Genomic DNA, 243793 nt, shown 5'->3' with positions numbered 1-243793 from the left:
ATGATTTAGGGTTCCCTGCCTGGTGATAAAAAAGCCTGGGGAACCTCCCTCTAGCAGCTTGCCCTCCTCCCCGCTTCCCACAGCAGCATCCCAGCAAGTCTGTGGACCAGGTTAGGACAAGTGGTCATGCCACTCGCCCCCTCCAAGATCTCCTCCTGCCAAGCTGTTGAGCAGGCTCTTGGGTTGCATCCAACCCAAGGGGAGAGGTGGCTGCCATGCATTTAGGAGTCCCAGAGAGCAAACGCCCCCTGCTGGGCCCCGTGCCCTGCTTGTGGCAATAGCACCTAAGGTGGTTGTAATTTCTTCTTCCCTTTCTGGATCTTCTGCAGTGTAAGTGATGCTAACAGTCCATGGCACAAGTTCCTCCTTCAGAAAGGAACACTACCATATTTGGGTTACACACAGAGATTTTCAGCTATATTTTGTTTTGACAGAAACCTCTCCCAATTTCTCTCAGGTTTTCTGTAAAGGGGAAACAAACCCCAGCCTCTCCCCTTGCCTCCCCACACATACACTGGCACTTTAGAAGCCCAAACCAAAGTCTTAGCAGAATTGCCTTAAGTCAAGCACTAGGGGAATGGGTATAGATACGGCTTATTTGATCTTCCAAAACAACTTATTTCATCTTTGCAATGAAATAACCTCGTCTGTTCCTGCAGCAGATCAAAGATAACTGCATCCCTGGATCAAAGACGACTACTGAATTAGCAATGGGACCATGTGAGTGGAGGTCTCTTCATCAGCCCAGAGATGCACTGGGCAGTATCAGCCACATCCAACCCACCCTCCCGAATCTCACCTACAACTCGCGTGTTAACCGAGCACTGCAACATCAATTTCAGAGACAAGAGGAGTCGATTTACAATACATAATGATATGTCTTTATTTCATCAACAGAAATGGTGTCTAGACAAAATTCAGTTAACACTAGCAATTCAAATGAATGAAAAGGGTTGGGTGTTTTTTTTTCATTTTTGCTTTTTGCACAATACTGTATTTACAATGAGTAAATGACGTTTTAAATTCATTAGTTCATAGCAATGCTTTCTTCCAAAAAGGTAAAAATTCTTAGTAACAGAGAGTAAGCATCAACAGCCACCTCATTTATTTATACAATAAAAATCACAAGAAACCACAGTCACCTAGAAAAAAAATAAAGACAAGCTTAAGAACTAGTACAATAAAATGATGCATTGAATTAAGTTACATTAATCGCATAGAATTTGTGTAAAAAGTATGTAGAAAAAACACCTGATGTAACCTGTTACAGTCATTGACCAGTTATGAGAGGTACAGAGGGTTATACAGGTAGATATGTGTGAAAACTGTCCATACTGTTTGACCTGGGGAGGAAAAGAAGAGGGGTTGCACCCCCTTGCATACACTGATAAAAACCCTGTTTTGAATATGGCCTCTGAAGTTTGTAAGGCATATAGAAGAGGTGCACTTGTAACCAACTGGTTCTGGAACAAACTTTTAGGGCATCCCCACTCTTGAAATCAAAGGTGATGCTATGAGTAAACAACCACGCATCAAATACCACCAAAGTGTTTAGTATTGTTCCTGCCGGTCTGAGGGATCCAGACAGCTTCAGACAGAGCAAAGGTAGGAGTGAGAACAGGACTGAAACCATGCACGTTTCTCTCGGGTACATCACAAATGCAGCGTAACGCCGGCCTGGGCGGGGGATCCCAGCCACCACCAGCGTGGGGTAGCTGCTCCCTCCTCTGCCCACATCCCAGAGGGTGAGCTCCTCTGGTTGCAGGTATGAGCCCAGCCGGCGATTGCAGCCCCTGCTCTGCTCCCTCCAAAACGGAGGGCTCATTTGGGTTCGTAGCCTGGGACCGTCTCTGCTTCTAAGCAATCAATGAAATCGAACACTGCCAGTTGCCATTTCTATTTTAGGATGCTGGTTTCTTTCTGCATGCCCTTAATTAGCCAAAAGGGACAACAGTGGCACTGCATGAACCACGCGGTGACTTTCGCCTACGGAAAGGGCTCTGCCCACAGTCACTAAAATTTGTACAAGAACTGGAGACATCTAACTAACTGGCTTTTTAGCAGTTGTTTGGTTGGGGCAATGACCTTATAAAAAGGTATTTTTAGCATTCCTTTCTGCCAAAAAGCAATTCTATTTGCAAAAAAGGCAACGCTATCTGTGTAATACCTTAAAATGCATATCAATATTTGACTTTGATATAAATAACACCTATCTTGGTGGAGTGTAGGAAAATACTGTACACTTAGTCTTTGCACTTAATGCCATTAAAATTTTGAGAGTAAAGGGAATAATTATTCTACAGACCACCAACAATAGATCTTTTAAATATACACACAGAATTTGAACATATGCATATACACATATATTGTATTCTACAGCATCAGATCTGATGCCTGAGTCATGAAATACTCCGAGGAGTATTATAAATATACATATATGTATTATAAACAGGAAATACACACACACAACACTTGACTAGAATTATAGATGTATGTATACATACATACACATATCATATATATGGATGTAAAATTAACTTGGACTGTGTTGGCAGAGACAAAACTGAAATGAAGTCAAAATCCATTGTCAAAATTTCTAGCAGGAAAGAGAGCATAAGTTCTTTATGTTAATAGTTTTAGTTTCACCTCACTTCTGACAAAAATAAACCGCTCCGTACTTAGCAGATCCCCTCCTTATGTAAGACCACCAGCTCTGCTGCTCATACTGAGCTAAACGTTCTCTAGGCAGCCCTAAAATAGAGACTCTTAAAATGCTGCAGCCATGGGCTACAACACTCACCCGGAGGCACCTCTAAACGCATCCCAGATCAGAAAAAAAAGGCGAAAGCAGCGCTCCTCATTGCAATGGTACAGGACATGAAGTGGAGCAAACTGCGAGCCTGTGTAAACCCGGCAAACGTTCACTTCGTCTCACTGCAAAATTCACAACCGGTCTCCTATTCTGCAAACCCACCCCTCTCCCTCTTTTAACCACCACAGCAGTGGATTACAAGACACAAGTGAGGATGTGGTGTTGATTCTGAAATTGCAATGCTTCACCGTGCTTTCTCCTAGTGGATCAGATTTTCTTTTATTACAGGACTATAGTGATTCCAGCATGCAGATTTGTTTTATTTAGTAGGCAATCATAGAGTTACATATTAAAAAAATCTAACTATATATCTAGGCATTTTAACTTCTATTTAAGTGCTCTTTAGAATACAGACTTGATGAAGTGTTGGACTCCAGATTAACGACCACACTATCAGCATTAATCATTTCTCTGGCAGCAGTTAATCCATTTAGCAAAGTTACGTATCTAGTTCCCACTCTCCTTTTTAAAGAGAAGTAGCAGTTAGCATACTAATCACTGTGGCTTGCCTTTGCAGCACATTTTACTTCCTTGGGAAAAAAAATAATACAAGGATTAGATCCAAAAATATAGTGCATCTTAAAAGCAGCATATACCCTTAGAAAGACATTTAATAAATTACAATATATAAAATAATAGTTTTATACTGCAGCATCAAACTTTGACGCCTGAGTCATCACGTTAGGAAGTCTGTGATATAAATACTGGGATCTCCTGATAACACAGCCAACATTTTTGCTTTTGTTTTGCTTGTTTTCTGTTTTGTTTTCTCTCTTTTTTTTAAAAATTTTTTCTTTTTTTTTTCCACTACCTTTTTGTTCCAGAATCAGCTTGCAATGAGCTTTAATTGTGTTCAAGGCACCCCCAGAGAACGCAGAGAAACAAACACATTATATAGTGTAGTACTCACCTGACAAAGCATAACAAGCCTAAATGAAATGAGGTTTCCTGGCGATACAAGTATAGCAATGACAAAGGAAAAGGAGGACTAGATACAGACTGGACAAAGCTTCAAGGACTCGCACGCCCACGAGAGCGGTGCAGCGCCCAGCGGGGAGATGGGGTCTCACCACACCATTCCCAAACAACGTTTGACAGAACTGGTGCTGCACGTATCCTCTTTGACAAAAGCAAAGAGATTCTTACAGCAGATCATGGTGACCACTGGCCAAACTCTTAAACTGCATAAATACTGCAGTCAGTTGTGGTTTTGTTTTTTTTTCTTTCCAATGGTATTCTTGTGGTCAGTTGTTTTGACCTCATGACACAAGAATGGCTGGGTATGTCAACTGGCGTCCAGGTCTGAAACTAATTCTCCCAATGTCTTCCTTTAGCGTTAGCCCAGTAACTGCTTTGAAAGCCGCGTGGTTCAGAATAGCAAAAAACCTCAAAACAAAATAGAAACAAAACCCCACTACCACCACCAAAAAACCCCCACTGAAAAACCATGATACATGTTAATATAGGAAGCAATGACACAAAATCAGCCACTTCTAATGGGAAAGAATGAAATCAAACATCCAGAAAAGCTCACAGGGGAGGGAAAGAGAGAGAGACGAGAGAAAGGTTGAGGAAGAGACACTTATTTGAGCAGTGGTTTTAAATATCAGTTCCCAAGGTAGAGGAAATCAAGAGACCCAGCACCAGTACGAAGCCAGGTCAAACCTAAGAGCTGCAGCACAATGGGTTGTGTGGGTGGGTTTTTTAAACCGTTGGAATGAGGTCAAGAGTACCAGTTGCACATGAGTTGTTAGTAGAGTAAATCTTCATGTCAGGAAGCAAGTTAAAACTTGGTTTTATACTCATAAAACATTCTATCTATTCATATATATAGGAGGTCACTTAAAAATAAAAAAGGCAACAGAAAAACATTTTTAAAATACTGTGTCAGTTGACCCTTCCCTCCCGCCCACCCCCAGCCCCCCCAAGTAGCTATGACTCTATAATGTGATTCACATTTAGTTTTAAATTCTAGCTTTCACCATGGTCTCATAGAAACAAAACTTCTCTGCGAAGCACAGAACTGCTTTGCAACGTCAACAAATTCAAAGGAAAATCAAATCCCGCCCTCTTTGCCAAAGAGCTTCTCAGTCAGTTACCTGCAAAAGATGGCTGGGAGGGGGTTCAGATATTTTTAGGTTAAGCTCTTTTAAAAAGAAAGGATGATTCCTCCCCGTTTTTCAACCGTGTGAACTAGGAGTTTATGGCATTCGTATATTTTTGAACATTTAAAGGTAAGGATTTTGTACAGTAATGATTAATACTTAAACATAAATATTCTCCTACATTATATACTAGTTTTTCTTTGTACATGCGGGGAAAAAAAGTATTTTCAACAAACATGGCACATGCTATATGCATTTCCTCCTTGGTAGCTTGGCTACAATAGTTTGGGTGAAGAGGGTAAAAGCAAGACTTTGTGGCGAGTGGGTGACAGTCCTTGAGCACAGTCTGAAGATGGAAGAAGTGGAGAGAGGGAGCTGATTCCTCCTCCAGGGTCAAGATGCTGATCTACTGAGTGCCTCAAAAAAGCACCAGCGCACACCTCTAGTGTAAACGTTAGCGCAGAAGACCACATAATCACTTAGTGCTTCTGAGAAGCTGCTTCCCCCCCAACTTTTTTTTTTTTTAAATAGGTGTGAACAGCTGGTCATTTTTTTTCAGCGAGAACAAACAATATCAGCCAGTAAAGCACATGACAGTTGTCGTCGATAAAGCCACGCAACCTGGCACACGTAGGGCAAAGAACCACAAACTAAAAACTCAGTACACTTAGAATAATAATAATAATAATTAAAAAAGCATTAGGAGGACGTTTTTCTGTCTACACTGTACATACAGATGTTATGCTTGAAAAGCTGCTGTCTCACACAGTCATAACATGAGTCAACATTGCTTAAGATACAAATCCAATACAGTTACAACTGAGCCAATTCACTGAGTAGTCTCCTTCGAGACAGCGCTCTTTTAGCTGCGGTTTGTGCCGAGGGCAATGCTGCAGGACAAGAGGATCCTGGAACACAAGAATTTGATGGCTAAGCGACCGAATCGAGTGTTGGCAGATGTATGTTTTGCTCTTAGAGAATACAGTGCTAACTTGACTTCTGCAAGGAAACCAAAGTCAACAACTAGGGGTCTGATCCTGCAACTCTGCCTACCCAGGCAGGATCACTGACTTCACCAGACCCACCTCTGCAACCTGGGTCTGGTGAGGAAAACAGGTAACATCTGAGGACAGCTGAGGTGAGGCTCTGGGGACTAGCCAGAGCAGCAGTTGCTTCCATGAGTAAAGGATGCAGAGTGGGGCTGGAGAAAAAGCCCGACCCCAAGTGCATTGATGTGATCTCCGTTGGCTTTACTTCGTGGAACGTATGATGAACTGATCCAGTTGTCAAATACTTTTTTCTCTAAAGAGTGAAATATACTTTCCCCTATGAGAATCCAAAAGCATCATTAACAGCACTTAAACTTGGTTCGTGAAACAGAAAGAAGTCTGAATATAAAAATAATTCAAGCAGATTCTCTTTACAAATTGTATAGTGAATTCAGTATTTGGCAAGACCGTTTTTACTACATAATGAGCTCCTGAGTGTTTGTCTATTAGCTAAAACTTTTCTATTTTCTTTAAGCCGTAAAGCAAAGAAAACCATATACTCAAGTTATACTGAAGTCATGACTTCATTTATGAAAAGAGGTTTGACCAGAAACTCAGTGCAAGTGGCAAAGTTGACCATTACTGTACAGTATCTGCAAGAAAATAAAATAACTCCACATTGCTCAAGCGGCACAAAATGGCTGTGCCAAAAAAACTGTCTATAATAAAATCTGAAATAAGTTTCCAACATTAAAATTTCATAAATAAGTACAAATCGAATGATATTGCTGAAGTGCGAACCGAGGAAAAAAATTATCGTGTAACAAGTTACCAAACTAGTTCTAGCATCGAAGACAAAAAGGAATGTTGGAACTTGTTTATACAATAGAAATGAAAGCTTCCAGTTTGTAGGATGAGAAAAATTGAGGCATGCAGGGACTTTTGCATATGGATATATATATTTTATATATATTATATATAATATGTACAGTTTAGCTATAAAACTTTGATGTGTAAAGAAGCTGTCTTCAATGAAAAATTGAACATTCAGAGGAAATTCCTGAGTTAGGGTTTTGTGACATGGGCCACTGAGAAAAAAGCTGCGGTTGGGTCCTCAGAGGTGTTATGTCCATCCCTGTTAAGATTGAAATCAACATACAAAACCAGACAGTGTTGCCACTGCTTCGTTCCCTGCCTGAGCAAGGGATAGCACCATTGTGAAGAGAACTCCTGCTTGTAGAGAGGAGGGAATACTTAAAAACAGTATTGCTGCTAAGACCACTGTAGTGTGCACCAAATACGTTCTTCTAGACAACAAATGAACACTGCCACTGGCTGACTGAAGAACACCTGACCAGGTGTAATGTTAAGGTTACAAGTCACTAGGTGTAATCTTTCCTAGGTTGTTCATCTGTTGTACATTTATCAGTCATTTCCTGACAGAAGTCTACCGTGACCGTTTGGCTGCTCTGCTCTGGTGGAAGCTCTCTCTCGGGGTAAGTACCTGTGTCGGCTCCATCCAACCCTCCGCCGGCCAAACAATTTTCTGAGATGTTGTTGGGCAGCCATGGTGCTCCCAGTTGCACTGAGCCTTGCTCCGAGCAGCACTGCATGCTTTCCCCGACACACTGGGAAGTCACCAGGCTCTGCTCCACTCCAGCTGGGGAGGGGCTGATGGTGGTGGCTGGCTGTAGATCCATGGGTCTGAGAACGGGGCAGTATCGGTGGAGAGCTTGGATCTGTTCCGGGCTCTGCATGTCCCTACACACTTCTTGGGAAAGACATGAAAAGTTGTCTAACAATTCTCCCATGCTTGCCTTCAGCTGGTTCCTTTCTGAGAGCAATTTCTCTTTCTCACACACCTGAAAAAGAAAGAAGGCATCTTAGGTCGAGGAAGGGCCATCTGCCGGCTGAACGCTCTGGGCACGTATGCAGCAGCACCCAAGAAGAACACCAACACATCACAGTTAGTTTTATATGGGCAGAGAAGTCACAAAGACATCAAGTATTTGACCACCATGACGTCTGTATGGACTGCAGTTTGGGAAACATCTGGAGAAAAACATTTGAGTTGGAAGAGAATAGAGTCACAAGTTATTCCCAAGAGACTGTTAGTTCCCTTTCTAGACTAAGGCTGCTTGACAGATGATACAAAAAAACTCTGAAAGAAATACTTTCATGGAGAAAAGCCATTACCCATCTAAACAGAAAGTAAACAGGGTTTAGTTCCTGAAGTGAGGATATGTTGCAGAAGTTCAGTTCACCCCCTAACTAACCGCTGGGTCGGTCGGTCAGGGTGCGTGCACCCGCTTTGGCCTGTGGGCCAACTGGACCCCCATTACCACTGAGAGGTGTGTTATTCAGAGGAGAGGATCTGAGTGTGTGCTCTGTGGCCTGCACCATGGCTCATTTTCTTATGTCCTGGTGCTTAATGGTTTTGGTTTGACCTAATCAAGATATTTTTATGAACATATATGTGAAAAACCTGCAGGTTGCTGGGTTTCTTAACACTCAGTACAACAAGCTCAGTGTCATTTCCCCTTTTTTCTGCTCAAGCTCTGCCTCCTGTGTTCCCAAATGTCCTCCCCTACCAACACCTAGCTCGAGCGTTTTCAGAGTTTCACTGTGTCAGTGGGCTGCTCTACGAGGAGGCCAGGTGAGAGGCAGGACAGCACCGGTGAGGAGGAAGAGCAAGAGAGTCTGGTGGGACTTATTTTTTCATGCAGGATTCAGAAACTGGGAAAAGGAGCTCAGGTTTTTCTGCATCCAACAAAGCACCAGTAAGGCCCCCAGCCCTAGCTAGGGCAGGGAGCTGTGTGACGTGCTGTGGTGGGAGTCATCTCCAGCTTTAGACCTCATGTGGCCGGCAAGCCCTCCCGCAGGGTGAGCGCTTCTCTCCCTATGCTCAGGAGGCAGACTGGGGGGTTAGGCACAGAGCCAGACCCAGCCTGGGGTTACACCTCTAAAAATCGGTGTTGACTCAGTGCAGACTGATTGGGATGGTCCTGTTGCATCACCTTCTGTCCCAGGAAGGAGAGCATACAGCTCGAGGGAGTAGATGAGATTTTGTAGAGTACCAGAGCTATTTCCAGAGCTGAGCTGGCCTCAAAAGCAGCTCAGCCATATACCTCACCTAGTAACACTGCTAAACCCAAGCTGCCTCGGCATCTGAGGTGAGAAAACTCTACAACTCAGATAATCCAACTATGGGTGGTTGTTGACAGCTGATGGTATTGCCCTGGGTCCGAAGCCTGCACTGGAAGTGTACAGCTGTGTGAATGAGAAAGAGAGCAGTGCACATGAAAAGAATCAACTGCTAAAATATTGATAAATCTATCAAGAAAGCATAAAAATAATAAAAAAATAAACAGATGCTCAAGTACATCTTGAAATAATGAATTATGGAAGAGAATATGCTGTGAGTTTGCAGGGAAAAAAAGGGAATGTGAGTGGGCAGACGGATGAGTGAGGGAAAGCAGGCAAAAAAAAATTACCTATCCAACTCAGAGAGTACGACCATTTCACTCACTGTCTGCTGTGAAACCATCTGTGTCAAGAAGATGGGTGACTTACAGGAAGTAAGGACAGAGCGGGAAAGGGATCTTTCATAAAAAAGACCCAGCCAAGTGAAAAACCCTTAAACCCTAGTACCATTACATAGTTCAGGAGACTGGAAATTACGGGTCACAAAGTAGACAGATGATGACAAAGGAATTTCCAGTGATCATGTATTGTGTGAAGTCAACTGGAGTTTCATTGCTAGTTCTCCTAAGAGTAAGAGTAAGATCTTGAACCAGACTACCTGCTTGGACAGCACGCATTTCAGGGGAGGGCGGAAGTGCTTGAAAGGCAAAGTTAAAGTTTCATGAGTTTAATTTTGCAGCTTTATGCTCTTGCACACCTTCTGAATGTCTTTTTTACGAATGCCCCTTTTCAGAACTATGCACCAAATCCTATAGAATCATAGAATCATTTAGGTTGCAAAAGACCTTTAAGATCATCAAGTCCAACTGTTAACCTAGCACTGCCAAGTCCACCACTAAACCATGTCCCAAAGCACCACATCTACACGTCTTTTAAATACCTCCAGGGATGGTAACTCCACCACTTCCCTGGGCAGCCTGTTCCAATACTTGACAATCCTTTTGGCGAAGAAATTTTTCCTAATATCCAATCTAAACCTCCCCTGGCGCAAATTGAGGCCATTTCCTCTCGTCCTATCGCTTGTTACTTGAGAGAAGAGACCGACACCCACCTCGCTGCAGCCTCCTTTCAGGTAGTTGAAGAGAGCGATAAGGTCTCTCCTGAGCCTCCTTTTCTCCAGACTAAACAACTCCGGTTCCCTCAGCAGCTCCTCATAAGACTTGTGCTCTAGACCCTTCACCAGCTTTGTTGCCCTTCTTTGGACTTGCTCCAGCACCTCAATGTCTTTCTTGTAGTGAGGGGCCCAAAACTGAACACAGTATTTGAGGTGCAGTCTCACTGGTGCTGAGTACAGGGGGATGATCACTTCCCTAGTCCTGCTGGCCACACTATTTCTGATACAAGCCAGAATGCTATTGGCCATTTTGGCCACTGCTGGCTCATATTCAGCTGGCCATTGATCCACACCCCCAGGTCCTTTTCTGATAGACACTTTCCAGCCTCGGCCCATTGATCCAGCCTGTCCAGATCCCTCTGCAGAACCTTCCTACCCTCAAGCAGATCAACACTCCTGCCCAACTTGGTGTCATCTGCAGACTTACTGAGGGTGCACTCGATCCCCTTGTCCAGATCATTGATAAGGATATTAAAGAGAACTGGCCCCAGCACTGAGCCCTGGGGAACACCACTTGTGACCAGCCGCCAACTGGATTTAACTCCATTCATCACAACTCTTTGGGCTCAGCCATCCAGCCAGGTTTTTACCCAGCGAAGAGTATGCTTGTCCAAACCATGAGGGGCCAGTTTCTCCAGGAGAATGCTGTGGCAAATGGTGTCAAAGGCTTTACTAAAGTCCTGGTAAACAACAGCATCAGCTTCTCCCTCATCCAGTAAGCAGGTCACCTTGTCATAGAAGGAGATCACGTTAGTCAAGTAGGACCTGCCTTTCACAAATCCACGCTGACTGGGCCTGATCGCCTGGTTGTCCTGTACATGCTGTGTGATGGCACTCAAGATGATCTCCTCCACAACCTTCCCCGGCACCGAGGTCAGACTGACAGGCCTGTAGTTCCCCGGATCCTCCTTCCGGCCCTTTTTGTAGATGGGCATCACATTTGCTAACCTCCAGTCAACTGCGACCTCCCCGGTTAGCCAGGACTGCTGATAAATGATGGAAAGTGGCTGGGTGAGCACTCCTGTCAGCTCTCTCAGCACCCCTGGGTGGATCCCATCCAGCCCCATAGACTTGTGTGTGTCTGAGTGGCGTAGCAGGTCGCTAACCATTTCCCCTTGGATTATGGGGGCTTCATTTTGCTCCTCGTCCCTGTCTTCCAGCTCAGGGAGCTGGGTACCCAGAGAAAACTGGTCTTACTGCTAAAGACTGAGGCAAAGAAGGCATTAAGCACCTCTGAGTTTTCCTCAGCCTTTGTCACTGTGTTTGCCCCCTCATCCAATAGAGGATGGAGATTCCCCTTGGCCCTCCTCTTGTTGCTAATGTATTTACAGAAACATTTTTTATTGTCTTTTATGGCAGTAGCCAGATTAAGTTCTAGTTGGGCTTTGGCCCTTCTAATTTTCTCCCTGCATAGCCTCACAACATCCTTGTAGTCCTCCTGAGCTGTCTGCCCCTTCTTCCAAAGGTCATAAACTCTCTTTTTTCTCCTGAGTTCCAGTCAAAGCTCTCTGTTCAGCCAGGCTGTTTTTCTTCCCTGCCAGCTTGTCTTTCAGCACATGGGGACGGCCTGCTCCTGAGCCTTTAAGATTTCTCTCTTGAGAAGTGTCCAGCCTTCCTGGACTCCTCTGCCCTTCAGGACTGCCTCCCAAGGGACTCTGTCAACCAGGTTCCTAAACAGGCCAAAGTCTGCCCTCCAGAAGCCCAAGGTAGCAGTTCTGCTGACCTCCCTCCTTACTTCTCCAGAAATTGAAAACTCTTATTTTGTGATCGCTATGCCCGAGACGGCCTCCAACCATCACATCACCCACAAGTTCTTCTCTGTTCGCAAACAACGGGTCCAGCAGGGCACCTTCCCTAGTTGGCTCACTCACTACATGTCACTTCATACTCAAGGCCAGCTTGCTAAATAGAAACTTCAACATTTCTTTTGAAGAATCCTGTACCTCAAAGGGTTTTTGGTTCCTGAAATTCAGCAGGGATCAGGCCCACAAGGTCACTCGTACGCCTTTCATTTATTTCCCCGAGATATGTGTGTCGCTGCGGAGAGAAGGGGACTTAAAATTTTATTTTGCCTGTACACAGTAGATTATGTTAGACAATAATTGTAATGTCACGGGATTGCATAAAGCCAATGAAGTCAAATTAATTTTCAAGTGAAGGCTACATGTATCAAGCTGAACCCCTGCTTGCTGCTAGTCCAGCCCTTAGAGTGCTGCCCCTGGTGCTCTGCTCTGGAGGATGAGACATGTACTCCTCTCCATCATCAGCCCAGTGTCAAGGGACAGGCACGTGCAGCCAAGACTGGACCTGCTTCTCCTGACAACCTGGACGAGAAGCTGCTCTTTCATGCTGCAGAACCTCTGACTCACCCTGCATGCACTGTGGATTACGCTTGGTGCAGGAAGCAGTTGCTCACTATTTTGTTTATCTTTGATGTTTTGTTCGTTTTGCATCAGTGGAGCACTACTCTGAACAATGTTTTGAGTTTTGCTTCTTTTTTTTTCCCCCAGGGCTTCAGCAAAATGGCATCTGAAAGGCTTTGCAAGCCTTGATGATTTAAGCCTTCCAAGTAGCTTGTGGGGTCAGTGTCACCTCCCTGTTACAGAGGGGAAGCAGACAGGCACAGGCAGTAAGTGAGTAACCCTAAGTCATGCAGCTTTCTGCCATTTGTGAGGTGACGGTAACTCAGCTTCTTCCAATGGATTCCTGTCTCTTTCACACTACGTTTGCTACAGCTTGTGCAGAGAATTAAGCATAACAAAGTCTATACTAAAGGCCACTTTCAACATGCAACCTGTTATGACAAGAACAAGACACATCCCGCTCCCCAGACGCACCAAGTTCAATCTACAACTGAGCATGTTTTAAATGTGCACACAGACATTTACATCAATGAGTCCAAATAACCTTTAATTTGAATGGAAGCTGGGTACACAGAAATCTAACTAAGGAAATCCACTTCAGCTCCTTTTGTTTTATCTATGTGAATGAATTAATTTATCCCTCAAACCCTTGGATATTCAAAGGCTGGGTTTAACGCTGGACTCCTAAATCTATGCTGCGTAATGCAATTAAACTGTCCAGTCCTGCATGCTGCACACCCACACTTCTCATAACAGCTGAACTGGGACTATTACATTATTTTTGACGTCTCAGAAAACTTTCAGGACTTTTAAACAGATGAGAAGGTAGTAACCTATTCTGAAGTTCCAGTGTTGCATTTCTCCTACTGAGTGACACTCTGTAGACATGTCTTCCTCCATGACCCTTGTCTCAAGCCTTTTTTCTTGTGTGTGTAGCTTGCTTTCTCAATGGTCAAGGGGTGGCAGGAGAAGAGAGGCAGGGCCCTCAGATCACAGGGGCACTGTCACAAAGGAGGGGAGTTTTTTCAGATAAGGTGCCTATAGCTAAGATGTCTAGAACTGACATGGCTCTCCAGGTGATCCTGTGTAGCAATGGAGAGGAACAGGCACTTCTGGGTTACATGTCACCTCCTCTGCTGCAGGATGAGACAAATAAGACTTGAGAGGTATCTATTTCTCTTCACTGACTAAAAAGGAAACCAGGACAACTAGCTCCAGCACAGGTGTCTATATTGTAGACATCTGTGTTTAGCCACCCAAACCACACCTGAGATGTCCATGCCATGACTGAGAGAGGAATTTCCTGAGCAGCCATTTAGCCTCACTCCAGTCACCTCACTCCCTTAAAATGTGGTAGCACTGTCCACTGACACCTTGGCACACAGGAGACCCATCTTCAGACTTGCTCTAGCCACTGAGCAGGGCATGCTTTGCTCTCCTCTTCACAGCAGACTACTGCCACAGACACACATCAAGGAGGGTTGGGGCAAACCAACAGTTGCCACCTGAACCTGGTGCGCGGAACGTGAAGGCTAGTTCACTGTGGAGTGGGAACAGGCCTTTCGCGTTAGATGGTCCTTGAATCATGGGTGAATTTCAGCCCACAGCACACCAGGAGCGTTAGAGGGAAGAAGACAGCAGGAGCAAAGAGGAACATACCCTTGCCATCTCACTGACTGACACCAAAGGATGTCCACTTGTCTGGAGATTCACATTCATGGCTTTTCACTTCCCTTGCCATTTCGGCCATTTGCTCAGTGAATGAAAGAGTTGAAGAAAAGGTATAGCGAGCTGAAACGTCCTGAAAACGCTGAGCTGCCTTCTTGCACACCAAAGAGAAAGAAAATCTCTACGTAGAGATGAAGCTGGCCCTGCCACACCACTGTTTAGACCAGACAATCTCTGAAGGTGTCTTCATATCTGTCTCTCTTGAACACTCCACGAACCCCTGACCAACAGATAGTTATGGTAGTTAGGCATGGAAATGGGGCCTGGATGAAGAAATGCCTTTGTGGATGCACTGTAAGTACTGGGTGTAAGTTGAACTGCAAGAAGGAAGCTGTGATACAGGCTTCCCTCTTCTTCCAACTCACTCAACAATCTGCTCTTGAGATATCAAAATAAAGAGATATCTAGGCCTCATTCCACTGGAATTTTGTGTTTTCCATATGCATTATATACACACACATACTAATATATTTTTGTATATTAAGTTTTCATACTAGTGGGTCTGCTTACTTACATACAAACTGATTGAACCCACTAACTCTGGACAGGAATTGCTGTTGGTGCCCTGCAAGCTGCAGTGCAAGGGCAAACGGGGCCACGGCGAAGGCACACAACTCACCAACTTGCGGATTTCACATTCTAGGTTCTGAATACAGTCCAGTTTCCTCTTGCGGCAGCGCTGAGCTGCAATTCGGTTCTTGCTGCGCCGGCGGACGTCGTGGATGAACTCGAGCTGCTCTGAGGTTAGCTTGTGCATCTTTATCATCATCTGGAAATCATTCCTTGGAAGATCTGTGATTTGATCAACAGGAAAAGGAAGTTTCACCTAAAACAAACAAATACAAGAGAAGAGCAGAGTCATTTTTTGCTTGCTGAATGCAAGCTGAACAACAGTGAACGGAAGGACGATTACCTATGCTGCCGCCCCCTAAATAAACAATACACCAAGTTTTACATTGAACAAGTTTTTAACACTCCCTTGTGGCACACTGTGGAGGTCCAGCTGGTAAGGATCAGATTATAATTGCACTGAAATCAGCAGTACAGATGAATCCCAGGTAAAAATTTCATCTTTCTAAAAAGCTCTAATAACAGATCTCCTTGCATTAGAAGAAGGCTCTGTCTACTAAGAGACACGGCCATTTGGAAACGGTGAAGTACCTCACTGCTATTAATTTCAAACTAGCTTCAAGGAACAGGCTATTACCGCAGCAGGAAATCTGTCTCTGCACAGCCTGCAGGACCGAAAGTTCGATTAGGTGTGAGGTTAAAAATGCAACCTGACACCTCAAGTGGATGAAAAATACCATATAGCAATTAGGAAAGGTTGCCTAATCAGCATTTCAACTGAGCAATACACCACAGAAGAAGAAAGGGTCAGAGGAGTGTGATGCAACACACCCTACCCTGCTAAAATGTACACATTTTGAAATAAAACAGTATTTGTATATTTTTGTAGATTGAAGAGCACCCAAGTTGCATTTCTTGAAAAAAAAACCCAAACAGCCTAAAACCTCAATTACTTGTAATAAAACACTTTTCCTTCGGGCCATGAACTGCCATCCCGTTTTGACCGTAGACCATGCAACAGTAGCTCCAGGTTCTGACTTCAGGAATTCCAACCATCTCTCCAACTCCTACTGATAATGCATTAAAGCAAAGCAAAACACAAAGCTCCTGACAGCTTGGAGCAACAAACACACACTGTCTCAAAACCTGAAGAATGGCAGATGTGCTAGAAGACTTTTGTAAGCTTTTTCTTCCCCAAACCTATCAGCTTGCTCAAATCAAAGTGAGCACCTCTCCCTACAAACCTTGTTTCACTTGTTCCTTGAGACTGGTAACATGACTATCAAAACAAATAATGTTCCTTGGTGGACTGTTGTGTTTGGTGTCAAATAAGAATCAGTTGACAAAGCTGATGGAGATGGCAACTGAATAACTCAATTGACTCCCTTTCTTTTTTTGAGTCATACCCACACTGCCCAAAAGATGGCAGTAAATATTTACATTTCTGTCCCCATTTGGTACAGTCATAGAATCATAGAATTGTTTTGGCTGCAAAAGACCTTTAAGATCATCAAGTCCAACCATTAACCTAGCACTGCCAAAATCCAACCTCTTGAACAAGGAGACTATTTTGCATGCAGGGTACCAAAGAAGATATGACTTCAGTTGCTCCAGCCAAGCAAAAGATACGGGTTGAAAAGGTTCCTTTGATGTTTAAAACACGGTTATAGTCTTCAAACAGTGCAATTTAATTATTTGGAGATAAAGAAAGTAACAGCACAGATTAGAAATAAATTATTTTCATCAAAGAGCTGAGTTTGTTTATGCAGAACAGTTTGCTGAGGACACAGGTACGCAAACACACAGCGGTGGCCTCTGGCACTGACAGTCATGGACCCTTGCTGGGCACCTGCACCTGCCAATAACCAGCTCCTTGCCTTGTTTATGAGCTTGCTTTTTTCTGCACTCTTCTGTCATTGCTCTGTGCATCTCCAGGCCTGGGCCACGTGAAATTCAGTGCAAACACCTACCACATCCTTTCAGACAGTTTCATGCCCTGAACATTGCCCCTCTGCCCCACGTGTCTAGGCACTGCTTTGTAACACACTACTTGACAGGTCAATTTAAACCAGCAAGAAACACCAAACACTGCCCCAATCGCCCCAGATTCCTGGCTTGTACACACAAAGGCTGACCTTAGGCACAGTGATGTGGACTACCTTGTTTACAGACTGCTAACTAATGACATGAAACCTGTTTGATTTCCCCTTCCTAGCCTTTGGACGGTCAACATAAACTCAGTGTCACCTGCTTTTCTCTCAAGCTTCAACCAGGGTCTGAAAACGAAAACAGCCTGTGCTTTCCTCTGAAAGGCACCACAGTTTCACTGCAAAAACAGTCCTTTCATGTTCCCAGTTTTTCCTTATTTTCTTAAGTCCAAAGCGGAAAGTGATGTTAACTTTATTTCTCCCTCCCTCTCCCTTTCAAAACATATTTACTTGCAAGGAGGAGATGTGCTTGCAGCTGGAATGGGAATGAAAGGGAAGCAACTTAAATCTGTCAGGCAGAAGTTGCTGAAGGGAAATGGGAAAATAAATAGAAACCGACTCATAAAAAAATGTAACAGATTGAAAATAAAACCATCTACACAGCAGGCCAGAGACTGCTATCAGTAAACCCAGCATAATCCCACTCCTGTCACAGGCAGCTCTGCGCAGGATTAAAAACGTGAAAGGGAGAGTGGAAGTGAGTCAGACTCATTTCCTTCACCATTCACAGCATTTTTATTGCCTGTCTCCCTCTCTGCAATTAGCTGTCAACCGAAAAAAAAACCACCAAGCCTTTGGCATGGACACAGTGAATAACTGCGCCGGGGTATTGCTGCAGTGAGAGGCTAATGGTGTTTTACATGGGCACAGGGAAAGACTCTCAGCTGGTATTTATCACAACAAAGCAGTAAGTCAATTTGCAAGAGCTGACGACTGTGCCATGGGTGAGATTCATCTGACCCACTTAGAGCTGTCTGAAATGACGGGTTGGGACTAGCTAGTGGCCAGGTCCCTACTGTTGGCATCGAGGACAGAGAGGCCTTTGGATGGCAATGCATCCCGCACGGCTTCTCCCTCCTCCTGGCTGCAGAAGGAGCAGAGATGAGACTTAGAAAACATGCTGCATCTTACAGTAGCTACAGTAGGTGAGAGAAACCTTACCTGAGGTGTCTGAAAAAGGACAGTCAATCTTTTCTAAGATGTGTAAAAAAAACCCAGCAAGTATGTTTTTTTTGTAAACTTTTCTTTCTAATAACTATGAATTTTATACAGGAATCAACTGTGTACTCTTCGGTTCAGACTATTTCAAATTAGAAATGTAAGTGGGATCCCTACTCCTTCCAGGAGTTACTCCAGCCAGAGCTAACCTCACAGAGCTCTGAAGTCTTCCCTATCTTTCCCTGCATTTTTACACCAACAGCAGAAGCTCTGTTTCCACCACGCAACAAATAAACTGGCACTTTCCGCCACTGCTGCAGCCTCTATTGCCCCGACTCTGGCTGATGCACCCCTGAGAGGACAGCCAACCCACCCTGGTGAAAAAGAAAACTTGTTTATGATTTTGCGTCATTTTTTCCCCCTGTATTAGCATTAGGATGCCAGTGTAAATGTCATTGCTTTGAGTGGCTAAGTAACAGCAGCAATCTAGACAGACAGGGACAGCCATTGACTCAGCACATGAAAGGCCCATATATAACCAATTAATTCCTTCAAGCTTCACTAGTTAGTGCCAGCTTGGATCACACACCAGTTACTGCTGTGCCGCTCATGTACTGTACTAGTTACTGCTGCTGCTGCTCTCCCCCATCTCTTTTTCTTTGGAATAAAGGAAAGGCACAAGGCTCTGTACTCACTCCCATTAAAATATAAATGCCAAGTGTTGGGAATTTCCTTACCTCATGAGTAACATTATCTTTTTCACTCTTTCTTTATATCTAAATTTCAACATCACCTTCCTTGAGCTGCCAAGTGCTAGTAAAGACAATGAACTTCCCAAGCCTGGCTTAACATCACAGTTACTAAAAGGATTCATATATTATCCACAAGAAAAAGTGATCATTATGTATTGGGCACGGGAGGGCGGAACTCAAGATACCAGCTTGACCTTTATAAATGGTTCAAAATCTTGGTCAGTTGCTCCACAGCTGTAAGAAATAAAACTGTCACCAAGCAACCTAGCACAGGGGCTGAATCATATCAATGCTTTTTTGATGTAGAAAGGGGTAATTTGCTTCACATAGAAGAGCCCAACACATTAATGCTGTTTTTCCTAGTATCTTCCTTAGCACGCAAGTCTGTCTTACACAAACGCTCACAAGGAAATTCATCCCAGGACAGGAATACATGTGTGTCCACCTGTGTTAGGGGCTCGACTGCATACACGCTATTTCAGGCACCACTTGTGGTGCCATAGAATAGGGACTTACCTGATTTCACTTGGACAGAGGCTATCTAAGAAGCACAAAGCCAACAGGCCACACTTTGTGTAAGAGAGAGGACAGGCAGGATACACTCTCACACATTTCCTCACCCTGCTGTCTACTGGCACAGGTAAAGCCTTCAAAGCACCTCTTCTTTTCAGGTGTCAACCACACCAAGATGGCAGAGGACTGCAAGAGGAGAATGGCGAGCCCAGGCAGCGAAGATCTACCATTGTGTCAACAAACCAGGTCTGAAATGGGCTTGATCAGCAGGTCCTACTGCAAACAGCCTGTCGTATCTGCCACAACACAATTGACGGCTATGTAGTTGCCTGGGGTCAACTCCAGCCTCACCTCCTGAGGGCCACGAGGGGTGTTTGGGTCAGCATATGCTGCCTGAGAGGGCACTGCTGTGCACTTAGTGGAGGCAGCCTAGGTAACCTTTTGATTTGCTACCAGCCTCAGAGAATTGGGGGAAGGGGCTAGTCCCATGGCTGAGGGCTTTAACCCAACAATCAGGAGATGTGGATGGAGTTCTCATCCATTAGCCCATGACTTGGACTTTTATTCAGATCACACACCACTGGCACTTAAAACGCCGGGCTGACCTCTTCCCGTTCACTGCTCGCAGTGTCCTCAGCTTCCAGCCCTACAAAGGGCATGACAAGACAATACTCCTGCCCATTAACAGGCTTTTCTGTGAACAGGGATAGCACAGAAACCCCGACAGAAGCCGTTGGTGCATTTGAGAAGGGTAGATCAGGTAGTGAATCGAGGGGGGATAAAGTGCAGTATTTCTCTGAAAAATCTGCTTTTGCAGAATAAATACAAGAACTGGAAAGAATCCTTCAAGAGCTCCACTAAAGGCTTCAGCTCAGGGCATAACAGAATTGACTGTAGGCTGCAATGAAATAATACAGTGTTTAAAAGGACCTTCCTGAAATTTCAAGCTTGTAATGGAAAACTCTCACTGTTGTTGTAATCCAGTAATTCTCTGCTATCAGCATGGATACCACTCCTACTGAAGAGAGGAAAGAAAACAAAACTGCCATGAAGTTTATCTTGCAAGACTGATGTTTGATGAGACTCCATTTAACCAGATGTTGCCAAACACAATTCCCAATGCTCTGCTGATGCTTTTGAGGATCCTGGTCAGAAGAGCATCCACCAGAGAAGAACGCAGAGAGTAACTTTCTCATTTTCAAATTTATAAACCTAGTAAGATCAGGAAAGCTGGGGTGACCGACCACTAAATTCTGGGGAGTAACTACATACAAAAGCAAGTTCACACCTTAACATGAATTTTCCTTCTTTGTCCTTCTTTCTGCGTAACACTCTTCACTGAGTAGAAACATTAAGCAGTGAAGAAGACTCAGCTTAGGTAATTCAGCACAGCTCCAGTAGATTTCTGTTAGTGTTTGGCTTACCCCCTTTTATTGGGGGTCTGACTTTGTCAAGCACCAGCAGATGAACAGAGAAAGGGTGGCTGCCTGTCACTTAACATGGAGAGTTTTGGACTCTCACTGAAGGTTATTTGCCTACAATATCCTCAATGGTCCAATTGCATTAGCTCTGCCTTTATGAAAATTTCCTCTGAAAAGTGAGTCACTAACCCAGGTGGGAAATTCTTTTGAAATATAAATGAAAGACACATTGAACGCAGTTCTCCAGATAGTAATAGTTCTGGGAAAACTCCACCTCTTACCTACTCCTACTCTTGTTTATTCTTTTCCTAAGAAAACTCACCCATCAAATTATACTGAGCTGAGATTTCTTTTTAACTGGTTTAGCAATACAATATTTTTTGCAAGTCTTCTAGTAGAAAAAAACCCATAGATACTTGCTAAAGAAAATGAATATCAAGAAAAGTAGTTGTGCTGAAGTTTCTGTTCCTAAGTAGGTTAACAGATTGACAGACTACTTCCTTCTCAACAATTCATTATTTCAGGGCTTATTGTTTTGTTGTTGCTATTTTAAGCAGGATTATCAGAACCTGCTTGCAAGCACTGAGCCTAAGTCTTCTCTCTAGTATTATATCCCAAGAATTGGGAATTTAACAACCTGTGGAGGCCTGAGGGAGCTGGGTGAAAAGAGCAACACAAACTGTTAAATGTTTCTGTAAAGTCCCAGCAGATCAAGTAATGGCCCCATTCCTGCAACTCCATAACACAGGGATACCTCACATTGCACTTGCTGCTTCTATCATGAAGACTTAAGAAAGGGAAATCTCAGAAGATTCTGGGTGACTCCCTTAGCAGGAAGAAAAATGAAAGGCAAAGACACCCCAGAGAGGATTTACCAGCTATGTTATGGGGACCTCCACCTCCTCTGACACTTGCACCCCTGTACAGGACAAGGAGGCTGGCCACAGAGCAGGGTCACCTTCACCCACACGGCATTCATGCTGAGCCCTAGCACCAAACAATTTGGGTGTGTGCTCCTGAATGGCATCTGTCTGCGGGAAAGCAGAGTGCCCGAAAAAAGCAGGGAGAAGAAACCTTTTACCTACTTCTCACACAATCAATACACCAGCAAATGACGTTTTGTGACATTAATTCTGGAACCGACAGAACTCTGGGACCCAAATCAAGACCAACAAGGTCCAAATTCCAGGGGAACTGAGCAGCTCTGTGAGATAACCAAGGGTCAGAGTCCACCAGGCTTATTCCCATCAGGTCATCCCACCCAAACAAAAGCCCACGCGCAGCAGGAGAGCCTGCGCGGCCACTCTCCAGAGGGGCGAGTGCCTGCGTGTTGCCCCCAGCTGTCTTATCAGGAGCTTTTGGACGAGAAGCCCAGCAAACACTGTGTGATCTGATATGACAGTGGGAAAGGGACCCATCTGGGAAGTCGTCAGGACAGCAAGGGCAAACCAACAATTTTGGGAATGGAGAGAGATTCCCATGCAGCTAAGGGGAGGCGAAGGACAGAAAGCAGTCCATTTCAGACGGCTGTGAGTCCCTCCTGCTGTTTTAATAGCAGCTAAACTGCTAAAAGTAGGTAGAGCGACTTATAGGAGAACTTCCTCCTGCCATTAGGCATTTTCTGCTGCCTGGTTTAACATATCCTTCACTGAGGTTTCCACAGCAGCAGATCTTGCAGGATCGCAGGATACACACCCCAAGACCGCTGTATAAATACCACATTGTTTAATGAGGCTGCAATGCCCTTTCTTGTACTGGCAACAACCTTTACAAATTCATTTTTCACAAAAAATCTGTACCGAAGCACTGGTGTGATCTGTTTACCCTTGGCTTGCTCAGGATAGTGCAGTGCAACCTCATGGAGCATTAATTTCCTCACCACATTTATGTCTAGTAGTCCTAATGAAAATGCCCTGGGAAAAAAAAAAAAAAGAAAAGAAAAAAGAGCTTTATCAGCAGGCCCAGGGAGAAAACTTGCTCAGTACAGTGCAGAAAATCTTCCTAGGAGGAAACAGTGGCAAAACCAGGAGCAGAGCAAACCCTTCCTAGCTCTGCCCCAGAGCCAGACATGTCTGCCTGCCAGCAGCACACTGAGATGGCCTCCCGTAGCCCACCTGCTTGCTCCTCTCATGATCGTTCCTCCTTGCATCTACGCTCTCCTGCACATATTCACATACTTTTTTTTGGAAACCACCACCAGTCTCCTATAACCTCATTTGACTCTTTTGGGCTCATTTCTGCTGCAGTATCTCCAATTAGCCAATTACGACAGCTAATTAGTCATCAAACCCCAAAAGGCTAACCTCCTGCCCTCTTCGCTGCCTCATGCTGGGCATTAGCCCTTGCTGAGCAAGCAGTACACGTTCCCCTTGGTCCCACTTCCTGCTCCTGTCCACCCCTCGTAAAGGCAGGACTTCACAGAGTAACCTTGGTACGGCCAAGCAGAGCAGTTCTGCCCCAGGGCTTCCTGAACGAGGTCCTACGGACAGTATCCCAGGCAGCCTCCCAAGGAGACTCCTTACCCTTCTGCAGCTCAGGACACAGGGACAAACAAGAACTGTCCTCTCAAAACCACTGGTACAGCATGACAGGGATTAGGACACCAGAGTCTCCCCAGCCTTTCCTTCGAACCAAGCAACCAACTAAAAGAACCACCCACATCTGCCTGAAGGTATCTTCCAGAGCCTGGGATATAGCTGAAATAAAGATTGAGGGATAAAAGAAAGTTCACTCTTTTCATCCCTAGCCCACCATAAGCCCACCTGGTTCTGTCCTGGGTGCTCACAGCATGTGAACCCCCCAAACTTGCACTCACTGCTCCCCATGCTAAAGCACAAGCTCAGTGGAGCACTTCAACATTACTGGAGGAGCCAGACACGTCATTTCTCCCTGACGCTCTCCAGGCCATGCAGTTTCCTAATCAAACTCTATGAAAACATCCAGTCTTTTTTCAGTTTCTGGGCTCCACAATGCATCTCCATGATTTAAATGCTCCCTCAAACTAGTGACTTTACACAGGCATTTTATTCAATCACAGTTAGCCAGTTATCACTTCAGCATCTCCAGCTGTCCCATCTCTAGTTTTAAAGTTGGCCCTCCTTCTCCTCCCTCTCATGGGAGAGCTGCACAGAAATCTGTCCTCCTCCTGTTTTCCTAACAGTCCTGCAAATTAAAGGATAACTTCTCTTCAAAACCATTTATGCAATGGCTGCTAGAGCAGGAAACATCATCTCAGTTGTCACTTAATAGAGGCAAAAGCCATCACCTATGTGTGTGACACACACACAGAGGGAAGATGACTGGAACACTATTCCTGCAGCTGAGGGTGGCCAGCTATGCAACTGTTCAAGTCATTTCACACCTCTTTCTCCTCCCACTCTGTCTGCCTCCTCTGCTCAGGCTGTTAGCAATATACAGCAGGGGCTCTTGGTGCAGGCCACCCGACCCTTGGTGCCAGTGAAGGCATGGCCTGAGGTTGCTCCAGCAGAAATAACAAGTGGAGCTGGAATCATCTCGGCAAACTAAGCATGAGGAACGGTGCTTTGCTCCGCGGGCAAGGGAGGGAGGAGGACAGGACACTGCTAGCAGACTCCTAAGCACATCACACATCAACACGCTCTCATCATTCAGCAGTTTGCTATTGCCCCATACCCAAAGTCTGATAAGCGTCAAACACCTCGGAGGTCAAGCAGACCTATTTACGTGAAGTCAACCACGTGCACTCAGCTGATGTGGGAATAAACAGAAGTTACTCTTTGCCTCTATAAACAAAGAAAGGGCTGGAGAAATGCCAAGTCATCCGAGAGAATCAAGGAGCGATTAATTGGGCCACAACAACTGCAATATATGTACTTAAATCCCTACCTCATGCCCTCTGTCTTGCACAGGACATGATTCACTGTCTGCTTCTGAGAATGACCCAGACTCATCGCTGGAGTTTGTTCCATAGGATGGCTCACATTTAATCTGGGCTCGGACCGGGTTGTACAATCCATCCCCCACCACGCCAGGTTCCTGGTGCTCAGGCGCCAGGAATCGGGGGCCTTGGGAGCAAGGGGAAGAGGAGAGCTCACAAAGACGCAGACTGCAGGGAGAGCCACCGCTGCCGTCCTCTGCATACGAGTAGGAAGAGCATGAGCTGGAGGTCCTGGTTCTGGTTTCCAAAGGAGGAGAGCGAGGGCAAACTTTAATTGGCACCGGACAGCTGGTGTTCGGTCGCATCCTTCCCGGCAAGTGATCAGCTGTCAGTCCACTGTGCGAATAGGTCTGAGAGCTGGGGAGAGACTGGCTACTGCCAGCCCACAGACCCTTTGGCACAGTCTCAGTGAGGTCTTTGTCCAAGCTGCTCACACCAGAATATGAATGCACTGAAGTGTTTACTTGGTCACAAGCGTTTGAAGAGAATATAACACTCCTCCTGTCCAGTTCCCCTTCTTGCTTACAGAGAGTTTCAAAGCCGGGCCCCCTGAGTGGCGATCCCACGGTGAAGTTGGAAGCATCCTTCTGCATGGCATGGGACTGTCCATAGTTCCCTGCGAAAGGGACATAATCAGTTTTGTGGTCACCCTGAGTTGTCCCTTTTTCAAAAGGGCATGCTGGACTCCTGCCAAAGTGCTGTTGGGACGTGCTGGGGAAGCCAACCAAATCTATGCTTTTTGTTCTGTTGAAGAAAGACCGCAAGCAAGAAGGAGAGGACCCACTTTTTGGCCTGTCGATGCAAGTGGGGCTTGGCTGTTTCCTGTCCATTTCAACATCCCCTTCTTTATCCCTGATGTCAGGTTCATCTCCAGACAGGCAAAGTGTGATGCTTTCTTCATCATTCTCTTCATTCTGAGGCTCGCTTTTTATCTGCCCCACAGCAAGTCCTGATTTGAGGCCATTTCCAGAGCTCTCTTCACTGAATGTGCTTGCAAAACCTGAGGTACTGATGTGTGATGTGTTGTAGACATTCTTGGTACAAGCAAGCTGGTATTTCTTGTATCTGGGGTACCGTGTTACTGCATCTTTGTCCATATTGTCCTTGCTGTCTCTCAGCATGTCAGAGTCAGGCAGCATCCCTTCGCCTTTGTCTGCTCCAGCAACAGTGGTTTCAAAATTGAAGGGCTCTTGGTGCATCCTCTCTCTTGGGCAAGATATTTTTGATGTCTCCGATTCCATCGTCTCCTCCTCGTCTCCATCCGAATTCTCCTCATCGTGCATGCGCTGACAGGTGGTATCTTTTTTGCACAGGAACAGGCCATCTTCATTGTTCAGCAGCTGCGTCTGAAGGAAGCTGAAGCAGGAGTCCTCCAGGTTGTGCATGCGCAGGAATTCAGCGCAGTGGATGACCTCCTGGATGTTTTCTCTGCTGAGCAACAGCTTAGCAGTGTAGGCAAACTGTAACAATGGACCAAATCCCCTGACAGTGACCTGCAAAAAAAGAGAGGGAAATTGTCAGGATTACCATCACTACTTGCTATCATCCCAAGTCGTTCATTATATAGTTAGATAACCTAACAGATCTAGCATCCAGAAATAAACACTGCTCAGTACCAGTTATTAGTTTATCAGGTCAGCAACAATGCTACATCTGGTAACTAGCACTGCTCCCTTTATGTTGCTCTTGTACATCATTGTACAGGTTGAGCTGAGCATTATTTTTACCAAATATCTTGAAGACCTATGAACTAAGCCTCTGCTTTAATAAAAGACTGAAAAAACAGGCTGGTGGGGATGCTGCTAATTCTTGGAGGGATCTTATTTTAACCGTGATGCAGCCCACCACCCTGAAAGTACTAATTCAAATTTGATTCTTCTGCCCCAATGGAAGCCCTGGTGAACAGCGGTTTCAAGTTTAAGATGCTCCTTAAATACCAAAAGTGTTTTGGGAAGGAAACATTCAATATTATAGAAAGATTCAACAGAAAACATCTTTCTGCCTCTTTCAAGAGCAAACTGGTTTCTTTTTTTCTTCTCAAATTTTTGCTAGCCATTGCTGAATAAATAATAGGTAAGTACTGATTGCACAGCTCTTTTCTCCATCCCATGGAGATTATTGTCCTCATATTGTTCCTGATTTTAGTGAGTCTAAGGTACAGCTAACAGGAAACAAATCCATATTCATAGTTCAAGTGACACAAACCACTCTGAGTCCCACCTCAGTACTTAATTTTCCACCATTTTCTTTGTAGAGAGAGTAACAACTGTTTCCAGGTCTGAGTTAGGCACCACTACTAGTCTTTTTTTCTCATCATACCATCTATATTTTACATTCACATATCATATATTAAAACATAAACACTTCCTTCCCCCAGATTTTTTACAGTGATATCTTCACACGTAACTATCAAACAACTTGCTAAGCCACGTGGTAAGCTATAGCTATTGTCTATTTTTTGACCAAAAACGCACTGGCACTAATTTCTGTTGCACTTTTTCCCCCAATGGGCAGGGAACAAAGGTACTGGAAAACTCCTACTCTGCATGAAGCAACTAGAGGCTGCTTCAAAATCAGGGCTCACCATCAAGGATAAAGGTTTCCCCACAAGAAGGAGAAAACTTCAGTGGTTTGGCCAGTAAGGTGAGATTTGGGAGACCATAACTCAATTTCCTATTGCACCAGCCACCTTCTACATGACCCTGGCAAGCCACTTCAGTCTCAATTCACCAAGACACCTTCTTGCCTTGCTTGCAAGTGGTATTCACAAATCTGAGTTCCTTGTGCTTTGCATACCAAGGAAAGGCATCTAGATAGGATTCAGAGCAGCCAAACACCTGCACGCATATGTGAGGTTGGGATGCCCAGCCTGCGACCTCCTTCTGGCTCTAGGTGTCTCTGGTAGGTGTTCCCAGCTCAGTTTCTTCTTTTAAAACAAACCAGAAGAGGAAGCACTGCTGTCCCCGTTTATAAAATAGTCCCCCCTCCAGAAGAGGGACCCAGAAAGTAGGAGAACAGGTCCCTTCCCCAGGCTTTAGAGATTCAAACTCGCATTTCCCAGCTCCTCAGAAGGATACCCTATCCAGTAGGTATAGGATACCCTGAAGGTGAGCTGCTTTTCCCTGTCCATCCAATTGAATTAACTCCACTGAGCAAGAAGCTGTTCAAGAGGTCAGTGAGACATCAGACCATGAATTTGTGATGGTCTTATTCATGATTAGCATAAATCTGAGTGAATACTTTGGTTCATCCCAATGAAAAGCCTATAAATTCCCTTCACTGCCTGAGGACCAGTGTTAGAGCTCCCAGATTTTTATAGAAAATCCCGACTTCCAGAGACAAGCTTTTGTTATTCATAGATCTGCACTTGTGATGCTGGATTATGAAGACAGCACAAGTGGTGCAGACTTTGATGGAGAGAAAAATATTTTAAAACACCTCTAAAATTGCTCCCAATAGCTTTACCATACATAATACTACTGCTGTATCTGCTATTTTAAGAAACAGCGCATTTTCATGCACATACTTACACACTTGCACATTCCTGTTTTACAATATGCCTCTGGTAGAGAATTGCCTAGATTTACAGCTGGCTATTAAACTGATCTCTGCTTTATCCATGTTACACTTTCTGCCTATTTGTTAGATTATCAGCTCACCAAAGGCCTATCTGCATTTTATCTATGCAGCATGATTAACAAAATTGCTCGAGAACTTAATGAGCTACTTGCAGGCTGATGTTTCTCTTTGATAAGATCTTCAGTGTGGGGGCTTACATATTCCTACACATCTTGTAAGCTCCACAGCAGCGTGGGTCTGTAGGAGCAGCCATAAATACCAGCCATAAATACCATCTGGGATTTTTGGGTCCCTTTTGATGAGGAGGGACTCTGGAGCACACAGCCAGCTCTCCTGGCAGTTGTGTCACTTGGCCACTAGGTGGGATGACTGGAAAGCAAATTAAAATAATTTTCTGTGCTGGGCCAGGGTTTCACCTGCCTGTCCGCTGCCCCAGCACAAGCACACTGCTGAGCCTCGGGCTGACTCACACCACACCACAGCAAGGCTGTCTCCCACGCTGACTCAGGTTTTTCCTCCCAATAAACCACCGTGACAACAAACAGCAGCAAGGCAGCTGTTACAGCTGTTCTGCGCTGGATGTATCAGAAGCAGAGCCTGAGACTGAGACTTGGGCTCCCCACGATGCTCGGCAGATGCCTCAAGTGAAGGATGATGAAAATGCTGGTCAAACATGCGCCTTGACCTCCTTACGAGATCTCACCTGGTGACACAACTTTCCCCACTCTCACAATCTTCAGATCCAGAGGGGGAAAGTTTCTTTTCAAGCACTCAGTGCTTGTCATTGCCCTCAGGGAAGAATCTCTCAAGTGCCAATGCTTGAAACTGCACAAACAATAACTCTGGTAACAAATGGATGCAAAGCTTGCTGCCAAGCGTGAAAGCCAGCACAATCTCTGTTGCCTGAAGCTGTCTAAATATTGATTTGGCTCCCGTGGTGGGTCCCCTGCCTCAGCCCCACCAGCTTTGGGACCGCCTGCATCTGATGCATTCTGGCAATAAGGCTGGAATCAAGGCGCTGGAGTGTGGCTGTGAGCACTGCACATTGGGAAAGAAAAGGCTTTGAAGCTACGTGTATTACCATCACACATGCATTTCTGTAGGAAAAGGTAAGAACAGTCTTTCAAAATGATTTGACCTGACTGATGCACCCCAGTGAAAAAAGTTAGTGAAACCAAGTTGATCTGCGTTTGCAGAAGGAAACAGATAATTTCTCTGATATAACAGTCTCTATTTACATGTGAGAGAGACCATTGCTGGATGGGTATAACACATGCCAGCAGCAATCTCAGTTTATTTTTTTCCCCTCCTGTAAATAAGATGCCATATGTCCAAGATTTGTTTGCTTTCAAACCTTATTTTCCATGTAAATTAATGTTCAAGTAGGCAGGTCAATTTGTGGGAACCACCACTGGGCACCTTGTCCAAGCTCATATGCCAAGTCTCTGCTTCCCTGTCCTTCGATCATTTGCCTTATTCCAATTCCTACTCATTTCTATTGTTTAAATGGAGTTGAGTGGCTGCAAGAATACCAGGCAGAGAAAAGGTAAAACGTACATATAAAACAACAATGCCCACACAGACAAGAAAAGCAAAGCAAAGATCTCAGCTTCTTGGAGGCTTGCTTTCCCTTATCTTTCAAGACAGGCCAGGAGAGGACTTCTCTTGTGTACTTGAAACATGTCAAACACCCTGCCAAGTCTAAGGATGAGTCACTTTATTTTGTCTTGCTGCTGTCCCCAGCTGGTCTTGTATGCATTAAAACCCTTCTGCACACCTAGCACACAGAGGACATGGGTACTGCAGCCCTGCCTAAGCCATCTGGCACATCTTCTTGCTCTACAGCAATCAAAGAGATCAAGCACCAGGGGTCCACGTCCAGCTCCTGCCTCTGCCATGCTGCCACAGTTACACCACGCTCAGCACGTGGTATGGAGGGCTCAATTTAGTGTTGTGGCAATAACAAGCCTGACCACTGCTAAGGTGAAAGAAAAGAAAGTTCTCCAGCCCTTTATCTGCCGCTTGTCTTTCAGATTGAGCTAGCCAAGCCAGGGGACGTGTTTTGTATGTCCATGCCCTCATGAGTTTATGACACTGAGGGACAGGCTAGAGATAATGCAATGATATAATCACTGTCAAAAGAGTTGTTAATCAGCGTTAGCCATGTTGAATTTACCAGCAAAACACAGACAGCAGCCCTGCAGAAAATAAGCATGTGAAATCTATTCTAGTTGAGTTCAACACTGCTTTTCTCCTTACAGAGTCCTGTGGAGTGCAATACTCTGGTTAGTTTTAATTGATTTAATTGACCAGACTTCCACTACTTCCTTTGGGAGATCATTGCCAGACTCTACTTAAAACCTCCTTGTGAGGAAATCTTCCTTCCCTTATTTTCCTCCATCACCTCTCATTATATTTCCTCGATGCATTCCAGACAATGCTTCTTACTTCTGGAGAAAAAGCTGGATCATTGTTATACTCTCTTCCCTTCTTTTTTGATTGGTATTATATGATTAATGAAAAACTGGCTAATTCAAGGAAAATAATATTGATCACTGTCAGATGGGAGAATAAGAAGCTGAGACGAGAGTCAGCAATAAGAAATACTAGTAAAGAAGGTGGCATTACAGATGCAAATATAGCATGTTTTTAGCACAGCGTTTTTCTAGTACTGGGCACACACTATTCTAAAATTAGGAGGAGGGTTAGCTCACTTCCGCGTTAGGAACATCGTATTTCCATAAGGGACTTCTAGGGTAGGAATTCTATTTTAAATGTAGTTGTACGCACACCCACAGGCACCACGGGAGATAGAGCACCCTGGGTGAACTCTCTCTGGCTTCCCGTTGTATCGGGTCTCCTCCATGACGGCCGATCAAGCATGCTGTGGAGGCCTCCGCGCTGTTTTGAACACACAGGACGTGGCCTCAGAGCACATGCAGAGGTCTGACATTTCTGTGGATGGGCTGGACTCGCTGTGCGCTGCAGAGTTCATCAGCGTATGCTCATTAGCTGGCTGCCCAGACTCCCAGATGTCTCAAAATCCCAGACAAATAGACAAAATCCTCCAATTCTGCACAGACAGTATTTCTTATGGGGGGTGGGGGGAAGGTTATTTCCAAAGGAAACATGGATGTCTGGTAACCCTGCTCCAAATGGCATCTATATGAAAAGCTGCATCTGGAGCGGGGAAGGTCAACCCCTGAAAAATGCTAGCAAATCTGAGTTCAGTTTAAAGAGGGGAAAAGTGATTAAGGGCAAGGAAAGATCACTGTAAACATGTAGGAATGTAAAACTTGGCAAGGCAATATCTAAAATGGAGCAAGAGAATATTTACAGTAATTTGATGCATACTAACATCAAGAACAGAGAAGAATTGCCTAGTTTGCCATGGGGTGCTACTGCCAATTGCAGCGAGAAGAAACTGAAGAAATGAAAAACGTAGGGTCTTTTTCATGACTCTTAACCTAACAGCGAATTCAGTGCCATCTTGGAAGGCTTTCCAGGGAAGATGATGGATACTTTATGTCTGAGGACAACCTTGATCTGGCGAGGTGGGCTTTGATAGTTTGGCAGGCTTTTCCAGCCCTAATTTCTGTGTTAATAAGGGCACAGTGCCAATGACCTTCTATAAAACAGCACTGAAGTTCAACAGCGACTGTATATGCAACTGTTCCTTTTCAAATAAAGCATACCTGGGGCATGTCAAAGAACAAGCTCACCAGTGGCAGCGTGGGAGGGCAGAGCCCCCTCCTGCCCTCCAGGGATACAATGAGATCTGCAGAACATTAGTTGATAAATCCCACCGAACTGGGGGTAAATTAGATGGTCAGACCTTCAGACCCACTGAGAACGCAGAAGTCCTGATGGAGCAGCACAGCATAGATTATTATCTTTATGCATTTGAGTAGTCTTGCTGAAGACAATAGGAGTACTGATGGGTTTTCTGTGAAGCATGCAAGCTGCTTGTAGGATTATGGATTATATTTTTAGTATTTTGATTTTCCGGTTAAATTCATCACCAGGCACCTAGAAAGAGTTAGAAACCCCTCATCTCTGATCTCCAAAAATCGATTTAATTATTAAGCCATTTTGCAGGGAAGGAAGAAAGGAAAATTGAATCAAATTTCACATGCTGAATATCTAATCCCAATCTAAATATTAATTTAAAACAACTGCACAGAAACATAGAAGAAATATGACCGTTTCTTGCAGAACCCCAAATCAATCCGTTATTCGCAGATTGTTTTGTAGCAGGCCTACTGTGGTACCCATTTTGTTAACATTTTAGTGCTGCTAGTGCAGTCTAAAGGCATGTGCGGAGACCTTTTAAATCCATCTCAGCACTGAAGCTTGTCTAATAAGCCCAAGTATGTAGCAAACAAACTACTAACTTCTCACTCAGCCAGCGTGTTCCTAACACTACAACTTATATAATCAAACACATGCGAGAAATAGGAGATAAGATTAGTGACAGTTAACTGCTGCTATTTTTTTTCCACAGCCTGAAGAAGGTCTCTGGGATTAAATATTAACTCTAATCTTATTTGCTAAAATTAGCACACACTGTATTCTTTTTCTCTTACAGCCAATTGCAAGTATAGCGCAGAAGTTATTTTCAGAGTGTAATCTGATAACCAAAATCAGTCACCAAAGCTGTTACTCCATTAAGAGTTAAGAGTCTTCCTGGTTATTTACTTAAGTTATTTTTACTTGGGATGGTGAAGCCTGGCAGATCCTGGTTTTCCTAGCTTGAGCTTATTTGGTTTTGGAAAACTCTCTAAAAGATTCAAATATATTACCAGGCTCAAACAGGTCAGTTGCATGTGCAAAATCAACGGCACTAGGCATCCCTGTTTCTCTCTCTATGTGCATAAAGTAAGCTTGCACACAGTCAGGAATTGTTTTGAAACCGTGATGCTTTTACACAGGGTGGGAACACGCAGAAGACATGATAAGACATGATAAACGGCAGAGCACTTACAATCATAGAATCATAGAATGGTTTGGGTTGGAAGGGACCTTAAAGATCATCTAGTTCCAACCCCCCTGCCACAGGCAGGGACAGCCTCCACTAGACCAGGTTGCTCAAAGCCCCATCCAATCTGGCCTTGAACACTGCCAGGGAGAGGGCAGCCACAACTTCTCCAGGCAACCTGTTCCAGTGTCTCACTACCCTCACAGTAAAGAATTTCTTCCTAAGATCTAATCTAAATCTACCCTCTTTCAGTTTAAAACGGTTACCCCTCGTCCTATCACTACTTGCCCTTGTAAAAAGTCCCTCTCCAGCTTTCTCGTAGGCCCCCTTCAGGTACTGGAAGGCTGCTGTAAGGTGTCCCCGGAGCCTTCTCTTCTCCAGGCTGAAGAGCCCCAACTCTCTCAGCCGGTCTTCATAGAAGAGGTGCTCCAGCCCTCTGATCATCTTCGTGGCCCTCCTCTGGACTCATTCCAACAGCTCCATGTCCATCTTATGTTGGGGGCCCCAGAGCTGAATGCAGTACTGCAGGTGGGGTCTCATGAGAGCGGAGTAAAGGGGCAGAATCACCTCCCTCAACCTGCTGGCCATGCTGCTTTTGATCAGCCCAGGATATGGTTGGTCTTCTGGGCTGCAAGCGCACATTGCCAGCTCATGTTGAGCTTCTCGTCAACCATCACCCCCAAGTCCTTCTCCTCAGGGCTGTGCTGATGGTGGGGCAAGTGCCATAAAGATGGCATAAACAGCTGGCAGATTGACACTCATTTTATTAATTATGTCAGCGTTCGACCGCACGTGACTCACGGGTGGAGCACGAGAATTAAAGCACCCGCATAGCTGGCGTCTTTCCAAATCGAATTCCCTGCAGTAATGGCCCCAACTTCAAAGTGTTCTCAAAAATTGTGGCCCCTAAGCCTGGGGCCAATAATGTCAGATTAACCGAATGGGGAGACAGAACCAGAAGACATCTAAGAAATAAAAAAAAATAAATTCAGAGAAATAAAAGCAGAAATAAAGTATCTCTGATCAAACTGTAATGCTTATCTCAATCCACGACTTCAAGTTTCATTTAATTTTAGAGTTCTTGAAGTCCAACTGAAATTCTTTTGCTCTTTGGAAAGTGAGATTGGTTTCAAATCAGAATGAAGAATTTACTTTTGGAAATCCTGACAGCAGCCCTGGGTGTTTTCAGCATCCTTCCCATCCCTGAAAATTTTAAGGGGAAATTAATTTGCTGAATTTGCCACAACTTTCAGAAAATACACTATTTATTGAGAAGGAAGGCAGAAATCACCAGGCATAAGCCTCAATACTTTGCTGCCAACACATTTTAGTGCAGGAAACAGAAGCCATCTTTACCAAACACAGATGAATATGCTTGCAAAACCGAAAGGCCACAGGACTGGAAGATCCAGTGCTTCTCCATAGCAGGGATGCACCACGTGGATCACATCTACTCCAACCATCAGTCTCTGGCAGACATCCCCTGATACACCCCATTGGGCAGCTCTGGCTTTTACCACCCGCAGCAGTTTGCTGAGCACAAGGGAACATTCACCTGCATGGCCACTCCTCCAGGCCACAGCTCGGCATGGGAAGCTCAGCAGCCAAGGGAGGCAGGTCTGTGTGGAGGCAAGGGGCTGCCGGTGGGGCAGCCATGCTGGCACCAGGGCACACCTCTCTCTGCCACCCCACTACAGTGCAACACCCTCGGCAAAACAGTTCTCAGACTGGAGGGGGGGAACTTCTTACACCCCTGCAAGGAAACCTGCAACGTGATACCTGTCAGAGCCCTTATTTTAAAACCTCACTCAGTAACTTGTACTGAAGTCAAACACAAGTTTATTAAATCATGAAGAGAATACTGCCTGTAATACTATGCATCAAACTGGAGGAATGACAGTTGAAGTGCCACTGTTTGGAGAAAATACCTTAATGAACTTCAGCAGAAAGAGACAAATTTTTCCTAGCTAATTACGTGTTTTGGGGTATGTTGTTGATGTTAGAGGCTGCCCAGGGCGTAACTGGAGAACACAGACAATTCAAAATCATGGCCAAGAGAGTACCTGCAGGCAAGCATAGGTGACAAAAGCATGGAGGAAAACTTTCAGGCTGCTCAGGTCCAACTCTGGGTGGAGGTGTTGGAAAGAAAATTTGAGACAAGGATGCTTCAAATAACTTTATCTCCCAAGTAACAACCTGGCTACGACATGACTGAATCAACAAAGAACACATAAAAACCAGTGGCACTAATTAGCAGTTTAAACACTTAGGCATGAACTGGAAGACAAAGCAAAGGGAAATACAGCTGTGATATCTGGCAGTTTGCAATACATTTGTTTTTCCAAGGCAACTTGCACCTTAAGAAACCTGGAACACAGTAACGAAGGATGACACAGGAAGGTGGCTCAGCAGAAATGCTCCCTTCTCTCCCTGGTGCCTGTGCAAGCCATGCTGAAACTGGTGGGGAAGAAACGAGCAGAAACAAACAGATTTTAACCCAAGAGCATCATCAGAATTAAACTGCAAGCTGTAATTTAAAATTAAAATCAATCCTGTATTTTGCAAAAGAAAACTAAACTGACCCTCAGATTAAAAAAGAAAAAAAAAAGAAAGTGTTGAGTGGTGAGGAGGGGGAAGGAAGGAGTGGGAAAGCTTCCACAGAATATAAATTGCAAGAGAAGAAAGATCTGTTTAGGCGCATATCATCAGCCAAAGTGGGGAGAAAAAGGGAAAACAAAAAGCAGTTTAAGAACTTCTAGAATGAAAAGAGAAACTCTAGAAGCCTCCAAGTTACATTAGGAAATATCAAAATAGGTGGGAAAAGAAGACACATGTAGAAATTTGCTAATTCACAGGGTGCTTAGAGGAATGGTTCAGAGTTTCCAAAGCTGCAATTAATATACAAGCAAACACAACAATACCGAAAAATTACAAAGACCCATAAATTACATGAAGACTCCTCTTTCCCAAGCACAGCAGAATTTATTTATGTGAATAAACTATATAATACAGTGTATTAAATACACAGTGCATTAAATACACTGTAATTACTTTATAAAAACAAGGAATACTTCACAGCAAGGCATCTCATTACAAGCCCTACTATCATACTTTGCATAGCGTAGGAGAGGAAGAAACAGGCTCTGTTAGATATGATTTAGGAAAACACAAGGCTGCACTCTAAGAGAACTGAATCGGAAGACAAAGGAGCTGGAGAAGAGGCAGGCTCAGGAGATAGGGCTGGACAACATCCAATGCAGCTCACAGATGCTCTGCTGTGATTTTCACAGGGCTGACGATACCAGCGCTTCCAGAGCTGCCTGTGACCACACACCGGCACGGCACAGCACATAAAATCACTGGCATCCTTACGCCAGGGTAGCAGAAAGCGCAGCCCAGCAAATACTGTAACATTTAAAATCCAGAGATGCTTTGGCTGGACTGTGGAAGGAACTGAAAGTCAAAGACTTTACTATTGTGTTTCACGAGGTAACCAGGCAATTATAATTATCAACTGGTATGCTGAAACCCTGTATAAATATCCCAGCTTCCTGCAGGCATCGTATTTTTAAAACAAAACCTGCCAAATGCAGCATTTGTTCCAGTTTTCCTTCCCCTCCTCCCCCGCCTTGCCTTTTAATTTCCGGTATTTGGACACGCAATTTTTCTGTGTTCACCTTGTTTTTGTTCTTGCAGAGCTACAACAGATCTGATGATTATGGTGGCTTTTGTTCCACTGCTTGGCATCCACATTTAATCAATGACGTCCGCTCAGCTCAGCAAAGTGGGTTTGCAAGGAGAACCAGCCACTGCTGAGCTGGCAAATTTGGTTCCCTCTCGTCCTCCACAAGGAGCAGTTAACTTCTCCTGTTGTGGCCCAAAAGGTTAGCTAGGCTCCATAAATCCCACCAAAACAAAAATTGGAGGCATTTGCCTTCTTGCTGAGATGTCCTATCTGCTGTGAGCAAAGTTAAATGGTTCTTTTAGTCCCTAAAGGAGTGCAGGCTCAGCAGGAGCACCCTGCGGCAAAGTGGTTGAAGGCAGGGAAGGACGGGAAGGACAGGCAGTGGCATCCCAGCACAGCCATAACCCCATGCCCTGCTCTGAACTGTCCCCCAGGAATTGACTTCCCCCTTTCCGCTTCATACACGAGATTTTTAAGATTTACCCAGAAAGCAAGGGGTAGAAAATGCCACCTGCCCTAGGAGCCCTAGAAATACTTTCCACATAGAAAAATGATGGCATTTCCAGCTTGATATGTGACTTCCCTGCCCGGGGGAGGTGGAAGTGGGGACTTTACAGCTATTTGTGTGTATGTGTGTGTCTACATATGCTCACGTGCACCCACCCATGCTAGTGTGAGAAAGAGACAAGAGAACGTGAACACGTGTGAAAGGGAGTGAATTAGCCCCATCTGCTTTGAAAAGATAATTTTCTCCTGGGATTTCTATTACCATCATATCATTGCTACACTAGAGTGCTTCTAAAAGGCTACAGCTCTGGCAGCCAGCACCATTACAGCTGCTCAGATTATTAACAGTATAAATAAACTCTCAGAGACACTACTAAGAAAATATTAACTACAATTATCACTGTCTGATAAAATAATGAACAGTGAAGTGTTATTCTGCTGCCTCAGTCACCAGTGCGCATTTACGTGTGTCGTGAGTAATGAAAAACAGTTTATTTGCATACTGAATCATCCTGGAATTGGTTCTTGCTATTTTATTTTATTTATGTTTCTAAAGATCAAGCAGCACAGGCTGAAGCTCTGCGTTTGCAGAATTCAGTGTACCCCACCTCCTTTCCTGGTGTATATAATCCCATTAATTCCAAGTGAACAGAAAGCGGTGCCCATAGCCATGCACGCGTCTGTCGCAGGAGGGAGATGGGGCAGTGTGCAAGCTACCAGCAGCAACTCTAAAACCTCCTGATGGACTTTTATTCTTGGGTTTCATTGCTTTTTCTCCCTAGACAAGGAGCAAGGGCCCGAATGAGGTCAATGATGTGCTTGCTGCATGGATCCTCCTCGCCTTCGCCAGCTCTGCTGGCCTGCACTGCTTTGGCTTTGTGAGCTTGTTTTTCCTCACATTCCCCAACGATACTCCTGAGTCCTGTCCTTTCTCAACAGCAGTGAGAAACTCAGGCTTGTTTTCTAATTAACAGAAGTTATTACTTCCCTGCAAGCACTGGGAAAAAAAGTTCTTAATCGCTTGGAGAGCAGGAGACGGGAGCAGGAGCCTCTCATCCCGTCCCTGGGCTGAGCTCCAGCCCCCGCACCCCAGCAATACCCTCCTCAGCAGTCGGAGGTCGCAGGTCGGCCTTCGGACATCATCTATTCGCTAGTGGAGCTCATTAAAATGAGGAGAAATAAGGTATCTGGGCCTGAAACCACTCACTGCAGGGCCGACATGATGCTGAAGCTCCAGCTCAGGTGGCCTGTTCCTACTGCCACGATTCGGGAGAGGCCACCCTTTTTCGAGACAGGCCCTGTGGATTAGTAACTACCCAGCCCTAATTAAAGATGTTTTCCCAGGAAAGCGCCAAGTAAAGCCCCTGCTTTTACTCTACTTCCCCCTGCACCAGGGGAGTGGTGTGGGCTGCAGCGAGTGTTCGCTGGCCCGAGCCCCCAGCGCTGAGGGCAGCCGGCACTGCCTGAACGCAATGGACGAGACAGCGACATTTTCTCCATCAGGGCTCGGGAGCAGCTGGTGGCTGGGGGTGACGGCAGGGTGACATGGTTAGTACCAGGCACGCCATCAAGCTGAACAGGCAAGCTAGGCCATTTCTGCCTGAGCGCGCCAGGCCGGTCCAGGGTGAGAGCGTCCGTCAGGCGCCTGGGGAAAGGGCTGCATCCCAGCCAGGTAGGAAGGAAAAGCAGAAAGATGACAGACAGGGGCAGCAGCAACTACACGCAACCAGAAAGGAAGGCAAAAACTCAATGCTGAGTGAGAGAAAAGGGAAGGGGGCATTTTCTAAAATAGCTTCCCTCAATCTAAGCCAGAAAAATCCTGTGCTGTACCTGTGCTGTTAGTGTTTTTATCCCACTGCCCTTTTTCTGTGCTCTCTTCCATCATCTCTCCAGCATCTCACGCTCCCTGCCTGGTCCCTTTTCCTCAGCTACAAGCCTTTTGTTCCACCAACCCCCATTTCTGTGCTTATTGCCAGCTCCGAGCAGCTGGCCATGGCAGAACCCCCTTTTCTTTTGCGCTTGCACACACATTCCCCCTCCCACACACACCCTGGGGCTCTTGCTGCCCCACATCAGTATGGCAGTGACAGAGGAAGAAATGCGGGGTGCGGAGACAGGAGGGAACATCATCCTCACATGCCCCCCTCTGCCAGCTGCGGGGGAAGGATGGCTCGGAGGAGGCCATCTTCTCCCTCCATATAAATCACTGCTAGGATGGACCTCTGCTCCTGGGAGGGGAAGAGTCGAGCCACAGCCTTCCTTGCTATTTTTCCTCCAGCATCGTCCCTCTCCTAGTTCTCAGCAGTTGGCCTCCTCTGGCTGCCGAAGCAGGTTAGACGTGGCTTGCCCTGAATAAGTCATCTACATTAATTTTTCCTCTTTAATTAAAGAGTTCTCCTGTGAAACAATTTATGAGAACTTTGCTAAGGGAAAGAAACCAATGTATTCTTCCACACACGTTTACAAAGACAAACATGCTCTCTCCAAATGAATTTTTTCCCCAAAAAGCCCCTGTGGAAGGCAAAACCAGAGAGAATGGTAAAGGATTCGCCGAAGAAGAACTGAAGTTCATTTTAAATCAGTGTACCATGTCCAAATGCTGTCTTACAAATAGGATTATTTAATTTAAACCTTAGATCTGTCAAGTTCCATTACTTCAAATGGAGCCTGTTGTTTCTTGACTTCATTATAAATCAGGATTATATTACACTTTATGTTAGGTAAAGTCACTGCTTCGCTAGGAGGCAGTGAAAAAAAAATTACACAGCAGTCAGTAAATAGAGCAAAGTCATTGCACTGTTCTTGAAAGGCAAGAAGTCATCTTGCTAAATGAGGGTCCTGAGCTGTCCTGTACCAAGACTGTTCCTATAAATAAAAGACCTCTGGGAAAAGTGCTGAGCATACGCTGGATCTATTTTCAGCTTGCATCAGCAGCTGCTGCCCCTGGGATCGCATCTTTGCTCATACTTTGCACCATATGTAATCACTCCAGTGCTGCAACCAGTAAGATAATGAAAGAGCATGGCATAAATCTATACTTGAGTGGAATGCTAAATGAGAAAAATAATACAAAAAAGGGGGAAATAAACCACATTTTCAAGTCATTAGGAAGAAAGACTTTGACATATGAAGTGTTGCAACCATTAATAGCACTTATCATATAGAGTGGAGACAAAGAGACAAATTAATCAAACTGACAGAACTGGGACATTTTATGCTAATGCAGGCTCCTGGGTTTGCGTTTGTATTCCTCTGTGTCTGGAAAACTGATACCATTACAGGGCAGGAAATTGCATGAATAACATGCAACAGATCATAAAAATTCACACACCAAGTGCAGAAACACTGCCAAAAGCACTGTAAAAACAAGGCTAGAGACCTCAACAGAGGAACTACCAACAGCTAATGAATGCAAATAAGTACAGGAATACTTCCCATCCATGCATAACAATGAGACATAGGCTGTGACTCTGCAGTCTCCAACAGCGTAGGTAAAACAAAGCCTGGAGAGCAAACACACAGATAGCTGGGAGGAACTGCTGGCCAAACCAGGGTCTGAATTTGTTTGCAGTATTGCAGCCAGCAGTTTAAAGCCACTGGGGAACTGGCATAGCCAAGTGCCGCCTCTGTCTAAATGTATCGCTATGTTAGACTTAATTTAACATTTCAGGTAGAAGAGAGAAGAGGAGCAGGATGAAAGAGGAAATAAAACAGAGCCACAAACCGGCACATAGTCACACAAAGCAAAATTCCCTCACCCCTGCGCAAATCCACAGCATGCAGTAAAACCCTCGCAGATAAAGACATCTTAAACACCATTCGTTTGGGAAATACAAACCGCGCTTGCTGTCCGAAGCCACAGCTGTGTCGTAAGGGGCAGGAAATGGCAAGAACTACAGGAATGCTGGGCAGGGCACGGTGTAACGCAGGATCTTGCCAAGGTTACTTCATGTACCGTAAAGGCTTCTCAAGGACCTTAAAAAAACCTTGGCAAAACCAAGCACGGGTGAAGTGCGAAGAGCTCATCAGCCCTATGAACACCAAATGACAAATGCATTCACTCCATGGGCAGCCACGGCATTTCCCACCCCTCTCAGTTTTTTGAAAAAGTGATGCTTCTCCCTTGTACGGTAGCTACCGTAGAAACTAAGGTGAGGACTAACTCTGTGGGGTAAAAGGAGTAAAGCTGATACCTTTTGGAGCTGTGTAATTTCCAGCACTGCTGTCACCTTCCCCAGAACAGAACAATAGGATTGAGCAAGAGCATTTACGTGCCAACACTTCATTCACAAAGAGGGTGAGGAAATGCCAGCCTGCCCAGGAGTGGCTGCTATCCTGAAGAGTGAGTAGAGTTCAAGCCCTTCCCACATTTGGTGCAGGAGGACCCTGTGTTCAAAGGCGGCAGGACAGAAGCTGTTTTACCCCAGCAGAGATGGGCATGGGTAGCACACAATACAGAGGCCAGCTCTCTATCCGCTCTCCAGTAGACCACTGTGGAGGTTTTACAGAGTTCTAGCCATGTGAACAGGGTTTATCTCCAAACCTCAAAATCTCTTTCTGTTCCTTCGATCACTACTAGAGTCTCAACAGGGTGCTTGGCATGGTACCAACAAATGGCACACACACACACAAAAGCAAGCTGGTCCAAAAGCTTTCCAAAGACAATGATGGTGTAACCTTTGTTCTAAGGGGAGAAATTAGAGACAGGCATTCATTAACTCCAGTAAATCCATCGGACAGACAGACAAGGGTTGCAAGCTGCAAATGGAATGACTTTCTCCCTTCCCTTAAATTAAAAAAAAAAGCACAGTCAATTAGTTACAAAAAGGCTTCATGAAAACCTCAGCTTTAAGAAATTTTAATATCAGGAGGGAAATAATTTGGTCAAATAGTTACAATGATGTTGACTTCTTCCGCTCTTTACTGTTGTACTGCAACAGTACTGACACCTTTGAAGTCTCTCAAGAACACGTATGTGACATCCGATCCTTTCTTTTCCCCTACCTGCAATTAGAACAGTTTGGGAAAAGAAAAGCGTAGTTAAGAGTAAAACATCCATTCCTGAAACAGAATATTTGGAGAGGTTTTTACCACCACCTTACCATTCAACCAAGAGGTAGAAAGCAAAATGACAAGAAATGACCATGAATTCTCACACTCCTTTAGCTATGCAATTCCTCTTCAGGAAACCAGTTTCAGAACCAGACTGTAACCTCACCAAATAATTCAGAGTATCTGAGAACTAAGCTGAGAGTCGAAGAGCACACGATGCAAACAGTCTGTGCCCCTGAGGCTGGGATTGACTTGAAACCCTCCAAACGTGCTGTGAAGAGCAGCTTACTGTGTGCAGTATCCGTCTGCTCTACAGAGCTGCTTGGAGGAGGTCCAGCACAGCAGTCCTGATAGCAGCTCCCGCTACAGTCACCTCGGCTGTGCACCACCAGCTGAAGACAGAGGCCAGAACGTGATCAAATGCTTGCCTTTAACAATTTACCTGCCTATGTCCTCTCAACAGAGGTTTCCAATTGGAAAGGTAATGCACAATAGTGAAAAAATCCCGTAAGGATTAGGCTCATCTTTGCAAAGGAAGCAAAACTAAACCAAGGCTGAGGTAGCTCTTACAGGGTGGTGTTCTCAGTCCTTCAACTGTAAGATACGTTGAAGACGGGGAAAGAAGAAAAGGAGTTATTGATTTAAAGGTTTCTGCCACTACTGAAAGCAATTCTTTCTGCTTTCTGAATGCTATGACATCTTCCTAAATGTGAACAAGTTTCTTTGTAGAATGCCCCAGTCCTTACCTGTCATGGATACCTCTCCATTCTTCACTTCCTTGGACAATGGTATAGATATTATTTGTACTCAATGGCTACTGCTTATATAAACCAGGCAGAAATGGCAAGGATAGATGGTTCCTACAAAAGACAGGCAACTCTCTATTTTTTGTGCCTTGCATTTAACAAATTAATTCAGACACTTAAAAACATAGCCTTGGTTTGATGTGTCCAGTCTCATGAAAACTAACAAGTTCAAGGAACAGACAGAAACTACTTGATTTGGCTTTATGTCTAGACAAAAATGCCACATGCAGAAAGCCATCCATGGGGGAACATGAAAATCTGCAGCCAGATAAAAATAAGTTTAAAAAATAGTTCAATTCAACAGGCAGATGGAATGGCTGTAGACCCAGCCACCTCAAGTCCAGCTTCCCCTTGCGGAAGCAGAAAAGAGCACTAGTCCTGTGTGGAAAGCAGAAGGGAAGTTGTCAGGATTTGTCTTTCCCCAGCTTTTTCCTGTCTTGAAAGGTTACTGGCTCCAACCCTGTCCTTTGAAAGAAACGGGAAATAACTTGAGCTTATTTTGTTTTTACTTGACCAAGAATCCCCTGACAGGGAAATTTTCTCTGAAGACTGACTGTGTATCTGGATAGAGAGGTGGCTAGGCGTGTTGTAGTACTGCTGTGTGGTCAGAGATGGAAAGTATTTAGCTTTCAGAGTTGTTTAAGACTTGTTTCTTACTAGCTGCAGGCCCTTGAAACAGAGGACCACAGGTCTGAATTTCAAAGGTAAGCAAAAACCCAACACATTTCCCACAAGCAAAAGCTTTACACAGCCAAAAATGTAGCCTCATCCTCCTAGCTGACAGTCTTGACGAAAAACCCGGACCACTTCATCAAAAGCATTTTTTCTGAAACTGAGAACTATACTGGTAAAGTTTGCATGGATTTTTTTTTTCTTTAAATCTACTCTTTTTACCTTGAAACACTACTACAGACTGCATCCCCACCCATTCTGGGAACATAAAGTAAGAGGTATATGCACAGACTAGGGAATTTGGTCCTATCACAATTCAAAGCAAGCAAACTTCAAGTAAAGTATTATGAAGTGTTTGACAGACTGGATGCCCACACCTCTTTAAAATATTAGCATTGTTCAGGTCCACTTCAGATCATCCACTTATTTGGATGATCTCCTTTCTGTTTTACTACCCCAACAAACCCACCTCAGCTCTGGCCTCAGGCAGTACATCAGACACTGCGGGAGCAGAAGGAAGCACTGAGAATACAACACCGCCTCTGAATCCATCCTGGGTCACACCTGCCAAACCCCCCTGCACTTCTTACAGTAAGTCTGTATGCTTCTGTTTCTCTAAAGTGTTGTTCTGAAATGATGAGCAGCTGCTGTAGGGAATGATGTGGAACACATGCCTTACCAAACTCAAATATATATTCAACTAAATATGGTTGCTTCAACACCAGAACAAAGGTGCCTGGTTTTTGGGGACCTGAAAACCCATAGCTCCCATCTGCCAAGACTGATTAGCTCTGAGTGGAAGAGATCAAGCCTTGCTAGGTACCTACCCACCTATTGTTTGGGATAGATGGGATCTCCAAAAGCTACAATAATGCCGTAAAAAGCTTTTAAATCTTGCTCTAAGTATCAAGATTTTCTTTTTTTTTTAAATTAAGACCTTCTTTTTGAACCTGGGTCTGCAACAGCTCTGTCACTTAGGCAAAAATTCCTAAATAAGCATCCTCAAAGTGCCCTAGTATCCTGGTAAGGGACTGGAAGTCTTTGTAGCATTTGACAGACTCTTTCTGATCTGTTCCATGCCTCCAAGTCTGCTTTCCTCTTGGATGTGGTAGTCTCAGCAGCTCTTATTGATGGCAGTCCACAGAACCTCAGGGGTGATACAGGAAGAGCAGGCAGAGGACACAGAGTAGAGTCCGTCCATCACCCAGGACCAACTGACCAGATAAGGCAGTGAGCGGCTCCAGCCTACCCCATTCATCTTGAGAAATGCTGCAACTAGCCTGAAAATTCCCTCAGTGCCTCCTGTATACTCAAAAGATACAGAGGGAAGAAAATGAGACCGAAACTCTGGCTGAGGAGTGATAAGCTGGAAGTTCTGGGTTCAGATCCACAGGCTGCTCTGGGACCAGCAGCTGTGCCAGCTGTGGGTCAGTCTGTTCACCTCCATGTGAGATAATGAGAACCAGAGAGTTTAGAGAGAGGTAAACATAGCTGAGTGGTTCACACAAGGTGATTTAATCATCACTGACCTGACGCACAGACCTGCGTTGTAATTCACATCTGATGCATCAGCTTCCATCCCAGCATTCACAGAGAGCTGATAACAGTACTTTATTTGTTCACAAGAGACCTCAAAAATCTACTGCTCAAGGTTTTATGTTACCATTATTTAATTTCAGAGCTGAAATCTCTCAATTCCAGCTGTTTGGTGACACCTTGTTTATATATCAGTTTTACTGAAAGTGCTAGTACAGCGATTCTCTGCCGTTCCCAGCTCAGCTATGGCTATTTTAACTGCGGACCCCCCGGCTAGCAGCATGCCTGTGGTTACGACAAGAAATTCCCAGTGTCATTTCAATTATGAATTAACCTTCTCTTCTCCACAAAGTCTTCTAAAGCCTCCATCACTGGCTCTTAAGTGACACAAAAGATGCATCGTGCAAACTTTAAGAAAAAAACAAACAAACACCCCCCCCAAAAAAAAAGATTTCAGCTGCTTCTGTGTGCGGGAAACAGTTACACTTATCCACACACTTTGATGCCATCTGCTCTTATAAGGTCAGATTAAGCAAACTGAAGGACAGAAAGGTTTATTAGCAAATCTGATCTATGTTATCTTTGGATCTTAAATTCCACTCAACTACATCTGTACTGAGCACCAAACTTCTTCAAGGGGTGTCTAAAGCTCGTCCCTCTCCAAGGCCATTTGCCTTACAGTTATGAAACAATGTGCAGTCATACACATCACTGAGCAGGTTGTTGCTAAAAACACATGCCAAATTTTTCAGTGGATTTTAATCTGGCTTCAAAACAACTGCCTGTGCCTCTCATGATATCTTTCCCCAGTAAATTAAAGCACGCTTCCTAGAGATATGCCTGATTTTTTTTTCATTTAAGTCTTTAAACAACCACCCCAGCCTCCTCTCAAGCTCTTTCAGAGAAATTAAATCTCATGTTTAAAACAAACCAAGCCTGGGCTACATGGATCTGTAGTTTGTCCAAGTCCAGCTGCTCCTATTTATTTATTTTATTAAAGTAAATCAAGTACCCAAGGACACAGTTTTAGTAGTGTTAGACTGCACTGGGACTCACAGGTATTTGCTGGAGGTCTCCCATCAAAGTGGGACAGATGAAAATTCAGTGCTGCACGAAAGTCCTGGAATAAACCAGCCATTTTTCCCTTCAGAGCTTGCATCGAACGTGTAACAGAAAGTGTGTCTACTTGTTCCTCTAAAAAACCCAACAGCCTGCCCGTAAAATTCACAAAGAGCATCTCATTCCCAAATCCTAGCATGATTCAATTGCCTCCTGCTCACCTAAAACCTGTATTTCACTTCCAAATTGAACCATACTTCCTAGCCTTAATGTTTGTTGACTGCTGCAATGCATCATCTGAATATATGCCATATTCCACCCCATAACATGCTCAATTTCACTGGTAGCTGAGAAAAACAGTCTATCTGACATTATTCACTGGGGAATCCTTGTCAGAAAGTGCTGTACAGAGATAAAACCTTATCTTGTTTGGGTCTTGGGAACACGAACGAAACAAAGCTTGGTTCTGGGATCAGAAAGTACCTTATAGGTTGTGGTTTCTGATGTGGTGAAGCTGAGGGGTGTCTTATCTGGGCCTTATCTGTCTGTTTATTCAAATGGCAAATGCTCAGCCTGTATTTCTGGACTCTTAAAAGAGCAGATACTTAGTTTGTCAGCATTAAAGAAATGCAAAGGTTTTTTAGAGGGAGAAAAAGCAAAGTAAGAGAAACAAAGGTGGAGGGGGAGGAAAGGAAGAGATCTTCCAGTCTGCAGGGCCAGAGTACTCACAGTGTTGAGGCACAGTCATGGCTCAGCCACCTGATTTTCATTCACGCCCAGATATATATTTGAATACAATAAAAAAAAAAAACAAATTACAAAAAAACCTAAATACACCTCATGTTCCACATGCTTATTGCTTCTGCTCATGCCCTTAGCATAGTCTACCTCTCGGACTTACTCTTGGGGACATCTTTTATACTTTAGATGATGTTTGTCATGTTTGATAGAGAAAGTTTCCACACTGCAAACTGCCTTTTCAATAGCAAGTGCAATCACAGTCACAGTCAATCAGCCCGATTTAGCACTAGCAGCAGGCAGGAGTCTAACAAAGGCAACCAAATTGAGTCCACTTATCGCAGTGGTGAATTTCATTCCACGCATTCATCTCCATATCCCTTTGACAGTACATTTTTATAAGCTTACACGAATAAATAAATAAATAGTACAACTACTGCCAAAGGGAGGGTAAAGGAGTTATTGCAAGATTTTAGCCCGTTAACATGCATGTATGCACAGCTTTTGTTTTGCTCTTTTAAACCTAGCTCTTCCCACAACACAACAGAGGTGTATTTCACTTTTCTCCATTGGAAAAGATCAAACAAGAATTATCAATACTGAGACAGCCTGCATCAGAACATAATGGAAGTTACACCACGTGGAATGAAAAGTATGTGGCTAGTTTCCTCATCATACTTGAGGCATGAAAAATCAGGCAGCGCTGGAAGCTTTTGCGGTGAGACACGGATGGAATTTCATATCACAGCTTGATGGTCTCATTTCTGTTTTATCGCTCACCTGCTAGAAACAAAATATGTTGTTTGTACCTTGTACTGTGCTATGTAAGCAATGCACATAAAACAATGTGCACTCCTGTCTCATGGTTTCTCCAGAATTAGTATTGTGTCATGTAAGACTTCAAAAAGTACTCGAATACTCAGTTTCACTCTCACTACAGATCCACAGCCTCCAGTCATCCTTCTGTGTGGTCAGTGTCAGCACTGTGAATCAGCGTGAAAAATAACACATTCCCTATGAGGAATTTAGGAAACCAAAGACCCAGCTTCCACCCATACTACACAGAAAGGAAAGAGACAAAGTAAGAGAATAGCGTTTATCTCTAGAGAGATAAAAAGGAATCGCCTTTAGCCAGCAGGGTATGTAATAGTTGACCTCCTGCATCCTGCCTTTGATTTTCTCCTCATCGCAATCATCTTTTGTTGGCTAATTCCCAGCATTTTTCCCTCAGGCTGGTGGGTTGGCATGGATGGTTAGCAGCTGTCAGTATTCCTCCTCCCTAACATTAGATGCCTGGCTTAGTCCCACCCAGGGTGCCGCATGCCTTTGCTTTCCAACATACTCAGCTTTTGCCAGCCTTGAATTCGAATGGAGCTCCCGTCCTGCCTTTCTCCTTGTAAAGATAAACCGGGTGAGGGAGTTAACCCACGTCAACCGAAGAAGCAGATGACAGATTTCACAGGGCTAGACCTCGTGGGGAAACGGCAGGTTTCGCAGCAGCCGTTGGGGAGCAGTAAAGCAGTAAGAACACAGAGAAATTCAGCCCGTGGTGTGTGCTAACATACTTTGAACTGCATTCTCTTAATAGCAAAGAAAAGAGCTGTGTGGGTAAACAAACAAAAAAGCTCCCCAAGCACATCCCACCCCCTCTTCCTAAAAGAGATGCTGCTTCCCTTTGCCCCTTGGAAGATTCGTAAGCCACAGACAACTCTGTTTAATCCTTTTGGAAGGCAGCACTTCCAGCAGATAGTTCACTGCACTAAAAAAAAAGGCACCAGTAGCCACTTTTTGAAATTTATTCAAGGAATTGGGAGGGTTACAGATAAAACTAACCAGCCTACTTGAGAAGCAAGTTGGTTTTATAATAGAATGGACAGTGTTAGACCAGTGCTACAGAAAACTAGGTCTATTGCTTCAGATGACCTGTATTTAACTTCACCAGAGAGAAAGGCATTTGGTGCTCTCACAGCTGGAATGCCCAGGTGAAGTTCTTTTCAAATGTACGCCCCAAAGTCAAAAAAACCCAAGCAAGATCAGGAATCTCACTTGTAAGCTGTAGAACTCTCACGCAACTGAGGGCTTTTATTTGTTGTTGCTTTTTCTGTCTTTTCACCATTTAACTGCAGCCCCAGCTTTCAGAAAACCAGGTGAACAAGGTGTTTGCACAGACGATGCTCCTCTGTCCGACACCCACCTTTCAGCTTGCCCATACAGACTCGCTGTGCACTCGTATTAGCAAAGCCAGGCAGGTAATAACAGCGAATAAAACGCCTATTTGATGAAGTACTGGCTCCTTCTCAAGTGAAGCAGAGTACCACTACAGCATGAATGACTCAATCATCTACTTGAGAGCTACTACTTGCAGCAATGAAGCAATGTTAATTGGATAATGGCCTGCTGCCAGCTAATATTGGCATGACCTACAATACCCCTGGCTGACAGCCGTGTCTCTCTCTCTATCACACCTTTTTTTGTAATCTGGATGGGAAGTGGAAACCATTAAAAAAGCCTCATAAGTGCCATTTAACTTCTTATCATGAATTAAAAGCTTAATTAAGTGCCTTGTTAAAGGAAGGAAGACCAGTTTTCGTGATTAAATAAAACCAAACAACAGTTAGGGGTATGGCATGAATGAGTAACTTTACAGCTTAAAACTCAGCTCTTAGAAAATATTAATTTTGGGTTGCATTTAACAACAGCTGCTAGAGGAAAACTGCACAATTGCTGAAAAATACCTTGGGTGAAAAGCAGGCGAGGTTCTAGTTGTTTACCAAAAACTGCAAATGAAGAGAAAAGCGTAGAAGTTAAGAGCTAACAGGGTCCTTTTTTATTAGCTGTAGGCAGCTGACACTCCATTCCTCTAACTCTGCTCTGGGGGCTGATAGTTCACACACCACAGCCACACCTGAGCCCTTGTTATTACATGGCTGTTTTTCCAAGCGCTTATCTACACGCTGAAATACTTTGCTTTAACAAAAGGTGTAGTACGAAATCAAATTACTGAGGCTGGCACAAAAGGGTTTATGGAAACTCTTCAATCAGTGCAGAATTAGCTCCATACTGACTTAGTTTAAGTTGATTAGGCAAAGGTTTGAACTGAGGCACATTAAGTCATGCTTGAACTGACCTGAAACGTCTAACACAAGGTTTTGCAGCGGTTTAAAACCCTGTAAGTTCAACTAGTCCCAATTCCATGTGTGCACAATGTCTCCCTTCTGAAATGACTGGCGTATCATAAAGACTGCTCTCACTTGTAATTGGATATAAACAAGAAATAATGTAAAAAACATCTGTTCACTGTTTAGCTAGACAACAGTTAACAATGTCTGGATGCCAGATTAACAAACTGATCCCAACTGCTATGAAGGAAAAAAAAAGCCTGCAATTCAGACTTCAGAGGCAGATTTACTGCTTTGAATAATCAAAAATAAGTTCTTTTGTTTTGATGTTAAGCTCCCTCACACCAACATTACATGAGTGTAACAACTTTATATATGAAGTTTTATCCACCTTCAACATCATACCTTTGAGAAATAACAATAATAATGCCCTTTCTCCACAATTGCATACTTCAGAAGTTTTCAAACCATGCCAGAATTTAAAATGCAATGCTTGTATGGTTGACTTAAAAATATCTTTGTTAATTTAGGAGTGATCATCACCTTCGGAAAAGTTTTGAACTGTGAAGACTGTATTTAAAAATGATTTTCAATCTCTGTTTTTCTATAACAACTATATGCCAGCATAAATTGTCTCTAAGCTTGAAAAAAGTATTGGCTCTGGACATTAACTTTCAACTTTTGTTTGAAATTTTTCCACTGCAGGAATAACCCCGTACATGACAGATGAAGTCAGTTTTCACAGATACTTTTAGAAATAACTCATGGGCTGCCAGAGCTCTGCAGACCATAGGCTAAAAACAATAGCCTTGGGAAGAGCCATTAGCTTGTGAACTGAAAAAGACCCTGCTAACTTCTTTTAATGCAACATAACTAAGACGGTTTTTCCTCTGCTCTATCAGCTCTTAAAAACCAGGAGTGCTTCAGTTCCTTTCATGGGGAGCTCTGATACTGTTCTTTGTTGGAGGCACTTCCGTATCTATGCACAGGCAACTACCAAAGCGCACAGCACTCTGAAGCAGAGGAACGCCAGAAGCAGAGACGTGCACCTTAACCAAAGAGTAACTGAGAAATAACGATGTGCACCAGGGAGCTCTCTTTACCCCAAGTGACTAGCATTTCTAAGGAAATTATTCAACTGACCACCTCACATAATAGCTATTCAAATAAAGTAGCCAGCGAGCAATTCAGATTCAATGCACTTAACAGCAATTAATTTGCACGTGGAAAATATCTGTACAAGCAGGCATCGGTAACTGTAGGTATCTTTTTTGATAGGCCAGGAGAGTTCTTTTCCAGGATGAGAAAGTTAAAGCCCTGGCACTTTGCAACTAATCGAAGCACGTGGCAAAATAACAGTGGTGATCTTAGGTGCAGCATGACAATTTCAGGGTACTGGAAAAAACCTTAAGAACTAGATTCACTGCTTCTGCAAGTGAAGATGAAGTTCCATGAACTTCACAGGAACTGTAACAGCAGCCAGTGTAACCCTAAGTCACTAAAACTTTTTGATCTTTCATTGAGATATATTTTAAAATGTAAACCCCCAATACTTCATTTATCCAAAGGGGATTCACTTAAGTAAAAATAATTTACAGTTGGACTGGAGGATTTTTTTTTACATAGTATCTCATATAAAACACATAGAAAGACAAACCTTTGTATTTTTAATCTTTAGTGTCATATGAACATAGGACTGTGTCACAAAGTGCAGACACATCATGATCCCTCCACCACCCTGCTCCTCCCACTGGCCTGTGGCTCAGCATCTCACTGCTGCTGTGATTAGGAATCTGCTAATTTCCACTTACTTTTACTAAATGCCAGTTGAAACCAATCAATGCTTGTGTCAACACTGTCTTTCAGTATTCAAGAGAAACTCCTCCTCTCAGCCGTTTCATCTCCTCTGCCTACATGGAGCTGTAGCATGTCACAGTTGTCACGGCAGCAGGATGAACCTGCCATGGTCTTGTTTTCTCCTTTAGGCCAGGTTCCTTCTTCTGAATATCTCAGTCACTCTTGTATATGCTTATTTGAATTTCAGTTCTTTTTCTTTATGTAACTGGCCCTGAATCATACTTGGAGATCTCACCAAGGTTTTGTAGAAGAGTGCTGATACTTTCCTGTCTCTTCCTACCTGTGCACCCCTGGGCATGTTTTGTCACATCTCTGCTCCCACCCTTGCTTTGTGGTGTGAAAGCACTGACTGAGACTTGACTCTTCCACTGGAAATTATTAGTGAACACCGCAGAATCATAGTGCGCATCCTAGCGCATCCTCTGCGATATCTCTAAACTCCTGTGCAAAATGTCTGGGTTGAAATTTCTTCATGAGTAATATTCAGTGTCAGGACTCACGAAGTCACACCTGGTGACCTACTTCTTCTAATCCTCTCCAACTTGTGCCATGACAGCATCATGATGCTGCTGAAGTCCCTGGAGAGCTAAACCAGAGAGGGAAAACCAGCGTGTGACACTTTGGGACCTGTCATCATTTAAAAACACACCATGCTGATTCATGGGCATTAAGCAAATGATGGTTAAAAACCCTCTGTATGTCAGAGTACCTTCCCACGGAGCAACTGCCATCCCATGCCTTAGGGACGTCACCGCCCTTGTTCCACCTGTCCCAGCCAGAGATGCTGGGCAGGCAGCGCTGAGGCAGTGGGTGATGGCAACCCTGGTTGGCAGGCACATGTCTCCCCTCGGTGGGCAGCAAAATCACTGGCGTGCCCTATGGTAGCTGCACTGTCACAGCTGTACGGCTGTGAGGAAATTACAGTGGGGGTGGAAGCCAGCCAGTGAGATTCTGTGGTAAAACAAAGTAAACTTTCCAGTGAGGTATGTATTTTCTACGTCCCTTCGCTTCCTGCTGTGGGAGCCATGCCGCATGAGAAAAAACCTGCTTTTTGACAGACCGTGTTCGTGGTTTCTTGGTGGAAAACACACGGCCCAAAGCAGTTGAATCTCAAACTCATCATGAGGGGAGGTGAGAGGAAACAAGGCTGAATGAAGTGCAGGAGAGGGGAAAGAGTAGGACAAGGATATGAGCTGCCAGAGAGGTGTGGACAGCAACGAGACTCTCAAACGTGACAGCTCGAACGATTTTTCAACAATAACCTGTCATCTAGCAGCCGCATCACCCCTTTCTGGTTTCCTGTCTGGAAGAGCAGAAGAATATCACGGTCCTGATAATGCCCTGAATGAAGCTATGGTAATTAAGCGTTCGGGTTCGACTCCCTTGGCGATGTAAAGAAAGGCGAGCTGAAGCATCTTTAAGCTTTGCCACCGTAACCGTTAGAAGTTACCGCTGGTGAGAAAGGCTGGCATGAACATGGCCATCCTTCAGCGACTCACAACCCATCCAAACACAAAACCGATATCCAGAGCTGTCCTAGGGCAGGAACCGACACCCACGCCACACTCCCCTTGGCCACCTTAGCGGACTGCAGAGGTCTTCCTCACCGCGCGGGATGGAGGGGGCTCGTGTTTACAGCAAGGGCACAGGGACATACTGTACCTCTTCCGGCAGGCTGACCACCAGGTCATTTTCCGTCTGCCCTACCAAGGCCTGCAAGAAGTACTCGCTGCAGGCAGCCAGCACAGCCCGGTGGGCGCGGAACTCCTTCCCCTCCACGATCAGCGTCACGTCACAGAGAATGTCCTGCTTCCGCTGGTCATTTAAGCAGAGGAGAATATTGGTACAGTGCACCGTTGACTCATACACATACATGGGGGAGTCAGTCTTCTCATCCACAGACATGCCGTTCACACCCTGCAGGTGAGAAGGGAGGAAGAAAACACAAACAAGGCGGTGAGGAGCAACGTAGCCGCCGGGCGAACGTGGCGCGGCGGGATGCTGCCTGATTTCTGGATACCCCGGGACAATGGCCAAGCAGCCCATTAATTCTTAAATCTGAGCAAGTTGCTCAGGTAAGATATTGGGAAGGGTGTTCATTGGCACTAGCTTTCACTCTGCCGTGCTTCTATTACCCAGCCCCCCCTCAACTTTCCCCCTCAAAACCAAAATATGATTTAGATGGACTGCAAAGTGCTTTCCTTCAACCACCTATCATGCATCTACGATTTTCGATTTAGTAGAGGCAATAACATGGGGACATGGGAAATTTTAGAAGATTTTAGCTAAAAAAGCAAGAGTGACTGTCAGGTTTTCTAATAGTGAAAAAAAGGGCTTTGTGCTTGCCTCTGTTATTTTCAGATTAAGGGAAAAAACCCTCAAAACCCCAGCCTTGTCTCCAGCGGACAGGCAGCACTGCATGTTTACACTGAAGACCTCGGCTCAAGTGAAACGCAAGGTGGGACAATACCCAACAAAGAGAAGCCACTAACTACAGCGACTTCATTTCTCAATCAGAATTAGAGCGATTTTAAGCCTTAAGGGGGAGAGAAAGGTGTTTAGTGGCTTCAGAAGAAATGTGTTTCCAGGTATGGCTAAAGAAACACGCTTTCACCAGTGGTTTAATGCCATTTATAGAGAAGAGCGGTTTCTGAATTCCAGATCCACAGACCCAAGAAAATCCCTTGACCTGTGCAGAGGTCCAGCCCCAGGTGGCAGGGCAGCACGTGGGTGCTGGGGCTGCTCCTGCCTGCAGATAAGTCTCCCCCTCCTGACAGCAGAGCAGAGGTTGGAAGGATGTAAGACACCCATTACAAGTGTCTGAGCTAGGAAGTTCTCTGCCTGTTGTTCTGCAATGCCAGACACACGTACAGCTGGCAATTCCTCTGAACATGGGGATTGGACTTGCAGTAGTGATGGTCATGGGGATCAGCTTCCCCCAACACCCAACACCACATGAACCCCCTTCGCACTTGAACACGTTGAAGTAATTCTTTTATCCCAAACTTTCTGCCCAGCAACAGACTGAATCCTCTTTGCATTATTTTCCCATTTCAATTCCTCTGACTAGAAAAGTGTAAAAGCCTGTCCTGTGTCTGAACACACTATGTACCCCAAAACAAACCAAACATGCTTGTTTTAGGGCTTACGTGTGAAAAAGGATTATTTGTATATATTATTCAATCTGCTGCTGAAAAGAAAGTCATGCAAATGCACAAATTTCAAGTATTTTAAGGAATTATTTTTCCTTATTGCGAGCAACAAACACCTTCTGAGAGGTAAGATTCAGAGGCATACAGGGCAACAGATGGGGGTAATTTGGTATAATACTCTTGCACTGTAAATATCTGACCACTTGTAGTGCGTGGAAGCAAAATTCCAGCTCTGCTACTTTTTAACATGGATCTTTGCAGCATTTTCCTTTGCTAGTACAATATACAGGCACACAAGTAGACACAACATGACTTCAAACTATTTCTCTTGCCATGAATTCAAACTAAGGTACCATTTTTCTACAGTGTCATTCAAAAGACACTAATAATCTAAACAAGAACGGACTTAAGAGGACCCTCTTGCTACTTGTAAGTATTTACTAGACTTTTCCATGATAACTCCATCTTCCAACCTTTATAGGAGCATTTTTAAGACAGTGGCTATGATGACTCTTTCTGCAAAATAGGTATTTTTGCGAACATTACAAAACTTTAATAATACTGGAAGTCTTAATGGGATGCTTACAGCTTCTCTTTTACTGGTATTTTCAGTATTTACTGCTGACTCATGCTACACTTCTGAGTACCCATCTGAAATGCCTACATGAAGAGAAAAAAAACAGCCAACCCAGATTAGTCCTTCACTGACTTTATACGTAAAGAGAAGATACATAGCTGCTTATTGATTTGCATACAGGTAGGGGAGAGAGACGCTTTGTTTTTTTTTATGCTACCAGTTGGATTTCTTAACCAGAAGAAAATTACCTTTTTTTCCTCTTCATAAATTGAGATTAACGATAAGAATTGACAGCAATCATTTTATTAGCACTCTGGTAATGTAAAAGAGAAAATGATACTTAGCTCATCCCACTCAGCTTTCTGTGTAACTGAACTCTGATGCTAACGATAGTGTTACAATGATGTTCTAAGTGGTCACTCTTACGTACTATGAAATGTAAGAGTTTACAAGAACAATCTAGTGGGAAAACCTGAGAGTTGCAAATGACAATACAAAGTGGAAAGTGTTAATTTTTTTTTCATTTTTTTCCAGGCACATCTTATGCCTGTAATGTCTCAGTTGATGAAAAAATGTACAAGAAACCTGAAACCTGGCAGGTAATGAACAGAACATCAATTATATTTTCAGTGCTTTTTAAAAAAAAACAAAAAACACTGTTTGCCTGAAATTGCAATCCTTTTTTACAGTAATAGTGCAATTTGTGTGAATCAAACCCTGAATTACTTAGTTACTAATTAGTAATTTCCCACTTTTAAACTACAGATCTCATCAAGTGTATTTTTTTAAAAAATTTGTTGCATGCCCTGTGAAGCGCTGAAAATACCACGGTGTATTTCCCCACTGGTGAGTGAGCCTGCCTTCTATGCTAGGAAACCAGACTGATGTGGTACTGAGATGCTGGGGCTGTGTATTGCGCCATCCGCTCCAGTGGAACCCTAGCTACGCTCGTGGGAAGGACCTCCAGCCAGCTGCTTATATCACCATGCTTTCCCAAGGCTTCTGTTGTGACTCCAAGGGCTCCCCGAAAGCGGATCCATGCCATGCCCCTTCCCGCAGCTGCTGAGAGCCTGCGTGGATGCTCTGGCCAGCGGCTGCAACCTCAGCCTGACACAGACTTCCCCTGGCCATGCCCCTGGCTGCTCCAGGAAGTACCCTGAGCCCTGCATTGTGCACAGGGAAGCTGGGGCTGGGCTACAGCTCAGGACCACCTATTTATCAGCTTTTAATGTTTCAACACAAGTGATTTATGGCCTTCCCTTTTCCACAATCTACCATCGACTGAATGACCTCCAGGCATGAGGCGTTTCCTCTCCAAGAGTGCTTTATCCTGCAGGACAGGAGCAAGATGGTGAAACCCTGCACTGGGAAGTATATTGTTCATTTTCACGGGAAAGGGTTTAGAGTGCAAACAGAAAACGTCACCGTAGGGCTTTGGCATGTAGTAGCAAGAAAATTAGCAGAATTCAACTTTTTTTGTTCCTCTCCTCGGAAGAGAAAAGCAGGGATCAGGTGTTAACTCTGAACTCCGAGGCAAGCCAGGCTGGAAGTCTTTTATACAGTGCTAATTCAAACTGCATAAATTTTTTCTAAATTCAGTATTATGCTGAGTTTGCAGAACCTTCTTCATGGAAATCATTGCTACGCACTTGGTATTTCTTCAAACCGAAAAGAGAATGTCTTAGCAAGCCTTTCTCTGGCTCAAAAGAACATGCTGTGCATTTGTTTGCATATAGGTCACCATACTGCCAGAAAAAGCCTTTCTGAAACAAAAGTTTCCAGAAACTGGCACAAACTATTGTGGGCAAGGAAAGCACCACTGAAACCTCGCCAAGAAAAGTTGCTGGTAAAGGCCAGCAACTGCAGTGAGGCGAACTGGAACGTTGCTTACACGGTCCTTCCACAGCAATGGGTGGGAGATCCCACCGAGTCCTTCTGCATGGGCAGCATGGAGGAGGCACGTGAAACCTGAGCAGGAGACCAAAAAAGTTGCTCATGGAACATCCGAATCACTTTGGTTTGCAGGACGTCATCTCTACTGGCTGGTGCTCACCCAGAACTCTTCAGGAACTCATGAACACGCTGCCTGAGCTGCTATCAAAAATACATGACCTATCATGAAAAACCAGCTCCTGCCTCACAAGACCAGAGAGCAGGCAATGTGGTGTCTGTTTTTAAAGGGAAACATTAGAGGAGAGAAAATCTTATCAAGATAGACCAGAAAGTCCTGCGTTAGAACAGGGTTAATTACATGAAAAGGTAAATCTCGATTGTGGCAGAGCTACAGAGCACTTAACCAGGCAAATTATCATCGTGACAAAGTGGCACGGCTTCTGCAAAGGGAAGTCACGTCTCTGATGGGCTCCATTAGAATTCCTGAAGTGTGTCAAATGAGCAGTGAGGAACACTGGTACATGTAATTAGTGTTGACTTTCAGAAATCCTTTGACAAAACCTTTACAAAAGGCTGTTAGAGAAGCTCAGTTGTCATAAGGTGAGAAGTTGCATCAGAATGAAAATCACTTAGGCTAAACTATTCAACAGAAGAGGGATGATGGGCGCAATTTTCAGCAGGTTAACAGTGAAATTCCTCCAGAAATGAAACAGCAGCAGTATTGGCAGCTCACATCTGCCTATGGCTGCGCCATGCAACACGCCTGAGCTTGGCTGATCTCTGAAGCTACAGCAGGGTTGGGCACACTTAGTACTTGGATGGGAGACTGCCCGGGCATACCAGGGTCCTAAGAGCAGCCTGCCACTCCTACAGCAAGCTCACTGAGAAGATGGAGCCAGACAATAGGAGCAATGTGAAACAACAGAGGTTTAGATGGGACATAAGGAAAACCTGAGGAACAGGTTGCCTGGAGAGGTTGTCAACTCCATCCTTGGAGGTTTTCAAGACCAGACTGGATATAGCGCTGAGCAACCTACTCTGATCTCAGAGCTGACCTGCTTTGAGCAGGAGGTTGTGCTAGGAACCTTCTCAGGTCCTTTCCAACATGAATTATCTGATGATCCTACATTGATTAGTGACCTAGAAGTCTGCAGACCATGACAGGGAGACTGAAATTGATAAAATTAGTTCAAATGTCAAAGGTAATAGGGACTGTTGGGAATTTAAAAAGGACTTACTATAAAAAAAAATTAGACACTAATAAGGTGACACATTAAAACCAGGGCACTCTGTTATACACAAGTGGCAGTTAGAGGGGAAAAAAAAATTATAGAATGGTTCAGGTTGGAGAGGAACTCTAGATATTGTCTAGTCCAGCCTCCCCGCTCAAAGCAGGGTGACCTAGAGAAGGCTGCTCAGGGCTGTGTGCAGTAGGGTTTTGAGTCTCTTCAAAGGTGGAGACCCCACACTGTCTCTGGACAACCTGTTGCAGTGTTTGACCACTGTCACAGTAAAACAGAACTCATTGACCTGGAATCTCAATTCCAATTTGGAGTCTCTCATGAAAAAGACAGACTGGAGACAGTCAGTCATCATCTAGAGACAGATTTTAGAGAGAAATATTTTAATAAGGAGACATATTTTCTAGTTACTTCTGGTGTCCTACACTGTTGTGTCTGCATCTGATTACTGATGTTGAAACAGGGAGAAAAGAAATCCTTAGTAGAACAACAAAAAAGATTATTGGCAAGGAAAGAGAAAAAGCCCTCCTCAACATGTATGATCAATTCAATAAACACTATACAAATAATACAAAATAAATAGGTCAAAGCAGCACTGTTATTTATTGTTTCTAGTGTTGCAAATAGGAGAGGACACTCAAGTAAAAGAAGCAAGACCAATGCAGAATTTGTAAAAAGAAGAGCTGTGATTCCTGACCACAGAAATGAACTGAAGTTGTACCGTGTACTCATAGGAAGATGCCTGTTTTGTTTTTCCTGAGCGATTTTACAGTCACTGCAATAAACCATATGTACAACTGACCACTGCTGCATGTTACTGGGCAAAGATCTCACCGGATTTGTAAAAGGATTAGTCCCTCCTAATAAAAATATCCAGGGCTACATTACTCAGAGTACAAGTTTACATGGGATGAATATTCACGTGCTCCAGCACACTGGCCAACAACAAACTGGCTGAGCAGAGGAATGTGCCTGTATTATCTGTCTTTCCTGACCTACTAACCACTGTCTCAGAAACAAATTATATTTGATGGATGTCAACACAGATGAAACCCCGTATCTATCACCTCCACACATGCCTCCTAGACCCCTTGCCCCCAAACTGCAGGAGACAGCGATGGGCACGCTACCCTCTACTCCCCTCTCTCTAATGGGCACTAAAGTTGCACGAGATCAAGCTGTTGAGAGCAAGCAGTAGAAAACATCCATCCACATGTGGTGGATGTCACTGACACCAGAGGCTCCTGCTCCCACTGGCTCCAGCGGCGCGGCGGGTTTAGGGCACGAGAAGCCATCAGATGTTAAGCTCAACTCATAAAAGGTGCACAGACTGCAGTGGAAGCATCTTTGTAGCCTTTCCATGGCAAAACACCAGCAAGGAAGGGGATGGCGGAAAAAGGGGGCCTAAAGGCATCATCTCATCCCATGAAACGAAAGCTCACTTGTATCCCAGGAGGTGTAAGCAGGGCATCAGATCTACAACAGCACACAGCGGGCTCCCAACAACATCACGTGAAAGGCCTGAAAAGGTTTATCGGTATCTCCTCATTATGCCTGTAATGCTACATTTTAGTACAGAAGCCAACAGAAAACGCTCTGTATTTCTCATTTAGGAATCGCAGTACCTGACCTGGTGTAAAATGAACCGCAGCTTTTGCTTGGAAGCATAAGCTGGAGCTCACATTATATCCTGCTATACAAGGTGACTCCCGGCTTTCTCCTGATCGTGTTAAGAGAGGATCAATACTGAACTGCGGTTATTTTTAGTTCCAGTTCACATTCTTCCAATCAGCTCCACTAACAGTAAAAAAAACCACACTGGGGAATAACTTGAAGTGGTCAGCTTGGACACATCTAAGGCTCTTTGGTCAGAGGTAGTTGGAGAGTCTGCACCGCAGATTTGCATGTAAATGTCTGACTGTTTCTGTTCAACAGGATGCAAAGAGTGTGAAAAAATGCTCTTTTGTTCTGAGGTTTTCTATTAATTTTTTTCCCCTAACAATTTAGCAAAAAGTGCTAGGAAAAAAATGGGGAGAATGATGATAAAATAATGACAAAGTTGAGAGGAACTTGTACTTCTGACAAATGACAGCAAAAGCACGTCAGACCTGACAGTTTTTAGGGATAAACATGCACTGTTTTTAAGTGGCAAGTGGGAGGGAAATGATTTTCCAGGCTTCCTTCCCCATCTCCTAATATTTCTTCTATGAAAAGACTTGTTCTGTGTAATCAACACTTTGGTTTTAAAGAAACTTATCAATAACTGACACTTTAGAGCTCCTAAAATGACCATCCTTATAATTGGTTATTACGATCTCTCAATTACAGCTATAACAACAAAGGATATGATTATATTGTCACTGCTTTCCTTTAAAAAGAAACTATTGAAAGGCCTAATGATTAATTCACCATTTTTGAGAGCTCACTGTAATGACAGAAGACTATATACAAAGGTCTCTTCAGTGAGCCCATTATTCAATTAATAAATGCTGAATACCGAGCAGTCATAGTCATATGAAACTCCCAAGAACTGTGTGAATTTTTAACCAATTAATTATCAATTACAACATCATAAAACACCAGCACAAAAACAGAAATAATGAAATTTAATTATACATTATTCTTCTTGGTGGCTGCAAATACTATACAAGACTGATTTTGATTAATAATTCATACAGCAATAAAGTATTGGGAAAGATAATTATACTGTGCCACAATTCTCACACTGATTTCTGTAATTACAGATTACAACAGTGTTAGCAATTTAAAAAGGTTAGGGAGCAGCAGTAATTTGCTATGTCATCCTCAGCAATATTAATGTCATCTTCTCTGAGCACCCCAGATAATTGAAAATAGACGAGCAGGCTGCCAGGCTACACGGGCTTGCCTCCTGCCAAACATACTGTGGGTGCCAGGGCCGTTAGCAAGAACGTCTTCAGAAATGAGCTTTTCACAACGTTCAAGTAACTTCTGCTGTAAAGTAGAAGATACATGGACAAGTGGAAAAAGACACTGTAGAGCATTCTTGGCCGGCAGCTGTAGACATGCTGGAATACTGGAAATTCATTCCTTAGCTTAAACCGACAGGAGTAGGGATGCGTCCTCCAGACCGTGGAATGGCTACTTTTGCACAGCCCATATGTCCTCACAGCACAGAGACTTTGATGTGGGAAGTAAGTCCCATTGCAAAAGTCACTTACTCGCTTTGTTATACTGGACCTAGACTCTAGTGCACATCTGGATAGAGACTAGGGGAAAAATAACGGACTCTGATCCTGCAGATCTTCAAACAGATCTGCTGAATATAATTTTTGTCTGTAGCATTTGGTTACTTACAATGATTTCGCTATTGGCAGATTGCACACATGAACAGAAATGTACCATAGCTTCATTTCTGTAACGGATCTTGGTGTTTGTTTGTTTGTTTTTTTAAATTAGTGTCAGGATGCCCATTGACTACGTGATGAATATTTATTTAAACCCCAAGTGACTACTCTAAAGAAATTGTGCTTCAGGTTGTTCAGAGATTGGTACCACAAGGAGGCAGGGATTCCGAGTGGAGGCTACTTTGAAGAGTCCAAATAGATTTAAGTTCCACATACAGATAAAACCTGTTTCTTGACTTCAGAGGGTTGTGGTGTTACTGTTTTTTGAGAGAGTAACCCAGCTGAAAAAGGTAATGATAGCTCCCAGTCTTTAGGGACTTTGGTTAACATGAAAATAATGTTTACACACAGTATATGCATTGACATATGCATTCTATAGAGGCCTACTACAAAAAGTATACACATGCATCTCTTTATGACTCAGGAAAATTATATAATTATACTACTAATTGTCCTTCACTCAGTAAGTCAGGCTTAGTTTAACACGCATTTTCAATGTCCTTTAAATATAAATGATGATGCCTTCAGGAGAGAGGCATAATAGATGGGGTGGGGGAAGACATAGACCAGGCAGGAAAACAGAAGGAACAACAGAAGAACTGTCCTCTATCCTTATTTCTCATAAGTTACTCAACTGACATATATGCACATGGAAAGTGAGAAACACGGAAGAACTCTTCCCTGATAAAGTCTCTCTCATGGCTTTCACATTGCTCTTTACAGTAGTTGGCTACGGTGAAAGGGACCGGAACCTACTCTGCTACTCAAAATAGCTTGTTCAAAGCATAATGGGGAATACCCAACACTGAAACAGTGCCAGGAAACCACCAAGCAAAACAAACAACATATTATGTTTTTCTGAAGTGGTCAATGGCTTCAGGACTTTGAGGAAAAGACACAGTCTTTTGGGTTATTCTTGGGTAAAATGGATTGCCAGATCAATCACAGAGGGAAAGACGAACTAGTGATTTGTTTTTATCTTGCCCTCCAGCTTGGTGAGCTCTCTGAAAAGGTTTACGGTCTCCACACAAATGGAGGCTGGAAATTCCAGCAAGGGCCCACCAGATTTAGGTCCTGCCTTCCTTGCTTTAAATTAGTATTTTGGGGCTTTGGTTGAGGAGCGATACAGTGATATGGCTTTCCTCGTTCTCCTGTATCTTTAAATAATTTACATGTACCTCTATGGGCATATGTGCACATGTATGTATGTATAATTTGCACTACGATGCTGTCTGAAATGATAAAATTGCTGAAGCATAAACGGCAGGTCAAGCATCCAGGCCACTTGCTAGTACGGCAATACTTCGGGATAGTAAAAAATGTGTCTCTCTATTTGAAATCTCTTTTGCTAATATTACTATGAGAATAAAGGCCAGGCTGATATTGACCCAATACCACCGGTGTTTGGAAGCTACAAATTACGAACAACGGCACTATTTTGCTCCGTTTAGCAGCCTTTTAATGTGAAAGATTATGCCAATAAATTATCTGAGTAAAAGTTATTAATTTCCCTTATGTTTTATTCTCAAGGAAGCCCAGCCTTTAAAAACTCCAGTAGAGTTCAGTGCTGAAGCTCTGTACTTGGAAATTTTTGGTTGCTATCAAATGAGCATTTTTTTGGATTTTTTTCCAGAGGAAAACAGAAAAGTTCTCTCTCAAAACTACAACACCTGGTTAGTTTTCTCTTCACTTCTCAAGCTCTACTAATTACTACTTTTCTAGCCTTTCTGCAGAACTGATTAAAGAAGTTCTGTCTGCATGGGAGTGTATGGCCAAAATCACTGCTAACATCTTTGACTACTCAAATTGCAGATGTTGCAAAAATGACAAAAGCCCATTTTCTCCTGTCATACTATATAGTTGTTACGGGAAAAATCTGCTGCTTTTTTTTTTTTTTTTTTTTTTTTTTCCTAAAATGCAAGCTCTTCATCTTTGCTGCAAGTTAGCAGGTGTTTAGAATATCCTTCATGTTTCCCTGGGACACAAACTGGCATGTCCTTAGGAACATGTCTGTTGTGATTAACGTGTGAAGAGCAGGGACGCATGCACTAGGTCACTGCGTTAAATTTGGGACAGAATTTTGTAGGGTATAACTTCACACCTTCTGCTCTTGGGAAAGAATACAGGTGTCACCTTCTCCTTGAAGACTGGGCCGCTATCTGCTTGTGCAGCGTTTTCCACAACCAAACAGATACCAACCATAATGTTCTCCTTTGACAACATATGCGCTGAAGGAAAAATGTTTCCTTATGGCTAAATCATAGATTTTTACTAATCTAAAAATAAATGAATAAATAAATAAATTCTAGCGACTACTGCATTAGGATGCACAGATTTACAGGTCTGAACCTTGGAAGGCCTATCAACATATGCAAAAAACAATTTTCACATGTTTTTCTAATGATCAAATGATCAGAAGGTCACTGAAATGACTGTTTGGAAACTCTCAGAGCAAGTGCCAAGGGGATACCTGGATTACGCCAAGGGATTCTGACAGTGTTTTTGATTCTGCAAGGATCTGAGAATTGCCATTTCTTTATTGGAAGGTTTAACCAAGAGTTGCAAGTCTTCCCACCATCCTCAGTCTGACACATGCCTAGAGTCCTATTCAAAGGTCTCTCTATCCAGGGACTGGCCCTTATTCTGGAATTAAACTGCCTTTCCTGTTGCAGACAATAAATCATCCTCCAGAGAACGGTGCACAGAAAGTAATCACTTCTGCTGCCAACACCTACCAGGCTACAGTCAGGGCAAGCGGTGAGGATGTGAGACAGAAATGGGTATTTTGACTAAGTGCAACTGCAGTCTGAAGGAGCCGAGAGAGAAAGAAAAGATCTGATGCATTTGGGTCCTGGTTCTGAGGGTAAGTACAGCCAACGTAGCATCTGCACCTATAATTTCGTAGAGGACTGCAAAGACAGCAGAAGGCAAAGACAAGCTTTCCTTCTCCTGTAAGATCCAGAGAAGCTTATGAAAGCTTCTTTGCCATGGTAAAGAATGAGGGATTAAAGCTGCAAAGGCTGCTATAAGAAGAACTTGGATTTTATCTCTGTTTGAGTATAGTTACATTGTTTGTTGAGCTTTTCATGCAGCTTTTTGAAGTTTGTTTAGTTTCTTTGCCCGCAGAGAACTACAATGTACTCAACACATTTAAAGCTACAAAAGCATCAAATCAAATCAAAAAACATGCAAAACCCAAAACTAAGCCATGCTTTATCCCAGGGAAAGAGTGGCTTGATTATTTCTGTTTGAATTAGTGCACTCTGTCATGGGAGTTTTCATCTCAGGGCATTCCTTATAGGGTTCACAAACCCGAACGGCAGAAAGGACCACCTAATCCGGCCTCCTAAAGGCAATATCAACAGTTGCCTTTATCACGAAGACTTGCAATCCCAGCAGAGCAAAGAAAACCAGCGGTTTGTTTCACAAGCTCTCTCTTCAACTGTTAGTGGCATTATCTATACCTTTAGCATCCAAGTTCTCTCTTGACAGATCCTGAAATAGCTGTTCCGCTATTTTACCCTGGACTGACGTCAAGCTAAACCAGCCTTCAGTTCCCCGGGACATCCCTTTTATCTTTTTGAAATATCGGAAATACAGTTGGCAACCCTCCAATTTTCTGGAATTTCCCCTGTTTCCCAAGATTTATTATAAATTAAGAGCCACTTAACAAAGCTTTTCAGCTACCTCCTTTAAGATTCCTGGATGTAAAAGTTACTAGGATGTGAAAATGTTTAATTTCAACCACTCCTGCCTGTCTCAGATCCTCCTTTGCTATAAGCAGCAAACTTTCTCTTCTTTCCACATCACCACACAGGATGGACACATCCTCTTCCACTGTTTCAAATACAAAAACCATCTAGGGAACATTTCTGCCTTTTCTATTTTCCCTTTTTTGATACTCAATTAATTAATGTTTTATCACAACTTCTATTTCCTCATTTAACCAGAATGGCTTCTCATTAGAGTAACGTTTTTTGTTACTGATGGCAGTATAAAATCATAATTTTGAGCAGCTGGCAGAATATTCTTCCACAAATCCCAGTGCGTTCAACACTTTTTACTTCAAATGTAATGTTATGCCAACACAACAGGTTCTAACTTTGGAAAACATCTTTTTCAGTTCTGAGTACAGTGCATGCATAAATTTATAACCTCCTTGTAGGTGGTGTACTCTGCTTGCACAAGGTCACTGTACGGGATTTGAGGTCCCGTGATTCACATTATTTAAGACCATCCACAAATAAAAGCGTTTGACAAACTGCTTCCCTTCTTGCTTCATTTTCTCATGCAACAAGTTGTAAACCTTTATTTTCCAGTCTGTTTTTAAGAGAACCACTCCCATTGAAACTCTTGAATTCCTGCTCATGTGCCACTCTCTTATGCCTCTCCAATAATGTTAAGAACCTGGCTAATAAAAAGTCAAACAATGTGATTCTTGTACAACCCTAATGGTTCAGACTTACGAATACTGGAAGCACCACAAAGCTGGTTTATGTGGGTGGGTATATGTCACCCTGTCCCTCCATGGTTAGTTTACAGCCCCCATTTGCTCATTTGTCTTCAAGTGGAATGTACTATTGGTAGAGAAAGAGGCCACCAAAACCAGACATTCCCCAGTCTCTGCAGACCATAGCTTGGAGACCCACAAAATCCCAAGCCATTCTCTACCCTCAGCAGCGTGGTGAGTGCAACCTGCTCCTACCTTCTGCCTTCCCTCTCCTTTCACAAGGGGACGGACACTCCAGGACATCTGACTGTACCATATCTGAGGGCAACTACAAAACAAATCAGTGAGGAACTTGTCCCCATGGTGGCCATCACCATTGCCACACTACTTTCAGGACCACGGCAGGTTTGTTCAGGGATGTGTTTCAGGAAGCTATGACCTACAGAAGCTTTGCCTGGCTAATGAAATGTACCCCAAACCTACAGTCTGGACAATCTTCAAGAGACAATGACATCTGATGTACAAGCAAATGCTTTTTTTCTGAGAAGAAAAAAGTCTGTGTGCTTTTTCTGATGTGAATTGAGAAGGTATATTCTCCATAGATCTTGGAGACGTGCAATTAAAGGCTGTCAAATTTACATGTGCACAGGATCCAATTGAAGGCTGAGCCAGCGATGTTATAACATTTCTCTCTTGACTTGACAACCTTATATTCTTTTCACAGCTTCTGTGCATAATTTCCTTACTTAAACAAACTAAAGGTGCCATTGTGTAACCTGACTCTCAAGCCCATGTGGGTCAGGAGGAGGGTGGCAGACACGAGATTTCTGCTTCCCAAGCGGTGCTGGCTGACCATCACTGGTCTGCAAAATCACAACCGAGCAGTCTGCAATGCCGCACCAAATACAGACGGAATGAGCAGAGCGCAGCTCTGCAGGTCTCCCTGGTTTGTCAGAAAATAGATTTCTGAGGCAGCGTTAAGTAGAAGCCATCAGCTGCCCTGGGCTTTCTTTTCTGAAGTTTCTGTCCGGTCAGATGGATTTCCATGGGAATAGCAACAGCAATGACTGCACCTGTGGCCCCAAATCCACTCTCCAGCTGAGATCTCATGTCTTTGCTCCACAGCATGGGGGCACCAGAGCTTTAGATGAGCTCAGAAAAATGTTGAACATCGGAAAATCCACACATAATTTCAAACTTTGTTTTCCTTTTTACTTCCCTCTCAGCTTAAAAACTTTGGTGGTGGTTTTCCAACTACAGGCTGAGAGAATATGACAGCAAGAAAACTGTGATCCTGTGCACCTGAAGTCTGGCAAACCTACTGTGGTTCAAAATACGGCTTTGTAGAGGGAAATGGACAGGATACAAGGCAGGCAGTCCTATTTCTGTTGCACATGTAGAGTGAGAAGCACTGGCAGGTCTATATGCAACAGGACTTAAGTTGGCACATTCCAGCACTTATTTGGCAAGGTGTTGAGTGTCTTTAATCTATGCCCTTTAATGAGATTTGCGATCCCCTGCAACAAGTAGGATCAAGCCATAAAAGCATGAAGACAAGGAGATTAAACTACAGATTAATAATTATACAGTATAAACAATCTGGGATAAACTAAAATTCATTTGCCCCATTGGAGACTGACACGTTTATATATAAAGAGGGGAGTCTATAAAGCTCTTTGATTAGTATTTCAAACGAAACTAATCTAAAAGCATTACTGATTATTATCTAAAATATGTAATACAAATAGCATGCTAGGAAACAATCAATACTTCCCAGCACTTGCAACCCCATCCAGCAATTTTTGTGCTAAAAAGGGGACTAGATGGCAAACTCTAGTGCTTGCCAGGGGGTTTGTCTCTCCGTACACATGTAAAAGAGAACAGTCCGCAAAGTAAAAACAAGCATATTTTTTTCTTCTTCCCCCTCAACTTCTGGCTACCCTACCCGTACTTAACCTATATTGCAGGCTGCAATAAAAAATAAATAATTATTTTTAAAAAAATCACTCCACATATCTTCTAACTAAATCAATGTACTGTGTTTCTTGGACTGTCAGAAGAATGCAAATATTGTTATGCAGGACCAAATCCAGTCTTTTTAGACTAACTTGACCACATAGTGACATAGCTTCATGGAAGGAAGAGATAATTTTCCACTATCAGACTACATGAAGATTTTGCCATTAGCACAATTCAGGTCTTGCAGAAATAGGCTCAGCTAATTTATACTTATCAGAAATCAAGATCAGATAGGTATGTCTACAGATTCATGCCATTACTTCAAGAATTTAAGTCCTAGTAAGACACAGTTTGGTTATATGCTCAAAGCAATGTGAAAATGCTTTAAAAAATACTTGTTGCTTGATGAAATACAGGACAGTCACTACTTTGCTATGAATGACATGATGTTCTTCCATCACAGCATACTATGCTCCAATCTGGTGTCTTAAAAACAGACATGTATATGCATAGGCATATAGTTATATATTTGTATACATGTACATGTCTGTGTGTATATATATACGTGCACACATATGCACAATGTTTAATTAATATCTCTCAGAAAATACGTATTAGTGTCATTGCATGTTTCTGGAATAGCCCATGTTGCCTGGCATGAGCTTTCCAAACATTAAAAAATGATATGATCTCTACTAAAAGGGTGTTTGGGGAAGTCCTATCAATAGAGCTACCCAGACTTACATCAAGAAGGAAACACTTCTTTAACTCTGTACAAATTTGGTGGCTCAGTATTCTTTGTAGCCATTATTCCATGCATTTCTCGCCTGAAGTACATACACACACATGCATTCTTCTCTCCTGCATGAGAGAAGGCAAGAATTTTTCCAAAAGGAGCATAAGCAAGAGGAAAAATTAAAATCCTGAAAAGGATGTTTGTGCAAATGTTTTTAGTAATAATAAAGACGGAAAGAGACGTGAAAAACCTATGAAATGCAACTAATCCAGAGGCAACGGTGAAAAGTTGAAGAGATGGGGAAGAGCGAGAAGCAACATCCACAAAGATGTTAAAATTGCGTTATTATGGATGAGTGGAAGGGTTCAAGATAAAAGAAAGGAAAGGACCAGGCTTATGTTGGAGAGAGAGGAGGCTGAAGAGGCTGGGGGCTTACAGATCACGAGTTACACAGAAGGAAAGGTGGAAGAGGGATGGCTGGAGAAGTTTCAAAGGAGAAGGGTCTGTAGTAAGGGGGCAGGAGTCCAGACCTGGCCCCGCTGTCTCCAGGGGAGGGGCAGAGGTGAGAACAGGGAAACAAATTGTGGGAAAGAATGGCTATTTTCCAGTGTTTTCACTGAGCAAAAAGAAACTGAAGAAGCTGGAGATAAAGCCATTGCGTATTACGATGAGTACTAAGGATGCTGTGAGGGAGCAGAAAAGAGTGGGCAGGCAGCAGAGAGAGGTTGCACTGACCAGAACAGAGAGGGGAATGACTGCCAAGGAGCTTGAAAGAGCAGTGGGAATGGAGGCGACACCAAGAAAAAGGTTCCTGGAAACTGTCTGTTCCCCCACTGGGAGGTGGGATGCTGCTTTTTCAATGGGAGGCGAGGGGAAGGAAAGTGGCAGGCACTCAGAAAAGCAAACAGGGAGAAGTGTCAGAGCAGAGGAGAGATGAGAGGGCAGAGGTAATCATTGGGAAGCGGCTGGAGAGTGGGTGAGGACATGGTGCCAAAAGACAATAATCCAGCTGATTAGAGAATTAGGCACGAGATGTCAAGTGAAAGGCAGAGAGCAGAAGAGGCTACGGAGGTGGCAAGAAGGGCCTGAGTTTAAAATAAAACTGTCAAGCGGTCCGAGTGCACCAGCCGTACACTTCTCTGCCTGCCCCCTCTCTCCATCGCACTGTCAGAGACTGACTACCCTACGGCAGAAAGCAAACAAAAATCCAGCCACCCTCAGGCTGATCCTGGAGGAGCAACAGAATAGGAAAGAGGAGAAATAAAAGCTGGCTGACAATAGCCGCCTGTGGATAAAAAGGAGGCTTTTAGCACAGCTGCGCGGCTATATTTGATTTACGTGGGCTTCTTCATGCAAAACAGAGGCACAGCAGTGCATATGGTTTTCTAAAGAAAGCACCGTGGACAGAAAGTCCTGCACATTAGAAAGAGAGAAAGGAAACGCTGATGTCCTGGGCTACGCCAGGATGCATACGGAGCTGGGGATCCTGGCTCAGGCAGCCAGCACAAAGGTGCTTGCATCGTGCCATCCCCATGCAAGCCAGTGCTACGCCCAGCAGCGTGAGGACTGATGTACACAAAGCCCTACGCGCTTTCTTAGGCACCTTACTATTTTGAGTTTGAGCTTGACATCCCCTTGTAATGAAAAGGCTCGCCTCCTCAGGAAAATGACTACCAAATACTGTAAAAATCCTGTTCTTTGTGACAAAGAAGTCTACTTTCAAATTAAGGAACAAAACACAGCAGCCCCAATTGCACATTACACATTTTTGCAAATTTTTTTTTATAGTAGCAAGTAATTAATCTTGTGTTAGAGCCTGAAAAGTCCCTACTAGTTTTTGAACTTGCAGACAGCTGGGAAATGCCTACTTAGGCTAGTGTGCACATCTTTGAGTAATTCCTACTTGCTAATTACTCTTCCAGAAGCTGCCAACAGCTATTCTAACATTTTGCTAACTAGGGAGGGATATCACATCGCATTATCATGCATCATGTGAATTAATAACAGGATGCTGGTGAAGCAATGGGATAAAAATCAGGTAGCTGAGAAAGAAATTAAAGCTAATCGATTTGCACCTAAAAAAAAATCTGCGGTACGTAAACAGTGTTCAGAAACAAAGGACACGGCTGGGGAACAAAAAACAAAAGTGAAACCAGCATTTGCAGAAGTTGTCAGAGTAAATTCCTTCTCTTGGCGACAGATGAGATGAGACTGATGCCCAGGACCCCCTGCAAATGAGACTTGCTAGTACTCCACTAACCCACTGCAACCAGAGCAATATTGCCCTCCGCAACACAACAGACGTGATCCAAACTGGCAAGCCCTTGCCCGTAAAAGCACGACGCCTTCCCCTGCTCGTCGAGGTTTCTGCAATATTCATCGCAGTGGCCCAGAGGGAATTCCAGCTTGCGGTGTGCAGAAAGCTCGCCAGTGCTCCTGCGCAGCAGAGCAGACTCCCCCATGGCTGAAGGGGCACCAAAGGGCACCAAGCGGGTGCTGTTGGAGGAACCCCCTTGAGATGGAGCTGCCCACGGTGCAGGCATCCCATGCAGGCCTTGGGCCTGTGTGGGAGGTGCGGGAGGCAGCCTGGAGGGAAATCAAAGAGGCACCTTTATATATCTGTGTGCACACCAACTTCAGCGAGCTAACACAGGATTTGCAATAGGAACGTCTGCTCTGGAAATGGCAAAGGCAAGTTACTATCAGGATGAACGTCCTTATGCAGCATCTCAGGTGAGGCTCTGGCCACCTTCGATCAAATGTCTTTTTCTTGGAATGCTGTTAAGCTGTGGTCATCAATCCTATTTAAGGGAAGGGAAAAAACGCTTTGTATCGCCACTTCCCCTCCTCACTTGATGTGACACAAAATACCAGCACATTAGCACAGGCGAAAGAAACGGAGCATGGCTGATAATGGCTACTCGTGTATTTATTAAGCAGCCCAGGGAAGGAGGCACCAGGTGCAGAAGACAACTACGCAGCTCGTTCATTGAACACCTGCAGCAGCAGCTTCCTGCTACCGAGAGGTTTCCTTGAAATCCCTCCCCAAATGCTCTGCAACCAAAGTGTAAAAGCAACCACTTGCCTCGCTCTAGTTGCCCACTCGAACTTTTTGAGAAGGCTGCATGTATTTACCATTGATCTACAGTACTGTGTCATCAACTGACTTGCAGCAGAAAGACTGCAAAACCTGACTGCGGTACTTATGTGTTCCACACAGCGCTTTGCCTCTACGCCTCCAAAGGGCATGTAGGGAGATACAGCAGTATCCCTATTTACCAGTGGGCCGTGAGGGTACAGGCAAACCACATGATTTAGGAGCTTGTGCTGCCACTGTCAGAGCTGTAGGTAAGGGAGAGGTGATTATCTTGACTTCTTGGCTACTTGTCCAGATTGGTAAAATCAGCTAAAGGACAAGGCGATTTTCCTGATCATTATGGCCTAGACAGGAGCTGGAATTTGGCCACGCTGGTTGTTCAAATGCTTCACTACTGGGCATTGCTACAGGTTTTAGTATCGCTGCCTTCATTATCTCTCCGTGGCTTCATCTTGTCTGTGCTGAGTATACATAAGCACACACGGACCATGAGACTCAAATGAACTCTTGTAATACCGTCTGTCAGCAGCCGACTCGGGAGTCAGGAAAAACATGCTTCAGCAAGAGGTCATGTCTATAAATATGGCAAAACTAATTATCCCAATAAGGGTTCCCCTTCCTCTTAAAATTAGCAGTGTATACAGTCGGATATCTCAATGTAAACACATCGCTCTGAATTTCACCAGCTTCACTATCAAGCAGTGTTGCACTGCTATGGAGGGAAAAGTACAAATCCTGTATGAAGTCTCTACTATAACAGATACTAAATCTGACATGTGAAAAGTTTTATTGTAGCGTTTTTACAAGAGTGAAACGAGAGAGAAAAAGCGTGAAGCCTAAAATCAGCAACACACCAATGGTTACAAGAGAAAAGTTAAACAAATGTCCCTGTGAGAAATGAATAACATAGCTGAAGCCCCTCCTGTGACCAAGGCACTGGACAAGCTTCAATGAGGAGTCCAGGAGAGAAAAAGGGCAGGTAGTCGTAAGAGGGGAAAGGGAGCTGATGCCATCCTGGGTTCGAGAACAGGAAGGCTTTCCAGAAAAACTGCTCTGGGTAGTTTAAGTAATCATCTGTAAAGTACAGGGCACGAAAGAGCCTCCAGGACCAGCCAGACCTAAGGACTATGTAAGCCACGTCTCACAAGCCAGAAGAGCTCAGAAAATTCATTGCTAGGGCATGCTGTTTTTTTCTTTTTCTTTTTTTTTGGCAATTTTCCTTCATTATTTCAAGTCTGGTTTTAAGTAAATCCTTCTTTAATCCTTAAAGGTATCCTTAAATCTCATCTAGTTGCCCAGTTTTTCAGGGACAAAAGCAGAGTACTGCATTCACTCAAGTATGGTTGTCCCTCAAACTGGTGAATGGGACATCTCCTGCAGTGCCCAGTGGTGCTGCACAACTCAGCAGTAGCACAAGGATAATTAGATGCATACACCCTCGTACTTAACAAAGGAGCCTGTACGAAAGAGGTGTCTTCCAGTGACCACTGCTAGACTGGAGAGCCCTTTAGCATGCAATAGAGGGTGGAAAGAAAGGCTGAATGAATCATGAGTGAGCAAAAAGGGTTGTGGCACACTCCCACACTTTTCCATTTCAGCTCTGTAAAGTTCAACTACATCCAGGTGATGCTAGTGGAACCACTATCCAGAGAGAGAGAAGCAAGAAAGTCTGAATCTGACTCTGTCTAAGAATTGAGCAAAATCCTGCAGCACAACAGAGGACGGAGAAGTTGTCATCATTTACACAGGAATAACAAAGAAAGGTGAGTCTGGCAACCTTATCCCCAGCAAAGGAATAATCAGGCAAGCTTCATCCAGCGCAGTCGCTGGGAGAAAAGGTCAGGAAAAACACAGCCAGATTTAGGAGCAGAAAATCCACTCACGTCCCAAACCCTTTCCATGTCCTCGGGTGCAAACGCACTGCCAGCATCTGTAGAGGGAACCTGCCCTTGAGCCCCACGGGAGCAGAGGGAGGGAGATTACAAGTGCCATGGGCCAATCTTTGCAGCAAAGGAGCAACTACCGCTTAACCAATGCAAAACAACAGCCTCAAATGCTTGTGCAACGATGAAGCATCAGCAAAAGCCAAGTGGGAGATGAACAGAAACACGCTCTTGCATCCAGAGCCATCTGTCCCTCTTCGCTCGTTCTTGTTGTTTTACAAATTAACCTACTGTTCCAAATCCCAGATTTTCAGAAACAGCACTGGCTGAAGGTATTAGCAGGAAAAGCGATCAGCATCAGCTAACCAGTGTAACTGAGGAATTCTTCCCAGCAGGCTGAGGCAGTGATGACAGAAGCTGGAAAACCAAAATCCCAGAGAGGGGGAAGTGCGGGCCACTCAGATACATAGGCAAGAAGCAGCAGGACCAACATTTGACAGTGCAAGTGATGTTCTCTTCTGCCGAAAGCAGGTGAGAAGTTTAACAAAGACCATTCCTGTTTTCCAGTACAAACGATGCACTTCAGAGGACAATCAACCATCTTTTCCCTGCTCTCCAGACTGGCCTCAGAGTAAAGGAGACCAGAAAACCCAGGAGATTCCTAAAGTCTATTACTGTATCAAATAAACAGCTAGCGTTCTCTGGTGAACTGAAAATCCCTTCAACTATTCTCAAACAATTACTGCCTCCCCACCCTATACAAAGATAAATTTCCTCTCCAAGGTAATTTTTAATATCATAAGTAGGCCTGGTAATGGCAACCCTGTTAATTTAATATCCTCAGAGACCTTTACAATCTCTCCCTGTTGAGGTTTTCCACAAAGCACCCATCCTCATTGTTTTTCATTCTTTTGAGCTCTTAATTTCCTATCAGATTGGCACGTCTTCATTGGCCTGACTAGTTCTACTGTGTACTTTAATTGGTGGTAAGTGAATAACCCCCTCACAAGACTTTCGGGGGGGGATTTCCTCCCAGCACCGCCAAAGGAGCCATGACTTGCTGCGTGTCCTCCCCCACCTCAGCACTCCCTCTCCCTTTGAAATGGGGAAAAAGGAAAACTAGGAAACGCAACAGATGGTCTGAAATCCTCTTCCTGTGAAAACCATCGCTACGGCAGAAAGCTTAGGCAATATTTCAAATATTTCCGCATGTGCCAAGAGCAGTATCCATGACTAGGGAAGATGAGGAGACTGCTTGTGAAACTCCGCCGTAGGCACGCTGTTTGCAACAGCCTAGTCCTCTTGTTGAAGGCTCTCTTCTTTCCCCTACTCTAAATCCAACTAGAACACTAATCTTCTCCAGATTCAAAGCTGACAGGTGGTACATGCATAATTAAAGATGACCTAACAGAGAATGCTCTCATTTCTGGCATATTATCAGACACTTAAGCAAAGCAATTATCAGTAAGCAATCTTTTCTGTCAACAGAGATTGGATGAAACATTTTGCCAGTCAGGAAGATATTGTAATGATGATACATATGTATTTGCAAATACTCCAGCAATATAACATAGACTTAAATCTTGCTTATCTCAGAGAGATGCCTTCATCACCTATAGAGGACTACAGTAACCGCACATTTCCATGTTCCCCTGTGCCATTTGCATGGACTCGTAGTACATACTACATACTCTTTCTTCAACCCATCTGCACTCCCTACAAGTCCTGTCGTTCCAACCCACCTAGTCTTACCATCCTCCCTAGCACCCGTACCCATTACATCTGTACTAGCTGGTAGATGGTTGATCTGTGCTCCAGGAAACCTTGTCCTCCTGTTTTTTTTTCCCCAAAAAGCAAGGAAAACCCCAGAAAATTTGTCCTTCCTCTCTTTCTTACTCAAAAGCAAACAAAAACTCAACTCCTCCAACAAAACCCAACCAAGCCTCCCCCAAACACCCTTTTCTTCACCTGCAGGTAGCAGCCACCTGAGGCATGTCAGGTGTTGGGCGCTATGTTGCTCTCTTTTTCTCCTTGTTATAGCTCTTGCAATGTGAACACCCATGGGGAGGAATTATGGATCTCATATGTCATGATGGACTGTGCCCGTTGTGAACAACCATGTCTTACTCATCGTGGACCATGAGCTGAACATCATTCCTCCAGGAGCTGTGAAGGTGGAAGAGGTGTGTGGCCTTGCCTTCCCCAGCTTATAGACAGGGCAAATGCAAGCGAAGATCGCTCGGGAACTTTATGTGGAATCAACCCAAAAGTCTATGCTAGAATTAGGAACATCTCTGCTTTTTGGTTGAACAAGCAGATGGCACTGCCTCTCAGAATAGCAATGTCACCCATGGAGTTTGAAAGAGGCAGAAACTTTTTAACCTAAACTCTTAAAATGCTTCCTTCAAGCAGTGTTTTGCAATGAATCCAGAAAGCGTTCTATGCCTTTTTTTTTTCCTCCTAAGAAGGGATTTTTAAAAAGGGATCGTTTAGAGAAGAAAAACGGGGAGAACAAAAAATAATTAGGAAAAGGAAAGCCTAAAAAGGCGAGTGTTTTTCTTAATTTAAGGGAAATTTGGATTGTGAGAAGTATTATAAACCGCAATTACATACACACGGGACTGCACTTTACCTTACGAAAGAGCTGCTCTTAGAGTATAAAAAATTGCTTTAATATTGCACTAAGACAAGTGTTTAAAAAAAAACGCTCATGATAATGGATTTTCAAAGCAAAAGTAAAGCTGCTTTTCCCTGAGAACAGGGCTTTAGAGAAGGGACACTTCACAATGCCGGTGGTGTGCGTTTTGCTGCATTTCACAAGATCTCTCATTACTTAAATTCCAATGTATTTATGTCATAGATGGATAAACGATCTTATTGTTCAGAACATGTCTTTATATGAACATCTCTGCTGTTAGAACTAGCATTATTTTGCCTTTTTTTCCCCCTCTCCTTACCAAGTCAGAACAAAAGTCTCTTTTACTGCAGTTTTGGGAACTTCATGCAAATGGCAGTTTTTACACATCAATCGTCAGTTTAATAACACTAATGATAAGAGGGGAATTAACGGTAATGGGCTGACTTTTTGGCAAGCAAATCAGAGTTTATAGAGAAGTTTCTGCTATGTCAAACTTCATAGCCCTGTGTTATCAAAAGCACTAGTAGTGAGAATTAAGATCAAACCACTGACTCGTTAGCAAGCTGGGCTTACTGAACCACAACTTTCCTGTGCAAAGATTGATTATTTAGAAATCCATTGCACAAGACAGGAAGAGATAGCAATAGTCTTCTGGGACAGGCGGGAGCGATTTACACAACAAAATACATTTGCCAGGGGATACAGATCTGACTGAGCAGGCTCAATATCTCTCTCAGTTAAAGCAATACTGGTCAGTCTCTCAGTCTTCCCTAAGGCGAAGAGTTTGGTTATTCTTTCTCCTGCTCTACCCCACTCTTGCAACCACAGAACTTTGCAGCATTTGAAATCCAGTCTGGCATCCATCACTCCCATGAGTGACCCTGGTGACTTCACAGGTGCTGGTTATAGGCGTTTGTGCCACAGGACCGGTGTGGGAAGAGGAAAAGGGCATCATATGGATAGCTAGGGCAGCGAGAACAAATGGGTCTTCTGTGGATTGATGGATGACTACAAAGAGCCACACTTTGAAAACGTGGCTCAATCATGCCCACAGGAATGACACTGAACAGAAAAAAAAGCATTTGCCTTCCCAACATGCAAAAAAAAAAAAAAAAAAAAAGATGTGTCAAAATGCCAGCTTTTAACACAAAATACCACAGGAGAAGTGAGCGACGGCGGGTTTTTTTAATACTACTACAAATGGGTGCTTAAGCAGGCATAGTAGTGTCCCATGGCAATGATGGTCTAAGGACAAACTTTACATCTCTTACATCTTAACTCCCCTTTTTAACCAGACAGACAGACACAGTCCTACGCACTGGGCCACTCCAGCCCAGTTCTAATGCGGGAAATACAGATACAAATTACACTTGGCTTCCTCCCACTCACTGTTGGCTATGATCACGACCCGCTAATAAATTGCTCTACTATTGAATCCCATCCCACGTAGGGTATTTTCTTTTCCACGGATGCCTCACTGCTTTTTCACACTGCCTGTAGGTTTGATGCTATGGTTTCCAGCTACGGGCTGTAAGGACTGAATCCTGCATCTTGAGGAGGACAGGCTATTTCCATGGAAGCATTTGAACCGCAACCTTCCCAGAGTCAGTACCCTTCAGTTTGGCCATATTTCCTGGTTAATGCTCCCACATCTTGCAACAGTATTCCAGGTAAAGAAGCCTACGCTGAGGACTGCTAATTTAACTGTGCTGCATGTCCATCCTCCTGCAGTGTGTGGGCTTTGCTGAGAATCAAGTTTTGGAGAGGAGGAAGGAAGCCCACTCCCTTATCATTATTTACAGCATGCACTTTCAGTGATGCTTTTCATGAGTTGGCAAGTGGAAAAATATGTTTTTAAGCAGCACAAAGTCTAGTGAAGTTTTACAAGAAGCCCCAAGGCAGGCAGGGCTTCTTACGCGCTGCAGGAGTGAAACACAGTGTCTTCGGGGAGAAGCCGTTTTATTGTCGAGCGACAGTTTGGGAGAGCTGTGGGGGCTGGGCTGTCTCACCCACAAGCAAACTAGGAAATGACAGGAGCTTGTAGGTGTTGTCTGCATGTAAGGTCAGAGACAGAGAAGCAGTTAAGCCCTGTCTCTGAGGTACTGTGTCTGTGAGGGTGGATGTGGTAGGTCATTACAGAGGAAAAAAAAAAGGGTGAGAAATAACTATTCCACTCAACACTATCACTGTGGCTGGGGGAAGCAAGGCAGTGTTAGCAGTGGGTTTGGGTAGGCAACGAGTAAAACATAACGCACGATGCGCCAGCGCATGTATGCTGAAAGGGATGAAGTCTCTGGATTTTTGCTGCACTGTCACCATGACATCATGCTCCTAGCTGCCCACATCACGGACCTTGCCATGCTGTCTGAGTGCCTCTAAACGAGACCATAAAGTTTGTGTCCTGTGATCTGCTGCTGCTCGCCACAATCCAGCCCCAGACACTGCTAGTGAGAATGGTAACAACCTTCCTCTCCCCACAAACCTATGCCAGAATTAGCCCATAACCAAAATCCAGCCGAAAAAGCAAGTCCTCAGCCAAATAAAGCAATGCATAAAGATCACTGCTTGAGCTGGGAACGTATGACTGTATTTTTCCCGTCTTGAAGGAGTCCCAATTCCTACTGAAAAAATGGGAGCTGTGCGTGCTCAGCCTTTTGCTGCAGGCTCTGAACACCATCTCAAAAAATACTACTGCTCCATCAATACATTTATAATTCAACCAAAAATATTTTAAAAAGCATTTGAAGAGCTTTGCATGGTAAACATCAGAAATACACTGCTTTCCAACCCTGCAGCCAGTTGTTCTATAATATCTTCTGCTTTGTGCTGACAACCTTTTTCCCTCCAATCATTCAGACACAATGCCTTCAGGTCTGTCTAAGTAATGTAATTTACTGGAGTGGAATTCCCTTGATACCTTCTGCAGCACTCAGTGACAGTATCATTTATACTCTACACTGTCATGCCATGACACTGATACATTGGCTTTCATCCCTCATTCAGTGCAGAGGGTGCAATTTCACCTTCCATTGTGCCCTTTTGCAGACTGCGCGTACAAATTCCCTCCATTCATTCCTAATTACAAACCTCTGCTGAAATACTCTCATTAGATTTATATTTCTCACTCCAAAGTGTCAATCTTATTTGAAAATTCCAATTTTCTGGAAGATTCATCCATTAGCAGCAGCCTCCAAAGCATTCCTTAACCGAGTGCATTAAAAGTAACGTTGGCAGAGCAGAGATACACTTAAAATACACCATTACAGCAGATCTCTATTGCTAATGTTTTTGCTAATTCAACGCAAAAAGAAGCCTGTGACCGGCCAGCTCGGTTCCTCCAGAAAGCGACAGATGTAACCAGCAGTCAACTGCCATGTCCAGCTCTGCTCCCACTGTGAGGCTGCACGGCATCCCTAAGCATCCGCCGTGCCCCCTGGGTACGTGGGAGGGGATCGCTGGCTGACCGGGACCTGCTGCTGCCGTCTCACGGGACCTCCCGTACATCACAGGGAGCAGCGACAGCCGACGTGGCTGTTTAAAAAACTCCAGAAACTGAGAGCCACAGAAAGAGTTTATGACAACTGTAAAAATGCCTGAGTGCAGCTTGTTTGCTGTGTGAAAGTTTAAAAAAACCAAGCTGGGGGTTTCCCGAGGCAGCAGCTCTTCTGCTACACAATCCAACAGGCTGTTAGAGCTCTTCAGCTGAAAATCTCAACTGCGTTGCTTTGGTCACTTATACTAATCCTAATTTAGTGCCCACATGCAGGACTGTTCCGTTTGGACTGTGTACAGAAAACACAACTCCACAGACTCCACAGAGTAGCTCTGCAAGTGGTTAAAAGAATCAAAAAGAGATCCATCTACCTCTTCAAGAGAAAGGTAAACACCTTAAAAACCTCATCACCATACAAGGGAAAAAATGAAGAGCCCGGCAGCGGGTACTGATAGTTGCACAACACGTCCTATGTGCCATCTCTAAAAATAGCCTGTGTGGCGATACCCCTGGAAAAGACCAGCGTGTCTCACCCAGCTGGAAAGTGCGGCAGCGGCGAGCGGCGCGTGAGTGCCATCGCCGCATGACACACTCTCTCCTGCCGTTATCTTCAAAGCCATCAGGTTTGAACTCATCTGCATCGGGCGCAGCAGCAGAAAGAAGGAGGGGGGGGAGGAACCCACCTCTACATCTGTACCGAAAAGTGAAAATTCCACAGAAAAAATGACAACAAACATTTATGCCACTTATCAGCATCTGGTCACCTACAGACTGAGACATGCAGACGATTGTAACAGATGTAATTCCCTGCAGCAATCACCGCTGTGGAAACTAATTATTGCTGCAGTTTTGCCCGTTCTCACCTGAAATATTTAAAACCTTGATTACTGCATGAGCTCTCATGCCTTTCGTACTTTGTATCAAGGGCAGGAGCCGGTTCAACAGGCACACACAGATACAAAAGCAGAAATGTGTTTAAGTAAAAAGACAAAAGTAAGGCAGCAAGGACAGGCACCGAGCTCTCCTAAGAAGACGGGGAGGGTTACACCAAGCTAATTTAAATGGATTTTGTATTGCATAATAAAAGACTCACCACCGACAGCATGGCTATCCCATGGAACAAGCGCATGTGCCTCAGTGCCCCCAGCACCCCACATCCTCTGCACCACGCGGCGTCACTCAGAGCGAAAACTTATTGTCTTACGCAGCCTGATTCTCAAGAGCAACACACCTCTGCTACCCTGCCAAGCCCGGAAAACCTGGAAAGGTCAAGACGCGACAAGAAAGCTGTGAGGCTCAAGCTGCTACGCAACAGAAAGAAAGTTTTCAGCCTCTGCCTTTGGTTCTGCAGCTCCTGGATAGATGCTCTCTCTACTCATCCATCGCAAGAATGACATCAAACCAAGAAGCCTGACGTGCACAGGCACACTCATTCTCTGGAAATGCCACGGCTACTTAGTGAGTGAAGCTGGGACAGCACCAAAGCTTACACCACGAAGTTACGAATTTCCCTGCATACACTGACAACATCTCTCTTTAGTGTTTCTCTTGGCCACGAGCTGACATATCAATTAACGTGGTCAGAACAGATTTAGTAGCTCAAGATATTGTAACTAATTTAGAGGATTCCAACCGGTGCAACTACCTGGAAAAGCTACTAAGACAGCATATTTCAATACCGTCACCGTAAAAACCAAACCAAAAGGATTTTATGTGCCAGAAGTTAACCCTGAGAATTTGTTTCTTGATGCTCAGCAGATTTGTATGGATTTCCTTTTTTTCTTTTTCTCTTTTTCTTTTTCTTTGCCAGAAGATGAAGTTCTGGATCAACAGTTCCAAGTTAGACCAGTGAAGCTCTGGAGGGCTGATTTTAAAGATCTTTCAGTCCTCTCCAAAGCTGCTTTTTTCCAGAGAGCAGAACAAATCTGCTTCCAAAATTCTTTCATCACCACCTCTTGCTTATGCACTAAGCCTAACTCCTTTTTTTTTTTTTTTAAAAAAAAATAAGAAGTTCATGAATTAACATAGCTAGACCACACCACAAGTAAACTCTGCCTCTCCTTCCAACACAGACCCATTTACAAGCATTTAAGCCTAGGACTCACCAGACAGAGCTGAAGCTGCAAGCGAGCCAGTCATCAGAGCTAAGAGAAGGATTATGCTTGCTCTACAAATTCTGAAGCATTTGAATCTTATTTTTAGTTGTACACAAAGGGCAGTAAATGGAAAATCTTATTGTAACCACTGCTTTTTCATGGCCACCCACACTTCCAACACCTACAGCAAAAGTATATAAACGCAAAAAGCCCAGAACTCATGGCTCATCTGAACACGGGATGCAAACTAGCTAACTGCTGTTACTTTTTTCCAGTTTGTATTTAGAGTGCCATTATATTCTGTCAAACATCAAGGACAGCTATTCGCCTGTGGTGTGTATCTACTGTCCAGGATCCTGATGGATTTTCATACATTTAATTAATTGTTTTCTCTCAGTTACCTGGTAGAGTTCTCTAAGTTACCTGACCACTGACCAACGTTCAAATGATGAAATGGAGCAGGTGCCTCTCCCTAACTCTCAGTTTCTCCCCCCACTGCCCAAACTACTGAAGTACAAGGAGTTAACGCTTCATTTACCTATGAGAAATTATGCTGAATACTCTACCCAGAAACTAGCAATTAAAAAAAAATCCCTTTACACTCATAATAGTAGAAGAACTTCAAACAAATTGCTGTCAAGGATGATTTCATTGTGTTTAAATCCACTTTACTTCAAGTCACTTTGCAAATTACTCTTTAATTTTATACTTAAAACTCCCAGGTCTACTACGATGCCAGTTTACTCTCCTGTCTGTCCTATGCCTGATTCTTTCCGTTTACCAAAAGCAACACAAGCATCAACCTAATTATCATCTGAAAGCCAGCAGAAAACTAACTCAATTAGCTGAGTAAAAAAGAAATAAAGAAAAGGTCCGTCTTAAGACCAGACTCAACAAGAGTATACATGTCTGGGGATGGGGAAAGGAGAGTGAACAATCTCATGTCATTAATTACCTTGCTGTCTCTGAATACACGAGTTATTATAGCCAGAAAAGCATCCACTACAACACTTTTACTTCTCAACTCTTTGCAAATCGTAACAGGAAACACGTCCCGTAAGCTAGCAATCAATATTTAACAAAATAATATAAGACAAAGTGCCAGCTCTGGAAAAATGTACCTTTACCTGCACTTGCTCATTAATTCGCCACTAGACCCAATGGTCCATCGCCTTCCCGCAGCCCCCGGCCAGCCCAGCGCAGAGCCGGCCACTCTGTATGCACGCCGCTGAAATCAGGTGTGTGCTTTTCGAGTGAGGATTTAGGTCATAGGACCCGTGTGCTGAACGCTGCAGAAGCATGGATATCTAATTATTATGAAAATAAATGGGTCATACACCACCGAGCTAACAACCACACCACCCCCAAGCCGGGCACTGAATGACTGTGCAGGGCTCTGCCAGAGGGAGAGGATAGGTTGAACCAGCAGTGAAAACAAAACTGATGCGGTGAGATGGATTTTACTTTTCACTGGTTTGGGTTACAGAGAAAGTTGATCTCTCTGTCACCATCTCTCAGTCCTTTCTGTGAAACAAAGAATAATAAAGTAACACACAGGCAGGTAAGCTGTCCTGTGGGGATGGGTCGGCATCTCCCCCTTGGTAAGGGGAAGTGCCGCCGTCCCCTGGAGGAGGGAGGGCTGTGACTCAGTCCCTTGGGCTGACACACGCACGCACCTGGGCTGTCACCTGCCGCAGTGAAAAATAAAAGTCCTCGCCACAACACGGAGGCCATGTGGGAAACGCCAAGTAAACAGATCAATGACACCGTGTGCCCACGCTGCCTGTCGCACCACTGGGGTGATGAACAAACAAACCTGTGGTCAATGGCAGCAAAGGGGAGAGGTGCCAGAATAATTCGGTTTTGTACAGCGTGCCGTACTGCAACAAACACCACCGTCCTCCTCCATCGCACCAGCTAAACACAAGCAGGATGTTACTCCTGGCCGTACGGCCCACAGTCACTGCGTGTCCCCGGATGGGGATGCCACTGGCACGGGGCTCTTGGTCAGAAACACCCAGAGAGGGACGTCAGCTCACCGCCCACCCACGTGTGCACACGCAGTTGTGCTTTTCAGACCATACTGATACATATTTTAATATTTTAAAAAATTGTATCTTTTTAATATGACTATACATAAATATATATTTTTTATTTTTATATACATACACTCACATGTATATATAATAAAAAATACATTAAATCAAAAGATATATCTGCAGCAAACACTTATCAAAAGCCATCCCCAGCCACCCAGGCTGGGGGTGCAGCCTGCCTCGGGTACAGAGGCACAGATGGGTCTGGGGAGCACCTGATCACGCTGGGGAACAGATGCAGTGCCGGCAGCAGCCAATGGCTTTATGTATTCTCAACAGGGGGGCAGCAGCAGTTAACTGGATTAATGAGTGGCAAAGAAGATTTCCCCTAGATCGTAGGAAAGTGCTTTTTGGCTGTTGCAAGTGCAACACCTGGGACAGGATGCCACAGCAGGTTGTGAAGCTCCTCAGGGCAGGAGATGCTCCATGTGACGGTGCATGAGGTGCAGAGCCCTGCTATGTTGGTACCACAAAATGGGTAAGAAAATGCCTTCTCCACCACGAAACTGGCACTCCAACAGGAAAACGTACCAGAAAAATCATGAAATCCAGATATGGCCACATCTCGCACCAAAATCCTGTGGGATAAAACCACCTGTGTCCTTAGCTACAGCCGTGGCACTTGGGAAGTGGGTTTTGTACCGAGAGTTAGAAGTCTTTGGTAAGTCAATGTTCAATGGGATGGGACTTCACCTTCAGAAATCTGACTTCCTTCTTAATCCAATCAAGTTACCTGACCTTTCAGTGCAGATTTAAAATAAAGATACATTTTTTCCCAGGCTGTGGTTGTAGGCGAGTGACAGACATTTAATCACCAAAATCTGCATCTTAAAATTTTACATTATTTACATCTGCCCACAGATGGTGGAAGGACAGATTTCAAGTAATCTTGTTTTAAAAATTTTGAAATATTCTGAAGAATTCATGCCTAGCAAATATGAAATTTGTGTGCAGAGGTTTCTGAGTTTCGGGTTGCCTTTTTTCTCCACGAACAAAGCACTTAAAGGCCATTGCTGAATTCTCAGCAGTACAAATTAGGACAATTTATTAGATACAGAATGCCATTGATTAGGATGTTATTTTTGCCTCTTTTAGAAGACACAGGGGTAAACCAAAGCGAGAAACATGAACAGAGCACGGAAATTGCTAGGAGTTGCCACCTGTCTCCGCTGGGACGCCAGCAGCCCTGTCCCAGCGTCTGCTCCAAGGCATGGCCATGTCCCCAAAGCTGGAGCAAAGCCCCATTCTTGTGCTGCCATTAGTGACCGTTCAGGGTAACGAACTGTGAGTGGCTCAGCGAAGGGCACAGCTTCTCCCTAATTCCTGTACTCCCTCATTACAATACACGCAGTCTAACCTGCCCAGGATTAACTCCCAGGGGACCCGGAGAAATGTGTTTGTTTTTTTTTAATCTTGGCACACGCACCATAACAGGGTTTTGCAATCTGCTCCATCAGAACAAAGAATATACCTTCTGCTTTGAATTCAAACATCAACGCGTATTATTTTTATGGAGATCACATCAATCAGCATCCTAGTAGTATTATGAAAACTAAATAACAAATGGACGGAGGAGGAAGGTATACTTGTTTCCATAATACACTGTGCCCTGGGAAAAGCAAGAAGAATACAGTTGTTACAGCTGGGTCAGCCTTGTGCAACTGCTCTTTCCAACAGGGCTAATTAACAAGGGAAAGTTCACTTCTTTCTATGGGAATTGCTATAACAAGGAATTGTTACAAGTAGAGTTTGTTATCAAAAAAAGTGAGACAGTAGGAAACACTGAGAAATTAAGTAAGCAACTGTCAGTTTGCCCTCGCATCTACCTCTGCTGACGCAGATCTGCATGCACAACGGGTGCAACCCCGGCCAACAACCGGGCAATACACTTGTTTTCTAGGAGTTAGAGCACACATCATGTTTTAAAAGTTTGGCATATCTTGAGCACATGATCATAAAAAAAAAAAAGAAAAAAAAAAAGAAAAAGAAAAAGTAAGGAAAGCACGTATTTGATGATGGCTCCTATATTCTTACACTGGTTTTCAAGTTTATTTGGCCCTCAGACCTGATTTTACTGTTGGTAAATGGAGACTTCTGATTATTTGCAGCACAAGAAGCAGCAGGACAAAACTTCCTGTGCACTTCTTGCAGTAAGAGAGGGATTTTTTCCATTTATGTCCATTCAGTTTCTGGCAGCTTTATCAAGTCCCCTAAGAAGGATGCCATTTTTAAAGTTAGCTCCTCTGAAAGGGTTTTCAATGTGAATCTGCAAGATGCTTAATGATAAGTTTTTCAAATATCATGAGAAAAGCCTGCGAAAAATTGTGAATAAGGCTTCCAAACCTCACGGGAATGGTGCTATGTAGGACTAATGAACAACAAGTTGTTTCTGCCTGCCTAGCGGTTGCAACTCGTATGTTCAAGTTTTCTTCCCTGAAGACAAGCACTAGAAATAAGTTTCAAGCCAGATCTAAAATTCTCCTGTAGTCAGATGATTCATGCTATCGGGGGTTTGATTAATAACTGCCCCACAATGAAATGGCAATGCTCTCCTTTTTTTGGAAAAGAAAATCAAACCAACAGCTTGTAAGGCCTCTTTGACAGTGCATTCTGCTACTATGCAGCCTTTCTCCAACGCCTATTACTTCACTATTATTTTTGCTGATATTCATCACATCAGAAAAAATTTTCTCCTCTCTTTAAAAACTGAATTTCTATATGCATTAAAAACCCCTGTCCTCCTTTTGCAATAGACTTTCTTGTTTTAAATAACACTTTTAGTGTCACATAAGCAAATAAAATACCTCAAATGAAGGTATAGTTCTAATATAAATTCTACAGTTCCAAAGTACTACTATTTTTTAGAAGTAATATCACAAATCAGTTCCTAAGATTAAAAATGGTGTTAGTAAGCATTCAAGAAAAACTGACCAGCATTAAGTGCTGTGGTCAGCTTCACTGCCCTGTCCCAATTAATCATTAAACTGTGTCATATGAATTTATTACTATAGTGAATGAACAAGGGCAGGAACATGCATAGTGCCACACTGCGAAACACAATTCTGTATTATCTCAGGTGGCCTTTTGCCAAGCTGCTCTATACCATCATCCAAAAGATAAAAACCTCCTGACAACAACAAGATTTGGTTTTATTTAAAAAATTAATGCAATAAAGTTGTGCTCAAGGCATTTTCCAAACTTGGCAGCTCTGGGGTGTCCCACCCTCTGGACAGCACAGACCACCACATCCATGCCATCCTTATAATGGTCCAGAGGCTTCCTCCACCTGCAGATCCATCCCAGAATTGGGGTAAGAACTGCTGACAAGTTAAAAAGGGTCAAACCAATTTCTCCCCTCTAGAACAGCCCACCCATTCCATGCCAGGCTGATGCTATACGAGGTTTCAGAGGAAGGGGGAGGAAATGTGTGCACAGCACCACAGGCACTCCCCATCTCAGGAGAAAAAATCGAAGCACGTAACATGCACCAGGAGCTGCTACTCAGGCTGAGGAGACAGGAAGGCATCTGCAGCCCCCTCAATCCCCTTTGTCCCTAGTAGATCTGTGCATGGCTTTCTCCCCCTCCTATAGCCAGGTGGAGCAGCTAACTCTACCTGGAAGGAGCTGAAGGTGGCAAAGAAGATACTACTGATGCTTAAAGAGCCTTTTGGGGCAGCAGGCTGAAAGGAGAAGCAGGACAGGGCTCCTCCAAGGGATGTATTCTGGAAACCCCAAAGGAGAAGGATAAGGCTTTTATGATGGGGAAAAATACAGGGATGCCTACAGTCCTGCTGAGCAAAGGATGGCCTCCAAACTTGTGCAGAGCACGTGCAGCTTCAGCACAGCACACCCAGGTAAGTAAACACGTTTACTCAGTTGTGGAGAAAAACAAAGCATAATTAGGGGGATGGGGTGAAGAGAAGCTATTTTAAGTACTTCTTGCTATGGTTTACTGTGGTAGCAGAACACTTAGAAAAGCCTTCAAATCACCATTTAGGTTAAAAAAGCAAGTAACTACTTCAATAACAATTTATTCACCACCTAATGTTTGCTGTTGAATTACAGCTTTTACAGTATTTTTCTAAAGTATGATGTTTACTGCCCCTACCTTGCCTCCCCAAGACCCTTTTTTTTCTTTCTATAGAAAGGAATTTGAATCGTGACTTACATGTAACTTTTCTAGGTTCTGTGCTGGCTAAAATGTCCTCACGATGCAGGGAACAGGATCAACGGAGAAATTAAGAGGCTGCAGCAATCCATTAAGAAGTGGCCCTCCAAAGCTTTGTAGGGCAATGTTCTGGCAACTCAGTCGATAGCACCCTAAAATAAAATAAAGGCAGGCATTAAAAACTTTAAGCATTGAATTGTCACAAAACACCTCTTTTTTTGTTTTTCCCCTTCTAATTCTAAAAACAGTTTGTGGGCCTTTTTTTTTTTTGAAGTCAGAAGGTCTTTATGTCAAACACGACAATTACATTATGCCCATTACATAACTCCTCTTACCTTTAAGCTGTAGGCACCTTACAACAAAGACTATGTTCTTCTTGCATTTGTATAGCACCCAGACATATGAGGTCCCAAAGGAGAATTACATAGCAGATAAACTAACACTTCTGTGATTATTCTACCATATCATATCGCAGGTATGTGCATACTTATGTACACATACTAAGAAATTCTTTACTGTGAGGGTGGCGAGACACTAGAACAGGTTGCCCAGAGAAGCTGTGAATGCCCTGGAAACATTCAAGGTCACGTTGGACGGCAACCTGGTCTAGTGAAAGATGTCCCTGCCCATGGCAGGGGGGTTGGACTAGATGAGCTTTAAAAGTCCCTTCCAACCCAAACCATTCTGTGGTTCTATGAAACTGTGCACCACAAAGGTGTTCCGCCAAAACTAGCAAGATGATCTAACAGACTTAAAATAACAATTAATACCGGCTTTTGTCAAAGCTTTGCTTTGATTTTATCAAGGAATTTGTTAGGAACATCAAATTTGTTCCTTTGTTTCCCCGTTATTCTAGGGAGCTTCAGAGAAGAAACACCATCAGTGTAGTTCAGTATTCCCAGGTTAATGCAATGTGTGTCATACTCCTCCATCCACCCTAAAGCAAAGCTACCTGTCACACCAGTCACTGTCAAAAGAAAACTGGAGAGGGAGTAAAAGGTTTGTGTGCCCACAGCAAATTCACTGTGCTGCCACTGCCACGCAAGGGTCTTGGGGCTCAGTCCGTGGAGGGCAGGCACTCTGGGACGGGGAGGGCTGCTGAAAGCAGAGCTGGGGCCAGCGGGCTGGAAGAGGGGGTGAACCCCCCAGCACCCGAGTCCTGGCATCCCCACACAGACCAGATCCCACCCAATGCCCAGTCCCAGCTGACTCTGAAAAGGCTTCTCCCATCTATCAAGGAAGTGGTCGCGCTCTGAAGTGGTTGGGGAGGAGGGTGAGAAGGAGATACTTGTGGAAGGAGAAGTAATTAGTCTTAAGTTACAGGGATTTTCAAGTTGAAGTTTCATCGGTGCCCAGCACTTTACTGTTTTCCTGGAAAAAACACTTGAATGCTTAACTACTATTTACTTGAATAAAGTTGGCGACCGGGAGTAGAAAGGAAGATAAATTTCTATTGAACAGAAGGGGACAGCAGCAGTACAAGCAGTGGCATGTATCTGTCTTCCCAGGATCACTGCAAGGGCTGTGTCTGCAGAATTACCACAAACTAAAGCTACATAAAGGGAGAGGTGAGGGGAAGGAAAATAAAACTCAACAGTTCAGATTTTTTTTAAAACTACTATTATTTTTCTGAAACTTGCAAAACGAACTCTTCAGTAAAAACTTCTGGTTTCTCAAGGAATGTCTACTGACTCCATAAAAAATAACACAAAGAAGTGCAAATGAAAGAGGTTTGGTTACTGTTTTTTATAAGTAATCACTTCCTGGTAAAAAAGGTTCAATACTTTCTGAGCACTGATGCTAGAGTGTTTCATTCCAAGTCTTGCAGAGAACTGGATCACTTACGAAAAGTAGGTCATTTCTTCTGGACAGCACCCTCCTAGATGATTTACCAACAGATGCTCAAAATACTGCTACTTTTAAGGATTACCTATATGGATACTTGAAAAGAATCATGAGGCTATGCTAGGAATGCAATGCTTCTGTCTATTCAGTTTATATCGTTTTCTCCAACTGGGCATAACATTCATTGGTAGACTGTAAGAGGATCAAATTATTTATGATTGCAAATATCCATTATCTAAATTGCCTATAAAACTGAAAATATAAACTCCAAATCTGTTCAGTCATAAATCACTGATAGAACAAAAATAACTATTGCTTACTCAATGGCCAAAGGAATAAAACCAGGGAAGGCTCTGTTTTTGCAAGGACAAGTCAGTTTTCTGAGCTAAAATTGCACTTGCCACAGCATAACAGAAGGAAAGGAGAATAAACAGAAGAGGGGAAACAGGGAAACAAGACAAAAAAAAAAGCGGGGGGGGGGCGGGGGGAGACTTGCAGTGCCACACTTTTCTGAGGAGGTGTGATTGATGTTCACTGCTGTAGAAAGCATGAGGCTGCATCCCAAACATTTCATTCCCTTCTACAAATGTCTCACTCTGTATCTCGCCCCATGTTCCCTGGATATTCTTGCCCTACGCAGGACGATCCAGCCAGCATCAGGTTTTACACATGATCTAAAACATGAAAGCAGGAATCTCTCTGCTCCAGGGTCAGATTAGGGTAGACTGAAACCTAACCCCCTGCCTATGCTCAGCACAAGGGCTTCTTCATGCTTTCCATTCTGTAAAAGAATTTTCTTTCTGAAACAGGCAAATTATTAAAAGCAAAACTGTTACTAGAGCAAAAACTTACAAGGACTAAATGAAAACTGAGCTTATACGAAATGAAGAGCCAATAGTGCATCTACTGAAGACGCGTTTCAGCATTTTAGTGTGCTGACTGGTCAGGTTTACAGCATGGGAAGATGCACGGTCCACTCCAAGGCTTGCTCACATCAAGGTCTCAGCTCTCAGCACAGACCTGCACATGTGGGCAATCAGTTATGGGATTATGAGAGGCCACAAAATCACTGTTCAAGATCAACCTGAAGACCCAGTTCCTGGAGTCATGGGAGGTGCAAGGAAACTTTATTTTAGAAAGAAGCATTTGCCTTCACAGACACAGAAAAAACTAGAAAAAATAACAATACTTCAAACCAGACATTGTAAGCTTTTTTTAAAAAAACTTACATTGTTTAACAACCTCTTGTACAGTTCTGAACCAGGTTACCTTTTTCCCTCCCTTCTGAGGGCTTCCAATACTGCTTGGCAGCTCAAGTTAGTGCTGAAGAACGCAAATGTAAAGGAAGATGCACCAGATATCACAATGCAGAAGGAAGCATGAAGCTAAAAAACTATTTACTCTCCATCATCTTTGCTAAGTCGTGGGCAACGGGAGAGGTGCCTGAGGACTGGAGGAAAGCGAATGTCACTCCAGTCTTCAAAAAGGGCAAGGAGGAGGACCCGGGGAACTATAGACCGGTCAGCCTCACCTCCATCCCCAGAAAGGTGATGGAACAACTTGTCCTTGGTGCTGTCTCTAGGCACATCACGGATAGGGGGATCATTAGGGGCACTCAGCATGGCTTCACCAACGGGAAGTCATGCTTAACCAACTTGATAGCCTTTTATGAGGACGTAACCTGGTGGATAGATGATGGTAAAGCTGTGGATGTGGTCTATCTCGATTTCAGTAAAGCGTTTGACACAGTCTCCCACAGCATCCTCGCAGCTAAACTGAGGAAGTGTGGTCTGGATGATCGGGTAGCGAGGTGGATTGTGAACTGGCTGAAGGAAAGAAGCCAGAGAGTGGTGGTCAATGGGACAGAGTCCAGTTGGAGCCCTGTGTCTAGCGGAGTCCCTCGAGGGTCGGTACTGGGACCAGTACTATTCAATATATTCATTAATGACTTGGATGAGGGAATAGAGTGCACTGTCAGCAAGTTCGCTGATGACACCAAACTGGGAGGAGTGGCTGACACACCGGAAGGCTGTGCAGCCATTCAGAGAGACCTGGACAGGCTGGAGAGTTGGGCGGGGAGAAATTTAATGAAATATAACAAGGGCAAGTGTAGAGTCCTGCATCTGGGCAAGAACAACCCCATGTACCAGTACAAGTTGGGGACAGATCTGTTGGAGACCAGCGTAGGGGAAAGGGACCTGGGGGTCCTAGTGGACAGCAGGATGACCATGAGCCAGCAGTGTGTCCTTGTGGCCAAGAAGGCCAGTGGCATCCTGGGCTGTATTAGAAGGGGTGTGGTTAGCAGGTCGAGAGAGGTTCTCCTCCCCCTCTACTCTGCCCTGGTGAGGCCGCATCTGGAGTATTGTGTCCAGTTCTGGGCCCCTCAGTTCAGGAAGGACAGGGAACTGCTAGAGAGAGTCCAGCGCAGAGCCACGAAGATGATTAAGGGGGTGGAACATCTCCCTTATGAGGAGAGGCTGAGGGAGCTGGGTCTCTTTAGCTTAGAGAAGAGGAGCCTGAGGGGTGACCTCATTAATGTTTATAAATATGTAAAGGGCAAGTGTCATGAGGATGGAGCCAGGCTCTTCTCAGTGACATCCCTTGACAGGACAAGGGGCAATGGGTGCAAGCTGGAACACAGGAGGTTCCACATAAATATGAGGAAAAACTTCTTTACGGTGAGGGTGACTGAACACTGGAACAGGCTGCCCAGAGAGGTTGTGGAGTCTCCTTCTCTGGAGACATTCAAAACCCGCCTGGACGTGTTCCTGTGTGATATGGTCTAGGTAATCGTGCTCCGGCAGGGGGATTGGACTAGATGATCTTTCGAGGTCCCTTCCAATCCCTAACATTCTGTGATTCTGTGATTCTGTGAAAAACACCTTCCAGCTTCGATTTCTGTTATATGGAGGGTGCATTTCAAAGAGAGATTTTGTTGTTTATGTTAAATAATGAGAGCTTTGATGCTTAAGAGGAGAAAAACTGGTAAGCTCTTCAGTTTGCAATGAACAAACCAAGAAAGATGATTTAAGAAGAGCATGATGAATGTACCTGGGTATTACTCTGTTTAGCACGAAAGTTGTTTCAAACACAGTAAATTGTGTTATCATGCTCAAGAAAACCAGAGAAGTTGGGCAGACAATGATGGAGGCAAGCAACAAATACACAGTGGGGTTAGCAAACAGACCATTGTTCACAATGGGCACATAAAATTAGGGCTAAGTAAAAAGAACTGATATGACAAGACAAATTGGTGAGCTTCTCACAGACGCAGACAGGAGAAAAAAAATATTTAAGGAAGGCTGTGCCCTAGCAAGCAGCAAGAAACAAGCACAGATGTGCAAACAGAGCTGGTGTTTTCTGAAGCAATGCCTCACTTGGTGGCGTGCAACGCTTACACAAACATGTGCAGAAATTTGTCCCAGTGAAGTCAAGGATCCCAGTCTGTTACACGCAATACCATCACAGATTAGCAAACATGTTTTCTGTTTGGTGTGTTCTTGAGTGAAGCTGAAGAATATTTTTTTTCTGGTTGAAACAGCTTCATTGGAACATTTGTAGCTTGCAACTGCTTGAAGGATTGCCTGAGGCTGAGAAGGCATTTGCAATGCTCCTGACATCTGGTACAGGATCTCTCCCTGAAATCTGTAAATTAAACCCAAGACGATATCGATACCTATGTCACAAAAGATGCATGGCCTGGCTTCACTATCAGTGCATTTAATTTCCTTCTAATAACCTGCTCTGTTCTTCCAAAGAGAAGGAACATGCTCATCCATCACTCCTGCTTGTGCTCACATGCACCATTTGGCCAGGGGCGGCCAAAGCCAGGAGTTCAAAGGGCACAGCAGCTTCTTCCTTGGTGCCCAGAGGTGGGATGCAGAAGACCACCACAACCAACAAGGTGTGGACAAGAAGCAGGGAGGCACCCATGCAGGACCACCAGGATGGGCTCTGCGGCATGTCCCTATCTGAGTGAGCTGTGTCAACAGTCAGTGGAGATGAGATTGAGCTGTTTGTTCAGATATGGCAAAACCATATGAGGGAATCAGTCTGGCTAGAAACCACGACAGAATTCATCGGGAGAAGCAGCAAGATAACCACTGCTGACTGACTGAAGTGGGGAAGGCAGATGCTGCTGCCCTGTGCTGGCCAGGGAAGCGCTCCAGGGTCTGAAAACTGGATTTTCCTCAGCTACACTTAACAGCACCAACTGGGCTTAAACAGAAAACCCTCAGAGGAGCTAGGTGATGTGCGTGGGAGGAATTTTCCACCCCCTCTTGTCTTCTGGTTGCAGCTAACTCTGTGACACATCAACCAGTGTGGGCTAGGAGAGGCGGGAGACTGTAGTTTAAGAGCATCACCACAGGAACTTGTATATCTTTTTATGTAAAATCTGAATGAATTTATCATTGGAATATACTTGACTTAAAATAAAGCCACTGTTGAAAATATTTTATTGTGGTGGTATGACTCATGAAAGAATGGCTAGGTGTAAAACAAACAGGAAGAGCTAGAAGCCACTGTACAGCAGGAAGGTTATGATGTGGTTGCCATCACAGAAACGTGGTGGGATGACTCTCATGACTGGAGTGCAGCTATGGATGGCTATAGGCTCTTTAAGAGGGACAGGTGAAGCAGGAGAGGCGGTGGGGTAGCCCTATATGTTAGGGAGTGCTTAGACTGTGCTGAAATTGAGGAAGATGGTGAGGATGACAAGGCTGAATGTTTATGGGTGAAGATCAGGGGGAAGGTCGGCAGGGCGGACATTACGGTGGGAGTCTGTTATAAACCACCCAACCAGGATGAGCAGGCGGACGAGGCGTTTTACAAGCGGCTGTCAGAAGCCGCCCCGTCGCCGGCCCTTGTACTCGTGGGCGACTTCAACTTGCCAGATGTCTGCTGGAAATACAACATGGCAGAGAGGAAGCAATCTAGGAGGTTCCTAGAATGTGTGGAGGACAACTTCCTCATGCAAGTGGTAAATGAGCCCACTAGAGGAGGGGCCCTGCTTGACCTGTTGTTTGTGAACAGAGAAGGACTAGTGGGAGATGTGAGGGTCGGTGGCCGTCTTGGGAGTAGCGACCACGAAATGTTAGAGTTTTCGATAGTGGGGGAAGTAAGGAGGGGCAAGAGTAGAACTTCTGCCTTAGATTTCCGGCGGGCTGACTTTAGCCTGTTTAAGAGGCTGGTGGACCGAGTCCCTTGGCAATCGGTCCTGAAGGGCAAAGGAGTCCAGGAAGGCTGGACATGCTTCAAAAGGGAATTGCTAAATACTCAGGAGCAGGCTGTCCCAGTCTGTAGGAAGGAAAGCCGTCAGGGAAAAAGACCGGCCTGGTTAAACAGGGAACTTAGACTAGAACTTAAGGAAAAAAAGAGAGCCTACTTGCTCTGGAAGAAGGGTTGGGTAACTTGGGAGGTCTATAGGGATGTGGCCAGGTCGTGTAGGGAGAAGATTAGAAGGGCCAAAGCTCAATTAGAGCTCGACTTGGCTGCTACAGTCAAAGATAACAAAAAAAGCCTTTACAAATACATCAACAGCAAAAGGAGGGTCAAGGAGAGCCTCCACCACTTGCTGAATGAGGAGGGTAGTGTAGTGTCAGGGGATGAGGAAAAGGCAGAGGTGCTCAATGCCTTCTTTGCCTCGGTCTTTAATGTCAAGACCGGTTGTCCTCAGGAGACTCGGCCCCCAGAGCCTGAAGTTAGGGATGGGGGGCTGTGTGAACCTCCCAGGATCCAGGAGGAGATGGTTAGTGACCTGCTGTGCCAGTTGGACACCCACAAGGCTATGGGCCCGGATGGGATTCACCCCAGAGTAATGAAGGAAGTGGCAAATGAACTTGCCAAACCACTCTCGATTATCTACCGGCAGTCCTGGTTAACTGGAGAAGTTCCAGCTGACTGGAAATTAGCAAACGTAACGCCCATCTACAAGAAGGGTCAGAAGGGTGATCCAGGGAACTATAGGCCTGTCAGCCTGACCTCGGTGCCAGGCAAGGTGATGGAACAGATCATCCTGAGTGCCATTACACGGCACATGCAGGACAATCGGGGCATCGGGGCCAGCCAACATGGATTCATGAAAGGCAGGTCCTGCTTGACCAACCTGGTCTCCTTCTATGACAAAGTGACCCGCTTAGTAGATGAGGGCAGGGCTGTGGATGTAGTCTATCTAGACTTCAGTAAGGCATTCGACACTGTCTCCCACAGCATCCTCCTGGACAAACTGGCTGCCTGGGGCTTGGATGGGTGGACTCTTCAATGGGTTAAAAAGTGGCTGGATGGCCGAGCCCAGAGAGTGGTGGTGAATGGGGCAAAGTCCAACTGGCGGCCGGTCACCAGTGGTGTTCCCCAGGGCTCAGTTCTGGGGCCGGTGCTGTTCAATATCTTTATAGATGATCTAGACGTAGGGATTGAGTGCACCCTCAGTAAATTTGCAGATGACACCAAGCTGGGTGGGAGTGTCCATCTGCTGGAGGGTAGGAAGGTTCTACAGAGGGATTTGGACAGGTTAGATAGATGGGCCGAGACCAACGGCATGAGGTTCAACAAGAACAAGTGCCGGGTCTTACACTTCGGCCACAACAACCCCATGCAGCGCTACAGGCTGGGGGAAGAGTGGTTAGAAAGCGGCTTGGCGGAAAGAGACCTGGGGGTGCTGATCGACAGCCGGCTAAACATGAGCCAGCAGTGTGCCCAGGTGGCCAAGAAGGCCAATGGCATCCTGGCCTCTATTAGGAATAGTGTAGCCAGCCGGTCTAGGGAAGTGATCGTCCCTCTCTACTCGGCACTGGTGAGGCCGCATCTTGAGTACTGTGTTCAGTTCTGGGCCCCGCACTTCAAGAAAGATGTTGAGGTGTTGGAGCGAGTCCAGAGGAGGGCGACCAAGCTCGTGAAGGGTCTGGAGGGTATGACCTACGAGGAACGACTGAGGGAGCTGGGGTTGTTTAGCCTGGAGAAGAGGAGGCTCAGAGGTGACCTTATTGCAGTCTACAACTACCTAAAGGGAGGTTGTAGTGAAGTGGGAGTTGGCCTCTTCTCCCGGGCAACTAGCGATAGGACAAGAGGGCACAGCCTCAAGCTTCTCCAGGGGAGGTTCAGGTTGGACATCAGGAAGAATTTCTTCTCAGAAAGGGTTATTAGACATTGGAATGGGCTGCCCAGGGAGGTGGTGGAGTCACCATCTCTGGATGTGTTTAAGAAAAGACTGGACATGGCACTTAGTGCCATGGTCTAGTTGACAGGGTGGTATAAGGGCAACGGTTGGACTCGATGATCCCTGAGGTCTCTTCCAACCTGGTTGATTCTGTGATTCTGTGATTCTGTGATTCTGTGAAAAGGAAAGTTACCATGTGCTGTGAGAAAGATCCCCACACAACTATATTATCAAATGACACAAGCTGAATATTTATGCCCCACACAGTAAAACCAACACACAGCAAAAGTCATGCCTGATCCTTTGAGTCAGATCTGATGACAATTCAGGTATCTGGCGTATCTCTCTCTATTGGGTTTGTGTGGCAAGGTTTTGGTAGCAGGGGGGCTACAGGGATAGCTCTGTGAGAAGCTGCTAGAAGCTTCCTCTATGTCCAACAGAGCCAATGCCAGACAGCTCCAAGATGGACCTGCCGCTGGCCAAGGCCGTGCCCATCAGTGACAGTGGTAGCACCTCTGTGATAACGTATTTAAGAAGGGGAAAAGTTGCTGCGCAACAGCAACTGCAGTCAGGGAAAGGAGTGAGAATATGTGAGACCAACAACTCTGCAGACACCAAGGTCAGTGAAGACGAGGGGGAGGAGGTGCTCCAGGCACTGGAGCAGATTCCCCTGCAGCCCGTGGTGAAGACCATGATGAGGCAGGCTGTGCCCCTGCAGCCCATGGAGGTCCACGGTGGAGCAGATATCCACCTGCAGCCCGTGGAGGACCCCATGCCAGAGCAGGTAGATGCCCAAAGGAGGCTGTGACCCCATGGGAAGTCCGTGCTGGAGCAGGCTCCTGGCAGGACCTGTGGACCCGTGGAGAGAGGAGCCCATGCTGGAGCAGGTTTTCTGGCAGGACTTGTGACCCCATGGGGGACCCATTCTGGAGCAGTCTGTTCCTGAAGGACCGAACCTTCAGGGTGGGGGAAAGGTGTTTTAAGATTCAGGTTTTATTTCTCATTACCCTACTCTGATTTGACTGGCAAAAAACTAAATTAATTCTCCTGAGTCAAGTCTGTTTTGCTCATGACGGTAATTGCCGAGGGATCTCCCTGTCCTTATCTTGACCCATGAGCCTTTCTTTATATTTTCTCTCCCCTGTCCAGCTGAGGAGGGGGAGTGACAGAGCAGCTTTGGTGGGCACCTGGCCTCCAGCGAGGGTCAACCCACCACATTCTCCTTAAGGACTAGAGATTTTGGTTAATACACATGCAAACAGAGGAAAATAAGTTGGTTCAGTGACAAGGATGAAATCGCTGTCCTGAAGCCTGGCATCTTGGAAGATGACACTGGATTAGCCAGCACTGGGTCTCTCGGGTAAGGATGCCTCCCAGGGCAGCATGAAATGATGCAGCTCACTGGGTTTATGCTCCAGGAGTCTTGCTCCAATGCATATGAACCACAAGAATGCAAGCCTGCCCTGCCAAATTGATGCTCCTGCATTGCACAATTATCACAGTCACTTTTACTGCCGATTTCTTTTAAAAAATGCAAATCGAGAAAACAGTTAACATACAGAACGAAAGAACAGGCCACAGTCAACCACAAAAACTCCCCATAAGGTTCAGCATGTGGGAAACAGATAAGTAAATGCTGCGAAAGATGAACAATATTTAAGTATTAACACAAATGTTTTTTTTGGGAAGGTTTATCTGGCGTCTCTACCGGTTTTCCTCTATGCTCTAATACAAAAATAACTACATCTAACTGCAACTGGGAGAGATGGCAGCAGCTCAACATTGCTCCCTTTTTTTCTCTGTACTCAGAAAAAAACCCTACTGTCTTATAACGTCGGACAAACTAATTTTCAGGTGATTTCAGATCAGGGTGAAGTCAGTGAAGCATTTGCCAGTTCAGGAAGTTCAGTCCATGGTCTCATTTTTATTAGCCTGTGAAATGAAGACATATGTGCACAACACAAGGGCAGGAGAAATACAGCCCTCCTCTGAGCTGTACAGCTGGTCCCCCACGCTCTAGCGTGAAGGGAAGGAGTTATCCTTTAGCTCATATGTACACTGAATGCAACAGTTGTGCATCAAACTATGAAGAGGGAGCCCATGCTCGTTGAGGCACGTGTCTACCACAAGCCTGCACAAGCTGTGGTAGGGCTAAGAGTGGGCCAATGCTGCATCTCATGTGAAGGAGCTGCCTCTTAGCTTCTCCATCTTCACCCTCACACCAAGCAGGGGAAAGTTGAAAGATGTGAAAAAGTTTTTGTGGGTTATCTTCACTGGTCGTAACAAACAGAAAACGAGAAAGGCAGAATCGTGATGGGAAAGAGCTTCAAAAATATGTTCCCTGTTGGGTGAGCTCAAGTCTGTTTAACAAGAAAAGCCAGAGAGGCCACGCACAGTAATGCTGAGAAAAAGGAAATGGTACTTCATTTTAGCCAGAGTCATAAATCTTACCAGCGAGCCTCTAACGGCAAAACGGCGAGCAGGGGAATTTTTATACACAGATAGCTAGTTGTGAGCTGATATCGGGTTTACTGTGCTGTGTGCTCCGCATGCGCAGTGCCTTCTCAACCTGCAAAACACCATGTGAGGCTCTGGCTGCCTTGCTGCCACTGGCCTCACCAGGAGGTGTGTGGCTGAAACTCCCAGAAACCCTCACTAAAAATAAGGTGAAGTCGAGATGGATATTTCTGCTCCACAGAAATATTTCTGAGGCAAACTCAGAAAGATCTTTTTCAATGGGGAAAACGCACCATGCTTATAAAACCATCCCCTCTGCTACAAGGTAGATGGACCAACAGGACACCTTGTCCCACCATTAGCACTCTCGTCTTCTGGGGTACAGATTCTATTCATGGATCCTGCACAGCAGGCAGTTCAGTCAGGAAAAGGTTGACCCACCAAAGCAGAAAAAGAAAATGTGGTCGAGGAAATTCATCAGCCAGCAGCAGCTGCAGAGCTGCCTCACAAGGACTGAAGTCAGCTGGGAATTCCCACCACCTCTCCTGGGAACAAGGCAGCCCATCCGCCCACACTCGTTCCTTGACATCTTGCTCTGTTTCAGAGCACAGCCAGGGACTTCTACTAACAACAGACGTGAGGAAAGACTCCACTGATTCTAACAGTCAGACCACACTTCCCACCAAAGAAAAGCAGCTTTTCCATTTCTAGATGAGAGGATATCCAGGGGACAAGTACCAGCAGCATGCTGGGTGTGCTAGGTACCGGCGAGCACCCCTGGCACTTCTGATGCTACCTTAGAAGGGACCGATTTAGTCTAGAGGAGGAGGTCTGGAAGCCTTTGTCCCCAAAAGACACCCAAGTTAGAGAACGGCCCAGAGAGAACAGCAGCTTGCTCCTCTAAGACTGGCTGAGGACACCTTGGCGAGCAAGGAGAATCCACCCTGATTGCACCAGGAGCTCCGAGGTGGTGCCGAGCTTGAGGAGGGAGCAGTGGCAGGCTATGGCCCCCTCAGGCTGCCTTGGTGCCCCTAACTACTTTCTGCCCATCTTCTACACTCTTTTTCTTCTCCAACCCGGTGCAAAAAGGCAGCTACACCCCATTGCTCAATTGCACTCCTCTGCTAGTGCGAAAGAGCTGGAGGCAGCTGAAGGCTACGGGGCAGACCAGCTCCACCATCCTCACAAGCTTCCCCTGCACAGGGTTAAGCAGCAGCTCTCTTTTGTCTAAGGCTCAGTTCTCTTGCTACTGCATGTTAAACCAAAAGACCAATCTGTATTTACTACACTAAACTACAATTACGGGGTTTTTTTTAATCATTCAGCCTAATGGTATACAGCTGTCACAGAAATCTTTGAACACATCACTGGCTCTCTTTGAGCTGATTAACCAGATAAGGAACTGTAGCCAAAAGACATGAAAGGATGGGTCCAAATTTCAAACTCTCAGCTGAGCAAAGAATTTCATTCAAAGGGCTGTATGAAATGGAGGGGAGGAGGGGGGAGAAGGTTCACAACACAAACGAAGGTTTTGTTTACTACTGATATAAACAGCTGAAACACTCTCCGTTGCTTGGTTCAAGAATCAACGCACACCAGCCTCAAAGCAGTGCTGATGGGTATTACAGCTGCTACACTGATCTGTGTGGATGCCAATACTCACGTCTGTTTTTCTGGAATGGAATTGAGGGAGAACTTACCAACAAGTCTAACTTTACGCTGAAGAAACCTCCTTGTGACATTGAAGAGCTCCAAGACCAAGAGCTGCACCCCTTCACCCGAACTGCTTCCATTCAGCACATTTCTTTGGATAACATAGTAATTTTTTTTTTTAATTCAAGACAGCTCCATGTATTTGCTTTTATCCCTAGCATAATGCTTACTATTTCAACCAGAACGTTCTGTAATCTTGTCTAAATATTTTATTATTAATTGCTGCACCCCCCTCCACACCACCACTAATAATTATCCTCGGGAGAGATAAACATTACACATAAACACGAGTTACTTTAGTTAAAGCCATGAATATGCATTATTTATTTATTTAGGTAAACAGTAATTAAGAAAAATCACCCAGACCGTCTTGTCTTTGAAACGAGCACTACTTCACCAGTCTTGCCATGGGAATTACAAGTCCCTTAAGCACATATATTACTTTGTCCTCCTCCAACATGATTTACATTTGTGGGCCTCAGACCATGCAACAGCTGCCAGGAAGACAGGCCCTATGTTGTCCAAGGCTGTGTAGCGAGTTTGAAGCATCCAGGCTCACTCTCAAGGATGAGCAGCAGGTACCCAGATGTCAGCAGAGAAGAAAGTAGCAACATCTTGGGTACAGGATGAGGACCCGAACACTGCTATCTATCACCCAATATGCTGATTTTTAAGGTTTTTTTTCAGCAAGACCACCTCTACTAACTTCAAAACTCTGATGACACCCCTCTGCTCTCTCTCCACAGACAGAAGGCTACGTCCTTACAAACCGAGGGGCTGTCACCACCACGGCCTCTCCATGCTAAGCTGGGGAGCAGCCAGCCCCAAACCAATGAGTGTTTGGTGCTGGAGTAGTCAGATAGCCCCGTGTGCCACACATATATATATATACATAAATATAAATATATAAATATAACCTATGCATTAGGCAATAAGCAGCTAAGTGACTCCACTCAACTCCCCTGGATTTCTTCCTCGCTATTACATGACCTCAATTATTGCAACATCCCGTACTGCCTAATACTTCCACCAACTTCTACCACATGCCGTGACAGAATCAGGCAATGAAGCCACTTACAGGGAACTCATTTTTTTAAATCAAAAAATTAAGATATGTCAGACAGTCCTTACATGGTTGATCCTCCAGCCTAAAGATCGCACCGGCGCTACGAGAAAGGAATCAAAATGTCTCCCAAACACAAAGGGATTTTTGCAGATCTAAAATTGTTAAGTAAATAGATAAAACTGCGGTCTGGGCTTTGTTTCAGTTTTCAGAGCTGATTTCTGGCCACCGTTCAGAGAAATGCTTTGCATTTCCATTTCTGACTCACCCGTTTTAACAAGTGCGCTTGCTGGAATTACTAAGCACGGGATCCGATCAAAACATGTCGCTTTCTGAATCAAAGTGCTTTTCAATTTTATTGATGCGAGCTTATCTATAAATGTAACGTGGCAATTCACAACCTGGTGGCGTGCAGGTACTGTCTAGGCGTGCGATGCGATGAGTCAGAGGACCCCTCTCCCACTGGGCGCCCAGCGTCCCATCGAGGCATGGGGACGCCTCCCAGATTCTGCACAACTGCTCAGCGCGGGCTGATGCCGGCCTCTCGTGTCCCAATCACGAAATGATACATGCTTCCAGAGACACGTTGAAATGCCGGGTATGAATGAAAAGCATTCCTGAAAAGAATCTGTTATGAAACTGAAAATCGGAGACCGCTGCAGTGCAGTGCCTAAGTTGAGTCATCAGTTCCCTTTATAGCCTAATAATTGACACTGCCTTGATCAGAATGACTGATCCGAATGTTGTGTTGTGTTTGTGTTTTTTGTGTTTTTTTTTTAATTTAAAAAAATAGATTTCCTATGTAAACAAGCCACCTGTCATCTCACAGGAGTGTTTGTATTCGACAGATCATGGGAAACATCTGTCAAAACCAGATTTCGCTCTCCTCAGTCACCTCTGTACAGTCTGAATCAGACTGTACTACAAAGAAACCAAAACCAGGTCTTGTTATGGAAAAAACATGCTGCCAACTCTCAGTGGAAGCACTGATTTTATTGCATTTTCTTGGGATTAACTGCAAAGATTATTAGAGGAGTTCCCTCCTTCCCCTGCGGGATCTCTCCCCCAAAGGAAAGCCTGGGAATTTAAGAGCTGCTTTTCTCTCCTCTCCCTGCACTTTTCCAAAATGAAATACCTTCTAGGAAGAGACAGATAGGAGAAGAATCAAGGTTCAGTGAAACTTCAGAGCACGCTGATTTCCCACCTTTCAACACGAGTACTCAGATAACAGAGTGATTCCCCTCCTGATGCTTTCAACAAACACTCCCACGTGTCTGCATCCCTCAGGTCACACCTCCCCAAAACGATTCATCAATTATTTTCACATCTCCTAAACAAAGAAAGATCAAGTGCGACCGCAACTGCCTCTAGCGGTGTTTTCTGAAGAAGAGGTGACACAAAACAGGGTGCTAGAGAGATGTACTTCCGGTCTTCCGCCAGGGAATCTGCCCTGGAATAGCAAGACCATCAGAACAACAAAAAAAAGAAAACAAAGGGAGAAACAGGTGTGAGACTTCAACAGAAAGAGGATTAGGCTACGCCATTAGCATGAAAATGGAGAGATGACTGATGCAGGATCGGGCTCAGTGGGTACCATCCAGGTGTCAAGGCTGGGACTGAACACAGAGCCCTGCCAAATGTAATAATAATTTATAGATTATGGGGACAGTATTTGAAACATTTAACAGTGGATGCATACTCTTATTAGAAGTATGTCCCTGGATGGGTGAGAAATTAATGGCCATGTCTATATTAGCCTTTGTCAGTAGACTGAAACCGCCAGTACTGTGGAGCTGATGTGATGCCCAGTTTTTATGTTTTGCCTGGCACTAACTCCAGCCTGGTGCTGCAGAGTGAGCATCCATGAGCAGCTGGAGTACATCAGCAGCGCTGCTGGAGGCACAACTCTCAGCTTTTATCAGTAACTCATGGATTACACAGCATCTTACTAATTCTTAAAAGCACGGCATGGGACAGGAGAAGAACTTCGATATACTTTGGAGAAGATGGAGGAGGGCCCATCTAAACACCAAGTACTGTCAGTAATGTAGTGGTAGATTTTAAAACAAGATAGACTAAATCCAAAGCTGTGAGGAGAAGAAATAATAGAACAAATGGCATAAAATGGGAAAAAAAAATTACTTACCGGCTGGAGATGACATTAGATTTTATTTCCCTAACTGTGTAGGTGGCTGGGCATGAAGCTAATACTTAGAAGTATCTGCAAAATACTATACTCTGTATCCTTCGAATGGGGCAGAAGTGGATTTAGACGAAAGTCTTGCTTTCCAATGACAAAACATCTTACCGCAAGTAATTTACACAGCTCTTTTGAAATAAGAAATCACTGTAGAGCTGCATTTATGAAACACATCTATGACAATACTAAACAAGACGTAATCTCAATTGTGATTTAGAAAGCTTTAGCTATATTCAGTACAGAATTCAATGAGTATCATCAACCTTACAACATATTTGGGGAATCTCATATTTACACTTCTACTTACTTCAGCTATTTTAGAGAGAAACGGACAGATGCACTCCCAAAATGTGAGGAGACACACTATTTTGGCCAGAGAAGAGACTGCACTTAGCACTGACTTATCTGCCTGACTTAGGATAACGCATGCTTTTGACCGCGCCTTTTATAAACCCTTTGAAGTTTTGTTATTCCAAGGTACAAGGGTGGCAATACTAAGACAGAGGAAGCAGAGAAAAATAGAATGGAAATTAAAAGCACTTTGCACTCTCAAGCCAGCAAGCGAAAGAATCCTATTTGGCTTCATGAGAGCACTGCCAATACTAACAAACCATTTGCCGTCTGGTGCAGTATACCAGCAGGTCGTGTACAAACGTACATTAGTGTTTCGATACAAGCTAAGTGGGCAAAAAATGTGAATCGTATCTGCCGTGGCTGTTTTTTCGTTCATTTTGCACCCACTCACGAATCTCATGATGAAAAAAACTAAGGCACGGGGAACAAAGCAAAACAGGGTTCACCACCTCATAAAAATAGGAAAGACTGTGCTTTACATGTCTGTCTAGTTCTCCTTAACAGCTCAACTCAAACAGAAAACTCAGCCACTACATGAATTTCTTCTTCAGTTTCATGCCATCTGAAAACAGAAGTTGGTATCAGTATTGTCACCATCACAATTAACCATCACCCAGAGTAGCAGTAAGAACGAGCATGCATTAGGCCATGAATCAAAGTCAACTCCATAACCAGAACAAAGAATGATTCTCTTAGCAAGCTCCCTTCTCTGCTCTAAAACTGTGGCTATGCCAGCTTCAGGGATCTCTGGCACGATCCACGCTCACCGCTCATTCCTGTAAGAAAAATGTTCTCTGCACCCAGTAAGTACAGCTTAACTTTGCCACATGAAAGAGCCTCTCTGTCCAGTTCTCATGGCTCTTGGAGGGTTTTTGTGTTTTGTTTTTGACTCATACCACAAAACCTGCCTGTTCTGCCTTGATTACCTTGTTTTATTATTCTCTGTAGTACTGGCATTTGTTTAAAATTATGTAAAAAATAGGCAGTTGCGCAGAGAATGATTAGTACAGCAAGTGCCGTAACCAAGCAATGTTATATATTTTATTGCTTATGAAGTCAGTGTACCAGAACCAGCCAAATCTATTAGTTTGGTCTGAAAGTATATTTTTCCTTTCCTGCTTGTAACAGGATAATTAATACTTGGAAGAAATAATGGAGAAAATAAGCATGGCGGTAGGTAAGCACTCCTAATGACATAAGCTCACATTTGGATCAAGGGTTGTGGTTTGGGACATATCTCTAGGAAGAAAGAATAACAAAGTTTGTGTCTCAGTGCGTGACAAGGACACTTGCCACACTGTCTGTTCAGCTGTCATCCCAAATTACTTATTACCTGTGCCAGTGTCCTCAGTTTCATTCCACTGAAAAAGTCTGTACTTCTCCCTGAAGCACTACAAGTGAAAAATTAATTTTAATGCTTTCCCATTTGTTCAGAGCAGCTGATGAAAAACTCATTAATGAATATTTGGGCAAAAAGGCTCTCCACAATTACAGCACACAGCTATAAAAGCCAATGCATGATGGCCAGCAAACGTTTCTATGTAGAAATTGGCTTAATACAGTTTCCTACTTGGTAAATAGTGAGAGGAAATTCCGAATAAATATTTGTTTTCCCATGTTTGTTGCTACAGTGGGTGAGGCAAGACAAAAGGATGTTTAGGCATTGAACTGATTTCAGGTTTTGTTCTCTGTGCACGATTTAGCCTGCAATGTTATAGGGCTTTTAATCTCATATACCTCACGGATCCTATTATCGTCATCATCATAATGAAACCAGACACAGCTTACTTCCCGTTCCCCCAGCCCGACACCAGCAGGGCATGCTGAAATGAGAGAGTCACTCATGTAAAACGGACCAAAGAAGGCTACCCATCATTTCAGCCGCTTGGCTTCACCTCCTTGCATTAACGGTGCCACCTGAAGCTGCTCCAGCCAACATGCAGGTCAAGCAGCAGCATAACCCAAACCATAAGGACCACAGAATCACAGAATCACAGAATGTTAGGGATTGGAAGGGACCTCAAAAGATCATCTAGTCCAATCCCCCTGCCGGAGCAGGACCACCTAGACCATTTCACACAGGAATGCGTCCAGGCGGGTTTTGAATGTCTCCAGAGAAGGAGACTCCACAACCTCTCTGGGCAGCCTGTTCCAGTGTTCGGAAGAAGTTTTTCCTCATATTTATGTGGAACCTCCTGTGTTCCAGCTTGCACCCATTGCCCCTTGTCCTGTCAAGGGATGTCACTGAGAAGAGCCTGGCTCCATCCTCATGACACTTGCCCTTTACATATTTATAAACATTAATGAGGTCACCCCTCAGGCTCCTCTTCTCCAAGCTAAAGAGACCCAGCTCCCTCAGCCTCTCCTCATAAGGGAGATGTTCCACCCCCTTAATCATCTTCGTGGCTCTGCGCTGGACTCTCTCTAGCAGTTCCCTGTCCTTCTTGAACTGAGGGGCCTAGAACTGGACACAATATTCCAGATGCGGCCTCACCAGGGCAGAGTAGCGGGGGAGGAGAACCTCTCTTGACCTGCTAACCACACCCCTTCTAATACACCCCAGGATGCCATTGGCATTGACCAGAAGACATCCAACGTAGCTTGTCCATGGGAAATGTGGAGAACAATCCCTGGGCGTTTCTACAATTCCCGCTGCTTTAGGCACAATCAGATTTTATTGAACTGTAATCCTAGATAAGTATATTGAATCTTACGGCTAAAGTCAATTACACTGCGTTAAACAGCCAGCTTCCTGATCTGCAGGAAGAAAATCACTTCTTCCATATAAAGCTAAATTAGTTCAATAACTCGTTACTTGTAGCTTGGGCACGGGGTTAAAACAGCAATGGACAATCAAGCAGTTGTTATATTTTCAGGGACCAGTCCCTTAGAGTTGTAAACAGACCGAATTCCCAGTTTTACCATTTGGGAAAGGTGATAAGCATTGCAGGCAGAGAGGGGACATCCAGTGTCAGCAGCACCATGTCTCAAACCAGCCATGTCTTCTCATGACAGTTGACTCTGAGCTAACCAGCCTCGGAAGGGACAAGACATTGCTTCTCCTGTAATTGAAAAGGCTCAGAGGTTTGGATTACGTGCAGCAGCCAACCTCGAGCTGCACTGTATCTCTCCAAGCAAGAAGCGCGTTCTTTATTCATCTAAAATGGGAGTAACTACACCAAAATCAATGGGGCTGTTGCCAGATCCACCAAAGCTTACTCAGCCTCTGTCTCTGGAGGGCTCTAAATCACAGCCTCTCCAGCACATCCCCCCAATACCTGGTGCTGCCTTTGCCTGCCTGCCGCCTTCTCATGCACTCTCCACTCCTGGCCCTGGTCAGAGGCAGGGCTGGCAGATCTCTGGTCTGACCCTTGTTCAGCTCCTGGGCTCAGAATTTAAGCTGCTGCATGCTGCCATCGACTGGGATCCAAATGAGAAACCAGAACCAAACCAAACCCAACCCAACCAAACCAAACGGTCTCATGTGGATGCCGTGAAATGGTGGGAAAAAATAAACAGGAAAGTAACTTGATGAGAGAGTTACTGAAGAAAAGCCAACTGGCCCAAGACAAAGGCTGGCTGCCATTCAGGAGTAAGCAACAAGTAGAGGAGGGAGGACCTGGGAGGGAAGAGCACCTTGTGCCACTTCTGTATCCTACGAGACATGAGCCATGACTGTAAAGAAAATTCTCATGGAAGGGCCAGGATAGGGAGAATCAGTGGCAGAAAGAGGCCCAGGTGAGTATAGATCTCAAAGCAAGGCTGGGCAAGTGCTTCTGTGGCCACAGGAGGTGGACTGACATATGGCAGGGATGGGAGGACTACACAGGTCACAAAGAAGAGGATCTCTTATTAACTCTGACAGCTCAGAGAAAGTTGAGGGTCAGGTCAAAGGAAGGTTTGTGAAAGCAAGGCCAAAAAAAGGGAAAGCGGTAAGAAGGTGGGAGGACAGGAAACAGCAAGAACTGTTGTAGCAGAATCAAACAGAAAACAAAACATGGCTCTGATCTGAATATGAACCTGTCTGTACTTTCAAGATCTCATCAGTGGCTGGAGAAGAGCATTACTAATGTTTCGAAGACAAAAAGAGCATATGGGGCTCCACACCCTCTTCCCAGAGAAAAATAATTCCTCCAAGGGGTGAGAAAACTTTAACTACCAACTCAGAGGAGATGAAAGGACACATCAAAAGGCATGTGACTTGTCATTTCTGATTCCTTACTCAGAATTAGCATCAGCACCGGGTGAAATCTTATCAGTATCTCTTAAATGAATATCTGCCTATCAGAGGCTGAGTGGAGGAGTAGAGGGGCTGAAGGCCAACTGTGGTGCCAGGCTATCTGGATACCCTCAGCAGGTGCAGCAATGTTGTGCCACTGCACATCTTGCCAGGAAGGTGAAGACCCACTCCCTCGTACCACCTTCCCCAACTACTAGGGTCACCTCCTGAGTGGGCTCAAGCATTCTTCAGTTTCTTTCTTACACACAACTGTAAATGTCAAGAGATCTCTGCGTAACTCGGGAGATGACAGAAACTGCATTTCTGATCCCGTTGGGTTTGTGTGGGTCACGCATGTTGAGCAGACAGGAATGACTCCAAGTCATGAAAAGACAGACTGTGTGGAGGAAGGTGAGAGACAGGGAGTAGTTCAAATGCCTGCTGCTGCACCAGCAGAGCCAAATTCCATGAGAAACAGGCCTGAAGGGCTCAGAAAGAAAAAACCCAGTCCCTTCTAGATCTGGAGATCATTTCTTCTGCTTCTGAACACTGAAATGCAAGCAGCACAGGCAATTATCGCCTGCAAGGATCCCTCTCGCTCTAGTCCCTGCGCTGGCTCCCCGCATCACAATGTCCATGTCTTTCAGCAGCATCATTTGGCTTCATCCTCACAATGGAAGGGAGGAGGATGATCTCTGCTGCACAAATGAGGAAGTTGGTCATGGGGCAGATGAAGGAGGTTGCCTGAGAACGCATAGGAAACCTGTGACTGAGGTGGGGAACTGAACCCAGACCATGAGTTCCACTTGGGTGCCCAGTCCAAGCTGGGTGGCTGACAGATCACCTCTTCTACCGGGGCTTTGAAATTTAAGTTTGGTGGGGTTTTTAATGAATGTATTTTTTTCATTTGTCTAGCCACTACGTTTCATTTCACTCACACTTCTGCTTTGAAGAAGCTTTTTATTCTGCTTCTTTTTGCTTGGGCTTAAAAAACCAACACAACTGAACATTAAACAATTTAACCTTCACTATTTGGTCTTCTCCCCTACCAACATCGGCCTCTCCCTAGCCCTCAGTGTTAAGTGTCCTTTGTTTGTGCACCCTGTGCTCACAACTATGGCTTCATCAAAACACATGAAGGATATTTAGAAGGACGTGTCTTATTTGCAGCTTCAAAGAATTACAGCACCTGCTTACGCAAACAGCAGCACTGTGAGGCAGCAGAGCAGATCTGGTGGGAAAATCAGAGAAAGGAGATGCACAAAAAAGGTAAGTTCCTAAGTAAATGCTCCGATGCTGCTATGCATCATGTCAAAATGAGCAATAGGCTGAAGAACAGCTACCAGTAAGCCACTGCATCAGACTGCCTACATTGTTTTACTGGCTCGGCTAATGAATCACTGGGCAAATGTGAGCAATGTACTCACAGCCAGGGTAGTCTTCATGGTGTGTGAGAACAGTGTCTCTTCCATTATCATCATGATCTGTGGTTTCATCGATATTTGAAAACTTCTTAGGACCTACCAGTGAACAGCACATAATATGTATTTCTAAGACAAAATTCTGTGGTATTATACTGTTTGCAAGGAGGTGCAACAAGTCAAACCGTTATTTCATGAAATAATTCACACTGGCTGAATCCCTTACAGAAAGTCTCAAGATCTTGAGAGGGAAAAAATAGCTAAGTTCCACCTGTGTAATAACTAGCACAGTGAGAAAGAAATAGACTTCAGACTTTTGTGAGAATATGCTGCAAAACCACAAACTTTCAGAAGTGCCCAATATGCTATTTTCAGCTTATCTGGATGCAGCCCAAACTATCCAGAGCTAACCAAGGTGCATCAGAAGGTTGTCAACATTCCTCTCCCACCCCAGCCTTTCAGTAACTTTTGCCCACTGTGCATCCGAGGCTATCAAGCCCTCCCAAATAACATGAGACTTTTATGCTTAAAGTAGCCGAGCAGCTGCAAAAATTCAGTCTCTAAAAAGACTGAATACTTGGTCCTGCTCAGCAGCTGAAAAAACAATTCCTGTTTGAAAAATTCAGTGTTTTATATCACTTAATAGTTGGGGAAAAACTGTTAGTGAATCATAATTAACATTTATTTAACTATTTAAAAGCATGCATCTACTGTTTTGAGGCTTCACAGAGAGCCAATATGTGGCCTTCTGGCACCATTAAACAGACTAACACAGTTCAATTAGAAGGACATGAGGCAGAAAGCCACGCTAAAATACTGAATCCTTCAGGAATCGTATAACTGAGATTGCCTCTGTAGTGTGCACCCCATGACACCAGGTCCAAACCCACTCTAGCAAACAAGTAGTGACTACCTCAGGCTAAATGAAATAAACACACAGCTCCAGCTCCTGGTGCTGCAGCAATTCAACATCACGACAAACTGAATGAAAATCCAGTGCTAACAGTAACAGAGCAAAAAGCTCCCCTTGAAACAGCCACAAGGCTTATGGGCAACTCTATGGCAGTGCCAGCCCAGGGCTGGGTGGCAGCGGGGCTTCCTGCCGGCAAGAGCTGCAGCACTCTGCAACAAAGGACAAGAAGCGCTCGTCACCCCTGCAGGACCCAGGCTCCTGGCTCCCATGCTGAAAGTGTGACCAGCAGGACTAGGGAAGTGATCATCCCTCTGCACTCAGCACTGATGAGGCCGCATCTTGAATACCGTGTTCAGTTTTGGGCCCCTCACTGCAAGAAAGACATTGAGGTGCTGGAGCGTATCCAAAGAAGGGCAACGAAACTGGTGAAGGGTCTGGAGAACAAGTCTTATGAGGAGCTGCTGAGGGAACTGGGGCTGTTTAGCCTGGAGAAAAGGAGGCTCAGGAGAGACCTTATCACTCTCTACAACTACCTGAAAGGAGGTTGTAGCGAGGTGGGTGTCGGTCTCTTCTCCCAAATAACAAATGATAGGATGAGAGGAAATGGCCTCAAGTTGTACCAGGGGAGGTTTAGATTGCATATCAGGAAAAATTTCTTCACCGAAAGGGTTATCAAGCATTGGAACAGGCTGCCCAGGGCAGTGGTGGAGTCACCATCCCTGGAGGTATTTAAAAGACATGTAGATGTGGTGCTTAGGAATGTGGTTTAGCAGTGGACTTGGCAGTGCTAGATTAACAGTTGGACTCGATGATCCTCAAGGTCTTTTCCAATCTAAATGATTCTACGATTCTATGAAAGGTTCTTTATTTTTTCATTGCACTGGAGCAATTGTGGAAAAAAAAAAGTGCTAATACAACAAAACTGGGAGGAATGGCTGACACAACGGAAGGCTGCGCAGCCATTCAGAGGGACCTGGACAGGCTGGAGAGTTGGGCAGGGAGAAATTTAATGAAATATAACAAGGGCAAGTGTAGAGTCCTGCATCTGGGCAAGAACAACCCCATGTACCAGTACAAGTTGGGGGCAGAGCTGTTGGAGAGCAGCGTAGGGGAAAGGGACCTGGGGGTCCTAGTGGACAGCAGGATGACCATGAGCCAGCAGTGTGCCCTTGTGGCCAAGAAGGCCAATGGCATCGTGGGGTGGATTAGAAGGGGTGGGGTCAGCAGGTCGAGAGAGGTTCTCCTCCCCCTCTACTCTGCCCTGGTGAGGCCGCATCTGGAATATTGTGTCCAGTTCTGGGCCCCTCAGTTCAAGAAGGACAGGGAACTGCTAGAGAGAGTCCAGCGCAGAGCCACGAAGATGATTAAGGGGGTTGAACATCTCCCTTCTGAGGAGAGGCTGAGGGAGCTGGGTCTCTTTAGCTTGGAGAAGAGGAGACTGAGGGGTGACCTCATTAATGTTTCCGGCAGGGGATTGGACTAGATGATCTTTCGAGGTCCCTTCCAATCCCGAACATTCTGTGATTCTGTGATTCTGTGAAAGCAACAGCAACTTGGATTTGGACATAAGTTCCAGAAGCAGGCAGACCGTTAACAGGCAGGATGCCACAAACAAACATTTTGTCTTGTTCTAAATTTCTAATTATAAATTTTCTTAAAACTTAGACTTTCCTAAGCCCAAGAAATTCCCTCAATCTTCTCTGCTGACTTGACACAGCTGAGGTGTCCCACACTGATGACAGCAACCAGGTCTTTTTTTCATTCCATTCACATCCACCCATGCAGAATCAGACTGAGCACCCCATAGGTCTGGTAGGTGCAGAGCAAGGATGAAATGGCAGTCAGTGCATCCGGCAGGTAACTCCTGGCAGAGCTGAGGCAAGGACTTTTGTCTGGCACAACTTCACTCGGAGAGTGACCCAGGTGTGTCAGTCGACCGCATAGAACAAAGATCCACAAACAAGAAACTTATTCAAAAAAACTGACTCAACTGCTTTACTACTGGGTTTGAAGGACTTGGTCTTGGGATTAGCATATATTTAAAAAAAAAACCAAACTAGTTTATGTACAGCAAATGTAACCTGAAGGGAATATTTTGCAAGGTGCTGAGCAGTGTGAGCAGCCTGTATAATATGCTTAACTTTAAGTGACTTGAGCCCTAGGTCACTAACCCTCCCACCCTTGTTCTCTGAAGCGACCATATTATCAGATGCCATTTCAAGGGAAATACACTTAAGTCATAAATACTTCTTGTATCATACTTCTCATAACCTGCATCAGCAGCAGCAGAAAAATGAAGGTAATATAAAAAGAAATAAAATAGTTATAAAATTTCAGGTCACAAACATCCCCAAATGTATTATGCTTTCAAAAGGAACTGTATAAATGTCATGATGAGGTTTCCTTGGTGCACATCTCAAAGGATAATGTTATTAATTTTAAGCGCAAACACGTTCTCAATGCCATCCTCAATGCAACTGGCTTTTATCCTCAACTGGGGTCCCACTCATTGTGGAGACAGATGCAGCTGATCAAATCCACCACCATGCACAGCCTACTGAGGTTTCCTAGCCATACCCACTGCATGTCCGGAGACAAACCAGTGCTCTTTTCTGATCAGTTAGGGCACCTATCTATGGAATATTTTGAGTCGAGTTCGGTAGATCACAGTTTATGCCCCCGGAATATCTCCACAAAGCATTTGCCCTAGCAGGGCTATACTGGCATAGCTAAAATGCTGAAGTGCAAAAATGCAGGCAGGGATGACTGCTCAAAAAACATGTATGCCACAGAGTGAATGGCAAAACAGAGCAACATGTATTTTGGCAAATTTCTTTCTAGGCTTGTATGTAGCTGCCTGTTCTCAGAAGTGTTCAGGTACTGTGTCAAGGAGTTTCAGAGCAAGTCAGCAAAGAGCCTTTAAAGGACTTCAGCTCTATGCTTCAGACATGGGAGTGCTCATGGTCCCACATGTGTTGCTACTATCTACTAGATGTTAGAGTAAAACTATGAAATTATAAGGAACAATCAAAACATCTAAAAAATGCCTCCTAACTGAAGAAACTGTTTCATGCTGCTTTTGCGAAAATACTTACAACACAGTCCTGGAAGCGATTTCCAAGCAAGTCAACTGCTGTTCTAGACAGTTTACTGGATGGTGTGGCTCAGCTCTTTCATACAAACAGCACCTACAGTTATATCTAGAAAAGGAAATAAAACCAAAATTCTTTGTGAGCAAATATGCAAATAAAGTAATCTTTCTTTTTAAAACCATAACCAGGTTACAACTAGCTTTAGTAGGACTTGATAAAGTTCTCATGCCAAGCTTCACGTGTGCTGCCCACTTACAGGAACAAGCTCCAAGGCACAGTCAAAGCCTACCTAGAATGCTGAAGCTGAGAGCGACTGCACTTGAGAAAAAACCCCATGCCGAGCATATCAAAGCAGAGAAAAACGCGCGCAGCTGTTTTTCTCATCTAGTTCTACTTAAAGCATTCGCAGGAAACACAAGACGAAATACTGGCATTAGCGCCAAAAAACATAGGTGATTTCAGCAAGGCCAGGAATTCCAGGCACCAACTTCATTTTTCTCTCTCTTGAGTGGGTGTTCACTTGTAAGTTGTAGACATGTTAGCAATTCAACGACTGAGCGAATTAATGTTCAACTTAACAGTCATTGTTAGGTTGGGAGGTTATTACTGCTTGTTCTGCTAAAGTGACAGATTAAAATAGGTTTGTATCTGAAAAGTTGTTTTCTACAATACATATTCCCCAGCTTTTCATACCAAATCATTTTCTTCCATCATGTCAACTCCTACTGTATGAACCATCACTGCCAGCTCCACCACAGCAGCTAGGACAGGCAAGGAGAAACAGCAAGAGGACAGGCGAGGAAGAGAAAGCGCTCAGTCCCCATCATTTCTCTTTGGCCTGCCATCCTTTTTTTTTCCCAGGCATTTTATGTCGTTTATGCGAGACTTCCCGACAAAGGAGCACGCTCGCATTTGCAGGACATGTTCTGCTTTTAAAACAAGCAAGCAAAGGCAAAACCCAAGAGCAAAGAGAGGGCTCTACTTCATCTAGCCATAAGCCTGAGAAACCTGTTTGTTGTCAGGCACTACTTGGTGCACTGGCCAGAGAGTTGCGATTTCCCAGCTTCGTGGGTGATTATTATTAATGGAAAAAACAAAATTTCAAGGTTGAGCTACCTGGTAAGGAGGAGAAAAAAAAATACCACCACATGTTGAATTTTTGCAGACTCAGATCCATTTTGTACTAGTAAACGAGCTTTTATCCTTCCCTCCTTTGTTTGTTTTTTTTTTTTCTTTTAGGGTAGCTCACAAGCTGCTGACAACTCACACTGTACTAAGAGCTGTTCACACTGCACAAAGTGTTTACCACTCACAACTGATGCTAAAAATTAATTTACAGCACCGCTACAGCAAGCTTTGACAAATTGTCATGTGTTGACAGAGTCATAAGTTGTTGGTTAAAAAAAGTAAGACTTCCCTCTTCTGCCAACTCATGTTTGAGACCAGGGATGGCCACATTATGCAAAGTTTGGGGGTTTGTAAGCTTCACAAATGTTTGGGCTTCACAAAACAAGCTCAGTTGTGAAAGTCTTTTCTCTTACAGTTAGGCATGTGTTTATTGCCAGAGACTCTAGTAAGGAAAAAAAAAAATCCTCTCCCATCTACCAAGATCTGTGTGTTTTGCAAAACTAGGATAAAAGGCTGTAAAATAAATAACCTTGCATGATACTTTTTCAAGATAAGATCAGACCAGTGACAAATACCCTGTATCAACTACTCAGAGCTGCAGACAACACCCTCCTACTGTAAAAAGGAAGGAAAAAAAATATAGCTGCAAGTAAGAGTTTTAATTGTTCTCAGCTGTCACACAATATTATCTTAAGTGAACGCATTTATTTCTTGATTCTTCTGTATAGCTCTATATGGAAAAAAAAGTGACGGCATTCATCAGACAAGGTCCAAATTGATTTCTGTGTATTCAAGATAGTAAGCGTTAGTCAGCACTCCTGCCCACGGCAGTGCTTAAATTTTAACCCCTCCTCTTCTTCCTCGGGGCAGGATAAATAATCTGTCTAGTTTACATTCTGGCATCAGTAATGGACACAGAGGTGGTCTCAGCTGAAATGAGCAGTGTTTTGGTGGCGATACTAACTTAAAACGTTAGCCCCACACTAGACTAAATCGAGGTAAAGGAACAAGGCCAAGGATGGAGAGAACCAAATCAGCAGGAGATAACCAAGGCACCCATTTGGTTGAGGTGTCAACAATTTCCAAGTCATCTTTGTTTTTATTGTCTTCTGAGGTTTAAGTTGCTCTGCACTTCTGCAGAGACACCCATGTAAGCTAGGGACTGTCATCCAGCAACCAAACCAAGTGGTTGGTTGGTTTTACCTCCTGTGTTGTTGATGGGCAGGACAGGAAGACTTCCAATGCAGGGCAGAAGAAAGGGAGTCAGGCTGGGCCCGACCCCAGGTAGAAATCAAAATGCTAGCAGTAGTCCAGAGCAGCAAAGCACAGTACTGCCAAACGAGTGCTCTCAGCGCCTGCCAAGTGGGCTTCATGAGGAGCACTTAAAAGCCACTGCTTTATGTTGTGCAGCAGTGACCTAGACTTCCAGTGCTCCAATATCACTCCCTGAGCTCCACCACCTCTCGGAGCACACACTGCACAAGAATGCAGAGGAAATTCATTCAGGAAATTAACTTGGCAGTAGAAGGAATTAATTTTCTTTTCTTTTTTCCCCTAACACTTGTACAAAGAAGAGATCCTTTGAGTGATTCCTAGGTCCTGAAGAGAGGCAACGTTATACCTTTGCAGAACTGGCCCACCTGCCCCATGCCTGCATCGGTGCAAAAGTGATCCATGTAACTTCTCTACAAACTCAAAACGCATAACGTCAACCAAAAAGAGCTCCTGCAAAACATGAAGGGGGGATAACATTTCATATGGACTCCTCACTTGCTCATGCCTCACACACCCTATACAGAATTTCTTCATCGTCTGAGATGTTACTCTGACAAATACTATCTGCTACATCTTAGGGAACCAAAGGACGTTTACATCATTACAGTCAGGATGGACATTATCTTGTGCTGCTGACTGGAATGGTATCACCCATGCTTAATTGACTTAGATTGCTGTACATTTAGAAAAGCACTCAAGTGGCAACTCCTGCCTCCCTCCCCCAAAGTAACAAAAATTTATAAATATTTTCAGTGTATCACATGAAATGCATTATTTCACTGGATTCAGTCCAAGAGTCAATGAGGTTGAAATAAAGATGATTCAACTATTAAGTCAAAAACTTCAGCTGTGTAACTATGCAGAAGGTAACACTAATTTTCCTCCACCTTGGCGAAAAACTAATACAATCTTAAGTTTTACTGTAAGTTATCTCAACTGCCAAAATATAATCTCTCCTGAGCATTTTTACTTCTTTGCTGTATAGAAGGAAATGCAAGGAACTTAAACTCCCTGAGTTCTTACTTTGGGATGGAAAAAGCCCAAGACATCCAACTAACCCAGTGAAGAACACTATTAGGAAAAAAGTGGGACTTGAGGTTTTCTGGGGTCTCGTTTTTTTGAGAAAAAGTATCTATTTACTTGTGACAAGTTTTTGGATCCAACTTGTAACTGTGAAGAAACCACCCACAAGCAGAAGGGCCTTTCTTGCCAAGTCCCTTGCATGAGATTGTGCCTGCTCTAACGAATGCCGGGCCAGCACAGGAAGGTTCAACGTCGGGGAAAAGCAGACTGAGGATCTCCTGTGGTCTCCCTGCATCACACCTCTCTGCTCTGCCCTTCGGGTTTTGGCATGGGGAGGATGGCAGAGTCTTGGCTGATCCCACAGCTGCACTCCCTCCCGCTGCTATTTGCAGGGCATTAGAAGAAAGCCATAAAGATGACGTTTGCCCCAGCAAGCTCTCACCAGGATTTCAAAAGCAAAAGCAAAAGCAAATATATAAAGCTGTCCTGCTCTCTCGATGACGCACACATGCAACCGAAGGGGTAAATATATATATATTGAACATATAACTGAATACGCACTGGGTAGGCCCTGTCTGCTCGGGATGCAGAGTGTGTGAAACAAACTCCCCTGGCTAGAAAATTAAAAAAAAAGTGGGGTTGCAGCTTTCTTATTCCCTGGGCATCACTCTTCCAACCAGCGAGGATAGGACACTAACCCAACACTTCAGAGCTGCTGGGGTTTAAGAGGGCCTCTCCTCTCCCAAGGCAAGTGGCATCAGTGACTAACTACACCGTGGGCAACTTTCCTGTCTCTGCTCTACTCCCGTCTTCATGTCGTTGCAAAGGTCACCGCATCATATCTGTTACACTGAGGTCAGCCGCCCACCAGCAAACAGGGAAGGAGCTTATCTGGACAGTCTGGCAGGACCTCCTGGGAGCATTTGGGGGTGGGAGGAAACCTTGCAGCTTTCCACTTGGGGGGGTGCTTCAAAAATGGTTCCAATTCTTCAACCTGAAGAAGGGACTGAGGTGCTCAAATTGCCTTGAACTGAAAGGATCGCAATCTTTGCACAGCAAGCTTTGCTCAGCAAAGCCCAGGCCCTAAAGAAGCTGTTCCCTTCCTGACTCTCCCTCCCTGGTGCAGGAGAGGGAGCAACGGGAAGCGGTATCTCTCTAAGTGTGAAACAGTGGGAAAAGGCATCAGACCTTTGCCCATGCCTCTCCAGAGCACACCTTGTGCTTCCAGCCCCTAAAAGCAGAAGAAACTTGGTGGCCCTGTGAAGAGTTTAATCACTTGAAAGCCAGCATCCGTGCTCCCTCTTTGCTGCTCCATCAAAAAGAAAGCGTGGGGACCCCTCAGGAGGCAGACTGGGAACTGCCTGCCCCGCACACAAGTGTACTCACACACATGCATGTGGGCAACCCTCTGCTTTGCTTTACCATTTTTTCTAACTGTATACACTAATATATTTTTCATTACTTTCTTAGCATTACATCTATTGTATGGTGCATAATGATCAATGCCAGCACTACGTACAGCATTAGGACAGAAGCATGTAATTAATTGAAACAGAACTTTCCTCTTCCCCAACTTCTCATAGCCAGTTTTGTTAAATAAATCCATCCGATTTCTTGCTCTACTTGTGTCTACTTATATCAAACCTTACCAAAGCTAGCAGTATTTTGTTTCTAACAAATATATTCCCATCCTCTCAAATCAAATCTCTACTTCTGGCTGAGACAATGTCATCCAACTTTTACTGTAATCCAATGCTTCCAAACAAATGAACTTTAAAATTCAGTTAAATGGCAACACACAGCTGAAGGGCTCTAGAGGTTTATCTATCACATAGCAAAAATCACACTTTATACAGCATTTATATAAATGACGATAGGATCCTCTGGATGTTTTTGAGCCACCTCAGGCCAGAAAGGTAACTAGGTAATGAAGAAAATCATGTTAAGTTCTACGAAATCTTTAGCAAAAATGTTTAAATCGGACCATGATGGTTAGTACATTCTGAACTCTTCCTGTCTCCTCCATGTGGCGTTACCTTGTGTGTGCAACCCGGTTACAAGTCAGGAGAAAGAACCATCTCGAGACCTTTTCAGAGACTGGTCTCACCTACAGCACTGCAGTTGGATACCTTGCTTGACCTTTTGATCCACAGTGATTTCCACAGGAGAAATCACTGCAGGAAAGGTACCAGTCAAAGCAGTTAACTAGTAGTGTACAATCCACCTTTTATACCTGCTGATAAAGACAACTCAATGAAATGATGAACATACTCCCCATATCCTCTGAGGCAATTTTTCTTTATGGGGTGTTCAAGGAGCCACCACCCCCTTTATCAACTCTTTGGTACTTCCCCTCAAATTACAAAAGCATCCCAGTCTCAGGAGTTGCTGGGTCACAGTGAGGACGTGTTCAAAGTACTGTCTGTTCAGCAACATGGACACCAATGTTGGCCACACAAACGCTGAAGAGGCACGTGGGCATATGCAAAAATTTAATTCAGCACAAAGCAAAGCAAGATCAGGACACAAGTATCCTAAATTAATCCAGTTCTTGTCTTCCCAATGACTTCCCTCACCATTGGAAAGACTTTGGTTTGGATTTTAGTCAAGTCTGGTTTACAGTGCTCAACTTCGGCTGTCCAAAAAAAACCCCAACCCTGCTGGAACGCCTTACTCATTACGCAGCCTTGCAAAAATTATTAGCTACATTACAAGGCATTTCCCTTTGGGGACCAGAAGGGGTGAAGAAAGGGGATGGAGAGTGACAGTTTGTGGTTTTCTAATGCAGCAGGAAAAAAATAAATAAGTAAGAGGAATACAGGATATAATGTGTTTACATTTGTCAAAACAAGTTTCCCGGAGACACAGAGGGTTCATGCTGCTGAGCTGTCACTTCTGCTAGAAACTGCTGCCTCATGCTGTCAGGAGGTCAGTCACTGACCTACTTTCTGATAGAACTGAATTAATTTACTACTTCTGTAGACAAACCCTTTTTTTTTTTTTTTTTTTTTTTTAATACGGAATACTCAACAGACCCATAAAAAGCTGCCTTTTATCCAACTTGGAGCTTCATCTGATGCTGTGCAAGGCTATTACATACCCTGGCACAGGGCCCGCTGTGCTTGGTCTGCTTATTCTTTTGGAAAAATCTGTACAGAATATTTTTAATGAGTTGACGCTGCAAATAACATCTTTCCTTTTTGAACTCCTACATTACACTAATACCAGCGATATAACTCACTACAGACAATAATGGAGGCTAGCACTCGAATATGCTATGCTTTGTCTAGGCTGCTCCTGAAATAGATGCCTACCACAACAGGATTAGCTCCCCAAATAGACAGATGCACGGCACAACATACTTATAGGATTAACACATGAAGTTATTAATAGAAAACAAGATGAGTAGGTGAAACTTATAAACTAAACACCTATTGATCCGATCAGCCCCTGCACAGAGACAGTTAACATCTGTGCTCACCAGGAAATGGTGATACAGTAGGAGCATTTAAACTAAAGCATTACATTCAGAAAGTTAAGTGGCAGAAGTAGTAGCAAAAGAGGTATCACCTACTTTCTCTTTTTGCTTAATGGCTACACACACATAGCTCTAATGTCACCACACAAATGCTTTCATTAAAATAAAACCATGGTTGAGGGTTTCACAGATCTTCCAAATCTTTGGACCACCAAAATATCAGAAATCGGCTCTTGAAATCATGCTTAGCAATGCCATAATTGAAAGCTTCACTGTTTGGGTGGACTCATCTTTCCAGGTCTCTCATGGGTAGCAGCACTGCTGTTCAGAAAGAGAAAAGCAATGTACTACTCTGTGAAAGCAGGGCCATTCTGCATTAAGGCTCTGGACTAACATTTGGCAGATGAGAACCCACCAACTAACACTTGCATCAGAATCCTTCAGCAACTTGGTCTCATACATTCACCTCACCCTCCATCTGCAAAGTGATGATAAGCATCTTCTCCAAGTGCTTGGCTTGCTTAGTACCAAAACATTGTGGGTGAGACTTGCACTTTCCTTTGCATTTCCCCAGGGTCCAATCTAACAATAGTGGAAGTAGTACTAACTACCATAATACAAGACAACCACTGCTATCAGAACAGATTTATGACCACTCGAGTTCCTGGACTTGATGAGACTCATGCTGCCAAAGATAACTATGCCAAACCTAACACTTGCAACTGCAAGTCCGTTTTTGTTAACCTTTTTAGCTTTCACCTGTGCATATTTACAAACCCTGAATGTGAAGTTCAAATAAATCCAATAATTCACTCAAATCCACCAGGATTTGAAAACATTAGGGAAGTGTCAAGATGTCATTGAGCTTGTTCTGCAGAAGAGTGCTTTATAGTTTCAGAAAGAAATAGACAATGGAGCTATTTAACGAGATGGTGGCATATTGAAACATGGATAGATAAGTAATTAATAGCTACCTTCTCTAAGTGAAAACTTTTCTGAGTGAAAAATCAGTTTATATGAAAAACTACAAGTCAATTGCTGCCATTTTTGGGTGGATAAGAATTGTCACACGCTCCATTACCATGAAGGATTTTACTCCTTTAAGCAACTCACAAAGACCTTCACATAAAACAGCATGTGGGAAGCAAGGAACTAACAGAAGGAGACACCAAAGAAATACTGATGTTTGTAACTAAAATTCTAATGAAAAATGTTATCAGGAATCCATGAAAACGGGAGAGAACTACTGCCACGAGAAGTCGAAGCTAAGGCAACAAGTTCATTTTAGTCCCTTAGGAGCAAGAGTAATTGCACAGTTGTATAGGTGCTGTCATTAGGATACAGAATATTGGCCAAATAACCTCTTTATTTTCGTAGCCCAAAACATTTTCCTATTAAAAAGGTTCAACATTCGACTAATTCACGTAATTCAGAACTCTCTTAACCCTGACATGCGGGTTTCTTTACCAAATTTCTATACAGCTTCAAGTGGATCATATGGCACCTTAAAGTAAACAAAACAGGAGAGAGGAGAAATAGTCACGCTCCAAGAAACAGGAAGTATAAACCCATTAATTAAGCATTTAATTCTTTTTATCCCTCATGTCTGTCTTAACAGTTTAAAGTCTCTCTCAAAATCAACTAATTTTGGGATTCACTGCTGTCATGCCAATCGTGGCAGTACTTCAGCTAAAAAGGCCCTGTCAAACATAACGAAGTTTTCCTTCGGCTTGTACCCACACTGGTGCTGTGTACAGCACACACACTGCCTGGTGAGGGAAGGTGGGGGATAGGGCTTTACCTGCCCTAGGTCCCAAGGACTGCAAACCAGTCCGAAGTGGGAAAGGCACAACTGAATAACACTGGTGACTGAGACTACATCCCATAGAAACCATCTCACACCCTCCTATACAACGTACAAATAGCACGCAATTGGCTTTGAAATGTATTAGAGAATTTTCAATTGTCTTCGTGTTTTTTCTTTCCAACTTTCCTACTTTCTTTTGCAACCTGCATATGCCTCAGACTAAGGCATACTATAAACACGGAAAAATTTCCCCGCACTACACTGTTACAGCTCAACCTCTCCCTTGAATCCATGGATACCATTCCCTGTCCTTCACAGAATCATAGAATAGTTTGGGTTGGAAGAGAACTTTAAAGCTCATCTAGTCCAGCCCCCCTGCAGTGAGCAGAGACATCTTCAACTAGATCAGGTTGCTCAGAGCCCCATCCAACCTGACCTTGAATGTTTCCAGGGATGGGGCACCTACCACCTCTCTAGGCAACCTGTTCCAGTGTTTCAGTACCTTCACTGTAAAAAATTTCTTCCTTATATCTAGTCTGAATCTACCCTCTTTCAGTTTAAAACCATTAACCCCTTGTCCTGTTGCAACAGGCCCTGCTAAAAAGTTTGTCCTCATCCTTCTTATAAGCCTCCTTTAAGTATTGAAAGGCACCTTGGCCTTCCTGACCCAACCCCTATACAACCAGGCAGCGTCCCTATACTCTTCCCAGGATACCTGTCCCTGCTTCCACTGCCTGTGCGTTTCCTTCTTGCCCTTTAGTTTGACCAGCAGGTCTTGACTCATCCATGCTGGTCTCTTGCCTTCCTTGCCTGATTTCTTACACCCGGGGATCAAGAGTTCTTGTGCTCTATAGAAAGCGTCCTTAAAGATCTACCAGCCCTGTTCTGCTCCCTTGTCCCTGAGGGCAGTTTCCCAGGCGGTCCTATTGAGTAATTCCTTGAACAGCTGTAAGTTTACTTTCCTAAAATTCAGGGTCCTGACTTAACTCTTCGCCTGACCCTTATCCCTCAGGACTGTGAACTCCACCAGTGTGTGATCACTGCAGCCCACACTGCCTCCAATCTTGACATCACCAATTAGCTCACTTGCACTGGTGACCATCAGGTTCAGTATTGCATCCCCTCTGGTAGGGCTGTCTACTACCTGGCTTAAGAAGTTATCCTCAATGCACTCCAGGAGTCTCTTGGATTGCCTACAGCTCACTGTGCTACTTTTCCAGCAGATGTCGGGGTGGTTGAAGTCCCCCAGCAGGACAAGAGCCTGTGTGCACGATGCCTCCTGTACCTGGAGTAAGAAGGCTTTCTCAACAGGCTCCCCTTGATTGAGCAGCCTGTAGTAGACACCAACCACAAGGTTCCCTTTGTTGCCTCAGTCTCTAATTCTTAGCCACAAGCTTTCAACCTGCTCATGGCTATTCTTCAGAGACAGCTCTTCGCACTCTATCCGTTTCTTGATGTAGAGGGCAATGCCTCTGCTCCTCCTTCCTCACCTGTCCCTTCTGAGCAGCCTGTAGCCATCAATAGCTGCACTCCAGTCATGAGATTCGTCCCACCAAGTTTCACTAATGGCAACTAGGTTGTAGCTTTCTAGCAGCACGGTGGCTTCCAACTTCTCCTGTTTGTTGCCCATGCTGCGGGCATTGGTGTAGAGGCACTTCAGCTGGGCTGTCAGCCCTGTCACCTTCTTAGAGGAGCACCCCTTAATTCCTTTGAGGTATTTCACTGGTGGTTCCCTGTTGGCTCCTATTACCTCAGGAGCCCCTGGCTCATCTCTGTAAGATTTCAAGTGTGCTCCAGGGTAGCCAGCACATCTCAGAGCAAGAGGCTGAGGGCCCTTGCTAGAACCTCGTCCCTCTAACCTTGGCATGTCACCCCACAGGCTGTCACTGGCAAGCCTGGTATTATCCCTCTTCTACATGGATGCTGCGCACAGAGCACGGGGAAGGACAGGGCGGAAGGATTCCCCATTGGGAAGGAGAAAATACATCTCTCTAATTGGTATTTCTGTTTCTAACAGTTTGTTTTCACGCTGGTCCTACAGGAACTGGTGTTGGTAGAGACCAAATAGTAGGCCAGGGCTTATAAGGCTTTGCAATACATAACGATAGTCACTGACACAATGAGCTGTGCATTTGTATCTGCTGACTCAGGTGAAGAAGGCAGCACTGATGTCCTACCTTTAAACAGCATTTACAATGCACATTTGGCTGCCTCACCTGAATTATCCCTGCTTTGTCCACCCCTGGTAAGCTCTGGCCTGGCAGCCGATGCTCCTGAGCAGCTGGTGGCAGCAGCCATCTGAAAGCAGTAAATTGGGCTGCCGGCTCCCTGGGCAGTGGCTGTCACTGTGCATTTCACCCAGCACGTGGCGCAGCTGGGCCCCGACCTACTCGGCCTCTGGGCATCACTGCAACATAAATGACAATAACCCAAATGCCAAAGAAGGGCAAATATTCAGTCCTAGAACAACGGCATGCTTTACAGCGAACTCCTTGTGGCCCAGAGCTTGAAATAGAAATTTATGTGACAAGAAACTTCACAATGTGAAAGTCTGCATCAAAAAAACAGCAAGCTGCACTGTTTGGCATCTGAGTTTCCAACCCTTGTGAAGTCCAAACAGCTCAAATACAGATCTGTAATATCGCTCTCCTAGTAAAAGCTATTTTAAACTAATTTTGGCAGCCGCTAAGAGTCGTAACCAGGATGCCAGCTGCATGGTTTCTTGCCTCCTTCTCCTGGCTCCAACTGGCCAGCAGCAGCAAGGGGACACCCGTCTCTTCTGCTAGGGAAGCTCTGACGCCTTCACTTTCCGTCAGACCAAGCATGCTGGGTTCCTGCAGTGAGGAGAGCCTGCCTTTGCCGCTCCAAGGACAGACAAAGAATATCACCAATAAAAATCAGAATCTTCAAAGTTTTAAAAGTTCCCTTCTCGTAAAACAAGCCTTAGACAGAGAATACACGATAATGAGCTGCAAAGTCCTTTTTTATAGGCATTCACTTGAGATGGCCCACATAACTCATCCACTTTGCCACTTAACATTTCCAAACTTATGGCAGTATAAAAGCTTTTACAACCACGCATGATCATGTCACTTTTCTGCTTTATGTATAAAAAAGCCTAGTGTATTTTTTCGTTTTTCAGCAAAAATGAACATCACCACACGAAGACGTGGACTGTGATATCCATTTAGGAATGCCTGAACATCTAACATTTGCTGCTCCTGGTCACTTCTGTGCTCCTCTTCACCTTTGCCACCAGCCTCCCCTGAAACATCTGAGCATGTTTCAGCTTTCCAAAGACCAGCTGACTCAGAACTGCGGCTGGAGCACAACCTGCCATTTAGCAGAGATTCCTTTCCCTGGGTCCCCAGGCAGCACAAAGCTCCGATCCCGGCTTCCTACCTGGGAATGCATGATGGGAGGACACCTCATGACAACACAGCACAGGCTACAGTGCATTAAACTAAATATAACAAAATATAAATAAAAATAAGGAAAGGTCCGCAATAAGTAAATTCCATTTTTACAATGCACACTGTAGGAACATATATATTTGCAGAAGGGATTAGTGTACTGCATCTGTGTTGGATGGAGGGAGGGGGAGAGGTCAAGCCAGGAAATTTGGGAAGCAAAAGCAGGAATATCTGACATGGACACAGCACCTCAGAAAAAGGGGAGGGAATGTTTTTGCACAACCATCGCAAGGCCTGCAGGGACAGGAATACGCAGGTGTCACGGTTTAAAGCTGGGCCAGTTATTAAACCTGTGGCAGATGCCCTCTGTTATCCCCCCCCCTCCCCCCAAAGGGAAAGGGAAAGGGAAAAGGGAGAGAGGCTTCCGGGTTGGAAAGTTAAAACAGTTTTAATAAACTATAATAATGAAAAAAAAAATATAATAATAATAATAGAAATAATCAAATATATACAAATATATATACAAAACCAAGATTGAGCTCCCCTGAAGTCAGCCACGTCACCACCGGCACTGCAGGGCAGGCTCCGGGAAGGCCCAGGCTGGGCCTAGCAACGGTCGAGAGCTGGATTCAGGAACGCACGGATCGGGATCGGGGGCAGCAGGAAAACAGACGGAGTCCTCCTTGGACACCGGCCATAGCAGAAAAGGGCGCGACCCTCGTGATCCCCCCCCTTTATACCGAGAATGACGTGTGTGGAATGGAATACCCTCGTTGGTCAATTTTGGGTCACCTGCCCTGTCTGCTCCCCACTGCAGCTGCAACCCCCCTTCGGCTCTTCACTTGTAAGCAGTGAGGAATTCATCAGTGACCTTGGTTTCTCTAAGAATAAGTACAGCAAGAGCCTTACTGCACAACATCCCTACCGGTGCCTCAGCGATAACTACAAACTTCGGGCGTTATCAGTCTTGGAGGCAGACACTGTCTGCAAACATGCAGTTACTTAGAGGAGACTTAGCTGAAAGCAAAAATCACTGAAAGGAAAATCGGCCTGGTTTAGGCCAAACCAGGACAGCAGGGGAAGCGATGCGGGTGGGAAGGGACGCCGTTCAAATGGCATTGCTGGCAGAGTGTGAGGTCAGCCAAAGGAGGTCATGTCATTCCTGCAGAAAACCCTGCTGGAATTATCCTACTGGGCAAGAATGATCCTCATGGAAAGAGTGCAACGCACAGGCTCGGTCAACTTCAGCGACCCAGGACTCGGGCTATGGAAAAACAAATCCCAGGAAGCAAGGCTGCTCCTGACAAACGGGACACAGATAGAGTTCAGCTGCTGAAACACATAACTGGAGTGACATAATACTAGAACATATTTTTATGCTTACTAAGACAACAACAAACTGAAGCCTGAAGCTGTATTTTGGGCACGCTAGCTCCAACTATCTTTAGACAGGAAAAGTGTGTGCGTACAGATGTTCCAGCAGACATGGACAGTAGAGAGCTGGAAAAAGCACTCACTCACTTCCAAGCCTTATAAAGAACATCTGTTGTAAATAAGGGTGGGAATAAATACACCAGGCAAAGCTGAATCAAAATAAAATAAAAAAAAAGCGGGCAAGAAGCCAGTCGTTGGTCAGGGACTGGTGAGGTTTAATGGCTGCATACCTCCCCCAGCTTTGCTTCTCCTGATGGATATTTTCAGGTGTTACCCCCTCCTGCTGTCCCCCTCTATGTTCTACTCCTCCTGCCAGCTCTTTCATCCAGCTTTCTAACTATCTCACTTTCACAGATGCTCCTTGGAAGTACGATTGAAACTATAAATTCACGTCTACACATCTGTAACAAAAATAGTTTTTCTAAAAGCTATTCTTCTTCTGTATCGATGGTGACACAAATGATATAGAGAGTTGCTGGCAATTCAGGGGTCTCACTGTGCAGCTTTAAACACCAACCAAGACAAAGAGCAATGCTGTCTCACAAGGAAAACAGCAATAATGGAACTTTAAAAATATATATATATATGAAGCTGTTATTCAGTTATTCTTGGAATCAGTCCTATTTCTGAAGAAATGAAAAATACAAGAAATGGCCTCAAAGGTCTTGTTCCATGGAGCAACTATTATTTTTTAAAGTAAAACATAATTATCACCTCCCTCCAGAAAAATCCTCGAGTCCATCAGCGTGAGGACAGAGCTAATTTACCATGATCACTGCTCAGCTTTCAGTAGTAGAAAGATGCACAACATAAAGCACAATTTAGACCTCCCTTGAAAAAAACCCTATATAAACAGGACATAGAAGATTAGGATGCTTCCATGTTAGGTTATGACTGAGCCCTGCTTTTAGCCAAAAAACCCTAATGTGGTGTGGCAAAGAGTTGACTTAAACCTCAGGCACAGCATGCCCTGCACCTGGGAGACTTTCTGCCGCAGGGATGGACACCCCTGCTGCAGCCCATGGACCTGAGCTTCAGGCACAGCAAGGAGAGGGTCCTTGCATACATCCCGTGCACATCTAGATGTGTTTTTCCTTGCCCCCCGCCCAGATGTAAGGAAATCCTTGGTGCCATGACCAAAGCAAGCAATGTTTGCAAGGGCTCTAGAGGTGACCTGAACATACTAATGGTACAAAAGACCTTGCTAACCTCACAACCTCCAAATCTTTCTTAATCTCAAGCCAACAACAAAGCAGAAACTCCAAAGCTTGTGCTTTGGGCATGATGCAGAAGGAACTGCTCCTGCAAGCAGTGCTTGTAAAAGACAACTGTGATTTGTGGGGAGGCGCATCTCCTCTGGGCTCAGCTTAATTTGCCTTTATGGCAAATAAATTAACCGTGGGGAACCACTGGGTTAATACTGGCATGGAAAATTCCAGGCATGAAGACATGGGAAAAAGAGCACAGCTCTGGGTGATGGAGACAGGCCACCAGCCTGCAGGCATCAGGGTGACGGGGGAACCAGATAAAGGGAAACAAAAATGCACCAACAGGAGCAAAGAGAGATAACAAAGAGACAGATTAAAAAAAAAGAAAAAGCCAAAGTAGGGAAGCTTGGCAGACAGGGACAGCGCTTGTGGAGGAAGCTAGACACGGTATATTTAAAACAAGGGCAGGGAAGCTGAAGCAGAGTTTAGCACTGGCCATGGAAGGGTCTGGTCCACCCTGGTGAGTACCTCTGCCCCCAGGAGAGCCCAGGAGCTTTCCTAAGCTCCTCTATACGGATCCAGCACAACAAAGCTCCGCTTGCGATGGGCGTGCAGTGCTACCGCTACCGCAGCATGACAGCCAGCAGCTTCCCAACATGCTAAGAGGATGCCTGTAATTCTAGTGTTGCAATAGTATTTGCCATGATTTTTCTTAAGATTTTCATATTTAGCAAGGCCACTATTGTTTTTATTGAAATTCACACACAGACAGCTTAGAGAGAGAGGGAAAAACAGCAGCTGAATTGAAAGTTCAGCTTCTTTCAACTAAATTTGTTAGTAGGTTCATCATTTTTTGACAGAATAATATTTCCACGGTGAATTATTTCCACTGGAAAAAAATAGGAGACGAACAAATTGCTGGATATAATTTGTGCCTTAAATAATAAAGCAATTAATGGCATTTTAGAGGGAAAACATTCTTCTCTCTAGAAATAAAATCCCTATTTCATTTCATCTAAATTGCTTCGTCAGCTTCAAATGAGTGCAATATAAATCTCTTTCCCATACTGCTTCTGTTATCTATGATAAAGGGAAGAGACAGAAGGTAACCCTGTGTTCTGTGTTCACTGACACATCATTTTCATGCTACACTACACTGTAATTTATTTCTAATGGGATAAACCTCTTGTAGTCTTCCTGCATTGTTCAGCCACACACACATCCCCAATAGGTACTGAGATAGTGGGAGTGGCAGGTGGAACATCCAGGGACCACGCTCAGCAAAGTTAGGATGTCTGCTGCACATTTCAGCGGTGCTACAGCTGTGAAAATAAACAGCTAGACTGTATAATTAAGGTATGTTTTTATTCCTTCCCACCCACTGCCTCCTGGAAGCAAGGCAGTCAAAGAGTATGACACTTTTCAGTACTTCTTGTAATTGCCAACTAAACTTTTAACGTTGCATCTAATCGGTTTGAGACAATCCAGATAGGAATGCAGAGCCGGAAGAGATTAAAGAACGTGGAAGCCAACTGAAACTGAGAAGTCCTTACAGTTTTAGTCGTAACAGAGATATTGCTTCATATGAAGGAAAATATCTCTAAAGTTCGTTCTGCTGTCCTGATCAAGAGGAATACAAGAAATAAGTAAACCAACGTGGGAAAATCAAGCTGGGGCTCTGAAGGGCTACATGTATTATTTTTGTTTACAAACAACATCTTCATAGGATTTAAAGGAAGAAGATCATGATGATAAAACCCATGGCTTTAGGTTTATAAAAGCCTTCTTCAAATTAAAAAAGGCCAAACTGTGGATGCCAATTATTCTTGATATAATCCTGAACGATGGCTAGGTGCAAACAGAAAGCTACCTATGCTTTTCCTACAAAAATTATTATATTTTTAGAAAACAACCATGTTTATTTGTAAAACACTTTGTCAAAATGTGCAAGACTACCACAAAATACTTAATCTGCTGCCAGTTAATAAACAATATTGAGCACCACAACTTAAGACACACGAACCTCAGTACTAGTACACCTTTCACTTCCACCTCTACTTCAGCTGATCGCTATACCCACATATGGAGTGCACCTTACAAAGTAACCTCAAATATTAGGTAATTATCTGTCTACTACTTATCTAGCTACCCATCGAATGATGGCCCCGTCGCTCCAGTTTACAACAGGATTAATCTCATCTGGTTCAGATGCAAGGTAGAAACTTTCAGCCGAGACAGTCATCTCTCCAGACTTCCCTTCCCATCGATGTAAAGCGACAGTCCCTTCCAGGGCACACGTCACACCACTTCAGGTACCCATCCTTGACGAGGTGAAGGGACCCCTTCACTGCCTAAGGGACTATGAGCTCCGCTGCGACCACCTGCACCCAGACAAAGCCCTGCTCTGGGGGGGCTGGCAGCTGGAGAGCTGGGCCTGGTCTCCTAGGCCAAGGTCACTCTCAGCAGCCTGTCAGCAGCTTTGCTATCTCCAGCTGGACTGGGGTCCTCAGTACACCCCGAGCCCCTGGGTAGGACGATGACAACAGCAGCAAGTCTGCAGAGAAAGGGCAGAAGAAGAAATCTAACGCTGGGCTCGGGCAGCAGGGCTGCAGCTGCTTTATACTGCTTCTTGCTGCAGATTATGAATCCGCCCTGTTAGCGCTGGTTTACCAACAGTTCACGCTTCAAAAATTTGACAAAATACCCCAAAGGCTAACTCCTGCTGAACTCCATCCCTGCTGCCACGACCAATTTATATTATGACTTTGTTCTAGGGACCTATCTGCAACCACTTAGCGAAGGGCCCAAATGACTCGATTCAGCCCAGCCAGGGGGGCAGTGCCGCTCACGGCCGCGTCGGGTCGTGGGGGAAGAGAAGCGGTCTCATGAAGGCTGGTTACCAGTTTAACAGGGTTTCCAGCTGAGATCATGCAAGTGAAGCTCCCTGCAGAAACCACCAAGCAGCTTCACCAGACGCTCCTGTGGCTCCGTGCAGCGTTGGCCGGGGAAGCCCTTGGGCATCCAGAGTTGCCCTCCAGCAAGCCCCTAGCTCTCACAACTGGCCTCTGCTGCATCCTGACCTACCTACGAGGTTTGGTGCCAACCCGTATTCTGATGTCTGCTGATTTAGAAATTTCAAATACAGCAGGTCCTGTGTTCATTTAGGCTCTTCTCATCCAAAACTCCCTCTCAAATGCAATCCAGATGAGCTCCTTGGCATGGATAGCACATGCAGCGGCTGCCCTTGTTGCCTGCAGCCCCATTTAGCAGACTCTTTTCAAAAGGGAGCAGAATCATTTTAGATAGACTGCCTTTCACTGTGGTTGGAAAGGGGCTCCTTGATCAGCTCCCAAGCTCAGACCCTGTTTTCTGAGCACGTCTGGCAAGGGAGGGCAGCATAGCTCACACCACCAACAATGCAGGAAAACACTGCTTGTGATGCTCATCTGTTCTTGCAGGGAAAACGCATGATTTAGCTCTTGTTTGGCAAACAGATGAGTGTACCTTTTATCATCTGGTGGCTCTAGACGTGAAGGATGCTGTCACATGAAGTGCGCGGGTCTGTCCGCACCTACTGACATGGGTCAAACCCTTCTGCAGGGGGGCTTCGCTGCATGGAAGATGGCAGGCAGAAAGCAAACCCTCGAAAGCGATGCTCAGTCACAGGCTTCTCATTACCAGGAGCCGCAGTTATCCTACCAGGCTACTGAGAAAGCCTGCTGGACGAAGAACCAAAAGGCCTAAACCTGGCTAGCTGGGAAGGTCGTGGTAAATGGTAATAAATACCCTTGAGGCATGTGCAAGTAAAACCACAAGATTAAACAGGGGAGGAAGATATTGGGATTCCCACTGGGAACAACTCCGTGGCAGAAAGGTTGGGTTTGGGTGCTTGAACTGTCTCCCCAGGCATGGGGCTAGGATCTTCTTGCCTCAACCTTCTAAAGCCAGGCTGGAGGACAAATAATAGGAGGTTGGCAGGGAGAGTGTGAGCAGTCGATTAAATAAGCCTTTTCTGCCTTAAATTTCTAACTCTGAAAAATCAGCTTCTCATCCAACAGGCTGATGACACTGCCACTAGGAATAAAAATGATGGCTGTTTGTGCCCAAGTGCTGATGTCAAAAGAGGAGCCGCAGAGATGAGGTAGCGCAACTGGCCTAGCAAGAGGAGTGCAAACTGCTTCAACCTGGATACACAAAAAAAGGTGCTGAGCTGCACTGATAAAAGCAGGGAGAATGAACTGAGAAAAGCAGGGGTCTGGTAACTTCTCTATGAAAGCAGAGTTTGCATAGAGGAACCAGAGCTATAAAGAACATAAAACTGAAGTGCTATTTGTACAAATGAAGTAAGGATAAAAAAAGAGCGTGGGATCTTATTTTTGTCCCCATGTTCTACAAAGTGGTCTAAAACTCAACAACCTAAACATTTTTTCACTGTAGCAACCACCGTCATCTAAAACACCAAATGGAAAAAGCACAAAACCATATTAAGTCAAACATGGAAGCACCCATAAATGAGGAAGGTAAGGGCTAGCGTTCACCTCCGAAGATGATCTGTAGCTACAGTTACAACATCTCAGGTCACTTAAATAAAGCTACGAGCAACTTCTTTACTCCCACCACAGTGTGTGAAACGTGTTTTTTCCTATTTCCACAGCAACTTGCTTCACCTACTACCCCTGCGGACAGCTGTGAAAACAGAAAAATTAGTGTATTGTCCACTGTTCCTAATTAAAATCCCATAGTCTTGTGGTCAGAGAGCTCTGGAGTACTGGCAAGGTCGCGTGACTTGCTTGAGGTCAGACAGAAAAAGCACGCTAGACCAGAGACAACAGGTCTTTTGGCTCACATATGCAATGCAGGACTCTGCAGCCGGGGCCAGAGAACAGTCACCAGGAAGCTCTGGTTCCTCTCAGTAACCTAACCTTAAATAGTCTAAATTCACAAAGGAGAAAACACTGTGTAAGTGTCCTCCCCTTCAAGTGAATCAGGAGTAACTTTTTCCCCCAAAGCCTTCTTGCCCGCAGATGTTGCTCTGGAAGCCAACGTGGCTCCACCGTCTGTGCCAATCTTTAGCTGCTCTCTGCAATTTTTCTGTATCGTTGGGTGCCAGTAAGCGTTCACACTCCAAGTAATATCTAGTCTGACCATTTGCGTGTTCCTCCAGCTACTCAACAGCCCATCTGCTTGGACAGGCTTGCTGGCTTCACTCTCAGCACACGACCCAAGTGTTTCTATCGCTTACCCTGGAGAACGTGGGGGACACACTGGTGACAAAGTGACAGATCTTTGCATTTGTGACAAATTCACTCCGTCTGTTACCTAGTGTTTTCCCCAGGTATTTACTCTGGAGGCATGAGGCGCCTGTGCCTTTTGGTGAGTTTCCAACACTCACATCCACATGTTAAAATGGAAATAACATCTGAGTGGAAGACTCCTAGTTTGGACTTTACATTTTTATTTTCAATGACTAATTTTGTTTAAGTTGGTAAACGCAGCTGTTGCCTTGCCAGTTGGTGACATTTCCTTTTGGACTTCCCCGCTGGTTGGTGTGTTTCTGCCAAGACATGTAAATTGACTCATTCCTTGTATTCCTTTGCCTTTTTATATAATGCTTCAGTTGGGATTTGCTGAAGGTCTCCTGAGATTTGTTTTCCTAAGTAATTATTAGCCCTGCTATGTCAGACACTCTTTACTTACATGTGTTCTGAATGTAACACTTCACTATATTACATCTAGCTGTACTTTTTCTCATGGTGACTTGGTCATGTCAACATCAAGTCAACAGCAATTTTAACAAGGTGACAGAACGTATATCTGTTTTACACCAGCATTATCCACAATGAACCAATCACTCAGCTCTCCACTTACCTCAATGGTTCAAGCTTGTCAAGACTTTGCAATTATTATAAATACATACTTGAAAAGAGTAGATTAATCTCCTGAAAAAGGTAATAAAAATATCCTCTTCCACCTCCTCAGAACCACCTCAAACAAGTGCATTAGATTGACAGGTAAACTGCCTTAAACTAGAGAGCAGGAGAGGCTATCCAAAAATCTGGCTATTCCTTTATCTCCTGAATTGAAATGGCTGAGTTGAAACTATAAGAGAAAAAAACAGAATGCCCTGTTTTGGTGGGTTTTTTTTGTTTTGTTTTTCATGACTGTACCACTGAAAGGACAGAACTTCTCTTCAACTGTTGCAATCACATCACCTTTCTAGGATACCTGAACTGGAATGCAATTTCTCCATCAGTCAGATTTTTATTTTTTTCATATTCCCATATTTCATGAAGAACTCAGCCACTCCTCATTCAATCATTTTCCAGCAAGCTGGTCTTTACCTGCAGCTCCTCCAAATTTTGTTTTTAGTGAGTTTTTCACATCCGCCTTTGTGCTGTGAGACAGCATCTCTAATTTGGCATTTTCAGTTCCTTTGGCAAAGTCATAGCGCTTCTCCCATCATTGTCCTTCTTTTCCTGTCACTAAAGAGTTTTCAGTTGTTAACCTCAGACAGGCCCACTGCGTGGTGGCACCTCACCTGTTGAGCTGACACAGACAACAGCGAAGGGGATAGCTTTTTCAGCAACTAGATCAGCTCACTGGGGAAGGCTATCTGCTTTGTTTCTCATGGGGCCTTCTATTCTTGCTCTGAAACCGACTTTCCTGCTGCTTTTGCTGGATGCATTCAAACATCTACTGTTGGCTTTGATATTTCCATCTTTGGGAAGTCCACTATTTGGGCTTGCTTAGCTGAAAACCAGTTATATCTGTAGCAATTTATGCCTTGTTCACTTGGTAGTAAAAACAAAAATACACCTCTCCTACTAATTCTCCTGTGGAGGTTTTTTCTTTTTGGTTCTGTCACAAAAAATAACAATCACCTCTACTGCATGTAGAGACCTGCTGAAAATACGCACTGTGCTTGCCTCCAATACATTCAGACCACAACAATTCCACCAACTGCTCTGGGGACATCTTTACGCTATGCCCACACATCATCAAGAGCCTCGAGAGCAGGAAAAAACCCTGCCAGGCCCTGCATTCTCGCTTTGGAGACAGAAGATGACACTTGGCCATCTATTCCTCCATTCTGTCACCGTCCCTAATCCCGAGAAGGAAGTCTCCCCGTTAGTAAGCAGATGTCAGGCTGAGGAATTTGGTCCAAATCTGCTGACAGTTCTTATCTTGTCATAGTAGTTGTCTGTTGGTAAGACTGTGTAATTGTCATTTCATGTACTGTGTTTGAAATCTAGTTCTGAGCAATCGACCGCTAATTGGTTCCCAGTCTATAAGCTATTTTCCTGCCTTGCAAGTCATAATTAATGCTACTCCCTCCAAGTTATAATCATCCTGCTTCATGAATATATTATAGCTTTGTTTTCATTCTTAGATCACTCTTCATCAATTCCTGGTCACAGACATTTTTCTTATTCAAAGGATTTTACATAACGTATTCATCCATTTCTTTCACCTGCACCTCTTTTGTTGTTGCAGCCTTTCTTCCAGTCTTCCAGAAACTTACTTTCAGTGGTCGTTTTTTTTTTTTCCCAAAACTTTCCCTGAAGAACTTCTCAGAGGCTTGCCTGGCACACGGTTTTCACCAAAGCAGATCATATTATTTCACCCAAGACAGAATCTGTTACTTACCTGGCACAGCTGGTAACAAACAAGTGATTTGCTGGAACAGCTACCTCGCCATCTTCCTCTAATTTGCCTCTTTTCCAAGGACAGATTTTTGCCTGTAGCTGAACCCCCAACACAGAGGCAACCATGTCGTTTGGCGAGTTCAGTTTGGGTCATGAGACTCTACAACCTCACCCTCAGCAAGTTCGGTTGCAACCTTGTTTTGGTCATTGGGTTAGGTGGTACCCATGCATCGCCAAATGCTAAAGGAACACAGCAGTTTTCCTCTAACCTTAGTTCTACTTGATAAGGATGCTGCAAGATGAAAAGATTGCAGAGTACTCACATTTTACAGTAACAACAGCCATTTCAGTACCTGGCTTAAAAAAGAAACCACATCTTACATCTCAGAAGCAGTTGTGTTCTGTCTCCAGAGCTGCTGTGAACTGTTCATATTTTCTTCAGCATGACATTTTGCATGCCTCCCTCCCTTGTCCCCAGCATGTTAATACGTTAGTAGTTATCACCACCCGAATCTTACGCAGGTTCACATTAGGACTCCCTAAATACAGTGAAACACAGAAACTTAACACCTACCAGAGCTGGGAGAAAAAATTCTTAAATTTTTTTTTGGCTACTGAACTAGCTCATATTCTTCTATACTTATGGTGCTATTTGGTTCAGCAGATGGAGAATGAAAAGGAAGGTCCCTTTTGCCAACAATTTATACTACCTCACGTGAGAGATGTTATCTACATTTGGGTTCCACATGACAAAGTCATTCTGGACCTGACAGTGGATAACTGTAAAGGAACAAAAAACTTTGCACTTGGATGGCCAAGTCACATACCTGAAATACTCACATTTATAAGTCAGGTTCATATAAAGAGAGCCAAAATGGGCCAGCAGTATTGAAAAGAACAGTAGCTCAACATTGCAAAAAGCCCTGTCCTTCAGGGAGACAGGCTCCACAGAGGGGGGAAATCTAACCCAGAGGACCAGTAACTGGGACTTGATAACTTACTTACTTTTTCAGAGTAAAACTGAGGGGGTGGGGGGTACCTATCAACCGAACAAGAGATGTAGAAGCTAGACCAAATCCGGATGGTATGAGCTGCTCTGTAAGTTTGCAGGATGGTCAACGGATTAGGTCAGTGCACTATATCTGCACTGGTGGTGTCATTCTTGGCACCTGCCAGGTTAGTGAACGGGCCGGGAGATGGGGTGGGAAGAGAGGAAAAGGAAAAAACAAGAGTTCAGGGTTAAAAGAGAGTCTTCTGGTTAAAAAATGAGACAAAAAGTGCTATTATCCAAGATATTTGGAGATTAGTGTCAGCCTTTTAATCTTGCCAAATCAAGACAGAAGACACAAACATGGAAGACAAAGAAGAGATGTTCAGAAGAACATAAAAACCAGAGATGACTTAACAATATTCACAGATAACCATCTCTCAAGGAGTATAAATATAGACTGAGCAAGTGTAATCAATGTATAGCTTGCCTTAAAAAAGCTAAACCATCCTCATTTTACCTTTTCTTGTTAATGCACAATAACAAACAGAGCGCCATGTAAAGGCTAAAGCAAACAACAAGGGACACCAGTTGTGTTAAAAACCTTCTTGTACAACCCTGAGCAACTTCATTCTGCCTCAGCTTACACACATGTAAAAGCTGTGTATATTGCAATAGGTGTCTGTAAGATGGGTTTAATTAGAATTTGGTGGTTAAAGTACTGTTCAGTGTAAAACTCTAAGAAAAGTTAAGTAATTCTGCCATTTGTGCTTATCTGATACATCATTTCTCCCTAGAAAACACAGCTTTGTTCCAAAGTACAAAGAGCATTATAAAGTGCCCTCTGTTTGTGAAACTGAGACCCTTGAATCCACTTGTTCAAATCCAGACTTTAAAATGCCATAAGCAACGCCCCTAGACTTCCTGAAACGTGGACCATCACACTGCGGAGTTACCCTCTGCTGAGGAAGAGCAATCAGCAAGCAGATACAGAACACAGCTGGTACCTGTCTGCACTAACTCCCCACCAAGTCTCTACAAGAAAACTTCCAACGTACTTTTTTTCTAGTGAAGAGCAGGTATCTGATTAAATACAGGTGTCACAAAAATCTGTAGCTATTAGGTCTCAGATGAAGAAAAGAGGAAGTTGAAGGAAGACTGAAACAACTATTTCAGATTCACAAGAGAACAGCTAGCTTCTGTTGCCCCAAGTAATTACAATACTGCTTCATTTGCTTTGATTATGAATTTTAATTTTGTGATACCTATCTTTCTTTGCTTGGCCTCATAATGGCTAGACAACAAATCTGTGCATGGCTGTGCTGCAGTTTGACTTTTACCTCTTGACAATTAGCCCTGTTTGACGAAGCACGTTTTAATATTATCTGTACTTCCAGGTAAGCCAAGCTGCCACCACAATGCTTGATCAAGATGGGGTATATTGTCAGCTTTTGATTTTATTGCTTGTGAAAAAGCAGTAAGTGCTGACACAGAAAGGCAAGAACTGAAGCACCAGCCCAAACAGAAATAGGCCCCAAGCCCTGTTCCCAAAAGCAAGCACTTGAGATACTTGGGAAGCCCAGAGAGCACACAGGGTCACCTCCTCCCTAGTTTAACTCCTCCACTTTTATAATTCTCTTGCCTTCCATTTTAGCGCCTGCTGAGCAGACAGAAGAAATACTTGGGGGATGAATGCCAAGGGAAGTCTTCCTTGCAAGGAAAAAGATAAAACATTTTTGTTTTAGTCTTCATTAGCAGGTGGGCAACAGCCGTACGTATCGACAAGGGTGAGCACATGGGGGTTTCATGGAAGACAGAGCGCCAGTGTTCATTCCCAAGAGGCTCAGTCTCACTTACATGACGCCCACGTTCACACTGCAATTATAACTGCACCAGCTACAATCTTGCTGGAGCCTCTGCTCACAGGATGCTGGTTAAAGATATCCTAAATCCCAAGCCTATCTCTCATTACCCCAAGTCCTCTGACAGCAGACTCAAATACAGGGTCCTATATGGCAACAGAGAGCTTGACCAACAGCTTTACCATTAACATCATCTGCCAAGGAAGTACTTCGCATTATGTGTTTTAAAATATATATTAGTCTGATACACTAGCCTGATTACTTACTCCTCACCAACTTCATAAAACACCACCACTAAAGATGACCAGCGATACAGGAGCTTTTGATCTTTGCAACTTGCTTACAGGACCCAAATCTAAGAGACAGCATCATTGCATCACGAAATATCACATCAAGGTTTCCAGTAGCTTCAACATTTCCCATTTCATTAAATAAAAAAGGGGGTGGAGAAACGAGGAAACTATGTTTCTGCTCCACTTATTTGACAAATGCAAGAAACAGTGTATAGAAGAGATCATCTGACACAACCTCTTTGAATCTCGCTGAAACACACAAACAAAGTGAGATCAACCCCGGTAACTAGAATTCATTTCCATGGTTTAGACAAACGGTTTAAAAACCTGAAAGTTTCTGGATACCTTGGCTGAATGCTTCCAAATAATGAGTATGTGCATGCAAGTATACTCGTCAGTAAATAGCAGGTTTCAGAATTCGGCCCCTGTCCATCTACACCACTTCAGTCTTTCAACAGATTAACTCCGTATGACAACTTAGCTACAAGTCTCAGCCTGGAAGCACTTCCCTCCCCCCTCCACCGAAATCGTAGTCAGAAATGCTCCAAAGGAGATCAGGGAGATGATTTTGCAAAGCACAAAGCACTGACCTAAATGTGTTTCCGAGTAAGTAGGTGGAGGTTCTAAATTTGACTGGAACGGCAACGTTCGATCCAGCCCTTTGTGTTTTTCAAGATCTGCGTAAGCTTTTAAAGACTCTCATTTCATGTAAAGCAGGTTTCACCATCTCTAGAAATGTTTTCTGCTCTTAGCCTATTTTGCTATGAACATACTGACAAATTGCACATACGCATACTCTGCTGAATCTAGAGAATCGAAAGGTTTTGCGCTTCACCTGCTAGCTCTGAAACAGCACCAGTTGCAGGCAATGCTCTGGCTTGTACCAGCATTTGGTAGCAGTGATCCAGCATACATAAGGGACAACTGCTTCAACAAACAATGTGCTCTGTAAGCTTTTACACCAGGCAAGGAGATCCCAAAATATAGGCCAGACGCATTTCTTATTTTTATCCATGCAACACTGTTAAATCAATGGGATTTGCATGGATTAGCGAAGGACAAAATTAGCCTATTTTAGTAACAGTAAAATGACATTAAGATTATAACCCATCTCACACTCCCAAGACTAATTACTTCCCAACTCAATGTATCAAAAGACTCTTTCTGCCTAACAGAGGCATGTCAGATGAAAATAAAACATGTAGGGTTTTTTTTTCTTTTCTCTCTTTCAGACATGATATATTTTAAAACTGAAAGAATTAATCACTTTATTTTCTTCAAAGAGTGAAAAACGAGCACAGGCTGCTATGCCACTTGGTTAGAAAAAACAGACTTGGAGGACACTGCCAGATCACTGAGCCCCAAGCTATGACATCACAGCTGGCCATGACATAATTCCTTTAGGAAGATGGAGCTCTCTTATACACCAGTGAGGTGGTTGTTCCCTGAGATTCTCATACATGAAAAACAGCACCTGTATGGGAACATTCAGATAAAATGTCACTAAGTTTGAAATGATAACCAGAAAACACGTTGTGGTATTAGTTCTGCTAAACATTATAAAAGCTTGAATTTTAGTTTTTATTGGCCTCTGCAAGGCTGAATTTCCCAGAATGAAGCAACTGGTGTCTCAAAATCATCTGAAAATCATCTTGTTGTCCTCACACTAAAGCTCTACATCCCTCCTCCCCCGCTGAGGTACATATAAAATAGCTAATCTGAGAGCAACTCACACATTGATTTAAAGGGACCCAAATAAAAGTAGGCTGAAGGATACCTAGGACGATGCAGAGAAACACGCTTCGCACGTGTCTGGGACACAACTGCTTTGGTATCACGTAAGAAATCACCAGCCACCAAAGGACCCACGGCAGCTGCCCATCTATACGCTGCTCCTGATGCACGGCCGCCGCAAGTCAACTCAGCCCAGCTTAGCCTACAGCTAAAGCGGGTTGCTCCATTTTTAGCCACTGACAAATGAAGGGGTTATTTGCTTTTAATGCAGTGAAGATTACTAAGGGCAACAAGTTATTAACACAGAGCCCACGCCCCACGCGGACACTCGTTCAATGGCCGCCCCTCCAAATACTCGTCCTCGAGTGCAGCTGCGGCAAAGCCTGGCATGGCTCAGGCTGGGGGGTCACGGTGCGGGTCTGCACGTGGCTTAGTCACCCCAGGGTGGGCAACTCCGACAGCATCCCAAGCAGAACCCCTGGCTGTCGTACATCAAGACTGATGATTTTCACAGCATTTTTCCTCCAGAAGGCAATTTATTCTGGCCGCTTTGTTTCAAGCTGCTCGCATCCATCGCTCCTCGCATCCTCAGTAAATGCAGGGCTGGTTTACAGCCCCTGTCCTAGGGGCTGCATCTCAGCAGGCTTGCACACATGCACTACAGTTTAAGTTCTTTGGGACTGCTCAGAGTGAAATGCATAAAATGCTAATGTATTACCAGACTCCTACAATATTTTTAAATAGCATCTCAGGTATATGAAACTATTTTACAAGCAAGTCAGTGTTCTATGACACCAAAGATTTTTATTTTATCTTTTTAAGTTTAAATATCACAGAAAAGTGGGAGCTGACAGGATGTGCCAGCAGCACAAACAAAATGTATGAATCCAGACTGGAAATGAGATAATCTCTCCACAATGGGGAAACTAAGGCAAAACAACAGAAAACCCCACAATATACAGCAGCTTAAAAGTAATGAACAAGCACATAGAACAAAGATTTCAAAGCACATTTGGGCATGCCCTTCTTCAGGCAACGTGTCAAAACCACTCCTTCTCCTCGACAGATGGTCTGAGTGGGCCCAAAGCCACACCACCCAGCTGTGATCCTGGCAAAACCCACAAGGTAAATAAGGTTGGGCACAAAGCACGACTGGATGGGAGGCATGCGAATGCTGGAGGATGAGATGCTGGCGATCTAGCAAGCAGCACAAACTGCTCAGAAAAAATGCTCCAGCGCAATGCCAAGGGTGCTCTGGAGGTAAATAGCCAGGGCTGTATCCACATCCCATTGAGGTCCTTGTGCATTTAAAAGGTTACAGACTTCAAATTTCCTGGGCAAATCCCAATTCTGTTAGTTTTTCCTCAAGCTACTAGGAAAAAAAAACAACCAACAACCCCCCAATTATCCAGTTAACATTTAGTGAATTTTATTTTCTTCTGTGCTGCTAGCGTGGCATGAAGATGCAAGAAAGTGCTACCATGCTCTTTTGCAAGACAGGATATATTTCATCGGTACGAAACTACCGAGATGCGTGCTTTGTAAGAGCAGCTGATTCCCTCAGAGCTGAAAAACAGCAAGGAAAAGCCAAGTCACATTATTTGGGCATTTTCTTTTGTTTTAGCATTGTGTAGTGGAATGATCTGTGCGAGACCCAATCAATAATCAAAGCCAGCCACAGGCAGATGACAAATCTCTCTGCTTCTGCAGGTTTAAATGTCAAATTACCGATGCCATTTGAATTCTGGTACGCTTTTAACTTCAGATCAAAGCTAACATAGCTGGGAAGACAATGTTTTCACCCTCCACCTTACCCCCCTCCTTGCTGCTCTGAAATCATCTGTCTCCAAGTCAGAAGTCTAAATGGAGGGTAGGGCGAGTTCAAGACAGAGAAGGTTGATGGGAGTCTACTGCCAATTTCGCTCTGCAGTCACAGCTTGCTCCCACAGCTCCATTAGCTGCCTGCAATCAAGGGCGGCCGACTCAGTCCTGCTTGCTGTCCAGGTTTAATAGGTTCACCTAGTTAATGAGCAATGGCTAGATTGCATTGCAAGACTTCACATCATTCACAAAGCAATTAAGTGTATACTTCTTGGTCTCCTCCAGGAGCTGAGAGGAGCACCTCATTCTACTGAGAGGATAAATGCAAGCCGCAATTTTCGCAACTGAATAGCGCGACACAGCAGGAAACCATCAGAATATTCACCTTCTCTAAGTATCAAACCGAATGCATCACTCCTTTTCCACAAGACTCTGGAGGGCTCCCTTACCTGTACACCCCCGGATTATAGATTGCTCTTGCCAGATGAAACCAAGAGCTGTAAGCCACTAAGAAGCATCTCGGCGAGCTGCTGACAGAGCAGGCTAGGGAGCTGTCATGTTAACGAAACAAAAGATACTTCATTTGAAAGACACTGCAAAAGCAGGGGTACTTTTTACATCTATACTTTTTACACGTTCCCAGCGGAGGCCTGCAACGCATCTTGCAAGCAACGAAACTCTTATGCCCAGGATTTACAAAGCTCAGAAGCTAAGTAACTTGAGCCCTCAGGCATCCCTCACAAAACCAGGACCATGTCCTCAGAGAATGAGGCTACTTCCAAGGGCAGAGCTGGGGGAAAAGCAAGCATTTTCTTTTTCACTCACACACACCCATTCACCCCCCATGCTCTTGCACAACTTTACTGCTGTTAACTTGTGTACCATTACTGCTCCAAGGCCCCTTCCAAATGCTTGTGTCCTTTCAAGCTCTTGCTTCCCAGGCAAAGATCCTACTGTTACAGGGTGATAACTTCTCCGGCAGTGCAAAGGATCCTCAGCCTCAAGTGGCTGATTCACAGTTGGACCAAAGCTGGATTCTCAACATGCTCTGAAAGGACAACTCCTTACACGTGCGGCCTGCCTTTTCCAGCTGAACTCAAAAGAGAAAGGAGTCCTGCTGGCAAAGACTTGGGTTTTCTCTGCATGAAGGGACTGAAAAGACATAGTGTTTCTATCTTACACCAAATGTTAATAATCATGATCACAGAGCTAGTGAGTAGATGGCAGTCACATCTGGAAAAGAAGGAAAGAGAGATGCTGGTCATACGTTCTTCTCTCCTCATCCCATGTACAGTACTAAGATATGAGACTTACAAAAGCCTGGATACTTACTGGTTTATAATATCATTACTAAAAGGAAAAGAACAACAAAAAAAAATCCCCAAACACTCAAGATCCCTTCACAATCTATTTCTGTAAAACCAGGAATCAAATAAATCTATCTGGGACAAAGGGATCTTTTGAATTTTTAAGAATCAGATTACCCAATCACTAAACCCATATCAATTCAGTTTCTCTGAGTGAAGACATACAGAAGTATCCACTATCTAAACTAGAGACGAGTGTAAAGAAAAAAAAAATACCCTTTCCTTCATTTACCAGATCGCTAAACTTTAAAAAAAGACTCACAATAACACAGACTGGTCACTTTACTTTAAATGCAAAACCTTGGTATGGAAAGGAAGCACAGCTGAAGGGTTATATAAGTTTTTTCTTCTATTATTCTCCATTTCCTTCGCACATGCCAGTCAAAACTATAAAATACTTGTGGGAGAAATGCAGAAGGCACGGTTTCACATTCCAGAAGATCTATTTCCATGTGCTGCATACAAGCCAGGCGACCACCCAGGAAAGTCAGGCAAACACAATTTGGCCCACCAGTGCTGCAATCGCACGCTAGCAGCCCTTCTCGATCAATGCTTTGCCCTGTATTTGCTATGAGAGGTAATCACCAAGCCTTACGACCGGCTGAGCCTGCAGCAGGATCACCTCTATGCCTCCTCTGAAACAATACTAACGAGCAGCCCTGCATTTTCTCCTCTTGAGAAGCTGCGCCAAATTCAGATGCAGTGCTAGAATAGTTTGAATACACCATCCACAAGAAAAACATGGAAAGAAAAAGTAGATAATCTCAATATAGAAGCTTGTAATATTAACAGCTCTTTACTTCTCAAATCCTTCCATCCCCTGTCCCTTTGCCCTCCATCACAATACTTTCGCCCTAGTTTTACTTAAGAAAGGAGAACAAAGGTGGGTCATCTGTAGTCCTGGGAAAGGGTATGACCAGCTATTTCCTCTCCTTAGAGCCCACGATTATGTTATTTTCGTTTCATACATTGATCATAGAAAGATTTGGTAACTGTTTCAGAGTCACTAAAAAGGAATCAGTCCCTCGGAGGCCAAGCTGGTTGAGAAACTTTGCTGGCTGGAGCAACAGAAGTAGGCATGACTTGCCTTTAACAAAGCAGAAGGCATTTGTTTTTAGTTAACTCGGTAAAGGGTAGTAAAACTCAGCCAAGTATTTATTTATTGGACTGGAGTGACTGCAGCAAGAGGAGTGTGAGATGTCTGTAAGGTTTCTGTAATCCCAACCTTGCAAGGGAGGTAAGTGAATTTCGGTTTCTCTGTTGGAATAAGCACAGAAAGCCTGTGGTATGTGAAGTAGAAATGTTGATTTATAAAAGGGATGTTCTGATGGGGGGCAGTGTGGGAGGAAAACTGAAAAAAAGTCTTTAGAGCTTTCCCAAGATGATACCTTTTCTGCATCTGTTGGCCATTACTTTCTTCCAGTTCAAGATGGTCGAGAGCACGAGAAGGTAACAAACCACTAGTGAGATTTTTGCTTTGCAGGAATGATGCTTTCATTTCAGCAGTGAGGAATGCTGACTGTGCCCCGGGTGTCGCTGAAACATACCCCTCTGATCTCTCCAGTGGGAACACCAATTAAATTTAACAAAAATAACAAGTATTAACGGAGGCTTACCTAGTCTCAACCCAAACTGACACTCAGCACTGTTACTACTGGATGATACTTCAGTATACGTTAATATGTGGCCTCACCAACTGTGACCAAAAGGCTTATTTAGCTCTCAGTCATGTCCCCCTGCTCAGTTTGAGGGTAACATGAGAGGGGTGGGCAATGAGAGACCCCAACTCTGGATTCATATCAACTCTGGCAAACATGACTGACTTTCAGACCATGGCAGGGCAAAACCATGGGGAGGTCTTCCACCAGGGATGGTACCACCTGGGGATGCTGCAGAGGCTTGTTGGAAGTGTGGCAGGGAGCAAGAAACAAAAATGAAGAGGAAAAACCGGATCACCTTGCAGTGCTTAGCTGGAGCTGTCAGGCAACAGTTAATGCTGAGGAATCTTGCAATTCTGTTTATATTCTTTTACCACAAGCAGGTGTTGGGAAGCCCAGAATGGGAGGGGCATGCAGATAAAAAAAGAAAGAGGAACCACTTTTTTTTTTGACATGCGTGATCTATTCAGATGAATCTTTTTTACCAACAGCCTCTTTTCCTGGAATCAGCACGGACGCTCAAGTGTCACTCCTGGGCCCTCTGATAAATGGGCGGCGTACCTCAAACATTTAGGTTATGATACCTGTTTCTGGTGGAAGATGACATGGTTTTGATGGGAGTTCTGGGGGAATTAAGTAATTTTTAACAGAGACATTATTAAAACCTCCAGGCTTTATCAAATTTAGATTTGTTTTGCTGTTTTTGTTCTTTTCATACTATTATAGCCACGTGCTGTCATGTTTACCATCTGAAAAGTGAGGAATAAAGGATGGATCTCTATTGACATCCATCTCATTTCTTCCCTCGGTCACCTTGCATACAACCGTGCATACAATTTTTACACCAACGGATTTTGTACATAGAAATGCTTTGACCTGCAGATTTCCCCCACTCGTTGCTGCTCCTTGTCCAGCGCTGCAGCCATCTCGCGCTCTCCTTTCTTCTGCAGCTCTTTGTTGCTGAATGTCAGGGTCATCAGTGCCACCAGCTGACATGATTAGCGTAGCTGACATTACACCACCACTCTAAAGGAAGCAGGCAGAGGGCAAGGGGGGGAAAAAAAAAACAAACCACCCAAAAGAAAACCTGCAGCCATTTTAGGTAGAAGGAATCAGGCTCAAATAGACATTAGCAACCTCACTTTTTCCAATTAAAGAGAAGGTCCTTGCACCACAACGGACTTAGATGGCATTTCAATGTGCTCCCATGCTCGTAAAATCAGTACACTTCTGCCTGCCACAACACATCTCCCAGAGGTGTGCTCCAGTTCTCAGAGATCAAAGGCAAAGATTAGGGAGAGGGAAAACCAAAACTGTTAAAAAAAAACCAAAAACCAACAAACAAATCAGCAGCATCACACAGGAGATAAAACCTGACCTGTGATTCAGCATATTCAGATGCTCAGAAGTACAACAGCCTGTGCACTACTGAAAGACAGCAGCAGTCCATTACTCGTATTGATTTGCAGCACTTTGTCAGCACTAATGATGTTACCTCATTAAAAGAGATAAATGCCCTACTGTTCTACCAAAAGCATCTGCTCCTTCCTCCTTCTCGCCTGTTCTCCAGCAGGGACCTCGGCAGCAGCACAGAGAAATCAAATCAAAATCCAATGCTAAACTCACTTAAAGCTGCTTGCTAAGGTTGCTTTTTTCGTTATTTATTTATTTATTTATAAACGTGGCTATTCTGTGTTTCCTATCAGGTACCTCTTCCCTTGACACCAAACAGGCACATCAAAGGAAAACAAAGCCCTGTGAACCACCATGGCCCTCCTGCCAGCAAAGAACTTCTCAGAAAACAAACTAATGTCTGTCTCGGATAACTCATTGACTGTTAGGTAAAACAATACGGGCTGCAACTTTGATCACAACAGGTGAAGCGATAGGTTAAGGCGGTGATAATGACTTCTGTCTATCAACGCCCAGCGACGTGTTGCCACACACAACGTGCCGGTTTTGTTCCGACAGATTCCTCGTTAGATGCAAAGGTAGCAGTTTACCGTAATGAATGTTTTATGCATAATCCCTTTGTGTATAGGGTCTCCAAAATACACATTATTAAAGTCTATTAAACTCTCTGTTTAGCAGAATTACCAATGTGCCTTTGGGGAAATTATTACAATGAAGCTGTACCGGTATTTAAATTCCAGTTGTTTAACAATCTTTTCCTAATCACCAATCCAGGTATCTACACTAAAGTGCAGTCAGACTTCTTCCAGAGCAGCACAAAACTGTCTATGAGCTGCTTATGGAAATTAATTTAAAAAATAACTACTTCAACATGGCATGTTTCTCATAATTAGCATCAGACAGCTATTGCTTTACAATAATAGGAACTCCTTCCCGATCCTCTTCACCAAGCAGAGCACTCCATAGTTAAACTTGGTTACAGAAAAAATTAACTATTTGCAGCCATACAATTTATATCAACGTATCAGTATCTGCAAGATACCAGCCTATTTAAGGAAAATTTGGCCAACAAGGTCCCATTCTTTACAAATGACTTTTCTATGAGAAAGGACCTGTCCTTGCATGAGATTGCACGGTTTCACGGACAGAGTGGCCCAAAAGCTGCTCAGGCTCGATGTATGCCCAGGTCCCTCCTCTGTTCCAGCTACTAAGCTCTCTGAACTGTATGTAAAGCAACAACAGAGCAGCTACTAACTGTTGGTTGTGCCCCTCAGACCATTTCCCCTTGCAATACTGCACACTACAGCTATAGCTAGCTACTCTCTAAATGTGCCAGTTTTCATGGCAATAAGTCTTAAACTTAATTCCCAAGCTGTAAACACGTGCCCATGCCTCCTGTGATATGAGCAGGTATTTTAGCAATGGGAAGAGTCTCATGTTTCTCAGGGGAGAGGAAGCAAACTTAGCAATCATACTAGAAATCACAGGATTCAGCTTCCTGGGGTGGGGTGGAGGAGACCTAGATTCCAACCTTTCTGATTTCATCCACGACCTTCAATAAATCACCATGCTCCTGCCTCCACGTCTCATCAGTACGAGGGTGATATTTCATCCTCTTTTAGATGCCCAGACGTGCTCAGGTTCTGTCTATGGGGCAGTCAGGCTCTCCAGCAAAGACGACCGAGCAAGTACCTAAACAGACATCTTGTCCTTGCCACTTACATCACACTGACAGTTTTACAACTTCAACGCCAGCTCAATTCTCAGTTAACTTCAATGATAAAAACAACATCAATGTATTGAAAAAATGCTGAGAAAAATTTTACAAAACCAGTGGGCACAGAAATGGAACATAAGTAATGAAGACGAGTTGCTCAATAGGGCTTCACATCAAATGAATACACAGAACTTAGGCCATCATACAACTACACGTTTTGATATGCCAAAATTTAAAGTTTATGTCCAAGTACAGATAAAAGGAGGACTAAAGTCATCATTGGAACCTGATACATAAAGTAAAGGTTCCTCTGACAAGTATGAATCAAATACTGTCCGCACTTTTGGCTCTAAGGCAAATTCAATACCCTCTGGCAGGCCTACACAATGAAGCTGTTTCCATCATGACCAAAAGTTCTTCAGAGAACGATTCCTGGAAAAATAGCACAGCAAATGGGTGGACCTATTTTAGCCATACACTAAATCCCTATAAATCAACGGCCAAAAGTGCTTCCTTTCTCCAGTTACAAACCCTGAGCCAAATCACCTTCTCCATTTTACAAATGCAACCTCATTGACTTTGCTCAAGTTACGCATGCACCAGAGCAGATCTCATCCTTGTGTGCAATAGGAGGCCAAATCTCCCATAAATAAGAAAAGAAACAATCTCTTCATCTTAACTGAAGTGGGATAAGGAACACCCCTTTCACCTTTAAAAAGGAGACATACTTCTAAGAGACAGAAGGGAAAATACCACTAATTTCACTTCTTCAGTTTGCCTCTCCATTAGGAAAGACTATAGTATGCTTAGAAACAACATGTTTTTCAGGTTTTTAAGGTTACCTTATCTGACTGCAGATCAGAAGTCCAAGAATATCAGACGTTGGCTTAGAAAAATCTCCAGCATCTACTTCACTATCCATTAAAGCAGTACCTCTTCCATCCAGTTTGATGGGGTGGTAGATCACGGGTGCAGCTCTACTGCAGCCTGAAGCCATCAGTCCCTTTTTCCTGTCACTTGCTCCTTTGCCTCCACTCTAGTTTCACAAGCACAAGGTGAGATGGTTCTGGAGTTACCCAAAATCCAGCCATGTCTTTAGTTTAAGTTAGCTGTTGGCTGGATTCACCCCATCAAGCAGCTCGCAGCTCATGGTACGGCACCATAAGCACCAAAACAGGTGCAAGTGGGAAGCGGGGGGAAGTCTTGGCAAAGGATCCAGTTGGAATAGGAAGAGGATGAACAGCCATAACTGGGACTGGCTTAGGCTGTCAAGAAATCTTTAGTACCTGACGCCTACCAGAAGACATCATAGAAACACAAAACAGTGCACACGTGGCACTGAACGCCAACATTGCAATACATGTGTCTAACGTTTCCATGTCCCTGTGTTTATCACACCAGATGACAGATCTCACAAAAGCATCTGGCAATATGATGTCACTTTTTTCCCAGGGTACTGGGCGTAGATGTGGTGCGGCCTTCATTTGTTATTGCGGCATGTGGACAAGCAGCTACCTCAGCCAAGTTGTCACTTTGTCTCTCCTGCCACCTACTGTACTGAAAATCAAAATATGTGTCGCCAACTCACGTGCGTCTCCACTTCTGTTTGAAAATACCAACCTTTAGTTCTTCTAGAAGTACCGCTGCGTGTATACGGGAACTCCCTGCTGTCACAACTCCTCCAGTGATGCTGTCCAATGTTTCCCGATGAAGGCTAAATGCAGCACTTTGAGCTCTAATTAACTCACTGATGCTTCAGGGTTAAAGTTAGCATTAGATACTAAAAATTCTCGGAGTTTAGGGCATGAACTCCTCTCCCCCTTTGCCTCATGGAGAATTAATCACAGAAGATTTATTTTAAACGATGTACAGGCCATGATGCCCCATAAACCTCTATACCTTTATTTGCTGTTATTTCCGTTGACAACACTCACAAGGGGCAAAACCCAGCAGAAAAATAACTTCCCATTGGGCGTGTGACTGTCAGCCCGTGGGCAGGGGTGAAACTCTTACTGCACTTGAGCTGTGTAACCAAATGGGCGTCACCCAAGAACAGACCTGCCAGATGCAAGAGTCTGCTTCAGACCATGGTTTACCCTTGTCCTTTTAACCTCTTGCTCTCAAAAAGCACGGCTGAGCGAGTCTGGCTGTGCCATGCATGCCCTCGGCAACGCAGTGCTACCCACATGAGACGTCCTTCCCGGGAGCAGCACGCGGTCCCACCGCCTCCAACATCACCGGCTGCAGAAGGGGCTTCACTGATGCTCGTGCCCAAGTGGCACGTTCAAGGAGAAGACAATTATTTTGTCATAACCATCTGGGTCCTGCCATCCATCCAGACACTGTTAATCACAATGAATGGCATCAAGAAGGGCAGCAACAAGTTCGAGTTGGTCCAGCACAGTCCAAGCCCACCGCAGGGGCTTCAAACCCATTCATGGTACTACATGGAAGCCAATAAGCAATCAACCCATAAACGAGCAGACAGATATCCCATGTTAATTATTTATGCTATCCTCCTAGAAGGCATGACAACTTTATTTTTTAGTATTTTATTATTAATTTCGAGAAAGTATTCAAATAGAAAAGAACAAGCTGAAGCTGCTACAAGAAATCTCATTATTTCCTAGTAAGAAGCTGGTACCTTACAGGTCCTGGTTTATTTTCCCATATACGGCATTCCCTTTTACCTAATCAACAGCTTGGGGCTCTATGACAGCAGATATCTTTGATAAAAGGAGTATTCTGATGAACGAGAAAGAGATTCAACATTTGCATGATCAGGTAAGCTATCACATGTATTTATTTATGCTGTGACCATAATAATCAAGAGGTATTAAATGTGGAACTGAGCATCAGTTAAATGCATTTTAAATGTGATTTTTTACTGGTTGCAGTAAGGAAATCGTGGACTAGCAGGACTCTTCAGGGTCTTTACAGGCTGCAATTAGAAAACTGGATACAGAAGATAAATTGTTCTACTCCTGCAAAAGCAAGTCATACTTTTGCAAGTAATAGTGGGCCTTTCATCTTAGCACTTAGAATTTGATCAACTGAGAAAAACACATTAATATAATTCACTCACAGATAAACATCTCTGAAAAATGAAGACCTCTCTTTTCCTTAAACAAATCTGACACGGCTATAACTAAAAATATTGTGTAACACACACAGTTCAGTATGGGCACAGGAAAACAACTGGCATGAGTAACCGAAGTGTCTAATCCCAGCTATTTAGCCACCAAAACGCCTCAAGAGCTGCGATACATTCACTTAAAGCCAAATTTCAGACATATTCAGGCCCACAAGTATCTATTAAATGGGAATGAATTTATCAGGGAGCAACAGTGTGTTCCCATTAATTGCACAAAGGCTGTAATCAGGTAAAAAAAGATCTTTTTACAGTGTGTGATCATAAGCGGCTTTTGGTGACATCAATTTAATTTATAACAGAACCAAGGCAAAAAACTAAAGGGTCACATTACCAGTTAGTAACACTACAGGAACTAGCAGCTAAAAGCTATTGAACTGAACAGAGCCTTAAAACAACTTGGTATTTTTAACACAAAACTTGAAAAACTTGCTACTGCAAGGGCAGTGTTAGAGGGTGCTCGCACATCCTCACCACAAACTCTCACACAACTCTCAAGGATCCCTAAGGATGCTCCAAGGGAATTAAAGAAGCCAATTTTATACACGCTGTGCTGTCTGGATTGATGTCTCAGTAAACCAACAGGCAAAGTTTAATCTCTGAAAGGCCTTCTACCTATGCTGCACTTGACCGAATGGAAGGGAAAGAGATTTAAGCTTGTTTAGTCTACAGCCAATGGAGACTTCCTAGCAGAAATGGAAGTCGGCCGATGAGCAGGTGATAAGCTGCTCCCAGAGTTTCCCTTGCTTTGAGAGGAGCAGAGTGGCTGGGAGATTTTCAGAGCAGATTCTCCAAACAAGCTGTTAAGAGAAGCCGCTATCCAGAAGGCTCAACAGGAGGAATAAGGAAGCACAGAAATCACAGTTAATGGGATTTGGCCACAACCAGAAAACAGCTAGGTTTCCCAATACATTATACAGCCCTGCACTTCACTGCTGCACCAGTTCATTGCTGGATGAGGAAAATTTTCATAGATTTAATGCCTTAAAAAGCTCCATGGAAATTTAGATTAATCTGTTTAGAACAAATCTCACCTCTCCCCTGGGCTGCCCTGTAGATGCATACACAAAGAAGAGGAAATTGCTACCACTACACCATAACTCCTATGATTTTCTGTAAGGGGGAAGCTGTCAGGCTAGAGATTTATTTATTTTGAGGTTGCAATACAGGGAGATTACCACCCCGCTCATCTTAGATATCACCTCTCAAAACTACAAAGTTTGCCCAACTTTTCTGCAGGAGGGAATTGCTATTCATTCCTGTCAAGTGGGATAGTTTGAGCCCAAAAGTAGAGGGCTATCTCGCTCCCAGAGCATCCCTCCTTGTCACAACTTCAGATTGAGAAAGGTTATACAATTATGGCACAGAACAAGGTCTTTGGAAGGAAACATGCTGCTCTGAAGCCTGGAGGAAAGCAAGCAAACCCCCGGTTATGAGTTGCATCCCTTTGGAAATGGCAACCTCAGCATGACGTTGGGCAACCTCAGCATGACGTTGAGCAACCTCAGCAAGAGGTCCTCAGTGCCTCCCTCCCCAAGGCAGCAGAGCCTCCTGCTCATATTCTGACCTCAGTGGAGAGCAAGCTGGTAGCTTAAGGCAGCAATGAAAGAAAAATTACCATAGACGATGCTCTCTACCTGTGCAAACTGAAGCCAAGCGCAGGACGTGACACAACACGTACGAACACCAAACTCATCCCTCCTCAGATCCCAAAGGATACAGCGCCACGGTACGTGCGAGGAGGGGAGATGCTGGCAGCAGAGAAATTTCTGGTCTAGTCATGAGACAGAGGAAGAGGCAGTAGGAGCATAAGAATGGAAACGATAGGAGAAGCAAGATAAAAGAATTATGGGGCTGATAGTATCTTACAGACAACATTATTTTAGAAGAAGGGGAAGAAGTTAAGCAGGCGTGAAAGAGGAGGAAGGAAGAGTAAGGCTGATTTTCCTGATAGTTAGGTCATGAATAGTTCCCAAAACCTGTCTAGCTGGACTGGATGTCTGATGTAAAGATGCAAAAAGCAAGGCATGCAGCATCTTTGGAGCAGAAAAAGGAGATATTGGGGAGTGGAGCACTCTACGGGGGAAATTAAAAAAACTACAAGTTTTCTAAGTGCCATAAATAGAGATGAAGCTATCGAGGCTTCAACCAGTAATGAACATGAATAGTTAACAGCGGAATTATGCAGAATTGTCCACTAAACCAAAAATCTTAAAAACTTTGGCTCCTCACAACCGTCTTTTCTTTTGGAAATCCCACAGTCACTGCTGGGAGATTAGCTTTATAAAGTGAGAATTTAACTGGAATTGCAGCTCTGGGTAAGCATGGGAAATGTGGCTCACAGCAACAGAAAATGCAGGATAATTAGGTATTTTGGGGAAGAGGGGACAGAAAGTTACAGTAACTATGCAAACAGAATAAATAACAACGCTGCCCTTTTCTAGGACCGTTCCGAGGACCTCAGAGCAATCTACAGCCATTCCTCGTTAAAAACTGCCACGCTACGGCCATAGCTTATTGCACAATCTAGGTCCCAAACCTGGCTGTACTTCTCATCCTTATACTTTTATCCCTCTGCTGATCCTCACCCCGGACATCAGCCGTAAGCTGAGGGGCAGGGACCCCGTTGTGGGTTTATGCAGTGTGGGACCCCAGCTGGGACTCAGGGTGCTGCCAAGAGCTCCTTCAACATAATTAATGAGGCGGCCGGATCAAGAGGCAGAGAAGACAAAAGGTTTCCACCAAGTGAGAAAACTATTAAGCGTGAGAAGTGAAGGCTCTCCCCATGCCAAACATGTTCAGCGGCACAGCCCAGCAGGGCAAGTGGGCTGGGAAAGCGAGCCGTCTTTCAGACTAAAGTGTAAAAAAGAAGCAGGAGGAGAAAAAAGGGATGACAAGGTCAAGCAGAGGGAGGCAGGCTCCAAACAAACCCTCCCCAGAGGAAAGCACCTCAGCGGACACCGCTGAGGAGTCTGCAGAAGATGCTGCTCAGCAGGGGAAAGGGTCAAGTTAAAACACAAACCCACGTTTACACGCTCCCGCCAATTCCTTAACTGCAGCTGAGAATTTAATGAAATGCTTTGCATTGGACTGGCTTGATTGCACACGTCTTCCACCAATTTCCAGTTCCAGTTTCTGCTCCTACTCTGATTTTTAATCATCATCGGGACAAAACACTAATATTCAGATATTGCCTTGCTAAGAAATCTGGAGTAACTGGAAGTTATGTTAACAATATTTAAATACAGTCCATGCCTATTTAAAGGTCTGAATCCATCTCGTTAGAACACTGCATAAATTAACCCAACCTAATTCTCCAGGATGCATCAAGATCTAAAATGACCTAAGTTTGATGTTCTCTCTTACCACCCACTTAAAAAAAACAAAACCAACACGCTGGGGTTAGCTCAGGTTGCAAACAGTAGCAAAATCAACATTCAACTGAATAAATGCAATTTACTCCCTGATTTAATGAAGATCATGCCATAACCAGTTCAAAACCAAAACACGAAGAGGCTCTCCCCCACCCCTCCATGCACACCCCCCATTTTCCCTGTTAACGACACCCCAGCGCAGCCTGCCCGCTCGGGATCCTGCACTGCTCCCCCCATCCCTCCCCACCGCCCAAAACCATCCCTGGACGGAGCGAAGCATGCGTTGCTGCCACCGGGCTCCCCGTCCCCGCTGCCCCGCTTGCTCTGGCAGCCAGACAAAGCAAACTCCAGTCGCATCACGGAGCAAACTCATTTTCCAGCAACCTCCCAACCCGGAGTTTACCGCTACTGTAATCTGGTGCTGTCAACAACGCTGCCTTTGTTGCGCGCTCGTGCATGCAGCTGGTTGGTTGTTTTGTTTTGTTTTGTTTTGTTTTTTATTATTATTATTATTTATTTTAAGGAGAATTTTTGTTTTAAATGAGTAATCTGTTTTCGAGTGACTTCTCCTCCGCGCTGGCTCCACCCTGCACTGTAAACGAGACATTACCTTATACAAGAATGAATCTGCTGCATTCCTCTGTCTAGCTGCCTCGCAGCACATTTCCTACGCTCGCAGCAGCCCCGGCAGCGCACGCTCTCCCACCCCTTCCCCCCCCAACCTTTTTTTATTTTTTCTTTCCTCCCCCCCCCCCTTTTTTTTTTTTTCCTTTTCACTGCCTCCCTGTGTTTTTGTGTAAATGATCTCACATGACTCAACAAATCCATCTGCCTGGAGCAGGCCAAGTTTGGAGCCTTCCCAGGAGGGAGGAGAAGAATTGCTTTGTGGAAAGGACCTGGAGCTTTGCCCTTTCTCTGGCTCAAATTACCCGCCTGTCAGGCCTGACGGATTTGGCTAAAAATAAAAGGAAGCGGGCCGTGAAAAGGAGATGAATGAGCTCAGCAGTTCCTTAGATAACATGGGCTGGTGTCGCCCAAAGCTCCCAGAGCAGGAACTTCGCATGGTGGGGATGTGAGTGCAGTGCTGCAGCCCAGGTGAACTTGGCTGCTCAGGGACCCAAAAAAAAAGGCACAAAAAGGGCAAAACCAACCATATGCTGTCGGAAATAGACGGATTAAAGACACGCAGAAGGGGAAAACTGCCGGCTGTAGGTTTTGAGCTTGTAAAAGGGGAGATTTCCAGTGTTTCCAGTGGGGAAAGGAGGCGTGGGGGGTGTGGGGGGGGGATGCACGTGATGTCAGCCTCCCACCCTGCCCGGGGAGCCTCAGCATCCTCCCTGCAAATGCCTGCCCAGCGCCCGCAGCGGGTATTAAGCACTTAGTTTGGCCATGTAATGACACACTGCAACAATCTGTAATGCAAGGCAGTCAGCAAAGCCCTGGCTCGCAAAGCTCCTTCTCCTAACCATTAACCATATGTTTGGCTCTGCCACTGCCGGAGCGAGCGGGTGTTCCAGCGCACCATCTGGTTTCTATCCGCATAAGCAACTGCAAAGCACAGAGTATTTCCCTCTAGAGCCGCATCTTCCTCCCCTCCCGGCCCCCCACTCCTCCGTTCCCCGTCTTCCTCCTTCGCTCCCTTTCAAGTGGCAGCCTCGCCTCCCCTCCTTGATGCTCGAAACGCTGGGGACCGCGGTCGCCCCGCCGAGGATGTGGCAGAAGAGCAGTGATGCTGAGGCATGCCTCCCCTTGTGAGCTCACATCCCTGCACACACACAGGGATCACATCACTCAGTGCTGATGCTTGGGGTACCATGTTACAAAACAGGTGTGTTCTTGACCAGTCCAGGAGCCGCTGCAGTGCCCATCGCATCTCACTCACACACATGCGCACAGGGAGCATTCAGTTTGGATTACACCAACTCCAGCCTGACACTGCAGAAGGACTTCAAGAATGAACCTAATGACAGGAGAACAATCAGCAGTGTTAACTCTTGCCCCCAAACAGCGCCTTCTAAGGTGTTGGTTCCCCCATCCCACCAAATTAAGAAGATTCTGGGGAAAAAAAAAAGGAAAAAAAAAAGAGAAAAAGAAAAAAAGAAAGAGGAATGGAATGAGAGAGAGCTGAAGGAAGGAAAATATTTACTTTTCCTGCGATAACTAAACAAGCTCTTCCTGAAACTATAAAAAAAGCTTTCAAGTGTCATATTTTAGAAGACCTTGTACCATATGTTTGCTTTATGATTTTATGAATTCTAACTACTACTTGTGTTTTTAAAGCATTTCCATCCTTCTGTTTATTTCTGAAGTCACCTATGGGAGATCAGCAGTAATTTTCCTCTCAGGTTGGCCAATTTAAGATTAATCATGACCTAATGCAAGTATTCGGGGATGCAAGCAATAGGATATTCAGCAAATCCCACACTTGCTCCTTTAAAATAAATTTATACTCTGCAATGAGTCACATACACAGTGTTTATCCAAGTTACCAGTGCTACAAAGAAAAAAAAGCCCATTACATTTGCAAATACATACAAATCGCAGCTGTAACCACACAACTGCTTACACCAGGACTCGTTTCTATGACTGGATATTGATTTTTTAATAATGTGTCATTATACCAATGTTGATACAGCAACTATCTTCCTGGAGTATGCAATTTAATGTTAAAAAAGAAGCTGGCTCTAGGAAATATCAAATCCACACCCATTCACATGCTATTTAAACGCCTTCTGGGTCAGGAATATAGCAATGCAAAGCCACAATTGCGTTTTTCCCACCTAGCACCTAACAAAGAAAACGCAAAGGACTCGCCAGTTAAAAACAACTCAGTCTAAGGCAACTAGCTCTGCTGATCTGCCTCTCGATAAAATACTGCAGAACCTCTTCAATCGGCGCTGGAAACCAAGAGGCTATGTTGAAAAAGATGCATGTTTTTCGAATCTCCTCATACATGTGAGAAACCAGTGCATGAAAAATCACGCTGTAGGTCCTTGTCCTGGAGCCAAGTACACGTGGGGAAAACCCATATGCTTGTGAAAAGCCTGATGACTTCACTGGGACTGCCTAAGAAGTCTGATGGTAGGACCTGGCCCCAATTACGAACGTGGAGTGCAATTAGCACTGTAAACTCCCCCGCTTCATCTTCCACTCCCCCCTCAGTGAGGGAAATAATTACAATGATTAAAAACACAAGAGATGCATTTTAGCTAGCAAATTACACTTCATAGAAAATAGGATCTAAATATGTTAACGTCCATTATTTTAAGATAAGATTGCTGCAAACATACTAGTAGCATGTTTAAACATCACACATTAGGTTTCCTACAGCCATGCAAGAAGAAATTGTCTTCTTCACTCACACACAGAAAACAATCAGCGGTAGTCCTCTAAAGCACTAAAGGTCTAGGTCTGGGTCTTTTAGCAGATAATGATCTCTGATCCAGAAATCTTTTAAAAAGGGGAATTCAAGGGAAATATTCATAGATTCAGATTTGTGCACTCTGAAGGGAGACCTGATCATTTGACCTTCCATAAAACAGGCATGGAGCTTCCCCATCTACATCGGCGCAGCTGTAAGAAGTTGAATTAGAGAATCTCTTCGGGTAAAACACCCCATTAAAAAAAAAAACAAAAAAACAACAAACAAACCAAAGAAAGAACAGCCTCAGATTTAACAGCCTGACATAAGGAAGGAAGCTACCACGGCCCCGGCAACGTTGTCCTATTCAGCAATCACGCGTCCTGTGGGAACACTCACACCCTCTCGCCTGGTCTGAATTAATTTAACAGCCAGCCACTGGGTCTTGTTATACCTTGTCACCTTCCTCTACTCCTCAGTCCCTGACAAAGGGCCACTGTCAGTTTGAAACCCAGCCAGTTTTTAAAGTATAATAAAAAGCGGTGCCACATTATTACCTGAATCCACCGAGTCCTCCTGCCAACAATGTTGTTTTCGCAATCACATTTTTCTGTTTTTAAAAACTTCTCTCTTGCCTCATCGCTCTGTGTGAAAAAGAACAGAGAAGAGAAAATTGATTAACTGCATGTGACTATCTATTATTTGCAATACAGCAGTTGGCTTTCCCGGCATATATTTAGGTCTTTTTTTTTTTTTTTTCCTGCCATGTGTCATAAAGATATTAAACAAGAAAAAGTCCTTTTCCCAAAAGTGCTCATTGACCAAAGAGAGGTGTCAGAGAACAATTTGGAGGGGTGGCCAAGGCACCACAGCCCAACCCTTGTAGAGCTGTGCAGGAGAACGCAGCTCTCCTGTGCCCAAACCCTCTGCCCTCTCCCCAGGGCATCCTGCCTGGCAGCATCAGGACCAACGCCAAGCAGATACTCAGTGCTACCAAAAGCAAAAATAGGAGGGAAGAGAAAGCTTCTTAACTTTCTTTCAGTTTCAACAGTAAGTACATGCCACTAATAACCACAGCAGCAATGTAAAAATACTTGCAAAATTACATCGACAGTAAACTACTTAATCATACAGTTTCCCTGAACTTTGCACCTACAACATTAAGTAGTGACTCCCCTTAAAATTCTCAAAAGGGTCTTTTAAGCATCTGTGTTTACTCCCTACTTCACGTATTAGTAGCTTTAAGCCTCAGTATCAAGTTCTCTCACCAATACACTGATGAACCAAAATGTACACTTCGTATAAGAAATTTCCGTACGTAAATAAGGAAGAAAAAAGCCCATATGGTAGAAATGCAACTAAAGACACAACCTCAAAAAAACTCCACTAGCCTCTCTGAATGGCCAGAAGACGCATCATAAGTAAAGAAAAAACGCAACTGGATTTTCAGTACTGGAAATACCGTTAACGTCCATATTTCATTGCTTTCTCTGAAAGCAAACAAAACAAAACCCTTCACTTAAGGACACGCAACTCAACCATCTCCACGTGATTCCTTGCCTACCTCCACAAGGGCACATGAAGTAAACACAGCCACACAGCACTGGGCAGGGGATTTGGCTGTGATACCCTTCTTTTGATTTCAGGGCTCGGGCATTTGGCATACTCTGTCCATCACTGAAATGGATGTCTGCCAGAAAGTTTTGTTGCAAGGTTTTGGTCGCAGTGGTCTGATTGAGCCATTCTTGAAAAAGTGTCTGGAAAGACTCAACAAATTCTGGCAACCTCTGGAACAGAGATTTCAAACCTGGGACTAGCCAAGCACCACATGAAGCAAAGAGCATGGTCTAGACCAGGGCTGAGTAAGAGAGAGGTGGCCTTTGCCTTTGGCACCTGCTCCTGACCAGGCAGGGCCATCTCCTGAGCAAGGACAGGGATCAACCCTCTCCCCTGCTCCAGGTAACCTCCCTGCCGCAGCCCCGGCAGCCTGCAGCTATCTACACTCAACACAGAGCAGCCAAGAGCTGGGTCAGGGGATGGCGGGGGAAAAATACATAAAATCAAGAAATTTCACTTAACAGGGAGAGAAAATTAGAGGTAGGATGGGGAGAGAATGACAAGCTGGTCATGCATGGAGGGCTGCGGTAGGTCTGTGCAGTGGCTGTGAAGCTGCAGCACTGCCAACGTATTGTGTTCAGGCCTCTACGATGTATGATGTCGGTGGATGCCATTCACCATTTGTTTGCTTCATTTCTTTTTTCTTTGGTGTACCAAAGCTATATTGCAAGAGAGAACACTGATGAGTTGAAGCACTGAAAATGGAGGGAATCATGGTGGGCAAGTGCTGCCCGCAGTGGCTCCCTTCGCCCTCTCCTGCTGCAGCAGATCCCCTGCCATGCTCGGCACACTGGACATACCTGAGCCATGCATCAGGGCTATGGGATAAGAGTGCAGGACAACTCTCACAGTTGCTGGCAGCGACGACGGCAGCCACCCCGCTGCTCCTTGTAACCCCTCTCCGCTCAGGCCGATGAGCCGTGCCTTGGAGAGCTGCCACACAGCTCCAATGCAGCACCGCTCCAGTCATTTAAACCCAGCATCTCCCAAGCAGCCATTAATGATGAGTTCCTAACTGAGCTGAAACCCTGGCTTCTCTCAAGCAAAACTAATGAACACTGGCAGCAAAAGGGAGTAGTATTTCCAGTATATGAAATACTATGTAGTATGGAGATATCTCAGCGGCAAGGCTGTAAGATCCTCAAGATCCTTTGTCCTCTTGTTTTAACTCTCTTCCTGTAAAGAACTGGCAACACTTCTCAAATAATTTGTCAAACCATCAAGCCTGACACTGATAAACAGAAAAAGTTCACAAGGAAATGACAAACTTCTTCAGTAAGGTTTGAGTAGTGTGCCATAAACAAAAGCCTGGGGCCAAACACAGAGCAGCAGGGAAAAAACAAGATGCTGAATAGGGCATTCGCACAGGGCTTGCAGCTACAGCTGTACATTCGACATTAGGCAGGGGACTCGTGGAAAGGGCAGGGTGCCATCACATAATTCACAAGTCCATGCACTCACAAGACTTAAAATTAGGGCTGCACAAATCCCTTTTATATCTCACTGAGTCACATTCTGGCTGTAGTTATAATATTGTTATGTATTTGTGTTTGAAAATAAAATTAACAGCAAATAGCTGAAACTGCCCTAGATATTATGCTGCCTTAGACATTCATAGGTTATAACAGAGCACAGGTCTACAGTCAACCAAATGCACAACACAGGAAGACAGACCTTAAAGGTAAATAATTCAGGGCTTGAATTCTTTGAGGTAAATAATTTAGGGCTCTAATGAACATGCTGACTGTAAACAGGGAGTTCCACTGCTACGAACTCTCCAAACTGCCCTACATCCAATCCTCAGAAGTGCAGGGCAGAAAACTGTCAGCAAAAACATGCCTCAAATATTCCTGGCTGTAGCAATGTGGACTCTATCTAACACCAAAGGAGTCTCGGACAGGAAAAGGCAGCTTCACAGACGGGTTCCAGTGCTCCGTACTGTACCTATGAACTGCTGAAAAGGAGGTGCAAATTCAGAAACATCACTTGGGCACGCAGTGAGGTGGTCTGTGAAGCAAGGTAGTTGACCCATGTTGTGTCCCATGGAAGTATCGGAAAAACCCTTCAAGGATAGCCAACACAGCAGTTTGGTCCAGAGGTGGTAAAAACACACATGACTATGGGTGAGGCTGTAAGCTCTTTGCTAAATAAGATAGATCGTAGATGAAAAGGAAGCAGACAAACCGCCGACTCCTCCTCACTCCACAATCTCTCTTCCCTATCTCTTACAAAACTGGCTATGGTCAAGTGCTTTTATCAATACCTGGAAACTCCTGTGCATCTGTCAAAAAGCATCTCAGCCAGACAAAATCCATCATCAAACCATGGTATCAGTCCTCATCAGCTCTTAAATTACCAGCAAGTCTCAGCCTTCCCAGCCTGCATCCTCTAGTTCCAAGGAGTCATTCACAAGCAGCAACTATTCCTCACCAAGCAAGGAAACTATTAAAATGGAGATACAGAGAATTAACAGTTATATAATGTTGTTGCTGCTAAAAAAACTCCGAGAGTTTTTATGCTGTCTCACACATACATAAAGTAGTACGTAAAAACACCCTGGAGTTGCCTCACACCCTCTTACAAGACCTACATGAAACCAGACCATAGAAGAAAAGCCCACCTTTTGCTGCCAGACACGGGCACGTCAGCAGCAATAGCCAAGGCGCTGCAAGGCTGCTGATGAGCCTGGAAACATCGTATGGGAACATGCTCACAGATGAGCAGTCGAAAACGCAACTGCTGTTCTCACTCCCTGCCCAGCGATGAGGAGATCTCATTGGCAGCAGAGATCTGGGTCACCACCAGGAAGCTGGAGTTATCCCAGTACCATCTTCTAGGTAACGCTCCCGCAAAGGGAAACAAATCTGTGGCGAGGTTGCATCCGACGAGATCCTGGGTGTAAAACAAAACCAACCACTGGCGGTTTCTTTGTGCCCTGGTGATACCATCCAATTGAAAAAAAGAAAAGAACATATTGTCTGATGGATGTATGCAAACTACTTTGCAGAAAGAGTCTGTTGTCAATGCAAGGTTCAGATTGCAGTGTCTCAAGAGCTGGCAAATGCATCTTGATTGCCAAAGTCTGCCTCCTAAACGCCAGGCTAAAAAGTACTTGCTTGTCTATCCTATACTTCAAAAATGAAAACCCAAACATGGGGAAGGAGAAAGCAAGAAAGACAACTAGGTGTCACGTTTAAAGCTATTAAGTTTGTGAAAAATAAATGCACTGAATCTCCATGCAATCAAGTAACTGATACCTATTAAGGCATAGGACTGAAAACCGAACAAGACTCCTAATCTCTGCTAACCAAAGCTTTTGCAGTCTTCCTGTAGGCCATTTGCTTGTTTACATCTCATGGTAGTGGAGTTCAACTTTTGGAGAACCATGAATGGCAAATCTAGAAAGTGAAATGTGATATTATTTACAGAATAAGAGAGCATGCCATTCGCAAGAATTCGTAGCCGCACACATCCCAATCCTGTTCCTCAGTCCAACACCCACTCCTGAAATCCTGTACCAACCAGATTAGCCAATGTGCACATGCTTGTGCTCTTGCAGAAACAATAGTCTCTTTCAGTCCGTACAATCTTCCGAAGAACCAGGCGAAAACGTCATGGGAAAAGTTAGGAAGTATCTGCAGAACACAGCCTGCAAGATGAAAGGCAGAACGAGCCTTTTAACTTGTATGAAGTACATAACATGGAGGAGAAACGCATAGCTTTGTTACCTAGCCCCTCTTCCAAAGGGCTTTTTTTTTTTTTCCAGGATAGAAAAGGGAATTGAAACAACTTTAGAAAATAAAACACTCCAGCAGTGGAACGGCTTCCTTATAAACAGAGTGCTGCAGGCGAAATCCAGCTCAGGGAGCTGCGCAGCAGATCTGGGAGCCGATACCCACTCTCCCTACAGGCAGGGATCTCCTGCTGACGGCAGGGATCTTCGCAGGCAGGGTGAGTCCTCCTGCCCCCAGCGCACAGAGCTCCTCCCTTCGCTCCCCTCCCAAACAACGCTCTGCTGCTGCGGAGGGCATAGCGCTATTTTTTAATTAATCCAGCACAAGGCTTGAACTGCCTCAGGGTTAAGCTAAATATTTTCTGTCTTTAATCAGTATGGCAGAAGTACCTACAGAGAAAACCACTCTACCATAAGGCTAAGGAATTGAGGACAGAAAAAAAGCTGCAACAGATCCACCCTTGACCTCTCAAAATTTTGCCTCCAGAGGACTCAAATATAAAAAACCAAATTTTTCATCAGCAGGGAAATGGGTCAGGGAAACTGGCTCTTCGTAACATTATGATTGGGAATATCACATAAAAGTCCTTATGGAGTTGTACCATCCATCTTCTATTCCACATTGTAGGTCTCCAAAAAAGCTATCACAAAAAAATTCCCCCCCACTATCAGGACAGCACTAAGCGCTCAGAGAGATTTAAAACAAATACAGTTCTACAAATCCTTGCTTCTTCTCTCACAAGCAGCTGTATAACTCCTGTAGGAAACAAACACTCCCGTATCAAAGCAGATTTTCTCTGCATGCACTCATGCTGCCTATTATTTTTTAATCGTCTGGTACGCATCTTCCTACAGGATTGCTTACGTTAAGGGAAACACCAACATTCGCTCTGCAAAAAATACTGACTCCTGTTCTGCGCAAACACCGCAAAGGTTAATTGTGGCTTCAACTCTGCCTTTTGTCTTGCGCTGAGCAGACCATACAACCACTGGCATCTTACCTCTCACACACGCTTCCCCTCAACTCCTGCTCTCTCTCTGCAGGACTTTACTAAGCAGTTAATCTAAACCCGACGGTAAGTATTTTTCAAACTGTAGGAGCGAGTCAAAGTATTAATTTGATGTGTCTGATTGCACAGACACCCTATGAGAATGTGAGAGCTGATCACAGAAGAATACAAGTTGCTTTTTCATTTCACAGCTCCAAGAGTCAAAAAGGGTGTGTAGGACCCTGATATATACCAGATGTTTTTAAAGTAAGGTGGAAAAACTGGTGTGGACACATTTGCCTGTTGTGAAAGCTTCCCGATGGCTACCAACTGGCCGTGCTGTAGTGAGTGGGCTTGCTCTGCCTGCGAAAGATTACAAACCTAATGGAACAGAGGTATTCACAGCTTTCACGCATACGTATAATCCTGCTCTCAATCCTGCTCACTTTTCCAGAAAATAAATTTGACAAGTCCATCAGTATGATGTGAGAAAGCCTCGAAACAGAACTCATTACATATATTCTTTTATCTATTTAAGAAAAAAGGATTATTTTAAATAAAAGAAGGTTGGGCTGGAGCACATCTGTGGTTTCACCAAGTTCCACATTCAACCCAAGCAATGAAAGAGCAAAAGTTTTTCAGTTGCTTGTAGCAAGTCTTGCATCAGTTTCATTCAGAAATTTTTTTCTTTGAATTTGTGTTTGGATTTAAAAAAAGAAAAATTAAAAAAAACCCACTTTCACCTCAGCTCCCACAGGCCTCAGCCACTACCCTCCCTGCACTAGGCACCCTACAAATGCATAGAGACTTCACATTCTGTCCTGAAAAGCCAAGCTTCATCTTGTAGTTACAAAACTGGAGGTTGCTTGCTTTTCTTTTTCAAAAAAAAAAGGGAAAAATCATAGGGGGAAAAAAGAAGAAAAAAAAAAAGGAAAAAAAACCCCAAGCAGCCCAGAAGAAATATGCCATTTACATTGGCCTCTTGGGTGAAGCTCACTGCAGAGAGAAGTTGTCTTTCCATGGACTTGGGATGAAGTCTGGAGAGCTGAAAATATTGCTGAGAGGGGACATCGCTGTCCTCAACTCATGGCATGGCGGTGTGTGAAGGGAAGACACCTGCATCAGCCACACGCTTCCCAGGATGGGAAGCCTGGGCACTGCTGGAGGCACCCTCGTACCATGAGAGCACACATTCACAAGTGCTTTCAGACAGTACGGTGATATGAATCACGTAATACGGAGAGGGACTTTGACAACCTTCTCGTTGGTGACTCTGCAGCTCCTATTTTCACAACCCATGCTGGTTCAAAGAACACCATAGGATGTGGAAGAAAAAGGAGTATCTCAGGCCAGGGACAAGTAAACACATACAAAGGTGAAGCAAGCTGAGGGCTGGGATCTCGCAAGCCTCCCACATCCAACCCAAAGCAATTTCTTTGCTGAACACTGCCTCAATTCTTTTTCTACATAATGTTTGCAATCATAAAAGGAGGTTTCGGAGATTTACCTAGGACTTGTGAGATGACAGGATATTTTGCTTACAGTCCCGTTGAATATATTTATGCCTGTTGTTTTGACATTTACTTGTGCACATACTCTGTCCCCTTCTTTCAGCCAAGCTATGTCTGAGGAGCAGAACTGCCAAATCTTCTGGCCCTCAGAGCAAAGCGCTGCCTACCCCAGCCTCGAGCTTGGCACTGAAATCACTCATTCCTGCACAGGACCATGGAGATAATCCTTTGCCCATTAAATACCCCACTTTCTTCCTTATTGCTCCAGGAGGATATGAATGAATGAACTGCACTTTTTCTGAACACCACCTTCTGCCTTTATTGAGCGCTTCAGTTACTCGTTCCAGCTACACCTCCCTGCCCTTCGAAGCATCAGTTAAGGCTGCTGGGACTGATTTCCAAGTCCCCAGTTATAAGTCTCTTCGAGGAAAAAAGGTTTGATGCTATTAGCCCTATGAGAAAACATGCATTTAGTCCATAACCCTGGACTCCTGAAACACAGCTGTTAAAGAAAATTTCAGAAACTGAGATTTGCTCTTCTGTTGCCTCATTATCTTTACTATATCCCAGCAGAAACCAGAGTCCTTGCAGGCAGAAGAAGGAAGTCTTTATGCTTCCAGCTGCATCTAATGCTGGCTAGTCAACCAGATGCAAAATGTTGCATCAACCTGATGTTTCATTTCAAAGTCTCCAAATTTTTCTCTTACTGCTGGGAGTAGGTGCTTGTGGTTTAAGTTACCACTAGGGAAATTCAAACTCACAGCCAACACTTCATTACTTCCCAGCACTGCCGGGGCTGCCTTCAAAAGAAAAACAACCAGAAGATGTTAGACACAAAACGGCTTAAATCAGCTACCTAGAATATACTCTCTAATAAACAAAAAGTTAAATGCAATTAATTGAAATGAAGGCTGAAGCTCCCAGTAAGTCATGATTTTAACAGTAGGACAGGATCCCCAAGAAGTAGCTCTGGCCAAGAGGTCCTGACCACTAAATTTAATCCTGCAGGTGCTGACTTCATGCCGTTGTTGTCTTCCAGCCAGACCATTCCAGTTAAGCAGCCTTTAATATTTTCAGCAGAATCCATAGACTGAAACTCCCTTTTTTAAGTATAGTCATGCATAGAAAAAAAAATAATTCAACTTGCCAATGAAGAACAAAAATACCAGATCAATGAGCATACAGTCTTAGAAATTTAACTCTAATCCCCCACTTGCTAAGAAATCTCTTTCAGAGAAATGTTTATGTTAAAATTTAAAGTTATGTTCAACATTAATCTTAGGGAATTTTACAACAGAATGTATCAATTCTAAAGGATTCTACAGTTTTAATGACTTCCTAGAACCCATAGACAGAAATTAAATGGGGGGGGGACGGGACCTACAGTGTTGGCTAGACATATTTCAATATTTGTTACCATAGAAACAAGCCAGCAGATTTAGGTTTTGGAGTTATCCTTGCTATAAAATATTAAACTTCTTACAGTTTTTGCATATGTATATTATGGCAAGAACACTGTCAATCCTGATAAAGCCCAAAGCATCTTAATTATTTAACAGGATTTTAGTTTGTTGTTTTTTTTTTTTTTTAACAGAGTATCTTTTAACTTTTTTTTTTCCTTAATAGACTGTATTTTAAAATCTTCCAATAGTTCCAGAATACCAAAGAGACACTTCTGGCTGTCAGAATAATATACAGCAGATGCACAGGAGATAAAGACTTATTTTTCCACGATGCTGTGGAAAAGTGGTAGATAAAAGGAACACAAACGTATTCTGATAAAAAAGATTAAACAGTAATGATAAAAATTATACCAATTAGCAACTGTGATAATTTTACCAGCTAAAAGTACATTAAATGTTATATTTCATTTGAAAGAGAGTTCATACTTCAAATTCAGTGGTTTTGTTTTCAACTCTAGTAATGGAGAAATGCTGAAGTACAGAATTTAAGTGTTTGGGATAACAGCTTGACACTTCAACACTATCAAATACTTCTGGCAGATGCCCCAGAAATGAAACAAACGCATTGTCCTTTCATGCTTCAGAAGAGCATCGACAGTTGTGTTCAATCCACAGCGTACCCAGCACGCAAAAGGATCAGCAATTCCAATGAAGAGGAAGGACAGATGTTTACTCCAGCAACACCCCTTCAAGAAGGAAGGAGAAAAAGCTTGTTCAGACAACTCAAATGGCAGAGGAGATTGACAGCTCAGCTTGCCATCCAGAGGAGTCCTGAGCATCATTCGTTGTTGGGACGCGAGCTCAGCCACGAGCAGTGGGGAAGATCAACCCTCGGGCAAGCCCAAGCTCACCGCCGCCGGGACTGGATGTGCGCAAGTGGCTTTGACCCCAATTTCACAGCCAAAACTGGTTGTATGTCGCAGTCCTTGCTTTTTGTTTGGATTCAAGAAAATGTTTACTGGAGGCTCAACATGAGGCTTCCACATGACGAAAAAATTAAAAACTTGGGAGTAAAAGCCATAAACCACACAGTTGGTTCAATATTATATTCCAGCATTGAAGGGGACCAGGTAAAACACTAACAGAAGCAAAGCAAACCAGAACAAAGAAAAAAACTGAGCAAGACTGAAACACCCTCTTCTTCCAAGAATTAAACAATGCTTTTTACGAAGTGTAAAGATAAGCAGTGGGACTACCATTTCCTAATGCTTCTGAGGTCAGTCCTCCAACACAGGTTCTCAAATAGCCAATTAAATGTATGCAGTCCTCATTAAACTGTTACACTCGCATGTATACCATCATCTTAAAAAAGCCCAATAGCTCAAGCCTCCTAAAAAAAAAATGGAAAAACTTATTCTTGAAGGCTTGCAAGACAACCCTTTAACGAATGGAAAATATTCAACACTTTAAAAGAAAAATAGTAAGACGGCTTAATTTTAAATGAGTAAGAATTTAAATGTCACTTCCTGCATGTGACATCAATTTGAAGAACCTTGCATTTTTGTTTTCTTTGGTGTGGTTAACGGTGGAATCTTTGTGGAGCACATTTCTATGGCATTTACTGTTGCATGTTTATGTTCACCAACTGCTTTGCATAATTCTAAACACAAGAAAAGCAGAAAGTGATTTTTCCTCCATACAGAAAGAGAGATCTAAAAAGTAGCATGCTCCTAGGGGTTTCAAAGAAAGAAGACTGGAAAAAAACTATCCCAACACTCAAGGGAAAAACACACAATTTCCTTTCACTGACAGCTGCAGCGAGGTACAATGAATTTATTTTATCTGAGCAGTTATGTATACATGTTAAAGGCAGAGCAATGCTATGTACTATAGAGAATTTACCCACACGAGTCCACAAAGGGCACCACTGTCAACCAGCAGTTGAGAGGTGGGAAGTTATTCAGATGTCTAAATAAGTCTTGGAATGATAAGAGACACAAGCAGCACATGTTGTCAAACATACAGCATCACATACATGCGTTCAAATGCAGAGCTATAAACCCGCTCGACATACCCTCTTGTAGGCTCTCCGGGCCAGGTTTGTCCCTTAAGGAGCTGTACACTGCTGGAGACGGGGCTCTGGGTCTTTCATTCCCAACTGCTGCTGCAGGTGTCAACACCTCAGCACATCCCCTCATCATCCTTGCCAAGCGTTTGTAAGTCAGGGGCTGGTTCAAATAATCGCTGAAGAAACACGATGTAGCTTTTATAAAGTTTTCTGTAGAATTCATATATACTAATAAAATATAGCAAACAGAAGTCTACGTATGTGCTGCAGGTATATCTTGGAACAAAGAGCTATCATGCAATCATACTGCTCAGCTGATAAGACACCTCTCCCGTGCTTTGTCAACGCCCCCTCCCCAAGAAACGCATGCACAAAGTGATGGCTTTTACGTCATTCAACAAATACCTCTCCAATTTAAGTGACAGTCTGCGGAGCCATTGGGGGTGGCTTGGGTTACGCTTCTGGGGTGGCAGGACAGCACAGGACCAGTGCCCAGCCACCCCATGACTGGGCTCTGAGCAGGGGCACCCCAGCACTGAATGGCAAAAAGAAAGAGGAGACAGCAAAACCCTTGCATCAGCGCTGCTGAGCAGGAGGAAGGTGCGCTCTGGTTCTGGATAACACGCTCCATTTGGTCTGCTTAAAATATATGTATTAGAAAACAAACTGGGAAGATGAAACAGAAGATGGAGTTTCTCTATCTTGTAACATAAGAAGAAAACAAATTTCACCAAAAAAAAAAGTCAACACATGTAAAAGAAAGTATTCTCTATACAACATGCAATTTACCCAACAGTAATTCATTCTCCTTTATACCAGGGAGGCCCAGAGTCCAGTTGGATTCAAAAAGGGACTGGACATGAGCTTCCCATCTCAGTAAGACTTTGGAAAAGAACACAAACGTCTCGCACTTCAGTCTTGACCCAATAACTAAAGGGTAAAGCCACCATAGGCTGTCAGGATGTTGTATTTGCCATTTGAGGTGGGGCAGGAATACTGCTCTTTCCTCCGGAGCATCTTGTTGCTGGTCACCAAAATAAAGAGAGGAAATGGGGGTATACAGGCATCAATCTGAACTGGAACAGAAATGCATGCAACTCCTCTGTTACTGGAAGATTAACATGCGAGAGAGTTGATGAATGGGAAGGATTAAATATAGAACCAAAACATAAGCGAAATGATTAATTGCTAGGAAGGGGAACTGCTGATTTATGGAAGAGAAAATTAGTAAGATTTAGGAAACTGAAGGGAATAACTAGGGAGTGAGCTGCAGGGTGGAACCATTTGGAGCGCACAAGGCACGGCAGCACAGCGCATGTGCTCCAGCTTCGGCTGCCCCTCTCTCCTTCTCCCAGCCTTGGCGTGTGCAGATCAGACACAGCCGAAAAAGGCAGTGTTTAGAGGTTACTGGCTGAAAATAACCAACTTAAAAACAACAAGCTGCAATCGGTTTTAAATAATGTCCTATAATCTGAAACAAAAGAAACTGGTCTCTTCACTCAATTAAACGCTTCCATGCGGTCTCGCAGTGGGCTGGTAGCACTGCGGTGCTCGTGTCCTCATATTCCAGTGCTTTCTAGAAGTTTCTAAAAATAAATGGATACTTGTTTAACACTGTTTTCATTTATTTTAAGAAAGGATAAGTAGGAATGGAAATGGAAGGCATTTTTAGCATATTTATTTTTAATTTTAGGGTTACAGAATCTCAGTAGTAACCGATGCTTTTGGTCCTACGCTGCTTTGTTTTGCAACCACTAAGATAAAGAAACCTCTTTTGCAGTCAGCACGGAAGCAACAGGCACCCCAAAGCAGCATAAACCTGAGCAATAATCCAGCACCTTAAAGTCTGTTATGATCAGCCGTTTGCACGGTGTCTTCAATCCATTTGCTTTTGTGGGAAATGATAACAGAGGGAAAAAACCCAGATAAGCTGTGAAACCATAAAAGCATTTCACATTTTAGCACAACACCTGCTTGATTTTTTTTTAACTTAATGCCATTTTTACATGACTTACAAAAATACTTTTTTCAGTTAAAAAAAAAAGATACAACCGACTACATCCTCTTTGGGTTGTGCTCGTGAATGAGCTACTGTCTGCATTAGAAACAAGCACCTGGATCAATTCATGGGCATCCAGTGAAGCCCGCTGGTTTCCTTTCCAAAGACTAATTTACAAAAGATGCCGTCAAATCCCAGCCTTTGGGTGGCCTTGCTATTAAATACAAAATCTCAGGCGTGAAAGCGATGACGTGCAGGAGGCAGAGGAGCTGCCTGACGTGGTGGCTGCCGACGGCTGGAGGAGCCCGAAGCTTCGGCTTGCAGCAGCCGTGCACGGGAAGGAGACCGCTCCCTCCCCTGGAGAGGTTATTAAGACACCGAGGCAAATACTTTTCATACTTTTCCAAAGGTCCATTATGAAATACCGTACTGAAGACTCATTAAGAAACAACTTTGTGCTATCTTTGGGAGATGTTGCATTTCCTCACACAAGTCTTTATGTGAGCTCATGCCCTTTAGAGCCAAATACTTTCTGCACAGGGTAAACAGCAGGACCTGGATTCACACAGACACCCAGTCAGTAAAGACATACTCTGAGAGTGTGTAGAGGCATTGCCATGTTTTGGTTCAAGCACAGTCATCTTATTAAACAAACCAGCCAACAATTCAGTGGGGATCCTTCCCACCACCCTTCGTTTCACCTGATCTGGCTCCCACAGGTCCTAGGCAGAAGTTTCCCATCCTTCTCTACCAGGAGGAAAGGACAAGCTCAGAAGAGCTGTCGTTGTGTCACTAACACACCTGGTGGGGGGGCTTCAGGCTCTGTAAGAGGGCTGAAATAGAATGTACCACCACCTATGCAGCTTTCCATGCCTGTCACTCCCATCTCCTTGTGCCTCACAACTTCTAAATTTTGCACCATCCCCTCTCCCCCTCCATCCCCCAGAAGGAGTTTGCTTTTGGACATGAGGATACTCAGCACTGTGTTTCAGAGGGACTCCAGCAGCTGCTCCTGCTCCACTGAAGGAGGATCCTCACAAACTTCACAGTCAGGGTTTAAGGGTTATATTATCTTGATACATTTTTCTTGCTGAGGTCCAGTTTTACTCATTAGCCTTTTGAAGAAGCACCTTTTCATTCAACATGAGTATGCAGAGGATTTTTTTTCCCCCCTATACAAACACTAAGATCTAGGGGAGTAGCACAGGTCATCTGCTGTGACAAAATTCTGCATGAAGAACAGTAATAACATTTTTTGAGAACCTGATATATATAAGAATCAACACTCGAACCTCAAGTTTCAAGTAAACACACCATTCTCAGTTTAATGCTGTAGGCTACAACACAGTGTATTTTCCACTCAGTAGTACTATACAGTCTCCCTATTAACTAAACAAACGCCCATATTTCATTTAATGGGAATCTGTTGTTCTTGACAAAATATATAACGCAACAAGGTTCACTTAAGCTGCCAAATATTTAAATGAAACTGAGGAGAAAAATCAGAACAGGCGTAACATTTCACAAAAGGGCAGATGTAACAAACATTAAGTTGAAGTGGCCAAGAGATGAAGCAATAGAAAATTGGAAGCAATTAACATATAATATTCAAGAAGTATTAAATCCATACTGAAGACTCAACACAGCATTCACACAAAAAGACGTGGTGATGAAAAGCAGATACTTTGCATAATCAGCAACAAGATATTTCAAACGTAGCCATCAAAACAGAGGAGATGCGCCACTGAGAAGAGCTGGTTGCAGAACAGCAGCACTGGTAGTGTAGACAGGGAAGGACAGGGCACATGATGCCTGTGCATCATCCCCACCACCAGAAGAGGAGGTAACAGCTACACACAGCCCTTCGGCTCTGCCCAGGTGGCGACAGCATCTGCTTGCTGCCAGCCTGACAGGTACTTATGGTTTGGTAAGTACCTTCCCCCTAAAGAAACGCTTCTCAGTAAAACCAGGAGAACCACAACCTGCGCAACCAGCAGAATCACAGCGCCTGATCGGTGCCCGCTCTCACTGTGCCAGGCAGCCAACTTCACCCTCTAGGTTTGTCTTTGCACAAGTAGGCACCAACACTGGCCTCTCTTCGGGCATCTCCTGAGGACACCCTCCTCGCTGGCTTCCTTCAAAATGGGACATCACGGTCCAGCTCCCCTCCATCTCCAGACCAGCACTGTCCTCTCAGGCTCCCAGTAAGCTTAAGCACACGCTTAGCCAGAATTCACACCTAACTCCAGGTCCACAAATTTACTTCTTCCAGGGCACAGAGGAATAACTCAAGACATACGGATGGAGTTTATGTGGGCTTTAGAAACCAAGTTTTACTTCAACAAGTACCAGACACATGTGTAGCCAGACAAAACAGCAGTTCCCTACGTGCTCTGCGCTTTCTTTCACCTGATGCAGAGGGGGATACAGTAAGTACTCTTTGGACATCACTTGCTGGTCCAGAACCACAGGGTCATCCCCTACATCAGGGACCACCACTATCTGCTGCTCATGCCCTACTTCTTGCTGCAACGAGCCCCTGGGCTCAAGGGAACCCGTATACTACAGAACCACACCTCGCAGCTCCTCTCTGGACTTGAGCAATTGCTTACACATTCTCCCAGAGCCTCTGCGAGCTGAAGGCTCCTCGTTCATGCTACAAGGGAAAAGTAAGGAACTTGCCAACTCACAGGTAACGGGTGCAAGCTGGAACACAGGAGGTTCCACATAAATATGAGGAAAAACTTCTTTCCAGTGAGGGTAACTGAACACTGGAACAGGCTGCCCAGAGAGGTTGTGGAGTCTCCTTCTCTGGAGACATTCAAAACCCGCCTGGACGCGTTCCTGTGTGACATGATCTAGGTAACCCTGCTCCTGCAGGGGGATTGGACTAGATGATCTTTCTAGGTCCCTTCCAATCCCTAACATTCTGTGATTCTGTGATTCACTGGGAAGAGACAGCAAGAAGCATGACGATAATGAAGTGACAGGGTTTTCTGTCTCAACTTTAGCTAGAACTTCAAGATGACAAAGAAATCATCTGCCCCATCACAGACGCAGATGCCAAGAGAGCCTTTTCCTTTGTTTTTCTCGTACATTAATATTTCAAGAAGATGAAATTATTTAATTTTTTAAAAACTGAATTGTCAAGGGCTTTGAAGTATCACCACATTTACAGTGTGAGGCCTGGCAAACTGATGAAAATGGCTGATGAATTTCAGATATTTTTGTTTTGTTGTTCTTACATTTGATGTTCACACTTCGAAACCTGAAAATGTTGGAATGTGATTGCTATTCTTGTATGATAAATGCTGTTTCTATCACAGCCCTGAAATACTGCAGGGCTTACACACAACATGCACAGCTCTATTACTTTATTGTATCAAGCTCACAAAAGTTGTTACCTGCAAAAAATCAATTCCTACACAGTAGTTATTACAGTACATTAATTTGCACAAAGAAAAAGTGTGTTCTCCCTGGACTTATAAAATTATCTTTTAATAGTACAGCCTTTTGTCTTCTTCGGAGAGATAAGGAACATCAAAAAAATAAAAAAAAAAATAGAAACCTGCTCTAGGTGAACCTGCTTTAGCAGGGAGTTGGATTAGATGATCTTCAGAGGTCCCTTCCAACCCCAACCATTCTGTGATTCTGTGAAATCCGAGGCAATGTTACAAACCAGATGATTTTCAACCAACGGATGCAGTGTCCTCTGGAAGGCAGGGATCCCCTCGGTCTGTGCAGTGCGGGAGCTCTCTGCACCCCAATTTCAGACTCTGCTTTATCTGCTGGGCATTATCCAGCCCAACTATATGGAGTTAAATTGCAGAGGCTGCGGAGGAGAATGGGTAGGAAGGAGAACAGGGAATGGTCAGGGGATAAGCCCAGACCCTGAAGCAGACAATGGGGAAGCTATTAGGTGGAAGGGCGGCATGAGGCTGCATCCCCTCACCACAGAGAAAAACGGGGACTAACGGGAACAACAGAGAGCTCACGAGGAAAGAAATGCGTCCAGCTAAGTGGGAAGAGGCAGGCAAGCATTTGCACCACTCATTCCACTACGTGAGAGTACTCTGTCCTGAACCAGGTTTTGAATTTGTCTGGAAGCAGTCACTGAGCAGAGTTTTCCAGGTGAACACCAAATTTCTGCCAGATCAGGCTAAGTGGTGAGGCTTTGCTTTCCTGGCAGGCTTTTCAGGGGAGGCCTGGGCAAGGTGGGCAGGAGGCTGTGCGATGGAGCCCGAAGGCAGCATTGCCCACCCCAGGGCGTGCGCCCAGGGAGGACGCAGGGACGTGCACACACGCCCGAACCGGAGCTCGCCCTGCAAGCCCGGCACGTGCAGGTCCCAGGCACAATTCATTTCTCATAAACTGATTAAAGCCAACAGGTTTGTGCTCGTATTTACTGAAACGCTCTGGGTATTTTGCTTCTGCCTGCCTTGCTCTGCTTGCTTTTAAGAGCAGGCTGCAGGCGTCCCAGTAGAGCCAGCCAGCCCCACGCAGCTCTGGTCTTCCTGTGGCCGCTGCTGGCTTTCCCTCCACCCCCACGCACCCACGCAGGGGCTCTCCTGACCCCGTCCTCACTGGCTAACACTCCTCCCTCCCCAGGAGCACCCCAGTGCCTCCTCCCTTCCCACCTCCATCAGAGCTGACATACGTCACGCCACCCTGCTTAGCGCTTCTCCTCTCCAAAGCCAGCCGTTAAGAGGTAGCTAATCCTCTCTAAGCCCTGGGAAGGCAGGTAGCCTCCATTTTATACGTACAGAAATTGAAGAAGGGGTGAAGAAGTTCAGCCTGTTTCTTTCAGTAGATCCCCGAAGATGAAGCACAGCATTGGTAAGCATTTTACCTTAAGCTCTTAGGCAACACAGGGTAACCTACCAAATAAACCTAACAAGCAGGTGCTGAATGTTTATGATGTATTTGTTTACGTGACACACAAGAAATTTACTCTGGGCGATTTCTCTTGGTATGTTCATTGCTCTGTAAGCTTGTGCGTGCGCGCTTGTGGCTGTATCCTCTCCTCTAATCTTCAGGCTAATTTCAGCTAACAAATTGACTGGAGGCAACAGGAGCAATCCATGCACCCTGGTGAGCTTCCTTCAGAAATCTCTGCATGGACTATATGAGCCACTCTTCACATTCTCCCAGCCTAATTGCTATACAAGAAAGGCAGGAGGACAAACAAAAGCTAGAGAATGCCATTTGCAGAAACCACAAGGTAGCCGGCTATGGAACCCTCTCACCGCACCCAGACCTCTCTGGTGCAGGAACTCGCCCGCCTGCTGCCAGCATCACGGCTGGACATCCCAGGGATTACCTGCCCCCTGGGCTTCTCACATGCGTGGTCATTATGTACTGTCATATGGTCTGACACGTGTATTCCTCGAAGTGATGGGCTAGTGATGGGCTCCCTGGACTCCATCCAGAGGATCAAGGAGAGCTTTGAGGGAACGCTGCTGTTTGGTCAGTTGTATCCTGTTTGGATGCTTAACAGGGATGACCCTGTTCTCTTAGGAGGTCCAAGAACTCTGCGTAGATAATGAATTAACGCAGTGGAACTCCACACTCACATTACATGTTGTGGGAGAATGATCTCCAGTACCAATGCTGGTAGATATTATGCAGATGGAATATAAAAGTTACTTTAAAAAGACATAAAACCACTTCATAATGTTAAGATTTTAAAGTGACTGAAATAAATGCTATCTGCTAACAATAACATTTAAAGTGGGTGGCAATCCTGGTTCTAGCACACTTAAGCTTTGCATCAGAACAAAACTATCATAAATTGGTTAAAAACCACAGTGATATGCAGTTGACACCCACGTACGTTATACTGGTGCCCAAGCACAAATGATATGTGTGTAATATATCTCAGTATGCTCCATGTGTTACCACTGTTAAGAATAATGCAAAGTACTTATAATCTATAAAAAAAGTCTAATACAGTTGGGGAAAAAAAAAAGTCAGCTTCTCTTGTACGCATACATATTACTCTACATTCTCCATAAAACTGGTATTGTTTACTAAAACATTCTTTGGACAGATAACAAAATATCAACAAAAGATCATCAAATAAGAGAATACAAATGAAAGCATATTTATAACTATGATGTCCTCTAGTCTTTTTTCCCTATGTTCTTATTGTAATACACACGCTGAAAAAGGAAAATAAATGTTATTTATAAATATGGTACATGGACACACAAATACAACCTCAAACACAAAATATTAAGCTGCCAGACGTGGCTCTGAATAACAGTGATTCCTTTGGATAGTCCAAGTAACTGCAGTAAACAGGAAACAAAGAAACAAAATCACCTTGGTCAGGAGCAACCGTGCTCAACAGCAATAAATACTACTGATGTGAGAGAGTGGTACATTATAAAAATCTTCCCTTTGTTTTTGCAAAGAATGAAGTGCTGTCTGACTCCTCACCTGTAGCTCCACAATACACTTATTCTGACCGACAAACTCATCTCATTTCCAGCCTGAAGTTTGCTTTATCTCAGTTTGCAGAACTGCACAGATGCTTCTCCCACGAAAAATAAAATCCAGCCTGCTGCTTACACTTTGCCAATAAATCTAAAAGCAAGAACTGTGGACCCTTTGCAGTTTGAAAAAAAACCCTATGCTTTCCTGCTAAAACACGAGTACCAGTTCTGACAAAATCCTACACAAAATCACCCACCCTGCTTGAGGAAGAAAAGCTCTGCAGGCTTTACCCAGCACACACCCCGCGGAGTGGCCGAGCACTCCCTCACCTGCTGGTGCAGGGAACCTGCTGGGGAAGGGTCCTCTGCTCTCACCTGCCTGCCACGGGTTTGCAGAGCATCGGTTGCTTCCTTCAGGACCGGTGATCGGCCCCTCAGCAGAAGGCACAAGTAAACTAACAGCCATTACCCGCCTGCCTTATTTGTTTTTTTTTCTTCTGTCAAACTTACTCCAGCAGGTGATGCTGCCACTAAATTTCTCAGCATTTTAACTACCTGCAAACACATTAGCAAAACAAACGAAGGTGAAATAGCATTTCAAATGTCTGTTTCCCTGAGGTTCTTTCTGCCACATAGGAAAATTTCACTAGGAAAAAAAACCTCTACATTAGTGCTTGCAACTAAACACTTGGACTAAACCTTGGAAATAAACTTGTGACAGGAAAAAACAAATCTTTTCGTTTATGAAGGGGATTGATTATTAGTTTGCATAATCCCAAATTCTCCTCTGGGTAAACAAGACATTCAAGACAGAGCATAGACAAAACCCATACACCTACTTGGACAAAAAAACCAAAGACAAGAACCTTTTAAGACAACTGTATTAAATGCACACAAACCCCTTTTCTCAAAGCCTAACACTTATTTTCCCTGCATTTATTTTTCCACATTTAGCAGATAATTTCCCTAACACCCTTGAAAAGACAAACACTAATTCCGGGCATGATTAATGATCACAGACTACATCTCCTAACTGCAATCGTTCTAGGCTGAACTTCATGTAGTAAATATCGCATTCCACAGACTGATGAGCCAGCTTTCAGATAAACATGCTTGCTTAAATATCAAGTATTAACACCCCATGGCAATTCGAGTCCATGCACAGTGACTCAGTGCAATTATTCCGAGTGTAACAATAAGTGGGCAGTCATGCGGATTTTAACTTATTGGTTTAAACATGAAATTAAACAAGCAAGAAAAATTAATGAAAACTATTCAATTTTAGACCAGACTGGGTACAAAATATGAGTAAGTATTATAAACATGACATAATCTCATTTAAAGACACTGTATAACACATAAGTTTTACAAATATTTACAGACATTAATCTTGTTAAGTTGATTTCCAGAGTTTTATTCAGTAACAGGATTGATTGGCTGGAGAAACACAGGCTAAGACGAAAAAAAAAAAACAGCTGAAAGCTCTATTTTTGTCAGAATGATGGATTCTTTTCTTAAGCAACTTGTTTTGTTGTCTTTTGTTCCAAGACTATAAGCATTATTAGCAGTTCTCCAACTGACAAAAGAGGCTGAGATGTTTCGTCTTCACCATTCTGGATTGCTTTTTGTTTTCTCACACAGTCCAAGATCAGGGAAGAGGCAACAACTTTGATTTCCCTTCCCTGTAAGATCACCTTTCTTTTGCCCACAACTGGATCTTGCCTCTGAAGCAGTGCATATACATCTGCTCCATGGGCTCACGCTTGCTCTGATAAGAGATGAGTTGTGGATCCCATAGCCGAATAGTATCGCAATAGCAGAACTACTGCTACCTACACGAGTTTACATATCTGACACAACCGACTCATTAACATTCAGTTCCCTGTTGTTTATTTGCTTCCCATCATCACTGACTTCCCACACCCAAGCCTCCATACGGCTTTCATGTGGCCACAGTTATTTCTGTTTGCACTGAGAGGTCATTTCATACGCTGCTAGCAGAAGGGATACTGCTTTCTTCTGTAACTTCAGGCAGCTTTTAGGAAACACAGATTTCCTGCCCCCTTTCCAACTAAAGGCAAAGGTCAGTGAGTCTAACAATGAAGCACAGTGTTGTAGCTCGGTATTTTAGCACTAGAAAATTTACCCACAGAAGCAAAGAGGACAATTGCTATACAAAATGCCATGCGCAGTGCCCAAAACACGTCCTGTCCAAAACGTGCTTGAAGCCCAAGTACAGATTTGTGCCCACTAAAACAATGCTATTATGTATACGTTTTCCCAGAAAGATGATACGTTACCAAGCAAACGTCCAGTACATTAGAACTGGAACATCTGTTTTTTCGTAAGAAATGAGAAGTACAATATATGCAATATGAACAAAATAGGGTACGTTCCTTGCTGGACTCAGCAGCTAACGGTCATGTTCATGCTTTACTCCAAAGTCATGACCTGCCCCAACCTCTCTGCCATCCCCTTGACCTATCAAAAGCATTACACTGAGGCAGTGATTTTTTTATATCAACACTGCTAGTCCAATTATCCTTCTCTTTTCACAAATAGGGCTACATCTGATGTGCCATCCTACCTCTATGGTATTCCTCATATTCCGGAACCAAGAGGAAATAACATTGCACTGGGACAGCTTAGCCGTAAGTTTTTCAGAGCAGTATAATACTGTCCAGAGCACCAAGACCTCACTACGTATTTATGAGCAATCAATTTTTAAACAATGCCCCTCCCAAGCAAAGAAAATAATCACCAAAAAGACACATTGAAAATTGTTTCATTATTTGGGTCAGAGCTTGAAAGCATGGTCTTAGCTGTCCCATGGCAGCTTTTGCACCCATATTCCATGTAGCTCTTCTGCTCCATTTGGAGAAGACAGGGTCCTAAATCTGTGCAGGTCGATGCAGTGCATCTGTGACCTTGCCAGGCAATGGCAAGCCCCTCATCTATTTCACTGGATACAACCTAGTAATGTGCTGGTGGCAATACACTGCATTTAGTTCTGCTACTTTTTGTGTCTATAGAAGCTAAGTGTTCCCCGCACAGTGGTACTTTCTATTCACACACTTTTTTACAAGACTTCCAAATGTTATCACTCAGAGGAAATAAGTGGCAATTTTTAATAGTAACTGTCTGATGGCAGCTTATACTGTACACAAGAAAATGCCTTCTCAGATGACACTCCTGGTTCACCCCACCACCAGCTTCAGGTAGCAGAGTTACAGACGCTTCAGGGCAAGGCGCAAAAAAACTAACACAGGTCAATCACAGGAAAACCTACCCCGTCCTGCCTCTTCTGTTCCCCTCACCCCGCTGGCAACCAAGCTCTCCGGAGGATGCTTACGCCCCAATACACCAGCCTGTTAGCGAGAGCCTCACTCCTTTGGATTACTGACCCGGATGCAGAAAAGGCTCATGCAAACGTCTAAGGCTTCTTCCATAGAAATCAAGCTGAGCCACTTTCTCTGCCCCAGATGTTTTAGGCACTCTTCATTCTGCAGCCTCTGTGACGAGCACCCAGCCACTCACGCACGTGACAAAACTCACTGTGTTGGATGCTCGGGTGCTCACCACAGCACTTCCCAAACTAGTCAAGCATGGGGTGGAATAAGGACGTATGCAGAATAGAAATCCAGCTGCTTTTACTGAACGGCTTCAGTGAAATTAAAACCCTCCATCTACTCGCTGACTTCCTCCATTTAAGCACAATTAGTTAAATGGCACGCATCACTGTAAAAACAGGTGTGTGTTGTACCCAGGGGTTAGAGAAAGACAAATAATGTTTACTACATAGACAAACTGCCTGTATGTGAGGAAAACAGACTGGTATAGACTGAACTTTCTCAGGCAGCCAAGGAAGAACAGTTTGGAATGAATGGGGAAACTTTTATGGTTGCCTCTTCAGCCAGGCAAAAGCAAGAAGGGCCTCCAGCAGGTTGATCAGATGACTTCTCTTTTGTCTACTCTCCAAGTAAGGAGAGAAGCAGAAAAGGAAGCATAAGCCCTACTGCCAGAAGAACAAAAGCATGCTCTACTCATGCTCCAGTCCCTGGAGAGCTGCCGCCTGACCTGCAGCACACCATTATTTTTCAGTAGTCCTCCATCTCCCTGCTCTTGCTCTACAGAGACACTGGTTCACGCTCCAGCCCTCTGTCCCCATGTTTCCTGTCCAGTCACTCCACATCTTGGATGAAACGGCAGAGGAAATGACAGGGGAAAGGACACAGATGCCTGTATAGCAGTTGTACAGCACCTAGGACTCCTTCAGTGGGACCAGGCAACTGGGAGTCCCTCAGAGTGGTGGCATGGCTTCCCACTACCCCTGAACTGCCTGCCAAACTAAGCCTTCATTCTAGCATGGAGTTCCTCTGCCCAAGGGAAATAATTTCCCCTACACTGATTCACTGATTTGCAGCTGGTTAAATACTTCCCCCGCCTCCTTGGTGAGCAGGCACACATACACAAGCACACAGTCTGCAGCTGTGGAGAGAAACCCCAGGGGAGGCAGAGCTATTGATGTGCCATATATGGCCTGCCACCAGTTGAGAAAGCTCCCATCTGAAAGGATAAATTGCTTATCTTCAGTATCTGATGTTCTTTGCACTGTCCTAGATGAAGGATCAGTCCCATGTCTAAGCCAAAGCCCCCTTATCCATAAAAATCACACAGATCCATAAAGGAAAAAACCTCTGATTGTAACAGGCTGTGCTGCTTGGTCTGTACAGCACTTTCACCCCCTCGCTGCCTTCCACATGTAAGTGCCAGGAACCATGTGTTGCTATCTTGGGTTTCTCCTCTTTGAGGATGGATAAAGGTGGCTGAAGAGGGTTTCTTCCTACGGCTTTTGTTTCAGGGTGGGCCAGGTCTACACTGCTGTCACAGCAGCCATGACCATCAGAGTGCTGTGCACAGGGGCCAGCCTGGGCTGCAACCCTGACTCCCTTCAGAATTGCAGGTATCATGGCTAGACTCCTACGGTACCCAAATTAACCTGTTCTCAGTTAGACGGGCAATTTCAGTGTAATGCTGCTCCCCATCTTAACTGGATCCTGTTTTCAAGGTGAGGGCGATGGCTTTATGACTTGTAGGAATTGTTTTGTGCCGAAGCAGAGAACAAAAGAAGTGATGGTGGAATGGGACAGAAACACCAACCTACTTGACCGGTGGAGTCCACAGACAGTAAACTGGCCCACATCCTCACTGCCAAGAAGTGACCCCCTGGCTGAGGGTGGATTCTTGCATCTCAGGAGGCTACTACTGAGAGTGCCAACATGAGAAAAAAGAAATAAAAAGCTAGGTCACTAAGACTACTAAATGCCAAGAAGCACGAGAAACATACACAGAAATGCTCATTAGTCATAAAATACCCGCATCTCTCCCTCCAGCTCCTTGCATTGGGGATCCAAGATAAACACTGGAGTTTTAATCTCTTTTCAAGAAATTACACCAAACGACATGAATTCTTGATTTCTCCATGTTTGGGTTTCTAGGCAATAAGACTTTAGTACAACTCTATTTCACGCCAGGTACTAGTTTTAAAGTGGAAGTCAGACCTTGACATCTGATGGCGGGAGGTCTGAGATACTGCACATAACCAAATAAGTCTACTTCTCTGAAGACACTGTGGGATTCCCCCCCAATTATATGAGAAGCGGCTGCTTCTTTTTGTTGTTTTTAATGTAAATGCATTTTCCATTCTCCAGAAAAAGTTCCCAGGGTATCATGGCACCCTGACAGTAAGCCTCACGTGGCATCTTGCTTGAAGGGAAAACCAAAGTATTTTCCTACAGAGAACTGAGCACACTGCACAGCCAGGGTCCTCCCAGAGAAGACCAGCAACACGCTTCCAGGGGAAAGCAGAGGCCAGGAGCTCAGGCCTGACCTCAGGATTTTCAGTCTTCCTACCTAATAACAACTGTTATGCTACCACAATACATGTCTGCAAGTCTGAGATGTAAAAATAAGGTCCCTACAATTAAATGCTAAAGTGAGCTACAGTGAGCAATCCAAAAAGGAGGACCTAACTACGTCAGATTTTTGGACATTACCTAAGGCCTAATTTTAAGGTACAGCTGTCATACAAGGACGTAAGAACAGTTTTCTCACTCACTTTTGCCCTTAATGGACACTACACGTAGAAGATCATTTTCCCCAGCAAGCAAATGGCATTGCTGCAGACTATGAAGAGAAAACAACACTGAAGGATGCAGGCCCCACTGCGTGTATCTGCAGCAATGCCAGCTCAACACATTTCCACCTTTCCCTGTCTACCTGATCCCGCTTCGCCTCCGCTACAATTCACGGACCCCTTAACTTTTTCCACTTTAAATCTCTGTAGCCTTGCTTAGGAGCAACACATTGAAATGGCAGACTTTGAAACACCTTTTTAAAAAGTTGTCTTTTTTTTTTCCTAACCTGAAGGTTTCATTGATATGGGTTTTATTAATAGCTATTCTGGTGCAAGTGGATGCATAGTAAGTGGTTGTAGAGAGGAGGGTGAAACAGGAGCCTTGAGATGGAAAACTTCGCAGTCCTCTGGAGAAGCCCCACGTGAACCCACACTTTCAGCTTAAGTTACCAGCTATAGATGACTGCAGAGCCATGAGATTTTGCCTTAACCCAGCATGAATACAGCTGCCCTGCCCATGGCTTTACAGCAGCAGGTACAATGGGGACGAACTCTAACACCAGTCATGTTAAGGTGCCACCAGAAGAGCAAGGTGTGTGATGTTCTTACTTCTGACTGCTGCCCGTAGTAAGGCACGGAAAAGCTCCGTCACCCAAAGAGGCACGGAGCGCCTTTCTTTCCCTGCTGGAAACCTACCAGAACAACAACCACCTCATGAAGCGTACCACAGAAACCTTGCATGCTCACTGCTCATGTTTGCACTGTCACTCTTCTGGCTCCTGGTGCCCTGTCCATGTGTATTTCAGACAGGGCAAAGGGGACACCCTTATTTTAGCGACTAGTTCAGTTATCGATACAGGCACGTTCTCTGTTCATCACAAGCCCCCTTTGTATCTGCCAAGCACAACTGGGAGGAGAGGGAGTAAAGGGAGGAAGATATTCTGCATTTATGTTTCCATTAATTCAGCAAGAGAAACGGATCAAAACATTCATTTATTCTGTGTTCCAGGACACTTCTCCTAGACACTATATATAGTTTCTCAGATACTCGTGTCTCCCTCACCTACATATTCACACTAATCCATATAAAACTATGAGTCATTACACAAAGTTCCATCCAGAAGAGTAAGCCATTCATCCTTCTGGGGAGGAGGAGGAGAGGGGAAATTAAGAGCTGTTTCCAATTTAATTGGCAGACTTCACATTTTTGTTCTGCTTCCACTGGAAAGTGTGGTGCTAATTTTTCTGCCACAGCTTACAACCACAGTGAGATCTTGATCTGCTTCATTTATGTCCACCAGTAGGACCTCTAAAAAATGAAATAAATTAGAGTTGCATTTGCCATGTGCCTCCGGTCAGCATGCAAGCTCTGTGTGCCGAACTAAATGCTTGTGTTGTTTTGGGGACTCAAATGTTTTAAAACTCCCTGCAACTGTTAAGTCCCTTTTTCACCACATGTATGGTAAAATGGCAGAGTTTAAATGGCGAACTGTAACTTTCACACCAACTGCCCAAGCCTTGGTGTTGTATCTTCAGAGCATGATACCTCCTGAACTCATTTTGAAAAAGGGAGAGAAGTAACATGGATTCACTTACGATGCTCTGCAGCATACCCTCTCCTTTTGCTTTCATACCATAAAGCACATGTATGCCCCACCCTGTCTTTTTACTGTATCTTCTAGTCAAAAACATGGTTTCCTGTATGCAAGCAGCTTTTTTGGGTAGAGTTAATTTTTAAGTGAGGTTACATAGAAAGCAACAACTAGGAACAGGTATGTGTTTTAATACCTACGTCAGCTAATTTGACATGGGAGTTTTAACTATACGTTCCCCTTTCCAACATGACAGAGGACAGGGATTTGAATGTCTTCTCATTTTTTACTCTTTCTGTAATTTCTGATTTTTTTCTCAGCTGCTTATTGGCTTTGCACGACCTTCTCTCTCATTTTCTAATCCAACTATTTCAGTCTGGCAGCTGCATGCAACATTTATGGCTATTTCAACTCAACCACACTCATTCTGTTCCTTTTTGCAAACACTCCCTAAATCAGGGTGGCCAGTCTTTGCCTCCTGAGCAATTCAGGGGCCATTCCCACAGGCTGCGTCACCCGGTGCAGGGACCGGCCGTCACCCTGCCAGTGTTGAGGTGGGGGAAGTCCACAGGAGCTGCTGAGCCCCCAGAACCACCAGCAAGGCAGTCCCAGGGCAGCACTGAGCAGCAAATCCTCCAGAGAAGGACTGGTACCTTCTACTTGAGCTGCTCCGGGAGCTCCTGCAGCACTCAAGGAGGGATGCCCAGGAGACCTAATCTATACAAGGATTTTGGCAAGTGGACTGCAGGGTTACAAAGACCAGCCACCTCAAGTCCAAAGCAAATAATACACAAGAAACAACAGCTAGACAGTCTTTCTGCAGGAGATGAACTTGAGCCAAAGTGCTATGAGACTTTCAGCACCTTTTCCCAAATTAAATCAACTTAATTCTGTATGACATTGCTAATGATTCATACATCTCGCTACATCTTTGTGGGGTATTAGATTTCCCCGCAGTTACTCCTTTTCAAAACATGTATCAAGCCTTAACACTTCCACAATGGTTTGCACATCAACGTTTTCAAAAGCGTCAAATATTCAGTCTAGAACTACTGTTGGGTCCTTTTGTTTCAGTCTCAATTAGCAATGAGATACGAGGTGGCACAAACATCAGAAAGACTGCTCTACACCTCTGCTTAATACCTGATAGCTACATTTGACAGTTCAACTCACTTGAGCTCCCCCATAGCAGAGCATTTGGAGCTCGTGTCAACCGTGAGCTGATGCCAGATATTCCAGGTACCTCCATGGGGAAAACACCCATTTCTTCAGTAAGAAGAGTAGGTAAACTCTATCCTGCTCCATGGCAGAACAGGACATGAACTGAAAAAAAAAAGGTAATCAGTAGGCACTAAACCTGCTCAATTTACTAAGAAAGACGGGTGCTACATCAATCAGATACACGTACAAGTATAAGTCCACTCCCTTCCTTTCCCACCTCCTCCCGAAGCCAGCATATGCAATTTTATCTTCACCATTAGAATGACGGCAGGGTAGCTTGCTAGGCTATAGCATTTCACCTGAAACGTAAGGGAATATGAGCACGCATGCAATACACTCAACAAATATCCAAGGCATTAAGCAGCACCTCAACAGTTACGGAAAATTACAGGCCCTCAAGTAAAGATTTCAAAAATACAAGGAAACAAATTTGTTCTTGCAAATGTTAACACCAAGCTTCCTGGGGTACAGCTGCAGAAGAAAGGCATCGCATCTAAAGAGAGACAGTCTCCTTGCAGATTCCAGGTATTTAAGCTTTCTTTTTATTTAGTTTAAGGCTCACAAACAGTTTGTATTAGATATTTAAACTTTAAAGGCTATGAAATGATTTAATCACAAAAAAACGATCTTTGAAAGGCAAAAAATGCATACTCGTAGCTGACAAGTAACAATCAGGGAAAACTTTTTCTTTTAAAATAGAGTTATACTTCTTGCCTTCTAGAAGTTGTGGAAACTTCTAAAGGTAGAAAAGGCCATGACAAAAAAAGAAAAAAGAAAAGAAAAAAGAAGAAATGCAACACTAGATAATTTTAAACACTTCACATACCTAAAAAGGGCATATTAAACCACAACCTTAGTCATACACCTACAGCAGCAAATCAGTAAGAGCAGAGACGAAGTACCGCAGGCGCGACCTGCAGCCGCCTGGCTGTCGGCGAGGCGGCAGGTTCGAGCGCACGACAACATACGCCGGAGGAAGTGGGTGTTGTACCTCGCCCTGAGCATCTCCTCCTCCGCCCCCCCAGCCTCCTCTGACCACCTGTAGCAGCCTCAGAGGAAGCAGACGTGCTCCCACATACTTTCCAGCGACGCTGTGCCAGCCGCAAAGTACGCATGCAGCCATTGGCACGTGTGAACATACATACATGGAGCACCAGCGTTGAGTCTTTCTGCGATGATTAACCTACTTTGCAGGCAGCCAGGCTTTCTTTTCTCTTTTTTTTTTTTTTAATTTAAAAAACAAACCAGAAAAGCAGCCCAAGGGGCAAGAGAGACCCCTCCATCCCATTCGTGCCCTTTCCCTTTCTCCCTCCCCACGCACACCCACCCACACCTACGCAGTGCTGGAAAAAGGCTGTAAGCAGGGCATTATCACTAGTGCATCCTCAGTATTGGGAGCTGTGGTTTTGAGATTAAACACCCAGCAAAGACATTTCACCCTTTTGACCAGAATTTTCCATAAGTGATTGAACACGGGCTAGGAAAACAAAAAAAAAAACACCCCCCCCCCCCCCCAAAAAAAAAAAAGAGAGAGAAACGTCTAAATTTCCTCTCGTGTTCAGATGCGGCAGTATGGTTGAGATCACTTCTCTGCGACGAGCTAAAATTAGGGCAAAAAGGGCACATGCCAAGTGCCTGAGAGAAGGTGTCCGGCTGCGGACACCGCGCTGCTGGGGACGTCGGGAGCCGGTGCCCGGGCAGCAGGACCTGGCTTGAGGGCTCTCTTCGCAGGCGCCTCCACCAGCCTCAATACGTTGCTATCGGTATCTTTTAATCAGTTGTCAGCCCTTAAAAAACAAAAAAAAAAACAAACGTGCAATTTCCCCCCCAAAAACCCCCAGTACCCACAGAAAAAGAAGTTTTACCCCCGTAAACCCCAAATAAGAAAGGAGCAGAAGGGAACAAGTGGGGCTCGGGGAAGGAAGAGGCGTGGGATCTCTGCTGTTAGGAAAGCAACTCGCTTTCCAAGGGTCCTCTGGAAACTCTTGGGGCACTTTGCATATTCTGCAGCAACGATTTTCCCTCCTTGAGCCGTTTCAGCCTCGCCAATACGCCAGGGGAGGGGCCCATGGGCGGGGAAGGAGTTAAAAATGAAAACAAACACTGAAAAGCTATTTGTAAACTGTTTCACCCTGGCGATCATTTCAACTCACCGTTTCTGTAACCGACTGAGCAGCGCACCTGCAGAGCGAGTCGGGGCAGGAGACACCCCTCTATAAATACCTGGGAGAACCCTCGCCCGGCTGCGCCTCCTCGGCACCTCTCCGTGCAGGAGGACACTGGGGGAAGGAGGAGGACTTCATGGGAATGTCCTGAACTTTACAGTCAGGAAACAAATGGAAAGTGGGCAGGGGAAAAAAAAAAAATTTCCTCAGATAAAAACACCCTGAAGACGATTTCAGCTTTGCAACAACCAACACTGCCCTTATCTGGGTTCCAGGTTATCGGCAGCTCCCTCTCCACTGAGCGCAGGAGAGCCACAAGCACAGTCACCTGCACCACCAACCGCACAGGGCTGCAACGGGCAGCAGAGCCGCCTCCACTGGTTCAATGCCTCCTAGGAAGGCGGAAATTTTTATTTTGGAAAACAAGGGAGTAATTTCATAATGTGCTAATCTTACAGAGAGAGTTTCTCAGGCTATTCTGGTACATCTTTTGGGTCCCTCCATATGCAATCCTATGTGGTTTAATTTTTTTGTTTGAAATCAGGCAGGGGAGCAGCACTCATTCAGGCTGGCTCTTGGATGCCTTTCAACCAGGTGAGAGCTCTGCTCACACTTGAGCCAACTGAGAAGCAGGCATATCCAAGAAGTTTTCAAATTCTGATCCAGCATCGCTCCTCAAAGGTAAAGCTTAGGAGCTGAAACTAAGACCAAACCAGAAACAAGGATTTTTGAAATATGATTGTTGCAATCAGTCTAAAGAGGCAAGTGCATTAACCAATGCTGCTGATGTTGGGAAATCTGCAGGTAATCAGGATGGGCAAATCTCAAAGGCTGGTGTTCAAATAAGCATCCCCAATATGGCTGTTTGTCCAAAGCTTAACCAAGCTATTCAAACTTGCTGCTGTGCAAAGTCAGACTGCAAGGAAAAACCTTTCCGTAGCCATAGTTCTTCACACTGGAACGTGACTACCAGGACATTTCAGGTACTTACATGGACTGGAACTGGATTCTAGGAATGGGGAAATAGATCTTCCCCTACCTTCTCCTCAAGACCAGATCATTTTTTTCTCATTCTGACAATAGCAGAGCATGAGAGACTTCTGCTTTGACCCTGTTGCACTGCAGCAGGAGGCAGCCACGGACTGCCTGGTAGCCAGGGCTACCTGCAGACCCTACAACCACGGAATCACAGAACCAACCACTATTCCTTCGCATCCACCAGCTTCTACACTGCCTGTTTAGAGAACTGTGGCACTGGCGACACCCTAAAACCATCTGCACCACAGGATAATTACACACAGAGACAACAACTTCGCTGCAAGAAATGGACTGAAGGAACAAGAAAAGTGTTGGGCCAAGCGAACCACTTTTGGTGCCCATGTTTACCACCCCCGCCTCACCCTATCCCCTGCACATGCACACCCTCCCCGTAGTACTCAAGTCTCTCCCGCACTTCGAATTCTTCTGCTGCTGAGCACGTTAGTCAGCCCTTTCGTGTTATTTTAGAGCAGACTGTAAAGACTTTGGTCCTATAAAGTTCTCCTGTGACACTACTGACCTTGTTACTCTTTACACTACTCCAGTTTCCATAAGAAAGAAAAAAGTAGTTTAAAAATTCTCAAGTGATTCAAACAAGTACTGTGTTCATCTTCAGAAATGACTGGCATCACCTTGAGATCAAAATACCTACCAGATGGCTATAGGAAGGCTTTATAGCTTCAACTTCTATATAGGTAACACTTCAACAGCACAAACATTTTTTTTCCACCAAAAAGAATCATGAAAAGCACCAAAAATATTTGCAGCAGGCAGCTAATACTAATTCCAGCTTTCCTTGCAAGCTATTCTCACTAAATTGGTCTTGACAGTATCACAATTTATTGAGGTAGGGAACAATATAAATTAACAAAGTTGTGGCAGCCCGGGGAGGGAGGGAAATAAGGAGGCAATATTTACCCGTTGAAAGTAGGAGTTAAGAAAAACAAGCAGCATCACCCCGATTAAGTAAAACACGTGTTGGTGTACAACAGAACTTTCGCATTACGTTTGCAACCTTGTGTTTTGTTTTAATAACCGGGGCTAGACAAAACAATTGGACTGTAGCTGTACCACACTCCACGCCAGACCTTACTTGCTTTGATCTTCTGGAATGGGAAAAAATTTTGAAGAGAAAGTTTGGAGACTATTTGAATGATGCTCACAGCTTTTTAAGCTTGGAATTTGGTGGTTAGTGCATTAAGCATTACTCACTTTCTGAACAAAGTGGAAAGTTAACACAAATTGGCAGATGACTAACTGTCCAAGAAACAGATTACTGAATGAATCACTGACTCTACTTTTAGTCTAGTAATAAGGCAAACAAAGAGGAACAAGAAGGGGAAAAAGACAAACAAAAAATTTCCTTGCAAAGTGCTTATATTTGCACTGCCTGTGAACTTCCAGCTACGATAAACTATGCCAACAATTTTATAATTTACTGTGAGTTTTACATTGGGGTTAGCTCACTGACATCCCTCACGATTACTTCACACCATCATTTAATTTGGATTTCTGTAAGAAGAATTCTGCACCACACTTCTCAGTGCACATTTAACAGCAGTTACAGGAATAAATGAAGGGACTGGAAATGAAGCTAAATCGCTGAGCAGAGTCAGAAGCATTTGGCAGGTTACAGGTTCAACACACAGAAGTACCTCAGGCACAGCAGATACCTGATGTTGGCCTGAAGCAGAATTTAAGTTTCCCAGCTCAAGAGCAGGCCCTAAACAAAAGTCTGCAGACACTTTGATTTTTGCTAGTCAAGTTCTGGCCAAAAGTTTGCCCAATACGCATGGCCAGCATTCAGCTTTGCATAAAATCACCACTGGTGCTGCTCAGGAACACAGGAGACTGGCGGTAGCACCGTCCCCCTCCCAAACAAAAGCTGACAAGCTCCACCAGTCACACAGGGTGAAGCTACGCACAAAGGCTTGAGGTGATCTGGGTTTGCCACTCGACAAAGGCCCTGCGCCCCCACTGCTCCCTCCTGTCTCTCCTGCTTTAGCTTTGCTGCTCTTTGGACCAAATTGTCTAGAAAATTAGCCAGGGCTAAGGAAATGGTAAATTCATGTGTGCTAGGCTGGAAGGCTGAATCAGCTCAGCAAAATCCAACAAGAGCACGGCCAAGCAGGACCTCCTGTTTTCACCCAATGGCACAAGGGGTTACCAGCTCCTAACTTCACCCTCTCCTTATGAACGATGAGGTTAGACTCCCTCCTTTGCCTGAGCAAATTCAAGCATCTCTGATCATCTGCTTAACCCAGATGTTACTCAACATCTCTAAGTGCATATGCTTGCGACCATCCCCAGAGTGATAAAAGGTTGCAAGGAAAACCTGAGGGTCTAGGATTGCAGCCACCTGGTTCAAAAAAAACTCTCCACAGTCACCAGGTCTGCTCATCTCCTCAACTATAACTTAGGTTTAAAATCTAAATTCACAAGAGCTCATCACAGCTGGGAGATAGGTGACACGACCAGGTCACACACACAACCAGAATCAGGTGGGAATAACAACAGTTATTTGACTATTTGCAAAAGATAGTACTTTTGCATTTTGTTAACACAGAAGACTTGCTTGATTGAGTTCTGTTTTCCTCTAACGTTTCTTTCAATTGGCTGTTGCAAACACAAGCCAAAATTAAACGGCCCAAACCTCTCATGCTCTGGCAGCAAGCTCTTACTGCCAAGCTTACGGGCTAGGCTGGGCACAGGCTGCTCATGGTTCTCTGCAGCACCACTACATCGCAAAAGCAAGACAAGAGTGACCTTCAGGAGATGGGGCATAATGCTGTGATAGTCATTGTGCTTCGGGGGCCAGGTGTCCCATGGTCAGCTCTAGGTCTTTTAACAAATTTTGGTTTCATTTGATCCCTTACCCAGGTCCTTGCCAGACCCTGCAGCAAACTCAACCAGAAGAAAACTAACCCTACACATAAAATGAATAATCTTCTGCAATTTAGCTCTCAGGGCTTGCCCATTGTGGGATGAGACAGGTGCCAGGGCAAGCGCAAGGAAAGGAGAGGAGATGATGCAGAGCAGAATCACAGTCTCCAAATTCAGCAGCGACAGTGTCTGTTGCCCTTCACAGGTCCAGCCCTCAGTGATTTTGGACACAAGTCCCATTTCCGAGTCAGCAGAGCTCAGAACGTGGATGAGATTTAGACATGTTATTTATTTATCATGACCCAACCCTCAAGACCCTTCTCATGGCAAGATTTTCTACAGAAATCAGAGCACTGAACCTATGTCCTCTTGAACTCCGAATAAGTACTGACACCATATTTTGCAGTTCTTACCCATTATTCTTCTGTGAACTTCAGTAACAACTGTCCATAACTAAATCCCTTAAGTTGGAAGTTGGTCTTTTCTGCTATACTAATCTGCAAATAGTAGAATCTCTCTTACTGTTGCCATGTAACAAACAACTGGATTTTCACATGTTTCAAAGTTATATCTCCACAGGCTTCTGTGCCTCTATTTTTAGTGCGCCTCTCAGTATGAAGCTACAAGACAAAGATTCTCCATCACAGTCTGGTTATACAAGAAACTAACAAACACATCCAAGATATTGCAGCACAATCAAAATTATCTACATAAATACATTTAAATATTTAGTGGTAAAAGATGCCTGCTGACACTGAGGGAGCAGAGGTAGGTCTAGATTTACTGAGGATCTGCTCCAGCATGGACTTTGTAAAAAGCACACTCTGCTTTTAAAATGGAATAATAAGAAACAAAGAACTATCACACCCTTATAAGGAATAACTTACTAGTATAAATATTGCAACAACAGAGGAAGTAAACATAGAGGTTTCATAAATGTTGGAATTTTCATTCTAACAGGGAAGAAAAGACTAGCTCTGCCTCATCTATGGTCTTTAAATCTTGTAACCAAGGCAGGCAACCTCTACAAGTTACGTTGTCAAACAAAATGCAGTATGTGCTAAGGGTTGCTTTGTTGCACTAAACATGAGGCAGAGTCTTTACAAAAAGATTTCAGCCTCACAGGTAAACTGCTAAAAGGATGCCAGCACATTTGAAAACTATTACTAAAAAAAAAAAAAAAAAAAGAGAGAGAGAAAAAGAGAAGAATTTCATAGATCACTTTATGATTTGCCCTTTTCTCAGTATCACTTTCAGTACTGGAAGACGTGCGTTTCCTCCCAGGTAATGACAGACACATTCTGCAGTTGTCGTTTATTCTTCAACTCCTATTTTCTGTTTGCTTTCCTCTCCAGATCCTCTGACCACTGCTCAAACAGCAATACAGGTCACTCAGCAATCTTACTGTCCTCTCTTTACCGGAGTGGAAGGGAGGTGGAGAACAGCAGCTCGGCAAGATGAGGGTAGTGTGCCAAGTCTTCCCCCACTCGACATAGATTATATTTTCCAGATGCGCATCTCTGACATCAAGGCTAAGTGTCGTCAATGCTCATTGCGGTGAAACACCGAGGAGATAGGAGAAGGGAACATTTTAGCACCGCAAGCAGTGGTATGATTAGGTTTTTTTTTTTTGGAGGGTACAAGATCTTTCACTGTTGCACAGCAAATCACTAAAGCTTCCATAAGTTTAAAGAAAAAAAAAAAAGCAAGCTCAAAGTAATATTTTCCAACCTTTCACTAAGAGTAGGGGCCAAAACCACACGTTTTAAAGGTCTTCCACAGTTTTATTATTAGAAGTAGAAACCCTACTGATACTGATGAGTCATTTGTATTGGCGGAAACCAAGAACACCCATTTTCTTCATGTGTTACAAAGCTCTCAATGTGGTTTTCTATTCATTACTGGTCGAAGTAGTTGACTAAAAACAAAACAAGTGACAAGAACTCACCTTAGCATTATTAAAGCCTGTTTTATGCCAGCTGATTTTGTTTATCACACTTTTAGAGATCGCTTATTTTTCACCCCATTCCACAAAAAGAAGAAGAATACACAAAAGATGACTACAAATCTAAACTCTGTTGACGGTAAATCCAGAACTGCAGATGGATAATTCACTCCACTTCTGCAAAGGCTTCTGTCATCGACTAAGAAAGGAAAAAGAAAGGAGGGAAGAAAAAAAAACACAAGAAGAACATCAGTTAAAAATCATCAGTCAGCAGAAGCTATCGTTTTAGGATCCTTATGAGTAACCAGAATAGAGTCTGTAAATAAAGAAGCAGTTGTACAAGAGCGTAAGTTTTCATCTTCATGCAAATGAAGAAATCCTTTCATGCCAACGGCCAGCATTACTGCCACACAAAAGAGAAAAAACAGACTAAGAAATAGCAAATTTCTGAAAATTAAAGACAGCTGAAACCAGGTTTTTAAAGTTTAATCAGAATTCCTTGCTGGCTTTAAAGAAGATTTCTGCCATAAAAAGGGGTGGAGGGTAGGAGACTGTACAGCTTGCAATTGGCAAGGGAAAATACAATTCATACGCTGGACTTGCCCTATCCAAATTGGGAACAATGCTCGGGGGGATTGTTTTTGGTAACGTCCCATTCACAAAAAAGAAATAAACCCCAGAGGTTTAGTCCTGCTGAACATCCGTAGCATCTAGATGCACTTTGAGCACAACCTCCGCAGCGGTGCAATGAATTTCTACTTTACACTATGCACCTAGCAGAACAGCAGCCTGGCAAAATGACAGTGTATTTTGATATTACTGGGGAAGAAAACCACAGCAACGCAGTGACTGAAGAACTGAAAATAACCTTTGAACAACGGCTCGGCACTGATGGTTTCTCTGCCTGCGCTTCCTATTGTGGATAGTTTATAGTGAGGGCAGCTCCAAGCTGCACCAGACACGTGAGTCAGCAAGAGCGGCTTGTAGGAAACTGCTGACATGTTCAATTGCTCTCACATACACTGAACACACCTACCCACTAAATAAAAAACAGGCTGCATGCAAATCGGGGTAAAGGAACACCCCCACACCTACAGTTCCTGTTTTCCTAGTTCAGGTTTAAATTTTAAAGCAATCACTAATAAAGAAAAAAGAAAACCCTCAGTGCATGTCAGCTATAATAAGTAGCTATGATTAAGTCTCAAGGGTCATTCTGTTTATTTAAACAGACATAACTGCTTTTGCTCTTTTCAAAAAACAAAATCGCTGCCTCACAGCCCAGAAGCCCTGCGCAGTGACAAGCAGTAAACAGTTTCTGTTTGTCTTCGTGGGGAGACTCCTTTCGAACCTATGCACCAAAACCCATCTACCCATCACAGCCTGGCTGAGTGTTTTCAAAGCTCAGGAGCAAAAAAATAAGCTTCCAGCTTCCATTTCAATTCCTGCTAAGGGTAAACTGAAAATTCCCAGGTTTTTTGTTCCTAACAGCTTTTCAAGCATCTGTTCTGTTGATACAGCAGCAAAGTAAGTTATTGGTCAAGGTGTTCACAAATTATAGGACTTGGGAATAAATCGAGGGGGGGGAGGGGGGGGGGTCTGACCCTTTTAGGTCACCTTTCACACTAAAAAGAAGGAGAAAATGGTGTACCTCAGATCCTGGTGCCTCTTGCCCCTGCAGCCACCACTACCTCCTTCTCTTCTCTTCGGCACTGAATCTGAAGTCTCCCAGCTTGCTCTGAGGACAGGTTTGCACCAAGCAGGTGTAAACAGCAAAGGGGGAGCAGAGGCAGAAGAGATCAGGGAGGGATGAAGGGTTATGCACGGAGGGGCTGCACACCTGGCAGCCCCCTCACCCACGCAGGAGCTGCAGTTCAGCCCCCACCACATTAGAAGCTTTTTGCATGCAACCTGTTTCAAGCCAAAGGGAGACACACGTCTATCGATCTGCTAAGATGCCAGTGCAGCGCAGCTGGTGTTCTTCAGGTTGTTGCGGTGGCTCTTTCTGCATAAAGATCAATACAATCAAGCAGAGGAGTCTTCTGAGCCAAATTTTTGACAGATCGAAGTACTGCTGTACATGTAAACTTTTAGCATAAAGGTTTTTCCTAACTTATTCCCTCGTTCCTTTTTATTTACCTGTTCTGAACATGTCGTTGTTCTTTGATCAATACCATTAGTTCTAGTAACTCAGGAGCTTCGAGTCCATCACTGGCCACAAAGGCATTTGTATGCATTCCACTGCTTGCCTGCTTTAAAATTATAATTCATAGTCCAAGAGTGGCACAGTAAGTAGTGCTCTCTTCAATCCACTACAAAGATGTTTCTGCCTAACTAAAAAGCTAAACTAACACACTGCAACTCAGCTGGCTATATTCATACATTTTACATCTTCTTGATGCAAGCTTCAAACGAATGCGTAATATTCAGGCAGCTGCCAAGGTTTGATGTCTTTTGGCTGAATTTAAAGGAACGATGACCATTTTTTGTAAAAAGCTGAATAAGCATTTTGAGCACTATTCTGGAAAACCTTAGGGAGTTACTGGGGGTAGAAATCTACTATCCATTCAGCTACTACAATAAAATCATTTAGGCACCTCCTCAAATATCAGTAAAGAACTGCAATATCAGAAAGACTCTCTTCCACATTTTGTTAAAGCATTTGTAGTCCGGAGGAACACTGAAAGCAGCAGGACTGACTCGGACTTAGAGAAAGCTTCAAGTTTAAATCCAAATTTTCTTCAACACATTAATGGAATGACTGATATATTTTCCCTAACATAGTTCAACCCAGAAACCACTAATACACGACCATCACACCCAAAATGAGCCGAGCTGGAAATTCAGACCCAGAGGTGAAACACGGAAGCATGCATGCCTTCAAACGTAAGTCAGATCTGCTAAACACTACAGGTATGTTCATGCAACTTGTAAACCGAGAAGCCATTCAGAGAGCATTCCTCTGAGTAAAAAGGCACGTACATTTTGATTTGAATATATAAACCGTGTTCATACTGCCTAAATTAAAATCACAAGAGACTCCGTTCACGTCAGACAATAAATGCTGCTCAATTTACACCAACAGTTTATTACATAAACATGTCATTACTACCGAAATGATTACTTCACATATATTAATGTTACACATCTCATTTTTCAGCTTAGTGCCATAAACATTTCTTAGCTACACTCTAAAAGGTCTCCTCTTTACCTGTGCAAATGTGAAGTCCTAACCAAAAAGAGTATCACAGGCACACAAAGAGAAAACATCTCTTTTTATTCTTCTTGGATTTTTAACACGAAAAAAAAAGTGATCGCTGTTTTTTTTTTTTTTTTGATGGCTGGTGATAGTTTTAGAGAAAACCTTAAGGAAAATAACTAATTGGCAAACACACTGCAGCCTCCTTAAGAAAAATAGCTATTGCACTTCAGAACAGAAAAATCAAACAATGACAGTTTTAAAATAAGCGAAGGCAAGCAACTTCGGTCACATATTCCACACTACACCTCATCTGAATAGGGTTTTATTTTCGGCTCTCTTTGTCATTAATTACGTGCACACAGAAAGAGATACACAAGATTGCTATACAGTACATGGATTTTATTAAACTCATTAATTTCAATGAGTCTCTGAGGCCTTCTACAATGTCGACGATTTACCAGAATCTCCTCGTATTAGGAGTGCCATGTCAATGCCTATTTATTGGGATTTGGACCGTTACTCTCAGCTAGCAACTCATGTGCTATCTCTAACCTCCCTTCATGCCCAGCACAGAAGGGCGAACAGACAATGTTGTCTTACTGCAAAATGAACGACAGAAAGCAAAAAGAGAAGGAGAGGAGGGTGTCCCACCTACACCACCGGCGCATTCTGCCAGTGTGCATGACATTGATACCAACACATGTTCAAGATGTGCCTCCAGGTCAGGAATAGGACTAGGAATACCTGTCCTAGCGCTGCTTCCCAGTGTGAGATATCTGGGCATAAGCAATCTCTGATGATTAACCAGTTGGGATCTGTCAGCCTGTGCATCAGCCACGCACCTTCCGTGTGCACGTTTCCCATCCAATCCTCACAATTCTAAAAGTTTTCAAAAAAATTTAGTTCTTTAAGCACAAACTATACAGCAGAGCTGCCCAGCATTGCCCACTCTGCTTCTGTGGAGCATTTCTGCAAAAGATCTCTCAATACCTTGACAACCACCCTATCTGCAAAATCACTAGGGACCTTTCTTGCCCACTTGACAGCTCAGTGTACTGGCGTACATCTGTTTGAATGCCTTGTCCAGTGTCACAGAGCAAACTAACAGCAAAACTAGACCTATGATCCTGATTTTTCAATCTTCTACTTTTCCAATTATTGATGGCTTCCTTCCATTTCTTGCACAGCACCTTCAGAACAGCCTTTGAAGCTGGAGAGTCAAATGTGAAAAACGATGCTTAAAGCACAGGTTCAATACACCACAGGGAAGTACAACGCTGATCCATTTTGCTGCACAAGTGCCCAGATCCCAGTGACGGGGGGGGGGGGGGGGGGGGGGGGGAAGGTGGGTGGATACAAAAGGCAACACAGGCTTTTAAAAGAACAAGCACACATCTGAAGTGGAATTTTACTTCAATGTGTCAACTGTAAAGACTCTTAAAATACCCGTTTCAGGCTGTTGCTACAACAGCCCCGTAGAAAACAGCTTAACACACAACCTTATCATTTTATTCTATCCATCTCATCAAACGCAATTGTCTCAAATTTCAGTACTTACATACCTGAAGAAGTCAATTTACCCAAGCACCACCACCCTCTTCAAACTGCAGAGCATTCCACCATCTACAGCAGAATCTCAGACAATTCCCAGCCCAAAAAAAACCAACTTGTTTCTAGCTCGAGCCCCACAGCAGCAAATTAAAACACACACAAGTTTAGCGACACTTCCAAAGTCTTCGAAAACGGGCTTTCACCATGAAAACACTGACATGGGTTCAACTAGAGCAAACGGCAACACTGTAATTTCCTAACCTTTCCAACATCCTAAAGAGTAATTCTAATAAGATGTCACCCCTGCCTCACGTTTATTATTAAAGAATGAAAACCGCGCTTCACTCCGGAGCTGCCGGGGCTTCAGCAACAAGGGCACAATGATCTCACGATAACTGAAGCGTTTTAAGCAAGACACCCGCTGCATTACAAAAATAGCCTGCTCCACAAAAGGAGAGGCATGATTTCACACTTAGCCTCGTTCATGACAGCCAGCGTCTCCGCGGCGCGCTGCCTTGCCTACACGCTACGTTTTAACGATCCAAGAAACTGTTATCGGAGTTCACATCTCTCTCCGAACCCATAAAAACGGGCGTGAGGGACACGGCGGGGACGCCGCACGCCCGGTGCCCGCTCGCCCCGAGCGGCTGCAGGTGGCGGCGGCGGGGCCGGGGAAAGGCGCCGGGACAAGGCACCGGGGCGGCCCTAGGCGGAGGGGGCTGCCCCGGGGCTCCCAGCCCGCCCGGCGGAGCGGTGCGCGGGGGAGCGCGCACAGCCGCCTACACGGATACCCGCGCACTCGGGCGCCCGCCGCGCACTCCCCGTTACGCAACGCGCGTGTTTCCCACTTTAAGACACAAGCACTAAGCGCTCCTGCAGAGCCCGCGGCCGCTGCGGGAGCGGGGGTGCAGCCCCCTCCGCCTCGCCCCGCGCACCAGCTGCTCGGGAGGAGGAAGGGAAAAAGCACGCTGCCCCCCTCCCGTCCAGCCTCCCCCCAAACTTCGCCCCCCCTCCTCCCCTTCCCCGGCGGGGCTGCCGAGCCGCGGAACAGGCGCACTCACCTCGCCTCCGCGCAACTTTCGGGGGTCGCCCCTCTCGCTGCAGCCTGGGGCGGGGGGGAGGCCGTGGGGCGGGGTGGAGCGGGCCCGGGGCGGGGTAGGGGGGGGGGGAGGCTGTTACGGCTGAGGAGGTTTGGGGAGGGGGGGGATTGCTCTTGTTGTTGCTGCTGCTGTTGTTTCGGAAATTCTTAATATTTCTCTGCGGTCAGAAACCTGCACCCTCCCCCCCCCCAAAGGAAAAAAAAAAAACCCCGACCCAGACGCTCATCACATGGCGATTGCTTTGAACCAGCTGCTTCCAGAGCCAAAGTCTTGCGGAGAAAAATAAGGGGGGAAGGGAAGGGGGAAGGGAGGGAGGGGGCTGGCAGGGGGGCCGGAGGAGGAGAGAAAGCCGCAGCAGAGGGAGGGAGAGAGGGAGGGAGGCGGGGGTGGGGGGGGGACCGGCACCGCGGCGGCTGTGTCGCTGCCGGAGCGGCACCCGGGGCCGGCGGCGGTGGCAGCCCGGCGGAGGAGGGAAGGCGGCGCTGCGCTGCTGCCGCGGCCGCTGCTGCCCGGCTCTGTCGCCCGCCCGCGCCCGCCGCCGCCGCCTCGCGCGCCCCGGCCCGGCGCCGCCCCCGCCCCTCAATCGCTACATTGTTGACATTCGCAGGCTGACATCATCCTCCCCGCCCCGCCGCCCGCTCCATTCACAATAACGCTACGCCAACTGCGCAGCGCCCGCCCGCTCCCTCGCCTGCCCCAGCCCCTACGCACAGAAAGCGGCGTACGGCAGCTCCGCGAATAGCGGCGCCGCTGACATTCCACCCGCCCCGCCCCTCAGGCCGGGAGCTGGTGGCGCATGCGCAGGGCGGGCTCGCTCCCTCCCCCCCCCGCCCCGCGCTTCCCAGGGGGGTGTGTGTGCCTCTGTGTGTGCGTGCGTGCGCGCGTGCCGCCGGACCCCGCGCCGGGGCTCGCGCCGGCGGCCGCGGGGGGCTCTGGGAGCCGTAGTCCGCCGCGATGGGCCGGTGAGGCTGCGCGCGGCCCCCTCGGCCGCCAGGGCAGCCGGGGGCGGCGGCCCGAGGGGGCCCCACCGGCACGGCCCGGCCCCGCCGCGCCGGCGATGGAGGGGTGAGGTGCGCCCCTCTCCGGCGGCAGGCGTGGGGGAGGCCGGGGCCCCCCGCCGCCCCCAGGCCTGGCCGTGCGGGGGGCGAGCGAGGGCGCGTCGGCCAGGGGCGGCTGCGGGCAGTGTGATGGGCAGGGCAAAAAATACCCGCCCGGTCACCCCTCACCGCCGGCGGAGCCTCGGTATTGATCCCGGCGATATTTGATGCGCTGCGCCCTCGGAGAGACCTCATCCTACTTCTATTGCAGTCATGAGTCAGCCCTGCCGAACATCGCAGGAACAGATAAATGCTCCCGACGCTAAAAACAAAACCAAAACCCCATCGAGTGTTCCCAGCGAGAGAGGCTGGTGTGTTCTTTGCCTCGTCTCGGCGGGTACAAGGTGCCTGTTTCCGAGCCCTGTCCCACCGCGAGGCTTGGCGCCATGGTTCCTTCTACCAAGTGGAAAGCTGTGATTCCTCCAAATTGCCCCGGTGCCGGCAGCCGGCGCTTCTCAGTGAGACCCCAAATGTCACGAGACATGAAATGCAATTGGGAGAACCGGTAAATGAATAAACTGCATTCTGTAAGACCGAGTTATTCAGCCGGGCTAGGACAGAAAAACATAAAGATGAAAGACGGCTGATAAAAAGGAAAGTTAGAGAATGAATGATTCACAATAGGGGCCATGAGTGAGATTATCTCTGGAGACATCTCTAATTAAAGGGTGTTGGATAACTAGGGGGTTACATTTTCCTGGGTCAGTGGTCTTGAAAAAGAAATTGCAGTTGCGGTAAATGTCAGTAAAGAGGGATGGTGACCTACTGCTAACAAAAGCACGTTCAGTAACGTGCATGTTTGTTATTTTTTCTGTTTATGTCAGTTTTTATTGTACATTTTCATCCTCTGTTTCCCCCTTTCACTACAGACAGGTGAGATATAGTGTTTTCCATATCTGTTGGAGAGGAACAATTTCTATGAAGTTATTTCACTGATGTCTTCGCCTGAAATTGCAGCATCTCCATTGGGCTACCTGCGTTTTCAAAGTCTACTAAACTACAGAAAACTATCCAAATACTGTGTGCCAACACAAAACCAACTCTATGTATGTAACGACAAATACTTTTCAAAAGCATAATTCTCCTCTGGCTTGCATTTTGCACGGTTGTCCGCTTGTGTAAAGTGAAAAGCATTTTAGTTCAGTAGCATTTTGCCCCTACTTTTCCTAGCTACATGTGTCTGCAGAATAGCACCCCACTGGAGAATTTGACTCATAAACTTCACTTTCCCTTTCCAAGTGATGTTCATATAAAGCCTTGCTCACAAGTACCATTTAGGTTCTGGTTCTGCAGACATATATAGTGTTAAGTACGTGAAAATTCCCACAGTGTGTAAGGGGACTTGTCATATGTTTAAATGGTAGCAGGACTGAGTCTCCTTGTTGCCTTGTTTTTCCTAGAGACACAAAAATAATTTTGTATTGGCATGAGAGATAAAAATACTATATTGGGAAGGACGGAGAGATAAAAATAAGCCATGCAGCATTTGTAATGCTTTAGTTAGCACATTACGTGCCCATTATGCCACTGCATTGAAAGTGCACATATTCTGTTATTTACAACATGCTACAGGAGATGGGGCTCCAGGCAGTCAAAGTCAGCCAAATAGAAAACTCAGCAAAGCACTCTGTATACACCTTTGCTCATAGAGCACATTTCTGAAAGGCATGATAATTGCCATTTATCTTACCAAACATTCATTTTAAAATGAATGTTTGTTTGGCTTAAAGGAAGCGTAAAGTGAAAACGTCTGGTTTAGATTTTATTATTCTGTTTACCCTGTGATAAAATTTGCAGTGACTTCAGTGTGAACCAGATCACTCTTGTGCAGGACGGAGACTGGCACAGAGTGAAAGAACCCGGAACCAAGCAGGGATTGGGCACATCGGCTTTTTGAGAACTCACCAAGCACATCTATGGACTTTTGGTACCCAAATACTATTAACAATTTTATGACCGACTCATATCGGAAGACAGAGTTCAGATTCTTGTATATCAGTCAGATCGTGATTTTATTATGGTCATTATATCTCTATATAACACTAGAAAACTGGGGAAATACTGACTGAGTTGATTTGCAAAGACAGAAGGAATATTACACTAACTGAATTAAACCTTTTGTTTAAAGGTGCTATTTTTATAGCATATATTTTACCTTTTCATGCGTTGACTTCCCAATTCATTCCCAAACTGCATTTATTCCAGCAACAGATCCAGTCTGATCCTGTTTCCGTTGCAATCAACTATCTCCATGCTTCAATTTTTGTATGCGTAACTATTTCTGGACCATTTTTCTTGAAGTACAGCCAAACATATATTCCAGACAAACATGAATTATTTGAAGACATGTCATGTTTGAAGAGAGGTCTCTCAAAATGATCCACAGTTTGTCAAGCAACAACAACAACAAAATAAGGTAAGAATAAATGTGTAGAGGTACAATTCAGAAGTGATCCCATGAATACTTGAGGGGTAACTCGCAGTGAATGCTGCAATGCTATCCTCAACAAAAGGCTACATCCACATATTTAGCAACTGGTTTTAGCTCAGCTTATGGACAAATTTCCTGGTTACACATTACCTTAACTAATGTCTTAATTGGGTGCTTTCTCCACACTGCTGTCACTTCATCCCTTTAGAGAGGACAGCCTGGTTGAGCTTATGGCACTTGACCTACTTTTCAGTTTTTTCTTTATGGATAACACAAAACTTTCCAGACTGTCTGAATTATGAATATCTATTTCAATCATATTTCATATGTAAATTTAAAAAAATTTAAATGGCATCCAATATTGTAAAACATGTCTCAACATCCCTTTCTGAGATCTCATTTGCATATCAATCTTGTAACTTGAATAGTCTTAATAGTGCCACTTGTTGGAGAGCTCTGTGTATTGCAAGGTATTTCAATCACATATTTATAAAAACAAATTGCTTTTTCCTGGTGATAGGTAATTCCTAATTTAAAGGGCTACAGAAAGAGATGAAAGTACTGCACAGAACAACTTTTGTTGCAGCCTTGGCTTCAACCACGCTGACTCAAAGACTCTATGAATGAGCAACACGTTAGTGGATCTTGTGCAACTTGATCTTTACAATGGTAATAAATGAGTGAAAAAGGAAAAATAAGGACAAATCTTGCGGTTTTTAATTGAGGAAATTGTCATTTCCTTCTGAAGTACATTCTACCCTGCAGCACTTGGGTGAAAAAGATCAGCTTTCCTGGATAAGCCCCGGTCCTGCGCACAGGCCTAAGTAATTATTGATAATTATGCACATACTCTCCTGGGTTGTGCAGGTAGAATTCCTGAAATTGCATCATTTTCTTTGCAGTGATTAAGAAATTCACAGCTGATTACTGATTATACTACAGTCACCATATGTCTTTTCGCAACAGATTCTAACACACCCCAGGTACATTGTGTTTCCAGGAGCACTGACAGTACGAACAGCACGCCCCGAGTCAGTGGCTGTGACGGCTACGAAGGAGACATTGTCATGGTGCATGATATCAAAGATCCGCAATGTGATGTCTCTGCAGCGTGGCTTGACATTGCATCAAAAGCTCCACAAAGGAGCATTTGCCATGCACAGAGCAACAGATCTCCAGCATGATATTTTGAGGAGCTGGAGAGGTATAATATTTGAAATATATTGAAGTATTAACAAAGCATCATTGCTGGGATTAAAATTATAGTGTCAGGAAGCAAGGCAGGAAAAAATGGCAGGTACTCACCTTTAAAAAAATAGATGCAAATAACATAATAGAAAGGGAATTTAAGGAGCTGTTGATTTCATATGTCAAGAAATCGAGGATGAGGAATCGTTAAGGTTTATGCCGTATGTCCAAAACATGTTCTGTGGTCTCGAAGTCAAAAGGTAGGGTCTTCTCTGGTGTTTATCTTTTTCAAAAAAAAAGAGAAGTAAACTGTTCAGATCACCTGCTTGCTGGGGTTGCTGGACTTTGGTTTGACATATAGTAGTTTGGGAAAAGTAATTGCAACACCTGTGCTAGACAGATAGGATGAATGGCCTAAAGATTATTCTTTCCTTTGGTTCTACAGGAGGTCAGAATTTGTCGGCACCAGAGCAAACACAATCCTAACAACCTGCTGTCTTGAAGTTCAGGGCTGTGAGAGGCAGACCAAATACAGCCCACGGCAAGTCCTGGAGATAGCCAGTGAGGTTAAGGCTTTGTCCTTGCCCATTTTGTTTTTAAATCAGTGCCTTCTTCTGAGATCTTCATCAGCTCTATTACTGCATTAATTTTTTTTACTTAGTATGTTCATTATTTTTTACAATTTGTGTAGATTTACATTTAGAATTGTATTTTAAAATGTAATGTAAAACTATATATTTTTTTAGAATTCCAAAGGTCAAATCTGACAAATTCCCTGATTCTGCAGGTCAGGGTGATTCCAGAGTCTGCTTCCAAAAGCCAGGACACACATAATGACATACCTAAACCTCAGTTCATAGTCCCCTATCACTAAGAATCAGTGCAGGCAAATCAGCTCCAAAAGTCATTCGAGGGCAATTGTGGACAAAGCTGAACCTTGTTTTAGCTCAGCTTGCTCAAAAGCCTTGTAATCCATTGTTTCAACAACGCTCTGTCTTTACATTTATCCAGAAAAGTGAAAATATCCGCAGCAAACCGTGAGAGTGCGGACAAAGCATCTGCCTTGGCAAGGCTGTCCTTCTGCAAATCAAGGGATGCACAAGAGGGTTGGAAAAAAGCTCCTTTCTCTTTAGCACTGCTGAGGGAGGGAAAACGTCTGGGGCTGGAGAACGAGGAGGGCACACGGAGGTTAATCCAGATGTGACGGAGCGGTGTTTGTGCTCTCGGCAGTAAATATCAGTCGTGAGGCTTTTTCCATTCAAGAGCACAGAGATATTTCTGAGCAATCTAGGTCCCAGTTCTGACATGTTGTGGGACACCAGTAATCTGACAAGAATGAATTCAAAGTCATGATTTTGGGAAGGATCAGAAGAAGGGTAAGAAAAAAAAACAGAATTCACTAGGGAGAAATTACTATTTGTGAGGAATCTTCTACTCCACAGTCTTTAACATCAATGAGCACATGCACCAGTGGCTGACTAGACCCAATTCCATTAATTAGAGTAAAAGCCTGGAGGTAATTATTACTCACAAACAAAGATCCTGGGTTTGTAACAGCTCTGACTTTCTAGCGCCTGGGATTTTACTTCCAGTAGAGAACTGCAACAGAGGCTTGGTGCCAATAAATTTCTTTCCTTCCAGGTTGGACTGTGCAGCCACAGCCCAGGATGTCTTACTGTCATCGCATGCAAGTTGCGAGGGATTTCTTCAGAGCTGCCAGTGGTGGTGGGATGTCCAACTGGATGCCTGACTGCCACTTGTGCCTCTGGTGACCTCTTCCTTGGTCCTCAGTGCTGGGCTGCCATTGTGGCGGCCGTGCGCTCCCTTTGCCTCTGCAGGAGGGGACGTACTTTGCCGAGCGCACTGCTGCTTCAGTGTGAGGAGGGATTTCTGGTGGTGAGTCATGCAAGATGTCGCAGATGGCGGGAAACACCAAGCCGTGAAGACAATGCAATGCTGGTAGGACTGGGAGAGGAGAGTGCGGCACTGGAGATGGGCAGTGGAGATGCAGGGGAGGAGGAAGCAGAGTGCAAAGCCACGAGCTTGGGCAGAGCCTGGTGGTGGTAGACGCTGCTGTGTTACGGGGCATGGCCAAGGTGCCCATCAGTGTGCCTTCAGAGGGAGGGGTGGGAAGTGACATGTAGCAACATGAGGGAATGTAAAATTTAAGAGACAAGTCTGATCATCATGTAGTATAATAATAACATGCTTCATGTAGCTGAAACATGACTGGAGCATAAGAAGGCTTGTGGAGGTCAGGGATGGCTTCTGGCTGAACAGAAGCCGGAGAAGGACCGGCAGGAGGACAGGTGGGGAACATGGAGGATGCAGATGTACTGGCACTCAGCCTGCGCACAGTGGCCGTACTGACACAGTGTCTCCCACTGCCACTGCCTCTGATGGCCTTGGAGTAGGTGTTGGAGTATTTTGGAGTTGTTATTTCAGGCCAAAGCCCTGACACTGTGTGGTTCTGCGGGGGGGTTAGAGTGCTTCAGTACTATACTGAAGGCTTTGACTTTTGCAGGGGCAGTTTATTTTGCTTTTAGCTCTAATAGTAACCAAAGAATTTGGGACCCCAACAAATCTGTGGGTTTCCACTCAAATAACTAACAACTGTTCAATTCATTTACTTCTCACATCAATTGCTTTTGCTTTTTTCAAAAAGACTGAAGGATATTCTTGCACTTGAAGGAAGGACCGGGACAGAGAATATATTTCTGTAAGGGTGAAGATGGTTCTTCCCATGCAGAGGGATTTATAAGCTGCATTCATATATTTTTTGATTAATAGATAGTGTTGCTGAAGTGTTAGCACTTAAGGCAGATGTCAAGTCTCTGTTATTTTTCTTTCTTGGAGATGAAAGCAGAGTGCGTTGGCTTGCAGCATGTGTGTGATTTTTTTTTTTTGTAGCTGCGGCAAATAATTGTGACCCCTGATTACTGGAGTGATTTAAAACTGCTCTTTGCTATGTTAACTTGAAGTTGTGAACTACAAAGGTCTGCTGTGAATAGCATATGAATAGAAAAGGGACTCTGCTGGAACTCGCTATTGTGTTTGAAGTTGGTAGAAACTAGAGATTGGAAAGACCCACTAGTTCACTGAATGAATTCATCGCACACGCAAGACAGAAACTCCTTGCACAGTGATATCCTTCCTACACTTCTCAGGAAAAAGAAAACATATTAAGATGTTTCTGGAGAAAATGCTGTGACACAATGCAATCCATTAGGTTGTCTACATTTTGACCTGGTCTGCCATCTAGGTAATTTTTGCATCAAATTTGCAGTGTCAGTTGCAGAATGACTAAAAAATTAAAGCTTCATGTAGAACAAAGATGATTTATTATGTATTTCTCTTTCTTATGCTGAAAGGAAATGTTATTCCACTGCTGTTGCAGTTCTGGTGTTCTTTGAAGAATTGTCATTTTACTCTAAATGTAAATGTTGTGAAAACATATGTGAAATGCAAGGTTGATAGTATTTTTTTTTTTTACTTGTAAATAGAAGACCAACAAAACATTTTTGAACAACTGGCAACCTGCAACGTCTGAAATTCACATGATGATACAAGTAAAAGGTTGAAAGCAGTCGGTAAGGAAACAAAAAATTGGTGATATTTGGTGATTATCCCAAGTGGAAAGAAAAAAATAAACAAAGGCTGCAAAGAGTGACAAGCAAATTCCATGAGAAGAAATTTCAGTCACCTAATAATTGAATTTAATTTAATTTAACTAGACAAGTAGGCCAAGAAACCTTTTTCTTTTTTTTTTTTAATGGACTTTCATGGGAAGTTGATAGAGTTCCTCAAAGGAATAGACTTACTAGCTGCAATTTATGTATGGTACAGCCTACTTTTGTCTTTAGCTTATGAAATTTGGTCTAGTTTGTCATGACTACTTTCTTTGTTAAAAGGTAAAATGCACATTGGGCAAATATTCTATGGCAATTTGCATAAAAAGTGATGACAAAGAGCAATTAATTCCTCATTATTATGCAGCGAAATGCTTCTTTGCTCCTAAGTGACTGTAGAGGAGAGTTTTTTCTCTGTGTGTAAATCTGTTGCGGCATTGTTCTAAAAATAGTACTTAAGAACCCTCTGCACTCTTTATAAATCAGGGTCTTTGACACTCCATTCGATTCTCCAGGGAGAGATTTTTCTCACACATGCTGAACACTACAAGTATCGCCCCAAATGTTCATCACAATAATAAGCATCAGAATTTTGTTAGATAAAGCAAGATAGAGGAATTTAATATTTTGTCAAATTAGATCTCTATCCCTTTTATCTGGAGATCAGCATTCAAAGTACACTCAGATCACACACAAATAGAAACATATTCCTACCACACACAGCTTGTCTGTACAGAACAAAGAGTCAAGGTACCGTTTTCCATGAAGGCTTGATTCTGAGTACAGATTTCATTACTGGCTCACCATAGGATAATGAAATTCCTTCAGGGCAGAGACGAGGTACATCAAAGAGGCAACGTGGAGAGGCAGACTTTGTTAGTGCATGCTCTGTCACCTGCATTACTGGTCCTTGCCTGCCTTTAATTTGTAAGGAAATGCCAGTAATTCAAACCCTTTTATTGGACCAACTTATATTTATATATATACATGCACACATGTATGTGTATATGCACACGCACACAGAAATATATATTTTTGAAAATACAAAACCTCTGGAAGTTGTGTGACTTCTTTGCAGCTGAAATGGAATACAGAAAATAATTAATTTCTTGCTAGCAAAAATGACCCATGCAGGTCCTAAAAGCATCTTTGCTTTTAGTAAAGAAATGCTGTCTGCCCTGTGTAGATAAATAACCCTTCATGCAACTTTGCCTTTTTATTTCTGTAGCAATTCAGAGTGACTTTAGTGCTTATGGAAATGAAAGGCCAATGTTCGGTCAGACCAGGAGATGCTGAAGACATGAATCACCGAAGCTTTCCCACAAATCTTTGCCAATATGGGAACAAAAGGGTTGCCCTACAGAAACACATCACGGATCTATCTAGTCCAGCATCCCGCCTCTGGCAGAGGCCAGTAACTGATGCTTCAGAGCAAATCAAAACCACAGCAAACACCTCGCTAATTATGAGATGCTATGCGTAGAGGAAAAAAAGGTTGATCCTGACTCACAAGAGAGCAGTTTATGCCCTGAAGCGTGAGGCTTGATTTCCCTTGTATCCGTTCACTTAACTCAAACAGTTGCAAATACTATTTATGCTTGGAAGAATTTCTAATCCTCTCTTGGATCCTAATCAACAATCCACCTCAATAACCCGAGTTACCAGGAAGTTCTTGGGGCTAAGCACACACTGCGTGGAAGCTTTGTGCGTTGCTAGTTTAGGGAAAGTTTTCCAGCCTTGGCCTGACACCCACTGCCCCGAGGATCAGACCGAATTGTCTAGATGAAAAATACCCAAGCTACCACTCCCTTCCCCTTGAGTCCTTCCTAACTGAAGCAGTTAATTCTTTCCCACCTCCAACTTGCAAAACTATTGGTTTGAGTAGATTTCTTTTGCTGGCACAGGGCAGTGGCTCCCGCTTTCTGTCCTTCTAGGAGGTTTGAACAGGTTCCTCTGTGCGTATCACCTCAGTACGAGAGAGGTCTGCCTGCAGGCAGGGGATGCTGCCTGGCCACGCTGCCTCCCACTGTTGCAAAGGAGAGGGCAGTGACAGGCAGAGGAACAGGGCAGAGGAGAAGCTCTTCTAGCGTTTCCTCCTGGAGTAGCAGGAGCTCCGCTCAGCTACTCTGTGGAAACATGCAATGCCTGTGAGACTCCCTCTCCTTCCCAGCCTATTCCAGATTTTCTGCTGTCCTGGGCAGGAATGCAATCAATGTTTTCAAATCATCCTTTGATGACCTTGAGCATCATTGCTCCATTACAGCAGAGCGATAATCCTCTCTGTGCTCTCCCCATTGAGTGTGGATTTCTTCTATATACATCTCAAAATGGTTACTTAAATCCAGCACACAGACCATAACACCAGTACCAGAAGGTAAAGGAGATCCAAAAAAAGTTTAACTACTCCCCATGGGGCATAAGTGCTTAAGCTTAAAGGTGTGACCCTGAGCTCCTAAACAGAGAGGTGCCTCCTAAACAAAGAGGTGCCCAGACTCTGTAGGTTTTCATCTCAGAGCTTCACCTTTACGACCTGAGGCTGTCATTGCTGCTTAGGCACAGACAAGCCTCAGTTTTGATGGTGGCAAGCAGACTGGTGCCTAAGGGTGTGCTTCCAAGACAGCTCCAAACAGCCCTCATGGGCACTACTGCGGTTGTATCCTTACCTCTGGCTGTGTTTTCCCATCTCTCCCCTGCCGTTTGCCCCTTGGGCAGACACTGGTGTTTGTTTGACCTTGTAGTAAGCTGGTTTGGGAGCTAACGTGGCTGCACATTTCTTTGCAGGATTAGTTTTCTGCCAGTTTAACTTCCTGAAGCGGCTGACCAGGAGATCAGACGAGACCAGGGCTGGTGCAAAGGGAGGAATGGGAATAGGAGGCTGGGGACAAGGTAGAGCACCCTGAACATGCATGGACCTGCAGCCTCAAGAGGCAGGCAGTGAGACACCTCTGCCCCAGTCTGGCACCCCACAAGAAGGTGCTCTGCCTGCTTCATGCTCCCCAGCGTGGAGGCTCATCAGCATCTGCTGCGAGGCAGAGCCAGCAGCACCTCTGCGTTTCAGCAAGGGGCAGTGCCGTAAGTCCAGGGAAGAGCAGTAGGGTAGTGGGGCGGGGAAGGAGGAGCAGGGGGACAAGGCAGTTGGGCAGTGGGCTCAGATTGCGAAGAAAGGTGATGAGTCTGGTGGCTCATCGCAGACTGAGAGCTGGGAAGGTCTAGAGCCCTGTGAGGCCCTTTCGTGTGAGGCAGAGGCACTGTATGGGAGCACTGCAAGGGTTGGGCGCAAGCAGAGTGTATGAACAGTGAGGATGGACATATATGTGTTTTGCTGGATAAGGCCCATTTCCCTTCATGCTTTCGCCATACCTAATGTCACCCATGCCTCTGTTTCCATCATCTTTCCCAGGATCTCCAGCTGTCGCACCAGCTATGTCAAACAACAGAACAAAACCCAAATCAGAGCCCTTGTTTAGCAATGATCTCCACACAGGGGATACAGCCTGCTGAATACAGAGCTCTCAAACTGCCCGTGGTGTGTCAGTCTGTTTTCTAGCATGGCTCATGCTATTTTATTTGCTTATGTGTCATTACCAGCATCCTGGGAGAGGTGGGATGGATATCTTCTGCGAGTTTTACTGAACTTTCCTGAAGCCACCAAGTGAAGAGAATGCCATTTCATGTCATGAAACTGTTATTTCACCTACGCATGTGTTATGTTGTATTCTTCAGACTACATTTTACATGCCTGCCGTGTATACGTGTGATCTACTGAAATCGCTCGCCATCTTCCATAATTTATGCTGCCCTTCAGTCTTAGGAGCGTGCATAAACTTCAGCAACGCACTGTCACTCCTCTCTAAATCATTGTGAAAAATCATCCGAGGAACAGCACCGGACCCAGGGCGTTCTGCGTTTCACCTGCTCCACTTTTCAGACCAGGCTCCAAGGTGTCAGGATGACACAGCACAAGAAAAATCACAGCCAGCAAGGTGTGAAATAACATCCCCAATAGTAAGAAATTAGAATGGGTAATGTGTTAGTACGAACCTTTCCATGGCTGTTCAACCTAGTAGTGTTGTCCTGGGGGTGGCGGAGTTGAGGAAAACCCGGCTTTCCTGAAGGCAATAGTTCCCCTTTTTCTTCAGGCCACATCTTCATAAAACCTCACAATGAGCAAATAGATGTAACGGAAATGGGAAGACGTGAGGGTTAACCTTTAAGTCACCAGGGGTTTAGCATTTACTGTTGACACACAGGACTGTACTGGGATTATTTGTTTCCTATCACTTAATCCATTTATAACACAGTGTACTAATCCACAATTTGTCTTTTGACCCGTCGCTGTGCTATGAAGAGCTTTGTCAAAAGGCATTTTGAAAACCTGCCAACACTTCCCGCTTCCTTAATTCACTGGGACTTTTTGCAGGTTTGAGGGGAGAGAGCTGCAGCCCAGCTAGCCTGATCCTGCACGCCCAAATTAACTTCATCCGTGGTTGCACACAGTGGGCATCCTTGGCCCTGGGGTCAGCATTGCCTACTTTCATTTCTGACTCATCTTTTGGAACAGGGAAATTCTTCAGTCTCAGGAAACACCCTTGTTTTTCAAAGTTGCATTGCAGGCTCTTGCCAGTCACTCTGATCTGAAGTTTAGCTTCTGAACACTCCTGGATTCTTTTAACTTCATCAGCTTGGGTTTTCTCAACTTGCTCCAGCACCTCTTCTTCAGAAATGTTTATCTTTTTATAATATCACACACATCATTTCCATAAATTTCCAAATCCCCCACTACAGTTTAGTGTAAATGTAAATAATAAATTCAGCTTCTTGAAAATGTCTTAATCCTTGTTAATTGCGTCCTAAATTCCTTAATGACCTGGAGGGCCTACAGAGACACACATGCAGATTTATTTACTTTTAGTCTATTTGAATAATTATGTATTGTTTATCTTAATATCTTTGGCTATTTGCTCCCTCTCCTCCCTCTGAATTACTATCTATCTAGTTACTGTTTACTTGTGACTTGTGCTGAGCTGGTTTGGGCAGAATTTCTAACACGTCTGTGTGAAAGCTCCCCTGGTGTTGTCCTGGAGGCAACGTCTCTGAAGTTCACAGCACCACGCTCTTCTTCCACTACAGCAACTCCTGCCTTGAAACAGCCTTTAAGGCTCTGGAATTTCTCATAAAGGTTTCGTTTGCCTCAATTCAGTTTGATAATGCGGCATGATGTGATAATTCAGGGAAGCATTTGATTTTTAAAATATTACTATCATTAACAACGATATTAGCCAAGACAGCAATTTTAACTTAAGGTTGTCAGATACTTTCGTCCTGTTAGCTGCTCATAAACTGCCCCATTTTAACCATTGCAGATGGTTTCTCCTATGCTCTGTGTCAAGCTCATCTATTAAAAATGTGTTTTTTTAAGAAGGGGAGTCGGGATTTTTGGAAGGGAGACAGGCTGGGAGGTGAGGGAGGAGGTGAGAGTGGAGCTGAATGAGGAGCTGGTGGGAAGTACTGAGACTGTCTGACCCGAGCACCACAGCTGAAGTAAAGCACCTGCACCCACCAGCCTCTCCTGGCTGCCCACGTGGGTGACTTACAGAGTGCCCTCTTGGAGCTTGTGATTTGTACAAGTGAGGCTCAGGACAAGACCACAAACTTAATTTATGTGTCTGATGTGAACTAGCATTGAGCCAAACCCGTAAAGATGCACAGCTAGTTCACTGCCTTACCCAGCCTCTGATTCCAAGCAACTTTCATTTTGAATTACACAGAATCGCAGAATCACAGAATGTTAGGGATTGGAAGGGACCTCGAAAGATCATCTAGTCCAATCCCCCTGCCGGGGCAGGATTGCCTAGACCATATCACACAGGAACGCGTCCAGGCGGGTTTTGAATGTCTCCAGAGAAGGAGACTCCACAACCTCTCTGGGCAGCCTGTTCCAGTGTTCAGTCACCCTTACAGTAAAGAAGTTTTTCCTCAAATTTAAGTGGAACCTCCTGTGCTCCAGCTTGCACCCATTGCCCCTTGTCCTGTCAAGGGATGTCACTGAGAAGAGCCTGGCTCCATCCTCATGACACTTGCCCTTTACATATTTATAAACATTCATGAGGTCACCCCTCAGTCTCCTCTTCTCTAAGCTAAAGAGACCCAGCTCCCTCAGCCTCTCCTCATAAGGGAGATGTTCCACTCCCTTAATCATCTTCGTGGCTCTGCGCTGGACTCTCTCTAGCAGTTCCCTGTCCTTCCTGAACTGAGGTGCCCGGAACTGGACACAATACTCCAGATGCGGCCTCACCAGGGCAGAGTAGAGGGGGAGGAGAACCTCTCTCGACCTGCTGACCACACCCCTTCTTGGGTGTGTCACTGAATTGTCACTGAGAAGGTCATGAGAGAAAAAACCTTTTGACTAGGTTATCTTTACCTTCTTTTTATGATTTTGGTACGAAATGGATTAATTAAAAGGGGGAGGAAAAAATCTCTTCTCTCGTCATGAGAACCACATGTGCTGTGTAAAGCAGAGAGAAGTGAGTGCTGTAAGTAGTGGATTATTTTATGTACTTCATGGGAAAAAATTGGCCAGCTCATTTCAAAGCAAACTATGCCTACAATACTTACAGGGAAGTAGGAGGAAATAATAATAATTATACCTGAATTGGCTTAGGGCTAAGTTCTGTAAATGAATATGGGTGTGGCTGGGCAAAATGTTGTCTTGACATTAACCCGAAGGAAGAATGAACCTATCATCAAACCCAGATTCAGTCGCAAAAAGTGTTGTGTGTGTTATTGTATATCCATGCAAGGATATTGGATTTTTTTTTTATTTTCTTAGCTGAGCCTGCAAATTAGCCTACTCCTTATTAGCCTTTGTAGGAGCATATTCATATGAAAAATTATTACAACTTCATTTCAGTATTTCAGTCTTAAAGATCTAAAATGGCCAATGTAAATGTTAGCAGAGAAAAGGAAAAAAAATAATTAATGAGTTGAGTATTTGTGGGTTTTGCTCTAAAGTAAATGAGAAGGTGAGTAAGGAGCAAGGAAGGGAAGGACCAGTAAGCTTATCTTTATCTATGGAGTTAGTGGTATGTTTAGGGCAGGTGGGATTATGTTCTTGATTAAAGCCAATAGCCATGGTCATAAAGAGTAATAAATAAGAAAGTTATTAAAGCTTATCCTATGATAAGCTCCCTTTGATAAGGGAGCATTGATAAGTGGGGCATTCTAGACAAATCAAGGAAGGACTAAAGGATAAATAGAGTCCAGTCCTATGTGGTGGAAAAAAGAGCTCTGCTGCAGCTCTTAACCGTATTACTGAGAAGGGTATTACCGAGAAACAATTTTTTTCAGCATCCAGAAATGTATGAGTTAAAAATTCTTTCTCGGCTGGCAAGAGCTCAGCTAAACAGATCAAAAAGAGAAGGAAAACCAAAACACAAGCTCAGAAGTTGCTTTTGCCTTGTACTGGGAGTCAGAAAGTGTCAAAAGATGTGTCATATTTTAAAAGGCTAAATGAAAGGTTAAAGCTGCTCAGTACATGAACAAAGAAAAGCTTTACTGAAAGTGTTTCTTTGTGGCATCCTATAAAAATATTACGGAGACAGCATGTATAAAAGAGTAAGAAAAACAGAGGTTACTGGAAATTCATGTAAAGGTGAGTTTCTCTGTTTTATAGCATAATGAAAGAAAGACATCACTCCTAATACTAGTGTTTCTAATTATCTGGCTTTTTTTTTTTGTTATATAGTTTTAAAACTTTTCTGCTAAAAACCTAAGGCACTTCCTGAAAACAGCGTGTTACAGACATTACCAGACTAGCTGAATAACCCATCCATCTTTCCTCATTCTGATTAATAAACGAAAATAGTCATATTCTCCAGAAATACATTCTTCGAAGTCAAGGGCTGAGGTTTTCTCCAATGAATTTTGATATAGCGTCCACAAGCGGCGACGTACCAGCGGCCGCTCCTTCAGCGGCGCCGTGCAAAGTGCCCTCCCCTGCCACGGGATGTGGTTGTGGCTGCAGAGCTGCGTGGATGCTTATCCACACTGGGGCTGCCTCTGCCAGTTCTGGACCGGCTTTCTGTCAAGCCTGACGCTGAAAAAGGCTGGAGAAATTGAGTTTTCACTGGTATGTCATGGTCCCTGAGAATCCTCCTGCCAGCTGCAAAAAGCTGAAGTTTCAGTAGTTCCAGCAGTTCATTCTTCCGTCCCACTGGCTGAGCTGATTCCTGCTGGGTGCCAGGTCTGGATGAAAGTGGTTGACGGAGTTGGCCTGTACATCACTTTGTAAATCCTGGAGATTTTCTTACTGTACTCCTTGCCCTGCTGGAATTATGTGAGTAGGGCTGAGGGAGCTGAATGAAACTGTCTTCAGTACTTTTTGAGGGTCGAACACTGAAATACTTCCCACTGAGGCACAAGTTACAGGTGTGGGCTGGAACATCAACACACAAAGTTACCCTCAGTTGATTTGAAACTTGGTGAAACTTTGAATGTGTGGTAAACAAAGTAAGTGGGAACCATTTAATCCTAAATATCCCACTTGAGTCTAAACCTTACTTCAAGAGGGTTTTGGATGCTACTTTTGAGGCCAAGTTTGCTGGAGAACTGTGGTATTCACCCTGAAAGTCGTGGTGAGATGAAAACTGACCAAAGCGAGGGGGTACTTGGGTGGTGTTCCTGAGCCTGTTCAGGGCTGCACTAATGCTGGTGAGGAGATGGGCCTTTGTCTTTGTGCGTGGTGCGGCAGCCTCTCCCCTGCCAGCAGCCTCTGCAGCCGTGTTGCATGATCAGAGCTGGGTAGATGAGAAGACTTACGATGTTTCTTAAAAAGGGCCCAAGACTGCTAATAGAAGGATGTGCAGAATTTGTAAGCTGCAGCAGCCTAACTTCAGACTGAATGCAAGTACAGTAAGGATTTTGGGGAGTTGGGACATGGGTGTCCTCAACAATCCCAGCTCAGATACAGAATAGACTCTTTTCCCAACCTATGACTGGGTTGAAAATGTCTCAGTTCAGTTAAACAGGGAGAAATTCTGCCTTCAGTTAGATAAATTCTGCCTTCAAATTCTTCATGGCTTTTTGTGTTGCTTACTCCCTGATACCAGTGCAAATTGGTCGTAAGTCACTCCTGAAATGGGAATGATTTGTACCAGCCATGCAGCCCACTGGAAACCCTGTCCCATCGACTTCACTAGGAGTTACGTGACTGTGACTGAGACTGTTGCTCTCCCCAGATACCCTGATGGACACCATCCATGTACCCTGTTGGCTGCTATGCTTTATTAGCTTTTGCAGTGAGACTAGAAAATGGGATAGACGTCTATAAAGCTGTATCCAAAGTACTGCATTTCTCCTCTTTGTCTAAGCACTGCAAGCTCTCCTTCTCTTCTTCTTCCCAGCCAAGGAGATAGTGCTACAGCGCGTAACTGAAACCAGGTATTTCTGCTATTTTTATGTCACAGATATGTACTCTGGGAATAAGTGCTCATGTCCTTCTCCCAGCTGAAAACCAAGTAAAAGCAAACCTTACCCATAATACTGGTAGATAACTACCTTTGATTTCTGTTAACAAAGCTTTTTTTCACACACAGTGGAGAAGCAGCAGACTGGGAGTGTTGTTAGCAATATATTGTCTTCTCACTATTGTTAGAGTGGCATATCATCACCTCATTTTATTTCTTCCATCTGTTTCATGCTGGGTTTGTTATAATGCTACTGTGAGAATACTATGATTGTTTGTTTGTGTTGATACAAGAAATAAATATAAAATGTTTTTGAAGGCACCATAAGGACGGAGAGTTTGATGGGATTACGGTAAAAGCAAGCAAGCTGTGAACAGAGACACAGACTGCTGCAAGATACAGAATCCGCAGAAGAAATGAGTTAGAGGTTATTAAGGGAGAAGGAGAAGAAAGATGTTCTTGTGAGTAAGGCACTGTACTGATACTAAAGAGATCTGTCCTTTGTTCCTGGATGCATTATTGGATTCCTTTGCGACCTGTGACAAGTCACTTAATCACTCATTGCCTCAGTTCTTCACCAGTAAAATGGGAGTAAATAAAATTTCTTCACATCACCGATCTACTTCAGAGATAAATCCATTCACAAGTTATGAAATGCTCAGCTGTTAAAGCAATGAGCACAGGGGGAAATGAGTAAATCAATGAATTCTAACTCTCTGCTTGTAATGAGTTTAGTGAGTCATTTCTCTGGCCAGTGAACCTAGTATGAGGACAAACACTGGCTTCCTCCTAGTCAGAGAAACATTAATGACCAGTGCTTTGTGTGAAGTTGTAACAAGGTCTGAGATACTTTTAATGATAATATGTCAGTAAAGAAAAAAAAAAAGATGAAACCCCCTTTTTTTCTTATTATATCAAGGAATAAAAGACCTAAGAGAGGGAATGATAGATGTCCTAACTGCATAAAATGAAAGCTTAAATAGAGAAAATGTACAACTTTTCTATCACTGGGAAACTTTTAAAGATTAAAACATACATGAGCTTGACTTTTCACTGCTGAGTACCTTGCACAGTTGATTACATCCACTAATAGTGAGAATAAAATGCTTCACATATAGCTGGTTGCATTTTATGTTCCCTTTGTACCTGTATAAATGACCACACAAGGCTCTAGGCACGGAGAATCCATTTCCCATCTATTTCCAGCATATCACAAGCTGAGGATGTTGCTTTATTCTTCAGTACCATGTTTGTCACTAAAGCTACAGAGGTATGATGTAAATGCCATCAGTGAATCACACTCAGAAAGCTTCCTAATCCTAGATAACTACTACGTGATGCTGTATGTGTTTGGAACTGATAAGGAAATATTTTAAATTTCCTATTATCTTTGATTAGATATGGGTTTCGGTTTTGATTTAGTGTTAGGCACCAACTGTGAAGAACAAAGGAGGTGTCACAGATAACGGAGAGATAATTGTTTTAAAAAGTGAGATCCCTAAGAGAGTAAAAAGCAGGTTGTTGAATTTCTTCTCATTTTATTGATTATCCTTTCACTACAATTATCCATCTGCGGAAACATATGCTTTCAAAGGAGTTAATCTTATCTGTGAGATGACTAACATGCATCTAAATTTTCCATTGTTACATACCAGTGACACGTCTTTAAACCAGACCCATCTCCCAAATATGTCAAACAGCAGCAACACCGACTGGTTTTCCTTTAGGATGAGGACAAGCAGTTTTCTCTGAATCACTGTATTCTTCCTTCATGGCTCACATGTGGTTGAAAATTATTTGCAGGCAGATGCTGACAATTTACTGAAGAAACTTCATGGTTCATTACCTCCTTTATGATAGCAGCAAAACAAATTGCTGTAAAGTCAGTTAATGTGATAGAAAATGTTCAAATTTCCAATAATAATAATAAGAAAATCTCAATCCTGCTCTCTAAACTCTTCCAAAATACTTTCCAAATCACCTCCCCTTCTGCATTTGCACGCAGATACTGAGTCTTACTTTGTGCTAAGTAGAACAAAGGTTGCCTCTGCGATGTGAGGGCTGCTGGTTTGAGATGCTGCTTAAAGAGATTCTTCAGTAAAAACAATCTACATAATTTAGTGCAACTGCTGGATGAGCGGAGGAAAAATAAGGAATGGGGCTTGTTGCTTCTGCTGGGTGTTGCTTGCTAGGTCCCTAACATGAGTTAGAATTACAGCATACAACGGAATATCGGTTACATACATGCTCACGTCTTTCCCTAGAGAAGGATGGACATATATCGTATGATAAGCATATAGCTACTGTGTGTATTCTGGTGATCATAAAATGAGTACAGGCGGCACAGTAAGCAAGAAAGAGCAGACAATCAGGCATTTCCAAATTCCAGTGCCTTTGCCATGCTTGATATTAGGACTGTCTGGAAATAGCTGTGCTGGTTTACATTTTGCTGAATGGCCTCCTGGCCAGGCTTCCAAAGAGGCTTTAACTGAGCTGACTCTCATGTTCAGAGGGAAATAATAGCAGGAGTGCTTTGGGGCTAGCTCCTGCCAGTCAGGAGGGGGATTTTCTCCAGGGCTAAGCTTGGATTCTGGACCGTTGTTGGCATAGCCCTTCTGTATTATCACAGCTCATGGCTTTCAAAAGGGCAAAATGCAAGAAAGTGAACAAAAATAGGTAGCTGCAAATGGTGGGGGTTAACTAAAGTGGATTCTCTTGATCAGCACAGGAGATGCCGCACGAACAAAAGGGTGAAGGTGGTGTAGCCAAATGTGACCTGACCCAAGACAGGAGAATGCTTTTGAAAAATCAGTGCTAAATAGCTTGCACGGGAGTCAAACAGGTGATATCCTTCTATTTTGAATGATAAAGCAACAGATTCTGTAAGTAACCATGGCTGCACCCAGGAAGGGTGGGTGATTATGACGTCCGTAACATATGTGTCGATAAAGCAGGCAGGTAGCAAATCATAATCTCATAGCAAGCAAATAATTCTAAAGAGGAGATTTGCATCCTAAAAGCGTGCCCTAAGCCAGAAGATAAGTCTTCCAAAGCCTGTATTTACCACATGTAGCACATGTTTAACTCTGGGTGACGTGATTTCACTTATAGTTGAAGCTAATACCACAGCTCAAAGTCCAGGGCTACACAGAGATGAGCAGTGTTTCAAAGTGTGTGCCACTGGACAGACTAACAATTTCAGATGGAAGAAAGAAATGGGTTTTCTGGGGATTGAGTGAAACCAGGGCTTGTTTCCTGTTTCTTATTTTTCCATTAAGCCTGATCAATAAGTAAAGGAGTAGAACTGGCATGCAGACCTGTAAGTTCATCGTTGAGATGAAAGAAGACACTCAGCATGAAGGCACAGAGGCACAAGAAAGAAAGGTAGGGGAGTAAAAGAGGAAGCAAAAGGCAAAACTTCAGTAGAAAAATCCAAAGCATCAGAATGGCTGATTTCAGCTTCAGACAGTCGCCCTGAGCATACATTAAACCGGGTTCAGCTGCTCTATGTACCATCAAATATTTCATATTAATAATTAACAAGTCACTGGCTGTCAGAGCAAGATTCAAATGGATGGAAGGGGAGTTTGGGTCACCTTCCCTAGGACTGAGAGTCTTAATGAAGGGATAGCTTTACTGCACTGCTGAGGAATGATGATATACTAGGCAGAAGGATTAAGGGATATACATCTTGAAGGCTCCCTCCATGCTCGCTCCCCCATAGGAGAGTATTTCATTTCCTCTTATTGTTCTTCTCCTTGATACCCTGCCAATGCGTACACATAAAGGGCTTGATCTTGCCTGCCAATGTGTGATGTACCCCAATGTACCTCTCTGGAAAATTAGCTTGCATATATGCAAACTCAACAGCAAAGGTGCTCTGTATCAGGGACATGACTGCATTCAATGCCTGTTGTAAATCAGAGTGGTTGGTGTGTCTTTGCTGGACACGTCCTCGTTTATCAAGGTGATTTTTAAACCTGTGTCTAATTCCCATATGTGAGAAATGGGAATTCACTGAAGTCTCTTGCAATGCCTTGTTCTGGCTTTAGATTTTCTCCCCAACACTCCTGTTCACCTTCAAACCTATAAATGACTGACTACAAGGCACTGGGTTTATTGCCTTCCCACTGATCGCTGATGGGCTCATGCCATTACATGAACAGCTCAAAATGGGAGTCAAACCCCAAGTTTTCCTTGTTACTCTGATGAAGCGGAGAACTGAAAAGGTACAAGTTCAAAGAGACAACAGAAGACCCCCACAGCCTTGGCCGCAGGACCACTAGTGACCACTAACCTGTGGGAAGCAGTGAGCAGGATTTGAGAGAAACTGAGGAAACAACAGTGTCTTCAAGATCAACTGAAAATGTTTATGAAGTCGGGCTGCCATTTGCACCTCTGGCTTGGGATGAAAAACAGCATAAGAACTGTGCAGAATTACCTTTGTTCTAGTCCTACAGAAGGACAGACAGACACACTGACAAACTCTGAAAGCCCAGAAAAAAAAGTGGCACATTTCAAAGAGCTAATTACAATTTCTTTCCCTTGGAGATTAATCCACTGACTGTAATTAAGCTCCCTCTATTTTTGAGATCTTGGCAAGATCTAAGAAAAGCGCGAGCGAGCGAGCGCCCTTGCTGGCCAAGCAGATTTTTTACTAAGCTCTATCAGCCCTAATTAATAGACCTTTGTGTAAGACCAATGAGAAATCAGATTTCCAATAGAGCTGAATCAAATGGCCTTGGCCACCTCTGCACGCACAGTTTGTTAGGAGCCAGGCCACAGCCAGGATTTACACATTCAGAGGATGAAAAGGAGGCATAGGGGGGGAGGCAGGATGAACAACTCCCCCCACCCCAACTCCTTCTTCTCCTCTGCTGCTGCTTTGTTCTGTTTGTAATCTTACCAGATGGCTAAGACAGCCTAGAGAAGAGATTGCCTGAAAGAGGCAGGTGATGAGGCCAGCAGCAGGGACCCCGGCAGTGATTGAAGAAACTGATACAGCTCTCTAACCCTTGCTGCTAGCAAAGTGCTTTGTTTTTCTTCTTTTGCTCATGGCTACATTGCATTTTGTACCTTTCTGACGGCCAAGAAGGATGCTAGAAGCCAGATCCTCGGCTGGCACAAGTGAGGATAGCATCACTAACATCCCTAGAGTGTGGCTGAACCGTGGTAGCTGCAGCTTTAGCCCTTAATTTCTGCACACCCCAGCTCTGCTCCTCTCCTTACAGCTTCTCCTGTGAGTATGCGGGCTTGCTCCTCTCAGAGCAGGGAGGACCTAGCCCTTTCCCACAGCTGTACCTGGCAGACAACATGTTTTTCTTTCCACCCACACCAGGGTAATGCTACGGGCAAACAGTGGTGCAACAGAGACCAAACTGGGTCATGGAGAACTTTCAGAGATTCCCAGAAATCTCTAGAGAGAATATTGACTCCACCAATATTCCTCTTGAGGCCAACACCACCCTCAAGAGCAGACTTGACTGTTTTCCATACTGCAAGTCTGTAAGTGCAGCCCCTGTCTGGGTTCAAGGCGCGTGTTCTGCAGCAGCTGCAGGGACTATGCTTGCCTCAGCTTGCTCCATGGGCTAGGATGCTCCCAGGTGCATTCAAACAGGCCAAGGGCAAGCTATTTGCGAGGCAGCTGTGTGGACTGAAAGTGGGTGGGATGTAGGGCAAAATATGCTCACAGCCACGCTGGGGCTGGTTTTCAAAGCCACCAGGTCTGTTCATGTTCAGCGATCCTTTCTAAGCCAGATCAAAACCATGACACTGCCAGGAAAGGTTGAAGCAGCTCATTCTCCACTTCCATTCCAGCTCCCAACAATCTGATGTGAAGAATTAGCCCTTTAAGAAAAAAACAAAACCTGTCGGGTATTTAATTCCATGCAATAGATAATCTGACCCTACTCTCATAAAAGTCAATAGCGAAAACCCTGTTGACTTGCATGGTAGCAGAACTGGGCCCTGTTACTGCACTGATGAAGCTGTGAGAGTAGAACAAGGCTCACAGTGGTTTCCAGTTATCATGCAAAGACCCAATTTTGTCAGTTGTCTAATATTATTTTGGTTTGTGGATTGTAATGACATAAATTAAAGTACATTTAAAGTTCTAGTATTCACCCACAATGAACTAAACAACAATAGGAAGCTGGTCTTTGTCATGAAAAAAATAAACTAAAAGCCACAGAACAGAAGCTGAAATACCAAAAAAATAAGGTAGGCATATTTTTCCTAGCTAAGCTTATATGCAGTATAAGTATCTTGGTCTGATTTTGTTTTTCTGGAGGATTAAGCATTGAATTAAAAACAAAAGAAAAAGTATTCTACTATTTCTTTTTTTAATCCTTATTATAATTATCTTTTAATCCTTATTATAATTATCTTTTAATCCTTTTAAAAACTTTTTTTTGGAATAGTATCAATTTCTCACTCTATATCATCGTCAAACACTGCTAAGACTTTTTTGTATATCTTTTAAAAGTGGAAGCACTTCTACTAGAAAAGTAGAAGTGTTTATTTGAACCAATAACTCTTGAAAAAAGATGAAGTTTGAACACAGACATCTCATACAGGAGGTTTTTCTCTGAGAGTTTGAGAGCTTTCTTCTACAAATGCAGTGATCAGAATAGGAAGTGCATTACCTGTTCTTTTGACCTCTCCCACATGCCGTATTTGCTTCTTACCTGTGGTCTCCTTGAAGTGGGAGCTACCAGACCTTCTACAGAAAGAAGTTGAAGGTCTTAAGAAAAAGCTGACCGTCTTCCAAAAGGCCAGAAATAAGAAAGCTTTTCTGACAAGTTTCCTCGATCTGGCCAGTATTATGGCAAATCTTTCAAGCTTTGGCAGTGGAGTTAAGTTGCCCAGGGAACACGAGAAACAAAGCAAGAGTCTGGCAATTTGTCATCACCAGAAGCAGAAGAACTGGAACGTTATCATCACATCTGGAGGTATCAAATCACCACCAGGTGCTGAATCAGTCATCCAAATGAAGAACCTGCAGGAATCAACTGGAAGAGAGAACACGCAGGTGGTGGAGCAGGAAACTGAGAAATGCTGCTGGTGTCTAATGGGGCAAACCTCAGAAAAGCCCATACAGGCCTCCCAGCTGATCCCAGTCAAGACAGACGATGCAGACGGTTATCTCTGCAATGACAACCCAGAGGGGCTGATGGTACATATGGCTCTTGGAGGCACAGGTGGATCCCATGTCAGTTTCCTGCTTCCCAGAAGTGAAGGGCATCATCACAATAATAAAGGACACTCATGTGGGGCGTTGTACAGTGGTGTATTTGGTGGGGATCTACACTGGTGACATTAGTGTCACCTAAGGCACTGTCCATTAAGGACATTGCTACTTTTTAGACCATTACAGATCATGACCAGGCTCTCAGAAAGGTTATATCCTCCATTTTCAAGTGATGAATTAGAGGTGTTGGTGTTGGTGAGCATTTATTAAAGTGCATCTAATCTTACGTACTCTTACTCTTTCTCTATAATGTGCAATAAAACTGCATTATCACGTGCACCTTTCTCTCGGGACACAGCGGCTAGACTCCTCTGGCCAGTAGCAACATTTCCTGAGTTTCCAGAAATGACGAATGATTCCTTAATGCAGAAGTGCAGCGGCTTCACTGCAGTCACAAAAGCAGATTAAATTAGTATTGACCTCCATGCTGTAGTAGCCACGCGGGTATCAGTAGAACATATGACAGCTCCGCATACTGGTTCTCATTCTGCTTGACGAAGATGAGATCATCACTGACCTAAAAATTGGCAGCTGCCCCTGCACCAGTGAAAGCAGCCTGGTTCCATTGACCTTGTAAAGAAAGTACTAACATCTGTCACGTATATTTGGAACTTCAAAAGGGAGAATTTTCCAAAAACTCAAACCTTTTGCTGACATAACTGATTTGTAATGTAGGAAGCATTACCTCAAACTGAGGATTGTTTCATGGTATCCTACTGGCGTCCCTCAGCCTTGGTTCTGCAGTCACAGGGGGAGGTTGTGCTGCTGGAAAGATTTCCAGGCTGAAAGGATGGGTGGACAGTGAACCTAACAACTGTAAATAACACACAGTGATGTGGAGAGCTAAAGGAGTCACTCACACAGTTTGGGATTAAATGGCTAAAGGCAATAAGAAGGTATTTTTGTCATATTAGGAATAAAAAATTTGTAGATCAGGTAAGGGTCCACTGCTGCTTGCAAATAGTGGATGTGTAAATCAGATCTCGAAAAGGTAGACACTTTCAAAGAGATTTTTGTGCTGTAGGTGGAGTGCAGCAGAAGGATATGCCCGGCTCAGGTGAAGTTATAGCCAGAAGTGGAAACCTCTCATGTACAGAAAAAAGGGCATGAAGCAGCATCTGCTAAAGATCAAAATTTTCAAATCAGCCTGTTCAGGTTAAGCATAGCCAAGAGGCTGAAAGGAGTGAGTCAGGGTGCCCAGAGCTTGAAAAAACTCTGATACTTAATCAAGGAGTGAGCAGTGTGACTCAGGGAAGTATAAGACCCTGATGAAGGTCTTGGTCCAAATAATAGAACAGTGAATTCATGACTCTACAAACAATAAACTAAGCTCTAGTTACATCTAAAATTATAGCAAATGTCAGTCAGTGTGGTGTCAGCGATGGTATGTCTCATCACACAAACCTGTTGCCCTTATTTGAGAGGTTTACTGGCCCGCAGATTGATATATACGCTTATACTTCTCAAAGCCATTTGACTTAATACTGCATTATCTTTTCATTGAGAAACTTGCACAGAATGAGGAGCACTTTCTTGGAAAGTAGTACTGAACAGAAGGACACAGGGGTCATTGCAAATAATTACCCAACCACAAGCACTTAACGCAATGCTGTGGGAAAAATTAGCCAATGCAACCCATAGATGTATAATAAGGGAATATGAAGTAAAAGAAGGAAAGTGATTTTGAATTAATGACTGCTATTACGATGCTTTGTCCACTTCTCATTTTCATGCTTCAAGAAAGATGTGAAATACTGCAGAGAATTCAAAGGACAACTACAAAAATGACCCAAGGACTGGAAGGCAAACCCCAAAGATAAGGCTTATGCAGGCTGAGAGGTGACCTGATCTGTGTTTATAGATATTTACACAGAGAAATGAGATCTAAGGCAATGTTTTAATGTCATACATAAAAATATAATGAGATCCAGTATCTGTAAGCTGAAGTTTAAATGGATTCAACCTTGAAATAAAAACAGGTTCCTAGCAGTGGTGTAAATGAATATTGAAATAGTTTACCACAGTGATGGTGGGCTTGACGTTGTTTCATATCTTTAGGATGAGGTCAGTTGCCTTTCTGAATGATGTATCTTTATCCCACTACTGTCAGAAAGCCTATGGTGATACAACCATTTCTGGCTCTGGGAAGGAGGAGGCTGAGCCCCACACCTGAGAGTGACTGGAGCTGTGATGGAAGCAGGGCAAGGAGAGGTGTGGCTCTTGGGTGTCATGAAGGGTTGAGAGCTAGGTCGGTAACTCGGGGCTGTGTGGCAGGGGCAGAAGTTTGCTGCTGGGCACATCTGGGCATTACCCCCTGATTACTTCCCTTCCACAGTGCTGGCCACAGGCATTTGGGGAAATCGGTATTTTTCCTGCATTGGGTCCATGGCTGTGAGTCCTAAGGCTTAACTTAAGTTTTTAGGCCTTATCTTGCTCACATTATTTAGGCTACATGAGGTTTATATACAGGACAAAATTATTCTTGTTATAAGGAGTGTTAAGGAGCTAAACCAAGACAACTTCTATGTAATAATAAACTTCCTGGGTGGAAGTTTAGAAAAACAAAGGTTTGACAACCATCTGTAAAGCATGGACCTGCCTGAGTCAGACCAGGGAGACCAGTGGTTTTCACAGGCTGGCCCAAGGACCATCCATGCAAGCCAGCCAAGGCTCAGTTTTATGGAACAACTAAGCTGATGCAGCCAATGCCTTGAAAATGCCCTGCTGCCTCTGGCCCTCTGTGGTCCCACAGCTCCCTGCACCGCTACCAAGTGCGGTTTGCTGACCTGGCCCTGCAGTGACCTGGCTGGGGCAGAAAGCCAGCAGGAGACTAACCCCAGAAGACAAGGTGTATTGCTGCCTGCTGGTTCAGCTCCTGTGCTGGAGGACCCTGGCCTCATATGAACATCAGTGCCCTGGAGGAAAGAGGACATGAGTAACTCATGGGGATGATGATGAGGTGGAAGACCACTCATTTTGGCAGTGGTTTGCCTTAGGTGTGGTGTCAGGTTATGCTCAAAAGCCACCTGAGTTCACCCATGCCACCTACTAACCTCAGAAGAAGATCTTGCCATCATAGGGAAGATTTTTAAGGCCCACAGCTCGAGGAAGGTTGAGAACAACTGGAGTAGGTGATATTGTTCTGTTCTTTCCAGTCCGACTTGGTGTGGTTCTGCAATACTGACGGAAAAACATCAGCTGACAGAAGGACAATGAGAGCAAAGGCAACAACACGTTATGTTGGTGTCACATCAAATATGGAAATGTTTAGCCCCAGCTGTTGGAAATGGTGCCAAATAGGATTTGTCCCAGTCTCCATTGACTGACGTGTTGTGGACAGTACTGGCTCAGCTAACTGGCTTCCTCAGGGGTGTCTCCAAACTGCTCTGCTTTCTTCTATTATTTCTGTGTTTTGATGGTGTTTGTATTCCATATGTAATGAAAAAATACCCTTTCTAAATTAAAATAACGGCTAAACAGTTTATTATGAAAATTACCTGTATTTTTACAGACAGCATTCTCTAGTCCTAAAATGGTCAGATTATTGATACCAAGTTTTAAAAAAGAGAAATATTAAAAAATCGGATTAATATGTAAAAGCAACGTGGTACAATTATTTAAAAAGCATTAAGACAGGAGTTAAAATTAAGAATAACAATCTTTTTGCTCAGTCACCAAGCTCAGGATCTATCATGTCTGCAAACAATTAATGTAAAACACTTTTTCTTCCCCTGTTTAAGGAGTGTGTGTGTGTGTTTTGAGTGTAGGTGTGCATATAGATTAGGTCAGGAGAGAACCTAATGGTCCTAGCAGACATATAGGCTATCAGACATAGACACAGTTGGATCTGCTCTGTTTGTCAGCAGTACTTACATATACATAAATGCACAAAGACACTTCATTCTGAGACACTTTTCTACCAGGATCATAAATTTATATTAGAGTATTCTTATTGTAGTCTGCTTTTCCTGGCCTGAAAATATCAGAGTATAATTTAATCCTCCCCTCTCGATGCCTCTCTTTTCTGTTCGTCCCCTGAAGAGAAGGAGCTTGCAGTAAGCAGTGGCCAGAAGATGCCCCGAGGAAAGCACGGTTCCCCATAAATAGGAAATGAAACAGAAAGCTGCAATCAGGAAAGAAGGGTCTAAGAATGATTTTAATAGCATTCTTCAAAAGGTGTATTGTGAACACTCACCACAATTTAATCCTCGAGCATTTAAGTGCTCCTGAAACATTACATCTTCTAAAGCGGGAAAAAAAATACCTTTCTTCTCTAGTGTTTCTAAACCCCATGATTTTTTTAGCAGTACATTTTCTTGTAAAGCTGGTACACGAGAAAGGGAAAACAGTCCACACTCCTTGCAAAAGGTTTGCACCAACACCTTCCCATGCTGCTTGCAGTTGTTATTAGTGTTCCCTTCCTAAAGGCAGTCAGAGCAGCCCTCGGGCACTGACTGCTCTTGTCCAAAGGGCTGACTGGGGGACTGGTACAAGGCAAATGTTGCAGGTTTGGCTGATTTACAATTTGCTGGTAAAGCTGCATAGCCACATTATGCCTCCAGATATGACCAGACTTGCTGAGTAAAGGCTCACTGTCTGAAAAATTACCTTCTAACCCTGAGCTTCCTTCTCTCCTAAGGACAGCACATGCTGGATTTGAGGTGAGGGAGGCCAGTGGGCTACAGTGCCTTTCCCAGCCCCAAGGCAGCCAGGGATCTGCAGTGGGAATTGCCCTGGGCTGGACTCTGGGCTCCTCTGGATTCCTCTGGGCTCCTCTGGACTCCCAGCCCTGCAACACAGGGCACTGCAGGAAAGAAACACCCTGCAGGAAAGGCACATGTTGAAGTTTCCAAGTGAAGAAAGATGCTCTGCAGTGCAGGAAGCAAGCATGTACTGGTCAAGGAATTAAATTACTCATGGTGGTGACTCACCCAGTAACTATTCAGTGTTAGTGATTAAAAGAGAAACCTTTGCCAGAGAATGACTAAAATCCATTGGCACAGGCTCTAAAGGAATCATGACTGGGCCTAAATGACTGTGTACGCAAGTGAGTTATTTTTCCGCCCCTTTCCACTGAAGCAAGGCGGAGGATAAGAAAAAATACACCATCCCTGTTTACGTAGGTTATTACAGCGCTGGAGTCGCCTCAGGGGGCCTTTCCAGCAGCCGCTGTCGCTGCAGCCAGGTTCAGGCTTACATTTCCCTGTTCAGGCTGTGCTATGATTTTTGTGTTCATTTTAAAGGCTGGAGCTGGCAGCATACAGCTAGCTCCGGGGCATTCATTCTTGCTTTGTTGAATGGTATATAGGAGGAGAAAGAACAAATTCCAGGATCTTGCAGTTTTGCCACAGAAATGAAAACCAGAAAGACTGGCTTTCGCAGGCTGCACCGGGGTAATCTGGGACTAATCTCAGCTCGATCGCTGCAAGCTGCTGAGCCTGGCAGTGGCTTGTCGCTCGGCATCTGGGAGGATCAAACCAAAGCCATCTCAAGTAACTCAGAGAAAGTACTACTAATGTATGCAAAAAGCAAGAAGGACATGGCGTGATTGAGAGAGAGATGAGATGCCTATTTTTCTTCCTGCTGGTCTCCAAAGTATTTTTCATGTTACCATTTTCTTTGTTCAATTCTGACATCCCCAATGCCCTGACTTTTTTTCCTCCCTACAGCCTAGCAAACTGTAATTACTGTCTTTGTCAAAGGTCAGTGAAATATTTCAGTGGCACAGGCTGTCAACAAACATGCTTAGAAGAACTTGAGAGTATTTGGTTGCTTTTGTCATTTTTTTTGTGGCTGTAAGGGAACTATGCAAAAAGGCAATAGCCTGGCATGCACAGATGTGTATTTCCCTCCAGTAAAGGTTAAAGAACAGCCCTGGCATCATTCAGAAAAGCCTTCCCACACCTGCTTTTCATTTCCTTTTGCTATTTCTGGTAACGAAAATTGGAAGGGTTGCTATAGATTTGGGGTGTAGAAGGCCTTCTACACATTTTGTTTTTTCTTAAAGGCAAGCCTGGGATTAAATGAACGTTTAAGACTCAAAAAGATGAAACCAGAGAATTTCTGGAAGGAGGATAAGAAAAGGAAAAAAACTTTGCTCTCGGTTATTGTTTTTTCCTACTGATCCATCTGGAAAGCTCAAGTTGCCTTTCGTCCTTTTCAAACCTCCACTGTTTTTGCACTAGAAAATCCGCTGCTTGCTGGAGCTGCCCCTTTCTAGGGTTTAACATGGAAACAACAGAACTGCAGTCTGTTTTACAACAAGCCATTGAGCTTCCTGTAGAAACAAATTCCTTTCCAGCACTTTCTTCCCCTGCTCGCCAGTCAGCCTTTTGTTCTCTGTCTTTTCAAAGCTTGGCTGTGCTGCCTGAAGGAAAGGGGCTAGCCTAGCCAAATGCACTTTTTCGCTGCTCCCCCCCACCCTGACTGCTACTGAGACACCCCCAGTAGATTCTGGCAGCAACTACGGTGCTCTAAGTCCTCAGGGAGATCCTTGTTCATGTCTCTCCCTCCACTGTAGTCACTTGGCTTCAGCAGGACCATTGGGTGTGTTCTGTTTTTCTGGGTGGGATTTCTCAACCCCCCTGAGGGAGAGTAGTACCAAATTCCTACTGACCCTGGCAAAAGAAACTGCTGCCTTAATGGTTCTGTAAACAGTGCAGATGAAACCCTCAGAGCAACACTGCATGCAAGTTCATCTCTCACCTGAGTGTTTGGAGTATTTCCCCAGAACACGCAAAGCCCAGGCTTCGCTCTTGTGCTGCCTCATTTGGAGAAACCACTTTGAACGCTTGCATCCCATGGGATCCCACCTCTCACAACAGGGTATAGGCCATATCAACTGGAATGTCCTTGACAGAGGAGTTTAAGAATCATCCAAAGTGGTCATAGTTTGGCAGTGAGGGCAGCCTGTGTATATGGTGGGTGTCCTGGACTTATAACCTGTGCCCACCAGATGTGCGGGGCTGTGAGCACAGCTGCTCTCCCCAGCCAGTGCTCTGTTTGGGGGCTAATGGGCATACAAAGCTGGTGGGACAGAGCAGGAGAGCTCTTTGCATTCTGTGAGAAATGCCGAGGCAAGTTTTGGCAGCCAGCTCTAGGCAAGAATTCAAAATGGAGCAAGGACTTAGGTGTCTTTGAGGTACTTTGCCTAGTCTGCTCTCGCTGCTAATGGCCGCTCACTTTCAACTTGCCAGCTTTTCAAGAGCCCGCTGTTAGGCTCTTCATCCTCTGCCTGCAGCCTGTGGAGAAGGCGGGTCTCTGCTCTGGGGCTACGTTTCCTACTGATCTGAACCGCTAAGTCACGCAGCACTGAGTCACAAGGAGATTTAGCCTCAGGTGCGCCAATGCCCTCAGGCATGTTTGCAGATCTCATCCTATGACTCCAACCTCCTCTTTTCCTGACAGTGCTTTTGCTCCTCCAGGGTTTTTGGTCAAACGATAACGTTGTGATGTCTGTGCCCATAAGTGCCATTTTGAATACATCTGAACATGCAGATTCGAGTGTTTCATTTTGAGATATGGATGAGATGATCTTGATCTCCAGAGGTCCCTGCCTACCTCAGCATCTCTGTGTGATTCAGGGTGTGGGATTTTATACACAGAGTGACATTCCTCCCCTTCCCGCTCTCCCCACTTTTAAATACCTTTTGGTGCCTCTCCATGCTTTTGCACTCCATTAAGGTTATTAGCAGATACTTAGGAAGAGTGTAGTTTGGCCTGCCTGCTCTGAAAGCATCTCATCTATATGGGAACTTTATAGGCAGTTCTCAAACCTTTCAGGTCAGTTTAGTGTTTTCCAGACACTGCACGTTCTCTTTTAGCATTCATAAAGCAGACTGACTCCATCCCTCTATCTCACAGCTTGGGAAGGGAATCTCTCTGCTTGCTAATATCCTTATTTTAACAGAATCAGAATTGCTGTATACAAACAGTGAAGCTGAAGATGATGGGCATTGAAAAAATGAGCAGGATCTGGTCCTGAGTTTAGGTGCAGCACTGCGCTTAGCTCCAAGGAAAGCAGGAAGGATGCAGAAAAGCGATCTCCGCTGAGGCATTCCCTTACTCTAGGCTTTGTATCTCATCTTTATTCTCTGTCAGGGTTTCCTCCACCTTCTTTAAACCACAGTGGATTGAGTGTGCTTCTTTGAAATAAGCATGCAATTGTTAATCAGTATATGTTATACATGAAAAAAGTAATAGCCAAAGCTTTTCACTTTGGCAGTACCAAATTGTCCTGATTTACCTGTGGTCTCATTTCTTTTTGGTAATGTATGCTGAAAGTGCTCTAACATCCCCCATCACCATAAGGATTCTGACTTAAAATGACAATCCCATCCTTTCTGCCTTTGGCACTATTTGCTGATTAACCAACTGCTGTCACCAAAGTCCTGGCGAAGTAACATGTGCTCTCTGCAGTGCTGACTGAGAGGACAGCATTTGGCAACACCAAACCACAGAAATACCCAGAGCAATGTCCGTGCAGAGACTGGAGCCCCAGGCAGCGTATCTGTCGCAGGCTGGGCAGAAAGTCTAGGGAAGCACCAGGAACCCCAGGTGCTGTGGAGTGCTCTGGTGATGGGCATCACCACTGTCCTCCTCGGCTGTGCTTCCCAGACCAAACATTTTCCTCACTGTGGGGTGCCCCATGCGATTAGTCTTGCATTGATTCAAACCTCCTTGAGTATTGCCAGGGTATCACATCAGCTTCTGTATTTGGCCTTTTGAATAAATAATATTTGCAGGAATTAATTGTTGTGAATACAAATGATGTGCCATAAATTTTTAGGAGCAAAGATTACTGAACAATCAGGAATGGCACTTGGTCAAGAGCACTCATTTGTGCCAATGAAGAAGCAGAAGTGCCGTGTTCGAAAGAGAGCCAACCTCCAGCAGCAGTGTTGCTGCTCCTTTGCTTCAGGTGCTTGTTGGTTTTCATTTGCTGCGGCGCTCTTGAGTCATTATTTGCTACAAGAAAATAACTGCCATTTAACCTAGTGATGCTAAGTCTAGGCAGAATAATAATAACAATATCACATCCAGCGCACTGTAATAATACATTACATAAAGACTCTGTAGCAAAAGAGACCCTAAAAAAAACATTTACTTGCTCATTTTTCTGATTATGTACCATACACTCAGCTTTGAAGGGTGGATCTGTGGATGAGACATATGGCACCTGCGTTAGCCCATAGATAAGGAGGGGGGACGCTGGTCTGTCCCCTCTGGCAGGGTGCAGAGGACACAAATGCCTCCTCACTCTGGGTGAGCAACGACTATTTTTGTCCCAAATGCATGGCAAGAACATAGCCCACACCTGGGTGGGACTCCGTTTCATGGATCTCCTCTGATGCCAGTAGCCTTTCCTGCTGCAGGATTAAGTAGGGTTCAGGACAGCCTGATTAAACACCCGCATTTCAAGACCAAAGGCCCTAAGCCACTTTCTGCATGAGGCTGACTCTGGGTGCAACTGGCTTTGGATTGAACGATGGCAATGTAATGCAGAAAAATAATGTAACAAATTGGGACAGGAAGGAGACACTTTCCCCACACTTGAAATTCCTGGGAGAACTCTATGAAAAAAGAGTATCACCTTGTGCTTGGAAATCTGGGTCAGGTGCATCATTGAACCCCTCTACTGAAAGCATATGTGATGTCCTTTTTCAATTTCTGTTTAACTCTTAACAACTTGTCTGTTGCACTTGGATCTCTATCTAATTGACAGACATCTTCTCCCAAAACCAAGAAAACTGAAAGCAAAAGAAACCAACAATGCAGCCTAGGTAGGTGGAGAGCACCAGAAAATCTCCATGAAGCTGTTAGCTAGAGACAGAGCCCTAGAACACACGGTGTGATGAATAAATGCATGGTGAAAACTTAACACACTCCCTGAAGCTATAGAAATGGGCTCACAGTTTTTAACAATCCTCCAATGTCCCCAGTGCTCCTGTCTGGGATCAGCGCTATATTTTGCCAACTGGTTAAAAACCATGTTTCAAGGCAGGGCTGGGTGACAGTAGGGAAACCAAGCAGCAGTGACAGCTATCCTACATTACTGTACACAGTAGTTATTATCATTAAGGGATAAACGGATGCAGCAATTGCCCTTAATTTAGAAACAAATAGCAGAGGGACAGCTAGTAGCTGGGGGAGGCTGCATGCACGTGCACTAACAGAGAATCTATAGCACAGGAGCAAGAGGATGCATTTTTCAAGATGACATGGAAAGAATCCACTTTGAAGTTCCCAGGCTGAGTAAAATCAATATCTAAACGCTTCAGTGAAATGTGTTTGATGTTGTCTACATGTAGAAACCCAATAGCGGCCACTTATTATTGAATAGTACTAGACTGAGCAAAGTAGGTCATATTACAGCTTTGTTTGGGAAGGAGCATTGTACCTGCCAGAACAGCATCCTTAATGCATCATCTCTGGCACTGGAGAATAAGTAGGATATGCACTCAAACCACCTGCAAGAGCGAGTACGCCGACAAACAGATCTCGGCTATGATTGTTTTCTGAAATAATCATTGGTTAAATTGCCAGACTCTGTCAAGTGGCTACTTGAACCCATCTCACATGCCAAGCATTTGCAAAGGCTATTTATAGAGCGACTGTGACTGCGGTGGTGCTGAAGGACTGTCAGCATTTCCATTACCGGTTCCTGTAACTTGGCAGTGTGATACCCACTCCAGGCTACAGTCTGACGTGAAGGGTGGGATTTTGTTTTGAAACAAACAATACTTCTCCTTACCTCTGCATTCTTTTCCCTAAATGCATTAAAATTTGTTGGTATCTATTAGACTTTTGTGTTCCTGTTGCTTTAAAAAACCAGAGTATAAATCTTCTTGATTTTTTAAAGAATTTTTTTTTTGTGGCCAAAGATCAAGCTGTGTTTTCCTGTAGGGAAAACAGAGATGTCTAGAGAATTGGAAATGGCAAGTGGCTGCCCCTGTGCATTATTAACACCGTTGCTGGCTGATGGCTGTATGTGACAGGGGGATGTTGTGTTCCTGGGTAGTGTGTGTGACATGCTCCTCTAGCCACGCAGAGGGCTGTCAGGTGTTCCTCACAAGACACAGAGAGCTGCTCTGCTGTTGTGCTTGACATCCTCTGACTCTGTCACATGTTTCAGGGCACAGTTGTTCAAGCACACGTGAGTCTGCCCACTGCTGCGGCTTGGCATGGCCCCTGCCCATGTGGACACCTCTCTTTCTGGGGTCAAGGGAAGAGCTTGCCATTGCTTCTCTCAGTGCTTAAGACCCATTGGGATCTCACGTCAGCCTGGGAAGAAGACAACCCAGCTTGCCCAGTCACTTTGTGCTGGGGTAACTCCACCCATGTGCTGCCTGAATTGTGGGTGGCCCCAGCTGCGGCGTGAGCTCTGTGCTCACAGCCGGATGGAAACACCCTACGCCCATGCGTTCATCAGCTGTTCTGTGTGTGTCTGTACATCAAGCGTGGCTGGAGCCACCTTCTTTACTAACGGGAGGTGGGCTGGTGGGGCGGAGGGTGCAATGCGCCTGGGGCACTGCCTCCCTCCGATGCTCCCGGCCATCCATGGACATGGCAGGACATGTTTCGCCAATGTGCCCTTCTGCGCTCACCGCCTTGCTCTCGTCGTCTGGCCCAAGAGGGATTGCAGTGCCTGGCAGCCCCAGCTCCTCGCTTGCTCTCGTACAGAGTCTGGACGTGCATTGATTTTTCTGCTTTTCTCAGACTGCACTCATCCATCATTTTATATTACTGGAGATACCATTAGCAATAAAATAAAGGATGAAAGGTACAGAACCCATTAGAGTGCTTACTTCATGCATATGAGAGAGTGAAACAATTAAAAGCAAATCAGCTTATAAACATGCTGATACAGTTATTAGCACAGTGAATAACATTCAGAGCATGTTACCAGGGGATAGAGATGAAATCTCCTCTTTCCTTTCTCCTTCCCTTCCTGGGAAGCAGAGGGAGGGATCTGATATTTCATAACCGCGCTGAATGTACGTAGCCATAGATATTGTACATGAGCAAGATGAAAAGAAGATTAAATAATAAAATCAAGGGACATTACACAACAACCAGTCCGCAATTGGCTTCTACATGAGTGAATTTCAGACCCACAATGGTAAAACTAGAGTGACAGGAAGGTTAAATACAAAAGGAAGAGGTAGCAATACTGTCCTGGAACTAATTTATAGTAAGCTAGGAAAAGCTTCAGCAAAGAAAAAAACAAGTTTGATTATTCCCATTCACAGAATTCTTTAACCAAAATCCTTCCGAGCGCTTGAGACCCTGTGAGGATGATACGAATAAGAATAAAGTGTGTATAAATATTAGATGATACGCAGGCATTCACCCACCTTCCTGAACACTCCAGTGTCATTTGCAAGGAAAAACATCTGCTGTGTATGTTTTGCAGCTTTTGCTTTTATTATCTGACTTTTTCTCTCAGCAACTTTGGGTGATGAGCCCGGCATCTGGACCCCCAGGTAACTTCAATCAGCAGGAGTGAGCACACCTCGGTGGTGTCAGGTCTCTTCCTCCAGGTTTTATACCCACTTACTGCAAAGGGTTGTTGTGTTTGGTGCCTCTGTGGGTTAGTGGTCCCCATTGCGGATAGCTGCCTGGCACTTCCAAATAGTGTCCCAGACAGTGTCCCAGGAGGTTGGGCCAGGTTAGGACCAAGACATTTTGGAGGCTGATGATGCTTGAGAATTTGCACAGAACAGAAAGGTATCGGAGAATTGTGCTGCTGTTTGGGATGGGAGTTTTTATGAGTGGTCTTTTTGATGAGGTCAATGTTGAAAAAGCATGGACTTTCTGTATTTTTATGTTTCTGTTCCTTTTTTACTCTGTGACACTGTAGAAAAGAGATCCTACTGTGATAATGTACTGGATGATAACGTACCGAATTGGGGTGGGTGAGTCAAGCATGATCAGCAATCAGAGGTGACATGGCTAGCCCAGCTGACAGCACCACGTGGTGGGCAAAACAGCCTGCAGCTGCTTTCCAGCTTTCCCTGCCCTGGGGCATGCTCTGCTTGGTCAGAGTCTACACGGTCCTCGGTCCTGTTGGTTGATGTTCCTATGTGCTTGTGGCTAAGAGCTCAAAAGAGCCAGTGAGACAGCCGAACTCAGTAAAGTAGAACCCAACAGTGCCCACAAAGTGCTGTCTGGGGCAACCACCCTCCTTCTTTCTAGAAAATGGTACGTATGAATACGGATCTTAACTCTGCAGAAAGGTGGTTGCTAGAAGTTAGGGAGTTTGTCCACACCCACACCTCCATGAGTTTAATTGTATCAGTACAAATCTCTCTGGACTGATTTAGGATGTGGTTATACTCATTTACCTTGCTATATGTGTAGAAGCTTGAGTTGAATCCTATAAAGGATACCTGTGTACAAAAATCTACTCCAGGTTCAGTGAGCAGATGTATTCACACTGATCAAAACCTGCTTAATATCTCACTTATAAGCTAAATGAAAACAACAGTGTGTTTACATCAGGCTTAAAAACTCTCTGTGGAGTAAAACCATGGTGCCCCAATGCATGAGTTCAGTCATGTTTATGCTTGACAAGGATATGGATGGCCAAAGTTGAAGGTGAAATAAAAGAGAACAAAAAATGCCCTCAAAGTTATTAGTTTGGTAAAGGGGGATCACTGTGGGGAAAAAAAAAAGAGAGGAACAGGAAATGACCTTCTCCTTTTGACCTGCATAGTGTTTTAATCTTGATTTGAACAAGCAGCACTGCAATCCTTCAGCCTCTGATTCAACACAAAGTTTAGAGCGGAGGTAGAAAATACAAGATGGATCCTGCAAGCCTGAGCACGTCTTGAGAAGACACATAGTGTCAGGACATTTCCATGGCCCCGGGGCAGACATCAGGGTTGCAGCACATGTACCAGTGGCATGAAGGCTCTTGTCTGCCCTGGTGAGCAGGAGGCAAGTGTGCATGGGGAGGGTGAAGCACAGCTCTGGTACACACATACCTCGGTTCCTGTCGTGGGATGAGGAAGGAAATGCTGACTAACAGAAGAGCTCTCAACTGTGTTTTTTTTTTTTGTCACCGATCCCCTAGCATTAAATGCAACAGTGACTTTGCATGGACTGACTCATTTCAGATATCCCAAGTACGGAAAAATAACTGAAAGATCCCAGATCTGCGACAAAGCTCGTTTTGATTCAGATACTTGCCTACCCAAATATTTAACTAGATCACATCAGAACAGCTGCGTATCTGTCCTGGTTTTGCAGGAACAAAATTTATAGAATCAAATTTCTGTTACATTTTGTTTCAGTCTGTGGCCAGCTGTGGAATGGTGATCAAGGCCACTAGCAGTTAAATCCAGGGCAGCTGACCCAGGCTGGCCCACGGGTGTGTTCTATAAAGTTAGTGTCAGGTTCACTATAAATGGGAAAGCTGCTGAGGAAGTGGGGGGTGTTTTTTTCTCTCCTTTCCTTTTTTCTCCTTCTCCTCTCAATAGTTATGATCCCTGGAGTGACTTTCCACCACTCTATGGGCTGAGTACAACTTTGTGTCTTTTGTATTAGTATTGATATTGGTTTTCTTATTTTATTACATCTGTTTAAATTTCAGCCCACGAGTCTCCCTCCTTTTCCCAGTTTCCTTTCTCAGCTGGGGAGGGGTCTTGGGTGATAGAACAACTGGTTATTGTTCAGCCCTGGGTGTGGACTAAATGGAGACAATGCCCCTTCTGGATGCCTCAGTTTGTGTTCTCAGGGAGACTGCTAAATGCGACTATAATTTCCCTTTCTTGTGTGAGGCAGCGGTGCCCAAACTTTTTAGGTTGCTAGGCCATGTGGCTTATCACAGTGGCAGGCAAAGCTGTGCCGTGTGATGCCTCCAGTTGCGCACAGCCCCGGCGAGCTCCTGGAAGTGCTGAGCACGCTCTCCGCATCCCACTTAGACCCTGTGTTCCAGGGGAGGGGGCTTCGGGAGCCAGAGGCGCTTGTCTAGATCAGCTCACGCAACTAGACCTGAACCAGCTGCTTCCCTGGGCGAGCAACTGGGCAATGGGGTGAGTCAGATAATTTGGGGTGGCAAGAACTTTCCTTGTCTCCTTGGGACCCTTCTCTTCTCCCCTGCTGTGCAGTGATACCACATGGCTGCGCCAGGGCTGTGCACCCATGGGAAAGGGGGAGGTCAGCAGCTGGCTGCTGTTGTCGCCACTGGATTTGGCCCACTCCTTTGGATTTCTGGGAAAGGGCGTGACTAGGCCATGGGATGCATGATGAGGCTGTGGCCAGTCATCTGGCCACTGCTGATAAATGGTCTGTGTGGTGAGAAACCCACAGGTCCTGTTAAAATGGTCAGGTGCAGATTCTCAGAGGGGATTTCTGTGGTGCCTAACTCCCAACGGTTGAAAGACCTTGTTTAACTGAAAAGATCCTTTATTTA

The 243793-nt window shown here is 44.3% G+C and overlaps 1 protein-coding gene across 3 annotated transcripts; it reads right to left on the bottom strand.

The window, feature by feature from the left end:
* Window positions 1–4802: 4802 nt before the first annotated feature.
* Window positions 4803–203812, bottom strand: BACH2 (BTB domain and CNC homolog 2). 3 transcript variants are annotated; one of them, XM_068413191.1, is made up of 8 exons: window positions 203279–203812; window positions 161288–161374; window positions 115583–115687; window positions 89147–89298; window positions 53944–54198; window positions 24642–26186; window positions 14995–15201; window positions 4803–7828 (listed from the first exon to the last, which is right to left on the bottom strand). In XM_068413191.1, exons 5-8 carry the CDS (start codon window positions 54184–54186, stop codon window positions 7349–7351), a joined length of 2475 nt encoding a protein of 824 aa, XP_068269292.1. In that variant the 5' UTR covers window positions 54187–54198; window positions 89147–89298; window positions 115583–115687; window positions 161288–161374; window positions 203279–203812; the 3' UTR covers window positions 4803–7348. The 3 variants fall into 3 exon arrangements, with proteins under 3 accessions (XP_068269292.1, XP_068269300.1, XP_068269282.1); XM_068413199.1 differs by lacking the exon at window positions 115583–115687; XM_068413181.1 differs by lacking the exons at window positions 89147–89298; window positions 115583–115687; window positions 161288–161374; window positions 203279–203812 and adding an exon at window positions 81880–81932.
* Window positions 203813–243793: the final 39981 nt, after the last annotated feature.

Source organism: Nyctibius grandis, chromosome 1 (genome assembly GCF_013368605.1).
Source record: "Nyctibius grandis isolate bNycGra1 chromosome 1, bNycGra1.pri, whole genome shotgun sequence".
In the NCBI taxonomy this organism is placed as follows: Eukaryota; Metazoa; Chordata; class Aves; order Nyctibiiformes; family Nyctibiidae; genus Nyctibius; species Nyctibius grandis.
The sequence above is the reverse complement of the archived record's forward strand: the minus strand, read 5'-3'. Positions and strand labels throughout refer to the sequence as shown.

What these genes read in the sequence shown, in the direction of transcription:
- BACH2 (XM_068413181.1), bottom strand. Translation starts at nt 81,915, where the DNA reads ATGCGCTTGTTCCATGGGATAGCCATGCTGTCGGTG. An exon ending in GGATAGCCATGCTGTCGGTG is followed by an intron (nt 54,199 to 81,879) that starts GTGAGTCTTTTA and finishes TCTCACCTGCAG; the next exon opens with GGTGTGAACGGCATGTCTGT. An exon ending in AATGTGAAATCCGCAAGTTG is followed by an intron (nt 7,829 to 14,994) that starts GTGAGTTGTGTG and finishes TTTCTTTTTCAG; the next exon opens with GTGTGTGAGAAAGAGAAATT.